The sequence below is a fragment of the Triplophysa dalaica genome, chromosome 23, assembly GCF_015846415.1.
Source record: "Triplophysa dalaica isolate WHDGS20190420 chromosome 23, ASM1584641v1, whole genome shotgun sequence".
In the NCBI taxonomy this organism is placed as follows: Eukaryota; Metazoa; Chordata; class Actinopteri; order Cypriniformes; family Nemacheilidae; genus Triplophysa; species Triplophysa dalaica.
Window position 1 is genome coordinate 12,500,016 of NC_079564.1, and position 288,358 is coordinate 12,788,373.

General features: G+C 38.7%; 12 protein-coding genes and 1 pseudogene across 22 annotated transcripts; 11 read left to right on the plus strand and 2 right to left on the minus strand.

Moving 5' to 3' along the window:
* Positions 1-16,106: 16,106 nt before the first annotated feature.
* On the minus strand, positions 16,107-70,268 carry LOC130413227 (meprin A subunit beta-like). Its single transcript, XM_056738288.1, has 16 exons — positions 70,244-70,268; positions 23,910-23,971; positions 23,772-23,790; positions 23,208-23,249; positions 23,065-23,096; positions 22,910-22,988; positions 22,147-22,264; positions 21,902-22,077; positions 21,570-21,788; positions 19,593-19,748; positions 18,061-18,285; positions 17,390-17,833; positions 17,088-17,264; positions 16,856-16,964; positions 16,442-16,489; positions 16,107-16,235 (listed from the first exon to the last, which is right to left on the minus strand). Exons 2-16 carry the CDS (start codon positions 23,964-23,966, stop codon positions 16,142-16,144), a joined length of 1,995 nt encoding a protein of 664 aa, XP_056594266.1. The 5' UTR covers positions 23,967-23,971; positions 70,244-70,268; the 3' UTR covers positions 16,107-16,141.
* cfap52 (cilia and flagella associated protein 52) lies at positions 37,169-43,691 on the plus strand. Its single transcript, XM_056738289.1, has 14 exons — positions 37,169-37,323; positions 37,897-38,096; positions 38,245-38,381; positions 38,597-38,725; positions 38,905-39,004; positions 39,115-39,231; positions 41,023-41,123; positions 41,229-41,399; positions 41,529-41,677; positions 42,054-42,199; positions 42,501-42,652; positions 42,832-42,934; positions 43,109-43,220; positions 43,482-43,691. Exons 1-14 carry the CDS (start codon positions 37,260-37,262, stop codon positions 43,655-43,657), a joined length of 1,857 nt encoding a protein of 618 aa, XP_056594267.1. The 5' UTR covers positions 37,169-37,259; the 3' UTR covers positions 43,658-43,691.
* LOC130413231 (threonine synthase-like 1) lies at positions 44,069-50,885 on the minus strand. The gene is made up of 3 exons (XM_056738293.1): positions 50,752-50,885; positions 49,426-50,457; positions 44,069-45,557 (listed from the first exon to the last, which is right to left on the minus strand). The coding sequence occupies exons 2-3, from the start codon at positions 50,430-50,432 to the stop codon at positions 44,363-44,365; spliced, it is 2,202 nt and encodes a 733-aa protein (XP_056594271.1). The 5' UTR covers positions 50,433-50,457; positions 50,752-50,885; the 3' UTR covers positions 44,069-44,362.
* Positions 51,148-53,518, plus strand: enkur (enkurin, TRPC channel interacting protein). The gene is made up of 5 exons (XM_056738291.1): positions 51,148-51,342; positions 51,835-51,980; positions 52,157-52,386; positions 52,913-53,059; positions 53,155-53,518. Exons 1-5 carry the CDS (start codon positions 51,263-51,265, stop codon positions 53,332-53,334), a joined length of 783 nt encoding a protein of 260 aa, XP_056594269.1. The 5' UTR covers positions 51,148-51,262; the 3' UTR covers positions 53,335-53,518.
* Positions 54,280-60,858, plus strand: prtfdc1a (phosphoribosyl transferase domain containing 1a). Its single transcript, XM_056738292.1, has 9 exons — positions 54,280-54,341; positions 54,429-54,535; positions 54,989-55,172; positions 56,318-56,383; positions 57,837-57,854; positions 58,631-58,713; positions 58,826-58,872; positions 58,977-59,053; positions 60,344-60,858. Exons 1-9 carry the CDS (start codon positions 54,294-54,296, stop codon positions 60,389-60,391), a joined length of 678 nt encoding a protein of 225 aa, XP_056594270.1. The 5' UTR covers positions 54,280-54,293; the 3' UTR covers positions 60,392-60,858.
* Positions 66,320-143,919, plus strand: LOC130413224 (rho GTPase-activating protein 21). 7 transcript variants are annotated; one of them, XM_056738280.1, is made up of 26 exons: positions 66,320-66,631; positions 67,946-68,151; positions 109,405-109,590; positions 111,836-111,857; positions 119,360-119,452; positions 120,782-120,860; positions 122,573-122,627; positions 124,154-124,177; positions 124,984-126,859; positions 129,357-129,503; positions 129,585-129,687; positions 129,771-129,813; positions 131,392-131,517; positions 132,368-132,658; positions 133,068-133,132; positions 133,226-133,374; positions 134,255-134,397; positions 134,483-134,641; positions 134,728-134,806; positions 134,957-135,030; positions 135,118-135,207; positions 135,831-135,956; positions 136,068-136,109; positions 136,186-136,291; positions 138,453-138,484; positions 141,108-143,919. In XM_056738280.1, exons 2-26 carry the CDS (start codon positions 68,080-68,082, stop codon positions 142,665-142,667), a joined length of 5,742 nt encoding a protein of 1,913 aa, XP_056594258.1. In that variant the 5' UTR covers positions 66,320-66,631; positions 67,946-68,079; the 3' UTR covers positions 142,668-143,919. The 7 variants fall into 7 exon arrangements, with proteins under 7 accessions (XP_056594258.1, XP_056594259.1, XP_056594260.1 ...); XM_056738281.1 differs by having other exon boundaries at positions 141,111-143,919; XM_056738282.1 differs by lacking the exon at positions 124,154-124,177.
* A 4,173-nt stretch (positions 143,920-148,092) lies between these two features.
* Positions 148,093-152,333, plus strand: LOC130412957 (patched domain-containing protein 3-like; annotated as a pseudogene).
* A 2,598-nt stretch (positions 152,334-154,931) lies between these two features.
* gpr158a (G protein-coupled receptor 158a) lies at positions 154,932-226,020 on the plus strand. Of its 2 annotated transcripts, XM_056739040.1 has the most exons (12): positions 154,932-156,173; positions 166,328-166,433; positions 185,024-185,126; positions 187,208-187,437; positions 189,881-189,949; positions 209,788-209,897; positions 212,220-212,458; positions 215,505-215,643; positions 219,149-219,254; positions 219,939-220,085; positions 220,237-220,320; positions 220,727-226,020. In XM_056739040.1, exons 1-12 carry the CDS (start codon positions 155,335-155,337, stop codon positions 222,638-222,640), a joined length of 4,086 nt encoding a protein of 1,361 aa, XP_056595018.1. In that variant the 5' UTR covers positions 154,932-155,334; the 3' UTR covers positions 222,641-226,020. The 2 variants fall into 2 exon arrangements, with proteins under 2 accessions (XP_056595018.1, XP_056595019.1); XM_056739041.1 differs by lacking the exon at positions 220,237-220,320.
* Positions 226,021-240,452: 14,432 nt separating this feature from the next.
* On the plus strand, positions 240,453-246,755 carry anxa13 (annexin A13). Its single transcript, XM_056738971.1, has 11 exons — positions 240,453-240,590; positions 241,698-241,773; positions 241,867-241,961; positions 242,069-242,239; positions 242,329-242,362; positions 242,569-242,648; positions 242,896-242,964; positions 243,647-243,748; positions 243,859-243,934; positions 244,885-244,997; positions 245,417-246,755. The coding sequence occupies exons 1-11, from the start codon at positions 240,576-240,578 to the stop codon at positions 245,534-245,536; spliced, it is 951 nt and encodes a 316-aa protein (XP_056594949.1). The 5' UTR covers positions 240,453-240,575; the 3' UTR covers positions 245,537-246,755.
* Positions 246,756-249,484: 2,729 nt separating this feature from the next.
* On the plus strand, positions 249,485-254,978 carry LOC130412815 (zinc finger MYM-type protein 4-like). Of its 2 annotated transcripts, none has more exons than XM_056737589.1 (5): positions 249,485-250,995; positions 252,107-252,321; positions 252,421-252,615; positions 252,810-252,980; positions 253,158-254,978. In XM_056737589.1, exons 1-5 carry the CDS (start codon positions 249,947-249,949, stop codon positions 253,175-253,177), a joined length of 1,650 nt encoding a protein of 549 aa, XP_056593567.1. In that variant the 5' UTR covers positions 249,485-249,946; the 3' UTR covers positions 253,178-254,978. The 2 variants fall into 2 exon arrangements, with proteins under 2 accessions (XP_056593567.1, XP_056593568.1); XM_056737590.1 differs by having other exon boundaries at positions 249,488-250,995; positions 252,424-252,615.
* Positions 254,979-257,297: 2,319 nt separating this feature from the next.
* Positions 257,298-264,594, plus strand: LOC130413520 (zinc finger MYM-type protein 4-like). Of its 2 annotated transcripts, none has more exons than XM_056738798.1 (5): positions 257,298-258,482; positions 262,172-262,386; positions 262,487-262,681; positions 262,879-263,046; positions 263,204-264,594. In XM_056738798.1, the coding sequence occupies exons 1-5, from the start codon at positions 257,434-257,436 to the stop codon at positions 263,221-263,223; spliced, it is 1,647 nt and encodes a 548-aa protein (XP_056594776.1). In that variant the 5' UTR covers positions 257,298-257,433; the 3' UTR covers positions 263,224-264,594. The 2 variants fall into 2 exon arrangements, with proteins under 2 accessions (XP_056594776.1, XP_056594777.1); XM_056738799.1 differs by having other exon boundaries at positions 262,490-262,681.
* Positions 264,595-268,477: 3,883 nt separating this feature from the next.
* On the plus strand, positions 268,478-273,971 carry LOC130413521 (uncharacterized). Its single transcript, XM_056738800.1, has 5 exons — positions 268,478-268,613; positions 270,734-270,948; positions 271,046-271,240; positions 272,683-272,853; positions 272,995-273,971. The coding sequence occupies exons 1-5, from the start codon at positions 268,492-268,494 to the stop codon at positions 273,012-273,014; spliced, it is 723 nt and encodes a 240-aa protein (XP_056594778.1). The 5' UTR covers positions 268,478-268,491; the 3' UTR covers positions 273,015-273,971.
* Positions 273,972-277,749: 3,778 nt separating this feature from the next.
* LOC130412943 (uncharacterized) lies at positions 277,750-282,348 on the plus strand. 2 transcript variants are annotated; one of them, XM_056737755.1, is made up of 4 exons: positions 277,750-278,200; positions 279,205-279,284; positions 279,464-279,669; positions 281,736-282,348. In XM_056737755.1, the coding sequence occupies exons 1-4, from the start codon at positions 277,979-277,981 to the stop codon at positions 281,954-281,956; spliced, it is 729 nt and encodes a 242-aa protein (XP_056593733.1). In that variant the 5' UTR covers positions 277,750-277,978; the 3' UTR covers positions 281,957-282,348. The 2 variants fall into 2 exon arrangements, with proteins under 2 accessions (XP_056593733.1, XP_056593734.1); XM_056737756.1 differs by having other exon boundaries at positions 279,467-279,669.
* Positions 282,349-288,358: the final 6,010 nt, after the last annotated feature.

A 288,358-nucleotide genomic window follows, 5' to 3' on the forward strand; every position in this document is an offset into this window, starting at 1 on the left:
TGCTGATGCTGGAGATGGAGGTGGTGCTGCTGATGCTGGTGATGGAGGTGGTGCTGCTGGCGCTGCTGGCAATGGAGGCTGTCTGGTTGCAATGTTTTTAGATATTTTAAAATGTTCCCGTCTGATTACTTTTGAAGTGCAATGGCAGCAAAGAAAATTCAATTTGATTTATGCAGATGTAGTCTCCTGGTGGTTTATTTAGCATATTATGCATTAAGTGAATGCTTGGCTGAAAAGATGCGTCTTTAATCCAGATTTAAATTTGGAGAGTGTGTATGACCCTCAAATAGTCTTGGTAAGAGTATTCCAGAGTTACACAGTTAGGGACTACTTATGAGAAAGCTCTGCCCCCTTTGGTGGATTTAGTTATTCTAGGTGTTATCAAAAGTCCAGAGTGTCTTAGAGAGCGTGACGGGTAGAAATGTGATAGAAGCTCTGTTAAGTAGGTAGCGGCTAAAAAAGTCATTAAAAGAACTTTAAAGTCAATACGATAATGGGTAGCCAGTGAATGGATGATAACATTGGGGTTTCGATTCTAGTAATGTTGTCTAGGGGCAGCATGTATATGGAGAATAGCAAGGGTCCTTAAACCGATCCCTGAGGTAGTCCATAAATTACTTGCGTTAAATTTGATGATTCCCCAGTTAAATGGACAAATTGATATCTTTCTGATAAGTAAGATCTGAACCATAGTTGTGCCTGTCCCTTAGTACCGGTATAATTGTGTATGTGACCTGAATTTTATGGTCTACAGTATCGAACGCAGCACTAGTCAAGCAGGACTAGGAGTTAGAGATGTTAACCGGTATCTGATGCTATAAATCTGATGCTGATGTGGTTTTCTCATTTTAATCAGCGCAGTTTCAGTGCTATAATGCGGTCTAAAACCTGACTAAAATTTTTCATGTATATCATTATTTTGTAAGAAAGAGCGCAACTTAGTGGACACTACCTTTTTAGTATTTTAGACAGGTAAGGGAGATTTGATATCGGTCTCTAGTTTTATAGTTCATTGGGGTTTAAGTTTGGTTTCTTGTTTAGAGGCTCAATGAAAGGGTCGTGGACAAGGCCTGGATTATTTGTCGAGTTGATGTTGTAAATGGGCTCAATTGTAACAGGTAGTAACTCTTTTAATAACTCAGTTGGTATGGGATCTAATAAGCATTCTAGGTTTAGATGTTGCAATGAGTTTAATTAAATCTTCCTGTTTTATAGGTGAGAAACACTGTAGCTTTTCATTTGGGGTGATGGTTGGTACTAATTCATAGGACAGACTTGGAGGTTGAGTTTTTACTATTTTGTCTTGTATGTTTTCGATTTTCTCTGTAAAGAATTTCATGAATTCATTGCTTAACAAGGTGTGGCGGAATAACCAGGTTAGGTGATGTCTGTTTATTTGTTGATTTAGGAAGTGTACTAAATAAAAACCTTGGATTGTTTTTGATACTTTCTATGAGGTTTCAGAGGTGCTCAGCCTTTGCTGCTTTAAGTGCCTTTTTATAATAGTTTGCATTCTCTCTCCTCACAATTTCAAAGATCTCTAATTAGGTTTGTTTCTATTTGCGCTACAGTTTATGTTTTTCTCTTTTAAGGGCACGATTGGTGCTATTGGACCATGGTGCTATGTCTTTCTCATTAATCTTTTTTGACTTCATAGGTGCAACAGCTTCTAATGTGTTCTAATGTGTTTAAGGAAATAGTATGAGAACATGTTTTTCATATGTGTTTGCTTGAACATCCAAAAGTATACATGTATGTAGAAGAGTAGACGGGGCAAGACCGTGGTTCGAGTCCGGTGAGTAATTGTGAATGAGTGCCAGCTGTGCGCACACCGGGCTCGAATCACGTAAGAGATTGGGAGCATATAAAAGGAACGAGCGACCGGACCGTCGAAGAGAGAGGACCGGGCCCGAACATATGTTAAGTTTATATTTATATTCTTGTGATTTTTATTTATGTTTTGTTTGCCGGCGGTCGGCCGTGAGGGGCCGCCGGCTTTTATTATTTCTGTTATTAAATGTTTAAATGTTTAAATGTTTGCCGGTTCCCTCGTCCTTCCTTCCATATCTTGAATCTTATTACAATGTGTATTTGAGCAATGTATATGTGTATGCACACTTTTATATATATGTATTCATAAGCGCATTTTGATTTAAACCCTATACGGCTCTTCATAAAATAGTGTCCAAGTTCCTGGTCATGTCATCAAGCGATGTGATGATGGTCTGTAGTTTGGACAATACTTGATGATGGTAAAATCAAACATTTAAAAATAATAAATTAGCACTATTGTGTTGTTTACAATAGCAATGTTTGTAGTGCATTACCTAGGAAGAGGTTTTGTGCTGAAAGGCCTAAGAGTCTATTGTTCCTATAGTTATTATTATAGCTACTACTGTCATGTAATTTACTGTAATTAAATGTCTACAACAACAAGTATTTGAACCCCTGAGGTTCCGACTTCTCGAACGTTTCACAACACAAGGAAATGTTAAATGATTAATATGTTTTTTGTTTTAAATCCCAGGAAGAAATTATAATGAAAGGCAAAAGCATATAAATCATTCACACACCTTCTTGTTGAACTACATTTTTCAAGTGATTGGCAACAAGATTTTCGAGCGTGTGTAAATGATTAAACACCAATTTACAATAGACAGTAGGCACAGTTTTATGTTATGCAGTACACTCCGCTTTTCTCAATAGATAGCAGAGGATCCTGTCCTTGAATAAGTACTGTGTGATGCATCTGTGCAAGTTAAACAAAAATTTCAAAAATAAAACTATGATTCAAAATAGGGCTGGGCCGATAAACAAAATAATTTCAATATCATAGTTATACCGGCCCATCCATCAATTGAACACCACCTTCACATTCAGCTCTGATCCTCAACATATAACACCCACCAAGTCTGCGAGGAACCTGGTGAAATTCATCTCTACCATCACAGCAACCACTCAGACTTGTACCGTAGGTATGTGCTATACTATATCAGTAAAATAAGGCCGTTTCTGTCGGAGCATGCCTCTCAGATGCTAGTCGAAGCTCTGGTCATATCAAGACAGGACTACTGCAATGCTCTACTCGCCTGCCTTCCAACCAATGCAGTAAAGCCCTTGCAAATGATCCAGAATGCAGCTGCACGTCTAGCTTTCGATCCGCCTAAAAGAACCAATAACACCCGTCCTGACTTCACTACACTGGCTGCCAGTTGTCGATATCGGCAAATTCGCCCCTTTACCTTAACTCACTGTTCCAGGTCTCTTCATTGTATGAATTAAAAAATCTCACTGATTTTAAGATAAATACTTATTGCAATTCATAATTTAGTATTTTGTTGTTTTATAAACATTGACGACAAAAACAGCAGCAGCTTTTTATTTTATACGTAAGGGATAATGTAATGTAGCCAGAGAATAAAAGTGTGATGACACGAGGCGATTCTTGTATCACAAGGGAAGGCGTTTGTTCCACAACATCAACAGTCACTTTAATTCATAAATCCGATAAAGTGAAACATATCCAACTTTCACTTAAGACATAACAGACTGTTTTTGACATAGAATTGTAGCCTAACTTATATGAGACGAGCCAAAAGACGCAATAGAGAACTTGCTTGTAGCCTCTGAGTATCTGGCATCTACATGTGCACGCATTCGAGTGAGGAATAGATAGAAAGTTTAAATGGGCAACCGTTTTAAAACACATCAAAATAATAATCTTTCGTGATGAGAAACAACGGCAATGACAGTAAAAGAGATATGCATGGACATGCTGTAGGTTAGGACAGGTGTGCGCAGCCAAGACTCAAGAAGACTGCTGCGTTTATGCTTTTGAAACACTCTTGCAGTAGTTTGATGTTATGATGGAGACACATTTCATTTACATTTAGGCATTTGGCAGACGCTTTTATCCAAAGCGACTTACATTGATATATCCTATACATTTTAAATACGTATTTGCAATCCCCTGGGATTGAACCCACAACCTTGTGTGTGTTAACACAATGCTCTTACCACTGAGCTACAAGGAAAGCTGTATTTATGTATATATGATGTACATTACATTCATGGAGGCCCTTACTCCAAGTCTGAGGCCTGCCCTGCTCTGCCTATAGGTAGTGCCGGCCCTAACCGAGTGTGACATACAAGAGACCTTGTATGAAGACAGTTTTGCTAGAGATGTCTCTTCATCATTTAGATAAAATACACTCATTGTTTCGGTTGTTTGTGTACTCTAGTACTCTGCAGCGGCAGCAAATGCCAGAGGGGCCGGGACCTTTTTTTAATGAAGGGCTATTAAGTCTGATGCTGCCAATTGCGTAAAATTAACCAAACTCTATTCAAAACGTTTAAATTTGGCTGCTACACTGGAGGACAACAGTGCCATAGAGGTAATAAAAAATAAAACACACCAGGTTACACTGGTTAAGCTTGAATTGCATGCCTGAAATTACAGTAGATACGGTGGAATTTAGGGTAAACACTGTTTTCTAAACAGACTGAGACTGCTTGCTACTTGCGATAAAGTAGCTCTGTACACGTCAAAAACCTAGAATAAAAGCCATAGTACTGTGGATATTTGTAATGAACTTTACTTTGAATAAATATGTTATAATATTGAAATAAAAAATTGAACACATGCTTATATAGGACTGTAATTAATCCTAGTGTGGAACATAGGCTTTTTTTACGAGCACTTAACTGCAATAGTTAGATGAGGTATTATAAGCCGTTGGCTAACTTATGTTCTCTCTTATCTGAATTGTGTGTTCATCCATTCAAAACTAGAATGTTGCTGGACCCAGTGCACACAACTCAGCTGTTGTAGCAGAGTCAAGTCTCAAAGAGGTAGAAAGACAGCACAGACACACGCCCTGACACAGTTGCTGCCAGTTTCTAATGTCACACACATACCTTTACACAACACACACAAATGCACATGCAGCAGACAGTAGCAACACTTCAGCATAGTTTAATTCACAAATGTATATAATAAATTACTTTAAAGGTCCGCAAATCCAGGTGTTTTCTTTTTTTCAGTGTTATCCCCAGAATGTCTCTCTAAACTTTCAGCTCAAAATCCACATATGTTTCATTACAATATGTTGAACATGGCCATTCGTGGTTGTAATGGAAAACGCGCCGTTTTTGCGTGTCTCTCTTTAAGTGCGAATGAGTTTCTGATCCTCTCCCCGTATGCAAATATCAGGTACAGCCAGGGGTGTCAAGGAACGAAGTACAAATACTTTGTTACCCTACTTACACAAGTAGAAATTTTGGGTATCTATACTTTACTGGAGTAATTATGTTTCAGCCAATTTTTTTCTAATACTCCATTTTCAATGGGCATATATGCTGCTGAAACAGTGCATTTTTCAACTTAATCATTTTAACATAACATTATAGTTTTATGGCCTTTAGAAAATTGTTTTTTTGAGGACGTGGGGTAGTGCACAATAGGCACCTGTGGCGCGGCCTAAGCTTTTGTCCTTAATGGCATTTTTTTCCTCACATTGCTTTTATTTGTATACTTTAAGTAGTTTTGAAACCTGTTCTTTTACTTGAGTAAAAAGCTTGATTTGATACTTCAACTTCTACGGAGGTCTTTTTAAACACTAGTATCTAAACTTCTACCTGAGTAATGAATGTGAATACTTTTGACACCACTGGCGCTTACACATGTGTTTTGGATGACATCAAGACAAGCAATATGGCGGAAAGTGCAATTACGTCTTTAATGCCCTTTCCAACCAAAACCATACACTAACTGCTATAAAAAAACACCTTAATGCCTTGTTCATAAAGATGAATTAAATGGAAAAGACACAATTCATAGATAGAACAAGATATGCTGACCATTTGCTGTATGCCATAGGCCCTTTATGATTAATCATGAGCATGCATATTACTGCCAGACAATAAAACGGATATAGGCAAAAACATGCATTCAGAGTATTTGTATATCACATAGAGATATGTAAAGATCAGCAACCCGGTGTTATTACATTGTGAGTAGCAATATCTGATTAACCTCGTTGTCTTACAAATGCGTACTCTGTTTCTATCCCTTTCTATCCACTATCTTAGCATTGTCGCACTTAGGACATATGAAAAAACACTGAACTCACTGAGAAAGACACTGCTATAACTTTCTTTCGTTGTAATGAAGAAGCTTTATAGAAATTATGTCGGTCACAAGTCTTCTATCTAAACCAATGGGCCTAATGTGTTTTACCACTAACGTTACGACATAACACCTGTCTTTGGACCAATGTAAAGTCTCAGGTTTAGCCGTGAACATGTAAACAACAGCCACTAAAATGCTTAACACATCATTTAAGAAACAATGTGTAATACTTACTTCTTTCGAAGATGAAGCTTGATCGCAAACAGCTTGTACTGATCCACTCTTGAGATTTTTTGGGAAAAACCCATGCTATATTGACCCGTGTTGATTTGCGCAACCCCGAGAGCTGGAGATACATTCGGCGGAAGGCGACTGGCCAGAGCCTGGTCTTCTGGGCGACGTAGGGGTCACATTCACTCACGGTCAGCGTCGTTTGAATGCCCCGGTGGAGACCTTTCCAATGAGTCCCGGCTCGTTCTTTGTAAGTCTTTCCGGTGATTGTGGGTTTGTCGATCCGGAAAAAGTCCTTCTTCCCCGGACGCAGAGTTCTCGGTGTCCCGCCCAGTCTCGTAGGAAAGGTCTTTTCCAGGCCTTCTTTTATGTTCCATTTGACATCCAACAACAGCACACATTTTTATCACTTGCTAGTGGCTACATCTGCTCTTGTCTGAAAATGGCTGACAGCGTGTCTAGGTAGAGTGTGTGAGTGGTCATGGGCAGGCGTAAACAATGTGACATCAGATTGTTAGAGGATCCTCAACAGCCTGTTTTTTGTCACTGTTGTGGTTTAACGGAGATTACAAAAAGAAGAATAGATGGATTTGAATAATTACAGGGGTTTCTTCACAAACTAAGCATTGTTTGCCAGTCACATATAATACATGTTTAAATATCTGTTAAATGCTAATGCCTACATTATTCCACCATCTGTACATATATGTAAGTAGTAAATATGCTTGTTGGTGGGTTGGGCTGTGTGGGTGTGGTAATGTGGGCTGGTGTGGCTACAGTGCCAGGGCTGAATTTTTGTCCTAGGCCACCCCTGTTCGTGAAGACAGCAGTCAAAAAAGACAAGAGATGGAATGGACACTGTGACCAAATTACAGATATACTCTGGGGCCAACCTATGTACTGCTTTATAAGTAAACATAGGAGTTTTAAAATCAATACGTAATCGAACTGGAAGCCAGTGCAGTTGAGAAAGCACAGGAGTGATATGAAGATGTGTGAGTTAAAACACATGCAGCTTAATTTTGTACATAATGTATTGCAGCCTCTTAATCATACTTCCAGGTAACCGTGCAAAAAGAGAATTAAAATAATCAAGCCTAGATGTTATAGAGGCATGATTAAGCCTTTCAAGAGAAACTGTCTTATACTGTACGTGCAATGTTCTGAAGATGATAAAAAGGTACTTTAGTAACATTCTTAAAATGAGAGTTAAAAATCAGCTGTGCATCCAAAATCAAACCCAAATCCCGCACCTGTACAGAAGGGAGAATCTGGCACTCGTCCTCTGTAAGTTAAATTTTTTACATCTATTTACAACAATTGAGGTGTCAATCAGAAGAACTTCAGTTTTTGAACAGTGAAATACAGGTTCAGAAAAACAGAAAGTTCTGTTTCATCCAAACCTGTATTTCCAGTAAACAAACAGATGAAGTCGAAAGTGCTGATTTAACATCAGGTTGAGTAGGCTACTTTTGAATAATCAATGCCAAAGCACCTTGAAATTTCTATTACAATTCTATAGTAATAATATCTAAATGTGTAGAATGCTTTTTGTCAGTAGCCTACAGTCGATGGTAACTTGACTGTACAGTACTTTGATAGTCTTATAATAAAGAAGGGATTTTGGTGCATGCAATAACAGATTCTTAACACAGCCTTCGTGTAACACAATTGCACGGCAACTTTTAAACTACACTGCCATCTTTTCATCATATGAGTGAATAAATGAAGCGAGTTAAAAACTTGTACAATAGTTAAACCAATTTAAAATAAACTTGACAGCTTGTTATCCATTAAATAAATATATTGAGGTAAAAACTTGCCAATCATCCACTTTCATTACTGAAAACCTAAAAGGGAGCTTCGCCACCCTGATTATATATGCAGTTCACAATCACATACACTAATGTATGAACAATATTCAGATTTGTTTATGGAGGGACATCACTCTAACATCTCAATTGACTGGTATAGGCTAAATCAGGTAAAGACCCTGCAAATGAGCAATTTGATCATTCACAGACTGCAGTACAGGGGCGTTGCTGGGCCCTTTTTTGGTGGGCTGTAGCCACCCCAAAGTCCTAGTTTAGCCCCCCTAGTTATAATGTTATTTGTACAGGAATTCGAGATAGCTCATGTAAACGGCGGCAGGATGCGTTATTTAGCGCATTCTTCAGTTCACAGCGACACAGAGAGGAGTGAACGTCCCAAGCAGAGGATAAAGGTGTTTGCATTATTACCATGACATCTCCATCTTTGCCATTCTTTGATATAAGTGCAGCTGACATAATATGATTGGGGAGCGATACAAGACCCTTTCCCATCCACTGCAAAAAAGTCTGTGTCACCCCTCGTCACAATGTTAGAGATCAGGTATCATGCTATGTCATCCATTCTGACTTATTTAACTGTTTAGCATGCTGGATTCTCATGCTTAATGTGATCTTCTTGTTAAAAAACAAGTTGGATGTATGACGTAGTATTTCTGTCACCCAGTAACTTGTTTCAGAAAGTTTTTTATGAGTCTGGATCTCCCATTCTTTTTATTGGGCAATTCTCCAGAAAAAGCCCGCCCACCCGTCAACCAACGAGCAGGACACGCTTACCATCAAGATTGGCTGCGCTGCTTCAAGATTGGCTGAAACTCGTTACTCTTACGATAGTGAAGTTCAGGTGTGTTTGTTTGTTCATGGCATTTCAGTGATGGATGTTATATAGACGGTGGAGATAATGCAGGATTTGCAGATCGTTTTAAACTATTGCGATGATGTAGGTTGTGTGCCACGGTAGGATAGCGATGCTAAAGAGTTTTAAAAACGATAGTATCGAAAGTACGGTAGTACCGTAACTTATGTTGTAAGTGCGCACGCCAGTTACATAAAAACATCTGCATTTTGTTCATATGTGTCTGGAAAGATGTCTTTTGGAATTGGTCTGTAATCTTTCTGCTGTAAACACAAATCCTGTGAAAATCGCCTTGTATGTTATAAGTCATTTTCCGGTCTGTCTGATTCTACTTTCCTTTTTTTACTTCTTTCCCTAGTATGCCTAAAATGGATTCAAACACGATTTTTGAGCATGAGAGTTTGTTATAAAAAGAGCAATTCAAGCAGTGAAATCTGGAATTACTTTAGGTTTTTGCCTGATCAGGTCGGAAAACCAATCGACAATGGAAAACCAATCTGCCGTCAGTTTGTCCAGAGATTTCAGCCCAATGGTGGAAACACCAGCAACCTCATTAAACAGCCCGGACTCATCCTGCTGCTTTTGCAGAACACACAAAGTTAGTAAAACGTACTCGGTTACTTACGTAACCTCGGTTCCCTGAGATACGGTAACAAGTACTGCGTACCAGGACGCTATGAGGAAAACTCCTTTTTCTCCAATGACTGAAGATTTTCAATAATACAGTGAATACTGCACGGCCATTGGTGCGTGCAAAGTAAAACTTTGTGCCAATGGAAGCGAAGCTGCACGGACCTATGGCGATGAAGCCCGCCAGAAGGGGCGGGGCTTATGGCTATATAAGCAGACACATCGCCGTAGTGTCTTCAGGTTAATTCGAGTGAAGCGACGACCATATGCAGCTTGTAAGCACGGCAAGGAACGCAGTACTCGTTCCCGTATCTCAGGGAACCGAGGTTACGTAAGTAACCGAGTACGTTCCCTTTCGATACTTCACTCGTACTGCATAGCAGGACGCTATTGGGAACCAATACAATCCCGCCGTGCTACAAGTGGAACGAAAAACAATATAAATCCCAGAGCCATGGCTCGAGAATAGGTATGAGGCAGGGAAACCTGCGAAAGAGGGAACAGCCAAGCTAATAGGTGGCCTAATCCGGTTAATCGTCCCAAGGGAATGCTAGGTGCTGGTGTGGTTGAGGGCAACCACGGCCGAGCGTTCTATTCTTAGGCAGAAAGGACCCGGGCGTGTTAAGCTGGAAGGTCCAGACTGTAGAATCTGGTAAATGTGGAAGGCGAAGCCCAGCAGGCCGCAGCACAAATATCCGCTATGGAGACTCCACTAGACCATGCTAAGGAAGAGGCGACACCTCTTGTGGAATGGGCTCTGACTCCCGTAGGGCATTGAAGGCCCAAGGAAGAATATGCTAGCGCGATAGCCTCAACTATCCATTTAGATAGTCTATGCTTCGAGACGGGAGACCCTAAAATGCGGTCACAGAAGCAGACAAAGAGTTGTTCCGATTTCCCAAAGGGGGCGGAACGCTCAATGTATATCTTAAGTGCTCTGACAGGACAGAGCAGATTGAGCTCCGGGTCCTGCTCGGAGGAGGGGAGCGCAGAAAGTGTCACTACCTGTGCTCTAAAGGGAGTAGTGAGCACTTTAGGCATGTAACCATGTCTCGGTTTGAGGACTACTTTAGAGTCATTAGGCCCAAATTCAAGACAGGAGGGGCTCACAGAGAGCGCCTGCAGATCGCCCACACGTTTTACCGATGCTAATGCTAGAAGCAGAGCGGTTTTAAGTGTTAGGGGACGAAGGTCCTGGGACTGCAGAGGCTCGAAGGAAGGACCCTTGAGAGCTCTCAACACCCTGGGTAGATCCCATATGGGAACTGTGAGGGGGCGAGGAGGGCGTGGCCGCCTGGAACCCTTCAAAAACCGAACAACCAAATCGTTCTTCCCAACTCCTCGGCCTTCTATGGGGGCATGAGATGCTGCAATTGCTGCCACATAAACCTAGGCCGTGGAAGGGGAACGGCCCTTATCCATCAGCTCCTGCAGGAAGGACAGAATTAGTGATATGTCACAGTATTCTGGGTTTGCTCCGCGCATGGAGCACCAGCCAGAGAAGACAGACCACTTGAGGTTATAGAGTCGCCTTGTAGACGGAGCTCTAGCCTGTGATATCATATTTATGACGCTCTCGGGGAGGACCGTAGGCTCCTGTCGAGAGGCCAAAGGTGCAGAGCTCACAGTTCTGGCTGGGGGTGCCAAATCGTGTTGCCTGCCTGGAAGAGGAGGTCTCGTCTCAGAGGGATAGGCCACGGGGCTGCTACGAGCAGCTGAGACAGTTCTGCAACCCAAGGCTGGTTCTTCCAGAGTGGGGCTACGAACAGCACCTTGTGCTTCTGTTCTATGATCCTCTTTATCGTCTGTGGTATGAGAGAGATCGGAGGGAAGGCATTAAGAGACAATTGGGCCAGTTGTGGGCCAAGGCGTCCCTGTCCTACAAAAAGTAAGTTGGGCAATGAGTATTGTCTTTCGAGGCAAAGAGGTCGACTTCCGCTTTTCCGAAGACTTCACAGATTTTCTGAACCGACCTGGGGTGGAGCGTCCATTCCTCTGAAGGGACGTTTCTCCGAGATAGCATATCTGCTCCCTGGTCCAGGCCCTCAGTGAGCGCAGATTGAATTGGGCCCATTCCAAGAGGCGAAGTACGAGGGAAAAAAGGCGATTTTGAGGAGGGGCCTCCCTGGTGATTTATGTAGGACACTACTGTCATGCTGTCTGATCGGACTAAGACATGGCAGTCCTGTAAGACCGGTAGAAAGTAGCGAAGGGCTAGCCATACTGCCTGCATTTCCAGGTAGTTGATGTGCAGTCCCTTCTCCTGAATCGACCAGTGGCCGAAGGCCGGTGTGCCATCGCACAGAGCCCCCCAACCCGTGTTGGAGGCGTCCGTCGTGATCACCTTTCGTCTGCATGTGGTGCCCAGGGGCACACCCTGCTCCAGCCAGAGGGGATCCTTCCATGATGCTAGAGCGGATACACAGACTTGATCCGCCCAGATGCGTAGACGTCCGAGACGCCAACCGTGTGGCGGAACTCTTGGTTTTAGCCAGTACTGCAGCGGACGCATCCGAAGAACGCCCAACTGCAGTACTTGAGACGCAGAAGCCATGAGACCCAGCATCTTCTGAAACGCTTTGAGGGGGCGTGACGCTCCAGGTGTAAAGGAGGCCGCGAGCTGCTGAATAGCCAGAGCATGGTCTGGCGCGATTCTGGCCGTCATACGGATCGAAAGCCGCCCCCAGGAACGAAATTCGTTGGGGGACTTGGCATGGTTGATCCTGAGTCCCAGACATTCGACATGGCTGAGGAGGATGGAGCTGTGGGCCCGTAGTTCTTCCTCTGACTGTGCTAGAATCAGCCAGTCGTCGAGGTAGTTCAAAATGCGGATTCCCATCTGCCTGAGAGGGGATAGAGCCGCGTCCATGCACTTCTTGAAGGTGCGAGGAGCTAGAGACAACCCGAACGGAAGGACCATGTATTGATATGCAATCCCTTCGTAGGCGAATCTCAAGAATCGTCTGTGATGGGGGCTATCTGGATGTGAAAGTACGCGTCTTTCAGATCCAGTGAGAAAAACCAGTCCCCTGGCATATTTGCGAGAGGATCTATTTCAGTGTAATCATTCTGAAGCGCCATTTCATAAGAGCGAGGTTCAGATGTCTGAGATCGAGGATGGGGCGGAGACCACCATCCTTTTTGGGTACGAGGAAGTAGCGGCTGTAGAAGCCCGACTCGGTTTGATCTGGAGGAACTGGTTCTATGGCTCCTTTGTCCAGTGAGTTCCGCAACTCCGTGCGCAGAAGGTGTGCATTCGCGCTCTGAACACGGGTGGAGATGACCCCGCTGAACCGTGGGGGCCTGCGAGCGAACTGGAGAGAATATCCCCCAGATATTATGCTCATAACCCAATCCGATACCCCGGGGATGGCCTGCCAGCCCTCGACCCGTAGGGCAAGGGGTTGAATGCATTGGGGAGGTATGCCGCCTATTGGGAGTGGAAGAGGAAGATTGCTCTTTTTCTGACAATGTTTGTGTTTTATTAAAGTATCCGCTAGAACAGCGGTGGGTTGTGCGGGCATGAGAACAGACCCAGCATTTGCAACAACAAAGGTAAACACATTTTTGCCGGCACCCGGGACAGAACGGGGTGCTTGGGCACATACCAGAGCTTTCTTTAGAGGAGGTCCAGCAACAGCGAGACACAGTAACTTGTGCTGAGGGTGGGGGAAGCGTCTTCCCGAGCGAGAGCGTTGACGAGTCTCGCTTCCGGTAGCCTGAGCAGTGGGTGGCACAGCCTTGACAGGCTGCTGAGCCGGCGCTGGTTTGGGCCGAGCCGGAGCAGGTCTGGTTCCAGGTCTCTTTGGCAGGAAATGTTTCATGGCCTGCGAAGACTTCTGCGCTGCCGTGAAACGATCTGCGAAACCCGCCACTGCTGGTCCGAAGAGGCCGGTGGCGGAAATCGGAGCATCGAGGAAGGGGACCAAGCCTCCTTGATCTCAGTGAGTGTCAGCCATAGATGACGCTTGAGTACCACGAGGCTGGCCATGGATCTGCCTATCGCCTGGGCCGTGACCATGGTGGCGCGTAGAGCAAGATCCGTTGCGCTCTTTGAAGGGCGTGATGTCAGAGCCAGACTCGTCCATCCCCTGGAGAAGTTTGGCCTAGTATACCTGGAGCACTGCCATGGAATGCAGTGCTGAAGCCGCTTGGCCTGCAGACGAAATAGCTTGTCCAGCAAGGGCCCATGTGTTTCTGCAGGGAGGGATGAGCTGCTTTCGCCTTCCAACCAGTGGCCGAAGGCGGACACAGATGTGTGGCCACCGACTCATCCAGCCTTTTTCCTCTGCGCCGTCAACCGAGGTGAGAGCGGAGGAGGATGAGGGTCATAGGCGGGCCGAGTAGGGAGTGCGCCATGACCTGGTGAGTTCGTTGTGAACTTCCGGAAAAAACGGTGAAGTCCGCTGACAAGGGGCTGAGCGGCGCCCCGGCAGGAACCATTCGTCCAAGCAGCTGCGAGTGGGCTCCTCCGGAGAGGACAACTCCAAGCCCAGCTCTTCCACAGCCTTAGTGAGGAACCCGAAAAAGCTTGCAGTCCACACCCGGCGCGGGTCGTCTACAGACGGAAGGGGGGCGGGGTCGAAAGCCGAGCCCTACAGCTCCTCCGCGTCTGATGCCGCTAACGACATAGTGTTGTCTTCCTCGAATTCGCATCCGCCAAACGAAACCGTGTCACCGGCAGATGCCGATGGACGCATATCAGGCTGGATGAAGCAAACCGGCCAAATATCTCTCCGTGGAGAGAGCGAGGCATGCCGAACGGACGTGAGCTCGCTCTTTCCAGAGCGCTTAGTTCCTCTACCCCGTTGCTTCGTCTCCACTGTGGATTGAAGCGGGAGAGATCGAGGAGCGTAATCGCTCTCTGAAAAGAAAGCTATCCACGAGCGCAGAGAGGAGAGACTCATGCTCTCACACTGAGGCCATTCCGTCTCTCTGAGTGCGTCTTGAGCGTGGGAAACTCCCAAGCATGAGACGCACTCGCCGTGACCGTCAGCGGCGTGGAGGTGGACCCCACACGAGTGACAGGTACGGCGCGGCATTTGCAACAACACCGCAAGAAATTTGCTCGGAAAATTTGTCTTTTAGAGCTCTTTGCCGGATATCGGCAGGGAAAAGGATACAGCGCTGCTGAAACAAGCGGAATCGCTGAGCAGAGAGGTCCAATCCGCTGCAAGGCTCTTTCGACGGCGAAGCTATCAGTCCAGGTAGCGATGTAGAAGTCGTCGCTGAAGGAGAAGAGATCTGAAGACACTACGGCGATGTGTCTGCATATATAGCGATAAGCCCCGCCCCTTCTGGCGGGCTTCATCGCCATAGGTCCATGCAGCTTCGCTTCCATTGGCGCAAAGTTTTACTTTTAACGCACCAATGGCCGTGCAGTATTCACTGCGTTATTGAAAATCTTCAGTCATCGGAGAAAAAGGAGTTTTCCCCATAGCGTCCTGCTACGCAGTACGAGTGAAGTATCGAAAGGGAACTTATGTTACTTTCAGTTTATTTAGTCTTTAAGAATTTTTTATTTGACTTTTAGTATGTTTGTTAATCAAAAATCAGGCATTGCACATTCTTGCATGATTTTAGGAGCTCAAACTTTCCTCTAAAACTTTCTGTAAAGAAGACTTTTTCTGTCGTCCGTTGTTTTATTTGTTCCATTTCTGGAACAAGTGATAGTTATTAACGTGTTAGCGGTGACCTGCAATTCTCTCTCTAGACATTTCTTTCAGTCAGAGTGTGAAAATTAAATATATCAGTTTAGCAATAGAAAGAATAATAAAGAGTGTCGTTTTCTGTATTGTGAGCACCAAGAAATATGAATCAACATCCAAAGAAGCAACCGTTCTAAATAGAGCAGTGGCCGAGATCATTTGTATGGAACAAAACCCAATATACATTGTGGAAATGTGTGGATTTAAGCAGCTAGTATGAAAACTAGACAGCAAATATGAGTTGCAGCAGAACTTTTTTATGAACAAGGAAATACCAAAACTGTACACAGAAACTAGAGAGAAAGTAAAAGCAAAACTTGAAGGATCTAGATTGTATGTCTGCACAATAGACGTGTGGAGCAGCAGAACAATGCAGTCCTACATTGCATTATCTGCTCAAATTATCTGCTCAACCGCTCGGTAGAGAGTGCAATGCAACGCTTCACCATTTGTGCCCCACCGCTTTTGATGTGGTGGTGCCACCCCTGCAGTGTAGATTAGAGATCATGTTTATTTCCTTTAATGATAAACACAGACATCAGATTTTACAGTATGGCATATGCTTTAATCTGTGTATAATCTGCATCCTTGTACTTTTGGATTAAAATTCAAACACATTTTAATAACTTGTTATTAAAATAAAATTAAGTTAATTTGTATTTAACAATACAAATTGATAATTTACTAGATATAACAGATGGTTTAACATGGATCTAGGTATTAAATTAATATTTTGTTTTATTATTATTTCTCATGATTAATTCAGGAACAACAAAAACAAAACAACTAGCAAGATCATAGAGGAGGGAAGAGTCCTTGAGCTGGAACTACAGAAACTGCCTAGACAGACACTAAAAGAGAAAAGAAAGATACAGATGTGAGGAGGAAAGTTATTGATAAATACAAAATACATTTTAATACTAAACAGTGAACCTTAGAAGAGAATATTGTTCTCATATATTTGAGTGTTTGGGTTGCATGCTTTGTTTATGCAAAAGCCAATCTCAACCTTTTCAAGCCCTATGAAACTAAATAAGTACATGAGAATGTGACCTACGGGTTGGGTCCAAGTACAGTTGTAATGATTGGCTGAGGGGTAAGAGCCCTAAGCAAAAAACAACAACAAATAATTACACAATATCTTATTGGGTTACAATAAACTGGAAATATAACATATTTATCAGATCCTATTTTTGCATATTCAGTGAACCCATTTGAGCTTTACTTTGTGCCACAAGTGTCTAAAATATCAACATCAGTCATATTTACAAAGGTTGATAAAAGGAGTTCCCTTTCTGGCGGTCTCTCGACGTTTTGTAAAACCGACAGATGGGGTTCGCCCTTGAGAACCTATCAACTCTGACTACTTTTGGAAAAGGCCAATAAAATTGGCAAATTAAATTTGAATGCCTCGACACAACGTTTCGTTCCCTCCATCAGGGAATTGAGGTTACAAACCAAGACGATTTACCTGGAAACACATGGACCCTGACTGATATTTTCATTAACCGTAGCGTTGATATGCTTCACTTTCACATTTGGACAGGGTACAGATTCATACTGAAGCAGCCATGAGAGATCTAAGACAAAGTATTCTGGATTAGTAACAACATTTATATTCACAGATAAAAGTGTTATCTCAGGAGCAGCTGTGGACCATGTGAACATCATTAAAATCGGTTCTTTGAAGTCACCAAACCTACCTTTCATGCTGAAGAGAAATATGATGTCACCACCCTTGAGAAAGTCTCTTTTAGTGAGCTCATCTTTGTACATGAAATACTGATAGCCAAATCCACGTGAAACAAATACAGATTCATTGCCAATAATGGTTTGAGTTCCATTGATTCGAGGATTGTTCCAGAAATATGTGCCATCTTCTATAAAAAAATGGGACAAAGAGGTCTTAAGGGATATTAATAACTTCATGTTTAGCTCTGATGTGACAAGATATTTAAATAACAGATGAAGAGTGATGGTGAAAACAGGTGAAATACTGTCTCACCAGTAACCAAAGTTGGGTCTGTGGTGATGCTGCTCTCATAGGACATGCGTCTCTGCATGTGTGGATTCTGGTCAAGCACCTGGAAGGTCACTTGTCTCCATGGACAAGGCCACTGCAGCTTATCATCAAACTCACCAGACACCAGACGGACATACATCGAAAAGTAAGTCACATAATTCCTCAAGAACACCTGATAGCGATAACCGTCACTAGAGTAATACAAGGGACTGTATATGTCAGAACCAGTCGGTATTTCATTCATGAGCTTCTCAAAGTTCCTTATCTGCCATATGTGAGGACATTCGGTCTGTGAAATATTGATATCGTCCAATGAGAAACCACCACTGGAGTTTCCAGCTCCTTTACGGGCTTCAAATACGACCTGGAAGGTTTTATTTGCATTTAGTGGCACGTGGTGCAGCTGCCAGTAGTTATTAGGCCGTCCTGCAAAGAATTATCACAAAGTGTCACTTTGAGAAACCTCTGGACAGTATACTTCGACTTAATTTGCAAAAGGAGATTTAGTGCTTCGTGTTTTTGGTAGTTACAGTATATTCTTTGGTGACTGTTTTACAATAGCACTGATGTTGGAAAGACTAAAGACTGAAATGACGTGCCCTCTTGTAGATTATTGTTTAATTGTGTTTTTATTCTGTAGCAGCGAGTAAGACCTGTGATCTGGTCCATGAGTCTCAAAGCTCCTCTTCTGTCTGCGGCGTCACAATATTCCCTGATCCAGATGTTGAGCTGGTCATTCTCATTGGCACTGTGATAGTAATAGAACTGCAGGCACTGAACTTTGCAATCTCTTGTCGGGGTCATTTCTCTGCTCTCCAGTCGAGCCAAGTCGCCCTCATTTCTCCCCACTGCATTGAAGTGCATGAAGAAAGAGGTGCCTGCAGGTAATAATATCAGTTTCATTGACATATTAGACGTCCGAGATGAAAACAATTTTATTGTAACTTTTTTAAATACAAAACCCTTCCCAACACATCCTTTCAATTTTCCCTTCTCACGGTTTCTCCTCTAGTGGGTTTCAATTTGTTTAGCAGACACTTTTACCTAAGGTGACTTGCGACATTTCATGGGTTCATTTATAACCCAATGTTTGTTTTTGTCCATATTTCACCCAACCATGTCTAGTAATATGACAAGAGTTTCGACTAGAAACCTGTTTTTTCCTGAAGTTGTACAGCAGGTACCGTCATAACCAAGTTGTTGTTGTTATAGGCGTAGTACATCTCAGCTGATCATCTGTCATCAGTGACAAGTGACATAAAAACCTTTAAGCAAACACTTAGTTAAAGGGATAAGGGAAGTCTTAATGAAAATGGATGATCTAAAGGCTGTCAAGAAGTATTTTCTCTTAACTGCTAAGTGTTTACTTAAGTTCTTTAGGTTTCTTTTTGACATTTAAAATTTTTGAGAGATATCATTACTTCCTTGGATACTAAAGATAGGTGATTATAAAAAAATTGTCAGTTATTTGATGGGAAGCAGATTTGGGGGATATTTATGTAATATAATATTGTGACCTTTTTCTACACATTCTCAGTCCCAACTTGTCACCCATTGAAGTTTGGTTAACACCCTTACGCTTCCCTTTTTATTGCGCAGAGTGCCCTTTAGTGTCAGTTTTCAACCTTTCAACCTTTGGCATCAAAACACAGACAAGATGGGCATGCAGTTTTTACCGTTACTACAAAATTATATACTAGTGTTTCAATATACAATGAGGTATAATTAATTTAAACTTACACAGCCAGGATAACTGTATTTGCTTTACACAGTCATTCTGGAATTTGCGTAACGCATTTAGTTAGTATAAATAAATGTATGTTTGCAACGCAAGTTGTAATACTTTAAACAGTTTTTGACCACAGTTGACCATAGTCCATTTTATCTAAACTATGGAAACTCAGTTGTGGCCATTTTTTGTGAGAACCATTAAATGCGCCTTGAACTGATGTGTGAGAGAAAGAACCGAAAAGCAAAGAAGTACCCTGCACAGCCGAAACTGAAGCTTAAGGGTGTCCTATGCTTGGAAAAGTGACGCAGAAGGGCGCTAACCAAGCGTCCAAACTTGACAAGTTGGGAGTGAGAATGTGCAGCACCATCTCTACATACCACGCTAAAAAGGAAAATGCACGACTTGCAGATATTTAAAATGAAACATTCAAACGACATTCACTGAAAATCTCACCATTTGACTCTTTGCTCCAGTAGGTGTGGTCAGTTACATTGACATCGCTCACTGAACTCACCCTCTGCCATCCGTGTTCAGATGAAGAACAAACACTCATCTTACACAGAGACTCGTCATCAAAACTACAGTGGTCAAGGAAAGACGTGGATGAATCTGGAACACAAATGAAACGTTCGTAAACAAATGAGGAAACAAAAAGGATTAAAGCGTTTCCATGTGACATGTTTCAAGTGACATTCTTGTGTCTTTTGTTGTTTGTCCAGTACGGTGTACCACAGTCCAGTACGGTGTACCACAGGGCTCAGTCTTGGGACCCCTGCTCTTCGCATTATACATGCTACCTCTAGGAGATATAATAAAGCGACACGGAATTAGCTTTCACTGTTATGCTGATGATACTCAACTTTATATTTCCTCGATGCCTCATGAAACCCAGCAGTTTCATCGAATAAAGGATTGCATAGTTGACTTAAAAATGTGGATGAGTAACAATTTTTTACTACTAAACTCGGACAAAACAGAAGTGTTACTTACTGGACCGAAAACTGCTATGCGTAACAACCAAGAATACTGCTTAACGATTGACGGATGCTCCATAAAATCCTCGTCATCAGCTAAGAATCTTGGCGTTGTATTCGACAGTACTCTCTCATTTGAAAGCCATGTCGCAAACACCTGTAAAATTGCATTTTTCCATCTTAAGAATATATCTAAATTACGTCATATACTGTCACTTTCAGATGCAGAGAAATTAATTCATGCATTCATGACATCAAGACTAGATTACTGTAATGCACTTCTAGGTGGTTGCCCTGCGGGCCTATTACAAAAACTGCAACTGGTTCAAAACGCGGCAGCTCGAGTTCTTACACGTACAAAAAAGTATGAGCATATAACCCCGGTTCTGTCAACCTTGCACTGTTTACCTATAAAGCATCGCATTAACTTTAAGATCTTGCTTATTACCTATAAAGCCCTACATGGTCTAGCGCCGCAGTATTTGAATGAACTTCTATTGTATTACAGACCTCCACGTACATTACGCTCTAAGGGGTCCTGTCAGTTGGTAATACCTAGAATTTCAAAATCAAGTGCAGGTGGTAGATCGTTTTCTTATCTAGCGCCTAAACTTTGGAATATTCTTCCCTGCACGGTCCGGGAGGCAGACACACTCTGTCAGTTTAAATCCAGACTAAAGACTCATCTTTTTAATCTTGCATACACTACACCTCCATAATATTAATCCTCAGAGGATTTAGGCTGCATTATCTAGATCAACCGGAACCAGGAACACATCCAACAACAAATGATGCACTTGTTGCATCAAAGAGTGCAGAACAGTACTCTACTCTCAGCCAGTCTTGTCTCTTTGTTCCAAGGTTACCGCAGGATGCAGTTCATGCCCAGACCTGATGGCAGAGCTGAGAATGGAAAGCGGTGACCTGACAAGTGCTAAGAGGATAGAGCTGGATAAAGGACGCGACAACTTTGTTTTTCCTACAACATTTCAAATGCTATTAGATTGTTAATGATAATCTTTAATCCTTAATTTTTATATTTTTACTAAGCCTTGTTGTGCAAGCACTGTTGAGCTTGTGCAGAGGCAGCAGCTTTTGCCAGAGGGGAACTGGAATCCCCTGGTTGGGCCTGGGTTCCCCTGAGGTTTTTTTTCTCGATGGGAGTTTTGGGTTCCTCACCACCGTTTGCATATTGTTTTGCACTATCTGCCTGGCCGGGGGGGCTGCTTTAGAATTCATACTTGTATTAAATGTGTCTCATGTACAGCTGCTTTGTAACAATGAAAATTGTAAAAAGCGCTATATAAATAAAGTTGAGTTGAGTTGAGTTGAGTTTGTGGTGTTGTGTAACTCTGACACGTACCAGCAGTATTTATCAGACCTTCAAAAATTCCTTGTGTTACATTAAATAGAATCCACCCTGTAATAAAGGTTATAAAGATGACAAAAAACTTACTGCATTTGTAGAGTAAGTTGAGCTCAACAGCATCATATTCACTCATGCCCAGACGCTGACCAATCACATTCTCAAACTCAGGACGTCTGGTGATGATTGTGGATCCTTTACCATTGCTGAAGGCATTTTTATCATAATGCATCACAGACATGTAGTCATACGGTGTGCCTTGGATGCTTGTTACACTCTCACTGTATTTATCAAAATTGCTCTCTTTGCCTGAAATTAAAAAATACTAAAGTTATCATGCTGGGTTGTTGATAAGGCAAAACTCATGGTGTATTTATATGTATACTTGAATGAACAAAATAGGTGAAACATTATAGGACTACCTGAGAGGATGTTTTCAATTTTTATTGTCACATAATCATCTCTGTCATATCTTGACTGTTCATGGTAAAATCCCAGTGCGTGAAGAAACTCGTGCTCAACAATGCCTATGATTCCACAGCCGTTACCAATGGAAAGACTCTGACCCGGGGAACTCCGCCCGATATATGACCAACACCTGCAAAATCATCATCAATTGATCTATGTGTAGTCTATATATACATTATTTAATGGAACTGTACTGTACCCATCAAAGTACTCCACGGAGATGTAAAATTCTTCTGTCGTCCTGAGCTTAAAGTCAATACATGATTTCAGTCTGAACTGCTCAAAAGCTCTCAGTATAACTCCTTTATAGTCCACACCTATAACCACAATCAAAACCAATCAAGTACACACAAAAACTGAAATCTAAGAAAGTCAAAAGATCTTCATTCTGAAAAAGAAATGTCTTTTTTTTAGTCACACACAAACAGTAAAGAACATGACATGCTAGACTGTACATTTAGCAGGTACATGTTAGCTCATTTTAAGTTAGAAACACACCACAGCTATGCAAGTTGCTGTTCAAGTGCAACCAGATTTATGTTCTAAATTTAAGATAAAGAGCACCCGAATGAAGGACACAGACTTCTTGTCAGATCAATATTTCTGACAGACTCATCTCTATGCAGGTGACAGGTTGTCTTACAGCTGCACTCTCTCGATATGTTGGGCCTTGATTTAAATAAATCTTGTAAATATCATGCAAATTATTATTTCCATAATACATCAAGTTATGTTATGTTATGTACGCAAAATGTTCCGCAAGATATTCTAATAATGGTTTGTTGAAAATATAATTCTAAAGACTGTTACACTGACAGGAATTTTCAGTATTAACTTTGTAATAACATACATTTACTGTTTCAGAGAACACAACGTAACTTTGAAAAAGTTGAAATTTGAAGGATAAAAACACATACAGTATATTTATAAACATACTTGAAAGAAACAACACATTGTCTTACTCAGATCAGCACTCAGCACGTAGGGGACAGGGATTTCCCATCTGGATTGTTTATCCAAAAGTGAACTCTTTTGCCTTGACTTTAAAGCAGATAATATGCAGTGATTATTAGCAGGAAATATGTATGATAATATCTGCCAGGATACTAGAACTCACCACCATGATGTCTCCCTCTTTAAGATGTAAATCTAATGCCATAAAACACATATGCTCACATTTGATGAAAACATTATAGACACTGAAATATTTGTGTTACATTTCTGCTTTACTGAGTTATTTATATAATACAGCAGTTTTACCTTTGTTTATATCAGGAATGTTTTTCCGTTCCTCATCAACATCTTATAGAAAGTAGAAAGAAAGAAAAGAAAGAAAGAAAGAAAAGAAAAACAAGAGGTTTATTTTCGATGTAGAGTTGTGTTCATTGTGTTTAATCACATAAAATGTTATTTTCAAGTAAACTGAGATATTGTCTCTGTGTGATTTCAATACCAAACTTCATTTTGATATGAGAGTAGTAGCTAAAATCTCTTGTTATAGGTTTCAATCAAAATGTTAATAGTATGCATATGGCGTCGCTGTATATCAGGAACATGGTGTTATAAGACATTAATAAACAAAAGTTTATACATGTTGTATAGTCTTTAAGAGACGTACAAACAGAAGTTAAGTATATGAATTGTACAGTGATTTGTAATAAAATTCAAACGTCTTTGATGATGTAAACTTAATTTAATTTACAAAATGCTGGAAAACAACATGATGTAAAGAAACACATAAAGTACTTTATTACATATAAATATACAAAATCACATTACAGTAACTTTAAAATGAAGTTAATATTGACTTTATGTTTTACTCACTAGTTACAGTTGATGAAGGCTGAGGAGGAAATGAGAAAGCAATATTAAAACTACTCAAAAATCAATATTACCATTATATATACACTAACCTAACACATATACACCTTAGAGTCTGTTCTTATTTACTGTTAAACTTACCATTGGTGATACAGGGCAAAAAGCCATGCTCATTAGAAGAAGAGCCCACAAAATCATCTTTCCTGTAAATCATATTTATCAAATGTTAGTGTTGCTCAAAATGTAAAATAATACAATAGATTATATAATCATTTTAACTCAGTGTATTCAAATCCATACCATTTAACTTTAGTTAGAATTTATTAATAATAAGTTTAATTACTATCCCAGGTACATGTAAGATCAAAATCAATGTTAAAAATCTTCTTACCCACTGTCGAGTATGTTAAAAAATAGAAATCGTCTTTCAGTCACTCAGGCTTTTAAATGAAATCCCTTCCTGCACGTCAAGTTAATTTAGTCAGTGACGTTCTTCCTCATTTCTGCAACTATGACCTTTGTAAACACGCCTTCTTCTTGGATTTATCAGAGGGGATAAATAGTTTTTTGGATTTCTTGTTTTTGTGGATTCCTGGGATTTTTCCGTTTAACTGCCTGTTTTGTTCCCCTTTCTTTGGACATTAAAACCTGTTTGAATTGCAATTCTGAGGTGTTCTTCCTGATTTGACACCAAGTTTGACAACCTTTCTCATACACCACACTCTGTGATAAGGCTATTTTTATTTGTATTTTATAATCTAATAATTTAGCACATAATAGTTATTGAAAATTTTTTATATTATGTTACATTTTTAAAACATTTAACACATAATAACCATATTATGGTGTGTAATATGTGTGGCACAGACTTGTACATGTGTGACTTTTTTTACTTTTTGTTAAGAATGTAAGTAAGCTTAATGGATGCTGTGAGGGTATGAATTACTCACCCTCAAGTCGTTTGATAACCCTTGGACTTCATTCTTCTTCAAAACACAGGAAATTGTGGAATAAGGACTTTGTTTTTGTAATACTTGCTTTGTTTGAAAAGTGTTGTTTTACGTTTTAAGGTTACAAGAATTTTCAGTATATTTACTTTTTTTGTTAAGCGGATGCTTTTATTCAATGTATTTTGAGACGAAGGAGCACATAACATTATGTCCAATGAGCTATAAACTACAGTATAAGTGTTTGTTTATTTGAAGGCTAATTCAGACAGTGAATGTGGAATGCATATTATTTTTAGCCTTTTTATAATAATAATGTGACAAGCAGAGGGATAATGAGTGTCAGGTGCGCTTTGCACCGGTCTCGCATCTCTCACAGAGGAGCTTTCTTCCTGACATTGAATATTGTTACACAGGGGAAGAAGGGATATGCTGTCAGAGAGTCCTCGCTGATGTGGGTTATAGCGATGCTGAAGAGGTCGGGCAGTGAGGAAGAGTGATGACCGCGAGTGGCTGGAGATGGTGCTGGAGCAAGTATACATCGGGTGGGACGGAGCGCTCGCTGCCGTGCTCCTGGGTCGAGGTGGCCTGGCTGCCATTCCGGGAGGGAGCGGAGGAATCGTCGCAATGGGCCGGAGACTGCTGCCGTCCGCCGTGACGGAGAGGAGCATAAAACAGGGCAATTGCCGCCAGTGGGAGGATGAAGATCCAGGTGTCCAACCGAGCATCCAGAACCATTGCATGGCACCCTAAGGAATAGTTTCACGGCTGGCTGAGGATTGAGCGGCAGTGTGTCCGGGAATCGGAACAAGATTTTTTTTCCCTCTTTCCCTCGTTTGTCTCTGTCGCTACTGGTGCTGCCATCTCCTTTTCTCTCCCCTCTTCTGTCCTTACTCTAGGTGCTGCGGCCACCAAGACTGGCCTCCGTGGGGGAATTTAGCGCAGTCTCGTGAGTCCCCCCACTCTTTTAGGGGCGATGTGACAAGCAGACTGGAAAGAGGGCTCTGAGGGAACGGCGTGAGGCCGGTGACTATAATGAGCATCAGCTGCCCGTTGCACCAGTCTCGCATCTTTTATAAAGGAGCTCCGGAAGCATAAAAGGAGAAGCAACAACAGTGAAGGACGAGAGAGAACCAGGCAGGGATTTTATGTTTTGCTTTATTGTGGGCCGGCAGCCGACCGTGAGGGAGCTGCCGGCACTTTACATTTACATTTATATTTTGTTATTTGTTTATTTTTAGTTGATTTGACGTTTGCCAATTCCTGCCTCCTTTCTTCTTACTTTGATTGTTTCTCAGAATTATAGTTATGCCCTATTAATCATCTGGATTGTGTAGAAGGGTAATGTTACTGGAGCACATGTTAAAAATAAGCAAAATCGAGAAAAGAGAGATTGGACATAGATTAATGAACTAAAAATAGCTGACTGCTGGAACACTTTTACATGCGGCCTATTTGAGATTTTTTCGTCAATATAGAGCTATGCATTTATTAATACTGAAATAGTGATTTCTTCCCCAAAACAGATTAACCTAACACTTATACGATTTAAACTATGTTAAGACTTTTACAATCATAGCAGAAGTACCAAATCAAGCTGTCACTTACTCTACATTAAGCAAGCCGCAAATAGCGACATACAGGTGTATAGCACGTTGCATCGTATTGTCTTGATTTAAAACCCACTTGATATTATTTGCCAGTAGTTTAAGATCATATTTTTGTTTAATCATGCCCGCATTCTCCACCAATTATTTAGGGGATTTAATGAGGAACAGTATTATTTAAACACTATTCAGCAACAAATTTGAAAGAATTATCATGAGCTTTGTTCAAAATTATAATAAATATATTATCCATCACCGCTTGTAAGGGAAACAAATCTAAACTCAATTTGGGATTACTTATACTTATCTGGGTCAAATTTTATGATTTGGGGAAATCACTTAGCATTACCAGCAGTTAGCAAGAATCTGCATGTTTATGTTTTTTGGATTATGCAAACAATGTCACGTGTGAAATAAAAAAGGACTTTATTACCTAGACAAGATACATACTAATCAAACATACACACACATACAGTAGAGTTTAACATTGGAAGAAGGTTGAAGTTGAAGCAGAGAGAAGAACAGAGCATGAATTTATGGCAGTATTTGATATTCAAAAGTCAATAGCCTGAACAAAACATCAGCTTATTACTTGTAAAGCAAATTTGTTAAAAGGATTAATGATGCTCTATGCATCCACTGATAAGACCAAGTATGATACTTGCGTGTCTTGCCACTCAAAAAAAAGAACGTTTCGTGATGCAGTTTTTTTCTGAGGCTCCAGTTGATCTTGGCTGAAAGTGATCAGAGAGAACCTTTTTGATGCAGAGGATCTGTACATGGAAAGACAAGGCTGCAACCTGGCACAAACTTATGGGTGTAGGTGAAGAGAAAAGAGAGAAAAATACAGCACAAAATGGAAGATACACTGGTCTGTCTAACCCTAACCCTAACACATCCTTAAAACGTGACTGACCCAATCAGGAGATGGCACCTTTGGGGGGAAAGTTAATTGTCTTTGTGTTCCAACATGGTGTTTTGCATGTGAAAGCTGATTGGATGTTCACTAAGAAAACGTCTAAGACTTCAATAAAACTAATATGAAAAGAGTTACCAAAACACAACAAACACTAACACCAAAGCGGCCATTCCCCGCGATCGCATTTTTCAAACTTTAGTTAGTGTGTAATATTATATTATTTATGCTATACATAAATAGTATAGAATCCTGAGATAGGCGCAGGCTCCCCGTGACCCGAGGTAGTTCGGATAAGCGGTAGAAAATGGATGGATGGATGGATAAATAGTATAATATACCAACAGCCACTGACAGCATCATCCCATGCAACACACAGCTGCAGATCTGAGTCCTCACGAAGAGAGCCAGACTTACCTAGGCCTGACTCACAGGAGCTCCTGAAACTAGTAAGAGAGCTTGTCACAAAATTCTCACCCAAGATTTAATGATGTCTTGACAGCTGCTGTCCCACCACTCCAGGAAGCACTGATGGTAAAGGAGTCCACCCGAGCTACCTACATTGCATGCTGGTCAAAAGTCCTAAGTTTTGAGATCTCAGCGAGCGTGATGGGTTGTAACGTGATAAAAGCTCGGTTAAGTAAGTAGGTGCTAAACCGTTCAGGGCTTTGTAAGTAATTAAAATAATTTTAAAATCAATGCGATACTTAATGGGTAGCCAGTGAAGCGATGATAAAACTGGGGTTATGTGATCGTATTTTCTTGACCTAGTAAGAACTGTGGCAGCTGCATTCTGAACTAACTGTAGTTTGTTTATCGATGATACAGGACAACCACTAAGTAGAGCATTACAATAGTCAAGCTGTGAGGTCACAAATGCATGAATAAGCTTTTCTGCGTCTGCAACACATAAACTATTTCGTAATTTGGCAACATTTCTAAGGTGGAAGAAGGCTGTTTTTGTGATATTTGAGATGTGATTTTTAAATGACAGGTTGCCGTCTAATATAACGCCTAGGTCTTTAACTGTATTTGTTGGAGTAACAGTGCAGCTTTCAATTTGCAGGCTGTAATCGGAGATATTCTGTTTACTTGATTTTGGTGCTATAAGTAATATTTCTGTTTTGCTAGAGTTTAAAAGGAGGAAATTTCTAGTCATCCAATGTTTTATGTCCTCGATGCACTCTGCCAGTTTGGATAGCTTAAAGGAATCATCTGGTCTTGATGAGATATATAGCTGAGTATCATCTGCATAACAGTGGAAGCTAATTCCATGTTTTCTAATAATGTTGCCGAGGGGCAGCATGTATATGGAGAAAAGCAAGGGTCCTAAAACCGATCCCTGAGGTAATCCATAATTGACTTGCGTAAGATTTGACGATTTCCCATTTAAATGGACGTATTGATATCGGTCTGTTAAGTAAGATCTGAACCATTGCAGTGCCTGTCCCTGAATACCGATATAATGGTGTAAACGATCTAGTAGTATTTTATGGTCTACAGTATCGAAAGCAGCACTAAGGTCAAGCAGGACTAAGAGTGAGATGTTACCTTTATCTGAAGCAATAAGAAGGTCATTTGTAATTCTAACGAGCGCAGTTTCAGTGCTGTGATGCGGTCTAAAGCCAGACTGAAACTTTTCGTGCATGTCATTATTTTGTAGGAAGGTACACAGTTGAGTTGACACTACTTTTTCTAGTATTTTAGACAAGTACGGGAGATTTGAAATCGGTCTATAGCTTCCATGTTCATTTGGGTCTAAGTTTGGTTTTTTGATAAGAGGCTTAATTACAGCCAGCTTAAAGGGTCCTGGGACATGTCCTAGATTAATAGACGAGTTGATTATGTTACAAATGGGCTCAATTACAGCAGGTAGTAACTCTTTTAATAAAGTAGTCGGAATGGGGTCTAATAAGCATGTCGTCAGTTTGGATGTTGCAATAATTTTAATTAAATCTTCCTGACTTATTGGAGAAAAACACTCTAGCTTTTCTTTTTGGGTGACGGTTGAAACTAATTCTTCCGACAAACTTGGAGGTTTGGTTTTAGCTATGTTGTCTCGTATTATTTCGATTTTCTCGGTAAAAAAATTCATGAATTCATTGCTACCAAGGTGCGGCGGAATACCCAGGTCAGGTGGAGTCTGTTTGTTTGTTAATTTAGCAATTGTACTAAATAAAAACCTTGGATTGTTTTTGTTATTTTCTATGAGGTTACGGAAGTGCTCGGCTTTTGCTGCTTTTAGTGACTTTTTGTAACAGCTTGCACTCTCTTTCCATGCAATTTTAAAGACCTCTAATTGGGTTTGTTTCCATTTTCGCTCCATTTTACGCGTTTCTCTTTTTAGGGCGCGAGTGGTGTTATTATACCATGGTGCTATGTTCTTTTCATTTATCCTTTTTGACTTCACAGGTGCGACCGCTTCTAATGTATTAGAGAAAATAGTGCCCATGTTGCTGGTCATGTCATCGAGCAATTTTATATTCGTTGGAAAGGTTATTGGAGAAGTCAGATCTGGCAAGTTCTTTACGAAACTATCTTTACAGATATACAACTGATTTCTGCAGTGCGCAGTGTACATGTTATAAGATGGTGATCGGAAACATCGTCGCTTTGAGGTATAATATCGATATTGGTTAGATCGGCTCCGTGAGATATAATCAAGTCTAGGGTATGATTAAGACGATGAGTAGGTCTATTGATGTATTGTGTTACACCACAAGAGTCTAGTAGTTCTTTAAACGCCACAGCTAATGGATCGTTAGCACTGTCTACGTGGATATTAAAATCTCCAACAATCAGTACTTTATCGACGTTAACCAATAGATCCGATAAGAAGTCTGCGAACTCTATCAGAAAATTAGTGTAAGGCCCAGGGGGTCTATACACAGTAACCAATGTAAGAGAGACCAATGATTTTTTACTTTTGTTTGGAACTGTTATGTTCAACGCAAGCATTTCAAATGATTTAAATGTATGCATTGTTCTCCGAGTAACGGTAAGAAAGTCTCTAAAGATTGTTGCGACACCACCACCTTGACCAACCGGACGTGGCTCATGAATATAACCGTAGCTTGGAGGAGTAGACTCATTTAGACCAAAATAATCATTTGGCTTAAGCCAGGTTTCAGTGAGGCAAAGTATATCAAAACTGTTGTCTGTGATCATTTCATTTACAATAACTGCTTTTGGATTTAGTGATCTAATATTAAGTAGCCCAAACTTTAGATGTTGGTTTTGCTCATTAAATATATTGTCTTTTGGTTTAATCATGATAAGATTTTTTCTAGGACTTTTAAATAAATTATTATTTGGTTGTATTATTCGGGGGACAGACACAGTCTCTATGCATTTGAAAGCAGTAACATTCTTAACAGTTGGGTGAGAAGAACACAGACTGAAGTTAAAATTTGTACTTACTAGTCACTACATAGAAGGATTAGCAAAAGAAGAGGAAGAACAATAACAAAATTCACTCGTCATGTTTTTTATTGGAAATAGAAATGGTTATGGGGGGGCACGGTGGCTTAGTGGTTAGCACGTTCGCCTCACACCTCCAGGGTTGGGTGTTCGATTCCCGCTTCCGACTTGTGTGTGTGGTGTTTGCATGTTCTCCCCGTGCCTCGGGGGTTTCCTCCCCTGGTCCAAAGACATGCATGGTAGGTTGAATGGGATCTCTGGAAAAAATTGTCCGTGAGTGCGTGAGTGCGTGAATGAGTGAGTGTGTATGCCCTGCGACGGGTTGGCACTCCATCCAGGGTGTATCCTGCCTTGATGCCCGATGACTCCTGAGATAGGCACAGGCTCCCCATGACCCGAGGTAGTTCGGATAAGCGGTAGAAAATGGAATAGAAATGGTTATTTTGTTGGGGTTAGAAGTGAAATTTGCGCTAATGGCGGACCACAAGAGAGAGCGTCAATCTGTTTCGTCAAAAAAGAGAAAATACAATGCAGCAAGGCGAAGTCGAGACAAAAAACGAAATAAAACCTGAATAAAGATCAGTGTGGCTTTTCCCAAATGGAGGTAAGTTTGTCTAATTTCCGCTATATAAGTGAACTGTTTGTTTGATAGATTTAGCTAATAGATGAGCTGATCATCAAGAGAAGTAGCGTTTTTCCTTGTAAATATTTAGCACTTTGTAATTGTACTAGAAGTCCTTGTTGCATGGCCGTGTGCAAGTCAAGTTAGAAATCATGTTAACAATCATAATTTGCACAAATCGGGTTTAAGTTATATTATAAGACTGCTTAGCTTTCACATCCTCTCTTGTGCAGTCCTCCCGGGTAACGTTAGGTCCTCTGCTTCTCCCCGCCCTGCCTGCATCTCCAACACCCCTATCTCTCCAATCTCTTCCTCTCCCTCTTACTACCTGTGATAAGTCCTCTAATTGACTGTGTGATGATAAGAAAAACGTCTGCTAAGACTTTCGCGGTTAGATTACATGCCTTTAGCATTAGCAAGCGGTTTGAATAGGTTGTAAATTACGAACCAAGTTACCGTGACAAAAAATGCTTTGTATAATAAGCGAAAAAATTCACTGACACAATGTTAAACAGTAAATGATGAATTAAGTAACCTTTATTTATTTATTTTTCTTTGAAATAAGCGTCGTCACTTGACTTGCAGAGGTTACTCTCCGCTGTCTCAGACGACGACATCTCTGTCCTGTGTCCGTTACTTCAGTCTGTTGTTCGCCTGTGAGACGTAGATTGCAATTATCAACACCACCGATAATGGCCGCTATCATTTACGGAACCCTTTTGTCCTTTGACGGCAACCGTAGCTTCTCTAATGGGAGGGAGAGGGGGGTAGCTGAGCTGTAGGTTGCAATTTCCTACATCGCCAATAGTGGCCTCTGAAACTTACACACAGAACCTTTAATGTTAATGTTTGTTGTGTTTTGGTTAACTCTTTCATATTGGTTTTATCAAACTCTTAGAAGTTTTCATAGTGAACATCCAATCAGCTTCCACATGCAAAACACCATGTGAAAGACAAAGACAATTAACATTCCCTCCAAAGTTGCCATCTCCTGATTGGCCAGACCTTCTGTCCAGGGTTGTATTGGGGAGTGGGTGAGTGGCGGGTGTTGCCGTCAGTCTTTTGACGGCAGATGGCTTGTTGGATGTGGTGATGGGCTGAGTCCCAAAGCCTCTCGCATTCCCGAAACCATTCGTCCACTGCTAGCACTGTGGAAGGGTCTCCCTACCAGGGAAAAAAGGGGGTTGGTAGCAGAGTTTGCACTGGAAAGGGGTTAATCCGGTGGAAGATTGTGGGAGAAAGTTATGTGCATACTCGGCCCAGGCCAGATAGCGGTGCCAGCTGTATTGTTGGTCGTGGCATTAGGACCTCAGGTATCTCCCAATGTCTTGGATCTTGCGCTCAGCTGGCCGTTGGATTGGGGGTGAAAGCCGGAGGTGAGACTGGCGGTAACTTCTAGATATTTGAAAAAAGCCTTCCAGACCTGGGAGATGAGTTGGGGCCCTCTGTCTGACACGACGTCATCCGGAATCTAAGAATAGAGTATGCTGAGTCCATGAGGGAAACACGAAACTCCGGTGGAACGAAGGTTCTTCCCTCAGTACCTCACGGCGGAGCTTGGGGAATGTTGGTACTGATCTCCTGATCTAGTTTCCATAGAATGGGATTGAGGAAGGCGGTTTGAGGAAGAATGGTCTCTGGGGGAGAAGAGTCTGACTGAGTCGGAAACAGACATGACAAGGCATCGGCTTTAATATTCTTGGTTTCTCTTTGTGAGGTAACCGTGAAATTAAAGTGGGTTGAGAATAACGCCCATCTGGCCTGTCGATGGTTCAATCTTCTTGCCTCTTTCAGGTATTCCAGATTGCGGTGATCCTTAATAACTGTGAAAGTTTTTTGCTCCCTGCAGCCAATGCCACCATTCCTCCAAGGCCAGTTTAATGGCCAGCAGTTCCCAGTTACAAATATCATAATTTTGTTCCGCAGGGGACAGTTTGCGGGAGAAGTAGGCACATGGATGGAGGCGTGGTGGGCTCCCCTCCTGAGAGAGCACTGCACCCACCCCCGAGATAGATTTGTCTACTTTGATTATGAAGGGGAGGTCTGGGTTAGGGAGGCAGAGAGTGGGTGCAGTACTCTAGGCTCCTCTGATGGTTTCCAATGCTCGGAGGGCTTTGGTGCTCTAAGACAGAGATTTGGACCAGGTGCTGGTCATGGAGGTAAGGGTGTACTGCAATGGTGCTGAAGTTTACGAATCCTAGGAGTCGCAGGAGTTCACTCACTGATGCGGGTTGGGGCCAATTCTTGACGGCATCCACATTCCTCTGGTCCATGGTGACTGAGTTGTAACTCGTGAGATAGGTAAGGAAGTGGATTGTGGACTGGTGGAATTCACATTTCTTAAGTTTGAGGAACAGATTGTGGTGACAGAGATGTTGAAGAACCTGGGTGACATGAAGAGAATGTTCAGCAGGGTTGTTGGAATAAATTATTATGTGGTAGATGTATATGATGAGGACGTTATTGAGCTAGTTTATGAAGATCTCATTCATAAAACTTTGGAATATTGCCGGAGCGTTGACAAGTCCGAAGGGCATGACGATGTATTCATAATGCCCTGATGGGGTGATGAAAGCTTCTTTCCACTCATCTCCAGATCTGATTCATATGAGGTTGTAGGCGTTCCGTAAGTCCAGTTTAGTGAAGATGGCGGCGTTGTGAAGGCGTTCCAGAGGAACCAGAGGAAGGGGGTAAGTTAACTTCATGGTATGGGAATTTAGTGTCCAGTAATCAATGCACGGTCGCAAACCTCCTTTCTTCTTGCCCACAAAAAAATCTGGAAGCGGCAGGAGAGGTAGATGGTCGTATGTTATTCTGCGGCAACGCCTGTGAGATGTACTCATCAATGGCCCTCTGTTCTGGGATGGAAAGGGTATAGATGCTTCCTTTGGGCATCGATGGCGCAGTCCCATGGCCGATGAGGAGGAAGTTTGGCTGCCAATTGCCTGGAGTAAATGTACTGGAACGCCCAGTATTCCGGAGATAAAGAAGCTGGAGTCTTCTTACTGATAATCTTGACCAAAGTGGAATTCAGCGAGAGTTCAGACGTCTCCGAAAGGGGCAGAGTATTGGGGTATACCACAGTGGTTCTTCCAGACGTCGCTCCATTTTAACACCTCTCAGCAAAGCTCTGCCTGATCTATGAGGGCCTGTGCTGAGAAAGACAGAAGAGGAGAAATGATATTGTAATGCTTTCTTGACATGTAGTAGGGGAACAGATCGTACTAACCGCATGTCGTGGTGGTCGGATAGCACTGATGAAGAAGTTGCTGTTGAAGAAGTAGAACCAAGTTGGCTAGGGGATCCGGTTGTGGAGGTGGGGTAGACATCATAATACCTTTAGGTCAGATCTTCTATAACGAGACACACGACACAAACACGAAGGACACCAATGTAACTAAATCCACCTTATAAAGCAACAAAGGAAGTTCAACAGCAAACTTGAGACAGGAAACATTCACAGGAATAAGGAACAGGTAAACATACACAGCAACAATAACAGTAAACAAGGAACATCCACGGGTACAAAAAACAAAATACATCCAAGGGAGTTAGAGGTAAGTATCTCGGTAACATTTAAACAACTAGACCTAACCATGATGAATGGGAGAGTGCTGGTCATATGTGGTGTGACTGTAATCAATGATGGTGAGTGAGTGCACAGAGTTCTAGGAAGTGGAGTCCATAACTAAAAGTCCGGTGAGAGAGTGAGGGGAAGTGTTTGAAGAGGTGCTGGTACACGGGCATGGCCGGAGCTGATACTGCGGATGTAACCGATGTTAATAGTGAAGTATTTTAACTCCAGAGCAAATGCAACACAGTCCTTTTTCAGATTGTTGAACGTTACCTGTGTGTAATACCGTGTGTTTGTCACAGTTGTTTCTTGACCAATCCTAGTCTTGTTCCTGTTTATATCCTATGTTTGTACAGTTTTTTGCTTCCCCCTTTCGTTTGGCATTTTTCCTATTTAATAGTGCCATAGTATTTTTTCCCCACTTCGTAGTCTCAAGTGCATTGCTTTTTGCTCTGAAGTTTTGTTTCCCTTTAGTCACCGTTGGCGTCCCAGATATCCCTCCTCTCTTTCATCTATCCATCAACAGCCATCTCTCTCTGCAGGAATCAGCCAGCGGGTCGAGGCTTCGCCCTGTTGTGTGCTCTCCCTTCAAGGGTCAGAATCGCGTGTTTTGGTCGGATTCTCCCAAAGTGGTTTTCTCTCTCCCGTGATTCTAGTTGCTGAGACCGGTGTCCTGTTGTGGATTCTAGTGATGAACTGTCAATAAAGCACTCTATTCCTGCAATTCTCTGCAATCTCTGTACCTTCACAATCATGACATATAGTGTAGTGTACTGCAAAGCATTACACAAATCTTTCCAAAGTCATGACCAATGTAGTTTCTAGAATTAAGAGTCTCAATTAATATGATTACATCAGCAACTGTTGATAATAAAGCTGATACAATGAAAAAGTAATTTTTCTGAAAATCTAATAAAGATTATACAATTGTGCATACATTTAAAGTATTGATATATTTAATAAAATAATTAATAGCAATTATAGTTTTATAAACACATAACTTAAATAATTTAATTTTATGATTTTTATCTCGCACTTTATACACTGATGCAGATTAAAGTCTTCAGTGAAAAAACAATTCAAATTTATAACGTTGTTCTACATTCAAAAATGTTATGCTTCCCAGACCTGCAGGATGGCCATGGCGTAGAGAGAGGAGGCAGCCTGGCCCGCGGCAGCGCAAGCCTTCGACACCAGTGATGCCGAAGTCCTACACACCTTGGACGGTAGGCATGGCCGATTTCCCCAGGTTCCACCCGGGGGATCTCGACGTAGCTTTTGGCAGCCCCACCATCGAGGGAAGTGAGGGAGCTGGTTTGACTGGAGCGGACCGTGAGTGGAGGGCTCCAAGTTTTACACAGCTCCTCATGCACCTCCGGGAAAAAAAATGGCACCCGGGGTGGGCGCAGTTTGCACCGCGCTCCGACCTCAGGAACCACGTATTCCCGGGTTAGCATGGCTGACATCACTTCTGCTTACTCCTGAGCTCGACCCCCCTGGGGGGGAGCTCGTATCCGTCATTAGAAGAAATCTCTAACACCTCCGGAACCGCCGAGACGCTCAGGGGAAGGCTGCTCTACATCGTAGATCCGGCAATGTAGAAGAAGAATTCATGGAATTTGTTCTGTTCGTAGTCATGAGCGAAAGCTCTGAAGAATAAAAGGTAAACGAATGCTGCACGCCCCGGCTTCCTTTTATACCGGACATCCGGGGGCGGAGACCGGCATGCAAATTTAATTCGCCAAATTTCATTGGCCTTTTCTATAGCGGTCGAGTTGATTGGTTCTCAAGGGTCAACCCCATCTGTCGTTCTCGACACAACGTCGAGAGACCGACAGAAATGGAACGAGTGTTCCTCCAGAGCTGAAGCAACTCATATCTGTAAAACTATGTAACAGTTCCCCCTACTGTTTAACATTGAAAACATGGATCATCAGAAAAACTGCAATGGCAAGAAAGAATTACAATATCATCACATATGTAAAAAAAGAAAATGAGAGAACTTATGCTACCTATGCTCTTCCGATGGCCTTCAAATGATCCAAATAATGCAACTTCCTGTTGAAAAACGGATTTATGGAAATTCCCCAGTTTTTCAGAGGGGGGATTTGTAGTGTATTCCCGCCATTAGTAGAGGTAAATGTTGAATAAACTTTATTTCATATAAACAATTAAGCATGGAAAATACAGGAACTTTGTCCCTTTGTAGTCGATACAATGATTTGGATTTATAAAATGAGCCAGTTCTTCATAAGATGAATCAAATGAATCGATTCGCTGATATGAACTCATCACCCCTGCTAAGCAACGAAAGTAAACAAGCAACTGTTGCCTGGATACAAGTGTTTGGGTTTCGATAACCAGCAGCCCGTACGACACATTTGACTCCAAACAGAATTACCACAATGGCCGAAGAAGACACGCAAGAGGTCCCAAAGCTGGAGTTGGAGGCAGTTATTGGTTTCAACGGTAAGTTATGTGAACTTTATCATATTGTATAGCTGTATGCGCGTTCAGTGTATGCACAATGTGAATTCCGAAGGGTCATGCGGTCACTCACACCCCTGTGAATGCATGAACGCTTTAGATATAGGCTTTATAAACGAGAAGATAAAGCGTTTGAATGAGTAAAAGCAGCAAACAACTCTAAATGTCAAGGGTAAAATAAATGTAAAACAAGACCATACTCATATTCTTGTATTTTACCGCGCGCCTATGATCACGCGTGGACGTCACTATAGTCACGCATTTGTCGAGCACATACGTCATCGAGGATTATTATTCAAGGTTTTATTTTTGGAAAGCAACATTTTACCATACATTCCAAGGTAATAAAGAAACTATAATGATTACGCCTTAAGATGAATAGATGTTATTTTTTATAATGTTTGACTGAAATGAGACCACTTCTATGTATGCGGTCCACAAATGCGACCTCTGGAGGACGCACCCCTCGAATTGAGACTAATGTTAGTAACTAAATTGGTTAACGTGATTCTTAAATCTGCACAAATGTAACCAGAGAGTATGTGTTGTTCACAGGACACGTGTTTTCTGGTCTCAAAGTTCACCCTGACAGAGAGCATCTTATTTACCCTCTGGGCTCCACTGTTATTATTAAAAGTCTGAAGAGTGGAAAGCAAGCTTTCTTCCATGGCCACACCAACAATGTCTCTTGCATCGCTGTGTCCAGAAGTGGACGCTATATTGCATCTGGACAGGTCACTTTTATGGGCTTTAAGGTGAGTTGGTGAATGACTGGTCCTATATTTATACTTGAACTAAATAACATTGTAGACATGTTTAATTTTATACTGAAAGTCAGTGGTCTCTTTACTCACACCCTACTTAAAGCATTTGTGAAACGGAAGTGCTTTATTCTGTCCTCAGGCTGATGTTATTATCTGGGACTATGAGAAGCAAGAGATTTATGCCCGTCTGGTGCGTCACAAAGCTAAAGTTGAAGATCTCAGCTTTTCACCAAACGAAAAGTACCTGGTGTCTCTGGGCGGGCAGGATGATGCCAGGTAAAAATGTTTCTCAGATCATTGATCCTGAGGTGATGGACTGGATCATTTCCAAAAATGCACAAAAATGTACGACTTGAATACATGCATGCAATATTAATGTACCATGTCAGTATTCACCCTTGACAATATACCGTTTAATGGATGAAAATGAACTAAAGGGGAATATATATGGTTCTTTCTTGAAATGGAGCATGTTTACTTTATGGTTGTAGTATTGTGGTGTGGAACATCGAGACTAAGGAGGCAATCTGTGGCAGTCCTGCTTCAGCACAAAGTGCTGGTCACTGTCTCACCATAGAGTACACCAACCTGAGTGATGAAGTCTTTATCTCTGCGGGAAAGTAAGTCTCATTATGATCCTCCCTATTTTCAATATAGGAATATCCTTATATTGAATTTAATTGATTCTTTAATATATCTGGCATTGAGAAATCAGTTGTTTATGTGTATAGATAGACAAATGTGTGTTTGCATTTTATTTAATGAAAAACTGAATCGGTGTGCTGTCATTGTGTTAAAGTGGAACTCTGCGTGTATGGGAGCTTGATTTGGCCAACAGAAAGATCAGAGCCAATGAATGTCAAACAGGACAGCTTAAGAGAATTGTGACATGTATTGAGGTGGGAGGCTTTGCTGGTTTTGGTCGTCTCTTTCTTATCTTCTAATACAACATTTTCATTTTTATATGGATGTAGAATGTCACTAAACATATGCTTTTCTTGCTTTGCAGATTGCTAAAGATGATTGTTATTTCTATTGTGGAACAACTAGTGGAGATATTCTGAAAGTAAACCTGAAGACTAGATTGCTGAACAGCTGTGGTCCTGTTAAACAAAAATTCAGCAAGGTGAATATTCAACTATACATTTTAAGATATTGCTATAAATTACCTCACTATAGTGTATTGTTGTTGTCTTCATATCATGAGTCAACATTTTATTTTAGTTATTATTAACATCTTTTTAAATAAAAAAGGAGATCAAACTTTATAGTTTCTCTTGAGCAGGGCCGGCCAGTGCCATAGGCGACAGGCAGTTGCCTATAGGGCAAAGACGAGACGAGAGCACAGAAATGCGACATATGAACAGCTTCTTCCATTATGAAGCGATTATGGTTGTTAATCTAAACGCATTATTTATGCATTTGTAAAGGAGACTAGTGGTCTGTAAAGGTAAACTTTAATTGTAAACCTCAAGAAATGCCCAACAACCTGTTTAAGATTGTGGCCTTGTGGTTAAAGTGCCTGCTTCCTATTCAGAACTCATTGTCTGTTTTAAGTTCGAATCCCACTCAGAGCAGCTTGATTATTTCGAACCATTTTACTGGTAACACTGACACTGTGTGCTGTTTTTGACTGCTTTCTACTAAGTGAACTGCAAAAAGTGTTTACTGGAACAGTGTCTAGGCCATGCCATTTATTTAAGAAACTCGAAAAAAATACAATTATCTTTAATTTGTTTCTCTACAGTATTTGTGCAGAGCTTTACGAATGGTAAAAAAATGTCCTCATTGACCTGTATCTAAATAAAAATAATAACAATAATCAAATATTCGTTTTATGAGCTCTATCTTTCAACTACAGTATTATTGACAAAGTTTTATTTTATTTTCAGTGTTATTTTCAAACAACGAGTACACTCAAAAAACATTGTAGTTGTATTAACTTAATTCTATAATGACACCCATTGTCACACAATTGAATTGATTTATTCGGATTTAAGATTTTCTTGTCCACACAATTCATCCAATCTAAGTTCATCAATTTTATAGTTTAGTTTCAGCTGAATGTACCTAATTTGTGTTGAGCCTATAAAATTGAATACTTCAGTGATGTAAGCAAGATGTAATGTATGATGTTAGCAGGAAGCACCAGATAGTTTACTGTATGCAGATTTAGCATGCACTATAACCCAGTGTTTCTGGGCGATTATTGCAAAAAATTTGCACGTCCATAACCTAAGTAAAACCTTTACCCTTCGTCACTATGGTAACCCCTCTTAATCACAGACAACATAAAATCTTAAGAATTTAAACATAACAGAACTGTAAACACTAACAAGATTCCTTACCTTTCATCCTGCAAAAAATACACATAAAATAACATTTAATTTTGCGGGGCAATTTAAATTTAAAGGGCAATGCATGCTGGGAACTCAATCCACTGTGTAGTTTCAGTTATTGAATGAAAATGATTCGGGTTGTTCCAAAAAATATGTAATACGTTATGTCAAAGAGACGCCTATTTATGTCAATATTACACTTAAGTTGTGTTTTAACAAGAAACACACAGAAATATGTTACAACAAACTATATTGATTAAGAAACACAAACAACCCCCAACAATCTTTTTTTTGGACTATGTAATTAGAAATAATTTTATTACAAATATGTTAAGTTGTTATTTATTTACTTCATATTTATGTTAATCACAATTCATGTAATATTAAAATAAATATGATTCTTTTTTTTAAGTAAATTTTCTGATATTTTTGTTTATTTATTATAATACTATAGTAGTGGCGCATTCTAAAAACTTGTCTAGAGCACCAACAGTGGCTGGCCCGGCCCTGCTCTTGAGCGTTTCAGGGTGACTCTGAGAGGAAGTTTTTTCACAAAGCAGTTTGTCTTGTTATTTCAGGGAGTGAACAATCTTAAAGTCCTGAAGACCGGTGATATTTTAGTTGGATCTGGAGAAGGCATGTTAACTATGTGCTCTGGAGGGAATTTCAAAACTATTAAGTCAGTTAAAAACCCTCTCCTTTCGTATTTTTCCTTTTTTAAATATATTCTGCACTCTTGTCTCATTCCACTAGCACTAACTGAATAACTCTTCATTTATGACAGGAGTGTTCAGTTAGAAGGATCTGTGACATCAGTAGCCCTGCGTGGAGAGGGACAACAGATTTTTATCGCAACAGATATAGCACAGATCTACACTTTGGGCTACACTGATTTTAAACCAGAGCTTATTGCCACAAATCATAACAGTGCTGTGAAGGATGTGGCCTTTCCCTTGTGAGTAATAAATACATGAATTGAAAGTTTTGTGTCGTCCTCTGTTTAGCCACTAGAGGGAGACATGTCCTTTGCATTAGCTAGACTTGGAAAATATATTTATTATCATCTCTATCAAATTCTCAACAGTGGGACTTCCGAGCTTTTTGCCACATGTTCACAGAATGATATCCGTGTCTGGCATACTGAGTCCTCCAAGGAGCTTCTGCGGATTGTGGTGCCCAACGTGACTTGCAATGCTCTTGGCCTCATGAAGGATGGCAGGAGCATCTTCAGCGGTTAGTATCACACAGGTTAACGGGTTTATCAGCTCGTGCCGAAATGTTCGGATAGCAGTGGTTTCCTTTCTGTGTCGATATGTTAAAGCTGCAATCCATCATTTTATTTGAGTTAAAAAAAAATTATTGATCAAATTGAGTATTTAAAACGGACTCCTCACCTTAGCCCAATTCAGAAAAAGTAAGTTCATAATATTTTTTTGCCATTTCAGTGCTTATGTGGAATTTCACATGAAATGTCAGCTTCATTTATTCACAGACGTTTGTTGAAGTTGGTTCACTTTTTGTACATGGTAACCGGTTCACATGTTTTATCGCTTCTGTCTTGCTTCTATTGCAGATGAGAAACTATTCATTATTTCTTTCATTTTTTCAGCTTGGAATGATGGGAAGATCCGAGTCTTCTTTCCAGAGAGTGGGAAGCTGAGGTTGATCATTCATAATGCCCACAGTATGGGCGTGACTGCCATAGCAGCAACCAATGACTGCAGGAGGATTGTCAGTGGAGGAGGAGAAGGACAGGTACAGAGACCATCATTCATATCCCATTAATATTATTGCCTAGAAGTCTTTGCTTTGTTGATTTATTTATTAAACAGGAAGTTTGTTGTGCAGTAAAAATAAGGATTGGCTAGCTCAATGATATTAATATACAAATAGAACCACTGTGAAAGGTCTACTAAAGGTCTAAAGGTATAACTATAGTATATGTGTGGATAAAGCACAGCTTGACCAATAGGCACACAGGACCGTAACCTTCATAAGTTCAGCTGGTATAAATGCAATACTTTCTTTACGGAGCGTTTCCTTTTCTGTACTGAAGGTGAGACTTTGGGAGTTATTCCAGAACTCATACCAACTCATTGAGACCATGAAGGAGCACAAAGCTGCTGTCAACTGCATTAAGATAAAGAGTAATGATAAAGAGTGTGTCACGGCCAGCTCGGATGGAGCCTGCATCATCTGGGACCTGGTGTAAGTTTACTGAGTATCAGATTATAGACTGGTGATATTTCTACAGATAGACACTGCTATTCATCTCAACACAAGCTTGTGTTCAAGTTAAAACCAGCCACGTTTATATAAACTGCTGGTTTGATGTGAAAAACATACTGGGATTGATTTGTGTTGGGTACTTCTCATTGCTCATTCAGGAGGTTTGTAAGGAATCAAATGGTCTTGGCTAACACTATTTTTAGTGTTGTGTGCTACCACCCTGAAGAATACCAGATCATCACCAGTGGCACCGACAGGAAGGTACAGCACTGCTTTTGTGACGATTGGGTGTTTGGGAGAAATAAATCTGGTATATTTGAAGATTGAAGTAACGAATGATAAGAGAGAGATCAGATGCACAAAAATACAATCGTCATGTATTTATACCACCGACTAACATCTAGATCTTATATGCAAACTTTAACTGTTCAACAGATTGGCTACTGGGAGGTGTATGACGGTTCTGCGATCAGAGAACTTGACGCCTCCTTGTCTGGGGCTATAAATGGCATAGACATTTCTGAGGATGGAAAATACTTCGTGACTGGTATATACCTCTTATTTCACATTTTGTTATATGATGGATCGGACAGTACCAATACAATGAAATAGAAAATATCATTTAAACATTTGCATAGTGATCCTTCCTATCATACTTTGAAACAATAAAATGTTTTATAGTTTGAGTTGAAGTGTGAATCTGATGTTTTGTCATTGTTGCTGTTGTTTTGACTATTCATGTTCTTCAGTGCAGATTAATGTGTTTGTGGCTAGAATTAGCTGACAATTAAACATATACGTCTTTTAGGTGGAGATGATAAACTATTGAAGCTCTGGCTCTACACCGATGGTGAAGTGACGCATGTTGGCATCGGACACAGCGGAAGCATCACAAATGTGAGGATCTGTCCCAACAGCAATTATATCGTGAGCACCAGTGCCGATGGCGCTGTCCTGAGGTGGAGATACCCACAAACTCCATAGAACCGTGATAAAGATCATCTGACTCAGTACTTGATGTATCTATCCAGATTATTTTTTAAACAGACACATCTGACAAAGAAGAATGTATTGGTTACGAGTACTGAAGACCTAGATTTGAAAGGAATCCTATTAATAATCCTATTAGATATTTACATTGCTGTTACATCCTATTTCACAAACATTTGCATGTGGAACAAGACAATTTTGATAGTAATTTGGCACTATACTGTAATATTTAGAACAACATTATTGTATAATAAAGTATTTTAATGTCAAAACCGAAAGAAACATGGGGGCTTTGTTATTACGTTTTTAAAAATGTTAGAAGTATTTCGATGTTGTACCAATGAGAATGGGACTTAAAACAAGACGTTACAGTTTGAATCATTTATTTTTCAAAATACTGTGCAAGAACTGCATTCTTTTTTTTTTTTTAAACACTTATACAACAATGCTGTAAATGTTATTTAACCAATATGGACTTTGCATTTCATGACACTTTGCTGTGGGCAAAAGGATATGCAGTATTATAATATCTTTGAGTCTGCATTACAAAAATACATATTGAGAGCGAACAGATTTCGAGCGCAGTTTTAAAATCGCAAATGGGACACTCAACAGTCTTGTTGACTTCACCAAATGCCACCATTTTGGCACAGGTCTTACCAATGTTTGGTGTTACTATCTAATGCATTGTGGGTCTTCTTAATGCACTTTCATAAAGGAGTCTTGTAACATCGTTTCTACTTCTTCTGACAGCACATTAAAGTCAGCTGGACACGTTTTATATGGATCATCTCTGCTGTTTCTCAGACAATTCAACAGACCTTCATGCATGTGTTCTTGGCCTCCAATGGCACAGAGTTTATACTGCTGCTCAGTAGGGTCCTTTGGGATATTTTGACACTGGAGGGCTTTTAACACAACTGGGGCAAATTTCCCAGGGTGTGCTGTTGAGCATATCACAAGCGGACATGTTTTGTCATGTATGCGGCTGGCCACCACTTTGCCAACCGCTGTGTGTGTATCCATTAGGTAACCTGTTTTCGTGTGCACCTCGTGAATGGCTCTCAAACAGTCGTCTTCAGAGCACCAGCCTGCTTGAACGTCCATTTTTATCTCCTGCAGTAAAGCCTCTGACACTTTAAAAAACTGATCTCTCTCCTGCTTGAAGAACAGGTCTCTCACAAGATTGCCATCCCCACCGGATGCGAGATGGATAAATCTCTCAAGGTTGGAGGACTTAAGAATATCAATAGCAGGAGAGCTTGAAACAAACAACTTTCTGTCTCGAAGGTCATACTCCCCGTAATTGATAAAGTCAGATATGACACGGTTACCGTTGGATGCACATATTACCTTCCGTATTGGGATTCCCATCTGTTTTGCGTATAGGGCTGACATGGCATTGCCAAAATTTCCAGTGGGGATGCAAACATCGATAGGTTCACCAAACGTCAGCACTCCGTTTTTAAGCAAGTCCATGTAGGCCGAGCAGTGATACACCACCTGCGGTAGCAATCGTGCCCAGTTGATTGAGTTTGCGGTACTGAGGATCGTAGCATATTCTACAGCTATGTGTCCCGTCAAGCTTGAGTCCCCAAACATACGCTTAATGGTCCTCTGACAGAAGTCAAAGTCAGATAAAACACTGATGGATCTGGCATTGCCCTGTTGAAATCCGGTCATCTGCACTTTTTGGATTTCACTCACACCATTCTCAGGGAAAAAAACAAGGACTCCTATCCTCTCCTGGTCGGTGGCTTTAAGATTACTGAATCCGTTTAGCACAGCGCTCCCGGTATCTCCAGATGTGGCCACCAGAATGAGGTAGTTGCACATTTGCGGAAGGCAGTGAGCAAAGAGTTGTGGCATTAACTGCAGCGCTAAGTCCTTAAAAAATTCATAGACCAAGATGGCGGCGCGTGAACATCGCGAGGCTCAGCGTCTCTCCAGTTTTAGCAATTATATAGTGTTTTTCTTGCTCATCTCGGGCCTGTTCGTTAAGAACAGTTGTGCATTCACAACGTACACCCGGCATGAGCTTTTGGATATCGGTTTGCGCATTCCCGGAAGTTATATCAGTAACATTCAACTCGTCCCTGAGATCGTCAAAACCTCCGATGCTACGCACCCCACACGGCCCGGCGGAAGTGCTCGCCGGCGGCGTCGAGATCGTAAACAGAGGCGGGGAAAACGCGGTGGGCTAAGAGCTAAGCTAACGCTAACACCACACCGGCTCTCTTTACCCAGCATTTTCCTTGCTAATGTACGATCATTAGTGAACAAAATGGATGAGATTCGACTCCGCATCATCAACAACAAAAGACTTTTGAACTGCAATGTCATAATCTTCACGGAAACATGGCTACACAGCGGCATACCGGACAACGCTATTGAGTTAGCGGGCTACAACACACACCGGGCGGATAGAACGGCAGAGGAATCCGGTAAGACAAGAGGAGGTGGACTGTGCATTTATGTCAATAAAGCTTGGTGCACGAACTCTGTTATTGTCGGGAGACACTGCTCGGCTAACCTTGAGTTTCTCATGGTTAAATGTAGACCGTTTTATCTGCCACGGGAATTCACTTCAACCATTATAACGGCAGCTTATATTCCACCGGATGCTGATGCCAAGCTTGCTATGAAAGAACTACATGCAGCCATCAGTAAACAACAGACTGCTCACCCGGAGGCTGCATTTATTGTTGCGGGAGATTTTAATCACTCAAACTTAAAGACAGTGCTCCCTAAATTTCACCAGCATGTTTCCTGCCACACAAGAGGAAACACAACTTTAGATCATGTCTATACAAACATGGCTGAAGCTTACACCGCAACCCCCCTCCCCCACCTAGGTCAATCTGATCACCTTTCTTTGTTGCTCACCCCCAAGTATTCACCTCTCATTAATCGTGTGAAGCCATCAATGAAGACCATCAAGGTGTGGCCTGCGGGGGCAGACTTCACACTCCAGGAAAGGTTTCTACACACAGACTGGAGTATGTTTGCTTCTCAGGCCACCAGTGGCTCTCACACGGACATTGACAGCTACACCTCCTCTGTATTGGACTACATCAATACCACCATTGATAGTGTCACAACTCAAAAGCAGATCACCATATACCCTAATCAGAAGCCATGGATGAACAAGGAAGTGCGCCTCCTGTTGAAAGCACGCAACACCGCCTTCAGATCAGGTGATGCACAGGCCTATAGTACTTCCAGGGCAAATCTGAAGAGGGGCATCAAAAAGGCCAAGCACTGCTACAAGTTGAAGCTAGAGGAGCATTTTACCAATTCTGACCCTCGACGCATGTGGCAGGGCATCCAGGCCATTAGTGACTATAAACCCAACCACTCCATCCCCATAACCACAGATGCTGCCTTTCTGAACGAGCTTAATGACTTTTATGCACGCTTTGAGAGAGACAATAAGGAACCCGCCACCAGGCTCACACCTTCCACCGACCACCCAATCATCACAGTAAATTCCACAGATGTTTTTACTGCACTAAGCCGGATAAATGCGCGCAAGGCTGCTGGCCCTGACGGCATCCCTGGTCGCGTACTCAGGGCATGTGCGGAGCAGCTCGCTGGGGTCTTCACGGACATCTTCAACCTGTCCCTCGCCCAAGCAGTGGTTCCAGCATGTTTCAAATCCACCTCCATTGTGCCCATTCCAAAACATTCCAGCCCGACATGCCTGAACGACTACCGCCCTGTAGCACTCACACCCATTGTTATGAAGTGCTTTGAGCGGCTGGTCCTGTCACACCTAAAAGACTGTTTACCATCCACACTGGATCCATACCAATTTGCCTACCGTAGCAATAGGAGCACAGATGATGCAGTGTCCATGGCGCTGCACTCCGTGCTCACACACCTGGACAATAAGGACACTTATGCACGCATGCTGTTTGTAGACTTCAGCTCTGCATTCAATACCGTCATCCCTTCCAAGCTAATCATCAAACTTGGAAACCTAGGCATTAACAATACAACCTGCAACTGGATTATGGATTTCCTGACGAACAGGCCTCAGCTTGTTAGGTTAGGCAACATCTGCTCCACCACAACCACCCTCAACACTGGTGTACCACAGGGCTGCGTACTGAGCCCCTTTCTCTACTCCCTTTTCACACTCGACTGCAGGCCTGTGAATGGATCTAACTCCCTCATCAAGTTTGCAGACGATACAACAGTGATTGGTCTCATCAGCAACAACGATGAGACTGCTTACAGGGAGGAGGTACGGCACCTGGCCACATGGTGCTCAAACAACAACCTGCTCCTTAACACTTCAAAGACAAAGGAGATCATCGTGGACTTCAGGAAGGCGAAAGGAGGCACACACGACCCCATCCACATTAACGGGACGGCTGTTGAACGTGTTTCCAGTTTTAAGTTCCTGGGGACCCACATTTCGGAGGACCTTTCCTGGACCACCAACACCTCATGCCTGGTCAAGAAGGCTCACCAGCGTCTCTTCTTTCTTAGGACACTGAAGAAGAACCAACTGTCTTCAACTATCCTGGTGAACTTCTATCGCTGCACGATAGAGAGCATCCTGACCAACTGTGTCACAGTCTGGTACGGGAACTGTTCTGTTGCTGAGCGCAAGGCACTGCAGCGGGTGGTGAAAACAGCCCAGCGCATCACAGGAACTACACTCCCTTCCATTGAGGACATCCAGAAGAAACGCTGTCTGCGTCGAGCTCGCAGCATTCTCAAGGACTCCTCTCACCCCGCTCATAGACTGTTTACTCTCCTGCCTTCCGGTAGGCGCTTCAGGTGCCTCCGGGCAAGAACCAGCAGACTAGGAAACAGCTTTTTTCCCAGAGCTGTTTCATTATTGAACTCTGCTCCCCACTGATTTCACTACCTCTCATAACTTTAACTTAATGCTGCTATTACAATGTTTACATTGCACTACAGGGCTGCCATGCATGACGGAACTGTACATACCAGTACTTCATGTATCTGCTCTACCGGACTGTTTACACGCATCATTTGCACTCTATACTGCTCACTTGCACACCAGGAACATTACACTGAATGCTCATTTGCACTAATGGACTACTTTCATAACTGCATTAACTCATCTACTGCACTGTAACTTTAATAACTGCACTAACTCACCTACTGCACTGTAACTCATCTATTGCATCTATCGCATAACTAACTGCATCTACTCATCTATTGCACTATAACTTCAATAACTGCTTTAACTCATCTACTGCACTGTGACTGTATATCTGCATCTACTCATGTATTGCACCGTACCTTTAATAACCACATTAACTCATCTACTGCACTGTAACTTTAATAACTGCATTAACTCATCTACTGCACTGTAACTGTATATCTGCATCTACTCATGTATTGCACCGTACCTTTAATAACCACATTAACTCATCTACTGCACTGTAACTTTAATAGCTAATGTCTGTAACTAATGCACACTCAAGTCACTTGCACTATTGTATAGTCTATATTGTTATCTGTTCATAACCTCCTGTACATTAATGTTCACAGTATATAGCCTTCTGTATATATTGTTCATAGTACATACCGATTGTCATATTTTCATAGTACATGCCCATCGTAAATTATTTTCCTAATATTGTATTCTGTATTTATTCACACTGTATATCTGCACTTGCTAATTGCACTTCTGGTTAGACCTAAACTACATTTCGTTACACTGTACCTGTATATGTGTAATGACAATAAAGTTGAATCTAATCTAATCTAATCTAAAAGAGGCAGTGGGGCCGTGAAAAAGTTCAAGAACATATTGATTCTCTGTGAGGTGTTTCAGAGGTACCACTGATGGACTGGCAAAGTTTTGCCGGTAGGCACGATGCACCATCGTGCTCAGTTCTACCGGGGACAAATCCATAGGATGAATACAGTTTTCCAGTATAGCCACGCCTCTCATAGCATATGACATGTTGGCTATTCTCAACCATTCTGATTTATCTAATTTGGGAAATCCATTCTTCGGCACATAAAGCCCTCCGTCTGGCGCGAGACCTTCTACAACAACATCACTGAAGAATTTAGGATCATTTCTACTTGAAGGCTCACTCCTTGTTGAGATAAACGTCTCCGATTCGGAGTCCTCGTATCTACTCAGAGTCCTGAGCACTTTTCTTGCCACGTCCTCCACGGAGTCTCCTGGTCCACAAAGTACTCGTGAATCAAGCCATTTCTCATAAAACTGTTTCCGGTATTGTAATATCTCTCGCATAGAAATGCCGGCATCCTGTCCCACAATCCTATTCACCTTCATTCTGGAGAGTCTCTGCATGATATCCTCCGTTTCGACATCCAGGTACACAACCAGTCCAGAGCGTTTCAGATACTGCATAGCATCCGGATGCAGTGGATTTGAGCCAGTAAGAGAGATGACACTTCCTGTAGCAGTTAATCCACATACGGCTTTACCTTCTTCTTCAATAAAACGATCTCCACCCACCTCAGAGAGTTTGTCCGCTACACTCATTCCCCATGTCCTTTCCAGGACATCATCATCAATATCAATAACAGGCATTCTTAGACTGCGTCCCACAATCCGGCCCACACTGGTCTTTCCTGCTCCTGGAGGACCCATCAGAAGAATGTTCCTTTTGTGAGGTTTAGAGATTTTATTTGATAGCCACGCTTTACGTATGGTAACGTACAAAGACCCAAGTGGAAGAAGTGACAGGCGAGCCCTCGGATTTCCTACTTTGGCCAACAGCTGAGAGAAATTCGCAGAGTTCATCTTGGACAGTAAAGGATTACAAAATCTGGAAAGTTGAAAAATAATCAAATTAAATGTATGAAATATATTATAATTAAACCATATAATAACACAGTAATATGACTTCGACATGTATTCATTGAATTGTCATATGGTATGCAAATTAAATCTTAAATCAATTTATAGCTGGACATAATGTGGCAGTTTATTTTGATTTAACACACACAAGTTGTTCATTATAATTGTACTGACAATGAACTACAAAACATTAAATGTTTGAAAATAATAAATATAGAAACAGTATTGTATGTAGGATATAGTATACATGCATCGTGAGTACCTTGGATACGGTAATACTTTGTATTCACGTAACAGTTAAAATACAAAATATGTACACAGACGTTTCGCACATAGACCTGTTGCGCAATCTTTTGAGTTTAAAAGACAGACAATAATTAAACCAGAACGTTTTTTATCTACACGCTAAGATCGAGATTCCCAGCATGTACGGTGTAAACAAAGCGCGTCAGTACAGCAACAGCGAAGGGACAATTTCAAATTGCGTTTTTTTTGTTTCCTACACTGCATTAAACCGATCAAATCTTATTAATTTCTTTATTAACTTATGTATTGGAATAGACCGCATGTTATCATCATTTGACGATTTGACGAAAAAGTACATTTAAAGGGAACCTGTTTAATGTTGCTAGACAGCGGTTGCTATAGAGACGGTTGATAAACACCACTGAGTCTATCGGCCATCGCTCAACTCATAAAACACAGTGTAAAAACGACCTGTAGTTTGTATTATCTCGGTTTCTTTTATTGTTTTTTGTTCTATACCAGTCATCATGAGTGACATTATCTGTCCACCAGAGAGCATCTATAATCTCATTCCCAGAGAGGAAGACAAAATCATCAAATCGCCCAGGTAGAGACGCATTTGACTTCTCTTGTCATCCACTATTTTACCTGTTTCAAGATTTAAATGGTAGTTTATGGTTCGTGTGATGTTTTTAAGGGTAGCTGACAGATTCATGGTCTGATTTGGGTAAAAACAACATTACGTGAGATAAATTGTCAGGGAACAAACAAACAGTAGCCTACTGATAGAATAATGCATAGAAAAAAAACATTAAAGTAGGATAATAAAGAATGATGTTTTCACATTTCATAATTTCGTTTATGAAATGTTTCTTACATACATGAAAATATCAAAACAATAACCGATATAAATATCTTATATGACTGTCATTATCTCTTGACTGTTCTCTATAATATCATCCATAACATCTAGCGCCCTTTATAAATGATATTTCTGTATTTTAACTGACTGTCATTGAGCCAAAACTAATTTTCTGACTTTTGAGTGTTTGAAATGTAACCTTTTTCAAAGTCATTTGTCTTTTTCTCTGGTCTTCAGGTACATGTCAAAGTTTAGAGAGCAAGTGAAGCTGGAGAAAGACACGAATAAAGCCTCCAATAAAACAATGGGTCCAGCACAAATGGATATACCATCTCCAGAGAAATATCTACTTAAACGCTCCAAAGAACCTAAACTCCCTGAGAGTATGTACTGTTTTCGTTGTTTATTTATTAATAAATGACTTGTAATTTGAGATACATTTTCATATCATATTCGTACTTGTAGATGTTTTTGTTTTTTTTAATCATTTGTTGTTATTTCAAATGCAGAGATGTAGAGTCCCATGACACTAAATACTTTTTGTTTGTTATTGTTACAGAGAAATCCTTTCAATATGAAGACGTGACATGTAATAAACCAGCAGTCCCTGCACGAACAGACAAGCCACTCATGGGTGTCGAAAGCAACAAGAACTTTATTCAAACCAACGCCATTGAGAACATCATGGCAGTCCCTAGGAAACCACGGCCCACTTATGCTGATACCAAGAAGGGAGACAAACAAATCCTGGAAAATTCAGGTCTTGTCCCCAAATACATAAAGAAGAAGGTGAGAGATGTGTTGTCAGTTATGGGGAACTGTTAATGTACTTTACATTTGTGTAATCCTATAAACAAAATTACTAATTTTACATTTGTTCTCAGAACGTAGATATACAGTATCTATACACACACTCAAAGCCACTTTATTAGGTACACCTTGTACGTTCCCAGTTGAACCTGTTAAAGTACCGCCCCCTTCAAACATCTGACAAAACACAGACGACACAGACAACAAAACACAGACATATGACTCAGTTTCACTTACCGCTTGCGGTTCATGTCCGGCACCTTTAAGGGCTGGAACCGCTCCATTAATCAATATCAAACGATCTGCAAATCCAGTGTTATATCCACCATTTATACAACATCCATCACAAAAATGCCGTGAACGAACACACCTTAACTCCTCTCACTATCGCAAGAGTAACGTTGTAAAGTATTAGTTGTATTGTACTTTTGTGATTTTTTTCCCCATCTGACTGTAACATAAACATACTGTAAATGATAAAGCCGATAAATGTCTTTGTTGTCAGGATTATGGTCAAACTCCGCAGTATCTGCTACAGCGCAGAGACGATGTGAGGAAGGCTCAGAAGGAATTCAACAACTATGTGAAAGATCACATGGGAGATGGAGCTCTGAAACAGCTGTCTGACCCCGAACGCCACAAAATCCTGCAGGTAAACGGAAAAATCAAGTCTTTGCTTGTGAATTATTTTCTGTAAGGAGGCGTAATTGCCAAATGAAAACTTGATATTTAATGACATGTTTACAGGCACTGAAGAAGAACTGGGAAGATCTTCTTCACCAGTATCAAGGCCTCTCTGTTGTCACAGACACAACCCCCAAAAAATACAAAAAAGAGCGCCTGGAGCTGGAAATGAAGCAGCTGGAGAGAGACATTGACCTGATTGAGCGACACAAAACCATCTACATTGCTAACCATGGAGTGTGATGTTGTTTTGGTTGAGAGCTTCTGTATGTCTGACTGAGAGTCAAAATATATGTTAAACTGCCATTGCATTTTTGACGTGTTGTTTCGTCTAAAAAATGGCAATATATCAATCGAAAAGACTCAAGGAAAGCCTTACACAACTTAATGTTTGATTTGAAAAGAATAAAGATCATTGTAGATTAAACCATGAGTGGAAGTCTTTGTTGCAAAAATATATTCATTATATACATTAAATTATATTCAATGTTATTGTGATTGTGCTATTAGCTGTTTTAAAATGATCTGCCCAAACAGTATAAACAGTTTTCTGTTCAATTGAAAAAATATTTTTATGTTGAGTCATTATAATATTGTTTCATTTATGTTTTATCTTTTTGTCAGCGGTTCTTTGTAAAGCAAACATTACTTCACTCTTAAAACTAACGGTTCTTTGTCAGACTTTAGGCTTTGGTTACAAACCCTTTAACATCATTCACAAAACCTTTCTTGTGCACAAAAGATTCTTTGTAGTGGGAAACATTTCTACATTCTAGCATTGGCATAGCAAAGCATTTTCCTGCAGGTCATTTGTTTAGAATATTTGTGTCCAAATTCAGAGGAGCACTAGCGTGTGCTTTATTTAATCTATGTTTTGTGAGAGAATTCTCTTGTGTCTGTTGTATATTAATGACTTCAGTGTGACTTCAATTATCCAATTCAGCATACATTACATAACACTACATGGAATCTATGAGAGAGGTTTTTAAATTGTTTCGTCTTTCCATGCTACATCTAGTTTGCTCATAACTGTACACATTTCATTAACATTGATACTGAGAAATTTGTAAATATGCCAAACCTTCATGAAAATATTACAATATTTCAATAATAAAAGAAGGCTTGGAGACATTGCGTGAGGGCGGAGACACACACAGTTCCTCCTCTTGCTCGGAAATCCCACTTTATTCCCTTTTCACCGTATGAGCACTGATATGGCAGATGAGCAGAGGAATAAACAAGCCGTTGAGGTAAATATATGTCACATTGATTCTATTCATTACAGTTGTAATTGGAATGTTTTGCTCATGTTTATTTGATTTTTGGTAATAATGTAGATTAATGACGACTGGCCAGGTTACAGTGTAGAGTTGTTCAATTATCCTGAGCATTATCAAGGTGACCTGGAGTGTGTGTACATTCCTCATGGAGTCATCATGAACAGGTAACACTCTTTAAATATTGACTTTCGATGAGGAGAAATAAAATAGACATAAATGAAAGAATTGATGTAAAGTTAATATTGAAATATTTTTCTGTCCCCATTTTGCCTTACGATCCAGTAACAAATATAATCTGATATAATTATAATATATTTTCCGCATGTATGTATCTATTTATGTATGTTTTAATGCATATAAATAGTTTCTGATATAAATATATATTTTTTTCTTTTCTTTTATTATTTTTAGATTTTTTTGTGATATTGTTATAAATTGTTTGCAAGCAGCAACTGACACTATTAAGTTATTTGTTTGAAAATGTGTTTAGTTTCATGACTTGTGATCAGGTTCTAGACAAATGCGGGCTGCCACACTGCACATTCAGTTCATGTGACCGTTAAACAACATTCACATGACGTTCACACAGTTCTTGACATTTTAACTTGATTTGTTAGGATTGAGTGTCTGGCCAGAGACATTCTTGAAGACATTGGACATGGTGACATGATGGTCCTGTGCGTTCTGAAGGGAGGATATAAATTCTGTTGTGACCTGGTGGAGTCCATCAAAGCTCAGAGCCACAGCACTAACAGAAGTCTGACCACCAGAGTTGAGTTCATCCGCTTTAAGAGCTATATGGTGAGATGATACCGAAATCTTTCACATTGATCACACACTAAAACAATTCAACCCAGTCATGTTGCTCAGTGCAAACCTTAACACTAATGTGACCCCAGGCCACAAAACCAGTCTTAAGTAGCAAGGGAACATTTTTAGTACAAGACAAAAATACATTGTATGGGTCAAAATGATAGATTTTTCTTTTATGCCCAAAATCATTAGGATATTAAGTAAAGATCATGTTCCAGGAAGATAATTTGTAAATTTCATACCTTAAATATATACAAACTTTATTTTAGTAAGTGGATGGCCTGCCACAGTACCCTTGATTAACAACTTCAAAGGGAATTTTCTCAATATTCATTTTTTTTGCAGCCTCAGATTCGTGAGTTTTAAACTGTTGTATCCCAGCCAGATATTGTCCTATTCTAACAACTCATACATCAATATACATTTTATTTATTCAGCTTTCAGATTGTCAAAATCTCAATTTCGAAAAATTGACCAATAAGACTGGATTTGTCGTCCAGGGTCACAAATAAATTTGATATTTTGAAAGATTGTAAATGTTCAAGTGTAGCTGTAAGCTGCAGGGGGCGCTCTAGTGCTGTAAAATAACAACCACGACACTTGTGTTTAAACTATTAGAGAGTTTTTATTACCTTTTTGTGAACTATTTCGTTAATGCAAAGTAAATGTAAAAAGTATCTTTTAAATCTAGTTAATATAGACATGGCGCCATTGAAGTACTTTCTTAAAACAGGCTCTCTCATTGAACATTAATGTGTCAATGATAAAATTGTATTGCTTTTCACCATACCACGATTTATGAAGTCTCCTCAAACATTTACTGTGGAAGGGTGCAATTAAAAACTGCCAAAACTAGTCATAAAGGTGGGCAAAGTAGATATTGTTAGGTGTCTCTCCTCTGTGCCAGAAATCTATTTTTATTACTAAACCTTCATCTCAAGCATTGAAGAACCACTTCACCCCTTCACAGAGAAATAACTTGACCCCGAGCAGAGGACGTGACCCATTTATCTCAACAGACAAAGAGTAGCTTGTGTCTCACTGGTGTACAGTGCTCGATTGTGTCTTGTAAAATCATACAGTATGTGCTGTCAGACCCATAGCAGAGGACTTTAAACACTGTGTTTTTACAGAATGATCAATCTACTGAAGACCTGCAAATTATTGGACCCGAGGACCTCTCTGTGCTGAAAGGAAAGGTATCAGAATGAACCAGTTTGTTAATTCTGTTCACATGAGCTGGCATTTAAAAACATGTTATTTTAAGATTTTGTTTCACATTGATTCAGTGAAACATGCTTCATATTCCTCTGTCAGTAATGGGTTAGGAAGTAAATGATGCGCTGACTTTCAGTATGACAGTAAAGCTAGTCTTAATCTGTTTCAACGTGTCATTTATAAACTTCCACAGATTCTTAACACACACACAAATTGAAAAAGAAAGTGATGAGAGGCCAAGTATTGTGTTCCATACTCAAAATTTGGGCTCTGCATTTAACCCATCCAGATGCACACACACAGCAGTGAGTAACACACACAACCAAAGCAGTGAGCAGCCATTGGTGCAGCACCCGGGGAGCAGCTGAGGGAACGGTGAGCCTAGAGTCTCATCCGTGGTATTGAAGGTGGAGGTGCGCTGTGATCATTCACCCCCCCCCCCTACAATCCCTACTGGTACATAGGCTCGAATCAGCAACGTTTCAGTTGCAAGTCCGAGACTCTAACCATTAGGCCACTACGGCCCCTTAATACTGTATGTTAGAAGTGCACACTACAGTACACACTACAGAGTCCGATTCATTTATTATGTATCTATAAGACAAGGTTCTTCTAAAATGTTGGGGATATGTCTGCGGTTTTTAACAACAAAACACATCATTGTATTCTGCTCAGAGTCACTTTTTGAGAAGAAGGATGGGGACTTTTCTGATCTACCAGGACTTGTTTGTTGCTTGTTTGTTGCTTGCTTTTCCATTCTTTTCGTGTTATATTACAAATTATTGCAATTTGAGTATTACAGTTTCATGCATTAGATAATATTAAGGATATGACTCTTGCCCTTTTTTATGAGCTAAAGTAAAGATATGAATCAATTTCTATTCTATGTAATTGCTTTATAATTTTTCACTCAACACTTCGCAGAATAGCTGCTACCGTAAATAATTATATATTATATAATTGTAAAGCTCTTGAGAATGCAAATGTTTTCGTTTCAAAGGAATGCAGATGCTTTATTCTAAAAAGAAATGATTTCTCGTACATGTTAAATGGGAAGTCATGTTTTAAAATATTGTCAAGTTTTTCTATAGTCCCTTCTATAGTTACTTCTGTACTGTACATCTACCTCTCTTATAATCTGAGGTGCGTGAAATTCTATGGTGAGACTACTGTGATATACCACGCGAAAGCTTTTCATAAAAGTTTCCTTTACAAAAGAGAACAGTTCAGTCTTTGGCAGATCTTTGGTGACTGTACTTTGCTATGGAAACCTCTACATTACTTACAACAATCACAAAGGGTGTGGTTATCATTTTCTGAGGATAAAATCCCGATTTTCTCTAAACATCTCTGCTGAACTTGGATGATGGTTGAATATCTTTTACAGTTTTTTTTATTCTGACACCTTCTCTCTTTTTTCCACATGAATCGCAGAATGTCTTGGTTGTCGAGGTAAGAAACAAGTGTAATTATTTTGGGTGTGGAACGGAGAGAAATGCAGACTAATTAAATAGTTGTTAAAATTTGTTTATCGGGGAAAGAAAACACGAACATTTGAAAGAATACAAATAACAGTTTTATCTGATTAGGCCTTGCTTAATATTACACTATTATGAAAAATATTTAAGCTAAGAACCGGAAAAAGAGTGATCTCAGTATTTTTGTTTTGTCTTAATGGTTATGTAAAATTCTCATGGCCAATGTTCAGGGGTAGTCTGGGATTTGACTGGAAAACAAAACAGGGGAAAGGTATTTTCCTTTCAGATCACATTTAACATCAGATATTTTCCAGTCTGAAATCACCCATGTTGATCACTCAATAGCATGTGCACATGTGTGTTGTTCTATTGACTGAGAGGGCTGGGAATTTATCATTTCCCCCCATCAACTCTTGCTTAACTCTTAAAGTCTTGCCCAATGTTTTGTGTGTACTTTGCAGTTATTTTGTGCAAAACTTTCACTTTTAGTTCATTTGTTTACATTCTTCTCTGAATCATTAGCTTTGTTTTACCCTAGTGAGCTCCCTATTTAGAAAGCAAAATGATATGCGTGCCTTATAGAAAGTGTAGATTGCAAGTTGAGAGAATTCAAATGAAAACATTCACAAGTACATTTTCAAGTTCTACTCAACTCATTTTTAGTTGCTTTCTTTGTAAAGTGTATACGATCAGTCACATATGTTTCATTGCAGTTTGGATAAAGTTAGTGAAATATTGATCTCCTCGCAGGCAATAGTGGACACAGGGAAGACCATGAGAGCTCTTCTACAGCATGTGAACTCCTTCCAACCCAAGCTGGTCAAAGTTGCAGGGTGAGAGCAGACTGGAGAAAACCCTGACACGCTCATGACCAAACAAACATTTTGTAGATTTGAGTGAGGTTTTAGATTTGAGTTGGTGTGATGGTGTGTTTCTGTGTCTCAGGCTTCTGGTGAAGCGACTTCCTCAAATGGCTGCAACTCTCCCGGACTGTGAGTACTCGAGTTTGCTCAGTGAATGAGAATGTATCATCAGCAGATCATTTCTCACTCAGGGTGGAGTGATTCTGAGTGTTGTCATGTGTTTCTCTTCAAAGATGTTGGATTTATCATTCCCAATCGCTTTGTGGTGGGTTACGCTCTGGACTACAATGAATACTTCAGAGACCTCAACGTAAGAGCTCTAATCACATCAATTCTACTTTCTTCAACTGTTTTTATACTTTCATGACCTTTTAGAGATTGATAGTGTCCAGAGTTCAGATGATAGTAGAATTTTGGACTTTCAAACCACTAACGAAATTTGACCACAGAGTTTGGCATTACTCTTATTGATGTGTTTCTTATATATTATTACATGTATGAGCAAACTGGCTAGATATGCTTTGTGTCCCTGTGATGTGATGAGCGCACCTTCAGCCTTCAGAGAGTAGCATTTGCAGTGACATTTTAAAGGAAAGATGTTTTAAGCCATGAAGTCGTAAAGCAACGGCTGTACTATGGCAAGCAGAATCAAGAAAGAAAACGAAATTCTTGATTCGGCTTGCCATAGTACAGCCGTTGCTTTACGACTTCATTGCTTAAAATGTCTTTCCTTTAAAATGTCACTGCAAATGAAACTCTCTGAAGGGTGAAGGTGCGCTCATCACATCACAGGGACACAAAGCATATCTTTTACATTTTACATTTTTCATAGTGAAAATGTAATTACTGATTTCAAAAATAGCAATTGTTACTAGTAGAAATTCCATTCTTGATATCAAGAATTATAATTTTTACCAGTAAAAATGTAATTGTTGATATCAAAAAATCATATCCTGAGAATGATTAAAGGTAATTCGGCTTGCCATAAATGGCTGATAACTAAAGCTTGTCAGACATAGCAACAGGAACGAAGGGGGCAGACTTTTGCGAAGGAGCAATTTTGGACCAGTAACTTTTCACAAAAAATGACACACTGTAGCTTTAAATGCAAAGACATTCAACAATAATCAAAACTCGTTACTGTATACTGTGTTACATCATAACATAACGGAAGAATCTCGAGTTCATCTGAATCTGCACGATGCATGAACTTCACAGTAATATATTTAGCAAGGCTTGGTGAACATCCAAATTTGGCATTAATCTTTCCCAGAAAACTCTAATCAGTAGTTCATATCATGTGTGCAGCTCCCCCTAAAGCATTAAACATGCTGAAAAACATCGCACTGCAGACAAGCACAAGGAAACATATTTCAATGACACACTCAATTATTTTAACCAAGTGTTCTGTCAAAAAGGGACAAACCCAACTGTTGGTCTATAAATGCTGGGTTGTTTAGCCCATTGCTGGGTCAAATATAAACCATTTTGGTTTGGAACTGGATCGGCCTTTTTTGTCCCAACACTGGTTGATTTTTACAGTCTACTTTTAATGTTTTATTTATCATTTGACTCACAAAGTGACTCTTTCTCTTCACAGCACATCTGCGTCATCAGTGAGATGGGGAAACAGAAATATAAAGTGTGATAAACTCCTCTTTTTGAGAGGAATTGCCGTTATGAATGTATACCTTATTCTAACACAAGAGGATGTGTTTGCATATGTGAGATGGGATTTCTGGAACAGATGCTGAATTATCTCTGATGTATTATATAATGGCTTTTGTAGCAATGGATAGTCATTGCGGTACTGACACGTGACATGATGCAGAAAGTAGAATTACTGTTCAGTTTTACATTCTCTACCACTTTCTGGGACCCAGCAATTCACTTTTGTCATGCCACTGTTATGTCCTTTTAACTCATTAAAATCTAAAGCGAAAGTTCACCTAAAATGAAACATAATAATGATTTCACACACAAACATTGGTAAGTCACCTTTAAATTTAACTGTATGAACTTTCTGACTTTTGTGTTGCTCTAAAGAAAGTCATACAGATTTGGAACAATGCGAGTAAAATAAAAAGGCATCTAAATAAAGAACATCTGAACAGCCATGAATAAAGATGATTTATTGAACATTTCTATTCAAACTTTGGATCATGCTGTTATTCTAGCGTCTGGTCTGGGGTTTGACCTCTTTCTCAGTGTACACCCAGCAGACAAAAGACATGAGGGTTTGATTTACTTTACAACCTGCTGTGGTTATCTCACATCTCTGACAAGCCATGAACATGCTGTAAATTTACTGTGCTAACTGACAACTCAAAGCTGATGTTCTCTGACAAAAAGAAAATATGCTGCTCATCTGCTTCGGATCTGATGTCTCTAACACGACTCAAGGACATTTAAAAAATATTCTTGTTGCTACAATTAAAGCAAACAATAATCAATTAGTCAAACATATTCTCTTTGTGTTCGAGGGAGGTTATGATTCTGCATGGTTCATTTAAACTGTTGAGTGAATGCTGTTTGAGCCGTACACAGCGCTTTCCATGACTGAGTCTGGGCGCCAGGCGGGTACAAATGCCAACGCTCACCATCTGCCATCAGTTACTGCACCTCATGACTGGAGAATGCGGCGCTGCACTGCATACGCAATTACACTTTATTTAATTTAATCAAATAACAATGCATGACGATAAAGTGGATCATTATTTGTCCTGTGAGCGTAGTTTAACCATCACAGACCAAGTTGTACAGTTGTTGAAAGCATTTAATTAAAGGCTATTATTCACTTAATATGAGTTAAAACTCAATGGCCCGGTTTCACAGACAAGGCTTTCAATATCTTAAGCATTACAATGGCTTAGTTAAACTAGCTTATTTTTAAAATACCATTGATAAAAACATTACTTGAGACAAAACAATGGCAATGACATATTTTAAGATATGTCAGAGCAATATAATTTCAGTTCAGACAACTCTGAACTCTTAGTCTGAGACTAGTTTTAAAGAGTAAATACCTCATGATTCTTTTTCCTTCGAATCCCCTCCTATCCTCCAGCCTAGTGCCATGGGATTGGTCCGATGGTGTAGTCTGTTGCGATTGATTGATGTGCCGCAGACGGAACGCCTATCATCATAACGGGTCTGCTATGATTGGTCGAACTGGTTCATCATGTGTCGCATATAAACGCCTGTATCAATACTGGATTACGGTTTTCATGTGGTTGGATATTATAAAGTGTATAGATAGAGGCGGCAGAGATTTTACCTTACCAGTTTTAGCCCGAGTCTGATGTCGGACTTACAGGTTTTGATTCGATGGAGCTAACAGGTCCAAATAAAGTTGGTATTTCCCCTTCTTTCAAAGTTAGTCGTTTAACATATCCTGCAGTAAACACGCCAAGATTATTGAAGCAATCTTCGTTGAAATGACGTTCGCATAGTCAAACTCAGGGGTTATACTCCTTTGGTGTCGTTTGAAAAATGAACTGTAAGCATTGTTTCCTCAGAAGTTCTTCCTTTGGTAGTTTAAATAAGACGGACTTAGTTTCAGAATGTAGAACACAGGTTCTAGACATAAACGAGCGACATTGTTTGGGGGAGGAGAGGGAAGTTTTCGAGGCAGTCCTAGCAAAACATAGGCGGGTACTATTTCTTGTGACGTAGCCTACTGTAGATACGCAGCGGTTAGAGACTCGAACTAGGTCGCGTCTCGTTTGCGTGATTCAGAGTCGACTCCCTTTTTTCTGAGCCAATAACTTTGTTATTCATTCACCTTCGGACTAACAACTTGGTAGACTGCTTAGTTTCAAACACGACAACATAACATAATGCATGAAATTCAATTTTCATGATCTTCTTACTCTTTACGCCTTGTCTGTGAAATTGGGCAAATATATCAACTCCTCACACCGTGTCTAAACCGGACGCAACACAAGGCTTGTTCAAATGGGAATGTCGTGTGAACAAAAAAAATATTATAATGGGTTCTAATGGGGTCTCTTTTGTCGCATCGCGTCGCACCACGTCGCACCACGTCCGCTGTAGACACGGACCACATTTACACGGACAACAATAATCCAATATTAACACGATTAAGACAATAATCTGATTAAGAATGGACCATGTAAACAGATCTTTTTGATTAGCTTAATCCATTTAAACTCATAATCGTAGTTAACACAAATCAAATTAAGATGGGTGGAGTACTCCTAGTTTAGACGCATTATCAAAGTGTGGTTTAGACATGTACACCGCTAAATCGCACTATTACCAGCATGGCTTCAAGCAAGAAAGCAAATTTTTGGTCCGAACGGGAAACAAGAAAGAAGCCAACAATTCTAGAAAATAAATGAAACACCAAAAACTGTTTGTGGTACCATGGTGAAGACACACTGTTTGTTGATACATGAATTCATAGAGGGAACATATTGAAGCACATCCATCATAAAAGAAATCAGTATGACTTCAGTAGGTTAATAAATGTCTTCTGAAGGGAATCGATACATTTGCGATTGTTATGTTGCACCTCTAACTAGACAATAACAGACAGCCCTAAGTTACGTTTAAATATGGCACCATCTTGAATCTCATTGGTTCCCGTGTGTCTAGTATGTAGTTGTCTTGTGTGTTGTGCAAAAATGGTTAAAAATTGAGACATACAAAATGATGGGACATAATTGCCTATGTCTATTATTCCTTTAACTTGGCCACCTTACATGTCTCAAATAAAAGTTTACAAATCCAGTGATTTTACATTTTTCCCTATTAGTTTTCTTCAGTTTCCTGAAAGACTGATAGAAGCGCCCTCTACAGTGTTTGTCTAGATCAGATAATAATTTAGCCTGGGAATGTACTTTCTGAAAACACATTTAAGGGTTGAAAAAGAAAATCCATCATCAATACCATTGTTTGGGCATTGAGTTCAAAATGACATTAAACGGCTAGACATATGGAGTTTTGTGGTTAATATTTGTATTTATTGGTTTTATTTATTTATTGGTTATATTTTTATTAAGCGTTTAGTTATTGGTTTTGCATTCCTGTTGTTCACTAAGGTGTTCTGGGTGGTTATGCGATGTCTAGTGGGTTGTGAATGAATGGTGGTTGCAAATCTGTGTCAGATCCCTCCTTCAATCTACTTTTTTGACAGATAGATTTCAGAGAAATAGTTGTGTTTGATGAGGGATTAAACAGTTCCCGATGACAGCTTAATGCTCGAGTCAGTAGGAGAACATGGAACCAGAGATGACAGGAAACCCCTTCAGGGAATGAACCATGTTAATGCTGTTACTATATGTGATAGCATAGCGGCGAACGTCTATTGTAGCCCTGAAAAGGGTTAAACGTGAAGATTAGCACAACTAATAAAGAAAGGAAAGACAAATCTACAACCTTAAATGTATCAAGTTGCTGTTATATACAATACGTTCATATAGGCATCGATGTTACGTGCTAAAAAAACCTCATGTAAGTAAAGGACTTTGAAACAGAGGGCTCTTTTATTTAGAGTATCCAATGCATAGGTAGGGATTACCCAAAAAACATCTCTTGTCCTCTGGATAAAGAGGCATTTTAGGTCTATGTGACAGTGGTGACAAAGTCACTCTTTGTTGGTTTGGCTGTGACTCGCTCACTCTTATCAAACATCAGCTCTTAGAAACGGTTAACTTCCTTGACAGATAAACTCTGCACACCTCTGTGGGAGTCTGACACTCTCCCATCGGTCCAAATCAAGAGAGCCACAAACAAAGACACAGGTGAGTTTGTCATGCTGACCAGGGCCTCTGAGGTGCAACATCACCAGAGAAGGCTGGTAGAAAAAAGACATACAAAAGACACAATAAACACTGCACCTTTGAGTCTCTTTGTATGAAGACCATTGGAAAAGAGGATACAGTTTCACATCACAATGGATGCCAATGTCCCGATTGGATGCCAATGCCCTTTAATAGCCCTTTAAAATGAATTATAACTTAATGCATATCATAATCACTTCCATTCCATATGAATTAGAAATGTTATGGGTGGATAGTGTTCACCTAATGGAAAATTGTCCCTTTTGTGTTCCCCTTATCTGGTCCTGGGCTAGGGGCTAGTTGCTTGAGACCATCTTAGGAGCAGTTTAAACCAGCTAAGGACCAGCACATGACAATCCAGCTTAAATCAACTCAAACCAGAACTTGCTTCAAAACATACCAAACCACCATTTGGTGTTTGTTAACATAACAAAAACTCAAAGAGAAAAAAAATATACCGTGATCATCATTGGTAAGTCATTAAACTGTCAGTCGGGTCAAGTGTCACAGTGTGGATAAAAAGACTTTATTAATATTCTAGTTTGTGTTATAAGTTGTATTCTGTTGGATATCTTACCAAAGTAGTAGTAAGCCTCACATTGTCTCGGTTAATAGTACACCAGGCCTCCAAACAAAAGAAACAAGCTCTTTGAGATTTAGGAGGCGTCCTTTCAGAAGAGTTGTTCTTTTGTTTCCAATGCATTGTGCTGAAAAGAGGCAAACAAAACACTGCTAGCCGATGTCCTATAAAGCTGCATGCATCCCTTCATGTTCTTTAAACCCACAAAGATGCAGTTTGCAGTGCTGTAGTATCACTGTTAAGAAGTTGTATAATTTACTGCTTTTTGCAATATAAACTGTATCACCTTTAAAAAGGGACATCTTTAATTTCAGAATGAAGAAAATAAATGGCAATATTATCAGGTTAATTCAACCACCAGAGAGCTCAAAAACCTTTGCCTTAACATTCTGACATGCCACAGATTTTAAGAAGTAGACATGTTTAATTGTGATTATATCAATGTTTCTGAGAACTCGTTGTTTGGTAGAAATTCTTGGGAAAGCATCTGACGATTTGTTAAACACAAACACACAGAGAAAAATACTTAGACATTTTAATTTTCTGCAGTTGAAATGTTTACAACAAGATCGGATCTTCTGTTAGATTGTATCTCCAGTTGGTCTCATTATAAAGCTTCTGATGCAGTTGAATTACACAAACCATCACAATCCGCATTAATAAACATTGACTGGGAGTAATAGAGCAGAAAATACATACGCATGTGCCTCTTACATAAGAAGAAATCCGGTTGGTTGAAATCTTAAAGAAAAATTGAATATCGCATGCTATTGGTCAGCAGACCGGCGGGTAGTCCGCAGGGCGGGATTTGAAGGCCAGTCAATGTAGAATTCTGTTAAGATTGGGGTGTTCGATTCATTGTAGGGAATCGATTCAAAGGTTCGCTTCAATGATGTCTTCAAACTAACCGAGTCATTATTTGACCAGGACGTCCCGCATTTTAGATGTTTTTTTCGAAGTAATTTGAGTTAGACAAAAGCTAAAGTTTCGTTTATGTTATTTCAGTTTATTTCGAGTCAAAAAACATGTAATGTAATGTAGATTTATAAAGTGAAACTGTTTACGTTGTATTTCGTAAGGACAACGGTCTTCAACGACAAGTTCCACAGTGGAATGATTCACAAATCAAAGAGAGTCGGTTCGAATAAACGAGTCCGTTCACAAGAACGATTCCTCCGCGAATCGGACCTCACTAGAATCTGTCGCTCCGCCAGCTGGAAGGAACCGAGATCAATCTGCTCGCGTTTAAATCGATGATACAAACGTGCGCTGCATTTTTAACGATCGTCATTCTTCGCGTCCGTATCAGTTTGATGCTGTTACGCCTGTGCTTTTATATTTCAATATGAAGATTCTCCTTACGCTTTGTAATACTGGATACAATCTGGGGTCGATAGATAGAAAATCGATCGCAACGCATCTCGTATGTGGATATTAATCGCGTGTTTGGCACCGAAACGATGCATTTTGATTCATGGTCATCTCACACTAAACGGAACAGGTAGGTGTCTTATTGACCACATCGCTTACACTTTAAAATCTCAGTCAGTCTACTATCGTTAGTACACAGGAATGGGAATGAGAAGGTGTCGTTGCCATGCCATGTCAGAAAGGGAAAACGGTGGATGGTGGTGATGAATATTACGCGAGATGCTGCTGGCAGAGGACATTCGGATTGAACTGACTCGGTCACATTGTTTGTCTGATCAACGATAACAAACAATATGATAATACACAACAACACATTCCTGTCACGATCAGACATCCAGCGCGTATTTAAAGCGTCTGACAGAGCATGTCCATTGTGCTGGACTAACCCTCTCTTCTCGTTTAGACCGAAGTCACTGACAAACAAGCAAAGGAATACCCCACACTTCAGTGTAATACATGGAAATGACCAGAAATGAAATACTTATGATAGACAGACAAGCTTTTCATATTACAGTATATCAGTCACAGATGGGCATACTGCGCTTCATCATACCAATAATACAGCATTCAGTTGACTCTGAATATTAAACATATGTTTACTAACGTAAGTGGGGTGATGTTTATTTTCCCCAAATCTCGAGTACACAAATAAGTTATTTTCTACCATGCTTTGCTCTGTATTAAGCCTGCCCTCCTCTCTACATTATACTGTTATTTGCTGCTTTAATTTGCTCTATTTTGGTCTAAATGTCATCTTTCTACTTTATTCTCTTCTTCTCCTCTTTATTGTTTAGCCTGCTGAACTGAACTCCTCAATAACTGCACTTGACCATCATTTAATGAAATGAACCACGTTTGGTTTTATTTGTTCAAATAGCATTTGCCATGGTCTCACCACAAGGGTCTAACCGTGGTATCTGTTATAAGACTTTTAATACAAACGTCAATCAGTCTGCCACAAAAATATAGTTATTACACTTTTACTATACTGAAACCATGTGTAATTTTCCTAAAGAATGCTTTGTTAGCTACTGTACTGAAAACACATCTCTTCTGTCAGCACCTGACCGATCAGATCTCTTTCTATCAAAAAATATATATATTTTCCTTTGTATTCTGTGCTGGGCTAAATGAGACCAGTTTTGTTGCACTGATGCTTTTTTTGTCCTTATGATGTTCCAACTGCTTCCATTGTTCACCTCATTTGTCGCTTTGGATAAAAGCGTCTGCTAAATGACTAAATGTAATGTAATGTACTGTATCGGTATGCCAGCTCCCCTCTGCTTTTATCTGCTGTACTCTGATGTTATAACCGGTGTATTTAAAAGTGTTTGCTAAATGAATGTCTGTCCTCTACTCTTTAGTAACTTTTCTTTGGTCGCAGGACTGTGTTGTGGACGACGGGCATGAAGAGTTCAGACGGCGTGGATTAGATCGTTTGGAATATAGGACTTTGATTTCTCTTGTCTCCATGTTGGCCTTCAGAGGACCTTTGCATTTGTGCTCTGAAATGAAATAATGGCAACGTGTCGGGCTGCGTCAACGCACCACGATGAGAAGACAAATCCAGCTGTGTCACCAGTTTGCAAGGTAAGTGAAAGTGCAATGAAAGTTAATCAGTTTAAGGGTTTTAATGCATTTCAAGCATTTGTTCTGTGAAACAATTTTATGAAGAAAATCTACTTCCTAAACTTGCATCATTACATGCACAGTATTTGAACTGTGTTAATATTTGTCTCTATCATCAGAATTATAAGAATTCTTGTTTATGTAATCTCAGTAATGTCTGAAGCATCAGTGCCGCCAGTGCTGTAATGTCACTTTCTTGAATACTAGAACAACACCGGCAGTTGTGACTCTACTCTGATGTGCGTCATTACATCATCACTGAGAGCCTGACTGATGAATGCATTTCATAAAACGCAGGGCTTGGATTAACCTATCAATTAGAGTGGATCCAGTCTGTGTTTATATTCTCTTTACAGAATAAAATGAGTGTTATAACTGTACGGGATCAGAGATGTGGGGGGTAGCAGAGTAGACAGTAGTCTGTTAACATGTGGACAGATCACTTAGCATGTGTTGAAAGAGCATCAATCCTTAAAAAGTCAGTGTTCAAACACAGCAGTGAAACTGCTAAAAAAATTAAACAACACTGCGTTATTTTACTGTAGACTTGAATAATGTAAAATCTCTGAATACTCTGTTTGGTTGCACATAGTACACACAGTCAGACGGTTTCAGATCATTAGTTGTTATAATCTGGTTTGGTTTTGGGGTCTTGGTTGTCTTAGTCCAGTGTGCATCCGGTCATCCGCTTGCTGTCCACTAATGAGGTTAAACAATAACTGAAGCTCTCAGCAGGTGTCTGAAAATTCCCCAAGCAGACTCATAAAAAAGCTTTTATCCACACTATTAAATAATACACTCTGTTCTTGTACTCTTTCTTTTGTGGGCTCGAGTAAGCTCCATGACCCTTCCACCAGCATGATTCACATCTTCATTAATATTTCAGTATAATAATAGATTATATTTGAAGTGATATTCAGATTTGAGTTATGTTCCAAAGCTTTTGAGCTGCCTTGCAGACTACTGCCTATATGGACAAACATACCACTGACATCAAGGATTTCACTTAGCTTGTTTTAGGGGATTATGGAATACGAATAGTGCTTAGAATCAATTTAGATGTGACACTGTAAAAAAGACCATAAAATTATGTTTTTTTTATACACCAGTTGCTAAGGCAATACACGTCACTCTACAATTATTAATGGTTGTTTTTTAAATGTTGCATGCGTCTTATGTCGACACTGTGTTAGAATAGCTTAAAAGGTGTTATTATATCACTGCAAATATCTAACCAGATATTGTCTAATTTCTTTGTTTATATGTGTTTGCAGTTCCTCATGGTTATTGTTGGTACCGTTTGTGTTCACGCCTGTTATTGCTTGTTTAATCCATTATCACCCTGGAGTCCTCCACTTCATGTCAAACATGAGTTAACCAGCTTTCAACCTCGATAACCCCCCCCACACACACTCAAACTAAGTGAGATTAGGTTACATATATTATGCAGGAGTGCCTCAATCATAAAGCTTTTTTTGATGTACTTCCTTGTAGGGAACTGGCAGGTGCAGGACTGTACCTGCATCTACAGGATCTCCCCTGACACTTATTAGACATCTCCTAGGGTTTAATGGGCCTGGCGGTCTCAGGTGGACCCAACGTTCTGTTCCATCTAGTCCTCCATGTCTAATGAGGGTGATAGGAGGGCGTCTCTGTCTGTCTGTCTCTCTCTCTTTGTGTCTCCCTCCCTCGGTCGCCCAGCCCCCTGTATGCGCACCAGGGCCATGGAGGGTAATTAAAGCCCAGCTGCTCTTCGCTGTTACACCTCCCCTCACACACACAGTGTGGTGTTCCCCCTGGAGGTCACCTTGTCTGACTTATCTGACTTCCACATTTGTCTCTAGACTTCCAATTGGAAGTGTATTTTCTTTGATTTGTAAATTGTTTCTTTTATTCACCTTAAAAGAGGCAGCTATTAGTTAACCATTCATAGGTATTATTATTGTTTTCCAAAGAAGTGTAAACGCTGTGGGTCTTTGGTGCTTTCAAAGTGTTGCTCGCTTGTCTGAAATAAAATAGTAACATCATCCAATGAGCTTTGGCAATGGCAAACCTGTTTGTGACTCTGTCTTCTGTGGAATTCAAAAGAAGATATCTTGAGAACGTTGTGGTGGTTTTGTGTCCATACAATGGAAGTCAATGGGGTTCGGTGTTGTTTGGTTACCAATGTCTTTTGTGTTCTGAAGAATAAAGAATGCAATACAGGTTTAGAATGGCATGGGGGGAATACATGATTTTTTATTTACCTATGCCTTTAAAATACAACTCACTTTATCTGTGAATGGTTTGCTGAAAAAAGCAAGGGTTTGCAGGGCTTTACAGTGCGCACATTTTACAGAAAAAGTAGTTTTTTGGTATGAATAAATGTACAGTAATAGTGTAGCACACGTGCGATACAGTTTGCCAGGTGCAATAGACAGAGCCGCTTGTTTGTGTGAAGAGTGTTTGTCGCTGGCATTGTTAGTGTGTGAGGTTAACTATTGACGCACCACTATTTATTTTCATTTTTATTTAGTTTTTGCAATTAAAATTTGTCTTCCGACTGCATCAAGTCCACATATCTAGAGCCCTATGATCTACACGGTGTAGGTAAACATGTAAGGAATAACAAAAGCTGAATTCCACATTTTAAATATGACCTCTGCTTGTTCTGCGAGTCTTTGATTGAATCAGTTGCAAACTTTAACATGTTACAAGCGTGACACTTGTGGATTTGTCTGTAGCTTACAATACGAGGACATGAACACATTAGCTTCATCCACAGAGTTGTTCTAAGGTTATTCTACGAACATTTCAATGTGTGAGTGAAGCTACTGTCAAACACGCTGAAACTCAAGCGGCTTTGCGACGACCCACCTAAATATTGAACCATGAATTTGAACCAGATGATACAATAATTAACTATACATTCAAAAACTGTAGTAAACACTATAGTATACTTCACTTTTTACTATAGTAAGGCTCAAATATACTATGGTACACAAGAATTTCACTGCAGTTTACTGTAGAAAATACTATAGTTTATTACAGTATTTTTATGGACAACTGTATTTTCTACTGTATATTAAAGCATTGAAAATACAGAACCTTTTTAGTTAAAAAATGAATTTGGTATAAAGAAAACAATGATATGGCCCTAATTTATCCATTTGTATAACGTTATGTCCTTTATCCATTACCTGTCTATTTATGTGATGACCTGCACTTTTCTTTTTAAAGATGATAACAAACGTATATTTGTGCTACAACTGTTTCGCCTGTGCTACGATACTTTAACCTTCTGTTGCACCGGTGCTATGTGCAAAAAAGTGACGGACAGCCCCAATGCTTTTGTAGATCATGTGGACACGCCCTTTATAAACAGCCCTTTTAAATCTGACCACTGTCCTATTGAATCAAACAGGTTAAACCATAAACCATTGTTGACGTGGGATGTTTGTGTCCAGCCCTCCATCTGCTGATGCTGTTTTCAGTGCATTGATTTCTGTTGTCTGTTCAGATAAACAGAGGGTGATAGTGAGTTAGCTGCTGGATTTCTGTATGTATGTGGAATCACCTCTGCACTGACTGCACTGACCGATATACTGTATACAGTCTTGAAAATTAACTCGAAAGTGAACCAAAATGTGAAATACTCTTCATCACTGAATCCTTAACCTCTTTGATTCAATCAGTGGCGTAACATAGTGATGACGGCCCCAGTTGAGGCTTGTTATTGCGAATTTATCAAGTATCTTAGCACTACTTATATTGTATTATTTATATTAATATAGTCACTTCATCGACAGGGACATGCTTGCGATGTGTGCGCCGTCTGTAATCACGCACTAGATTCAATAGTTGTCAGTAAATAAGCTCAATGTGCCAGGCCCTGACCGGAATCCACTCTGGAGACAGACATTTCTCTCTGTAAGCCTGTCAGAGATTCAGGCTTCCTCTGGGAAACATCAGGAGCGTTTCATTTAAAGACTTCCCCTGTGTAAACAAAACAGCCACTTATCCCATTCTCAATTATTATTCAGCCAAGCCTTTCAGACGCTCATGTGTCTCATCTGGATAGAAAAACTTTCAATCATAAAGCAATTGTTGCCATTAAGATTATAATGTGTATTTAATCATTTGTTTAACATTTATATTTATAATTCATAAATAAATGATGGAAATATGCTTAAAAGTGATTATTGATTGTGTTTTCCACAGTGGCTTTCACTGAAGGATCACATTAAGCATATTTAGTAATTGAGGAATATTACACATCTGTGTCTTATCCTGCCACCTGTACAGCGGATAAAACACGGATGCAGCTCATTACATGATGATGCACGGTTACCATGGGGAATGTTTACAGATCGAGCAGGAATGCCTCTGAAGGATGCAGTATGCTACTTTATTCTCTCTTCTTACTTTTCACTAAGCTGAGACCAAAAGTCCATATGAATGAAGAGATGCTTGTTAGACTTTCATTCACATTTAATCTGACGCTTTAACAATGAGATTTCCTGTGCTTTTTCTACGTTTAACAAATACACACCTCAGTCCTCTGTAAATCCTTCCATTTTTATCCAGCCTGCTGAATCTAGTCCTGATTAAGTGAGTGTTTTGTATAACTTTAGCATAGCATGTGATGCGGACCACAGCCATAAAGCAATATTTGAGTTGTTTGCCTGTCACACATATATTTTTGTTGGGATGAATCAATGTTTTGTGATCGTATCGAGATCTGCATCTTGAAGATCATGGCAGGAAATCTCTTTCTTTTTTGGCACTATTAAGCCTGTTTAATAAATGGATTCTGAATGAAATCCTGTCATCATTTGATCACCTTCTTGTTATTTCAAACCTGTATGACATTCTTCCTTCCACAGGACACAAAAGAAGATATTTTGAAGAAAGTTGGTAACCGAACAGCACTGGCCCCCATTCACTTCTGTTGTATGGACACAAAAGCAATGCAAGTGAAGGGGTGGCAGGAAACATCAATCTTCACAAAAATCTTATTTTTTGGTTTGCAGAAGATTGAAAGTATTTAAATTAATAATTTAATTTTTTTGGTGAACTATCACTGTAAGATTTGGTTTGGGACTGACTATTGGTGCTTGAGTAAATAGTCAGCCTCCATTGGCCCATTATGTACTGCATGGTGACCATTGCTCACGCATGGCAAGAGCTGCTTTTGATATCAGATTATGTTGGCCCATTTTTGCACAACTTATGAGGATCAGGTGCTTATGTGCGCCTGGAAATGAAGTGTTGTTGCAGCACAAAACCTTGTAAAGTCCTTTTTTTCAAGTTTGGTTCATGGTATGTAATAAAAATGGTGTATATAGACCGTTTCATCAGACGCCCTTGCGCCTCACCCCCAGTTCAAATTTAATTTATGTTAATATTAATTTATTTGATTATTTTATTGTATACAATTTTATTGAAGAAACGATTTGTTGAAGTTTGTTGTATGTTCATTACATTAAATAAACTATTTGTTGAATGGGTCCTGTAGTTTTGACGCATTTAAACAAACCGTATGGTACATCTAGCAGCTGAGCTTGGTATCGCAGTCTAAATTCAAAATATTGGAAATACAAATTTAGCCAAGACACAGTTCTTCTGGTTTTCTTTTGCTTGTTATCAGAAATAATCTACAGGCACTTTATTTTTTGTGAATAATTGTGTACCGGAAACTGTGTACCGGAAGTTAAGGTGATGCACAATTGCGCAAAAATGATTTGCATGTGTTTAGCATACGTGCGCAGTAAAGTTTGTTTATGTTGTTAAGATAAAACCGTCTATACTGTAGATTCAAATTTTGCTGCTATATACAAATTTAGCCCCTATAAAAAACACAAAAATACAAGACGGCAGAAACTTGCTTACCTCAAGGGTTTTTGGGCTAAAATAAGATGCTATGTGTTTATGCTAGTTGTTGTTGGACCAACAACAAAATATGAAAAAAACCTTAATTGTGACGTAGTGTTTGTCGACCGAGCTGCTCTCAAACACAGCATTTATATTCTTTCTTGATACATAATAGCCCCATCTTATCGACCGAGTTATTTTCAAGCTCAGACTCATGTGAGTTTGTGTCACATTGAGCACAAAGGAGTCTGAATGGGTAACCCTATGTGTCATGTGTGTGTTTTCAGCTCTCTGTTGATTGTCCTGTTGATGTGAGCAGTGAGAGAGTTGGGATTTCACCACCAGTATTGATTTCATCTGATTGTCCCCTGGGCTGCTAAAAGAGATCATTAATATGAGGTTGTGAATGCCAGATTGATCCATTTTGTGGTCTGTGTTGGGCCGAGATTCACACAATGCTTCATTTCTGTGACAGCAACATGTAATAAACATAAAAACCCACAACAAAACCCACCACTACAGTAAAGGTCTTTGTTAAGTGGTTTGCTGAGGTGTTGTGTGTAGTTAATCCTCTGGTCCATTGCTATGATTTATCTTGCGCTGGTTTGACCTATATCGCAAAGCCTCCATAAAAACCATCTCTACGGTAGTGTGGATCTCTCCAAACAGCTTGAATTCAACCCTCTCCCTGCTTTTCATTTAGCTTCTGATTCTGATGTGGTTCTGGTTGCCAGTTCCCTTTGCCTGACTGACAGTTGGCATTTGGATGTTATTAAAAATGCATGTGTGGAACCAATCCGCTGACAGCTGGATTCTCTTGGTGATTGGCCCTTTTTTTGCGCCAAGTCCTGCCGGATCACCTTGGCACTGTTTTGCTACAGCACTGCTTGAGATATCATGGATCTGATGCTTACAGTATCATAACACGTCTGTCATAACACAGATGGGAAGTTGACCCCTTGTACGTAGCTTTTCACTTTGTGTTAGCTTTTTTAAATTGTCAATTACAATGGCGCTTGAATGATGAGAGATGAATGGAGGTATACATACCATGAGACACAAGGAATAGAATTTCTGGGTCCAAGCCTCCATTTGGTTCATCTAACCATCTAAAGTCTTATGTTCTTTTTCAGCTCTATTCTTATGTTTCCGCGCTGAGTGAGAAGACGATGAGTGTTTTCTTTAAAGCAGTGGGGTGTTTAGTGGTCCCGGGGATGTGATTTGTCTTGTGCAGTCTTCTCTCACTCTTGCAGGGGTTAAGCCTGCTGCGGCACAAATACCTGACTCAGCACTGCGAGAGGAGAAGCAGATGGACCGATCGAGTCGCAGAGCAAACGTTGAAAGCGAGATTACCGAACACTTTTTAACACCATAGGGAATTGAAGCCTCCGTGTTAGTGTCTTCATCTTCCTTTTATTTGGAGATTATCTGGACGCCTCTCTTAGTGATGTAGGAGTAGTATTGGTCCACGAATGCAATATTAATCCAGCTCTAATGAGCTGTGGAAAAGATGCATTTGGCTGAAAGCGTGCCTGCTCGGCACACAAATGGGCTCAGAGACGGCCACCGTCACCACTGTGCCAGACGCAGGATCCGAGGGAGCGACCGGAGAGCCGGGCGATAACAGATCTCACAGGCACAGCTGGATGCAGTGGTGCCGTCTGAGTCATGGCTCACTTAAGAGTCCTGGATTGCATGATCAGCCACAAATGGAGCCGGATATGTGACCTCTACTGTGCTTTTAACACTCAGGTGTGTGCAGCCTTCACTGCATTATGTGACTCTGGGTGCATGAGGCTTGTTTTAGCGTGCATGCATTTGTAAAATGCACAGTATTTCCAGTAAAGTATGATGCACTTTTCTGCAGACATTCAGAATTCCTCGTTCTTATCCTGGCAGCACTTCTTATGGTTTCTCTTTTGGAAATACTCATCTGAAACAACGAGTTATGCTGTGAATATCTGCCGCATGGGAATGCAGCAAAAACAAACAAAAAATAATCACGCAGTGGTGTCTAGTTTTTCAGAGCACGTTGAATGATCTCTGATGTTTCGATTTTTTTGAGCAATATTTGACAATAATGTTGTATTTAGTAAGACTAGTAAAAGCTTCAGCTAACATGAACTAACAATGAGCGATACTTTTATAGCATCTATTCATCGTAGTACATGATCATTCGAGCATTTACTAATTTGCATGTTTAAAGACATATGTTGTATCTGCTAACATTAGTTAATGCACAGTGAACGAACAAACATTTGTATTGGGAGTAAACTATCATTAACAAATCTTAATAAATGCGGAAAAACTCATTGCTCATTGTTTGCTTATTCATTTGCAAAATACAACCTCAATGTAAAGTGTTATATTTATATATATATTACTAAACAATTTAGTTTACAGTTCATCTGAGCGTGCAACACTCAATATCAATATTTTAGATAAGGTATCAAAAATGCTTTATGTAACTTTAACAGCATAAGATAATAAAAGAATTTTAATATCATGACTGACTGATAGGGATAAATCACCCAAAAATGAAAAATCTGTCATCATTTACTCAATCTCAAGTTGTTCCAAACCGATAAACATTTCTTTATTCTGTTGAAGACAAAGAAAGATATTTGGCAGAATGTCAGCAATTTTTAGCAAAACAAAGTTATTTATAAAGATTTTGATGTTTTATCAAACATATATATACATTTCTTTGTTCTGTTAAACACACAGAAAGATACTTGTAAGAATGTCAGCAATCTTCAGTTCTGTGACATCATCCACTATCATAGTAGGAATTTTTTGTAAATATGTTTTTGTTCTATTGAACACAACATGAGATATTTGGAGAATTTAGGAACACAAGCAGTTCCGGGGCACCTTTGACTACCATTACGTTTTTCCTACTATGGCAGTCAATGATGTCACAGAATTGCTTGCATTCTTCCAAACATCTTTCTCTGTGTTCATCAGAGCAAAGAAATTTATACATGTATGAAATGAAATGAGGGTGAGCGATGAAAGAATTTTCAGTTTTGGGTGAACTATCACTTTAATGCAAACCAAAAACAGACGGACAGTTTGTAGAAATTCACTTGTTGGAACAACTTGGCGGCATGCGAAGGGTGCCGTTTTTCTTAAGAGATTATGTTCTGAATCTATTGAAGGTTTATTAAACATTCCTTCTGTTATTATAACTGCTATAACAATGTCTTCCAACATCACAAAATAAATGTATAATTTTGTTTTAGATTTGTTTTAGTGATGTTTCTCTATAGTATACTGTACAACCTCAGCACACAGATAGTTGGTACATGCTTGTCATGTGTTTTGTGTGTGCGTTCATGTGCCTCTGGCTTCTTTTCATAGTTCATTTGGCACGCAGCTCGTAGACAGAATACTGAGAGACTGTAATCATTGTCCAGCTTCTGTCTTTCCGTGTGATCTGAGACGCGGGCCGTGCTGTGTCGGCTCTAGCTCCTCAATGCCCTCCTGCTTTAACCCTTCAACTAATTTAATTTTAGCTCTGCTGAAACAGTTTGCCAGCATGCAGAACTGACGGGCCTCTGTTAAAGACAGTGAAACCAGTCTTTGTGCTCTGTCTGTAGTATGACATCCAGTATTCACACTCCAGCACCTGGTCAGAGTGTTAGAAAACCGACTGCCCCATGCTGGGTATAACCTTAACCCCTCGGAAGGGCCAAATGCGGTTTCTTATTGTGTCCTGTTGTCTTAACTCGTTCCATTTTGGTTAAATGTGCATGTCTGCTAGTCTGATTGTCACGGCACTCTCCGTCCAGTCCTTCAAAAAGTGTGTTAATAATTCATACTGGCCCAGCAGTGAAGATCCCAATTAAATTGGTGTTTGGGAGCATCTGTGGCGGCCCTGGGGACTCTAATTGGCCCACCTGCTCCGCTGAGGGTGAGGGGCAACGGCTCTCGCTCACATCACGCTCTCCAGAACACTGCCCTGACAATACACCGTAGAGAAGTGTATAGAATGTGGAAATGGCTGAATGAGAGAGATCTGGATCTGAAGGAAAGTAAAGAATTAGAGAGACACCAGACTGAGCTGTTTTACTTTTGGGCTGCAGTAATGAGACCGCCTGTGGATTTTACCTTCTGTGCTGCTGTGTGAGCGACTCTGGTTTTGATTCCTTAATGATTTTATTAAGATTTGATTAAGTAATTTAAACCAACTAAGTCCTAAACAAGAATATGAACATTTGGGATAAATGGGAATAGGGTTTACTCATTTGCTATGTTTAATGGATTTTTTGAGTCATCTTAACCAACCCTTTCTACAATAAATCATGAAACCTAACACTCTAGCCAAACACTCTAAAATAGGAAATAAGCCAAATAAATAATAAATGGAACAAATCACGATTTTTCGTTATTAATCATGATGTATCGCTCTTAACATTTACATTATACAATATACTTTTACATTCTAATAATTTCACATTCAAAGCAACTGTTTTAGATTGCTCTTAAAGGGGTCATATGACACGGCTAAGACGAATATTATCGTTTGTTTTTGATGTAAACAAATGTGTAAACATGATTTAAGGTTAAAAAATGCTGTATTTTCCACATGCTGTGCATGTTTGTGTCTCCTCTTTGCTCTGCCTCTCTGAAACGGACAGATTGAGGTGTGCTATGATTGGCCAGTTAACCAGTGCGTAGTGATTGGTTGAATGCTGCAAGAGTTTGACGGAGTAATAACGCCTATTACCAGAAATTGTACTGACAGGTATGCCCACCTTACTCGAGTATACATTTGGGCGGACGAATAATACCACGAACTGAAGTAGATTTGTGGGGGTGTGGTTACATGAGGCATTTCAGGCAGGTCTGAGTGACCATTCGCTTTTAGATAGGATGCATCTTCTGTTCCGACACTTAAATTTTTGCAATTTTACGTGTCTAATAGATGCATGGGCAACTTATAACACACAGAAAAACACGTTATCGCGCCATGTGACCCTTTTAAATGATCTATAGACCTTTACGTGAATGAGATCAGGAATATATAATAAAACGCTACACAAAGGATGACAAAATAAACGAATGCTGCGATAATTGTGTAAAATATTTTTGTGTTAATCTGAAATTGTTTTATCTGATGTGTTATCGCGTTAATGTTGGCAGCCCTATTTAAAATCCATAATTCGAGACTGATTCCCAATATTGTTTTAGGAAACACAGTTGTTTATTCTTATAATTTAGAGTTTGCATATTGCTGCTGTTGTTCTAAAACCTTGTTTCTACATATTTTGTGATTTTCGTCATAATCATTATTAGTCACCCTTTATGTTATTTATAGGGATTTGGAAATATCTAACTTATAAAAAGTATTTAAAAGTGCTTGTCAACTCTGTATTTAAAAGGTTATGTTATTTTTCCATTTCCCGAAAAACAGCACATTTGGACATTTTTTTGAGGTTTTGGATATTCTTGGATCCATGTTTGTTTAATATTTTTGAAATAGAAACATTTTCTGAAATAGAATCCATTGCCGTTTGGCGCGTGTTAACGTCAAGGCTGGTTAGGACACACACTCTGATCAACATTGAAATGATAGCTTTTATTGTTCATGTCTTATAGGACATTGTCAATGTGAATCCGAGCATTCTAGTTGAGTGCATTTAGTAACAAATAAACTTATTATGTACTTGAGCACAACTGCATGTTCCACTTTGATTCAAAACTAATTTCTATTTTAGAGTAACATGACCCTTAATGTCATGGAAAGAACTTCACGTCAGGTTAGTCAGATGGTTTTTTTTTTCTCTGAGTGGACTTTTCTTTCCCAAAATGCTAATGTAAATATGGATGAGAGCAGTTGTATTTGAAACTTTGGCTCTGGGAAGCAAACTCGCACTGGGCGGCTTGACATGATCCGTGACGGCAAATAAGGAAACGCCTTCTAGCAGTGTCCACTCAAAGAGAGCTGATAGGAATCTGAGTGTATGGAGGAAGAGACATGAGAGGGATTACACTATCAAAGACAGATTGAACATTGATAACCACACACTTTGACATCATTTCACTCCACCCGCTCCCGAGAGAACCCGCTGTCTGTTTAATTCATGGGAAGATGCATAGAGACGGCAGCATCTCGGATTTCCTCTGTTCTCACTGTTTTATTAAGAAGAACTTGGGCCACATATGCCTACACCTTCAATGAGGAAATAAACAGGACTAAACAGAAAGAGAGATAGAGATGTCGATCTACCAGATTGTTGCAGTGCAGAGGTGCAGTTTTTGGCTAATGTGTGTTCTGGTTTGCAATGTTTAACCTTGTACACAAGTCACTTCAGATCTGACTGATATGTGAATGGCAAGTGTCCTCACCATTTTCTGTTTCGTTTCCTGTATGATGGCTTGAAAATGTGATCTGTGTACTTGTGAGACTAGTTTTTATACAGAGCAAACTTTAAAAAGTAAATTATCTTTCTAAGTTTTTGTAGTTTTGTAATCCCTTAAAATGGATCGAAAATATATCATGTTGAAAGTTATATAGACCGTTTCATCAGACACACAAGCCTGGCCCCAAGTTTACTTCTGGGCTGTTTTTGGTGAGAGGTAATATAACTAATTATATTTAATTTATATTAATTTAGATCAATATTTGATTGTATAGTAATTGTATTAAATAAGCAGTTTGTTGATTTCGTATATATGTGCTTTATAAGTACTGATTTTTGACTGTATTCTATGTGGGTAAAACAGTAAACTGTTTGTGCAGTTACTTGGCTCCTATATTCACAATGATGCAGCACATCACATTACCATACGCTGTGAAAATCAATCTGGGTTTATGCAGCAGAAATCTTCTGTTTATATTTTCTAAAAATAATGCTTAAATGAAACTGCTGGCCTTCCATAAGCATTTTGGTGGAAATATGGTACAGGGCTAAAAGCAGTAAATGGTGATACTTGGACTAAGATTTTGACATGTATGTAAAGACACACTAAGACACAAATACAGACAAAAATTGCAGCGATGTCTCAAGAGACGCATTATTCTGTGAAATCCAATCTGTATCTTTCTTTTCTGGATAACGTTTAAGTGACATTAACAGAGAAAACTCAGTCATTCTGCGTTGATTCTCTGTTGTGTGCTGTTATAAGGGGTGTAACGTGCTCTGAATGTGAAGCAGAAGAGAGGCAGAGCATGCGAGATGTCTCATGTGAAACGACACAGGTCTTTTGGTGCAATGCAGGCAGGAGGGGGTGTGGCTAGACGAGGAGTGGGGGTGGGAGGAGTTGTGTTTTATGACTATGCTTCTGTCACGCCCACACCCACATATAGATCGCAATTGACACGCACAGCACTTCTCCTCAAAAGGATTCTTTCTTAACATACTGTACATATCACAAACGCAGGTGAAAGAAGAGGCGGTTGCCATGGCAACAGTACATGGTACCATAGTCACACGCAGCATGGAGGGCACAGAAGAAGCGCAGCGGTGATGCAAAGCCATAACTCCACCTGCAGTGAGAGACGGTCCTCATGCATTTACAGAAATGACAGAACTCACACACCGTGTACTGCAGCCATGCGTACACTTTGTGTATAATAACAATTCCAGGACTTTTACAAAAATGTTGCAATACAATTATTTGAAATATGGTTTTGTGTTTATACAATGGAAGTTAATGGAGGTCAGGTCAGTGTTTGGTTATTAGTGCTCTTCAAAATATCTTTTATGTTCTGCAGAAGAAAGAAAGTCATACAAGTTTGAAATGAGAAAGATAAAATAATATATTTTTTTGGCTGAATCGACTGTTTAATTCAGCAGCTGCAGTGACTGATTCAGTGAATGATTCATTCAAATGATTCACCCACACAGTGTGTGGTCCTTTATAACAGATTCTTTAAAAATGACTCCGAGTGATTTATCTCAAATTATTCTATATAACACTTTTTGTTTGTTTTTGCATGCAGCGGGCACACCACAATAGAAGGACATGCTAATTTAATTGAACACTTCACATTTAGTTATGTCATATAGGATTCATGCCATGGCTCTGTAGATGCTGCAGGAAACTTTGTTTTCTTTTCAGTGGTTTCATCATTGCATATTTTGCAAGTGTCTGTTTTGCTCACAGCGAGTTTCTTGGCACTAAAGCAGTTATTAATGAAACATCTGCTCAGTGAAGTTTTTTCAACACATCAAAGACGAGCACCACGCGAGATATGAAGCTGGTTTAAATTCAAGCGTGCACTTTATAGCTCGTTGAAAACATGTCAGTTGCTCTGTGATAAACGAAACGTATCTAAAGTTCATTTGAGACTGGTTGACGGTGTGTTTTTGGTTAGTCTGGGTAGCAGACCGCATTCAAATAAGACTGCGTGATCTGTGCTGCTGTGGTTGAAGAGAGTGCATGCATGCCAGAGATGAGCTCTCAGTGCTGGAGTATTTCCTCTCTGTGAGCCGCTTGACCCCGTCTAACACACAGTGACAATGAACAACACAATGATGGAGGGAATGCAACAGATATGAAAAGTATTATGTGTGAGAGATAACCATATAAAGATTGAATAGAGAAGTATATAATAGGCTCTTTATTGGGTCCAGCTGGCCCGGGGTGTGGTCATTGGACGAGAGACCCGCAGAGAGCTTACAGTCAGAGTTTCTGAGCACGCTGCCAAACGGACCTGTCTCACACGAGTGTGTGGGTGTGTGTGCTGCTGGGTTGGCTGAATATTAGGGCAGAAATTGCAGTGGCATCTAGTCTAAAAGCCAACTGACTGTCCCATCAGGCCCGACTCTGTGATGCCTCCTCGATCATGTCCGAATGAGTTGCTCGCTCATAATCTGGTTGAAGTTTTGCCATTGGGATCGTGACATGCTCTGGGCAGACAGGTCAGCTGTCATGCAGCACGTCTTGTTCTGTTTTTTGCCTGGAATTCGCCAGGGTATTGCTGTAGGGGCTTTCTATGGCATTTCTTTTGGTGATCCCTGGGCCATTGCAGTACATGGTTGCAAGGGTATTTTTGCAAATGGTTGCGAGGTATTGGCGCTACTGTAGGTGGTAATAGTGTTGTTCAAAACCCGGAAGTGAATTAGCATTTCGGTTCAATCGCTCCAAAGTCTATGGGGTTTTGGGAAATCGCCCGAAATAAGGTCTGTGGTAAACAAAACCTCAAAATATTTTCCTGTTTTATTCTATGACATAAAATACACCAATTTAACCCACTTGTGATTTTTTAAAAGCCTTATTGCGTCTTAAATACGGCGGTTGCTAAAAAGTTGTTAAAAGCAACTACTTCCTTTTGCGGGGACGTTAGACGGCAGACTCATTGCACATTTTAGGCTCACAAATAATGCATAAGTGGCACAAATCTCTTAAACAAAGATGTGGATTCATTCAAGAGTAATTACCAGGAACACATTTTGAAAAAAGATTCGCGTGGTGGCGTTGATATCGAATGAACTTTAGTGTAGTCTGTTTATAGCATTGTTGTAGCCTTTTACTTCTGTCAATTGTATTTCGGCTTCAATAGTAACTAATGTGGTGTTGATTTGTAAAGATTTTCTTGACAGACTAAACATGTTAACATTATAAACCTTAGATCCTATTTTTTGTGATCTTCCTAAAGTCTATGGGAATAATGCTCAGGTTTTTGGTCGAGGGAACCAGGACAGCGCTTACTTCCAGGTGAGCCTATAAAAAAAAACATCATCTCCGAGGTACTGGAATTGCAAAGTGATCACTGGTTATCTTTAATCAACAGCATCCAAATTCTCTATGATTCTCTGGTCTTTAGATGTAGCTCCGGCCCTTAAATGTAAATATGATATTTTTTCCCAGGTTATCATTTGGAGTCTTTGTAAAGTAAAACATACATCTCTTAACAAGGTGCATGATTTTATTACTGCTTTTATTAGTGCTGTCTGAGTTAAATTCTAGTTAAATTTCCTACCGTAAATATATAACAACAAAATTTGTGAGAATGGATGGCCTGCAACTCTGATTAACAAAATCAAAGATACTTTTCTGAATATTTTGATTCTTTTGTACCCTAGATTCCAGAGTTTTAAACGCTTTTATCTCCACCAGATATTTTCATATCCTATCAACCCATACATCAATAGAAATCTTAATTATTCAGCAAAAATTGACCCATAAGACTGGTTTTGTTGTCGAGGGTCACATAGTGAATCTAAGTGACTCTTTATAACCCATGGCTTGCTCTCCCACATAGGTAATGACTTACACATTCCTCACTGAATTCCTTCCTGAGTTAGTTGATTTAAAAGCATTTAGTTTAAGCGTATTGGGTCATCAGGGAGTGTGTTAAAGCTGTGTGGGATGATCTTTGTGCGTGGAGTGTTTTCTTTCCCTTCACATTCAATCAGCATTATTGTTCCTCATTTCCTGTTTGTTTGATGTGGTCGGAATTATGTGAAGTGTTTCCTAGAATCAGCCCGGTGGTCTTGTGACTTTAGTACACCCTCGAAATATTTGCTTACATATTGTTCCGGTTATGTTTTTTTTTTCATTGTGACCTGTTTTGCACAGGGAATTACTACAGCGTTTATTCGGGCCCAAAACTTGCGGGCATTAAAACCACACGTGCAGAACAGTTCCATGAGCATAAACAAATCTCGCGAGAGTGCATTTATGCTCCGTGAGCATGCAGAACAGTATCCACGCATGAAAAATAATCCTTGCGAGAGTGCCAAAACACAGTCCGCGATCAGAGGCTTTGACAGGGGTGCGGACAATTCTCTATGCTCTCGCAACTGCTCAATACTCGCATGGTTGTCTTGTTGACTTCTGAGACTTTGGGGGTGGGACAATGGCAGACTTCTCCGATCCTTTGATTGGTCACTTTTAAAATGCACTCCCCTACAGTCTACTACCTGTATCTTACCGTTTTACAGAAATGTCATCATTTGGCATAACACAACACTGTTTTTCAGTTTTTACACTTAGATTACAGTGTTATGTGTGCCCTTGGCTTTGAATCTACATATTTGGCATTTAAAAAGGAAGGTAGGAATTAAAGAGTTTGTTATGTGTATTGCTTTTGTATTGTTAATCGTTTTCATGAAATTGTTATAAAATGAGGATCAGTAAATGGCTACAACAGTATAACTCAAAGCACAAGTTATTTTAAATTACAATATGATATACTCTCTTAAATGTAATTAAATAATGAATTTGTCTTGAAACATATTGAATGGGTAATGACCCGGTAATGTCATGCATCAGGTGTGTCGCAGGTGCGGGAACGCGCATCCTCTCGCGGATCGAAGAGTTTCCTGAAGGATCATTTTAAGCTACACACACATATCCAGTCGCTGCATTCCAGTCGCCATGTCTCACCGAGGGCCCCAACTGCTTTTAATCATGTGGGTCACGAGGCGGCCCAGCTGCTTTAGGTTTGGGTGGGACAGCAGAGGGAGGGGGAGACCCTAAACTCTAATAGCGAACATATTTCTCTAGACCCAGCCCTCTTCTCTGTATGACTTCACCCTCCGCTGAGACCAGGCCTGAGCGCTGTCAAAAAAAGAAGAATTTGGCTCAAACAAGTCTATTTTTCACTTCTTTTTCTGTGAGGACCCTTAAGGTCACTGAAGATTGGTATTCTGTGCTTATGATAATGGTTGTACTGTACGTGCTTGCACTGCTCTTCATTCACATTTTGACTATCTTGGTTCACCCAAATATAAAAGTTCAGTGATTTATTTACCCTCATGTCATTCAAAACCTGTATACGACTCTCTTCTGTGGAGACTCTGGGCCTCGGGTCTTGAGCCAGGAATATGGCGCCGCATTGTTTACTCTTTGTTTTGTGAAGCCTCTGTTTATTTGCTGGCATCACTACTCATTGCAAAACTGCACCTGGGGGACGAATGTAACTAAAATCGCCTCGTTCCCTCCTTTGCTGTGGTATATTGAAGGTCCTTCATGATGTCATTTCCTGATTTGCTCATACAGGGCTCTGGAACGGTTTTGGAGTAAAGGCTCGGGAAGTGTTTGTCAGGTTACCTGGTTACTGTAGAAGAACCCTTCACAGTCATGTTTGGCCTCTTCTGAGGGCTTACGTTACACCCAGAGCGACACGCTCGCAGACTATCAGGACTGCATTATAGATCCGCAGTTTGGCAGATTCCAGTGCCTCTTAAAGGCTTAGAGGATTGTTTCAATTTTTTCAAAGCCTCAAACTTCAGGGCACATGTTCACTGCCAAACTCAGAGGGAGGGATGAGATGAGGTTTTGCGGTGATGTTGAATTTAAGCATGGAAGATTATGGTTTTCACTCTCGTCTTTTTCATCTGCTCTCGGTCATATGTTCAAGTTCAAATCACACATTAAGGAATGACTTGGCTCTCCGTTGGAAGTCATTATTCTGAAGCCTCACACTCACAAATTCATCAGTTCTGTCTCTCTTTGTGCTGTTTGTCCATATTTTTTTACCTTAGATGTTGCAGTTGATGTGGTCTATCAAACATGCTGTGTAGACCTCCCAGTGGACTACTACCTTACAGTCCATGATCGGCAAAATGTGTAAAACAAAATATCTAATACTGGAAATATATCCACTCGTTTTTGCCCACGTTACTAGTCAATTTACTGGTCTTCCAAATCACTGTATACTAGTTTTACTCTTTCACTCACACTTATTGACTAGTCGTTGGGACAAAGGGTATTTTATAGAGAGACATTTGAGTAATACATTGGATATCTTCCATGTTTTACAATGACCTAATCCTTCTGCTTTAAAAACAAGCGTTTGTTCGTCCCCCCATGGACAGTCCCCTTCTGTCCTTTTGCCAGGTTTTTCATCACATGCTCATCCTCAGATCACTGGCCAGCTCCTCTCTATCTCCCCGTCTATAAAGAGTTTCCTAGGAAATGCATCTGAACCAGTGTACCCATACCATTCCAGGTATCTATGGCTTATATGTAGTACTTTATGATCATAATCTTAACTTTTCCAATGTATTTCTACTGACTGTGAGCAAGTCCAGATTTAGCTGTCTCATGTTCCATGATCTCGTTCTGATCGCAATGTTCGTTTATACTGGCGAACTTGCTGTGTACAGTATAGCACTGATTCGAGGAGACAACTGCACAGCTTAAAATGTTCCAATGATATACAGCACATTCATTTAAGGAACCTTTTCAAGAAATTGAAGGTACTTGGATGCAAAAAAAACAATGGCCGACACAAACAGCAGTCTTGTGTCCTCGTGTTCTCTCTCTAAGTCATCAAAAATGGTCACAATACATTCCAATACTCAAGAACAAAGAATGCATGAAAGTACCCGGATGTGTTCTTGATATCAAGGATTTATCGAATGCAGTCTTGTGCTTGTGCGGAACCCACTTGAAGTATCAGAAGTCACAGCTGCGTGTCCATCCAGGTTTGTTCTTCCGAGACTGCCTCGCAAGTCCGGTTTCCACTAGAACACAAGTCCATTCTTTGCGTTCTCGGAATTGAGAAATGGACATTATTCACCTGAACAACCTTGAAACACAGAACCTTAATGCTCTTGTCCTGCCACTCTTCAGCGCCTCAATGGTGCAGATAACGAAACAGCCCCTTCTTTGTGGTGTAATGCTACAACTGCAGTTACAAATGACAGTCTGTTGAATGCACCCGACATAAATCGCAAGAAAATGAGGCGGCATGAAATTTGACGGAGGCAGCCACTTCCAATTTGTCTATGCAAGAAAAACCCTGTAACTGCATTGCCTGTGCTTTGTGGCAGTTTGGCAACATTTCTTAGGGTTGCGACAGATAAATAATACTTTTCTACTAGTGTAACAGAAAACTGGACCAGGTGCACTTTATTTTGCAGGTGCATTGCACCTGTTGTCAGTAAGATTTGATTTCCCTGTTTCTCCAACCCTTCCTCCCTTCTCCCTCAAAGTCCATCAAATTTTTTCTTCTTAATGTTGGCATAAAGACAGACGGAGGCTGTGGCCCACACTGATTCAAGGATTAAAGGCTGATTCTTAATCAGTCACTGTAGCTTAACCAGCCCCCACCCAGCGTGAGTAGCTCATGTTGGTGTTAGCTGGTGGAGCCATCTGCCCATCAATCTGGGACCGCACCAGCACCGTGAGCTTCTCTCACAACAGTTATTCTCACCAGAAATCACAAAACTCCACCCTGAAAAATCCTTTGTCCTACGATCCTTCTCACAGGAATGAACAGTTGTGTACACTAGATGTTCACTGTAGGGTTTTCATTTGGCATTATCTGATGGCAATATCTAAAAGAGTGGCCAGTGTTTGATATATTGTATTGTATGTTTGTGAGCATGAAACCTTTCTATTGTTTGCAAAGGATGTGGGTTTGATTCCCAGGAAACACACAAATATGTACCTTGAATTCACTGTAAGTTGTTTTGAATGAAAGTCTCTGAGAAATACATACCTGTTCAAATAATGTGTAATAACACATGATACAAAATTCATTAAGTTGCAGAGTTTAAACATACACTCAAACATAAAAATCATGTTATACTATTGGTAGATCTAGAGAATCACACTTGTTGGCCAAATAGGGCAGTTTTCAACCAATAATTAAAAAAATGTAAAATATTGTCAATTGCCTACATGCATACTATTGAACTATAGTTAATATACAATACAGTTGAAAAAACTAGCGATGCACCAATATGTCGGCCAATAATCGGTATTAATCGATGAAATACATTTTTCACACCATCTGCAAATAATCAGCTGATAGTTTAACGGTCTATTTATTCTCTTAATCAAAAGATGACAGAGAAATGCAATGAATTTGTTCTATCTATAGAAAATGTTTACAAACATCACCAGTTGATGTTCAATGTTAATAGTCAGTATATGAAGTAATAACATTCAAGTTGAGAAACACTATTACAATCGGTATAACTATCCGCAGATATCACTCTGAATAATCGGCAATTTCATCAGTGGCAATCTCGGTGCATCTCTAAAAACAAAAACAGTATAGACCGTTTCATTGGACACGTGCGTCTGGACTGAAGGTAAATTCAGGCCTGTGTTTGTTTATCGGTCTGGCTTGTGTCTCATAATATAACTGTTTATATATATATTTTTAATAAATGTTATTACTAATTTATATTCTTATTTTATTGAATAAAAATTGTATAAAATAAACAATTTGTTGAATTTTGTTCTGTGTTTATTTTAATAACTCATTCCCCGCCAGCCTTTTTAAAAAAAAAGTTGCCTGCCTACTCCAGTGTTTTTTACATTTTCAAACAACTTTAATGGCTCACAGTAAATTTTCTGTAATGAATATATGGACAAACAATATGTCAAATGAAAGAACAGAGTCTCAGCTTTTAAACAAAAGAAACCATATTCTTCTATCTTCATTTTTATCACTCCGTAGATGTGGGTAGGTTTCTTCAAAAATGCATCACTTTGATTAAACAGCTGAGATAATTAACGTTTTTTGTCAAAGATTCCGGTCAGATTACACCCCGAACAATCATTAAAAACTGCTAAAACATATATACGTTCTAGGTTCTGGGATTAGCACCACCTGCTGCACAACAGTACAAAAACCTTTTGCCGTAATAACTCGTCTTTGGCGGGGAACCGTTTTTTTTTAAATTGTGAGAATTAGTTAAATAAACAATTGAATGCCTTGTGTATCTTGGTCACATTTAATGAAACTGTATGGGACATCTAGCGGTTGAGCTTGGTATCGCAGTCTAAATAAAAAAGATTGGAGGGGCAAGTTTAGCCAAGAAACCGTTCTACGTTGTTTCTTTTGATTGTTATCAGAATTTATCTACCGCCACTCTATTATTTGTGAATGTGTAGCAGAAGTTAAAGCTCCAGTATGTAATAATTTTGTAATAAAATTTCAGAAAATAACTTGCACAGTGTGATATATTTCCTCCAGTTGTGTACTTACAATATTTCAAAAGTCTCTAAAGATTTTTTATTTCAGAGAAATTCCGATTTTAAATAACTGGCCGTCCCGGAAAAGAAATGTCGCCTCTCAGTGACGCAATGTCCGCTCTATACTTTGTTCCGCTGTAGACCAGAATATCACATGGTCAAATGCGGAAGTGGTTGTTATGGATCACGATTACTCTTTGGCGAGTATTGAAGTGCCAGTAAAACGGAAGCGTCCATATTTGGATACACGCAGACTGTGTGACAAACGGAGGAATAAAACCAGGATAAATATCGGCCAGGCGTTTTCGAGATGGAGAGAGCTGCGCGACAATCTTGGATTTGACAGAGACTCTGCTCTCGCGAGTGTATTGATAGACAGGTAAGCAAATCAATTATTTATTTTAGAACGATTGGTTTGAGCACGTTAAACAACACGGCATTAACCATAAACACGTAACACTGCACAACATTAACCCAACAAATAGTTTAACAAATAGCTGTAAGTTGTAACGGGATAATATAGCATAACATTTCACGTTCCTTGCAGTTCATTAATTATGATGACATAAAATAATACGATCAGATATACAGGTAATACAAAAACAAATAAATTACCTCATCCGTGATCATGATTCGTTTATCCAATTTAGATACATCGCTATGGCGAAAACGCATTTAAAACGACATCTCCCATCGTCACCTGCTTCATAGCGTCATCAAGCTTCGCCTTTGTTATTGTTGGAAATGCGCCCTCTTGTGGTCAAATACCAAGGTTACATACTGCAGCTTTAAAGGGCAGCCCGTTCACTTTGTTGCTTTGAAATTGTCGATAGCTTGATGACCATAAGGTGGTTTTCTTTCTCCATCAATACAGTACAGAGATAAAAACCACTTTATATTCCCCTCCTAAAACCCATCCTGATATCACTGTCTGTTATGTCAAACATCACACTAACTGAAGATTGATGGAACCAACCCAACAGAATTAAACAAGATCAGTCCGACAGAGGGTGAGGTTCTAAAGCAAGAGTTAGTTTTGTAGATGCCAGTCACTTCTGGCGTTTGACTGATTGAATCATTCGTTTGACTTGATTAATTCTTCTTGGTAAACCATGGAGAGGCCTCAGAGTAGCAGGCCAGAGGCAGGATTGCCATAGATTATTTATGTCACGGCAGTAGATGAATGAATTATTGAATAAATGTCAAATACTCCTCAGACAATAAAGTCATGAAGAAACATTGCTTTTACAAACTCGCAGCAAACAGAGCTTTTACCGTTGCGTAATTGTACCCAGCTGAGCCAATGAGCGACCCTGTCTTTCAACATCCGTAAGCATGCTCTCATTAAAGACATTCTCTGCATTCTCAATGTCACTGGATTTATTACACTCAAACTGATGCTGTTTTAAAGTAAAAGCAACGGAACATATCAACATAACCATTTCGTTTAATCCAAGACATTTCTGAGTCTTTGCACGAAGATGCGCACAAACAGACGTTGTATGAATGAACCATTTTAATGATGTTTGCTAACTCTTTAGTTAAAAGACTTCCTATGATAAAACCATACTACTGTAATGTTCAGAATTCCAAGAGTTGGTGACGCAGTGTTTTATGGAGGTGTGGAGGGTTTAATGGTCTGTTTCAGGATTCATCTGGCTCTGGTACACCGATTGCATAAGCACGATTTAAGAGCAAATGAGAAACAGCACTGTGGAGAGACCCTGTATTCCAATAAAACAGACATCTGCAAGTTTTGTCAACATTGTGAAACTGCATCGCTCTTATTAAGTGCAAAAAGATGAAACCAAATTTATCCACAGTCATCCTCGGTTTTCTCTTTTGAAGCACATCATCTGACCTTTGTAGTGTTTTGCTTGCTAGATGCTTCTTCTAGACATCCATTCAAAGCATTTGTTGTGAGGTATTGAGAAATTGAGATTTGATTTAATTCAAACTTATGCGATGCTTGTGGTACGGGACGCTAAACAGCATGTTATGCAATAACGTTCCTGAACATCTGCATTATCAACTCTACCAGGTGGTGGATCATTCAAGCATCACTGACTGCATTCTGGTTGGAAGTCGCTATCTAGTGTCACTGCACTTTGTATAAAGTTGAGCGCTAATCACTTTCATAAACTTCAAATCACTGTCCGTGTGAACGCCCTGTTAGAGTTTTATTAAGTAATGCGGTCCAACCTTTTTGTCTGCGTTTCCTGACCTGACCTCAACCTTAGCCTCATGGCGGAGCTTCAGCTCTGTCAGACGTTACGCAAAGCAACTGACTACAGCAGCGTAGAACACAAGAGACAGTAAATCAAAGCAATCCTTTCTTGAGATCTCTTTACTCAGCTGTGGAGGAATGCCTCAGAGGAGACAGTCGGACAGACAGCTTGTTAAGTCAGTGTTAGGTTTACCTCCTCTATGGGTGATAATAAACTTTCATGGTGGCAGAGACTACTGGAAATCAAACCGTAAGAGGTTATATGTAAAAGCGTAAAAGTTGTAACGTGTACTGGAAAATAAAATGCGTTCACATCGTGAATTAAAGCTTGTAGACTGGGAGTTTTCTGAGAGCTACAGCAAGTACCACATGACAACTGAACCTCACTAAGAACAGTTGAAAAATGCCGGCTTTTGTTAATGATGTTATGGAAAAGCTTACACTCTTAAAAATAAAGGTGCTCAAAAGGATCTTCAAAGCGGTGCCATAGAAGAACCATTTTTGGTTCCACAACATGAATCCAGTTAGATACATTAAGATACTTTGTATTAAATATTAAGTTCAGTTTGACCAATTTGTATTTATTTTATTAATCATGAACAACCGCTGGGTTAAATTAACTTAAATGAATTTATAATTAACTTGGTCAAATTTTCCAGACCAGTTTTCTAGGTTTACTTGTCCTCATTTGACCAAACCATGGGTTGAACCAACCCATTTTACAGTGTAGTTTATTTCTGCGGAACACTTTGGAAATTATTTTGAGAAATGTTTGGCACAGTGTGGCATTTCCACTTCTTTAAATAGATTTGCTTTCTTGTGACATCAGATTGTCCATACATAGCATGTTGAATATACACTTAGAATATAACAAAGCAGATTCAAAAGGTTCTTCGATGTCATAGAAGAACCTTTTGGTTCCATTAAGAACCTTTAATGCATCTTTTGACGTCACTAAAGGTTCTTTGTGGAGATAAAAAAGGTTCTTCAGATTATAAAAAATTAGGAAAGAGATGGTTCTTCAAAGAACCTTTGACTGAATGGTTCTTTGTGGAACCAAAAATGGTTCTTCTATGGCATAGCTGTGACAAACCTTTATTTTATATATTACTTCTGGTACTTATCTTTAGCATGTAGTTACATCTACTGTCAGTGTGTGGAAAACATTATTGTGAATATTCTGCAAGCAACTCTTTTTGTGCTCCATCGAATAAAGTCGTACGGGTTTGTAATGATTTGAAAGTTAATAAATGACAGGATTTTTATTCATAGGTTAACTATTCGCTTGAAAGCACAGAATGAATAGGTTTCCAACAGCAGTACACACCCATCCGCCGATAGAGGTGGAAACACAGTGCAAGACTTGGTTACATGGGAATAACACCAGTGCTGTGTCTAAGCAGGCTCATTTTACTTGATTATGGATAGTTCAGATGACTCAATTTATGCAATCATTATTTTTTGCCCCGTTCCTTTATATTTTTTTACTCGCTCTGTAATTTACGACTCGCTGTTTAGTTTTGAAGGGTGTGTGCTGCTCTGTCACATTAATGGCTTTCAGAAGATCTTTTTCCAGCAGTCTGGAGTCTGGACCAGCGTGTTGTAAACTCAAAGCCCACAGAGCAACTCCCCTTTAAAAACAACAGCCAAACTGGCCAAAGTCGTGTTTTCTTCACCTAACGCCATTTAAACAGCCACTCTGCTCTTTTAAGATTACATCATAATGCTGGAAACTTTACACATATTATGTCAACTATATAACTGACCATCGGGAAGAAATACCCTGGTGTGTGCACTTGCTCTGGAGCCTCACATGGTGTCATACCGATTTGAATCTTTCATGTAGACACTATTTTTAGATCAAGGATGCCTTTTAAAGCGCTAATTCATTTTAGATACCGGTTGTAAATGTTTCAACAGACAACAGAAATAGACATGGCAGACGCAGTCAATAACATGCATGGGATTTCTTGCATGTGTGTGTATATCTGAGAACGCTTACATTTACGCATTTGCAGACGCTTTTATCCAAAGGGATTAACATTGCATTGTATTATACATTTTGTTTCTGCTATGTGCAATCCCATGAGATAGAACCAATGGCCTTGGCATTGCAAGTGCCATCATCTAACCACTGAGTCAAAGGAGAGTGTTACGTTATCCTACTAACAAAGTTCAGCAATACAAATAGGAAATCAATTTCTCATAGCAGTTTCAGTGAAGATTATGGAGGACAGTTTAGGAGGGTCTGTGCCATGTTGTTTATATTGTATGTTCAGCCTCTCTCTGTTTTTACCTGATACGTTACATCACACACTTCGAATTCCACACATCACCCTGATCATGGCCATGTTGGTTTAACGCAAAAAAAGGTGCTCTTTTCTGTCAAATAAAATGTAATGAGTACCAGGCTTAACAGTTACAATATGGTTATTCTTGAGATGTTGAGATTCGCAATGTTGACCAATATGTTTTGTCGTTTTTTAGCCTTTTTTGAAAATCAACCAAAGTTTCTCTACAAATAAACCAAAAATGGTTTCTGTAGTTACATCATGGTACTAACCACAAATTTACCCAGGTAACTGTGGCAAAACCGGGTTTTAAGCAGTCTTTGTATTATTTCTAGTCAAACTGTGGTTATAATCAATCTGCCCAAAAAAAAACACAGTACCGTGGTTCATTTTCATAGGGGTGGAGCTTGACAGCCACACTCTCCATCATCTCCAATGCATGTAAATAATTTCCTATCGTGTATCCCTTCCAAAAAAGAGAGACACATAGTTATGGAAGGACACATGATTTTTGTGATCTCGGTGAGAGTTCTTTTTGCTGTATTTCTCTTTATATGTCAGTAGTTTTCCTTTGGTGCATGTTAATGTAGTCCGTCCAAACGTTCACTGAGACCTCTTTCATCCCACTGGAACGCATGAGTCATTTGACACACCACACAGTTAGTCTATACCTTCACATGCTGCTTATATTTCCATTTGTTTGTACTGTATCTTGGGGTGTTTATGTATGAATCAGGTGCTTGTGCGGTGTAGACTTTAACATGTGTGCACGTGTGTTGTTTATAAGGGAGAAATTCAAAGTATTTAAACTATTTCAGATGATTGAATCACTGCACAATTGTTTACAAAATCTAGAAATCTAAAATGTAAAAAAAAAATGCTGTACATAAAGTACACCTGTCATCACACATCAGTCAGATTTAATAATTTGCCCATGAACATGCTTTGGGTGCTACCGCAAACACGGTGCAGTTTTCTTTTTAGTGTTATTTCTTCCAAACGTCCATGCATCTTATTCAATTAAACTGCATTGTATTGTGTGTTTATTTATTTTTGAACACAGCTTGGTAAACAAAACACCCCCATGCTTAGAGCGTGCGTCCCTGAGCACCGTTCGTTGCTGAAATAACTGTAATGAGCGGGCAAGGAAGCCTACACACATTGTGATGTTTGCTTACATTGAATGTCATGCACAGGCTTTACGTTTGTCAGATTTGGTTCAGATTTTGGTTCCCTCGGGCACAATCTGTCTGGATGCAAATATTCAAATTATCATCACTCCCTTCTTTTGTGGCAGAAATATTTTCTCTTCTTTTCTCGACGCGAGCAGCTGCTGTTAAATGAATGAAAGGTTGTGTGATTGACAGGGGCAATTGTCTGTAGGTGTCTGGGGACCCGCTGGGACAATAGCTGAGCCCTCCACCGAGCAATAGCCACCACACCTTTAGACCCAGCAGCCCAATCCCCCCCACCACTCCGTTGGGTTCTTTGTTACTGTTCTCTATAGGAACGAGGGATCTTCTCTGTGCCTGCAGCTCCAGTCATTCTTTAAATATATATTTGGTGTTTAATACTTACAATTTTTGCTTGACAGTTTGTTCAGTTTCTCTAACATGCCAACTAAAAATAGATAAATAAATCAACTTATTCAGTATGTTACAAATGGTGTCAATAAAGCTTTTACTGATTCTCCATTGGAAACCATGGTGTTATCCGTGTAGATCCATGGTTTGTTTATTTTGTCATATGATTTCTATTCTATTGGTAAAATGGTTGGTTGGTGTGTGTGACTCACACTTGCTGTGCAAAAATGAAATAGGCCTACATTTTTTATCATTTGCGTCGGTCTATTTTCGTTGGTACGTTTTAGGCAGAAAATGTGTGTAGGAGTTTGGTTTATTTCACTCTTTTCCTCATGAGGACGGGGAAAACCAGTGTGCGACTAAATGCTCTCAGGTCAGTCATGCCTGACACTAGACTAACAGTACTTACCCAATCTAAGCATGTTTCGCACATCTCAGCCACATAAATTCAGACTTTACTCTCAACCAGCGATGCTGAAATATCCCTCTGACTTTCCCACAACTTCCCCACCTCTAGGACACAAGCAATGTGAAACTCTATTACACATAATGGCCCATCTGTTATTTCGTTGCTTTGCTCTGCACGTAGTGTAGTGGAGTGTGGCAGTATCACCAGTTCAGGAGGCAGAGCTAGTTAGACTGCTATAACACTAAATGTCATATGACTAGGGGGCTGTGTGAGAGGTCTCGGTGTGGTTTTCCGTCCGTTGCCTTCATAAGAGCTGCTTTTGTTACTGTAAGACATACCTCAGTGAGACCAGATGCAGTCCGTCCAGATTTAATTCATTCTGAATGGAGGCTAATCTTTCTTCTGCCTGCCTCTCTATGAATGTTCAGGGATACTTGGACTCCTTTGTGAATGTCTTGTGGATGTAATCTCTTTCCACTTCATCCCTTTTGTCTTTGAGCGTTACCCTGTTCCTTTTGTCACACAAATCCACCTCATCAAATCTGAGCCCACAGCATTTAAGTTAAGTAAACGTATATGTCTTAAAAAGATTCTTTTTGGTATCACTTATGAACTTTGATGATTTGGAGGGACAGAATAATACTTTTTCAGACTTAAATTTTATGATTACACGCTAAAAAATGACGGGTTATTTTCATCCCAGCACTGTGTTAAAAAGGAGTTCACCCCCTGCGTTGGGTTGTAGTCTATTCTATGCTGGGTTCTTTAACCATTTTTGGGGTTAATGTAACCCAGCGGCTGGGATCGTCCCTTTTTGACTAAACCATGGTTTTAAAATAACCTTGCATTTTTTACAGTGTTAATAAATAAATGGATATATTAGTATATTTTTTATTGACTGTTCCTGCGGTTTCCTTTGGTAGCGCAACTGTTGTGGGTTCGATTCCCAGGGAACAAATGAACTGATAAATAGCTTTGTATAAAAGCTATCTGCTAAATGAGAAATGTAAATAATTTGAAATATTTTAAACTTTATTTAAATGGAAATTTCACTTAAAGGGGAGGTCTGATGGAATTTCACTTCTTTAAATTAAGTTAGTTGGTAGTTGTAGCTGTATGAGCATAACAACATCTGCCAAGTCACAGTGGTCAAAGTTCGCAGAAAGGAAGATATTTTCTTTAACATAAAATACTTTTAAAAACTACAATGAAGGACCCGATGGGACTACAGTGACTAACTATACTTCTTGCAGTAGTTACATCATGTCGGCCAAATTTTACATAAACCCTGCCCCCTGGAGCACAGATAAGGTAATGGGCGGGGCATCTCAACACACACTCTAAGCGAAAGACCAATCACAAAAGACTAGCTCTGCTTAACCAATCACAGCAGTTCGGAAGAAGGGACTACCAGAGCCATTGATAGAGAGAGTTCTACCAACGGAAGTCCAAAAGGCTGGAGCGTCACCTGATTCATGGAGCCTTCCGATAGTTCCAGGAAGTTATGTTTTTTCTTTAAATGCTTTATTTCTTTAATTTTTTTATTTATTAAATGTGTTAGAAGTTTACCTCAGTTGGTCCGTTTAGTCGCAGCTCCATGTGTTACTAGCATCTTCTGGGAACTATTGAAAGTGTAAAAAAAATGTAGCACTGGAGTCCATGTAGAAGACGCGACTCTCTATCAATGGCTCTGGGTTCCACATAGAAGCAGGGACTCAACACCCTGTTTTCTGAGAATCGAGATGACAGTGTAAAACACAGGTCAAATATTTCATTATAAATCACTTTTTGAAAATCGAAACATGAAAACTGATTGTGTAGCACATCGGAAACATAATAAAGTCAAAATAGGACCCCCTTAATTGAAACATAATACAACATGTAGCATAAGTTATGATAATATGGGAAGGTTTTCCTTTTTACTCAAAAATGATAAGAAAAACCTGGTAGATCTGATTTAAGGTGTCATAGCAGTAAAATTCTTTGTAGTGATGCTGGAAACGTTGCTGGTCTGGAGCATTTAAATGTGGTGTTTCGCCCTCACTCCTCACAACTGATGTTATGTTAGCTGTGTGTATGTATTTTCCACTCTGCATAATATCTAAATCCACAAGCTGGCTAGCATGTCCCCCTTAGGGCGTACTCTTCACCACTTATTTACTTATAGTTTACCAAGTAATAAAGAACAGAAGACCCAAACAACCTTGGTTACAGTGAGTTTCACTTGGCCTGGAGTCTTCTAATGCAGTTACCCACAATCCACTGGCACAGCCACTCACAGGACTCCTGTGCCATGAGGGATGACTACTGGTTTGAGAAAAGACAACAAATTAGACAAAAACGTAGAAACCAAGGGAAACCTGCTATAGAAAGGTGATGGTTGAGTATTTGATGATAACTCCGATACCATGGTAAATCAGGCTTTAAAGTGCTTTAAACCAATTCTGAATACCATAATATTGTACTGTACACATCTGAAAAAATGATCTTGTCATCATTGTTTTTATTCTTGCTCAGTTCATCAGAAGAGCCTGTGTAACAGTTGTGAAGAGGAGGCTATAATTCAGTTTGTAATGTTATACTGTAGTTTGTCCGTGTGTGTGTCTTAATGTGTTAAAGGTAGCAGGCAGATGATAGCTCAGAGGGATGTTTAAACTGCTGCTAATATTACAGGCATTCATTTTGCGGTTTATAAAAGTCACCTGCTACAGGAAGAGCTTTAATGAAATGCTGCTGTAGATGATTTAACTTGACATTTTTAAAAGTACTCGGGCATGTACGACCTGCCAATTTTGAATTATTTTATGTGGAGAGACGAGTAGATTTTGAGCCCACCATCAATTGTAGTTAAATGTAGTATAACTTATTTTGGCTAGCTTATTACCGTGTACTATTTGTATCATAGTTTTGCTAGAAATGTCATGGTGAAATTTCAGATCATGGTTAATTTGTCTTTGCTGTTGTTTTAATGCAAATACCCAAAAGTTTCCCTAAAACATTATTTATTTAACCTCAGGTCATTGTTTGAGCACAAAACCATTGGGATATTTTTCACAGCAGAGAGAGTATGTAACTTTCTCAAAATGTAAAAAATTCTCTCTTTTATATGACACAAAAGTATATGTAGAATTAATGCAGAGTCATAGGGACTTCGCTTATGAAACTATTATGCTGCTTTTTATTGATCCACCTAAAAGATTGAATAGCCATTCAGGAAGTTTTGTCTATTAACATACGTATTGAAAGGTTAACAGGTGAGTGAAGTGATTCACCTGCGATGGCAAAGGGCTTTTACTAACTGGCTTTGAAAAGACTCTCTGTGGCTTCTTTGAAGTACACGTGAGCCTTTGTAAAAATGTGCAAACATGGCTTTTTATCCTTTTCATTGTTGTAATACGTCTATGCCCAGCTGTGGTTAGTGGCCTTAACTGAACTATGCACATTCCATTAACATGTCTAACATGCTGTTGGTTTAATGAAACGATCAAATGTCTTGTGGTTGTGCATATTATTATTGTGAGTTCAACTTTTATAAAAGTGAAGTAAAGTGTGGGGAAAAGAGACATTACAAGTGGGGCGTGACAAACAGGTGGAAATTTGAGCATTTTTGTGCCCATCGATGTCCCGAGTGGATCGCAAAGATCGGGGGGCGATCAAGGCATTTCTAACTTAAACGGGGTTGCTATTTAATGCCCGATCATTTCTGATCACGTCAGAAAAAAACGGCTTGTGATGTCTGTAGCACGAGAATTCCATAAGGTGTTAGCAACGGAGCTTCGTCCAATAATAACAACTGAATACCATATCCTCAAAAAAGTGGACTGCGAGTTCACTCAGCTCCATAAAGCTGTGATAGAGAACATGGGTTAGCGTTTGATTTCTTCTTTTCATATCACAGCTTTACAACAACAATAATGACACAGATGAGAAACATTAGCGGCTTTCCGCTAACACGACAGAAATGCTTATTTTCCTTCATTTCAATATGAAAGTTCAAAGTTTTATATGTCAATAGCACAGAGGGATTTTGCAGAATTGAGTTAAATGTTTTAGTTTTTGAGTTTTGAATGAAACCTGTTAGTCTGTCTCATGAGGAAAAACTCCTGTCCAGCTCCAATAAAAGCTTTTAACTATTGTTCCTAAGTGCCCTTTTAAAGTTTAATCTAATCCTGCTATTTTAAAAAATTTAAAAACTAATTTTGTCATTCATGTTGCTACAATATGTTAGGCTATTAGTTTTAGTGTAATGCAGGATCAAGCTGAACTGTTTAACAGTATTTTAATAACCTTAATACACCTGGAGTGTGCTAGGCCAGTGGTTTTCAAACTTGTTTTGCTTAAGTACCCCATTTTATGATTTATTTCAAGCCAAGTACCCCTTGACCAGACCGCACACAACATTTTGCATTAATATACAGTGAAAGGAGAGTCAGACAGTTATTATATCTGATGCCCCCAAGTAGGTTTATTGCTTATAAACATTTCTGTATGTAGCTTTATGCAACCATGTAAATCATTTTTTTAACATTTAACCGCAACCTCTCCTAACTTACATTATTTCGGGCCCAGACACTGCTCCTGATTCCGGGTCCGGGCTCAAAACATAATTCTTATAAATTGAAATGCGTTTTAAACTTATAAATACATTTTTATGCATATTTGTTTAGTCCTAATTTCATATAACAATACTAGTATGATAATTTAATGATTTTCAATGTTTATTCCAAAATTTCAGTTTCTCTCATGTACCCCCTGCAGTACCCCTGCATTTGGGAACCACTGTGCTAGGCGCAAAATACAAGTATCGATTAGGTACTCGGATCAGCAGATACTCAAATTGAAATGACTCTGATCAGATAGGGGCACAAAAAATGTGATGGGAACATCCCCACTATTAATTCCTTTTTTTATTGACCATACACTCAAAACAAAACTACGACAAATTTAAAGGATTAAAGAAAGTGCAAAGAAAGGGTCATGTGGAACCATAGTAGTATATCAGAATGATTTCATGTCGGAGGTTTGTGACATGGAATGAAAAGAAAACTGGAGATTCGGCAACAGCAGACAAAACCAGTGGACCTAAAGATAATTACCATTTTGTTTCGGGCAATTGGGGACATGCTGTCCTTTGATCCCTTCCCTACCTCCAAAGTAGGGGTATAATAATTGTATTAAATAAAAGGTTTGTTGAATTTTCTTGTATGTTCATTTTATAAAAAAACAATTTGTTGAATTGGTCCTGTAGTTTGGTCGCATTTAAACAAACCGTATGGTACATCTAGTGGCTAAATTTGGTATCGCAGTCTAAATTCAAAATATTGAAGTGACAAGTCAAGCCAAGTAACGGTTCTTATCAGTTTCTTTTGATTGTACTCAGAAATAAACTAGAGGCACTCTATTGTTTGTGAATGTCTACTGGAAGTTAAGGTGGGGTCACAAAAGTGCAGATGCGCAGCACCGTTTGTTTATATTGTTAAGATAAAACCGTCCATAAAGTGTTATTTTAGGAAATGTCAGATTGAATTCGTTCAGCCCACATAAAGAAAAGTGCATAATTCTTTTTGTTCTTCAAACAGAGATGGTGAAAGCGAGGCACAAAGTTACAGATTGCAGCAATAGACGTGCTCTCTAACATCTGACCACCAGAAACTATTATAAAACTTCTTATATACAGTATCCATACATGCTCATTCTGTGCCAAATATATATGTATGTATGTGTATATATATAAATGTGTGTGTGTGTATATATATTTATATATAAATGTGTGTGTGTGTGTGTGTGTATATATATATATATATATATGAAGAGTTTGGTTCCAAAATGAGAACTCTGTTTTTAAGAAAATAAAAAAATCATGTTTTTTTATATTAACGTGTTTTTATTGTGTAAGCTAGCTGTATTTCTTGAGTTATACGGCTTAAATCAAAACAAACCAACTGCAGTTTGAATGATGATATTTGGAATGCACATTAAAAAAACATGATTTTTGACAAGATTTAAAAACAGAGTTGTCTCATTTTGGAACCAAAGTTTTCATATATAAATCAGAGGCATTTATACATAAAGTGTGATTTAAGTGTTGAAAGACTTTTGGGACCACTGTGTCTATCATTAAATTGTAAGGAAACACCCACGGTCGAGCTCGCTGTGATGTCCTGTGATTCTGTTTGTTTCCATGGCAGCAGGGAGTTCCTGCCCTCTTAATTCTATAAAATAACCTCCATGATTATGACATCAGCCTGCTGGAATAGCTTTTTATATACAGCGTGTGGATTTCTTATGATGTGCCATAAACGCGGACAACTTTCAGCACTCATGCAACGTGTTTAAACTTCATTAACGTGCATTCAAACTATGAGCTGTCTTCTGTAAGTCATTGATGTCAGACGAACTGGAATGTTTTTTTGTCAAGAGTGTAAGCCGTTGGCATGAACACCAAGCCATACCACAGAATGGCTTCTTTTTTTAGGGCTGGTACATGGGCAGGGCTCACACAGTTCCCTCTTTGAGAGCTCTTTCACCCCTAGGCTCACAAACAAGGATGCTTCAGATGTCTGGACGAGTTATTTTGGTGATATATTTTCCATACGCAATAGTGTGTGTGAGCGGTTGCTTATGTCTAAAGGAATGCGTGTGGTAATGAGATGCCATGCTAGTGTAGAGGAATGAAAATGAGTATGCCATCGTCTGTTTCCTGTTTTCACATTTCAGAATATTTTCGGTGTATCTCACAAAAAATAGAGGAGAACAAGCTTGTGGAATAGGGAGTGTGAATTTATGGAGAGAATTATTGCTTTTCTGAGGAAGTGCAGCTTTATATAGATGTTGTTTGTCCACGCCGTGTGGCTCCATGCAGGAATGTTTGGATCCATCAGTGCACTTGTTTGAGATGTATCTCAGCGGGATACTGTGTACTTGGTCAGTGTGGGACGTGGACCTTAAAAATAATGCTGCACTGAGCATCTAAAGTGCATGTGCATGTAACACAACACTACACAAGCAGATGAACTAATGGAGATGCTCCACTGACACTGTTCAGATACGTCAAGACAACTTTTTGATCAAATTAGCATTTTTTATCAGGCTCCTACATTTACTTTCAGCATTACAAGATATTTGAGGCTCGGCAGAGTGGGTTATTTAGTGGGTTTTGTGTGAGTAACGTAAACTATGTGGCATCATAATCTCATTTTTGACTCAGGTAGCTTTTAGAGGGTTTTAGGGCTGTCACATTGCAATTATTTGACATAGCCGCAATTATTGTGAATCCTCAGAAAACAAGGGTGATCTGCTGTATCTGCATCATTTTACATCCGTCCTTGATCTATTTGTTTTGTATTTGTTGTGTTGATTTTTTTTGTTTTTGTGATTCCAAACTTGCTGCATTTAGCCGCCAAGATGACACCATCCTCATATTTTCTCACATTCTCTGTTAAAGGTGCCGTTTGTAGTAATTTTGCAGTAAAATATCCAAAACCATTAAACTAGTGTTATTTATTTTGTTCAGCGGAGTACTTATATTATATCTCAAATGTTTCCAGCTACTTGTAAATCGTGAGAAAATCGGCATTTTAAACCTTGACACAGGGTTGTGCAGTCACCTGTCAATGGCATCATATCTGCGTTTCTCTTTGTTATTGACATAGAAATCGCATGACAACAGTGTCAGAACACTGCGTCTAGCAAGCCACTAACTTGTTTTGAGCAGTCACTTAATTATGGACCACAATTATTCGCAACAATTATCACATTTTACCTCATCTGCTAACATGAATACTCGTTCCCGTCTGGTTGATGGCCACCAGCGGTAGAGTCGAAGACAACACTGCAGTGGTGTAGGCGGGGCGAGAGCGTGGTTTGAGACCGGTGAGTAATTGTAAATGAGCGCCAGCTGTGTGCGCATCACGAATCACGTAGGAGATTGGGAGCATATAAGAGAACGAGCGACCGGACCGCGAAGAGAGAGGACCGGGCCCGAGCATGTTTCTGTTTGTATTTATTGTTTTGTTCGAGGGCGGTCGGCCGTGAGGGGCCGCCGGCTGTTATTACTTTATTAAATGTTTGAATGTCTTCCGGTTCCCGTCTCCTTCCTTCCTTTTAATGAACCTTATTACAAACACATCCCATCATTCCACGGTCCTTCATAGAGTCACCAAGCTGTCGCATTGTTGTTGTTTTGATCGTGCACCCTCTAGCGGCAGTTTTTACAAACTGCCCCTTAAAGGCCACTCGATAGTAAATATTATTAGTTATTTAGAAAATGTTCACATTTTAAAGGATATATTTTATCCTTTGAAAGAATGAATTGTTTTTAATCGTTATACAGTCAAAGCCTTAAAATGTACAATTAATCGCCATACTCGCGATTATTTAATAGACGATTAGTCATCAGCCAAATGTCATAATCGTGACAACTCTATAGGGTATTGCATATGCAACAAAACATTTTCAGATTATTTGTTCATTATTTTAACAGATGTTCATTCACTAGTGCCGTTTTATTTTTTTTCACATTTTAAATAGAATAATTCAGTTAAGCTTTTTAACAACTTGCACTTGTATCCCCATGTTGAACAATGCTAGTCAAAATGATCAAATAATATAAGAGCTACAAAGAAAGTAAGTATGCTCAATACGGTTTTCTACCTGAGGGATGACCACAATCCCTGAACATAAACGCATGCACGCTGACCAGTGAGAGGATTGTTCGCTCACACATGGCTTTCATGAACAAATTTTAGCCCATCTTGAACCAAACCGAGAAGAAAATGCAACTCTGTACCAGTGTAATCCCTGTTTTATTATAAAGCCATCTGTCTACAGGTCTGAAAACGCCCTTGGAGTGTGTACACGGTAGAATAAACTCTTTCAAAAGAGCGTCTTTTTTTCCATGCTATGCCGTTTAATGTAATGCGTGTTGGCGGGTAGTTCTGGCAGTTGCAAACCCTCTGAGCAACGAAGAACAAATCAAAGAACATGGAAAGTAAAAGAAAAAGTGACCGGAGAGAGAAGAGGAAACGCTCTCAGCACCGTCAGATGCGAGTGTGTGCGGTAATTCGGTTTACTCTCTGACGTTTTCTTTCCCAGCCTCACTTTCTCCCTGACAAGTCTCAATGGAAACCTCATGCATGTGTGCTCTCCCGTCCCACTCCGAAAGAGAGAGAGGGAGGGAACGCTGAGGAGAAAGAATCACAACATCAGAAGATCAGCCGAGGACTGCTGGAACAGCAGAGATCAGCAGGCTTTGCCATGCTAACTACGAGGAACGGGGCGTGTGTCAGCTGCGTCCCGCCCGGTAAAGATGGCTCGGATCAGGTGGACGTCACGGACTGTACCTGCGCCATAGGAGACTGTTCCTGGGATTGTTTAGCTGGGGTGAACGGCTGTTTATCGGACACGTCCTGCCTTTGGTTCCAACTCCTGGCCAGGACGTACTGGGGGGACGTGGAACTGGGTCTCCGGGAGGCCCAGAAGGGTGTCTCCTGGCGTAGACCGAGGAAGACATCCCCGAGGAACTGCATGCGGTCTTGGGTAAGGATCTCTGGCATCGGGATGGAGGTTTTTGGCTCCCGGTGGTGTATTGAGTTACGTAGGGCTGTGGGGGGTGAGGAGACGGATCTCAGGAATGCTCCGTGCGTCATTCATGTCCAGGGTGGTTGCTGGAGACTCGTATTGACCCAACATCTAGCATATTTTACACAGCGGGACAGGCATGCGTGTAGGTGCTGGGGTTTTACGTTTCAGCTATTGTTCCTCTATAAGCATCGGTCCTAAAGAGAGACCTCTGGATTCAGCTGTGTGTAATCGCCGGCAAATTATCGTCAAGTGGAATATCTATTTGAAAGTGCATTTTTTGAGTTGCTATGTTTTTATGTTTGGAAAAGCATGCGTGTTTCAGGAAGAGAGAGAGGTACGTGCGCTCACAGAGAGTTCCACTGTGGCTCGGGAATGACTCACAACTGCCATAACTAAACTGCTACAGGAATCACACAGATATTCATGCATTTCATCATAACAACATGAGGGAGGAAAATTGCTGTACGGTGACTCTGTCACATTTTGGAAAATGCGTTCTTTTCATTTAAGGTTACAATGTTTTATGGGTCTCTTCTAAATTCTTTTTAATCAAGACAAATGAAGCAAATTTAAAGAGGGCACAAAATAGAAGATGGGATAGTTCACACGATATAAAAAAGTACACATTTTTTCATCTTCATGTCTCTTTTTTCAGTGTAACACAAAAGAAGATATTTAGAGAAATGTCTCAATGGTTTTATGTCCATACAATGGAAGTCAATGGGGTTCAATGTTGTTCGGTTACAACATTCTTCAAAATAAAGTCAAACGGGTTTAAAATGTCATGAGAGTAAGTCAAAGATAAAATAATTCTCATTTTGGGGTGAACTGTCTCTTGTAGCTTTAGCTTATTTGTTCAGGAGAAACAAATGAAATGCTTTAACTGTATCCCCTAGTTGTTTTCAAAATAGGTTTTAAACAACACCTACATGTGTTGGTGAAATGAGAGCATGTTATTGATTCTTGAATGTGACCGATGGGATTGGGTGTGTTATTCACGCTCTTTGATGGACTGAATGATGGTGTTTCTGAGTCTCGGACAGAGCAGCCATTCTCCTCCGCAGGACCTTGAGCAGTTCAGATGGGTGCTTTTTCCTGCTGTATAATTTAACAGGTTAAATTTAGCATTGGAAACAGAACTACATGCCCCGACACAGACACAAGGACTAGCTATTGGGTGGGAAATAAAAACTGAAAGGAAAATGATGTTAAGACACTTTTGGTAACTGTTTGAAAACCATGTGTGTGAATCAAGGCGGCATTACCAAAAATCACAGAAATCACAGGGCAATGAAGGGCATTGCATTGTGGGGGACACTAGTAAAAAGTTTATATTCTGATTGTTATTTATTTTGTTGTTATAGCCGACAACAATTCTCCTGACTGGGCTCTATTATTGGCTATGATTTTAAAATGATTTATAGCATGCTGGTACTGTACAGCTACTATGGAAAAACTATATGAACATTTTATTTCTAATACGAAGCAGTACTTATGATATAACCAATAGTAACCATTATAAAATAGTAAAGATTATTGTCATGATGTTTTGCACAAATCAATATAAGAGTTTTGCATTTGTAACAAATGTAGGAAAATATACAGGTGTTCTATACGTGCAGAATGCACTTTCAAGTTTAAAGTTAACTTTATATTAAATTGTTTTTGCAATTTTTCATTGTAAATTCGTATCGGTAACCGAGCAGCTCTCACCCACTCTAAACTACCGTCGGGAAAATAAATACTATGGGAGTCATTGGGGAACGATATCTAATAAGCGACTGACATTCTTCCAAATATCCTCCTTTGTGCTCAGTGTGAGTAATTGATGACAGAATTTAAATTTTTGTGTGACCTGTCCCTTTGATGCATGTCTAATGTTGATACTGTATGTAAGGGCTATATTTAGAGCATAAAAAACATAATACAATCAGTTTGATGAATGACAGGTCTCATACATGCCATTCGATAATACATTAAAATGATCTGAAAGAAACAAAATAAAACAAATAAAGAAACAAAATAAAACAAAAACCATTGCAAAATATATAAAGAATATTCAATAATACCGTGAAATGTAGCTTAGCATTAGCATTATTTTTAACTTTGAAAACATGGCATAAATAGTATATGCATAATGCAAAAATAATAAAGTTGCATGCCATTCAAAACAGATGTCTTTGTTTCTCTCTCTCTATCTGTGTGTTCTTTGCTTTGGATCGCGTCCAGCGCTGAAAGTCAGTGATGTCATTCACAGACTTGATTATGTAAAAGCCCAGCCCAGACTCTAGAGGTTTCCACAGCTGTCTGTACCTGATCCCAGCCACTAGCTAAAATACATCCATTCCCTTATAATCCATCTCCACAGTCTGCTCTGTTTGGCAGTCAGAGACTGACCTGAAGTCAGTACGATGTTGTGAGAACAGACCACAGACACACACTCTGCGGTACAGAGGGATTTTACTGACATTATTTGATCATGTAGGCGTTAAGTTAGTTTCCTTTGGAAGATGGGGAATGGGCGGATGTTGCCTGTCCCGGAAGCTTCAAGTGAAATACCTTCTCTGACTACCAGAGGAACTTGATAAGGGTGTCAGGGAGTGCTGACTGTGTTGTGATGCATCGACATGCATGTGTGGGTCATCGGTCATAGGAAAGAAAAACGTCTGGCTTGATTCACCATGTTTTCAGTGTGGATGCGATTGTCACGACAGATATTTGAGATGTCATGTTAGCGATGCTTTATAAACACTCACGGAATATTCGGTTTCATCACCTTTTGCCCTTCAGAGATGTTCATTGTTCTACACAGATACCATGTAGATGACTGACATGACATTTGACATTCAAGCTGAATTCCAAAACCTATTGGCTTACCTTATTGTCTGCTGCTACTTTGTACAGTAGTGCTGGTTTTGTGATCAAAAAAGTCGTGCTTTTCATTAGAAAAATGTCATTGCTAAGCAAATTAAGAAGACTGTGCAGCCGAGAAGACCTGAATGAATTCTAGTTAGCTTCAACGGTAACACCACCATTATTAAAAGCACCAAAAATTAACTTGATCTATAAGACTTGTGATGTATCTTAAGTCATTTTGCTCCGTGTATAAAACACTGAAGACTGAAATCATTCTCTGACATTTCATATGCACACATTTCAAAGCAATTGAAAGCAATTGGCGCATTCTGTCTTGAGGTGTCATGTTTAAATGAGTTAATGTGCCAATGAGATTTGAGAGCTATGCCATGGGGAAGATTTTCAAGCAGTCGAGACACTTAACCTCAGGTTTCTCCAGACGTACTCTCGCTGTAATAGATGTACTTAAAGGCACTTTAGAGAAAAGTAGCAGTTGAATGACTCTGTTCTCTCTCTCAGGCCAAGCAGAAGGATGGGAATGAGCGCAGCGAGACCTCAGCTCTGTCACCGACCGCTGAAGAGGAGCTCTTCTCATGGCCGGGCCCTAAAACACTGCACCTATGCCGCACCTCACACGGGTTTGGTTTTACTCTCCGGCACTTTATCGTGTACCCGCCGGAGTCTGCCGTTCAGTCCTCTTTTAAGGTATGAAAACACACACTTGCACTAAACACTGTGTCTACAACGGATGATATGCCACAATAGAATGCATTAGAACCCATTATAATTAAAAAATTTGTCCTGGCAATCCTATTAGAACAAGCCGTGTGTCGCGTCGCTTCGGATAGTTGGGTTGATTGTTCTTGTCAGTAGGCTCTTCTTCAGCAGAACTTCTTGTGTATTTTCTACATTAGCATCTGAGCCAAAGGAAAACATCAGACAATAGAATATAACAGAGCAGAAAGCTTGTTATAAACACGTGAAGTTGGTAAATGTAGTATAGGCTCAGTCTCAGATGACACGTCCACCATGGTCACAAGCAAGTCTATATGACTATCCCCCCTCCTCCCAGTGACCACCGGTCCGTAACAGGATTAAAGCTCTGTTTTCCCACCATCCCTCAACCGGCATTTCTGAAGCTACTGGAGATAAAGCTTAAAATGGAAACCTGGCAGATCATCCCTGTCGCTTTCAGATAATGTCTCTTTACAGCTTAGTTACTGTTAGCAAACATGTGATTCACGGTAATCCCTGTGATCGCCGCAAATCCGAAAACAAAACACGGTCACAACATGAATATAGATGAGAGTTTTTAAATCAATGAAGAAAAGTCAGTTTAGGGAGAAAATGACATTGGATTTAATTTATTAGGTCACAGTAATTCATATGAATTGCCAAAATAAGATCATCTTAAATCATGAAACAGTGTTAACATCACATTAAATGTATGTGATGTGACATGTTTATTTTTAGTTGATTATTATTTGTTATAAATAATTTGGGGTTTCAAACGATTAATCACATCCAGATTAAAGATAAAAGATTGTTTATGCATTATATACATTATGTCTGTGTACTGCGCATATTTCTTTTGTATTTATAATCACATACACATGCTTGCATATATTTTAGGGCTGTCCTCGACTAAGGATTTACATAGTCGAATCAGAATTGTCACGCCTTGCCTTTAGTCGACTGGTTGTCGAATCACACGCGTGCGTGAGTGTGTGCGCGTCATTGATGCACCAAACAACAATCGAAGATTAATTTACAGAATATGTTTAGAACAAAATATACTTTTATAATAATTAAATAAACGAGTCAAGTCTCAATGTGCAAAATAAATGTGTTTGGGAAAAAAACGTATGGGAAATGCAGGGAACACAAGCCACAAATAGTTAAATTAATGGACATTTTGGGAATATGTTAAATACCATTGAACTACCAATGAAGTTACTTTATTTACCGCATGTAAAGGAGGAATGCAATAAAGCATTTAACCATTTAAACAGACAAGTCCCTTTCACCTTTTTTCCTGCAACTTGCTTTCAGTGCAGAGAATAACTAATTCCCAAAGTCTGTGCCGTGCTTGCTATATACGGTGATTTTGGTTGTATAACTTTATTTGATATTTGTATCATGCAGCGCAAAGTTCAGTCTAAGTAACAAACTTCGTGCATATACAGACAAAGTGTTCATTTATATTTAAATGTCCAAATGTTAAGAAAGTAATTTTTTTTTGGAAAAAGTCAGCTGCGGGTGCATGCGATATGCGCTGCTTCTCATTACCATTCTCACAGCATAGAAGACACAGTGAGACATGATCCTGAGATGGGTCATAGCCAAACCTCGCGCTCATATGCGCAGTGGGTTTCGGTACCCAACCCTAAATATGTCCTTCCGTCATAAATAATATGCTTGGTGGAGCAGTGCATGCCCGTCTAAACGACTATGCACATACTGTATAACCAAAATGACATGATCCCCATTGCATAACACCTCTTGCAAAGATTCGACTGTGAGATTGGTAGTCGAATCAGGCTCCTCCTATCGAATCTTCGACTATTCGGGGTCACCCCTTATATATTAAAGAAAAAAATGTCAACATAAAAATGTACATATAATTTAAAAGATTGGTTAAAGTATAGAAATACATTGTGTTTATAAATACAAAATTAATATGCAAGGCACACAGACATATTTATAAACACAAACTTTTGTTCTAGATTCAATGAATCACGATTAATCGTTTGATAGCCTTAAAAATAATCGAATATATTTTAGATGATGTAGAACTGGACCTGTTTTTACCCATTTGGACTTCATGAATACATATTAATGTTGTGTTTTTGCATGTCGGAACATGAGACATTGAATCACACAACACATGTATGCGATCCCGAAGACGAGTTTAACTCAAGAACTCTTTTCCTTCTGTTCTCTCTTTCAGGATGAAGACAACAGCAGCAGAGGTGAGTTTACCTGTCATCCACATGACCTAGCTTTTTGTTTTTAAGGCTTTTTTGGGCCGAGTTAAATAAATGAGACATCATATGACTAGTGGTGCGGTGATTTTGATCATATGTTTGAATGAGAAATGTTCTCGACAACACCAGCAGCATCTGCGGCTCACTCATGAGCGAGGTGTAGCGTTCAGTGGCCTGTATTTGACCTAGGACCATGTGAGTAATTGGGAATCTTTGATGAAGAAGCCCGGGGCAGGAAAACTCCCAGCTGGCAATGCAGTGTGTTGTCTGGTGGTTGAGCAGCTGTGTTTTGGGGTTTCTTACTGTAGGAGTGCCATGAAATGTGGAGTTTTAGGCATCTGTATTTCACATAGTATTACACTGTGGAAAATTCACAAGATAGAGCTGTGTGATATAGCTGGAATATAGTCAATTTAGTGGCTTTATTTTTTAGAAAAAGACAACCATTATTTAATATATATATTCATTAGGGGTGTGGACGAATATTTGAAAATTTGAATATACTTTCTTTGAAACACACGATTGAAGCAACATTATTACATGCTAAAGATGGCTTAGTAATATAATTACCAATCTTAGTCCTTCACTGACTGAATGAATTACATAAAAATGTCCCGTAACAAATCATTTTGGCTGGAGTGTGTAGGTCAACTGTATGACGACTGTAGCGAATCAGCAGGATATCTGTCAAAAATCACATGACTAAGCTGAAGAAGATGACGCTTGTCATATAAATTTGTGTAAACTAACAGCAATATATAAATATTTGTGGAATTCAGTAAACCTAGCTATTCACTTTCCTTTTGGGTGTTTTTTATATTTTAAATTTGCCGTAGACAGTTTCTGCATATCTTATATCAATCTTGAGTACTTACAGAGTAGTATCGCACCCTTCAAATATCCGTAGAGTATTTAGTTTGATCACATTTTTAAAGACAGAGGCAGCTGTGTGATTATTTTCGAAAACATACGACGCGTGCGATGGGGGGAACTAAAGCACGTGCGCACCCATTGCCAACAAAACACAGACATATGACTTAGTTTCACTTACCAGGTGCGGTTCATGTCCGGCATCTTTTAGCAGTGGGACGGCTCCATCAATCAGTGTCAACAGTCTCCAGATCTAGCACTATATCCACCACTTACATAACATCCATCACTAAAACGCAGTGAACAAACAAACATTTACATTAAGTCATTTAGCAAATGCTTTTATCTAAAGCGACTTACAGAGAGTTCAGGGAACAATAAGCAATATGTCATGCAGGAGTAATAATACAATAGGTGCCAATACAAAGTTACTAGTTTCAAGAAAAGCTAGACCATTACCTGTTGAGAGAAAGTGAAAGGGCTGAACAGCGTGGTGCTTTTCCGGCAGAATTGTCCAATAAGGGACTAAGAAAAGTTGGTATGAAACGGATTTTCTTGTTCGAATAAAACTTTCTGAAACCTGTACAAACGCTGGGGGAGCACGGAAATATTACCTCATAAGTCCAACTTGTTTTTTGACAAGTTGACCATGTCAAGCATGAAAACAACATTTAACATTGTAAAGAAGTCAGAATGCATGAAACACCGTTGCACATTCCCTTTCATATTCAAATGTCATTCAGATGAAGAAAAATAAAGAACCTTTGAAAGCATTTTGAGTAAAACAGCATAAGACCTGAACCTGATGCAATGAGACCAGTTTTCCGCTTTCTGCCTGTGATGTTCGGCTTAAAGCCTGTTGCCCTGATAGATCCGATAAAGAGGCTTTCCTACAGGAAATTGAGCTGCAGAAATTCTCGTAACCATTCCTAAATGGTGCATTCCAGAGAGGGGGGGGGTGTAACCTAAGCCCCTGATACACACACACACGATATTGTAATGTTAAGGAAATGCTGCCCAGTATATGTAACACGGGCCTTCACTTAGCAGCTTGTGTTACTCCACTGAAGGCTAGAAATACTCCTCAAAGCTCAAAGGTAGAGCAGTGCTGTGCCAGCGGATCTGTTGGTCTTCATCTTATATATTTACGTTTTCACTTTATGGTTCAGTCACCCTGAGATTGATTTCTCTGACGAATATTCAGTATCAGAATATTAATGAGGCAGGCGTGTGTGGCTCCAGCAGATGCTGTGTGTAAACCGCTTTGTGAAATCATTGCTCTTCAATGACTTAAAAATGTGTTTGAAAGCAAGACTGAATGCATCTTGTCAAATCCCATCACTTTAAATAAGGGCTCTCAAACGATTTTTTTCGATTATTCGCATCCAGAATAAACGTTTATGTTTACATGATATACAGTATGTCTGTGTAATGTGCATATTCATTTTGTATTATACAAACATACACATGCATATCATTTAGAAAAATAAAAAAATGTATATGCATTTATATATCCTTTCAATTATTGATAAATAAAAATAAATACATGTGAAGATTTCCTAAATATGTATAGATATGTGTTTGATATGTTGATATGCACACTACACGGGCATTATTGTACAAACAATAATTCGTTTGACAGCCCTACTTTAAATAGAATAATATTGGGATGTTTTCTCATATATATGGTGACTATGCAAGACTATACCTTTTGTCATTGTTTTCTGTGTGAACATGTGTCCTTTTGGGAAATTACGCTGTTTTGAATGTTTAGCAGTATTTGTTTTTAACATTGCATAACCTCAAGATCCCAGTTGTAAAACTGGAGTTTTAACATTGCAACAGTTTAATAAAGCCACAGCTAAAGAAAAACTCAACATCTGTTCAAATATTTGTCCTTCTTTTTCTATGAAAATACATGCTGGAGATATTGAATTTCATTTGTATTTTCACGCCAATGTTTTGGGTGGTGTCCATGAACACGGGGATATGTGCAATAGCACAAGCAAACAGAATTCCACACAATTCTTGGAGGAGTTTTACTTTAAAGCTCCACCTTCATTACAGTTTGGATGTTCTCCAGATGTGAACTCCAGTGTATCTGCCGGCACAGGTGCCATCTGACCGCAGTAGATGCGGAGAAGTCTCATTAATGAGAAAGCTCTGGCTTCCCAACAGAGTTGGCTGTTGGCTTGGCTGCTGTCCTGAATTTCTGCACCTGTTTATTGGTTCAGTGTTATGAGGTGAAGTTATGAAGAAGCGGGAAATGATGAATCTCTTTCACAATATGATTTTTAACTGTTTTGGTCAAAGCAAACTGCAGTATCCGGAGCATGACAGTATGTTCGGTCACTGCATTGACCCCTGTGTGGTTTTACTCGGATGCCTTGTGTCTTCAACAACAATGCAACATGTTGCGTATGTGTGGTGATGGCAGGTTTCTAGGCAATTGTCGTTCTTGGTAACCGATAGCTTATTGGTAACTGGAAACTGATCGCTAAAAGTAAAGAGTATTGATCAGGTCACTAATGTTTCTATCCGGTTAGTTCTCTACATGACTAACATACCTAAATGAGATTCCATCTTGTAGAATTAAACAATCCATCCATAATTTTTTCTGGTCCCATAATTTGATATAATAAACTGCATTCCTATATACAGTGGTGTGAAAAACTATTTTCCACTTCCTGATTTTTTTTGTGCATATTTGTCATACTTCAATGATCCAGATCATCAAACAAATTTTAATATCACACAAAGAAAACCAGAGTAAATAGAAAATGCTGTTTTTAAATTATTCTTTAATTTATTATGGGAAAAAGCAATCCAAACATTTCTGACCCTATGGGAAAAAGTAATTGCCCCCTAAACCTAAAAATTTTGTCCCACTCTTCTTTGCAGAATTGTTTTAATTCAGCCACACTGGAGGGTCTTCGAGCATGAACAGCCTTTTTAAGATCATGCCACAGCATTTCAATTTGATTTAAGTCCGTACTTTGACTAGGCCACTCCAAATCCTTTACTTAGATTTTTTGAGCCATCCAGAGATGGACTTCCTGGTGTGTTTTGGATAATTGTCCTGCTGCATATCCCAAGTGCATTTTAGCTTTAGGTCACAAACCGATGGGCATTCTCTTTTAGGGTTTTCTGGTAGAGCGCAGAATTCATGGTTCCATCAATTATGGCCAGTCGTCCAGGTCGTGAAGCTGCAAAGTAGCCCCAGACCATCTCACTACCTCCACCATGTTTGGTATGAAGTTCTTTTTATGAATACTGTGTTAGTTTTACGCCAGATGCAACGAGACACACACCTTCCAAAAGTTCAACCTTTGTCTCATCGGTCCACAGAATATTTTCCTGAACGTTTCGGGGATCATCAAGATTAGCAAGAGTATTTTGGTAGGCCGGCCACTCCTGGGACGGTGTACCACTGTTCCATGCTTTCTCCATTTGTGGATAATGGCTCTCACTGTGGTTGGCTGGAGTCCCAACGCTTTAGAAATGGCTTTGTAACCCTTTCTAGACTGATACATTTCAATTACTTTGTTTCTCATCTGTTCTTGAATGTCTTTAGATCGCGGCATGATGTGTTGCTATTTGAGATCTTTTAGACTACTTCAGTTTGTCAGACAGGTTAAGTGATTTCTTGATTCAACAGGTTTGGCAGTATTTAGGCTTGAGTGTGGCTAGTGAAATTTAACTCAGTTATTCAATTCATCACAGTTAATTCCTGATTTACCAAGGGGGGAATTACTTTTTTTACATAGTGTCAGAAATGTTTGGATCTTTAAAAAAAAACATCATTTAAAAACTGCAATTTGTATTTATTATGAAATATAAAAATAGTTTGATGATCTGAATCATTTAAGCATGACAAATATGCAAAAAAACAAAAAATCTGGGAGGGGAAAATACTTTTTCACACCACTGTATATATACATATATTGTATAAACTTAGTCTCAGTGTTGCTTATCATCATGCAATGTTAATCCTAGATTGGTTAGTTTGGACATGTTTTCATTGGCAGAGCACACAAAGATTCCAAAAGTCTTGAAAAATATACTTGGAAATATAATTTGTTGTAAAGTGCTTTCCTCTGATTTCTGGGAGAGAGAGAGAGAGTCTGTGGCTGTGTTATGCAGGAATTTGGTCCTGCTGTGTAATGTTCAGGGAAATAAAAAGAATGGGCGTCCTCGCAGCCACTGCCAAACAACATTATCCAACACAAAACAACAGGAGGTCCAGCTGTGCACGAGACACTTTAGCCAAAACAATAAAGAAAGAGAAGAAGAAAAAAAAACGGAATGATGTGATAGAGACTCGCAAGGCCCGCACACCAAGAACTATTATTATATCTATATTAGAAAACAATCACGTTGAATACATGCTTATTTTTATGCACATACATGTTTGTTCTAAGCTTGTGTGTTACATGTTTTTATATTTTAAATGCGTGAGCCTTATAAATTCAAATAGGTTTTGATTGGCAGGTCAATGTTGTTGAGTCCGCTATTCTAGACTAGATACAACAGAGGATAAAATGCTATATTTTGGTTCATCAGTTCAGTGCTTGCTGATATTCAACAGCTTTCTTTTACAGTATTGAGTATCAGTGTTGGGAAAATTACTCTGAAAAGGTTATTAATTACTAGTTACTAATTATGAATTAAATCTTATAATTAGATTACTGTACAAGCGACTCTTTCCAAAAAGTGTTTAATTATTCATTACTAAATACTTTTGTTTGAACTAATTTGCCCCTCAAACCCAAGAGCGCTATGTACCTGACAACCACCTGACTCTCACACGTGTTGGCCGGGTGAGTTGTGTATGATGCAGGTGGAGGCGGCCTACAGCAGATCAGGGCTGGATTTCCCACAATAAGTCACACAGGCTCTGTTGACACTGGGATGGTTTGGAGGGTAAATGCGGTTCAAGCTGAAAGCACCAGTCATTTATACACTTCACAGTGAAAGAGAAAAGAACCCTGGAGATAAAAACACAAGGCCGGGACATGATCTTAACTCCAGCATAGAGGTTCTTAGTTTAAATGCGAGCTAGTGAGAAGCACATCACGGCCAGTTAAAACTGTGTGTTTGTTTGTGCGGACATTATGCCTGATTCACAAGCACAAAACACACACAGACTAACAAAGACGAAAGGCTGGGCTGGCGGTTTACAAACCTGTCCCACACAGTCTTTTCAGAATGCCCGCTATTGATGTGTCCAAGCAAACCGGCTTTGAAAGAATCACCCAAGGGACGGCAGAGAATTTGGCAAACGTGGTAATGTGAAACATCCTCGCTTTAGATAACCAATCAGAGCTGTGGACACTTTCAGACCAGATGACGGTTACAGGCGTTACTCTCCTCACTAATGGGATGTGAGTTTGAGAGGTTTCCTGATGGATTGTACATGTAAACTGAGTCGTGACTTCCATTTCACGTTTCTTTTAAACCTCGCCTGTCTGTCAGCTTTTTCCAGATTGTAACTGGTGTGCAGTAACTTTAAGATGACCACGAGACCTTTATTTTGACAGATCTATGTGCATTACACATTAGATGGCTGTTAAGGTGTAACCGTCAGTAGGCCGTCCTCCAGAATATTTCTACTTGGCAATGAAGCATAACCATTATAACCAATAACCTATGATGGCAGTCTGATTCAATAGATGGGGATGAGCCATATTATGTTGGCTAGAGCCTCTCAAAAGATGTCAGTGCTAATCACATTTGCCAACAATTCAAATGTAATGGATTGAAATAACAACCCATACTCTGTCTGAAGCACTGCGTTGATAATAATCTGATGTCATAAACTGCTGCCTTTTACATGACATGGAGTGAGTTCAGCATTGAATTTGATATCAATTGTACAGTAGTGGCACACTTAAATATACAAATATTGACAAATAGTTTTAGAACATGGGAGTACAAACTAATACTTGCACAGTAATTATTCATCAAGTCATATTCGGTATAATACTGCATGTGATATATGGTCAGTTTAGAAGTTTGAGCTATGAAATTCATATAAATCATGACAGAAATCTTCTGTAATGCATCTTTGGCCTATAGAGGGAGTCAGACACCAAATTGTTGTCACTGTTACCCAACAAAGATAGAAGAACAGCACTGTGAATTTGTTATTTTGGAGTATGCATTTATTTTACTTTTCCTTATTTTATATTTGTATTTACTGTTATCTCTGATGCTAAAATGTATGTTCTGAAATGCAAAATTGAGAAAAGCGCTGTAGAAATCTTTTTTTATCATAACTCAGACTTTTTTAAAATGAACTTTTAAAGGAATAGTTCACCCCCTAAAATGCAAATGCTGTCATCATTTACTCACCCTCCCTTCATTTCAAACCTGTACGACTTTGTTTCTTCTGCAGAACACAAAAGAAGATATTTTGAAGAATGTTTTGAACATCCTTGCATTTGTTACAATAGAAGTGAAAGGGGGGTTGGGGCTGGGCTGTGCTGTTATGTTACGTTACCAACATTTAAAAAAATCTTCTTTTGTGTTCTGCTGAAGAGAGGTTTGAAATGACTATAAATGATTCTGTCTATTGCTTCTAATTAACATGATGATATTTTTTGTGTCATCATCAGGGAGACAGCGGAACAGACTGGAGCCAATGGACACCATCTTTGTGAAGCAGGTGAAAGAAGGAGGCCCCGCCCACGGAGCTGGACTCTGCACAGGTACTGTAATGTACTCGCAAGACATGTTCTGTCATTGATAAAACAACATCAAACAACAAAGAGTCTAAAGAGATGTCTAGAATACACATGATAGAAAAATAATTGAATAGCATGTGGAATTCTGTGATTCTTATTGCGCAGGGGTTCCCAAAGTAGGAGTCGCAAGGCCGCGGGGGTGGGGTCTCAAGATGATTTCCAGAAATCTCTTTCTTTTTGTATTAGAAATAGCGTATATAATCAATAAGTGTAACAAAATATAAAAATATTAGTTACGTTAAAAAAACATGAATAGAAAAATCGTGACCCCTGAGGTTACAATAACAACATAAGTAACCGCATTTGGTTAGGTGCAGCAAGTCAATTTACAGCACAACATTAAACATTCCCATATAGGCACGCAGATTATTTTCAGGCTTTAAGTTTTGGATATTCTTTTTTGTCAAAATGAAACATATCAACCAAAGACAATGCAGGGACGCCAGCAGAGGAGGGCAGAGAAGCGCCACAGTCAGAAAGGCCATCGTCCTCAGGCATGAAAAGAGGCCTACGTTTATAAAGAAAACATCCATCAGCACTCGAATCTGTTTGATGAAATTTGACCATCATGTAATAGTTGATGTAACAACAAGTCGAGTAATGAGTAAATAACTATAAAATAATATTATATTAGACTGTGTTCTTTTTTGTTTGGAAAGACCTAATAAGTGCATATGCGCAGTTATGGTGCATGTCTGTTTACTTTAACCACCTCCCGACTCCCGAGGATAGTGGGGTCTCGAGTCACTGCTGGCAATGTTATTTTGTGGGTCACGGGCTGAAAAGTTTGGGAACCCCTGTTATTGAGGAAAGCTTCAATAATATACAGTTGGAGCTGAACTAAGCAAGAGCTGGTACATCCAGCCAATATCCAAAACTTATCGGCAAGACTCATAAGCAGCTAAAGTGTTAAGTAAATCTGATCCGTCTGTACTGAAACACAAGATTGAGAAGTTATGACAAGTGCCTTCGTCTCTGTGGACGGACATTTGGGAGGGTCTGGAACGCACGTTCCCACAATTACCCACAATCACCCACTGCTGTCCCTCTTTGACTGTCTTCCTGTTAATCTTCTCTGCAGCACAAATCGCCCAGCGTATTTGAACAAACATAATTACTTGTGAGTTTATTCTCAGCACAGATTTTATCTGGTTTTACAAGAGCATCATGCGGATGAGCAGTCTAAGAGATGTTACACAGCGTTAAAAATCTGGGTATAGATTTCAAAATGTAAAGTATTTTCATGAAACTTAATAACAGCACCTGGTTGTCTTTCTGTTTGTCTTTCCTCAGGGGACCGTATTGTAAAAGTCAACGGAGAGAGCATCATCGGAAAGACATATTCCCAAGTAATCGCCTTGATCCAAAACAGGTAGCGCAGAAGTTTCATTGCTCATTTATGTCTCTGAGGGGCGGTGTAGACTCATGGATAAAGATTAGGGCTGCTAACCGGTAATACTGTAGTTTCTGAGATGAGACTTGGATTACATTTAATGTCACAAGATATTTAAAGGAATAGTTCACAGAACAATGACACATTTCTCATAATTTTTATGCCATCGCAGAAATATATAGGCTAACTTGATATGGTTCTCCAAAAATTCCATCCATCATTTAAGGAAACAAAATGGCTTCACTGGTGTAATAAATGTATTTTGAAGCAAAAAGGTGTGTTTCTGAGAGAAAACAAGTAATCTGTAAATAACTTATTTAGTTTAGCATCGGCCCTGGGGAATTCCACAGGGGTCAATTTTGGCGCCTTTGTTGTTTTCGCTCTATATGCTACCTTTAGGGGCTATTTTTGAAAACACAAAGTATCATTCCATTGCTATGCTGATGATATTCAGATGTATCTACCCATGAAAGAGTCAAGAACAGATTGTATAAAGTAATAGTAGATTGTTTACAGGAGGTTAAGGCATGGATGGCTGCAAATTTTTTGATGCTCAATGAAAATAAAACTGAGGTTATTGTCTTTGGCCCTAAGAATCAAGAGGTTTTTCAATGTTTAAGATCAACGCACCGGGGAGGTTTTATGAAACCCCATGTGAAATATCTGGGCTTCGTCTTAGATAGTGAACTAAAGATGTCCAAGCAAATAAACGCAGTAGTGAGATCTTGTTTTTTTCATTTATGTTTATTAGCGAAGACTAAATCGTTTTTATCCACAAGTGATTTGGAGAAAGCTATTACGGCTATCGTCTTCACTCGAATGGATTACTGTTACTCCCTTTATTTTGGAGTTGACTGTGGTGCATTGGGAACGCTTACAAAGAATGCAGAACGGCGCAGCGAGTTTGATTAAGTCTGCAAAACAACATGACTCAGTTACCTCACTGCTTGCGTCATACCGCTTGCTTGCCGGTACGACTTAAAATTATTTATAGGATTCTCACTTTCATTTTTATGGCTCTTAATAATTTAACCCCTGGGAATTTGTCAAATTTTGTATCAGTTTATACTCCCACGAGGTCTCTGAGGTCTGAAAATCAACACCTGCTGTGTTTCCTGGCAGATAGAGCCTTTTTACAAGCAGGTCCAAATCTGTGGAATGACCTCCCTCTCATTATTAGATCCGTCAACTCATTGCCAGTCTTCATAGCTATGTAAAAGCACATCTTGTTAACATCTCGAGCTGTTGTGATGCAAGTTTAGCTCATTTAAATTGCGCTCATGCTGTTATGTGTTTTATTGGTGTCTATTTGTGAAACATTCTGTCTGTGAATGTAATTTTTATTGGGATGTTGTGAAGCACTATGGGCAACCTGGTGTTGCATTAAACTGTGCTACTGTATATAAATAAATAAACAATACAACAATAATACTATAGTGAAACTGGAATATGAACAAACCAATTCTGCATATTTTATATTTTCCTTATTTCCTGAGAAGTGTTCCAAAAAAATGTCTGTCCTTTAGGCCGTTTATCAGATTGCAAACTTTTCCTAGGTATTGCCTTTGGTAAAACAGTTCTTACTTGTTCTTACTTTTCAAGAACTGGATACACAAATTTTTAAAGATGACTGTTGTGTCAGGACTTGACACGTTGTATTGACATGACCTTTTTAAAACTTTTCTTCACAGTGATACATCTCTGGAGCTCTGTGTGATGGCAAAAGATGAAGACATTTTACAGCTGGTAGGTTGGATTTCTCATTCTATTTTACTTAAAAATCATTCACGCAAGTCTAATTCTACAAACAAAATGAAAATGAGGAGGAAATTGATGAACGATTTTTCTTTAAATGCCAATTAGTATAATATATTGAAGTGTTCTCAGTGAAAATCCTTCGCTGTAGCTCTCAGATCAGATACACTCGAATATGTATTGTGATGTTGGTCTAGTCTTGACGACAATAACAAAAAATATTCAAATGTTGACTTACACAGCAGAAGGAAAATCATATTGGAACATGAACCTGTTACATTTCATAGTTTTTCATCATTTTACAAAAGTGTCATTAGAATTATTAACCTCAAAGGGATAATTCACCCAAAAATATTTATTCTGTCATCATTTAAACAACTTTTCATGTTGTTACAAATCTGTATAAATGTCTTTGTTCTGGTGAACACAGAAAAAGATATTCAGAGTAATGCTTGTAGACAAACAGTTCTTTGACCCCACTGACTACCATAGTAGGAAAAAATATGTTTTTGGTCACACAAAAGAAGATATTTTTGAAGAATGTAGTTCTGGGGCACTTTTGACTATGATTCTTATTTTTCCTATTGTATTCAATTGGGTCCAAAAGCTGTTTGGTTACAAGCATTCCTCCAAATATCTTTCTATTTGTTCAACTCAACAAAGAAATGAGCACCGAATTGGAACAACTAGAGAGTGAGTAATGCAGTACAGAATTTTCGTTTTTGGGTTAACTATCCCTTTAAGCGGTACAGTTTACATCTTATTCACAATGTTTATATCTAAGCTCTTATCTTAGGTATCTGCCTTAAGGTGCGAAATTGTGTTTTGTCTTTTCGGTGAATATTTTTAAACATCTTAAAGATCATCTGAATAGATAAACTGCAGTGCACCATGAAATGACTCAAGTCAAAGGAAATGTGGGAAAGAGCAGAGTTTTTATTTCCTGTATGATCTTGATGCTCTTTTTGCCAGAGTTCAGTCATCCAGAAGAACAGAGGAGCATGATGGCGCCTGCCCTGTATGAGCACTTTATATTCACTCATAGTGATTTTCCTTAGAAACGGGTGCCGTTATATCATCCTCATACCTGAACACAAAAATCTGAATCGCAGGCTGTTACATGCCAACCCCGCAAGCTCTTATTTCCCAAGCATTAGCCCTCAAGCACTTTCTGACATGACATTGATAAACCCGTCCTTTAAGTCATATGAATGACAGTATTAAATGACAGTATTAAATGAGACTTGTAGATGTCATATAATATATATATAATGTACACAATACAAGCATAGAAGATACAGCGGTTGAGAGTCTCAAGCATGTCCTCTTCCACCTAATTCATCTCTGGTGTTGAACTGGCAGTTCTCCAGCAGCCTGGCTCTCTCAGTGTGCTGTATATTTATAGCACACTTTATCCTGCACTGGAAAAGTGGCTGAAATCTCCCGGTATACCTGTAAAGCTCCCTTCATCTTTTTCTTATTTCTCTCCTTTTATCAATCAAACTTTCCGGCTGCAGTTCTCCCGGGACATCACAGCTCTGGTAAGAAGGAGCTAAACCTGTCACATGCTCTGTCTCGCTCTGTGTTGTCTGTGTGTTTTTGCTTGTGAATGGAAGTGCCTGTCTATCTCTCGTTTTGCCTTTTTTTGGTGCTAAACTACAAAAGTAGCCTCAACCCTTCTTTAAAAAAGTGCATATGTATTGAACACATCAACCACAATACACAGTATTTTGACCTCGTGTTGGGTTGCACCTTTAACTCTGTAGCCCTGTGAGTCATATTTATTTCTGGAGGAGGCGCGGGGCTGATAAAGAGAGAGAGAGAGGGAGGGAGGGAGGAACAGACAGGTCTGTTGGGTAGTGAAATGTAACTTGACTCTTCAGGTGTAGAGTCAAAAGTCCAGCTATCACTTCAACGCTCTGGTTTTTGCTTCGGGTCCGTCCTTTACACAGTTGGGATGTAAATAATTGAATCTACTGTATGTACCAGTGTCAGGAGTGAGCGGACTTTAGTATAAAGGGTTCTAGTCAGTTGTTGACTTTGTGAGATGATAACAGAGCTGCCACTAGCATCTGTTGGATGCGCCGTAAAAGGCTGCCGTCCTCTTGTTCTGTCTTCTTGTCTTAACACTGCTGTTTGTCCTCAGCTGAAGGTAGGTAAGCCATCTGATCCCTTCTTGAGGTTAAAGGTGTTTGAGTCTCACTACTTGACCTTACCCTCTCTCCTACTGTTCTTGTGATTTTTCACAAATTGAAAAGGAGTAAACTTGACCTAGTGGTTAACTTATTCTCAGCTTATTAATTTGTTGCTTATTTATCACTACTAATAAAACGACTCTTTCTTGCAGGCCTATTCTAATGATGCGTACCTCAAAGGAAACGAAGCATTTAGTGGAAATGCTCAGAACATTCCTGAGCCTCCCTTGATATGTTACCCACGGATAGAGCCCAACACCTCAACGCAGGTGTCAGATCCTTTGCGCAATGCAGAGGTTTCATGTGGAACAGAACACAGAGCGATTCATTGCTCCAAGGCCGACTTAGGATACCGTGTGGATATGTCCACCCCACCCCCGACCTCTCAGGACCAGAAGAACCAATCTGTTGTGCGTGTATTTAATGAGAGTATGATGACAACGATGGTGTCCGCCGAATCCCCAGATCGGACTTCACACGTGACCTGGGCTTCTCCCAGCCACAGGACAGAAGAGAACCGGTACGTTGCTTCAAAAGACACAAAAGTGACCATATCTCAAACTGGAGCAGCACAATCTCAACATGAACTTAAGACAACTGCAGATCCCAGTGGGTTGTCCAGCACTCCACACACGCACGTGGATAATACCCCTGCAACCTGCCACAGACAGACTACAACAGCAGATGCCGTCCCGTCAGCCACTTCTCCCACCCCATACACACCATCCCCTCCGCCAGCCACCCCCTCGCCCTGTTCCCCCCACCAAAATATTGACTGGAGGAACTACACGACTTACAAGGAGTACATTGACAACAAGCGGCTCTACATGTACGGTTGCCGAACCATTCAGGAGCGGCTAGACAGTCTGCGAGCCACGTCTCCGGACTACAACAGGCAGAAAAGTGCATCTACAACAACCACCCCCTCACGAGGCTTCTCTGGAGCACAGCTGAGACGAAGGAGCGCCTCGCATGATCGTTGTTATCAGGGATCCAGCTTGCGGCCTTTGCGCAGCGCCTCTCAAGAGAGGATTGGGGGTGCAGAGCGGAACTGGCCTCGCAGTGCTTCCCAGGATTCCCTGCCTTCCGCACCCACAGGAGTGCCTAAACCAAGGGCGTATTCTTGTGACTATTTGGGCAAACATAATGACAGTGTGTTGTCCGTTTTGGACAGGCAGATGGGCTGCAGAACAGAGACAGAGGAACGGTTACTCATGAGTACAGGGGATGATGCAAGAGCCAGCCGACAGTCTTCATCTTTACGCATGGTTCCTCAACACCATAGAGGGGTGTTCGGTCCGGATAGGCGAGGGGGGAGCTACCCAGGGTTGCCAGTCACCTCTCTTTCCAACAGAGGTACAAATTCATTCCTCAACTCCAGAGCTGAAAGCCTGGGTAACACTGCTTTTGTCAACAAACCGTCACTGCAACCGGCCAAAAATTACGCTTCGGACCCTTCCACTGCTGCCGCTTCATACATAGCCTCTGCCCTGGCCTCAATACAAGGACATATCCGTGACAGCTCCAACTCCGTCACAGACCAAAGAACACCTCCCACTTCCAACCACCTGCCACACAATGCAAAGCAGTCAGTGCCCAGAGTTCGGGCCGACAGCCTTCGGGAGCCGTTCAGAGAGGAAGCCCGTGGAGGACGCTCTTCCTCCTGCTCGGCCGTCTCCAAACCACACAGAACAAATCAGGGTGGAGTCAAGCCCAGTAATTGTACAGGTCCTCAGCACCCCAAGCCCAAAGTTACACAACCCCATGAGAAGGAGGGTGTCGAGGGTCCAGACGCAACCGTAGTAGTGGTTCGTAGGGAGAAGTCTGGATCTCAACCCATCCGCCCCTATTCTTACATTCTGGCCGTTAATGAAACTGATGGAGGGGCGAAAACGACTGCCGACTCCAACGCATGCCGTTTGCAAAATGATGCCCGGCGTGAAATGCACATGAGGAAACTAAGTGACCAGTGCAAAGCCTCCTTTTGCAGCAACATCGACAACTCATTGGACTCCATCCCCTTTATAGGTAAGCGCCCTTTTTAACTTTATAAAATGACTGTGGATGCTGTTGCTATAGCAACTGCTCTGTATAGGTTGTAGGCTAGGTGGTGCAAAGATGTTTTCAGTGTAGTTTTTTGTTATCCTGGTTTAAAACCAGCTCAGACGTTCTTGTAGCTAAATTGGCAATGCAAGGATAGACCGCACAAAACGTCGCTTTGGATAAAAGTGTCTGTCAGATTCATAAATGTAAATGTATATGATTTGTCCAATGGGTTTGATGCCATACCTTAGAAGTTGATATTTGCAAAGGGCATTTGTGAATGTTTTAGTGATCATGTGCTGTTATGTTTTTGCCGGTTTGATTGCCCCATTGTTTTCTCGGTCAAATACATCCTATACAGCTTTTGATTCTCAGATCAGTTTCTACTGGAGTCTACTGTATATTTTGTCAGTAGCTGATAGAAACGAAATACACTATGTTTTGATATTAACTTTTCTGCATTGCTAAAAGTGAGCCATATGTGAACTTTAACCTTAACTGTTCTACTTTTAATACAAGGTAGGCATTGTCGACTTCATTGGGCTGTTATAGAAGGGCAGGACATGGTGAATTCCTTTTCATTAATCAGATAAATCATAAAAGCCACACTGTTTCTCCGTCCATAACAGCCCTAGCTTTGCATATAGTTTTAGATACAGTGTTTTACAACAGTGGTGTTTACGTGTGATAAGGATGACCGCTTCAGCCCAATGCTAATGCAAATATCTTTTACCTTTGAGATGTTTCATGTTCCTGTAGCTCAAGGGTTATGCTTTAGATTTCCAGGGAACACATATATGATTATATGCATGTATTTAAGTAACTTTGTATAAGATCATGTGCTAAATGTATGAAAAGATGAATGAGTCATCAGTTCCGTAGAATACTGTGTAGTGTCTAGCATAACATACTTCTCATAACAACCACCTTAAAGTTTTTTAAATTCCATATTTCCATAAATTCTATATATCCTAAATTGAGTACCTCAGAGGTGACATATATTTGTCTGCGAAACCAGTAGCGGGTTAGCATTTTTTTAATGGGTTTTTGGTAAATTGGCGGAAATAAGGTCTGTGGTAAACAAAACCTCGAAATATTTTTACGTTTTAATCTATGACATAAAACACACCAGTTATTAACCCGCTTGTTATTTTTTAAACCTTTATTTTGTCTTAAAAACGTAGGTTGCTAACAAGTTGCTAAAAGTGACTACTTCCTTTGGCGGGGATGTTAGACGTTATTGCGCATTATTGCGCAAATGTCTAAAATCATTTTGGGGATTCATTCACGGAGTAATTCTTTACCAAGGAACACGATTTTAATAGAGTTTGAAAGTTGTCTGAGGGTTGGTGGTGGAGATGTTGATATCGAGCAACCATATTGTGTTTTTAGCTTCTTGTTTGTAGCAGGTTTTCACTTCTGCCGATTGTATTTCTGCTTCAAACGAAGTGTTTTGTAAATTTGGAAAGTTTATCTTGCGTTAGTGTGTAAACATCATGAAAATTTGTTGATCAAAGATCTAACTTTATTCAAAGTCTATGTTAAAAAAAATGCATCAGCTTTTGGTCGAGGGAACTAACGCGGTGCTAACTTCCTTGTTGGCCTACAAAAATACATTCTATTTTAGGCACTCTATAGTGATGCTTCTCAACATACTCTACAAGCATGCACATGTATTTATAGAACATGTCATGAACGCTGCGATTAACACCAGCAGACAGCATCCCTGAGAGCATCTCCAAATTGTAATGTACACCAGTACAGTGATAGGACATGACATCATAGTCCACAGGGGCACAGATTATGTGACATACTGATACTTTCTACCCGAAGCAGAAGGACGGAGGAAAACCCTTCCCTGACATATCCACACTCTTTAAAGTTCATCCACAGCTCCAAAACAAGCAAGATATGTCATAATAAAGCAATTGGACATATCAGTGGAAACTGATGATTTTGACAAATCCTAAAATGCAAACATTTTGTGGTTTGTGTAGTAAACTGGGTTTGATTTGTTAGATTGTTTTAGGTTCGATTCGATATGACATCATGACTTTGTTTAGAGAAAAATATTATTTATAAGAAGTTGTAATGTCTTAGCGGTTTACAAACACAATCACTAGAAGCCATGTTACCATTGACTGCAATACAACAAACCCAAAGTTGTGGAAAAATTAACCATTATTTTAAAGTGTCTTGATGCTAGTACTTAAAGCTACTTACATTCAAGCCTTATGTTTTATCAGTATAATCTATCAGCTGAACCACATATCATCACGTCTGGTCCAGTGATGCAATGTTGACACTTTGTTCAGGTCTCTCTGTGTGTGTGAAGGTGTGTAAGGCTTATCAGTGTCACGACTGCTCACTCCTGTATGAGTCATATTGTTTCCCTCAGACAGTCTGATTCTGTGCTTTCATGACCCGTTGGACTTCAATGCTTCCTGCTCAAAATTAAACAAGTTTAATCTGTTGTTATTAGATGAGCCATCGAGTTCCAGTCATGACCACGACAACGCACACGTTATTGCATCCGCCGTGATTTCCAGCACGCCTGTCATCACCACTATCCCACCCAGTCCGACCTCCCCGTGTCCCATAATACGCCGCCAGCTTTCCCACGACCAGGGTGAGAAACCGCTTTATCCATACAGTTACATCAAAACCGGGTTTGGCTTTGTGTTTTTATTTCTGAATTGATCCTACGTAGATTCTTTACGACTCACGTTTCTGGAATCAGACTCGGGGGCTAAAACCGAGCGCTCCAGATCCTTTGATGAGGGCCTGGATAACTATAGAGAAGAGGAGAGAGGGTGAGTTACTGCACCGGTCCTGTTTTAAGAACCCTCATTGCGTCTGTCACTTAATGACCTCTTTGTTTATTATGTCTGTACAGGAGGTCCGGTAAACACACCCATGGATTCAAAGGCCTTAGAAAGGTGAGACTGCTGTAGAGATAGTAATGAGTAGCTGTAACACTTTCATTAAGTGCATAATGATAAGCTTATACCTTACAGGTACAGTACAAGTCTGACCAGTCGCTCCATCTGCTCCTGTTAAAACTAGGACTGTCTAACAATTTTGACCTAGTGTGTGAAAACCTAATTTATCAAGATTTCATTTAATTTTAATTAAATTTAATTAAAATGAATGTAATTTTTGGTGATTTATTGATTTTTACATTCTGTAAAATCATCCCACATTCTGTGAAAATATAACCGTGATATCTTTAATACACACTGAGTAAGGCCCTGTCAAAACTTTTTATTTTTGACTTTAATAAATTTTTGCACTCATTGTCTACTAGATTATACGACTTTAGGCTGGTTTTCACAGAAACCTAAATAAATAGGGTGACCAGATTAAATTTTGATTTGTATTTTATCGGTTTATTTCTATCTAAGAAAATATGAAGAGTTTGGTTCCAAAACGTTGTTTCATGTTATTGTTTTTTCATGTTTTTTATTGTGTATTTCAATTAATATCAATCAAACTGCAGTTGCTTTGTTTTGATTTAACCCATAATAACTAAAAACATACAGCTAACTAACACAATAACAAACAATAAAACGGAGTCATCTCATTTTAGAACCAAACTCTTCATATATTGTTGTATAAAAGCATCTCCTTCATGCTGTTACACTTGAATAAATCTCATCATTTATTTACTCTCATGTGGTTGAAAACCTGGATGCAGGTTTTTCTTCTGTGGAACACAAAAGAAAGGTATTTTGAGATATGTCTGGTTTGTGTTTGGGATGAAACCGATATGTAAATTTTGATAACATTTTCTGATCATTCTTAAACATTGGAAGGCGATAACCGATATATTGGTTGATTTACAGTATCTAAATATTAATCAAAAATTCTATAAAACTGAAACAAAAGGAAAAAAGTGCTTTTATTTGAAAACACTCACTTTAGAAAACAAGGTAACCATTTAGTTCTCCTTTTCCCCCTGAAAATCATGTACCGGGCCTACTTTACACTAGTTAAAGATTGTTTAACCTTCAAACTTTTCAAAGACAGTGCGGTACTGTATTTTAACTGTGACCAGCGTGCAGCTGAAGAAGTCTTACCAGAGGAAATGATTTATTATTTATCGCCTATAATATATCGGCTGATAATTTATCGTGCATCCCTAGTTTGTGATCATACAATGAAGGTCAATGGGGTTCAATGTTGTTTGGTTATCAATTTCTTCTTTTGTGTTCTGTTGACGAATGAAAGTCATACAGGTTCAAAATGACATGAGGGTGAATCAATGATAACAGAATTTTTCTTTTTGGGTGAACTATCACTTAAAGATTGTTTCACGACTGAATGAGTTAATGGCTTAGTGAACTGCTTCCAGATAAACTTTCAGCTGACTTATGATTTCAAAAAAAATCTTTCTGACTCAACAACTCTTCAGTCTGATAATAGACTGATAACATATCTATTATAGTTTTCTTCAGCAGTTGTAGGATGAATGGTTCAGGAGACTGATTGATGAATTAAATGTGATTCATGTTCAGGTTGTTGATAAGTCATCTGAGGACTCGAGCTCTAGCTCCAGAAGAGACTCCACCTCAGATGTTTTCAGTGATGCCACAAAAGAAGGTCTGCTTCATTTCCGCCAGCTCAACTCAGATAAGAGCAAGGTACAACTACAATCTACAGCTTCAAGTCTGTGGTGCTTTAATATCCAACAACATCATTTTCACTTGTGAAACACAATTTATTGCAAACATGTTGCTGCAGAATCTTTAGACTGAGAAATAGTTGGATGAGTTATTTCATGTTTCACAAACTATTAACTATGTGGTGAAGAACTAAAACTACATAGAACTAAAACACTATAATGTAACATTGGATATGTTGATGCAATAAACTACAATAAATAACTATTTATAATAATAAACGTGTTTATTATTGTTATTATTCATTATTTATAAATAACAACAATATTTTTTAAATTCTGCATGTATAAAAAATAAGAACAGTAATAATTATTATTACTAATTATAATCCTATGTATCATTATTATTAACAGTTATTACTAATAACTGTTATAATATTATATTATTACAATATATAATATTAATACTTATTATTGTTATTATTGATTATAAAACTAGTTATTAATATAATTATTATTACTAATATTATTGATATTTGAGATACCTGCAGTTTAAAATATGTATTATCGTTATTTAAAAAAACTATTTACAAATAATGACTAATAATAACAATATACAAGTTTACACGTGCAACCTATCTTGCATTACTGTACAATTCAATAACACAGCATATCATTATTATCAGTCACCCTTTATTTTTGTCACTGGGCTTCGCATATATCGAATTAATCAAAAGTATTGAAAATTGCTTGTCAACTTTGACAACGCATAATTTTATCATTAAAAATGCAAATTTTTATATAGATTTAATAGCTAAAACTTTAGTTTTAGTTTTTTATGCTTCTAAATAACTTCATCCGTTCTTCTGCAGCGTGTTGCCAGTGGCATGCGACCATGGAAGCATATCTACGCTGTGCTGCGTGGTCACTGTCTCTATCTGTATAAAGACAAGAAGGACGGCCAAAACTCTCTGACAGAAGACGAGCCTCTTGCGATCAGCATCAAAGCCTGTCTGATTGACATCTCGTACAGCGATACAAAGCGCAAGAACGTCCTGCGGCTGACCACGTCGGACTTTGAATACCTGTTTCAGGCAGAGGACCGTGAGGAGATGCTGTCCTGGATACGAGTCATTCAGGAAAACAGCAACTTGGATGATGAGGTGCTCCTTCATCAATCACATTCTTGTACAATACAAACGTGATGCAACTCTGCAAACAGATTCATTTACAGAATCTAAAATTGAACTTTAAAAAAGCATTTTAGACTCCTAATAAATGACATATATGGAGTAAGTTTATCCTGATCTAGGACATGACATTGATATAGAGGATGTTTTGAACTTCTCTATGACATATGGTGTAATGAGCCTATTTTAAGGCCATTTTCACAATAGGTGAGCAAATCCTTAGTGTCTTATGTTCAGGAAAAGGACATATCACATGTATCCAGTTTTCAGATAGCATTGGGATATCCTTAAGCCCTCTGGTGTGTTTGGGGATTCCACTCTTACGTCTGCTCATCTGACACCAGCTTTTCTCTCCCGTCTGTTTCCTTCTTTCCTTTCACAGAATGCAACGGTTACCAGCACAGACCTGATCAACCGGAAAATAAAAGAGTACAACACTCTAATGAGGTGAGCAGGAAACTCCAGGCTTCCCATCGATGGGAGTTCACTGACAGTCTTCTGTCTTCGGTACAAAGATCTGAAAGCTTTGTTTTCTTGCAGCCCAACCAGCAGTAAGGCAGAAGCGTCTCCAAAGGCCTCCAGGCAGTCTCTGAGCTTCAGACAGACGCTGTTGGGTGGTAAGGGGGAGAGTAAAGCCACCAGCCCTCACTCACCAAACAAAGACTATGACAGAAAAGCAGTGCATAAAGGTAACACAAATGTGATTTGTCCTTTACAAAAGGTTTACAAAAATCTATTTATTCATCATTGTCATCATTTATTTACCCTCATGATTTAAAATGCTCTATATGACTCTTTCTTCTGTGAAACACAAATGAAGATATTTCGAGAAATGTCATGGGTTTTGTGTTCATACAATGGAAGTCAATGGGGGCCAATTCTTCCGCATTCTTCAAAATATCTTCTTTTGTGTTCTACAGAAGAAAGAAAGCCATACAGGTTTGAAATGACATGCAAGGGAGAAAATTATGAAATAGTTAAAATATTTTGGTGAACTATCCCTTAAGGCCTATTCTGGTCCCCCATAGCGTTATAACAGAGTCACTTATGCAGTTTAATTTTGAAATACGGTAAAAATCATTGAGTTACAGAAGATACAGCAAATTTATAAGAAAACAGGAAAAACTTGTATTTTGCAGGAAAAAGCTATTATTTTACGGCATATTTCTGGTGTCCCAGCTGCCAGAAGATTTCTTTCTTTCTTTTTTTTCGAAAGGTACAGTTCGAAATTCTGCAATTTATAAATCGCCCTCAGATTGTTCCAAACCTGAATAATACTTTGTTCTGCTGAACACAAAGGAAGATATTTGGAAAAATGTCAGTAACCGAGCAGATCTCATCTCCAATTTACTGCCATGAAAATAAAATACCAAGGGAGTCAACCGGTTTGGTTACTGACATTCTTCCAAATATCTTCTTTTGTGTTTAGCAGAACAAAGAAATTCATACAGGTTTGAAAGGGTGAGTTATGGATGACTGAGTTTTCATTTTTGGGTGAACTGTCCCCTTAAAAGCTCCATTGGTTTTGAAACAGTCTCTATGACACATCTTTGTGCACGCTGTGAACAGATGAAACAAGTCCACCCAAGGATAAGGTCACGTGGAGGAAGGGCATCCCTGGACTGATGAGGAAGCCCTTTGAAAAGAAAGCGTCTCCTGGAGTCACGTTTGGAGTGAGACTAGATGACTGTCCTCCAGCTCACACTAACAGAGTAAACACGCGCTTCTTGATTCGCAGAATTCGCACAGGTTTCGTTTCGCATGTATACGACTGAAATTTGTGTTTGTGTGTTTCAGTTTGTTCCTCTGATAGTGGAAGTGTGCTGTAAGCTGGTAGAGGAACGCGGACTGGAATACACGGGCATTTACAGAGTACCAGGCAATAACGCCGCCATCTCCATCATGCAGGAGGAGCTGAATAACAAGGGCATGGGAGACATTGATGTTCAGGATGATGTGAGTGAACTTTTCTGCTTCTGTTGTTCATAACATCTGGCACGGCACCTATGTTAAATGTTTTTTGGGTGTGTGTTTTTGGACAGAAATGGAGGGACTTAAATGTGATCAGCAGTTTACTCAAATCCTTCTTCAGGAAGCTTCCTGAACCTCTCTTCACCAACGGTAAAAGTCCTTTTGGAAATCCCGCGCCCCAGGCTCTCCATGACTCATTTCATTTCTGCATCTTGCACTCAAAGTTTGCCATCTAGTGGATGTGAGTGGAACAAACGCTTTATTTCATAAGCTGACCGGTCATTTTCTGGCTCTCTTTAGAGAAGTATGCAGACTTTATTGATGGCAACAGAATAGAGGATCCTGTAGAGAGACTGAAAGTGCTGAAGAGACTGGTAAGAATCACGTGAAACATTTGTTTGTAGAGTTTATAGCTTTACTTGATGTTTTGGAAATACTGGATAATCCTCCTCATTTTTCAGCTTCACGAGCTGCCTGATCATCATTATGAAACACTGAAGTTTCTCTCTGCACATCTTAAAACCATAGCTGAAAATTCAGAAAAGAACAGGGTAAGATATTCGGAGATGGTGTTATGGGAGGGACAAACAAAATGTGTTCTTGCATTCAAAAACAAGCTTGCGAAGCACAGAGATGTCAAAGATTTTGGGGAAACATTTTGTATGATTCAATGTAATGTAGTTGAAACGAGACAAATACTCTGCATATGATACAAATTCTCTTATTTAGATGTTTGTCTTGTTTTCCTGTTCAAATATCTAAACATGTCTATATTAATATACATACAGTAAGCAAAATTACATAAGATATTTGTGACCCTGGACCACAAAACCAGTCATAAGTCGCACAGGTATTTTGTAGCGATAGCCAAAAATACATTGTATGGGTCAAAATGATCGATTTTTCTTTTATGCCAAAAATCCATGAAGATATTTAGTAAATTTCCTACCATAAATATATCAACGCTTTAATTTTGTGAGCAAAATCGTGATCAATAATGGTCAAGATTGCCCCTTTTGACTTGTTTTGTGGACCAGGGTTACATTAATAAATAACCATAGAACGTTTGTCAACCAATCAGATTGAAGCATTCAACAGCCCCTTGGTATAAGTGTTTGGAATGTATATAAAGAGAAAATCTCTGCTCATACTGACTGCTCATGTCATTCTTCAGATGGAGCCACGGAATCTGGCCATTGTGTTCGGCCCAACACTGGTGAGGACATCAGAGGATAACATGACTCACATGGTAACACACATGCCTGACCAATACAAGATTGTCGAGACCCTCATTCAGCATGTGAGTCTTCATTTTCATCATTTCAAAAAATATATAATCTCCACAAAGCATCTCTCCTAAATGAATCTTGAGCCTTGATAAAATGAATTGAAGTGTGGTCTTCTCTCGCAGTATGACTGGTTCTTCACTGAGGAGGGCGACATGGAGCCAACGGTGTGTAGAAACACACAACAACTTTCTTTCCTTCTTTCTTTCTTAAATTAAAATTGTGAATTTTTGCACTGTTCAGACGACGGTTCAGGAGGAGAGTGCTGTGGAGTCTCAACCCGTCCCAAACATCGACCACCTGCTGACTAACATTGGCCGGACTGGAACCACTACAGGGGAAGTGTCAGGTAATGTATGCCCTGGGTCGGACCCTCTCTGAGATGGGTTCCACATCTGTAATGATAAAAATGTGTTGGTTTTCTGGAAACAGAAGCATTTTCTTTCTACACTTGTATAAAAGCTGTGCTATGACAATTACAATGGCTGTGAAACAGAGGTTTGTAACGAAACTTTTCTATATTTCTGTGTGACCTTCGATTGTGTTTTTTATTCTTGGCCCTTTTGTAAATTTCAGACGGTTTGTCGCATTTCTATTTTGATCATTTTTCTGTTTAAGTGAATCTCACAAAACCTGTCAAGCAGAGTTACTGTAGTTTTATAAATATTATAAATTATTTTTTATTTTTAGATTTTGTTAAATGCTTTTGTCCTTTTATTATTTGTTAGTTTATTATTTATGTTACTATATTTCATTAGTTTATTTTTCTTTATGTTTGTTTGTGTTTTGGTGCTTTAATTTGATTTTAATCAAATTGTTTAGTTTATGTTTTGCAATTATTCTCAGGCCAATATTTAGTTTGATTCCAATAAATAGAAGTGATTTAATTTAGTAAACTAAAATAACCTTGCTGTCAAGCACACGCTTGGGTCATATTTCACGCCAATATTAAAATAAATAAATACATTTTATTTTCATGACACTTATTAACTTTACTGAAATGTAGATAACAATTTTTGAGTTTATAAAAAGTAAAATAATAGAATAAATAATAATAGAAATAGTAATTTTGTTTTAGCAAAATCTGCTCTTACATTTCTTAATTCTTGGGTGAAATATGTCCTGGACATATTTGTTGAGATTCATGTTTGCTTTTCTTTCTCTATTATGTTCTCTGTCGCTGTTTGCACTAACACGGCATGTGTTCTTTCTCAAAGAGGAATTGGCGACAACAGCTAAAGCCAAACCTCAGAACTCGCTTGCCAATCTCTGATCCCTCTGTTCCTAGTGCCCTTCTGTCGCGTGTCCTAAAGGCTTTCCCAGCATTCACACATACTGATCTTGACACAGGCCAAGTGGGCGGAGTCTATCACACCCTGATGTCCCTGATGGACTCAATAGTGTCCGTGATGGGCAGCTGGGACTGTAGGAAGAGGGAGGACTGTTGCCCGCAGTGTAGCTGCCTAGTCTGCAGACACCCTGGCATTTTATGATGATGATGTGGGCCACTGAGAAACAGTGTAAAGGGATTCGTGGGGGGCGTGTGTGGAGTTTGTCAGTGTACATGGCGTAGACCAGTGCTGCTGTCTCAAAGGCTCTCTGCCATCTCTCGCCCCTCTCTATTTCTCTCTCTCTCTCTGAACGCTGGACAAACGGAGAGACAGCATGGTAATGCGCCTCGGCTCTGAATATCACTCGGTCATACCATTCGTCACCACTAAGGGGTGTGCAGGGGGGCTCGGCTCGACTCTCAAGACACAACCCTCCCAAATTCATAGCGGTCAATGAAATGGAAGCTGTGAATCAGTTGTGTAGCTTTTCCCCGCTGACATTCTGTCTTCCCATAGAGCATATGTTAGTAGCTAGCCCCTCTCTGACCCCCTGTCACTTCTTACTCTGGTTCATTCCTTGAGTGTCTCGTCTTTACTGTTGTCATGACAACACACACCATATTAGCTTCAGCACAGTCATCACGCGTTGAAATCCATCATTTCCATTGAAGCAGATTCTTGACTTTTGTGTTTTTCTCATGTCTGTAAGTAAACAGGTTTAATTTAACTTGATGTTGACTTTAAAGTCGGTCATACTGTAGCACACAATGGAAAGTCAGTCAGTGATATTTGACTGCATGACACTCATCATCTCATGTCTACTGGACTTGTGTCATCTCATTGCATCCATCAGATTATCCTCAATATTTCACCAACTGCTAAACATTGACTGAGTACATTTTAATAATGATGTCAGTGGCACTCTTTTGCAACCAAGATAAAGTTTTTTTTGTGCCAGACAAATATAGTCTGTGTTTGCTGGGCGGTCCAAAGCATGAATGATCGCTCCTCACTGAAATTCATCTGCATGCATGCCTGCTGTTGTTTTATCTTTTGCTATCCCTCTTGTTTGCCACTCTCTCGTCGTCATGCACAACATGTTTTTTATGATATACAGTAGTATTGGGTTTTAGACACGATCGAGCTGCTAACTGTGTATTACTTGTGTTTACTCCACAGATTCACCAACCAGTGACTCTGCCAGATCTAAGGTGAGTTTGACTGTTGGACTGTGGCCGCTTCTTTGATAGGTCAGATATAGTGGGTGAGTGTAGTCTTTGCATCGGTCTGACACGCTCCACCCCTCCCAATGCAGCACATGAGAGCAATGCTATCACGAAAAAAAATACAATAGACAGTTGGATCAGAGACCATCATGCCATGCTTACTGCATTCACTGCCATAAAATGAGTCGGTGCTAAAATGTGCAGTATGTGTTTCAGTCTAGGGTTGGGAATCGATAGACGGCTCTTTTTATTATAATTATTATTTAGAAAATACTGGAACAATAAGACTTTCATGACATGGTTCAGTCAGTGGGTCTTTAAACCTGTAGACAGTTACGAGTCAGTTTTTTTGTAAGAATTAGCTTCAAATCTTGATAACCTCAAATCTCATTACTCATTTTGATTACTTTGATGTGCTTTTTAATGCATTGTGGGACCCGTATAGTTTATTCACAGTATATATTGCAAATATGTTTATCAAAAGATCATACTGTTCAACAAAAGGAAAATATGAACTATTCCTTTAATGCCGGGGGCTCACCACAAGGTAATCGGTCTAATTTCTAACCTTCCGATAATCTTAGGTAAAGTCCAGATGATTTTAAATGGCTCCACAGATTATTTAAACAGATTTTCCTGTGGTGTAATGTGTATTAAGGGTGAATGAACCTGACCAGAGGAACATCAGAGCCACCCCGATCGCGAATCATGTTGAATATTTACGATCAGAAATCCTGATGTGTGTAGGAAACCCAGAGGAACAACACACAAGATCTCTGTTGATTGTCACATGGAACAAAACGATACCCAATCAGAAAGCCAGCTGACAGAAGCACATCAACCGTAGTCATGACTTCAACCAAACCCTTTTCTTAATTCTCTCAATTTCAGTCAAAAGCATTACAAACACTATCATCATTAGGAATAATTTCAATAATAAAAATCAGGCTGTGTGCAAATGATGGTAGTGGTAGGAGTCCGAGTGTGCTGATGCTTTATGGGTAGAACAGAAAAATAGGTCCAGTGGAACTAGTGAAGCCAGTGGACTCTTTCAGGTGATAATGTCAGCAAAAATTGTATTACAAAATATTTATTTTTAATTACTGTGAAGACATAAATACAACAATATTTGAGATGCAATAAAATATTATCTAGCGCTTTGCCTACTTACATGCTTTAGGGGACGCTGCTTGAGCAATTTGTCAACGATAAATAATATTTGTCAAAATCAAATAAAAGGTTACATGTACACATTTAATAAACAGCCCACAGCAAAATAATAAAAAAACATAATATTGAAGTCTCGAGAGACTTTGCAAGATTTCCTGTGCTCACAGTCAGGACATTGTTTGAAAATCTGTTGTGTGTGAAGTGCTTTCTTCATCAAATCACGGCGCACAACACATTATAGAAGCAAAACGATTAAATCTAGTATTTTTTGGCCTTATGTTTGCTGTTTCTCACAGTTTGTAACTCTTATAAGATTTTAAAAATCTTTTGGCGAGGCCCCGGCATAACGCATTCCCCAGCAGTTCCCCTGTGGTCAATAATTTAATCCCTTAAAACTAATCTTTGACCATCAAAATTACATATGTAAACATTTTTTCATGTGAAAATAATTTGCCTTAGAATACCTTGAATGTAACTCACGGTTTCATTAAGTATAAACTGATATATGAATATGCAAATTAGCTCTGCCTCCACTCAATCCCACTGGTCAGACGCTGCTAAAACTGAAAGTGAAACTGAGACCTGACACAGCAGTGCAGCGATCAATTCAGCCCGAACATTTGCGCCTTGCATATTAATGTCTCAAACTGCTGATCCACAAGCTTTAAATGAGTTGATGTGATTGGTTACAGGTTTATGACATCATTAACCGGGGCAGTTTCAAACCACATTTTAAAAACCATCTTTGGTAAACTGCAGTTCAGTGGAGAAAATACTCAGCAATTATTTAAAATGATAAATTTGCATATGGTTCGTCTTAAAGCACATTAAAACACCACATAAACATAAAAACAACATTAAAACCTTGGTTTTCACCACAGGGGGTCTTTAAGAATACAACAATACACCGAATATTTACTGCTTTTGATTGGTATATGCTTTACTGTTTAAGAGGTGGAAAACAGTCACACCCACTGCATAATAGCAAAAAATAAGGATCGTCGAGATAACTCGCCATTGGCGTGTATAGAGTAAAGTTAAATCATAACCAGAATGGTTAAAGTGGTTAAGATTCCCATCCCTATTCGTGTCATTTGGCTCCAGCTTTGTTTTGCAACCTATGCAGCTTCATTCTTCATGCTGTTGGTGTTGCAAGTGCTGCTTGTGCCATGTGACTGTTGAGTATGAGGGGCTTTCTATGGACCTCTGTAACTGTTTCTAATGTTTCTCTCTATGTTCAAGTCCTTCAACCTCTGATTTGTGCTGCTTTCAGAGAAGCAGGTGGAGTATCTGGTTTAGCAACCCACAAGGGCAGCGGTCATGCGTTTTTCTTTCTGCTAGGTTTCAGTTCTGTGTAGCCTGAGTGTTCGGTGCTTTCATCAGTTTCTCAATCTCTCACTTTCTCTGTCTCCTCTTCTCTCTCGCTCTGTCTTCTCAGCAGGGTTCCTGGGGCTCAGGGAAGTATCATTGCAGCCGCGAGTTCCTTCAGCCGCAAGTATCCTCCATCTTTGCTGCAGCCAACCACAAACGAAAAAAGCACAAGGCCAAGCTGCAGGCCAGCAGCTCTGAGGACGACCTCGATACCATCTTCACAATGAAAGAAAGCTCGAGTGAAAAGCAGAAACACCAAAACCTTGAGAAAGTTACAGGAGGGTCCGGCATCAGCCTGGACCGAAAATCACCTGGACAAAAGAAGAACGGCATCGGTGCTGCATCCACCACAAAGAACAAAGACCACAGGAACTCTTTCTTCATGAAGACCTCGCCCAGGCTCTCATGTTCACCCGGATTCATCCGCCAGAGCTCTTGCCCTCCCAAATCGGCTTTCACGGATCAGTTCGATGAGACCACCTCAGACTTGGGCACCATGAGTTCTGGAGCTTCGGTTTCCAGAACCAGACCTCGGAAATGGGGCACAGCGACGTCAGTGGCTTCCGAGCTGTTACAGGTTCCTGGTGGGGCATCCCTGACTGCAGAGGTGAGCTCTATTACCTCAGACTACTCTACCACTTCATCCAACACATTTCTGACGGGGATGGAGTCCAGCACGTTTAGCCCGGAGATTCAGTCTGTGACAGAGAGCCGGGGAGGGGATGAAGCAGATGATGAGCGCAGTGAGCTTGTTAGCGAAGGACGGCCGATGGAGACGGACAGCGAGAGTGATTTCCCCTTGTTCTGTCATGGCACCTCTACTCTTGGCAAACCAACCACGGTGGACGATGTCAACGCCACAGTCAGGCTGGACGGGCACGGGTTATCCTGCCAAAAGCTGCTAGAAAGTGACAGGTCGTTGAGGAGGCGGTCTCTCCGACAGAAGACGGACAGCGATTCGTCAGTTGAAACAGGGAATCAAGGGGTCAAAAATGAATCAAACCGATTCTCTCGAGTTCTGAGAGTCATGAAGAGAGGCCGGTCAACTGGTAGCCTCAGTGCGTCAGGCCGCAGCGAATCTGACCGCGTTGAGCCAGCTTGGCATCTTAAAATCACAGAGAGACTCTTGCTGCGTCTTCGCGGCTCTGCTGATGACATGTTCGGCGTGAAGTCCCGCTCAACAGACACACGCAACAAGAAAAAGAGCATCAGACGGCGGCATACTTTGGGCGGTCAGCGGGATTTTGCGGAACTTGATGTCATTCATGACTGGAGGGAACAGGGCGGGGTGGATCAAGGTGCCGAACTGTCTGCTGTGGAGCGCCTAAATCCCGATTGCAACTCTCAGGACTTCTCTATCCGGAACTGGATTGCGCGCGAGCAGTGCCGAGTGGAATCAGAGGGTCAGTTTGCGTCGGACAAGGTGGAAATGGTAGAGAATCAAGAAGGAAGTACGCAATCGCTGACTACTTCTGCCTCTTCATGTGTCCACTCCAGCTCAGAGCGAGTGAACGGAGGTGCATCAAAAGGCAAATCCAAAAACAACCTGAGTCTAGGAGCTGATGCTCATCCACAGAAACTTTCAGGAGCCCAGGTGGTGCGCTCACGGTTTTACCAATATCTTTGAAAGTGAAGGATCATCTGAATGTGCATGTGTCATAATGTATGTGTATGATATGAAAGGTTACTTCACCTTTATTTACCCCATCCCCCTTTTTTACAAAGCATCTATAAATATGAATATTATTATAAATATAAATTGTATATATCTATATGTATAGGCTTATAAGAAAAGTTACTGGAGTAATTTTAACAATTGTTTGTTTTTGGAGTACTAGAACTGTTTTCTTATTAATGCGGTGTACAGATGAAGTGGTTCGGTGTTATGAAGTACCGCCCGGCCCTGCTGCTGCGACAGCACAAATTTTCTGACTCCGACAGAAATGCATTTGTAAAACATTTACTAATATCAAAAGAAAAGGCGTCTCCTCCAAGGTTACGACTGTCAAAAACTCGTCCAATTTTACTCGTTTGAAGAATGTAATATGCTTGCTGTTATATTGACTAACACAATAATTGCTTCTTGCGGTGAAAAAGTGTAAATAACTTGTGTACTTGAATGAATATTTTTTTTATCTGAGGGTGAGCCCTGATGGGGGCTGTTTTCTGAGCTGTGCACTGCGGAAATCTCTTTTACGGTGCATCATAACAGCCAGACGTATACCTGGATGTTTTTATATTTCTACAGGATTGTGAAAGTAAGTGCTAAACTGAAAGCACCAGAGCCAGAGTTTCTGTAGCGGTACCAGACTTACTAGTACTGTCACGTTAAATCCTTTTGAATTTAAACTAACAGCAAATAAGCCGTCAAATTACAGTTCCTCACAAAAAAAGTGCCTCCCATATGGTTCTGGTGACAGGAAAGGTGCCATTTGTTTAACGTGTCGTTTGTTTGTTTGGAATATGTCCGATTTTTTTTAAAGATGGAAAAAGAAACACAAAAAAAAAATTTTTAATACAAAATGTCGCAAAACAGACCCAGATCTTCCCCTGCTTCCTAAGTCTAGTCTTAAGTCATTTTATGCTCTTTACCCTGGTTTTTTATTTGAGGTCATAACTTAAATGTGTGTTATGTTTTTACCTTTGTCAAAAATCACGAACTTTGTCAGAGCCGACCAGTGAAGTAGCCAGCATGAAAGCAGTTCCTCAGGAGAGTGTGCATGACAGATTTCATCAGCCGCTGTATGCTCATATGTGTGACTCTCAACTGAAAGAGAAAAAAACACTGGAATTAAATGATCCTCTTTGTCTTTTGTCATTATTTGGTCATTGTCATTGACTCTGTTGAATAAGTAAAGTGGTTCAACTTTGTTGCCTGATCTATTGCCTAATATCTATGTCCTTTTTTGAGTGAAAATAGCTATTTGTATTTACATGGTTATGTGATATTAACAAATCGGCTCCCGTGAGGTGAGCAGTTCTGTGTAGAATAAAACATCTCGAGCGAGTGTGCTTTATTTTAGACTAACTTTTTGGCCTAATCGGTTAAAAAAACTCATACAGAATATGTCAATTACTGATTAAACCTTAAATTTAAGTTTTAGAAATGAAGTGCTTGTGTTGTTCTTGCTCTAAACAGAAAAGGGCACTGCACAACCACAAGTCAAAACAGCGGGGTGAAGCATTTACATTGCCAGACCAAATCAAGAGTCATGTTCATTCTATTGCATTTGTCATGTGACATTGTATAAGGTTGTAGAAACAATGCCAATTAGATCTGTTCAAATTGCGTTCATTGTGGTCAAAATCTTGAAGTGAATATGGAAAAGTGGTGGCCTGTCTATGACTGCTTATGCTCTCTTAACAATGTGTTCACAATCTGGATCAGGCCACTTTACATTTTTCAATGATCTCAGACCAGACTTTATTGTCCAGATTAGTGAAGTGGCCAAGCAGTTTAGTCCCATCTTGATGCATTTTGATCCCATAGACTCCAAAGTATTTGCTTATACCGATATGAGAATCCAATAAACTGTTTATCTTTATTTAAAGTTTATTTAAATAAATGGTCAATTGTAGCCTAATGGTGGTTACAGAGTCAGACTTGTAAGCCAACAGTTGGGTTCAAGTCTTAATGCCGGCAGGAAATCAGTGAGGGGCCTTAACTACTATTTAGGATGATTTCATGATTTTCTTTTCACCGTACTGTTAAAATTTCATCAATTCTGACATCTGTAGATTTTAACAAACCCTTCCCGACTGTTCCCAGAATCTGATGGAATAAATCGGAAGATTGGCACCGTATAACCAAACGTGAATGATTAGCTTGCTTCTCTTTGTAAATAAACGGTTCAATTACATTTAAGTTTTGCATTCGGCAGATGCTTTTATCCAAAGGAACTTACATTGCATTATCCTATACATTTCGTTTTAAAGTATGTGCAATCCCCTGGGATCGAAGCCACGACCTTGGCATTATCAGCGCCATGATCTCACCACAGAGCTACAGGAAAGTTTAATGTGTTTGGTTTTTAACAGCTTCAATGCCAGCAGAAGAAACATTTCTGGACTGTACATTCATTTATAGAATCCCAACTTCCTGGATCCAGTATTGCCGGTAAAGGGAAGTACAGCCAAAATGAAGCTCAAGCTTTTGAGTAAACCTTTAACTGAATTTGATGATATTTATTTTGTTCCTGTCATTCAGTCACGCCTTCTAACTGAGGACATTCTGAGGTTTTTATGCATGCCGCCATACAGCATATCATTGAATAGAGGTCAACAGTGACAAGCCGCTTTTCAATGGGATTTTCCCCTTTTTCACATGCTCCATCAGCTGTGACGACCTTTTTACTAATTCCCAAAATGAAAAACGCTCAGCTAAAATCATAGTTGTTACATGAAAAACCGAAATACAATAACTTTACACACAAAAAAAAAATGCTGGGTTAGTTCAACACAACGTTGGGTCACAAAGGGAAAAGCCCAGCAGTTGGGTTAAAAATGAACTATGCTGGGTTGTTTCAACCCAAAATTCTTGGTTCTTTTAACCCACCATTGAGGTTTGTCTGTTTGACCCAACAATGGGTTGAAATAATCCAACATTTTTGTTTGACTTTTTTGAGTGCAGGGGGAATTATTAAGTATTCACTGTCCAGAATGGTGGGATCTTTGTTTTCTCTGCCCACAGGTGGATTAACAGCCCCCATTGCATTGTCAATTGTCACAATTAAAAAAAATCTGGATTTTCCAAAACCTCACCACATAGGTTGAAGGTCCAGTCAGTGAAATCTCGCCGCAACCAACCACTCACTCCACCCCTCCCGTCCTAAACACTAGGACGGCTGACAGAACATGGCGAATTATATGCAAGGGGACCCGCGGTGTATGTAGATAGAAATAGCTCAATCTAAGGTAATTAAAACGTATCGCTTCATTGTGTAAGCACTTTATACACATCTGAAGACATAGAAATGCTTAAAAATATACACATAACTGTCACTAGATCCTCCAAAAAAGTACACACCAGACCTTTAAGGAGTGGTGGAAGCACATATGTCCTTTAAAGGAAATTTTAACATTTTATGACTTTAAATCAAGTGCAGAGGCATAACAATGAGCATTTACTGGCAGGTGTTTATGTGTATGTGTGTGTGAGAGAAGGGAATGAAAATCGGCCCATGGCTGGATGAACAGGGATAATTGCAGGTGCCAGCCTGTCTTCTGGTCTTTAATGTGGACTTGTGGGAATAATGGAACAGATGCAGATAATGCAGACGAGAAATCGGAACCGAACAGGGCTGTCAATAATGGGATAAAATCTTTACAACAAAACCTTGTAATGTAACACTTCATTCTAAATGAACACTTAAAAATATGGATTGTCATCAGTTACTGGCATCTATTGTTTTTAACCTGTCTAATATAATAAAAAATGACCAGAGAAAATATAAATTGAAAATTTAGAAAAGTTTGCTTTCCCATGTTGCTATGCCAGTATATTCATTATGAGGTCATTAAGGTTTTTTTAACTAAGCGCCTGCACTTTGAAAGCCTCAAATATAAAATGTCCTTGCAGATGAATCTTTTCTATTCCTGGTTTGATGGGTAAATGTGAAATCGAGTCTATTTTCCTCTTTGCTTTTGGGAAATCAGTGACCCTGAGAGGGCTGTGTGTGAAATGTACTGTGAGGGTCCACACGGGCCAGTCTGACAGTTGAGTGACAGCGCTGTTGAGCTCAGAACTATGGCCTGGTGAAATGCACAGCAACCATCACATCTGTACTCATCCATGAACATGAATAAAATACTTACTGAATGTGCAACAGAAGTGTGTGCTGCTGTGTTAAACAATAACAATGACAGACACTTCAGGGTTTATTTTCTTTCATTTGAAATGTTGCAAATCGTTGATCACCTGCTTGCTTTATGAATATTTAAATATTGTCTTTGTTTTCATTCCCAGTAAAGTACTACACTCGCCGCAATCCTAAAGAGAGATCCACTAATAAGAGAAGTTGCTGTTACCATGGCAACAAAAGGTAATGCAGCAATGTTTAGCAGCCACCATCCACTCACTTGATACGCTTCACTCTCAAACCCTAACTTATATGCAATAACAAGAATACAATATTACATTATATATTTGGCAGACATTTTCATTCAAAGTGAAATAATTCTGCATTATTCATATTTAAATTGTGTCTGTGTTTTCTCTGGATAGTAAAGCCACCATTTACAGAAACTACAGAAACCATGAAATGTTCTATATCTTGAATAGGTTGCAGTTGGGTTTGAAGTATTTTACTTCTATTTATTGATTTTTAATACCATTAATACAATTAAAAGCAGGTATGAATCACTAAAATATTTTAGAACCTGTGTAGAAATGAAATAAGAAATATTAACAGTTTGACTCTGACACTTACATTTACTGTATACAAGTTACTAGTAACTATTTTTATATTTAAACTGTATTCCTCGAATCATCCAATAAAACTACCGCTAAAATGCAATAAAAGATTTATTGAAGAATTTGTAACCTTTTTTTGTGTTTTTTATGTTAGCCCTAATAAAATTCACTGGCTGAATGTATTTAAGCAGCACTACACACACAAATTGCACACTGAACAACTGATGACTGTAAACAATAACATTCACATTAAAAGAACACACCTAATGGAGTGTAATGTGGAAAATTTGATCAAAGTACTACCTTTGTGAAATGGGATCTTTGTTTATTTCACAGCTCATGTGGATTTAAGTATTATAAGTAATATAATACAGTCAAGTGCATGTGACAAAACATCAAAACAGAAACAAACTATACAAAACAACATAATTTAATTTCCATCGAGGCCTTGGATTGTAATAAGCCTACAAACAGTTCACATAAGCTAACAAACGTGGACTAAAAGGTGCACAAATACAATTGCAATACTTATTTTGGGTATTAAAAAAACGAGTGTTATTACATTTCCTTTTTATAGTTCAACCATTTTTGTAGTTAATGTATAACTGAACTAGACCATAAGTTAAAACTAGCGCTTCCAGTCATATCCATAATTGAGGAAATGTCTCGCCGAACTTGACCTAAGTCATTACGTTTCTTACGGTTACTGTAATACAAGTTAACAAGTATCTTATTTCCCCATATTTATTCTTCCTTAAAGATTCTGGGCGTGGTTAAAAGTGAGCTGTCCAACGGCTTGAAGAGGGGGATAAATTCATGAGACATCATCCCAGATATCAGTGGAGTCTGACAGTTTTCTTTTCTCTTTCTTTTGAAGACCATGGCATGCTACCGCACAGACTGTGTTGAAAAACCTCTCTCAAAGCTTTTTGAGAAACTGGGGCATCTGGTGGGCTCTCACCCCGTTTGGTTCTTCATCATTCCTATGATGTTGTCTGCTGTTTTAGGAGGAGGACTATATTTTCTCAAAGACTGTGAAGACAACGATGTCGAAAATCAATTCACACCGATCAACGGACCTTCTAAGAAAGCAAGACTTTTGGTGATGGAAAGGTTTCCAAAAAACGACTCCATGTTTTCGAGTCAAAGACTCTATGATGAGGGAAACTATGGAGTGATGATACTGTCCTCAGTGGAAGGAAATATTCTAACAAAAGCAGTTTTTGAAGAAATCATTAGACTCGACAAGAAAGTCAATTCATTCTCTGTCAAACACCTTAATATGCAATTAAGTTTCAAAGATGTTTGTGCCAAAGTGAATGAAAACTGTGTGCCGAATTCCATTCTGGACATCATTGAAAATAATGCAGAGAAAATAGAGAAGCTTGTCTTATCCTTCCCGATGTTTCTTTGGAAAGGTGAACCAGTCTTTCTGGGCTCTGCAGTAGGAGGTGTGGAGGAGAAGGGAGGAATCGTCCAGCGAGCAGATGCCATCAGACTTTTCTACTTTTTGCAGGATGAACATAGTTCCGAATGGCTTAAACACTTCCAAAAGATTCTGTCCAATGAAACACTTAGCAGTGGAGTCAAGGTATGAAGACAAATTTATTGATGATGCCATAGGATGGTCTTATATGAACAGTCTAAAGACTAAACATTTATGAATGTCTTGGTATAAGTCAACATAATGTAAAAAACTTTTTTTTACTTTTTTTTAAATACAAAAACACCAACTTTCCAATGAAAACAGTAAATGTGCATCTTAAAGAAGTCTTGAGGATAACTGGCTTTATACATCCAGTAAAATCATATTGACACCAGTTGAAAGTTAAAAAACACAGTTAAAGTGTTTCTGGGAAAATGTATTGCATCTGTGCTTTAATGTTTCTAATTGTTTATTGTTTCGTATGTTTTGTAGCAATGTTTTCAAGTGGATGTTTTTGAAGCAGTTACATTTATTTCAGTGTAAATGAACTTTGCAGGTGTCCTATTTTACTTCACTGTCCAGACAAGAGGAGATTGAGAAACACACGACAGATGGCATTCCTCTCTTTTCCATAACTTACTCACTTGCGATATCTTTCTCTGTGTTATCTTGCATACGGTAAGGATTTAAATAGCACATGTCACAATGAGAAACTCTTCATTTCTTAAACAAATATTTGCTTCTCTCAGACTTTGTTAATATTAAAAAGCCTATAAAGCCAATAAATTTACTTTGCCATAATGAACCATTAATCCAGAATGATTTTAATTGTCTTTTATTTGATTTCAGACTTGATAATGTGAGGAACAAGATTTGGTTGTCTATAATGGGGGTGTTGTCAGTGGGCCTGGCTGTCCTCTCCAGCTTTGGCTTGCTGCTTTATCTTGACGTGCCATTTGTGATTACTGTGGCTAATTCACCGTTCCTGATTCTGGGTCAAAATAAGAGCATTTATTTGGTTAAAAAATAGTGCGGGAGGGCTGTGAACTGTTGGATTGATATACACCCTTAAAAAAGTTGTTTAAAAGCTTCTTCACAGCGATGCCATTGACTGATTGGTTCTTTGTGAGCAAAAAACGGTTCTTCTAAGTTCAGTTAAAACCATCTCTGTCTCACTTTTTTCAGAATCTGAAGAACCTTTTTTTTCCAAAAAGATGTTCAGATGTCAAAAGTTCTTCATGGAACCAAAGGGTTCTATGGCATTGAAGAACTATTTAAAGCACCTTTTTTAAGAGTGTATCTAAAGAATGTTCATACCTTCTAAGAGAAGATTTCATTTGGAATCAGTCCTATAAAGGAATGGTTATTCATTCCAATAACCATTGCAATTGGCATCAAATGTCATCTAAATGAATAGGTGAAATGAATAGTCAATGTTGGAGTTTAATCCATGGCTATTGCAACTAACAACTAAAAATTCATCCCTGCCTTTAGGATTTTTACATCATGGAAGTCAATAACATTTTAGACTTTTAAAAATGTTGGTACTTAATTGTGAATTCGTTCAGATTTGAGTTCATGATATTTGTTAACATTTTTCAGGCATTGGTGTTGATGATATGTTCATCATGATCTCCAAATGGCAACAAACCAAAGTGAAGGATCCGGTGGAGAAACGAATGGCCGAAACCTTTAAAGAGGCCGCCATGTCTATAACCATCACCACACTTACAGATGTGCTCGGCTTCTACATTGGGCTCATGAGTGAATTTCGATCGGTTCAGGCACTCTGCGTGTACACCAGCACGTCCATTCTTTTCTGCTACATCTATAACATACTCTTCTTCGGCAGCGTGCTCGCTCTAAATGGAAGGAGAGAGCAGGAGAACAGACACTGGCTAACCTGTTTTAAACTCCAGACCTATGAAGAAAAGTCTCTGTACCGTCTGTGCTGTGTAGGGGGGGACTATGATAAAGAGACTGGCACTGAGAAGCAACAGCCCATCATGTACTTCTTCAAGTCCTAGTATGGGCCATTTCTAACAAAGCCCTGGAGCAAAGCATGCGTTATACTGCTGTATGTTGCTTATCTGGGCGGAGGTATTTATGGATGTCTTTGTTTGAAACAGGGCATTGATATGAGGGACCTTGCAGCAGATGACTCGTACGTTATCAACTATTATGACGATGAGAAGAAATTCTTCTCAAGTTATGGTCCAAATGTTATGGTGGTGGTGACTGAGGAATTTCCGTACTGGCACGAAAGCCAACGGTCTGAGCTGAACCGTTGTGTGGAAAACATCCACAACTTGAGTTTTGTCAAGAAAGAATTGACCACCTCGTGGCTAGACCGTTACTTAAAACTAGGTCAAAAGAGAAACTACAGTATTGACAATGAGTTTGATTTTATGGAGAATCTTTCTTCTTTTTTCAAGATCTCTCCAGAATTTAAACTTGATGTTCATGTCGCCAATGAAACAATTACAGCCTCCCGTTTTTTTGTCCAGACTTTGGATATAGCCAATGCCAGTCGGGAAATACAAATGTTCGATGAACTTCGTAACACAGCTGAAAGCTGCAAAGCTGTTAAACTTCTGGTGTTTCATCCCATGTTTATCTACTTGGATCAATATTCAGTGATAGTGACTGGCACCATTCAGAACGTGGGATTCACCGCAGCTGTCATGTTTGTCATTTCATTGATATTAATCCCAAACCCGCTCTGTTCCCTTTGGGTCACCTTCTCCATCGGTTCTGTCATCACCGGCGTCACTGGTTTCATGGCTTTATGGGGCGTCAACCTCGATTCCATTTCCATGATCATCTTAGTGGTGTGCATTGGCTTCACAGTCGACTTCTCCGCTCATATTTCATACGCGTTTGTTTCGAGCACAAAATCCACGGCCGATGAACGTGTGGTCGATGCTTTGTTTTCTCTGGGCTACCCAGTGCTACAAGGTGCTGCTTCGACAATTATAGGTGTGCTTGTTTTAGCTGCCTCCAAGAACCACATCTTCAGGACTTTCTTTAAGATCATGTTTCTTGTCATGGTTTTTGGTTTAGCTCATAGTATCATCTTCATCCCGGTGTTCCTCACCCTGGTGTCATTCTGTTCAGATAACGCTGAGAAGAAAACGGATAAACAGTCAAATCACCACAGTCATCACACTGTGCCTGATGTTATATCAAAGGCCATTTTGTTTGAAACTAAAGGCATGGCATATGATAACTATGGGTTTAGTAAGGACAGTCAGACATGTGTAGACAAACTGTTAAAACACAAAGTACTCAATTATATTTTATTTCAAATAATAAAATGCTTTCAAGTTGCTGCCATGACCCTGATTGCCCATAGAAACATTGTGTTTATCCACATCAAATAGTTCTTATTTATAAGTTTGGTGTAAATATTTATAATAATGTTCAAATAATTATGTATGTTATGCAGAGAAACCGACACATCCATGTATGATTTTGTGTATTATATGTTTTGCTTGTATAAATGTTTTTAATTTTTAAATAAAAACAAGAGATGTTGAAATCAGTGTTGTTAAAAAAACATGTTATGATTTTTTGTAAATACTTTTCTACATCACATTTAAAATTTATTTTTAGAATAAATTGGTAAGACTCTTTACAAAAATATTTTTCTTCACTACATTAAAAAGCGTAATAAAAACAAATGCATGTATTTCCACCTTACTTAAGTACATTAAAAATACACAAACAACTCTACATAAATATATACTTGAATAAAGTAGAAAGTACTAGATTTCTATCTGAAGTAAAAACGCTGCTATCCTCTGACTTTCACCACAACACCAGTTCGATTAGGATATATTGCGTATTCCAGAACATTGGTATTAATTTGAGGTGAATAAATAAACCTCAACAGCAAAAGAACATGATCTCATATCACCATATTAAAAAGAAGAAAATCTTAAAAAGCAATGGGATGGGTGATGACCTTTTAAGGTTTTCTTTTCTAACGTATCAACAAATGTTTGCTCTGATCTTCAAATATGACCACAAGACACTATTTGAGAGCTTTCACACACAAACCCAATATTTGCTTTGCAGAACTCTTTGTGATCAGAAAGTCACAATATGAGTTAATTTTTTGTAGGGGATACAACCAAAGGCCTTTTAAACACTTCACTTAGTTCTCTTCACTTGGTTCACTTGATGACCATCTTGGTTACATTCTCAGAACAGCGATTCTTCAAGCACACAACTACACCTCTTATGATAAGGATAATCCCAGATAAGGTTATCTGGAGCCAGATATGGAGTGGTCTCAATGTCTGTACCCTGTCTTGGTTGACTGCATTATTCTTCTTAATACACGACTTCTTTAATAAACCAATACAACCTATGAAATATTGATTTCAACAGTCAACCTTGCAACAAAACAAATACTGCAACAACATCATTCAATTTGATTTTTTTAAAGGATTAATAATATTATTTCAGTTCTACAGCGAACTCATAATTATAATAAAGTCCTTTAAGTCCAGTTGCATTTCTGTTCCGTATCCAATTTAATGTCTATGATGCGAAATGATACGTTTATGGATTACTTTGTTTTAAAACCTCAAAACCATCCTCCCTTTTAAGACCTTTTAAAACATGATAGCTGAAATAATTGCTTCCTACCTAACCCTTCAAAGTTTGAACATACGGTCAATATAATTACAGATTTATTACAAAATGACTTATTCTGACGTGTAGACTTTACGTTGTCAAACTGATTAAAATAAATGTATGTAACCGATCATAACATTGCTCATCTGTGATGGCATCATTGATTGTTTGTTCCGTGCCATTCTCGTCATTTGCGCCGCTGACGCACGCTTTCAGAGTCCGTTCAGAACATGTCATTGTTTACAGGTCTGGATTAAGCGCTCGCGCGGCGATGATGACTCATATTGCAGCATGATTCACAAGCTCGTGCAGTTGCATGCATCCATCCTGTGCTGCTCGCATCACTGCAGTATTTTCTCCAGTGAGAGACAAGCGTGCATAGTCCTCTTTCAAGCAAACAGCTCTGCCCAGGTTTTATGTTTCATTGCAAATCAATGCTCGACGCCTGCCATAACATTGGCGTTTGAGGCCGTTTATACCGAGCGCGTTTTATGCACACATCTTTGTCGAAGTTTCAACTTATTTTCAACTTGACGAGGCAGGTTGTCAACGCTAATATCACGGCGTCTTGTAAATGTTGTAATAAGAGTGAGACGCAATTGACATCTATTGTCTGTAAACCAACATCCAAAAAACTCCGCAGGTGGAACACAAAAACGGGTTCTGTGTGAACAGCCCGGTATGTTTCTACATAGGTTCTCGCATTCAAAAACAACTGAACATGGAGAAACATATATGTTTTTAACTTTACGCGACGCAATGGTTACACATTAAAATATAACTGATTGTTATAATGAATATTTTGTTTGTTTTTCACTCTAAACATGTATTAATGCTTAAAAGCTACATTCGTGCATGCGTTTTTCCTCCGTTTTCCGTGCGCAATTTGTCTCGTAAGCAGGCTAGCCGTATTGGCCCGAATGTACATTTAAATAAGAGCTTAATAAAAGTGTGGCTGTCCATCGAGCATCTATTTTTACCGGAACCCGAAATCACAGCGCGATCTTCGGGGTTTTTAGTGTATATTTTGCCTTCAGCACTGGACAGCTCCATCGGTTTCTCTACCAAACGCCCCCTCCGTCGAATGATTGACAGCTCAAAGGACCATACACCGATCAAGAACACTTTCCCCAAACCTATGGGGTGTCGAGGAGGACGGGATTAGAGAGTCCGAATCCGAATTTCCACGAATCGGTTCTTTCGAACAGTTCATTTGAATTAGCCCGTTCATAAAGCGGATTCGAGATCCTCTCTAACAGGATCGGTCGCGAACGAACCGATTCAATCGGTTGTTGAAAAGAACGTGTTTTACAAACGAGTCCTTGTAGAAGCGGACACCAATAGATGTTAGAGCGAATGGTCTCTGCCGTACTCATGCTTTAAGACTGGAGTGGACGAAAGAGGGCGGAGTGTGTTTGTCATCCTAGTGTGAAGTACTGACTCCCTGCCTCCGAAAAAGGGATTTTTCTCTCTCGTTCGATCACGTCTGTTGTGGTCCAGCATCATACTGAGAGGAGAGCGTCGGGGATCCTTAACATCTGCTGCGCTCCTGCTTGGATCTGTGTGGATACGAGACTAAACTGGCTTCACCGACGAGTGGATACTTACAAACAAAACTAATGTACCATCTCTCCGACATGAGAAATGGAATACTGATATACTAAATGTTTCCTGTTTGGGGATCCCGTGGCAGAAATGCGTGCAAATCCACAGGTGAAAAAACCGATGCGCTAATTTGATTCGTTCCAGCTGTGATTTCTCGCATCAGATTTGAGGAACTAAACTGGCAAGGTAAAAGAGGGATTGAAGGATATGGCCATAATCTGGATATCGTTACTCTTGCAAGTAGGATTTGTTATAGGATCAAATTATAGACATGTGGAACAAGATCGGGACGTAATTGCAAAGCTGCCCATTTATAACGCGCACAACAACCAGCACGCGCATCTCCGGAAGCCTCACTCGGGTTTAGCGCAGAAGATTGAGGACCAGGTACCGAAAGTGGTGACTGCGTTTCTACACAGTGGGGATTCCTCCACCTTAAAACACGCCAACTGCTCCAGGAGATATGAGCTGGGGGTACTGCGGGGAAGGACGCACGGAGACGCGCATCACTCGATGCGCGGCGTGCTGGACACTGTTGTGCACGCTACAAACTTCCTAAACATGATTTTGCAAGCCAGCCGAGATCTGAGCCCCAGACGTGACATTGAGTGGTATCACGCTCTGGTGAGGAGTATCCTGGAGGGAGACCCAAAGATTCACAGAGCTGTGGTCTCCTTGAGCGCAGGGACTACACATGAAGAGCCACCTGTTTACCTTCAGGCCACTCGGGCAGGTGGAGAGATCATTCTCCAGGATTTATCCAGCAGCGCCCAGCATATTTTGAAAAACAGAACGGCAGATACCGAATGGTACCACGAGCATAAGAATAAAAAGAAGACCAATCTTCAAAGACGTGTGCTAAGTCAAGATTTTGTCTCGTTTGACGCCTCCGTGCGCAATGGAGAAAGTTATATCACCGACAAAACTCAGATTCATTGGTCTGCCCCTTATTTAGAGTGCGAGAATGGAAATTTCAATCCCAGGTGGCTCTTGACACTGTCTTCTGGCTTCTATGGACTTAAGCCCAACCGAAGTCCTGACTTCAGGTAACTTTGGCATTCATATGTCAATTACAGATGCGCATTAGCGCGGCATGATTAAGAATACGATCAATACTAAATCTGCGATTATAATGATGATTTGTTAGGAATTCATCTATTTGTAAAGCAGTGGTTTTCTATAGTCACATAATCTAATTACATTTCAATGTGTCTTATTGTGTTATTCTTGTTATTTGTCTATGCTGTTGGTTAGTATGGCACACCATCGCTGCACTTGTATCGACTGCTTCTAAAAATAGCCGAAGCTGGTGGTTACATAGAAGCCCCTCAGCCCCCTAACAATCAGTTTGCTACTCAATATACGACCACAGCCATCAGAGATGTTTGGATCGAGCTAACCTGGTGGAGACGTTGTGTACAAGGATCCTTGACCCTGTTGTAAGATGTGTTAAGGGACGCTGGAGCTCTGAGATGAGGATAGGGCTGTTTCCTGTTCGTAATTAATCCCACAGGTACAAGCAGCACAGACTCAGATTTGCGATCTGAAATTGTCCTTTGCAAGCTGACCCTTGTATGACAAACTCGCCACTAATAATGTGATTGATGTCAGTGTGTTTAATTAGACTCGGTTGAGAGACACGGCATTACAGCGGCCGTGCCGTTGAGCTCAATTTGTAGTATATGTCCAAATAGTGTGCTCAGTTATATCTTTACACTGTCATTTCAAAGTCTCCAGTCGATTGTTTAAACGAGGAAAGCCAGAGGAAGCCGACGTCTCTCCGGGTTTGTTCAGTAGTTATGCTGTAATTTGTAACCTCTCCGTGCTGGTCGATATTTGGCCAGTGCTCTTCTTATGATTGCTCGTTTCCCCAGAGTAATGAATACCGAAACACTTGCTGGCTATGACATTAAGGTAGATCCATCCTGTAGTCTTTAGGCCCACCGTCTGCCACCCACATGTATTTATGGAGGGCTGATGACGGGGGGGAAGGGGTGTTCTCTAATGCTCTGCCTGCAGCCTTCACTTCCAGGATCCCTTTCAATCAATACAATAATACTGAATAAATAATGAAAGATGTACAACAGCCACTAGAAGCACCTCTCATGCATCTGGAGACAATTTTAGATGAATGTTGCATGTCGGAATTTTCCATGTAGGTTAGATGTTTGTATCGGCGCAGACAGCCTGCTCTTCATGAACTGTAGCGTCTAGACGTTGGTCGTCAGGTGAAATGTCAATTACATCCGATGGAGTCTTTCTTTACTTGACTGGGTCAATCATGAACCTTGAGCTAATAGAGCATTCATCATGCACCCAATTTTTTCATTTTTGGGTGAAGTGCTTGCCCGTGCAGAACCTGTCATTGCAGATGCCTGGACGTTGCTATGTGGTTTCTATGTCGTCCTGGGTATTTTTTACGATGTTTCTGCGTAATTTCTGGTATGTTCTGGATGGTTGCTAGGGTGCCAAATCCTGTCATTGTAAACACCACAAAGTAAACCCTTAACCTCAATAATGGTTTACATGACACCTTCTGTTGGCAGCATGTTCATATTCGCTTTTAAGCAACACAACAGTGATATTTGTACAAAAAGGTCTATATTTATTAGTGATAACGTCATGTGCTGTCAATCTTTCACATCGCTGTTGGATGACTGTCACTCCTGTGGTTTGATTTTGTTGAAACTCAACAGACACTGGACTGGAATGAATACATTTAAAGAAGCTGATAACATTTAAATGTGGAATGTTTTTATGTTCCGCGGCTGTATGCCATGTTTGTTTCTTAGGTTACTATGTGCGTACATTGTTTACAACCCTGGTCAGATGTGAGGCGAGAGCAATTTGAAGTCTATCTAAAGCTGTGCTGTCAGCCATGAGTCCTCTAGGGATACACACATCCACAGTGTCTTGTCATCAACTGTAGGTCTTCTGCCCTACAAGACTCCTCAAGAGCCCATGGGAGGCTGAGCTGGGAATAGGCCAATTAGATCTGACCTGGTGTTCTTAAAGGGCCAGTGGCAATCCATAGGAATATCATGCTGGCCTCACAGAGCTAGTGCTTCGACTAATGAAAGACATTCTGGTAAATATAACAATTCTGAGCAAAATCCACTATGGTTTAGTCACAGTAAGAACAATTACTTCTTAAGAAACCAGGCACCAAATGGAGTTCAGAGATGATCAAACGATGGAGATTCGTTCCTGCTCCACAGCTCTCTAGCTTTCCTGTGGCTCAGTGGTTAGAGCGTGGCGTTAGTAACGGCAATGTCATGAGTTCGATCCCAGGGGATTGCACATAATCAGAAACAAGTATATAGAACAAGTGTATGTAAGTGGCTTTGGATAAATGCGTAAATGCAAATGTTGCGTATCCAACTACTTTGTGACAACACAAATGCCTGTGTACCCCAAAATTCAGAAGGCTCTGGTCATTTTTGTGTGAAATACAGTATACATGAAACAAGCATGCTAGTCAATTTGATAGCTGAACACATTTTTAAAAAATCATGAGGGTTTAATGTAGCTGTTGTTTCTTAATGAAGTCATTCCCTTGATGACAATTTGAATCCCCTACTAAGCAACACTGTCCTCAGCATCGTACAGTCGATGGACGTTAAGCTTCCCTGAGAGAATAACATGGTGAATATGAATGAATTGGAAATGTTTGTCTTCTATCATTGCTCATGTCCTTTCTGACCTCCTGTCTTGAGAAATCTAGCCGTCTCCAGTGTTAGCCGGAATTAGCGTGAACATGGTCGCTACGCTCTTGTGCACGCTTTGAATCGCATTTCAGTTTATTATGAAAAAGGGGAGCTCATTAAAAAGAATGCGCATGGAGACGAATGTCACCTCTTTTCCTCCAGAGCAAAGCTGGATCTCGCTACCCGCGCTATTATGCTAATGCTATCCAAAAGGAGGAAGACAGTTAGATCAAATTCAATTAGCCAACAAACGCACACAATGGAAAACGCACTGCCGTACATGCAGTAAACTGTCATTCTGCCACAGAGTCTGTACAATATGGGTTTACAAACGACAGAGGCATTTTCAAGTATATTGGTTCAGTCAGCGAGAGGGCCGTAGGCCACATGGAGGCACTTTGAATGGCAGATGCCCTTAAAAGCTCTTTTAATAAATCAGGTGCGCTGATGCATTATGTTTTCGTATTATCTCAATGCCATGTTTCGCTTCTATTTTAAGGAAGCATAATGCGGGAAATGTGACGGAAATGCATTCGGTTGACAGGAGGAGTTTTGGCTAATGTGACTCAAGGCCCCGGCCGGACAATGTTTTCTCTGCTGTGACACCGAGGTCATTTGGTGGAGTACAGTTAACAGTTATCAAAGCAGACAGCCCGGTGATCTTTAATGTCACTGAGCCCTGTGAGGCGTTCTCTTTGTGCCCTCACATTTCACTCTGTGCCACCCCCCACCCCATCAACAGCTGACTTCTGTCCCATCAGCCAGTGTTTCTACATAAGAAACACTAAACACTTATCATTGTAGCCTATGTTTTAGTCGGTCTCATGTTGTCATGAGTCTTACATTTTGTTCCTCTGACTAAACCGTTGTAAGGATTCAGAAGAATGGGAATGTTGTGCATGTGTTATGGACGTTGTATTATGTTGTGTATTATTATTTAAGCTATGATCGATGTGCACTGTCACTGAAAAGCACAAGTAACAATTGTTGAAAAATGGAATGGGAGGAAGGAGTGTTTATTTGAAACGAGGCGGAATCAGACACACATAGATCCTGCGTTGGTGGATCTATATTGGGGAGTGCAGGACTGCCCTATAAACACATACAAGTAAACAGAGGATGTTTCTTTTTTTTCTGGATATAAAATCAATTGTTTATTATCTACTCATACTACAGAGATGTCCTGTCACTCTTTGCGTATTTATTGTCAGGTTTTTTATAAGGGTTCGTGCTTGTCAAGCATTGAAATTGGTTGAGAAATGTAAACATTGCTGTGGTTTTTGCTGCCATTACCCACAACCCACAGCTAGAAGGAGGAGTTTACTGACGCTACACTAACTTAATAAGAAAAGCGATGCTTGACCCAATTAATAAATAAAGAAAAAATTGAGTTAACATTAAATAAGAAATGTTGAATGAAGCAAAGCTGAAAAGTTCTGATGAGTTGTTTTTTGATGTCATTTAGGCAACATTGGTCGCTTTGTTACATTGCCCAGTGTGTGCATACTGTTTTGCAGCTTATATACTTTATATACTATCACAAAAAAGATCATACTTTAGGGCATAGTATAAGTAGACAAACTGAGATGTAGTATTCGTCGATGTGAATCATTTCGCTGAGGTATGGGGTAAGGTGTCACGAGAACATGGTGGTTTCAAGAGAGATTTACAACATTTCCAAATTTAAGGAGGGAAAACACAATCTCGCGAGATTTTGTAACTATTGTTTTACTATTTATTATTATCCAACTATTGTATAAGTACGTTGTAGTATGATTTTCTTTCTCTCCAGTGACGGTTAGGCTTCACTATGGCTTTTTCTAAGATAAATTCACTTTGTACGAATTCATACGAATCTGCCACCTCGTAAAAATAGAAATTACTGTGAAACAGATATCAAACCAAAGCAGCATTATAGCATTGTTGATCCTCTGCAATTCCGTTGCTGTAGTCCTTGTGAAGTGAATGAATTTGTCTCTTTATATTATCGTCAGAGCGGCAGTGGAAAGTCTGTTTTGGTTTGGAGTTGGACATATTAGGGAATATGCTGATATAAGCAGGTAAACCCATGAGTACTTATCCAGGGTTTATTTGGCATTTTTCCTACAAACTGGATCAAACAAAACAACATGTAAGGACATTTAGGGATTAAATTTAGAATGTGAGAAGGAGTGAGAAGGAGTTTAATCCTGTGATCACCACTGATATGACATGATATTACTGTTATCACTGTCATCACAGGTGCAAGGTTATTTTAGAAATCAAATAAAATATTGATCTAAAAATGATCCAAAAACTAATGGAAAATTTGAAATGTTGCCTCAAAAATGAACTGAAAGAATTTAAATAAACGAAAAACAAAAATAGAAATAATGATGTATAATATTGTATAACAACATAATAAACAAATAAAATACAAAATTTCAAAAGCATATTCTAAAACTTGAACTTTTATTAACATAAAAACTACAGATCTAATAAAACTCTGCACCTGTATAATCACCATCATGATATAACCTCTCAACACCCTTAAACACGTTATAGACATTACAGCATCCCTCTGACAGCCACCTGTAACACCACAGCACAATAGTGGAATGTTTCCCACTTTGAAAAATAAAAACCTTGTTGTAACAGTCGCATCGAATCAGTCAAGATGCATGAAATTGTTCTTCTCAGGTCCCAAAAGCTTCTCCAGATCTCAATTCAATCTCACGGAAGTCTGAAACACAATCCAATGTCACATAGTCTGCCATGGTAATTACAGTGGATTTATACTAATCACAATAATCAGCAGGCTTTCCATCATCAAGAGAAAATGATGGCACTGTTAACCAATCAGCTTTCAGTCTTCAGGGTTAATAATGGAAAACAGATCCACAGGTCCTGTTTGACCTTGGAGGAGGGATGTGCAGACGCTTGATGAACACAGGAACTAAAATTAGCCCACGTGTGTGGCCAAGGCTTCAAATTAAGGAGGCTTTTCCGTGACTGCAGACTGGCTTAGAAGGAGAGTCAGAAAGAATGATAAAAATAGAATGGAAATGATGGGGAAATGTTTTTTTTTCAGAATAATGCTATAGTTTAATTTAAATGTCATTCCTGGCTGCTTTTTGTGATTTAATTAACAAAGTCATAATTTATTTACCCTGCGATGGGTTGGCACTCCATCCAGGGTGTATCCTGCCTTGATGCCCAAAGACTCCTGAGATAGGCGCAGGCTCCCCGTGACCCGAGGTAGTTCGGATAAGCGGTAGAAAATGGATGGATGGATGGATATTTTATTTAGAAATCAAGATTAAGATCATTAAAACATTTGCATTGGCTCATTATTTTGTTTCCATAGTTCAATTTTAGTTCAAACACAGATGTCATGGTTTCGATCGGATTGGATAAATAAGCATTTGTGAAAAGTGTAAATTTTAAACCAATTCAGACCCCCGCATTTGTTTTATTCTAATGTGAAATGTGATATTTAAATGAATTATTTATAATATAATTTATATTATCTTAAGTCAAGATGGCTGCGTTTTCCAAAGCAATAAAAAGTGGATGGAGGGTGTGCTGAGCTCATAATATGGTTTATTTTATGTTGAATGATGTCTTTAAGATGCTTCTCGTCTACTTCAGCTATCCAAACCAAAACACAAGCTTTTACTGCAGCGGCTTTATCTCTTTCTTTATTCTGAGGAAAATTGACTTGAAAAGTATAAAAATCTCTTAAGAAAACACCACTAATGTGTGTTGATCAGCTCATACAGTATTTACCCATAACTTTATTTGTGTAAAGCCACAAGCTGACCCAACCGGAAATAATTGTTCCTGAATGTGTCAGTAAATAAGTTTTTGTCTCACTAATCTGCGTAAATTGAATTCGCTGTTATTATTGTGTTATCTATATAATGACATTATATTGGCCATTAGCTGCCAAGTTCTGTAGCTAGATCAACAGAAGCCATTTTATAAACCTTTATCAGTCAATCACAATTAGGAACAATTGCCACTTGTTATCTTGACAGTTATTCTGGTCTATATATTGATATATTACCCTTCCTCCATGCAAGCATGTAATGACTTCAAGGCATTTCAAGATAATAATTTCACTTGAAAATGTATTTGTGTGCTCAGTAAGTTATAATTGTGTTTACTAGCTGTGTGTACTTTACTAAAGAAAAGTATTAATAGCACTCATCTCCTCAACTACTGAAGTGGTTTGTTTAAAGTCACACTCAAAAGTATGAACAATAGTGCCTTTAATAAGAGTAAATCATTGAGGTAAAAAATGTTTTTGTCTGTGTATCTTTTAATGTTGATTTGGAGGTATCCATTTAAAATGACATTGCACAGGTCCCTTCACTTTGTGAGCGTTTCTCTTTGCGGATCATCTGAGATGTTCACTAACACATTGACAGGAGATGTGAGAGTGCAGGTGCAAACAGTTATGAGAAATATAAATAAACACATAAAAACAGATGCCATTATAAATCCCTTCAACGTCGCTCAGCATCATCTTTTGAGCTGTAACTCATAGTCATAGATCAAAGCTTCTTTTATCAGCCTAAAATGAATATGTGCACTATTAGTGATATGAAGCATTTATGGGCCTTACAGCTCACTGCATTACCCACAAGGAACCACCATTCATTTAGATTCTTTATTGTTTTAGTTGCTTCTCGTTTCAGCATCAGAACACCAGGCTATATCTTCTCTACTGCTTCTCAGCGAAGAAGGCTTTTTATACATTTTGTGTCTGTGAGATGCTGGAGGTTTCACACTCTTTTCTTCATTCATGAGCGCAGATGAGAGAATCAAATGTGCTCTTCTTTTCTGATGCTATGGGCTGTGAGGAAGACCTTATTGATGAGTGTATTGCCGACCCAGTTGATGATTTGCTATTCATTGGGTAAACATTAAAACACAAAAAGCTGAAACTGGCTTGTAAATGGATAAGGTGACCCCAAGATATATTTGGACAACTATTGGATAGTTGACACTAAAATAAAACATATTTGATCTTTTTCTCACTCTCATGTGATGTTTGACTTTCTTTTGTCTGCAGAACACAAAAGAAGATATTTTGAAGAATGTTGAAAACCAACGACACTGGCTTCTATTGACTTCCATTGAATAGATACAAAACCACATTTTGTCTTATACAGAAAAAAGTCACATAATGGTTTTAATTGACATGAGGGTGGGTGAATGATGACAGATTTTTTGGGGTCTTTTTTAAGTCACACTTAATAAATCTATCAAAAAATATATTATTGCCTTGCCTTGGATAACAAAATATCAAAACAAGTCAACAAAATTGCCGGAGCTTTGTATTTGCCAGGACTTTATATAAACTGTGTCAAAGTGATTTTTTTCTGGTTGGATGATGTCGACTTCACTCAAGTTCTCACAGTAGTGTAACCACGGGTGTGCTTCATCACATTAACTATTGACATATTCCTCTAATGCTTGACAACCACAAGAGATCTAAATACTTTTGCCTTCATATTTTCAGTTTGTTCCAGTGAAATAAAAAATAACAATCCCTATTGTTTTCATGAAGTATTGCAGCGTTTATTTTAAATATTTTATCAATGTGGGTCATTCTCTTTTTAAAATGTGTGTGCCCTCACAAATGTCTGGCGGTTTTGACTAGAAGAGATGCAGATACCTCCACTGGGATGTTAGGTTTCAAAATGCAACTTCAGTTTTATACATCCAATCAAAGGAGTTATCACTTATTAATGATAAAACAGTACCTTACCATTCCCTGTTTTATATCTAAAGTCTCACAGTACATTCTTACCATGCAAATGTCTTAAGCATGTAAATGGTTCATTTTTTAAGTCAGGAATTTTCCAGTCTTATTAGACATAGAGTGAGTCACAATCATTTTCATTTCAGTAAGTAAGTGTGCATATCAGATCAGCAGACTGACGAGACACCTCGACATATGACAAATATGCTTATTCTGAAATCTAAATACAGATAAAAACAGACTAGTTATGTTCTTTAAAGTGGGTGTAACACACAGGGTTTCAGGCAATCTCATATTCATTTTAGTACCTATAGAGTAGTATTGCATACTTCGTATCTTCGAAGAGTATTTAGTTTGATAACATTTAAAAGATTAATACAGCTTTACGATTGTTTCCAAACATACGGCGACATCAGTTTCACTCACTGCATGCGGTTCATGTCTGGCATCTTTAAGCGCTGGCACGGCTCCGTACCAGTTTATTCATATCCACCATTTACATAACATTCGTCACCCAAATGCAGTGAACAAACAAACACCTGAACTTCGCAAGCATATGCTCTCTCTCTCTCTCTCTCTCTCTCTCTCCTGCACACAAGATAAAGTGACGTCTGCTCATGCTCCTTCTCCTGCTCTGGGTGTGCCGCATGCTTTTTCCGGCGAATTGTCAATAAGAGACTAAGAAAATTGTTACGAAACAGTTTTATATGTTGGAAAAAAAAATCAGAAACCAGTACGATCGCTGGGGTAGTGTATTGAGCACAAAAATACTACGTAATACGCCCAACTCAAGTTGACCATGTTAAGCATGAGAAGACATCACGTTTAACATTGTAAAGAAGTCAGAATGCATGAAACACTGTCGCAGGGCCGCTTTAAGTCATGTAGCTTTACTTCTAAACATTTACACATGTCCTTTACAACAGTGTGCAATACTGTGTGCTTCTATGCATTGATTTCTATAAATCGCTAATCTACCCAAACTAACATAAATATTGGAAAAACATCAGAACTAACTATTAATTTAAACACACATGTGGTTAAGCGATCTAGGCACAATCCAGTTATTAATATTGATCCGTGGTCTGGAATTATAACCCGGTCACATTTAAGTTTAGCCAAGTAACGGTTCTTCTACCGGTTACCTAAAATAATATTTGCTACACATAGTCTTAACTTCCCAGCAAATGTAATTCGCTTGTTTTCTGTTTGTTTGTTTTTTATCAGAAATAATCTACTCTACAGGGACTATGTTGTTATTGATTCTTTGCTTAAGTCTACTGAAAGTTAAGTTGGGCCAGAAAAGCGTTTGGCTTGTTCTTGGCGTTGAAACCGCCTTTATTAGTCCCCCCCCAAAAAATCGCACAATGACAAGCCTTACAAATCTGTTAAAAGCTTGGCAAGTGTTTAGAAAGACAACCAGTTTTAATTTGTACCGTCGTTGTTGTGTAATGACTCTAGTAATAAAGACATCACACACATCAACTTTACAAGACACAACTCAATTCAATCAATGACTTTGTCACTGAGTAATGTTCTGTTTGCTTAAAGCCGCTGTTCAGTTTGTTAAGTTGTGTGTTACCAAAAGACTTTGTAAACTTTCCTCTCTTCGACCATCTGTACATCTTTGTAGTGTTTACATGTACTTAAGCACTAACATTTTTACTGTACTAGCTTTCTAGTATTTTAGTATTTATCTTGTTTTCTTGCTGAATGATGTCTCTCTGTGTTCATCATATAGGGGTGTTGTTCGTGCGGATGTCAGTCTGCAGGATGTGGACATTGATCAGTGCTCTTCAGACGGCTGGTTTGCAGGAACACACAGGTGTAACGTCACAACTATGGAGGTGAGTCCATGTCGTTTCCATCAATCTAATTCTTCACCAAACACAAGTCTTTGATCGCTTGCTCCATCCAGGGGGCAGTTCAAGTATGAGTGACATGTTAATTAATATCTGACATTGACAAAGACATTCTTTGACCTTTAGTCGTTGCCATGTACTGACCCTCATTTCATTTATCTATATAAGTACATGAATACTAGAGGTCTTTTTAGGGAACACACGTATACTGTTCAAAAAGTATAATAAAGCTTGAATGCAATATAGATATCATTTCTCATTTCTATATCTTTTCTACAATATATAAAAAAGCATGCTTGTTTAAACTTCGATAAACTCAACTTAGCTCTGTACACTGTAGTAGGCTTTGCAAGACATGTTTTTATTGCACTAATGCTTTTTGTTGTCCTAATGTTGACCCAATTGCTTCCATTGTTTACCCAACATTGTTTCGCTTCATCTGCTAAATGACTAAATGTAAATGTAAATAAATGCTCTGGATAAGTGTTTATGCCATAAAAGTATCTGCCATATGCATAATGTCAACGTGAATGGTGGTATAAAAGTCAGAATTTTCAGATTCCTCCCTTATTTTATTCACACATTAATTTTGTATGTAATTGTACTGCACACTATGAGAAGAGTGTGTTCATAGCATATCACTACGCGGTAAATCATAATGTGTATAATGACGTCAGTGATCACCAAACTTTAAACTTGAAAATTGCCATAAAAGTCTTCATGACTACAGTATTAGCTATACTGTACCCTAACTTTGTTCCAAGTTCATGTTACATATGGTGGCATTGTGTGAGGAAGTGCTGCAGCTGTAGTTATGAGACATGGCAGAAATCAATGACATCACTAACATCAAACCTGCTGCATCATGCAAATTAGTAATAATTTACATTAAGTCATTTATTTTATACACTTTTATTCAAAGCGACTTACAGATGATGAAATAAACAGAAGCAACCAATGGCAGAAAATGACAATTTTGGGGTGAACCGTTCCTTATCTCTGGTTTGCTACAGAGCATAAATAATCCAGTCTCTGGAGAACACAAGGGTCCAGAGATCACATAATCACTGCAGTGTGCCAGCTCATATTTACATTTCCTCTCTTGATTTGTGACTTTCTCCCTGCAGATGTTTTGAATAAGAAGAAAGCAGAAATTGTTTCATAGGTTTGACCTTCTGGCACACTGAATGATTTCGCTCAGTGTCTTTAATGCTGTTAACCCGATGCACGGAGGATTGCCATTATTAAGAGAATAGATTTTTTTAAGGCCTGGCTCCTCCATAATGAATGTGATGTAATAGATTGCACTGAATAATTGAGAACGCTCTGTGTGCTCAGCAGCCTCCTGATGGTCACTACTGCATCTTTATTCGATCACGCGACTGAATTGTGACCCTCTGTCATAGTAGCTTGAATCCAGCCGGCACAGCACAGGTTTAACGATGGCGTTCCCTCACAGCGATGCCGGATATAAATAGAGCTCGAAAATGCAGTGCAATCAGGTTTTTGCGATGTGATACAGCTGCTTTGAACCGGAGGGGCCAGGTGTATGCAAAAATGCGGTTATCCGCTCTTATGATCTCAGCTGTCTGATGGCGAATTTGCATCCCACATGTTACTGATCCGGTTTACTTCAAATGCAGCTACATTTGCAGAATACAAGCCGAGATTTCCGAATGCAAAAATATCATAAGCAAAGAACGCTTAGTCTTGTATACAGTATGCATTTACAGTAGGCTTTGTGGCTGAGTGTTAGATTGTGGATGCTATTATTTTATTATAGGTGGTATTTAATAATGCACTCCTCAATATTTGCACTGCTTATATTTTTCGAAGTATAGGTTTCGAATAGAGCTGTCACATTATCAGATTTTCACTCGGCGGTTATCGTGGCAAAATATCCATGATGGCAATATGATCGCGATAATGGCAGAATTTGGTCAAAATTATAGATGAATTTGATGATGGTATTGTTTATTTATGTTTTCTCCTTTTTTGGGCCAATGAAGGGGTAAGAGAGATAGTTTGTAACCAAGCTCTTAAAGCGTTATGATTGTTTATGATATCATCATACGTGTTAAATTAACACTGTATCAATAATGCAAAAATAATTGTTTTTAATAACACAGTTGTTTTCAATACCAGTATATTGTAACACCCAGAGTTTAAAGGTTTTTTCAGGCCTTCAGGTCTTGCTGACTCGGGACAGTAAGCAACCATCTCTAGAGATATCCAGAACACCCTAGCAACCACATAGCAACAGAAACAGTACCAGCCACCTATTGATGCCTGGTATCCTCTTATCAACACTCTAACAATCGACCATAACACCAGTTCAGTACAAAGATGATATGGATACAATTTTAAAGATTGCCTTAAATTAAGGAGTTGTGTAGCCAACACTTCAATTATGACACCAACAATATTTCTAGTCGATGAATGATAAAACATTAGTCAAACAAAATGAATTAAATTTTAAACAGCTTGTGCATGTTTACTATTTTTGTCATTATAAGACAACCTCCCTCCATTGTTTGAAATTTCTGTCAATCTGTGTTTTCAGTGTTATACAGTCGGGGCACTGTTACCCATCTTCTAAAAGAGTACAGCATGTACAGATCCAGAAACATGCAGATACTTTTGATCATCATTCTGAAATTAAATCCAATTTGTATGACGCCTAAGGTTCCAAAGGTTTTCGTTCGAAAAGTGCTTTTTTATCTTACCCATATTTAAGTATTTTTTCAAGGTCAAGGGTATGAAATTGAGTGGCATCTAGTGGTCAGGTTTGCGAATTGCAACCAACGGTTCAATTCAGCCCTCCCTTTTGAAGCACTATGGTGGCTGACACAGGACTAAGATGTCGTCATGTTTTCGCTTTTTTTGCCGACGGAGATCACATATTCACAAAAGGCACTCTGGAGAGTAGTTTGTTTCTTTAAGGGCTACTGTAGAACGGCCTTTATACACCTTTGAAGACATAGTTATGTATATTATATTGCATTTCTGTACATAGATCCTCCAACAAACTACACACATTACCCTTTAACGCAAAACAAAATATTAGAAGGGCCATAATTTGGTGAATATGAACATAAAAGCAATGTACAAACTTCAAATTGACAATGTTATCATCCAACGGTGTGGACGCGTGATAATTATCGTAAATTCATTTTATAGTTAACGGGCCTTAATGCAGGTGCGATACGTTTTTTTCATGACAACCGCAACTATCTTTTCCTTCAGAAAATATCCAATTGTATTTCTAGTTTGTCTTTCGTGTACACACAGCTAGAAAAGAGCACACCTCCTTTCTAGTATGTGTAATGTTAGTCATACAATCAGGCCAAATTTACACTAGACAAACAAATGTGCTGCTGTATAAATAGGATGTAGTAGGAATAAAAGGCACAATAGGCAAAAGCGTTCATGACTGAGAGACATGACTTTCTGTTTGTGCGTGTATTTGGGTGCAGTAGGCTGCTATTTTCGGAGGCACTTCGAATTTATCTTTCCTGGTGAGTCACACCTGCTGGTTTGGCATTGATCATACGCAGCTGTTATTGCTACTTTAAGCCACTGAACTTAACAGATGAGCCCGTGTGTTTGAACCCCCACTGAAGTTTGATATTTAGAAATACATCCACGGATGGAGTAATTACTCACCCTCCATTTATGTCTCTCTGTTGGTTGTATGAAAGAATAAAAAAAACATTAAGCGTGAGCTGAAATAGATTTACAGCGTCTTCTTTTCTGTGCCAGCTGTATGACAGCGATGAATGGTTTCTATAGTTTGCAGCGCTAATGAGGAATGAAGCAGAGAGAAGAGAATTATTAAAGAGAGCCATATTCACACGCTCATGTTTCTCCAGGCCTGATATTCTTCTTGCGGAATGGGTGTTTAGGAGGAACATATGCTTGCTTATGCAATTCTTCTCTAAAAGTAGAGGCACAGATTAAATTTGCTTATTTATAGAGGATGCGCGTGGGGAGATCATTTCGGTTTTCATAAAGGCAGGAAGATAAGTGGTCCTAAATCTATAGAAAACTAGATTTTAACTTTTTTAATGAAGAAAATGTTAACTGTGCTTGCAACTCTCACAGCCATGATGCTATAGTGTTGGGTTGGGTTGCTGTGTGTTTTAGAATGTGTTCTCAGTTATTTTCGCACATTGCCATGTGGTATCCAGGGTCCTCTGAGAGATGTTTTGCTAGGTGGTTCCTAGTGTGTTCTGGCTGTTTGCTGAGGTGTTGTAAATGTGTTCTAGGGTCTTTTGGTCAGTTGGTATAAGGGTGGGTGCTGTTTGAATTTTGTCAATTCTGTAAAAATGGTCATTTACGTTATGCTATTTATTGACTGTTTTCCAAAATAATATAACTACAAGCAGCGCTTTAATGAGGAAAACATTCACATTTTATATCGTTGTTTTATTCTTGTAACATGAAGCTTTACCATGTTTTTTGAACATTTTCTTGATTCCGTCTATAAAAAAATTCATTATTTCCGTCATTTAATATGAAGTTTTTTTGTGCATTATTATTTTTTTAAATGTAAAAAATAATTTAGATAATTAACTTATAATTTTCTATAGATGATAAATAAAAACTTGCTTAGGTATCAAAGGGTTTCTTGTTTTGAAGAAATATTTTTTAAATGATGTTTGTTGTCTTGGAATCCAAGATTTCGAAAGAATCGCCCACTTATCATTTTCTTTTATCATCTTTACAAAGATACCCAAATCATGTAAAGAAAAGTGTGCATTAATCAGACACAATACACAATATTGTGTCAGCTTGTGTTATAACAAACACAGTGCGCTCTTTTATATCTTTACGGTGAATCCACAGGTGCTCTGTCGTATTGGTACAGTAACCATATAGTATAACTGGGGTATATGTGGTAAAACCTTAGTATTCTGACTGCAAAATGTAATTCTGTAAACTGCTCTTTCAGTGGCCAGATGGGACTGACGTTTACATGACATGAGCTCATGTCAGATTGCAGGTTACTGTAGGTTTTCAATGACGACAAGAATAAAAGGCTGTCTGGAAATGCACAAATAAGAATCAATAAGAACTGAAATGCATGTGTCTTATTGAATTCATGATTCTTAGAAATATGGAATCAGTTTTCAATACCCAACTCTATTGGTTTACTTTAGTCAGCTTTTTTCCCAGTGTCCAGAAAGTACCAAGTCAACTTCCTGCTCTTTCATGATACATTGATTTTCTCTTTCATCTCTCTGCTGTCATAGTGTCTCTATATATAGACTGTAAATGAATAAGATGCTGATATGAAAGAATTATAGACGAAAGCAGATCAAGTACTGCTCCATTTGAAAAGCATATGTGAGGGAATGTAAGCCGTAGAGCAATAACCGGAAAGGTTCATGAATTACATTGATTTGGTCATGACAAAACTACTGCCCAGGTCTTAAAGGGAAAGGTCACTTAAAAATAAAAACATTTCAGCATTTACATAAAATACAAAATATTCACAATTTGTTTGGGTTATTTTTTTGTGGTGGAATGCCTGAAACATGAACGTCAGCATGACAGTCTGGCACACACTGACAGAAGCAGTATGAGCAGTTTTTAGTGAGACCGATCACTCAAACTCACTCTCACTTTCACCCACCCATGGGAAAGACACACACTGCCAGCCTCATGTGCTATAGCAGATATCTTTCACACGGCAAATTCTGACTTTCTTCAGCATTCTGGCACTCTAAAGCATAATGCTCTGCAGAGGTGCAAAAAGTGAATCTATTTCCATTTTGCCAGCGGATTTTTTGTAGATCTGTTGTAAAGGGAAGTGTGCACACTGTATAACTCTGCTGTAGTGTTGCAGCAGGTTTGCCAGTAATTTACTGTAGATTTATTTACGTTCCTATTAGTAGTTTTCAATTTGAGTTAAACTTTACCTTAACTTTTACTTTACTTGAAATTCAAAATGTGCAGGAAGAGACCGGCAATAGCACAACAACGCTGCAAAAAATGACATTCTTCCTTAGCATTTTCGTCTTGTTTTTTAGTAAAATAATTTAAACTTCTTAAATTACAAAAAAAGAACATAACAAGAAAAGTGACCTTAGATATTTAATCTCCTTCCATGAAAGAAAACGTAAGAAATAGGTTTATGTTTAAAACAACATTGTAAATTAAATCTACGGTAAGTTACTTGCAAACTTGCAAAAAAAAAAGTTTTTCATAATAAAGACACATTTTTACTATGTTGCATCGTATGAAAACAGGTTTACAGCTTCAACCAGATATGCCTTTTCAGCTTACATGGAAATTGCCTTTAAAATAAGAGAAAAATTATATAAGAACCGACGTGACGTAACAAACAAAGAGAATTTAAGATTTGTACTGTAAGATTGTAGTTTGATCATTATAATAAATCCTGAAAGTTATATCAACAGAATTTACAAACCCTACAAGCTAAGCCAGAAATACTGTAGCTGGAAGGTCCAGTTCTCCTCTTACATGTTACAGCTGCAATCCTTAACTTTGGGGCTTAAATGAAAGCATATAGCAACAAGGTTTAATTTAATATTGACTTAAAATTGTCGGGTCTGTTTTTGTGGCAAATCCTAATTAACTGAAGTATGTGTTGAATAATGTGGGAAAAAGTTGACCCAAAAAACATGTGCATGACTCAATACACCAGAAAATATTTTATATTTGTTCATTGTGTTCATACAATCGTATACAATGTGGTTTGGTTACCAACAATTTTTGAATATCTTTTTTTGTGTTCTGCTGAAGAAAGAAAGTCATACACATACTGTAAGGGTGAGTAAATATCCAAAGAAAATTTAGTTTTGGGTGAACTTTCCAGTAATTTGCCAATGAGGAAGAAAACATTGCAGGTTGTGATGCTTTGGCCTGTTTATCTGAGCTGTCAACCAGTCATATAAGTGATCATGCTGAGAATTTTCTGCTTACAGACATTGAAATGGGAGAAAACAATATAGTATATATATATATCTACAGTAGTAGACATTTGGGATGGGCTCTTTTGGTTCATATTATAACATCACGCTGTGATGTTCCTGTCCTCTCCGACACTGATTTAATGAGCCGCTCGAAAATGGCTGGGGATAAACATATTTGTTTGCTCTGGGCTTCAGTTCATTTGACTGAGCTCCATTTAGCCAGCTTCATTTCCTTCACTCTCACTCGTTTCACTGGTTGCACGGCTGTCTGGCTGTAATGGTGAACAATGGTGTCATGCACTGACTGGGCGAGCGATCAAGCCATTTGTCTTCATAGAGGAGAGAGAAATTGCATGTGTTTGACAGTGGCTGCAGCTGCCCCGGCTGTATTAAAATAGGTGTCAACAGAACGGCTGTAATTGACTAATGCGCTTTCAAACTGATCCCTGTTATCTGAACAACCACCCAAAACATTGATGTGTTTTCCTGCCTTTAGAAGACCGTTTTTTATGTCCCCACAAAAAGAAATAGAATAGAATAGCAGCATGCAACTGTGAATGACATACCTAGAAACGCTTACAGTCATCTCAAAGTATATCAGAAAATCTTGGTATTTTATTCATTTATTTGTAATACCAGTTTTGCACTATATTTGGCGTCCGTTGGACTATACAGCTGAATAGAGTGGATCAAGGGGATGAGGTCATGAGAGGAGAGATGGAGGAAGAATTCTCTAGATACATGAGGATGGGAATAATCTCAGCTCACAGCCTGAGGTCATATCATACGTGGTGGAGAAGAGCTCTCCTTGCAGATAAATAAAAACATGACTTCTAAGTAGGACAATACACCTCACAACACTGTGTGCTGCGGGAAGTGATTTAATCTTATAAATCCAGATTTTTAACCTGCAAGTATGAGTCTGATAAAACAGAAATATTTTAATATGGCCTGTTTTATTCTCAAAGCTCCAATGTGTAATTTTCTGGAGGGTCTAATGACAGAAATGCAATATAATATACAGAAATATGTCTTCTACTCATAATGCTTCGTACCTGGCAGCTTAGTTACCTGGCAAATAATATTTATCCAAGTTTTTATGACGATTTCTGACGCAGGGTCATGGGTTCAATACATACACATAAATATATATTTTTTTTTTGCCATTTGAACAGTTTTCAAAGAAACTATATAAATATCAAGAGACTTATTGTCCAAGTCTTGCAATATGATAAATATCAGGTTTGTTTAGATACCTGTTTATCTAAGTAAATACTTTTTTGTGGGGAGAAATGTAATTGAGTAAACAGGTGGCGTAAATAAGTAAAGTATTTTTTCACCCTCCTCAAGTACATTTTAAGGTATCTTAACTTTATAAGACTGGAAAATGTTTACTTCTCTTGATTATAAAGCTTATATCATACTTTTTACGCCGCTACATTTCATAGATACATGTTTATGTTTTTTTTACCTTAAAAATGTATTATTGACATTAAAAATCGAATACTTTCAAGTATGCATGGTAAAAAAGAAGTATTTATGAGTAAAAAGTATGATATTTGCTTCATAATATAGTGCAGTAATTCACTACAGTAAAAACAAACAGAAATCTGTTTAAGATTAAAAATGATTCACAACTATCCACCTGTAAATTGAAGTATAGTGACAAAAAAACTATAGTGAAATACAGCTATTGAAGTATTTTGCAGCCCTCTTATGTCAGTAATTGTCAATTTGTTAACCAACATGCTCAATACATTGTATCATTTGGTAGGTATCTATGAAATCTCTCTACACTGTGACATTTACGCTATGAGCCACAATAATTCCTAACCATATCAATTGTCAGTGAGATACTCTTCAAAGTCCACATACAGGGTCATCACAGCAGCGGCAATTAAAGAAGACAAGATATTCCTGTCTAATGATGTTTGTCAGAATGAGAGAGCACGTGTCTGTGTTACAGTGTAGCCTCCAGCCATGTCCGCGCGCCCTTTATTGTAGCGTTTCTTCTCTTAATTGGGTATATGGATGAATCTGGCTGTAGTTTTACTAAGGGATGATACGGCTTGTATACGCACAATCCAAAACACACTTTCTATTCTGTGGGTGGAGATTGAAGAACCGCACTGTAGAACCGAGTGGTCTAAATTACACAATGAGAGTCACGTCAGCTTCACTGCCATTGGTTCTCCCGTCTCCAGTGAATGATCGCTTCATAATGTTGAAAGTGAAACCGTATTGGCTCCCGCGATCGGACGCATGTAGCTAATGTTCCGGTTTATCTTTCGAATGAGAGCCGACTGCGTGCACTCTCAAACACGGCATCTACGTTTAATCGTTATTGTACGGCTTCGGTGCAAAAAAGTCTGCTATAGAAGTTTTTTGTAATACTTTTACACTGCTTTTGGTCGGTTTGTGCAATAAATACCCGTGACTACTTTTATTCCCGTGTTGTGTTTTATAAGCGAAGAAGTGGTTAGGTTTAGGGTGGGGTAGTTGCTCCAAAATATTAAAACCACAAATAATTATGAAATGCTAAGAATTGCACGCGTCTGGAGCTAACCTTCGGAACACAACCTCGAAAAGCATCCGTGGACCGACACGACATGGACTGGATTGCATTTGCGAATGGAATTCTGCTTTCACCTCTTTGCTGATTTGATGTTTTGAGTCGTGGCAATTTTTAATATGGTTTTATTTTTGTTCGTCCTTTGCAAGTGCCACTTACAAACTTGCACAAATTTAACAAAGGGAAAGTTAGGTTCCAGTTGTTTACCTGCCATTCTCCCGCTGTGTCTGCTCAACGTGTGTGTGACCGCGCTGATGACGTATGGGTTCTGCGAAAACAGGGTGCGCAGTGGGATGCAAAATACGTTGACTGAAAACGTACACATGATCAATCATTGATTTCAGACCGAATGCTACGATTGGTCGAACGTTTTGTTGGCCCCACTCCGTTCACAGACGATATATAATTATAAAAAATCATTGGACCACTTTACTTATTCAATGCTATCAGGATGTAAAGAGATTTCCAACCAACATTATTAAACATGTTTCTGAACAGAATCATCTATTCTGCCCACATCACCTTTATGAAACCTAATCAGGCTTATTTCATGTTGCATATCGACTCACCTTTTGTTTATAAATCATCCTGTAAACTGTTAGACATGAGCATATGGAGCAGATTGAATCAGTTTATGTTTGTTTTCACCCTCAGAGCCCAATCTTGACTGCGAGGCTGTTTAATAGCCGATCTGCGGTCAGATCTCATACACGTCTTCTCTCAGTATGGCCAGTGTTTGACCCCGCAGGCTGGCCTGCCCCCCGGTCCCCGCGCGTTACTCTGCTTTATACTATTCCCTGAACCGCGGCCACACAGATGCAGAAATGATGGGCTGCGCAACGGTGTTCTATGTTTAGCAGCACTTTCAAAGTCCCTCCTGCTGTTTCAGAGCGTTGCAAAAATAGATCCACCGCACAGCGTTATTGTTTTCTTCTCCCATGCCAATTTGAGGTATAAAGCGGTCTACTAATACTGGCATATCCTCCAAATTTTGCACGTGAGAGCTGAAAATTGTCAACAATAGACGGCTGATTAAAGCTATTTGTTGTGATCTCACAGTAATGCATAAAAAGAGATGATGATGAAACGTGAGGTTGCTCTCAAACTACAACTTTTGTTGTGGACAGAGTTTGATTTAGTTGGTCTTTTGCAAACAAAGACCTGTGAAAAGGAGGTTTAGAGTACAGTTCATGTGGTACAATTCAATATTAGTCTGAAAACAATCTGCTTGCAGAAGCAAAGCGCTGTTAATGATGCAACATTTGCTTGGCTCAGGTGAGCAGAGTTCTTGCAATGCATCTGAGACAGACGTCCACAAATTCTGTGCATGTAGGTTTTGCTGGTACATTTGCACCCTATTATATAGAAAAATGTTGAACACAGTGAAACTCCCATTGTTCAGGGTTAGTTCACATTATGACAATGACGATTACTATCAAAAAAAACATTTAAAAAATCTTTCTTAATTCAAGAGAATGTTGAGGTTCGCACCATAACTATAATGTTTAAGATACAGGGAATGATATCGTTGGGATCACTTTCAGAACTTCTTTTTTCCAGCTGATCATATTGCACAGACTGTTTCTGGCAGACAGCGTTTGACTGTTGGTGATCGCAATGCGTTTTTTATGTCTTTTTACGGCAGGATATTTAACGCTTATGAGTCTAAACAAGATATGCTTTACATCCCGGACACGAGCGCACCTTCAGCTTTCAGAGAGAGCATCTTTGCTATCATATTTTGGGGAAAAGGAATAAAAATGAAAGCATCAGCAGCAGCTCATCTACATTCACTTTTATGACTGGTAACACTGCAGCGCGCAGGCTTAAAATAAACATAACCTCACTCCAGAAAGTTGCAGTTATAATGTGAATGGACATTACTTCAGATTTGTTGCAGAAGTTACAATGGTAAACATGCTGGTGTTCACAATGCCACAAACGTTAATGACAGAAAAGTACAATTTGTAAATAAACTTGTGGGGCAGGAACACCTGCACATTGTGAACTATTTCCCCTTATTTTGTCAATATATTACAGGGAACAATTACTGTATTTCAATTCGCTGTACATGTACTGTATTTTACAGTCCACAAAACAATACTGTATAGCTACACATGAACTATGTTCTACTGTATTTTACTCTTTTTTGTTATTTGGTCTATTTCTACTTAATTTTTTATTTTGCTGTAATTTACTGCAATACATATATATTGACATATTACTTCTAATTCTACACTGTTTTATCGGATGCATGTGCGCATGACCCCCAGTTAACTTTCAGTTTGTGTTTGGCTAGTGTCTAATATTATGACTATTTATATTTAATTTGATTTATGTTAATTATTTTTTACTGTATAATAATAGTATTAAATAAATGATTTGTTGTATTTTGTTGTGTATTTATTTTATTCAACTAAAAATTTGTTGAATGGGTCCTTTAATTTGGTCGCATTTAAACAAACTCTATGGTACATTGTTATCTAGCGTTTCAGCTTGGTCTAAATTCAAAATATTGGAGAGACAAGTGTAGCCAAGTAACGGTTCTTCTCAGTCTCTTTTGATTGTTATCAGAAATAATCTACAGGCCCTCTTTTCTTTGTGAATTTGCACCGGAAGTAAAGTTGGTCTCACAAAGGGGTCTAGTGGCAGTAATGTTTGTTTATGTTGTTAAGATGAAACCGCCTATAGGATAACCTATTTATTTTGTAAGGCAGCATGTATATCACTATAACTAATGTTGCCGCTACATGTCAACTACCAGACACTGTAGTACTAGTAGACAGTTTGCTTAATATTCTGTTTTATTCAATATTGAATAATTAGAATTTAGATTGATGATCCTCTTAAACAAATTGAGAAGAATGAAAATTCTGTTATGAAACCCCAGAGTCATCCCAGAACCGTAAGAATTTTTATTCATCCTTGTTACACAAATTAAGTCCTGATGAAGTCCTAGAGCTTTGTGACCCCCCCCCCAAAGACAGCAACACAACATACAGTTAGTAAACACATCGCTAAAATAGTCCATGTGACTACAAACGTGATTTTATGAAATAACCTCAGATAACTTTGAAACGCACACTGTGTTATAACCAGATGTGAGCCACTAAAGGTGAGATTTATGAGAGGGAGAGAAAATATTTCATGAGTTTTGCGTTCCCTGAGAAACATCGTGTTCTTTTGAGTTCCCCTGAGAATATTTTGCTTTCCCTCTAAAAACTTCATCAGTTGATATGTAATTTCAAAGGTATTTATAGTAAGTTAAACATATCTCTCTCTAACTATACATAAATTCTGTAAAGCACTAGAGTCACAGGACACATACAAACTCATGAGAGGTGGAGTCAGGCGATGAGTCTCCTGGCATGACAGTGTGACACTCATCACTAAAAAAACATCTCATTGGGCCAATTAGCCTCTCTCTTTCTCTAACACACATACACATAAACACACATTGACTGACAGCTGCCACAGCTGTGCCTTTTTTGTTCTCAGTTATTTACATGAATGTCAAAGGCTGCGTCCAAATGACTGCCTATACAGAGGAAAGAAAGTGTCATGGCACGTGTGTCACATCCGGTGTGCTGGGATGACTACATCTGGACAGTTTTTGAAAGCACATAGATGGATCTCTCGCTGAGTCTAGTATCCCACAAGCCCAGTCTAGATTTGTCAGTGGTCTCTATACATTACATACACACATTGCTGTCTGCCGTTGGTTTTAGATGCTGCCAGGGAGAAGATGTGAGAGAACAGGTGGATGCCTGGGTGATGGTGATTTATGGCGGGACAAATGTAATCGATTTCACCTCTCTAAGCTGGGAATCACTGTTTTCAAGATACTTTATCTACTCCATTAGCATTGGGAGTGCACATCTCGCAGCAACATCTCATGAACCCATGGATTTATATTAAAAATCTGACACTGCCAGATCTTCGCCTGGGGATATAGTTGATCACACAGGCAGTTCATTGGCAGGTGGTGGACATGTCACAGTAAGAATACAATAAGTGCAGATTTTGCTTTACCACAAGAGAGATTCTTTAGGTTTGCCAAAATTTACCTCATAATCGTTAAAGAGTACATATCATGAAATCATGAAAGTGACATTTAATGCAGTGTGTAATGTTGCCATGTTTGAGAGTAAGAAGTCTGCCAAGTTGTAAATCTGAAGGTGAATGAATAACAAAGTTATTGGCTTGGAAAAAAAGGGAGTCGACTCTGAATCACGTAAACGAGTCGTCCCTAGTCTGATTCGCGAATCACCACTGATTTACATCACTACATATAGTCCCCGCCTACGTTTTGCTAGGACTTCCCGTAAAAACTTCACTCTTCTCCCCCAAACACTGTAGCTCGTGAGCCTCATTCGCGGTAGACCAATCACAGCAGACTAGACCATCTGACCAATCACATCAGACTAGACTAGCGGATAGGAGGGGATTAGACAGATGAATCACGGATATATTACGAAATAACAGTGTTTTTACACCGTCTATGTACATAAACTTGTTGTTGGACACTCCATAAACCAAAATAGGACCTTAAAAATCCCTATTATATACTCTTTAAGAAAATCATACAGTGTGCACTTGGCTTAATGCCAACCAGTTCACAACATTACTAGATTTGAGTCAAGGCGAACCATGTGACAATAAAGGCAATATATTGTACTTAATATGTTCAGGAGAATTAACAACTATAGCTACACATCTTATTACGTATAAAACACAATATGTATAGAATATATATAGAATCAGTTTGCATTTTGTATTGTTTGAATTCACACATGGTTCTTGGTATGTCAGTTTTAAAACATTTATTAAGTGATGCTTTAAACATTTTGACCTTTAATATTTTGTGAATGCAACAGGGAATGCTATTTGCCATCTTTTATTCTTAATCAATCAAACCCGCTGTCTTGTCTTCCCTCAGTCTCTATTTCTCTCTCTGTGACTCTCTGATTAAAAGTGAAACGTCTGACAGTGTGTTGAGCCCCTAAAATCATTGTGTATCTTCCCAGCGGCTGAGATCTGGCGCTGCATCTGGGTCTGTCTGGCTTTAATTAGGATAGAGTGTTCCTGGCTGAAGATCTCACCTGCTCAATACCTGCTGTCAGCTTGTGCTATATCAGAAGACACTGTCCCTTCTTCACAGCATGAGCAGAAAGAACTCCATAGCCTGTTACCCTCATTTCAGCCAGAAGATGTTATCAGTTCTGCGATTTCTGTAGCTTTCCCTGCAGGAATTGAAGTTTAGCGGCTGGTGCTCAGAAAACATATGGTGTTTGGATACAGATGAATATTTGGAGTGTAGCTGTAAGGCGGAGAATGAAAATGTGTTGGGATACATGCTCTTTAAAAATGTAAACAAACGCTTGCTGAACAATATATTATTTAAATTATGCATATATGTGGATAAAAAATGTATGTATACACTCTAACAACTAAAGTGTTGGGACAAAACCAGATCTAGAACATGTCCATATTTAATCCATGGATTAAAAGAACCAAACATTTTGGACTGAATCAACCCAGCAAAGATTAATTTGTATCCTTCAGGTTGGACTGGTCAATATTTCACCCAATAACGGGTTTAAAACAACCCAAAATTTGTGTTTATTCCTAATTCCACTATTTGTTCGAGACATATTTTATATTCACATTTTGTAGTGCTTTTTTACTTTATTTACTTGTTTAGGACTATACTTTACTTAGTGGTTTTTAGTATTTGCTCTGATATTTTCTATTTTGATTACTAATTGACTTATATTTTCTGTTTAATACCTTTAGATAATCGCTATCCTTCTGAAACTTTATATAACCAAATTTGCTGTTTTTCAGGAATTGAAAATAAACTGTAATTAAATTATAAAAATTATTACATTCTGTGTTGTCAAAGTTTACAAGCACTTTTAAATACTTTTTATTGGTTAGATATTTGCAAAACCAAGTGACAAACATAAGGTCGCCTGATAATGATCATTAACAAAAAATTCAAATCACAAAATATGAAAATGAAGTTTCAGAAAACCAACAACAATATATAAATTCCATTTAACCACAACTTGTTGTAACTCACAGAAATTGTAACAGTTAAGTTGTTTGTTGGCTTTAGTTTTATGTTTTTTGTGTGTGTTTGTGGGGTGACTTTTATTTTAAAATCTAGTTTTGCTTTAATTTTGTTGTTCTGTTTCTGTGTTCTTATTATGTTAATTTGGATAATGTTGGATAATTCTCATTATGCGTTCTTCAGCGGTGTTGTGTCCTCATGTTCTCTCTCCACGTCCTCAATATCCGTCAAAGTCTGGTTCCCTATCGATATCTCACTCGTACTGCGTAGCAGGATGCTATGGGTAAAACTCCTTTACTCCGATGACTGAAGCTTTTTCCAATAACGCAGTGAAACTGCACGAGTCTCTCCTCTCTGCGCTCATGGATTGCTTTATTTTCAGAGAGCAAATCAGCTCCTCATGCCCTCCCGCCTTCTTACTCGAAACAAGTTTTGAGACGAAAGCTCCGGGGTAGAGGATCTAAACGCTTGGATAAGTGCATGCAGAGATGACCTGCCGGTTCAGCCTTACCAGCCTCCCTTGGCCTCAGCCAGTGATATGATCTAGTATGGCGGAAGCGAATTTGAGCAAAAGCATCCCTCGATGAGTCTGCAGCCGCACACTTATGTCCGCCCACTTCTATTGGATGGACGGCAAAAGTAGGCCACCCGTCTTTGCAGTGAAAGATGACTTCGGCCCTCGCTGGACGCTCTTCCTCGGCCGCCGGCTAAGCGGATTCAGCGCTTCACTCCATGGCGGTGCTCCAGGTCTACCAGGCTAAAGTCCTCCAGTGAACGGATGAGTCTGGGGGCGACCTGGCATCCTACAAAGAGATGCGGAGTGTGACGGATCTCGCTCTATGTGCCACCAAGGCCACAGCCCAGTCAATAGGCAGGTCTATGGCCAGTCTCGTGCTCAAGCACCACTTATGGCTGACGCTCACGGAGATGAAGGAGGCTGACAAGGTTGGGCTTTGTGGCGGCCTTGTTGGGCTTAGCAGTCCACATTTATCAGATTCTATAGTATGGATGTCCCGGCCTTACAGGCTCGGGCCCTCTCTGCTTAAGGAATTAAACTAGGTTGCCAGCCTGCGGTTGCTCCAACCATGCCAGCACTAGGCACACTGTCATTTTGATGATTACCGGACTGGGCCACCACTTAGCCTGGTGTCTTAGCTCTTTAGCTTCCCATAGTGTCCTGCTATGCCGTACGAGTGAAGTATCGATAGGGAACGTACTTGGTTACTTATGTAACCTCGTACTGCGTTCCTGGCCGTGCTTACAAGCTGCATGGTTGTTGCTTCATTCGAAATAACCTGAGGACACTGCGGTGATGTGTCTGCTTATATAGCTATAAGCCCAGACTCCTTTGGCGGGCTCCATCGGCATAGGTCCGTGCTACTACGCTGCTTTATTGGAAAAAGCTTCAGTCATCAGAGAAAAGGAGTTTTCCCCATAGCGTCCTGCTACTCAGTACACGTTCCTGTATCTCAGGGAACTGTGGTTACGCAAGTAACCGAGTTTACACAATAACACAACATTACACAAGAATACAACAAAGAACGCATGAAAGTACCCGGATGTGTTCTCGATATCAAGGTTGAATGAAGCCCTGTGCGTGTACGGAATCCGCTTTAAGTCCCAGAAGTCACTGTGGCGCGTCCATCCAAGTTCGTTCTTCGAGGGTGCCTCGCAAGACCGGTCTCCATGAGAACACAAGTTCGTTCTTTGCGTTCTTGGAATTGAAAAATGACCATTGATTCACTTTTTTAAGCATTGTCTTGTGATTGGTTCATTAGTTTAACTAACAAGTCTTACAGAAATAATGCAGTGAAATATTTTAATAGTGTGTAAAACCATTGAATTATCATATGAAACATTGAGTTGAATCTTGATATAGTTGTTTCGTTATGGTTTGAGTTGTTGAAATAGTAATTTAGTTTTACTTCTCTGTCTTGAGCTCTAAACCCGTAACGCTTTCTGGCTGTTCTCCTGAGGATTTAGACCTGTATCCCACAGAAGCATAAGAGACAGAAATAGAGGCTTTTTTCTTTAAAGATGGATTTGTGTAAGTGTCCTACAGTTCAGTGCTTCATTAAAGACAATGCTGTTCTGCTCAAAAATGAAGGCTTTGGCCCTCTATAGCTTGTTAAGAGCGTGCTGAAGTGGATCAGTCACCATCTCTCCTTTCAGACCTGGACTGCAGTAATAAAAAAAACTCTCAGTCCTGAAATACTGAGGATTATAATAATACACCAGTGTATTTGACCTATTGTTTTGTGGAGAATAACCTCTAGATACTGCATACATGTTCCTCTTTGAAATCAGCAAATGAGTCTGAGTTTAATTCTGATATTAATTACGTCTTGGCACATGTAAGGAAATCTGTGCCAAAACTGTCCCTCGATGCCTTGTTTGAATATGAGATATAAGGGAACTGTTTCTGTCAGCTGCTTGTATTTTGAATCTAATGAAAGTTGCTGAAAAGCTGGCAGGTGTTAGCAAAATCTTCCCTGAACTTTGTATTATGATGATACACCATGTTGTTGTGGGTTTCCAGTTTTTTACCTTCACATGTTCTTGCATGACCCGGTCGGGTGTAGCCCAAAAATAAAATAAAATGTTTGTGTAGACAGTTGAAGGGATAGTTCACACCAACAAAAAAAACTTCTGCCATCATTTACCCTCTTGTGACTTTAAATCTGTATGACTTTCTAGCTTCTGCATAACACAAAAGAATATACTTTGAAGAATGTTGGTAACCAAACGATGTCGGATTCACTTCCATTGTATGGAGACAAAAGCAATGCAAGTTAATGGGTGCCGCCATGAACTTCAAGCAGATATCTTCAAAATTGCCTCTAGCAATGTGAAAAATATCTTTTTGCTGTACCAATAAAAGGAAGAACATACAGCCTGTCAATGTTTGATTTTCTTGTTTCATATGGTTATTTTATCAGTCCCAGTTCCAGTTTTATCATTTCCATCTTTTCTCTGTTTTCCATAGTGTCTGCCCATCCCAGGTCATGGATTTGTGCTGGACAAATATAAATGTCATTGCAAAAGCGGGTTTTACCATCCAAACAGAGTTGCAGTCAATAGCTTCAAAAGTAAGTAATCCTGTTGAAATTTTATAAATGCGAGTATGTGTTTATGTGTTGATAAAGAAAATGAGGGATCATACTTATCTACAGCAATCATGAAGCGGCATGCTGCAGAAATCTGATTTATTATAGCATGTTTTGAGGGGTTAGATGTGTATTCAGAAGAAGTACTATAACACACATATGATGTGTCCCAAATCGCGCACTTATGCACTATTCTACGTCATTTTGTAGTATAAATAGTGTGAGTAGTGTGTTCAAATTGATAATCCTCAAAAAAGAAGTGCACTGTAAAGGGTTTGGCATAGTACAGGCGAATCGCGCTTTCATTCTGCGTCTTGGGGTAAAACCAAGCTGGAAAACCCGGAGAGACAGTTTAGTGTTAGGCTATAGTCTGCATCCAAATACTCAAACTTGTGGTCTTTGCACTTGACCGCTTGACTACTTTCATGACGTATCAAGTGGGTGTGAAGATCCCAAGTGAGCATATAGTATTTCTAACCCGATCCTTAGCAAGTACACACATACAACGTTAATTAATGTGGTGTTTTTTAATTATGTGTTAGAAAGCAGTTTTACAAAATACATAACTATGGAGTTTTCACCAATTAAATGTGCATAACTACTTTTTACAATGAAATTATATGTAATATCTAATTATATAGTGAAGTCGAGTCAGATTTATTTTTTATTATTATTTGTAATGTATCAAAGCAGCTGAACCCAAAAAAGCAAAAACAAAAGAAAAACATGCGTTAGCCAAGCTTTCCGCAACATCTCACGAGATCTGAGCAAAAAGTCTCATGATATTTCCAGATCGTAGTGCATGATACACTTAGAAAGTGTGGGTTTAGTGTGTGTTAATGGCACTGCACTTTGGCATTTTTAAGACATTGGCATACTTACAGTCTTACTTCCTGTCAAGCGAACGCGCTCTTGTGCACTCAAGTGGCCAAGACCACAAGTGGGGGTATTTGGATGTAACCGTATGCTAGGTCCCAAACTGCCTACGACAATGTGATTGTTAACTGTCATCAACAGTCACATAACTGTTTTGAAAAGTGGTGGGGACAGAGATGATAAAAACAATACTTTTATGAATGATAACTCGTAATATTTATCAAATATAGTGGTTTGTCTCTCCGTTTTCTACTCTGTTTTTCAACTCCAGCTCTCACAGTATGTGGTTCCCAAATAGGGTGACCACCACCCAACGAACCAAATATAGGACAGGTAATCTGTATGTGTTGGGCAATGACGGACATCATTGAAAATTAATGGAATGAAAACATTTTTAGCCTATATAATTTTTATCTTAAAAAAAATATTTGTTATTTAGTCCATTCCAACTACAACTGAATTGAGGCATAGATAAATCTTATAAAACTATGTTAATGGCTGTTTCAATTTAAGGGTCACTGACGTGGAGTTGAACACTTTGAAGATCTTCTCAAAAAGAGAAAACTAAAGGAATAAAGAACAAACAAATAAAAACGAGTTCCTTTTAAAAATGTATTACTGTTAAACAATGCATTTCATGATTTGCAAATCCTTTTTATTTAAGTTAACATGCTAACCACACCCTATAGAGGTAAACACAGGGGAAAAAATTAAAAAGCTTCAAAGCAACACAGTTCACAATGTTTTAGTGACTTTTTATTCGGTAAAATTGACACGGGAGGATAACCACCCCATCAATGAAAGACGTTGCAGCCTCTTGATGACTTAAATCACAGCCTTCTCATACATTGGAGGCTTTGTATGAGTCAAAAGCAGTATACTTTGCAAGGCTGTATGTTCGTAGGCTTGTGCACATGTAAAATAAAAGAAGTATGCCACAGGCTTAAAGAAGAGAGGAAGTCTGAACTAAAGGAAATAGCGTTGGATTGTATGCGTAATGTATGCTAGAAAATAATAAACAAGAATGTTAAACATGTCAGATTGTCACCATAGAAGTCAGGGACAGCAAAACCAAAAGCTCAAACCCAAAGTTGTTCAATTATTTAAAATCATTTTTTAATTAATTATTTACAAATGATTAATAAATGTGTTTATTAAAAAAAGAATTCAAATATTTTTTATCATAGGAAAATCAAGTGGGAAGGGTATGGCGGGGTTGCCACATCACAGGGATCTTCCAGAAGGTTCCAGTCTGTGTCTGCCCTGCCAAGAGGGCTGTGCTTTCTGTAAGGACGACACGCCTTGCGTGGCACAGGGAGACGGCGTCCTGCGAATGGCGATTCTCTCCTTCCAGGGACTTTGCATGCTGGTGGACTTCATCAGTATGGTGCTCCTTTACCATTTCCGCAGGAGCAAGGTGAGCATGCTCTGCCGGAAGGAAAACTCATTAAGACGGCAAATGTTTCCATACCGCACATCCTGTTCACATTGAGACTGGGGCATTCCATGCCGAGTTACATTATCATTTGTACTTTGTGTCTACCTTTGACCTTCTTTGTGTGACAATATATCTCCAGATAAATTAGAATGAGGGGTGTTGTAGTGATTTTTTGGTTGTTTTTAATAGCAAGTCATGATATAATAAAGCTGATTCAACCTGTAGCACTTTGCACACCTGAACTGAACATTGAATTGTGTCTCTGTTAATTGGATTCATTAAAGGGGCTTTTCTCAATCTGAAGTGGAATAGAGAACGGATTATAAGAACAGCTACATTTCAGCCACACACATACACACAGCGCTGATGTGAGCATTTCAGAAATGCCTGCACATGCCACGGTCTGGACGTGAAGACACCCGCGCCTGTAGCGTGAGTTATAGCAGACCGGATTTGCAGGGAGCGAGAGGAAGGTTCATTAATCCCCGCAGCGAGGCTCAGTTTAGGTTGTCGATATGTAGGGCACTCAGTTTTGATAGCGCCAGCATTTTAATTTACTCTGGATGCACGCTTGGTCTGGCCACTGTCTGAAAGTGATCCATACATTCTGGAGAAGTCTAAATGAAAGCGACAGAGTTAAGATTAGAAATGTTCTTGTTTCAGCTCGCGCTGTCAAGCACTTTCTATAGCCCGTTTGATTCCACAAAGCAGTTGACAGCTCACCTGTTGCGTTTTTATGGGATTCTCGTTTTCTCTATTTTGAACGAGACTTGTTCGAAGAGGCCAGCTGAAAAACTTGCGCCGCAGTAGTGAGAGAGAAAGATAGAGGGAAATGCAATGATAGTTCACCCGAAAATTTTAATTCGGTCACCATTGACCCTCAAGTTGTTCCAAACCTGTATAAATGTCTTTTCAGAACAACGGAAGATATTTGGAAGAATGTTAGTCAGTTTCAGTTCTGGGGCAAAATTGACTACCAACATAGAGAAAAAATCTATGCCAAAGATATTTTGAAAAATATAGGAAACCGTTCTGGAGGAGTTTTGACTACCGTGATTTGTTTTTGTCAAGCGATGTCCCAGAATTGAAAAGAACTAACATTCTTCCAAATATCTTCCTTTGTGTTCAGCAGAACAAAGTAATTCATACAGATTCAAAACAACTTGAGGGTGAGTAGATGGTGACAGAATTATTATTTTTGGGTCAACTATGCCTTTAAGGATGCTGGCCGGAGCAAACACAACTTTTACTCTCTCTATACAGTTGAAAGAAAAAGTATGTGAACCCTTTGGGCTTACTTGGATTTCTTCATAAATGGGTCATAAAATGTGTTCTGATCTTCATCTAAGTCACAACAATAGAGAAACACAGTCTGCTTAAACTAATACCGCACAAACATTATACGTTTTCATGTTTTTATTGAACACAACATGTAAACATTCATAGTGCAGGGTGGAAAAAGTATGTGAAACCCTAGGCTAATGACTTCTCCAAGAGCTAATTGGAGCCAGGAGTCAGCCAACCTGGGGTCCAATCAATGTGATGAGATTGTATGTGTTGATTAAAGCTGGCCTGTCCAATAAAAAACACACACCAGTTTTGAGTTTGCTGTTCTGAAGAAGCATTGTCTGATGTGAACCATGCCTCGCACAAAAGAGCTCTCAGAAGACCTACGATCAAGAATTGTTGACTTACATAAAGCTGGAAAGGGCTACAAAAGTATATCTAAAAGCCTTGATGTCCATGTGTCCACGGTAAGACAGATTGTCTACAAATGGAGAAAGTTCAGCACTGTTGCAACAGGACAACGACCCAAAGCATAGAAGTAAATCAACAACAGAATGGCTTCAACAGAAGAAAATACGCCTTCTGGAGTGGCCCAGTCAGAGTCCTGACCTCAACCCGATTGAGATGCTGTGGCATGACCTCAAGAGAGCGATTCACACCAGACATCCCAAGAATATTGCTGAACTGAAACACTTTTGTAAAGAGGAATGGTCCAAAATATCTCCTGACCGTTGTGCAGGTCTGATCTGCAACTATAGGAAACGTTTGGTTGAGGTTATTGCTGCCAAAGGACGGTCAACCAGTTATTAAACCCAAAGGTTCACATACTTTTTCCACCCTGCACTATGAATGTTTACATGTTGTGTTCAATAAAAACATGAAAACATATAATGTTTGTGCGGTATTAGTTTAAGCAGACTGTGTTTCTCTATTGTTGTGACTTAGATGAAGATCAGAACACATTTTATGACCAATTTATGAAGAAATCCAAGTAAGCCCAAAGGGTTCACATACTTTTTCTTTCAACTGTATATTCATCCAACCAAAAAGCTATGTCATGAAGTTTTCTTAATTGGATCGTTTAACAGTAAATAAAGTGGATTTTCTGATGCGATGTTGTTTTGGTGTGTTTAAGAGTATCAGAGCGTCAGGACTCATCCTGCTGGAGGCCATCTTGTTCGGAGCCCTGCTTCTGTACTTCCCGGTAAGTTTTCATTGACTGCAGTTTTAATGCACTTTTTTACTGTAGGGGTGTAAAATCAATGGTGATTAATGTTCTTGGGCTTGAACTGCAATGTAATGTAGCCATTAAAGGAAGATGTCTTTGTAATAGCCCCATTTAAAGCATTAACGGAATGTCGCAGGTTAAATTTAAGTTATGCTTTCAGTTACCACACAACATCATTTTGATTTGTCCCTCGGTTTGTAAAAAGCCACAGACTTCCATTGAATTGTTCCATTATTGTTTTGTTTTGTTTAACAACTGATTTCAGTGTTGAAATAACTGTATAGAAATCGCTATTTCTTTAAACACATCAAAAAAGTAATAACAAAAGCCGCATTGACAGAGCTGATTTGGCATTAACAAAATACCGTTTTTATATGTTGCATGATATGGATTAAATCAATGTAGAATGATATAAAATACCATTACAAGGTTGATGTGCATCTTACAGTGTGGATACAGTATATATGAAGATGAATTTGTGTGCCTTATTCAGAAGAAAGGCTTGACTCACAATAGTTTTGCAGTTTAGTGTTATTCACATGAAGGAGGTTAGAGGACCATTTTGGCCAGTAGTTCTCTCAGTGTGTGACAAAAATAAGATCTTTTCCTGTTGGCTTTTTTTATTTTGCACGTATCAAATATATTGAAACTTGGATGATATCAGTTTCTTCCAATACTTATCTGGTATCTGGTGATTTGACATCTCATATTTGTGTCCGCATTCCTCATCTTAAAGGTCCAGTGTGTCATTTTTTGGAGCGTCTATTGACAGAAATACAATTGCTTGTGTTTATCAGTATATCTTTTGTCAGTAGTGCGAAAGGGAGGGGGAGGTGTGGAGTGAGCCGTTGGTTGCAATTCGCAACCTCTCCACTAGACGCTGCTAAAATCTCCACGTTGCTCCTTTAATTTGTAAATGTAGTTTTTTATCTATTAGTTGTGTAAGGCCCGATTCACATTTCGCATCTATTGCGGCGCGGAAAACGCGAGCTGCACTGCTTTCTCCTTTTTTCAAAGCGCCTGGACATGCCGTTTGTCGTCGCTAAGCAACCATGGTCCACGACAGCCGTTGAGATGATAAGGTATATACAATGGTATATGCATTTTATGCACTTAAAATACCTTGCAATAATTCGCTACTAGATTTAGTTATGCTGTGATCATCTGTGTCTCCATTTTCATTGAGCTTGTCTATATTGGCTGGTTGGTTCTTGTCACATGACATGCGGTCATGCTTGCGCCTTTCTGAAAAGTTGAGATGTTTTCATCTCGATGCGGCGCTGACACTCCTGAAAAAAAGAGCACGTCAGGACCTCGTCACCTCCTATTTCTGCGCGGCTGCCGCGCGTCTACATTTAAAATAACGAATATGTACGCGGAAAAGACGCAATGTGAAGTGGGCCTAACAGTGCACGATAATTTCTACAGTACATGTCAATCAAGTTATCACTAAGGAAGACACAACAATTCACATTCAGACAATTTGTTGTTTAGTTTATAAATGTGTCTTGCAGCTGTGTGTCAAATGACCCATTTTAAAAAATCTAAGTCGTGTTTCACTTAGTTATGAGCTTTATGGGAACTCAAACGCTGCAAGTGACAAACAAACGTATTTAACTCAACGCACATCAGTTTAAACCCACAAGACAACAGTAAACAAATTCATTCTTTGTTTGATCCAAAGATTTCACAGCTCAGATCGATTTGCAGAGCGCACAGCACTGTGAGGTGAGATGTTACAGTATTGTAAACACAGTCGATCAATGTAAACATCCAGTACATGATGTCAGTAAAGGAGATCTGTGCATTAGGCATTGCAGGTGTAAATAAGTCGGTTGTATAGAACCCGTCTTATTTAGCGTGTTGGTTTAATGTGAAACACTACACGCTAACAGCCCACCCTACAGCTCATCTCAGACAGACAGAAGCTCCGCCCGTCTGCTCGACTGCCAGTGCTGCCGATCTAAATATAGACCGGAAAATATTCTCCACTCATTCTACCTCTTCTTCTGCTTTAAATAATTCCAGTGTTTTCAAGAAGCAGAGATACATCTCGTCGTGTTCCCTTGGCATTCCGCTTTGTGGAGTAATGCAATTTTTTCAGCTCGCACCCCACTACTGCTGCTCAGCGTGTCACATGCAATAACTTCACTCCACACTGTCTGGAAGAAGACAGGGGATGTGGAGCGAGAGAGGAGAAACTAAATTACATGAGCGCACACACCACACACATTCAGCAGTCGCTGTACAACAATAGGAGAAAGAGATAGCACCTTCATCTTTGAATTTTACAATGGTCCTTCGGTCAACCCCATATTATGACGCCTGCCTCTTATGAGAATATAAAATATGATATATCATGTACTGATTCCTTGTACCTAGTGTAAATCTGTCCTTCAAACAACCCCCCATGCTTAGCATTATTTTTTGCCATCTCAGTCCATCTATGTCTACAGCCTAAATCCTTTTTGTCTCTTTAGCTCTGCTTTTTTGCCAACAATCTCCACCCATTTCTCCTTTTCCCAATCTCGAATTTATGCTCCAATGGCCTGCTGCCACCCTGACCCTGGAGCCCAGCCCATCAGGAGGTTAATGACTAACGGCACTCCAACATTTCGACCGGCCCAGGGTGAGGTGTGGCCTTACAGTTTTGGTCGGTCCAAGTCACTGCTGTTTTGCAGATTAAGTGGTTTAGAAAACGCCTACGGTTCTCCTGTTTCTGCACCTGTCGGCACAATCTCTAAGCACCCACCCAAATATGGACACACAAAGGCCTAACATTGCTCTTATAAGTGTCTGATCATTTTCTCTCTCTAAATTGTGCAAGATGTAAACTACACTTCCTGTTTCAGTTATTTTTAACAACATGTTAGAAAGTACAACCAACAGAACTCTTAAAAATAAACTGAGATGTTTTCAAGGCATAATTGTATATTTAAAAAAAAACGAACTGCGAATACAAAGTGCTTCTGGAAAGGTGTTGTTTGCATCTTGTTCCCATCTCATTGCTTCATATTGATTTCACTGTACACAATTTCTGGATATCAGGGTACGCAGGTTTATGCTTTTATCTGATTTAAACATGTTCTCACTTTCGACTCTTTGTTGACGTTCGGGCGGTGCCTTTCGATGTCGCTTTTGAATGTGTGGAAAACCCCCTCAGGAGTGAGATTCTTGGATTTAACAAGCAAAGAATAAAATTTGATTATTCGTTTCTCAATTATGAGTTTTGCTGAGACACATCATCCTGTGAAAAATGGCATATTTTTGATATTTATAGCACACATATTATTGTGTAGCAGCTTTACAATAAATATATACAGTGCATTTATCATTTTATAATAACCTTATTTAGCTACTTTCCAGCCGGCAAAAGATTTTTGCTTGCTTCTTTATTACAAGAATTGAGTTTTTAGTTTCGTTTTTTGCCCCCTCGTGGGAAGTCTGATTTATTATTTCATCGTACCCTGTTTTCGCCCCCATTGTGGGTTTTCGTTTGCATTCCGTTGTAATAAAGTCTCTTTGTTAAAACCCCTTCACCGCTGCTGCCTGCATCTGGGTTCTTCCGCCCCGCAAACCGTGACAGTGACATTACACATTCTGCATGTAGCCACAATCTCAAATAATGAAATACTTACTCTTACTGCTGGCCTGCATGCAAAATTCCGAAAGTGGCATTTCTTTTCTGGGTTGACCCTGATGAAGTCCTGCATTAGGAGATCAATTTTCAATAAAAAAAATGTCTGATATTCGCTTTTGCTCCATTTGGACAAGTCTGCTCTTGACACTTTTCACTTACACCGTGACGTCATGCTACACTTATGTTGCTATGGTAACAGTAACGTTATTAAATCAAAAACAGTAATGTTTTTAATGCTTTCAATGTATATTAGTGTATAGACACGTTCATAAAAATGATTTGCTTTATTTTTGATAAAACATTGGAGTCGTTGTTTGAAATGCCGTTGTTGTAACACTTTTTAATCCAATCTTATATTGGTGACAAATAGTCTCTGCCTTTATTTATTCATTTTTGACAGTGTCTCAGTTTTTCTTTCGCTCAACGCCATAGCACCCGCAGTACACCCACTTCCCGCAGCTATGGATGTATGCATATGTGGATCGCTCGTTCCTCATACTTATCAATCGTTTGTCTTTTGTACACTTGGAATATTTGTACTTTGTGAATGACATTGTGACTGCTTGTATCTCGTGTTTTATAACACAATAAAAAAACTGTTTCGTTACTTGCTCAAACTGCCTGAAAAACGTCACATGAATAAACACAATGATCCTGGCTGTTAATCTGAAAATACAACCCCAACACACGTCGTCATGTTTTCATCAAATAGTACACCTATATAATTTCATTATAACTGTAAAATTGACATGCCCATCACGTCTTCAAGTTGATGCCGATAGTTTCTCATGGAAAGCAACGAATTACCACACACGTGGAAAAACAATGCCCGAGGGATAACCCGCGACACTGAGGGACGCTGCCCGAACGTCAATATTTGACCTGCTGGAAGTGAGAATGTGTTGAGAAAACATACAACAAAATGCAATTAGGAATCTTGCTTAACAAACTGTCAATACTGACCATGAGAGAGAGATAAAAAAGTGACACATTCAAGCTATTCGAAGAATAGACAAGGTTTTCTGGTTATGCTATTGCAAAAATTGCAAAACATTCCAACCGTTGCTAAGTGTTTGGTTCTTGGCCAGAATGAGCTGCAAAATGGAGCAGAATGAATGGTGTTATTCTAAACCCCGGTTTCTTATGCACTTAAAACAAAAACTAGCATTTAAACACTGACGCTTGCTCTATTTCTCATCTCGGTGTGCTGTCTCTCTTTCTGCCTCACACAAAAAGCACGGGTCACATCCCTATTAACCTAATGTTATAAGAAATATCTCAGTGGATTTGGTGATGACGGGGAAGGGGACATTGCAGGGCTCTGATGGAAAGAGAGAGAGAGACTCTGACTCTACAGAGGCCAAGCTAGATGTAATTCATACAGCGAAAGGCTCAGGGGACACAACACTAACCATTAACTCCCAATCCTGCCCAGGCATGTGGGAAGTGGTGCCAACAACACCCCCTTCCCAAGACTTGTCGACACAGACATAGATTAAAAAAAACAAATGGGATGAAAGGGAAAAAAGAAGAGGACAAAGGAGATTGTGAAGGAATGGGAAGAGATGACACGTTCATGACAGTTTTCCTCAAAAAAGCTGCCTTTTTACATTATCACCAATCAAACGAATGTTAGCTCTCACTTCTCAGATAAACTGTTATGTCATGCTGAACACTTGCTTTCTACATGTCCCACAGTGATCTTTTTCTATCTTGCTGAAGTAGTTTGCCTGAAACTTTTCCTTAAAGTGAAATCATTTAACTTTGACCACTTTTGCAGCATTCCTCTCACATTAATAATACTTCAGGGTGCCTGATGTGGAATTCAAAACTCACAGCTGAGAGTTAATACATGTTTCTGGTCTTATTGCGCATAATTTATCATGCTTTTAAGGAAAAACAGGTTTTGTCTTGGTAATCTTTCATCAAAATGTAATAACTTGCGTCACCTCTTAAATCACAATGCTTCAACTTACATTTTTGTTACTTGGTGGATGTTCTGTTTTCTTGGTCTCTGATTAGACGTTAGGACTTTGCAATATATCGAAATATCGCAAATGTGCATATTGCAATGATTTGCAATAAATGAGCTATTTAATTCTTTGGGAAAGTTATGTATGGACAAAGTTTTAGGTCAATGGGGATAGTAGTATCTATCTGGCAAGCGGATGTTAGTTGGGATATACGTGCGTGCGAATGCTAGCGTGCATGTACTCTGACGCAAATCAATCAACAATCTGCGTCGCAAAGCTTTTTATAGCAATGGCAGTATTTTTCAGTAATCTTTAAGAAGTTGTAGTGATGCTTTATTTTTCCTAAAATACAAACATATGTTGGTTATATCATTTTTAAAATATATTTTAATACAATTTAAATTGATTTTAGAAAAATAAATATTGTATCGCATATCGCATTATTTAGCATGCTATCGCATATCGCATTTTTCCTCAATATCGCATAGTCCTAATAGAAATGCAATGATAAGCCTATCGTCACTGTCATCCCGAAACCTTGAATGTCCAAGGTGTCACTCGCTGTTTTTAAGGAAAGGGAAAAAACACTGTACTTTTTAAACATCACATACTGTGTTTTCAAAGTTGACAAGCACTTTTAATACTTTTTATGGGTTATATATTTGACAAACATAAATGATGACTAATGAGTTATGGCAAAAAAAAGTAATTACAAAATATGGAGATATGAGGTTTCAGATTTAGGACAGCGTCTGCTGGTATTAATAATTTTTAGCTGGTTAAGCAAATTGTAAAACTGGTCTCTCGGCTTGACCAGAAAACACGCATCCATTGAAAAAAAAAACTTTTAGACTTCCAACAAATTTATCAAATATATATAATAAAATTCAATGTTTTTTCTTATTCAAAATTAAAACCAAATTATGTGTGAAATATGGCTATAGAGACCCTATGTGTACTGAAAACCACTGGTCCCAAAATCAAACATTTTCCACTGTGGATTTGCGGTCACGGCATCCCATTGCTCTGACGTGGCTCATCCTGGTCATGTAAACTCTTCCTGTCCTTGTCTTCATGGACCAGAAACCCATCAGACTCCACACTCCACCTCCATCTTTAATAAGACTTGCTTCAGGAATGACCTGCTCGCGCTCAATTATTTATGGTGTTTGGGGGAAAAAGGTACATGCTCGCTCTAATCTTCCCTGTGAAAGCTCAAAAGCCCAAGCCGGCCCTGGATTTGTCTTGTTATATGAGAACGTATAAGACCCCCAAGGGTCAAAGATGGACTTAAGGGTCACTGCAAGGAAATGGGCATTAGATAACTCGATATGAGATGACTCCGTTTAAACGCATCTACTAAAGAATCTCCCCAATGATTGAGTAAATGGATTGGCTAGCATTACGATACGTACATAAAAAGCAAAGTTTACGATGGACAGGAACCTCTTGCATTATTAATTGTGCTATAATATGCACATGTTCACATATACTCTGTATTTCCCACCACCATGCGCCAGTTTCTTAGAATGTAAAGTGGTTTCTATGAGAACTAATCCCGGATCAATAATCTAAGGATCTACATTGTGACCTTGAGCTATCTGTCTCATCTTCCTCAACGTTAGTTTTCTTTTTTTACATCATCAAGCAAAAAATACGTCTTTACTCATTAATAAGAAAACTCAGTTGTGAGGTGTAACTTTCATTCATGCATTTGGCTGATGCTTTTATTCAAAGCCAATTATTGTACTCTTCAAGCTATACATTTTTGTTCGTTTGTTCAATATGTGTGTTTACTCCGAGGACCTAGCCGCTAACGCTGTGTGCTTTCAACTCAGAAATGTAATGCATTATGCGCACATTTTACTGTATAGATGCTCATCAATTCATCAAGTAAAGATGTGAGACCTCCAAATCATGCGTCAACATTTGCACAGATGCGTTTAACGTCAGTCTTAGCATTCCAGCGACGTGATCCGTGGCCTTTGTTACCAAGTGCCTGGAGAATGGTGCGGGGGAAGCGACGGCAGCTAATGATCATGCATGACTGTAATAAATAACAGCATTCAGTCTCATACACGTCATCTCATCTGCCCGAGCTTTCACAGCCCAGCTGTTGGAGTCACACCGCTCCACGGAAGCGGAAGGTTTTTGTTAAAGCACATTGTGCGAGTGGTGCTTTTGTGAGACGAGCTGTGAAAAGATTGAGTCATGCTAACTCAGGTTGTACTCGGTTTGCTTTATGACCCTGTTGAATATGTCATCAGTAAGGAGCCTTCACGGGGTCATGAACACGTGTTTGGAAAGATAGAAAGGGAAAGTTTAGATACCATCACCTCTAGAAACGGCCATGGCATTATTAATATGGAATACATGTTTCTTGAAATAATATCATTGAAGTATGACCATGGGTGCGAGGACTTTTATAACAGTAATATCATGGTGTTTTAATAAATTAATTAATTTAATTAAAAAATTTAATGAATGTAAGATATACCAAATACATAAATACATTCTTGTCCTGTATATACCATATCCTGCACATGAAATGCACGTTTACTAACTTGATTCCTCGTTTTAAGTAAATCATGCTTTTAATGATTCATTGCCTTATTTTACATAAATCTTTTTGTTTTTATTTATCTTCCTCTTCGTGAATATTATTAAAGAGTAAGAGTTTTGTTAAATTGCGGGCAGGAATTCAAATGTGAGCATGCTTTATGGAACAATTAACAAATTAGTTGTAACATGTGGGAAGCGCACAACAGTATTTCCAAGTTGTTTTTAATTAATCCACAAACGTAAAACCACACAGGAGCAAAACAGGAACAAGACCAACACGTAACCACAACAATACCAAAACACAGATCTTAAATTCAGGGGAGATGGTTATCAGGGAGAACAGAAACTGGTTTGGGGCAACGAAACTAATACATGAACACGGGCAAACTAGAACACAGAACAAAACCTTAACACAACCGTGACATTAGTACCTAAAACAAGAAGACAAAATAATAAACAAAAGCAATAATTCATTAATCACAATATACAGTACTGTAAAAATACAGTACTTTTTATCCTTTGTTTGAGTTAATTTAAGCAATTTTGCTATGTACTTATCATTTTATTTTTCATTTTTTCATTTTTTCATTTTTTTTTTTCAAGTTTCAGTGCCTCTTACACTTATTTCACTTTATTGAAAGGCAATGTGCCGTTTTCGGTTTGTTAAAAAGAAATCCTAATCATATTTGGGCCTATATATTTTTTATTTCAATTGACAGAAATCTTGAAATAAGTTAATTTTAATTTTAGTTAAAAATAATAAATCTGTCCCGTTTCCGACTTGTGTGTGTGGAGTTTGCATGTTCTCCCCGTGCCTCGGGGGTTTCCTCCGGGTACTCCGGTTTCCTCCCCTGGTCCAAAGACATGCATGGAAGGTTGATTGGCATCTCTGGAAAAATTGTCCGTAGGGTGTGAGTGCGTGAGTGAATGAGTGAGTGTGTGTGCCCTGCGATGGGTTGGCACTCCATCCAGGGTGTATCCTGCCTTGTTGCCCGATGACTCCTGAGATAGGCACAGGCTCCCCGTGACCCGAGGTAGTTCGGATAAGCGGTAGAAAATGGAATGGAATGGAATAATAAATCTGCTGCAGATATGGTTAAAGTAATATTTTACTGGTATTTCAGATTATGGAATACCAATTGACAGCTATTCTGTATTCTATATTTTTTGATTTACAGGTTTTCATTAAATGGCACTTTAACACGCGAAATCCAATTAAAACATTTACAATACCTTTGGATTAAAGGTGTTGTGTGTCATTTTTTAGTGGCATCTAATGTAGTGTTGAGGTTGCAAATTGCAATCCTTTCGCTCACTGCACCGTTCCCTTTGGAAGCTCTACGGAGACTGAAAGAGGATTAAGATGTCGTCACATTTTTGCTTCTTTGCCGAAGGAGATGATGTATTGTATTTACGAAACACGTTCTGTAGAGCAGTTCATCTGTTTGTGGCTAATGTAGAGACAACATGGTGAATTCCATGTAAGGGGACCCACGGCGCATGTAGATGGAAATAACCCATTCCAAGGTAATAAAAACATAATGCTTCATTATGTAAGGTTTTTATACACCTCTGATGATATAGTTATGTTATGCTATGTTGCATTTCTGTCAATAGATCCTCAAAAAAACTACACACTGGACCTTTAAATATAACAGCTCGGAATAGTTTCTGATAAAGTGTTTGGTATTGTGTGCAGTCTTGTGGTACCACTAACCAGTTCACATTGGCATGATTTCATTTTCAAACATGGCAACACACTCTTGTTATTGGTGCTGTGTGTGTCAGACATGACAACCAAGCTATTAACATGACATTCTAAGCACATACTCTCATCAGCATAGATAGGAAGAGCAATATGGTATCACGTTCAAAATATCTACAGACTGATCACTCTCTCTTTTCTGCTGTCTGCGTCTTGCACGCTTCCCGCTTGCATTACTCTGTGTGTTCTGTGCACCTTCGACAATCACGTCTGTTTGTTTGAGATTTGACTGACACCACTAATAGGCCGTCTAAGAAATCCACCACATGAGTTTAATGGTGTCGGCTGTGTGAAATTCAGATCTCTGTGATTGACTGCAGCGTTATCAATCTCTACCTCAGCGCAAGTGTGCGAGTCTGTGTGTGTTCAAAGACTCTTTGACAGTGGCTCAGTCCCACTCTGCCTCTTTCTGTTCATCTTACACAAAAACGCAGAGAGACGCGTTACGTAATGGGTAGACTTCTTTGAAAACACAGAATAAAAGGGGGCCGCAGGGGGAGCTGAAAGTTGTGTATAAAAAAAGAGAAAAAATGCAAGCGGGAAACATTAAGATAAATCTTCCTGGACTATTATATAAAGGTAAATAATAAATGCTTTCTTTTTGGCTCAGCCTTTGAGTGAATGTGAGCCCCTGAAGGGGTGGAATAAAGTGTGTTGAGTGTATACCCATGTGATGTCTAAACAGGAGTGTGTGTGTGTCCGTGTCTGTTGGGAGAGAGGGTACACGCTGTTCTCGGGTTTACACTCCAGAGGGTATAGTCACAGACGCAGATGAGCCAGACAGCACGACACGACCTCCCACACTATTTCGCTGGGAAAAGGTGTCTTATTTTTCTGGGTTTAACGGAGCAGTTTACTAAAAATAAAACAGAAAGAAAGAAAGAAAAAATAGGGCATTAATTCCACGTATGGCATTCCAAAACCTTTATGATTTTTATCCTGTATTCTTAAACAGGATGCTTCACAATATCGTAGAAGTGACAAACGTCCTATATGGTCATATGGGTTAAATAATACGTTGATGATTTTGCTGGTTTTTACAAAATTTTAACAAAATGCAATAAATTAAAGTCTGAAGTTATATGGACTACTTAATTTATGGAATACCGTATGGACTAATATTAATATAGAATATAGGGTGGTGGTAGGGGATTTTTTATCCTAAATGTAGTTTCATACTTCGGAATTGACTTCGTTTGGTAATTTTTTGGTGACATGTTTGTGCAGCGTGTGATCCTTCCTTTCATTGTGTGATAAAGATCATTGCATACTTTGTTTAATATTACTGTAGCTCATTGGTGGGAGCCTTGTGAAGACTTGTATGCGTAGATACATTTTCTTTGTGTTCATTAACAATGAAAATCTTGTGATTTTGTAATGTTTTTAAGGGTCGATACAGGGACAGTTTGTTTTCAACATTTGTGATGTAAAATACCAATATGAAAACCTCTATAGTTGCAAAGCAATTTTGTGCTATCCATTGGCCGCGTTAGCAAGCAGGAATATTAGTGTGATTCCCATCACATAGCATTGATTATTAATGGAGAAGTTGAAAACAAGAGAAAGGGAAATATCAATTTTATATGTATGGCATTTGCTTTGGCATGTCTAATGTGTAATCTTCAGTTTTCCAGTAATGGTGCTGAGGAGTCTAATGGCTTTCACCAGAACTGCTGACAGCCTTTAGTGCTCTTTAGGAATGTGTATGCTATTCTGTGTATGAATGTATTTAGGCTATGATAGTGCTGCAGTACAAAATACTACAATTGTATAAAATGATTTATTATTTGTAACAGCATACGATTTTGGTAATACTGCTAAGCCTTTTACTTGTGTTGTTTGCTTGTTATAGGTAGGAGTCTTACCAAAACTAGCTGGGCCCGTATTCTTAAAGCTTCTAAGATTATCTAAGCTCTTAATTTAGCTTAAAAACTTCTACGTAGGAGTCTTGGTTGAAAATGATTCAGGACCAATCTGAGAGAAAGTCGGAAAAAGGAAAAGACAAAAACTTTTATCTAGTGTGGAGGGGGGGCTGACCCAGTTGCTATGTATGACACAGTCTTTTAAAGACTGTGATTGGTTGGTTGACCAAGAGGGAAAAAAAGAGCGCTTTAAGGTATAGGGTCATTAGTTATGTATTATAATGACATTAGTTATGTCATTATATTATGTATTTTTTTTCCTGTTATACCGCACACAAACACACACACACACACACACACACACACTATATATATATGTTCATTTAATATTCTTTCTTTATTTTTATTTACCATGCTGCCAATGTCAATATATTTGATAGAAAATGAACAGTAACACAATTAGCTGTTTGTGTGATCAATATAGAAAGTGGTGAAAGAACCAAATCATCTCCGCTGCATAGCTGCATTTCTCCAGTTGCTAAATATGTTAAACTAGTGATTTCTTCTATTTCTGGCGCTAAGGCATTTCTGTGCTGTTTTGGAGATGTTACCGTGTCACTAATAGGAATGTGTTGTGTCTTATTAAATCACTTTCATTCAATTTCATTTCATTTTATTTTATGGCGCTTTTACAATTTGCATTGCATCAAAGCAACTATACAAAAAAGATAATCAAATGTTGAACACACACATACAAAAAAAAATCTGATGAACCTGTCAAAAATTGTCAAGCATTGCAACACATTCTTCTCAATTTTCGTGTTTCACCCATTTTCTCTCATACTAAAGAACAGTCATCCTCACTAGTCCTAAAATGTTAGACCTTAAAAGCTCATTTAAGGGTTAAGATGCTTTATTCAATTCAATTTCAATTCAAGTTTATTTATATAGCACTTTTCACAATGTGTATTGTTTCAAAGCAGCTTTACAGGGGCAAACAGGAAAAACAGATAAGTTAGAACACAGCACAGTGCATGGTGTTTATACAACGAGTAAGTTCATTCTAATAAATAACATCTAATTTCTAAATAAATAAATAAAATGAATGAATGCAGTCTCCCGGTGAGCAGGCCAACAATGCCCTGCTGTGGCGAGGAACCCAAACTCCAATGATTGATTAATGGAGAAAAAAACCTCGGGAGAAACCAGGCTCAACCGGGAGGGCCAGATCCCCTCTGACGTGTCATAGCTGCACTCAAACTGCTGATGACTGCCAGGCGGCTCAAGTCTCGTACATATAGGCCTATTTATAGCTCAAATTGAGTAAAGAGCGTTTTCTACAATTTACCAGATTGTCCGACCTCCTCACTCACTTTCTTCCAAGCAAGATCCGTTTTATTCCTGTTTTGATAAAAGTAAGATGTATCGTACAGCTCCGGGTACACACATACAGCAACGATGATTTTGACCTCAATTGTTGTTTTGGATTTCTGCCTCCGCTCGCTATCACGACACTACTAGAACGAGCTCCTGATTGGTTAACGAGGCGTGAATTTTTTCCAATAATTTTTCAACTTGCGCATTTCACGCGAACCACTTGTGCGTCAAACGCCCGAAACGCTCAATTTGCGACACAGGATTTCCTATCACGTCTTTGCATTGACTTAACATGTAAATCACTCGCGCTTAACGCTTCATTCGCGTTCGGTGGGAACACAACATAAGGGGAAACGTCCACATTTATACGAATTTTCTTAAAATTTTGTCACTAGGAGGATCTCTTTGCGCTAAGATTTTTCATGAATACGGCCCAGGTCTTCGAGGTTGCAAATGACAAACTCATAACCAAATACATTTCACTTTAATTGTTTGTAAATAAAACGCTACGAAACTGAAGAAATTCCCCCACTGACATTCACACCATTGAGCATTTTTCCACCATCACGCCGAATCATTCTCGTTGCTTAATCGTTCCATTCTGTGCCGATCCATGCCAGCCGGTACGTAAATGGTCTCAATTTCCACCCCAAGGCTGATAACGATTTTTTTTTTTATGTAAACACAAACGCGTCATGCGCTGTGAATTTCCAGTAATATGAAGTGCTGACAGTGCATGCGTGTGACTCAACATCATGTTTCTCTCATGGATATAGTTCTCTTCTCTCCCTGTCCCTCTTCTGCATCTTTATCTCTACCATTATAGCTAGAGTTTTTGTGGGAAGAGTGAATCTCTCATCATTCAGGTCCTCTCATCACTAATATTTGGAGTGGATGTTAGTGCTCCAGGCAAACATGGGAAATTTCCGGCCCGTCTCTCTGCTGGAGTTTATTTCATTTGGACCATCCTGACATCCAGCGAAACACTGCCATGTCAAGAGTGAGGTCTTTTTAGGGTATTTTTGTAAAATGGCATTTTGTAAAGTGTTATCTTTTATTCTAGATGGCGAGTGCTCTTGTGGGCTGAGCGAATACTGAATATAAATGTTGTGCACAAATTTAATTTCTTAGTGGTTGTTTAAATTAAACAAACAACATTATTCTTGCAGTGATTTTTAATGCATGTTTGTGTGGCCATTAAGTTTTAATCTCAGTTTGAGACTGCATAGCATGTTCTGCATTTAGGACAAATTTGTAAGCTTAAAGACATACTTTGAAGTAGCATTTTGGGGGGGTGTTTTTATAGGTAAACAGAAGTTCGATTTTCTTCCCCAAAAATATAAGTCTAGTATACGTGCTGAGATATAAATGCTGTTAAATGACTACAAATATTTGAAATATGTTTAGCTGTATCTCTCAGCCCTGATGTGAAGTGTTTTTTCTCATCTTGGTTGCCGCCCGGCTTCCCACCCGTCTCTCGCCACGGCAACTGCGTTTTGTTTGTGTTCTTGAGTCCCTCCGAGGAATCATCCACTTGAACCGCAGTGTGTTTTTTAACGCTCCGGTGCGATGAGACTTCCCTGCTCCAGCATGCGAAATATGGTCTCGCCTCACCAATCCTGGCAACGCTGACTTCCGCCATCTCCTCTTCGCTTTCCTCTAAGGGCTGCACCACGTCCCTCCTCTGACTCAGAACTAGTGAGCCAAAAAAAGCACGTGCCTGCATTTTTTTGTCTGCTATGGGATGGCGGTTAATCCTTCTGCTAATCGGATTAACAAGAACGGCCCCGTAGGGGGGGGTCATGGCACATCTGCAACACGCTGATAATTACGCAGCCTCAGATGTTTGTTCTTTGTCGTTGATGTTTTGGATGGGGCCTCAATGCCGACACACACACGTAAAGTCAAGGTCCATCATTGTTGATTGATTTTTGGGATGTTGTCGTGAAGATCAGCTTTCAAGCAGTCATCAATGTGAATCCATTATGCAGAAGACTCATTATAGCTGGGAGTTGCAGTTATGATGTTTAAAAGAGAATTCAGAATTACTATACCACTATTTCTGTTGTGTACTATTAAAAATCAAGGTGCTTGAAAGGTTCTTCACAGTGATGCCATAGAATAACCATTTTTGGTTCCACAGAGAACCATTCAGTCAAAGGTTCTTTAAAAGTTTCTTTCTTATTTTTTACAACCTGAAGAACATTTTTTCGCCACAAAAACCTTTTGTGAAACAGAAAGGTTCTACAGATATTAAAGGCTCTTCTGCGGCATCGAAGAACCTTTGGAAGCACCTTTGTTTTTTAAGAGCGAATGTAAAATGTACAACCTATTTTCAGTTTTCTTCGTTCAAGCAATACCTGAATGACCAACTAGATTTGCCAAAATGTCGATGTACATTTTACAAACACACCTTTCTCTTTCTTTACTCTTCCACTCCTAAAAAAATGGCATTTAAAAGGTTCTTCGATGACATAGTACCAGATGTATACGCAAGTAAGGTGGGCGTACCTATCAGTAAGAATGCTTTAGAGCCTGATATGGTAAGAGGCGTTGTATTTCCGTCACACGCTTGCAGTATTCGACCAATCACTACGCACTGGTTAAGTGGCCAATCATAGCACGCCTTGCTTTTCAGAGCTATGAGCTTTGTAAAAAATCTGCGTGTTTCAGAGAGGCGGGGCAAAGAGGAGATACAAACATGCACAGTATGTGGAAAATACAGTGTTTTTGAACCTTCAATCGTGTGAACACATTGGATTACATCTAAAACAAACGATCATATTCGTTTTTGCCGCATCATATGAACCCTTTAAGTAATAATTGTCTTTGTGCCCCAAGTCGTGTGCATGTGGTTTAATGCTTTTATCAGCTCTGCAGTCGCACATCAAGGCACGTAACCAGCAAAGCTGGCACCGCCTTCACCCAATGACGCCTTCACCCACTCAATGATCCTTCTGCAACAGATTTGCTTGACTATCTTATACAAAGTATAATCCGGGGAATAAATTTTCATTCAAATTTAGCAACGTTCAAAATATCGATTTAAATAACATATCAAAACAAGTGTAGGAACCGACCAATGTAATTGATATTATTAATTTTTTATTTTCATTTTGCACCTAATGTTGCACATATGTTATTTAAAATGTATATTTTAATCAATTGCAATGTCATTTTATATACTGCATTACCATTTTGGGTATTGCATTTTAAATTGAAAATTGAAACCAATATGCTTCCATACTGTGGTAGGCTCTATAAAACTAGTTGTCTTGTCTTGCTGTGCTTATGCTTTTTGTTGTCCTTATGTTGTTCCAATTTCTTCCATTGTTTACCTCATGTGTAAGATGGATAAAAGCGTCTCCTAAATGACTAAATGTAAATGTAATGAAATGTAGTATACACAACAAATCAGTATGTGGCGCTGTAATTTTGCCATACAGATACATTAAAAACGGAGAAGAAGATTTGGAGCATGCGCATAAAATCTGCACGCTTTGGGTGATGACATTATCGTTTTAGGAAATATACAGATCGGCTGTACACACGAAAACAGGCGACTTTTTCAGACTCTGGGACCTGGTTTAAAAAAATAGCGGTTTCAAGCTCCCAAAACGCTGTATCTTTGAGGATGAAACCCAAATACGATACAAAATCTTTAGGAGTACAGCTAAATGCGTCCCCGTGTGGATGGTCTCTTAAGCTACTATCATAGAATATATCAATAATATGTCAAATTTTGTTTTTTTAGGTTACCGAAAGTAAAAGAAAGAAGAGAACTTGCTCAGCGAGAAAATGTGGTGGTAACAAACCTTAGCAATATAGTTACAATAAAATATATATATTATTTTCAATTATTTTCAACGAGAGGTGTCACAATATAGACCAGTATTGACAATACCCATGATATTAAAATCCATTATAATCGATTCTGTGTTAATACTGCACATTATATTGGAAATAATTCAGCTTAAAAAATTCTCTCTCTCTGCTTAAACATTATTTTAATAGATTCCAATATAATGCCATTTTATGATGTCAGCATGATTTTTTATGTAAATCATTTAGATTTATAGTATGGACCTAATCATGAAAAAGCCCTGAATAAATCTGTGGAGTTTTTTCATGGTGCAAAAGTGCTTTCGAGTACAACCCTGTTTATTTATTTACATTTAAGTCATTTTATCTTGCTCAGCATAATTCTCTTCAATTGTTTTTCTGCTGCAGAAACTGTAGAAGCCCTTTTACCCCAATGCAAGTCTTTGAGCTCCCTGCAGCAATGTTGAGAATGCATCGTGTCATTTTGTCCGTTCTGACACCTTTCAGACTTCAAATGCATTCCTATATCTAAAATCACATTAGAGTTACTCCGGCGGGTGCAGCTTTCAGATCTTTCAATAGTAACGTAAGTTACTTGAATTGAAGGAATCATCAAAAGTCATTCTGTTTACTCTGCATCTTATATTTATGAGGAGATGTGAGGAGTGTGAGTCTTGCGTGGTTTGTCAGTGACTGGTTAAAACTGTTGAGAGTTGTGCTGGAGGCGTACGCTACTCCCAGTTCTAATTAAGAGCTGGCCGACTGCATGATCCCTTGACAAATGCACCACACACACGCACACACAACCAGTTTGTTTTTATACATTGTGGGGACTTTCTATAGACATGATGTTTTTTATACTCTACTATCCCTTCACCCTCATACAAACCTTTCTACAGTTTTACATTTGTCTCATAAATATAATTTAGTATTTTTATTAGCTGTTCTCTTCATGGGGACCAAAAAATTCGAGGACCACACACACACAAGTCTTGATCTTAAAGGTGCACCCGGAATTAGTTTTACACGTAAAGAAATATAACTTTTGACAAATGTCTAGAGACTCCAGCAATATCAATGGTCTGGCAAAAGAGTTTTATGCTACATGAAGATACTCCTGCCTCATGGTGTTAGTCATGTTGACATCATATGACTAGATATTACTCTGTTTATCTCATCGGTTCATTCACAGTTCCGGGATAAAGATTTTCTATTTCAAACGGAAAATGCACAAAGGCTATTTTGTCAGCTAATATTGATCACCATAAGAGATTTGCGAATCTTTAAGTAGAGATTTACCCGTCTTCAATCTCTTTAAAGAAGCATTTCATTGTCTCTGTTTCTGTGGTTTATGGCAGTTGGCTGTTTAGCTCCATTGAGCTGGAATAGATGTATGTACAGTACATCTACATATACACAAACGCAGAGATTTAATTTAAACAACATTCTTTAAAACATTAAAGATGGAAGAGCTTTTGCCGAAATAGTGCAAAGACGAACAATGTGTTTCAAATACTTTCTTCTTTCCCTTTTTAATTAATACATTGATTTACGTATAAGAGTGCTCGTGAAGACATTTCGTTTTTTTTTTTCCGGAGTTGCTGTTGCCTCACAATTGACAGATTCACCTTAAAATAGAATATAGATACTTGATGATTCACAGTTGTGTCGTAATGCCTGCCGCTATTTTCACTGTACTTTGTTATGACAGAAAAGTCAGTGCTGAAGCAATTCATCTCAAAATCAATTTGTCCATAATCAATCTAATAATAGAGCTTCCTGAAAAATGAACAGACTGTTGTTATGAGATTACACACATGGTGTAGCGCCACATTTCTGTTTGCATGTGGAGGAGGAGGAGCAGCACAGCTGTGGGATTCTGCTTCAATTACAGTTCAGGTCTGCTGCCTCTCTCTCTCTCTCTCTCTCAGGGAATGTGGGATGTAAGATGTAAAATTTCTTGGCATCTGATGGGTTTGTTTGGAGCTCTGTACTAAATCCTCTGTGACAGATATAGACGGATAGACGTCATAAAGACCACATCCAGTTTATTTGTATTATGTTGACAGAGTCGTCTGTGGAGAATTATAGAGAATGTTGAGTGTTGTCTTTTTGTCGATGGTAAAACGTTTTCTTAAAGTTGATTTATTTTACACAAAATGAGCAAAAAGAAAAATAATTTGGGCAATATATATTTCAAAACTAGGCAGTTGTTATCCTTTAAAATAGAAATTCTTTCTTCATTTTCTCACCTTCATGTTGTTCCTAATCTGTATACAGTTATTTCTTCTGATGATCACAAAGAAAGATATTTGGACGAATGCTTGTAACCAAACAGTTCTTGGACCTGCTAGCATTTATTATAATTTAGAAATTAAGTTTTACGTGGTCGTTGTTTCAGTATGTTAAGCAATTTCCATATAATGGATTTCTATGGGGAAGAATGATTCAAGTTTACAAGGCACTTTTATCTCAGTTTCTCAGTCAAAACTTGCATGTTCCCCCTTCATGAACAACAACTTTTGCTGCACAATAAAAACACCTTGTGGTTTCATGGTTTGATTGATTTGAACATAAACGCAAAACGTAAGCATTTTGAGTTTGGAATAGTGAATTCCTATTGAGAAAATCACTTGCTCCCATCCATCTGCACTTCGCACAGTGCCGTGACATCATGTGCAAACAACCTATAGTGTTTTTTTTTACAGATAAACAAATACATTTACTAAGGTGGTATCAGAATGATGCTTTATTAATTAAGATATTCAGATATTATATGATCTATTTCATTTGTAGGCCTTTCTCTTTTCCAGGTAGTGATTTTATACTTCCAGCCGAGTGTTTTCCGCTGTATACTGCTGAGATGGGTTCGTCTTCTCGGATTCGCCACGGTGTATGGAACGGTCACCCTCAAACTCTACAGGTACCGTGAATGACATTACTAAAGATGATTCACTCTGGAAGCCAATGTCATTATTTTGGTCACAGTGTTAGCAGTTATAGATGATTTGCATTCATAATCTTAATCCTACAAATGGCTAGGATGAGATATTGAGTTGAGTGACTCATATGACACATGCCACCAGAGAATGACAGACTCTGATAATTTCGAGATTGTCGCCTCTGAGAAATAGATATGTACCCCCGCCCACGCATGCTGCATGACTCACGGTCAACATTATTAAATGTCAAAACTTGCACTTTCCTAATATGGCGATGAGGTGGTACCCACTGAGATCTTTGCCATTTTCAGAATCAACCCAGATAAACAAAATGACTGCAGGGGGGGCAGGTAACAGATTGGTTTGTGAGCAAGAGGGGCAAGCTGCGTAGACACAACAGTCTGCTGGATTTCAAATGTGGTTAAAGTGCTTTATCGGTGATGCACTGAAACTAGAAAATAAAAATGTTGGTCAAACTGGGCTGTCATCTTTAAGAATAGAGTCTGAATGAACATATATGCACACAGTATATGCATTCATATATACAAATTAATAAGAAGTTTATATTCTCATTATTTTAATATCTTTACATTTCTATGATATCGCAGTTTGTTCATACTTTTCACACATCTATGCAGAGAGTCACTGCTCTGATTTTTTTTCTTGGAAAAATATTATCATCAGCCGACCTTCACATGAAATCCAATAAAGCATGTCAGCTCTGTTTATGTTTATTCATCACCTCTATGGTTTATTTTGACATTTTTATAAGAGAGATTTTCCTCTTATTTATCTTTAAAGTCTACATCAAATCCAAAGTTTCCTTTTTGACTGATGCCATGAATCACTTATTATAGCCCCTCCCCTCTCCAGCAGTATCTCATATAGAGACAGTTATCAGCCACCGTAAGATCAAGTCCAGTACTGCATTTATTTGTTAAAGGTCATGTATAACTATATTAAGCATTATGAAAACAAATTGGGTTTGCAGTCATTGTTTCGTATACTGACTTATTGACCAGGGTCGGGTGACTCTCTTGGATCTTTTTAGATGATAAACTTGATGGCAACTAGAAGAGCGTATTGATTTCAAGTAGACAGTTATACTATATCTTACTTATTTCTGTTATATCTGATAAAGAATTCAATCATAATCGATACTGATTGTAATTGTATAGCCTTAAAGTGATAGATACTGCAGGTCATAGGTCACCCAAAAATGAAATTCCTGACATACTCTTGTCATTTCAAACCTGTAAGACTTTCTTTCTTCCGCACAGCACAAAATAAGATATTTTGCAGAATGATGTTAACTGTCTCCTTCACATTCATTGGCATTGGTTTAGTCTCCATACAATATACGTGTTGTCCGGTTACCAACTTTCTTCAAAATATATTTCGTGTTCTGCGGATGAAAGTCATAAAGGTTTGAAATGACAAGAGGGTGAATTCTTGGGTGAACTATGGTCGTCCTACTAAGTGTAAGGTCTCCATGGTTACTTTATCTGGGTTGAAGTGCGCTTTAAGATTCACTGCATCATTAAACTATACAGAGAAATGCATGCTTTAAATCGTTGTGGGAAAACAAATAACAGAATGCACTTAGGCCAAAATGGCCACAATTTATTACGTTTTATTGAACGGATTAGATGACAGAAACAACGACCCGTGAGGCTGCTGGGATGGCTATGGGGGTCTCGCCTCCAGAAAAGAGATGGAAATGATGTGTATAGAAAAAACATATGGTCTTTAGATGTGTGTTTAATAGTTTGGAATAGTGGAAAACTAATAGTGGAATAGTTGAAGTATCTACAATTCTTATTGTTTTAAACTGATTCTCATGTCCTTCATAAGCCATATTAAAACATAGGCAGAGATAAAAAAAACACTCAAATTTTATGTGACCCAAACCCAGAAGATTTAAAAAAATCCTAGTTTAAAGTGGTACATTTTGAAACCTGACAAGCTTGATTTTGACTATTTATTTATGCTTAAATATTTTATCGATATGTTTATTACGAATAAGAACATCCAGGATTCTCTCATAAAAAAGGCTGAAAATGAGGAAGTCTCTTTTTTTTGTTTATTTGATACAACAAACAATTTGGAAAACTCAAACAATTAAGTCACATCCAAAAAGAACATACTGAACTGATTTATTATGTCAAAATCAAGTCAACATGAAATCGAGACATCTGCTGTAAATTATTTATCAGTACATGTCATCATGTTTCATGAGGTGCCCACATCAGTTCCAGTATCGAGGAGATAATGATCAAACAATTGTTGTCACTGTTTTTCAGGGTCCTGAAGGTCTTTCTGTCGCGAACAGCCCAGCGGATCCCCTACATGACCAGCTGGAGGGTGATGCGTCTTCTGTGCATCATCCTTCTCATTGTTATATGGTTCGCAATTGCTTGGACCTCGGCTGTTTGTCAAAATCCAAACAGACATCTCGCTCTCATCACTGTGGGCTTCACCACTGATGATCTACAGTTCAGCATGTGTCTACTGGACCGCTGGGACTACATGATAGCTGTGGGTGAGTTCACTCCTGTCACATAATCATCATCAGCTGAGATACATTACAGGAGATGTATTCAAATTTTATTTCAAATGACAACATTTCTCTCAGCAAGTCAGCTAGAAACTTTAGTTTGTGTGTTGGTATTCTACACAGTTTTTGGTTCTAAAAATATTGAAGAGTGGTGAAAGTTGAAATCCTTCATCTGTGAGTTAATGCTTTTTTGAGCTTAGATAAGATCTTTTGGCTTTATGGGAATTTTCGTGCCAGTCAGAAAATAAGAGAGAATTTAGTCAGATCAGTCAGAGTTACTTAAACTTCAGAAAGTGTTGAGGACTTTGTTCGTATCTAGAATGTGAATAATAATGAGGTTAGGTTATTTGAGAATTGCGTTTTAACCTGATCGCATGTAAACACAATATTTCAATCAAAATAATATGATTAAGCTCATAATCGTAGCAAGCACGTTTGGGCAATATCTATTTAAATATTTGTTGATACACTGATATTCACCATTACATAATATATAGTTCATTGTCACATGTTACAATTCTACATGATACAAATTGGTTAAAGGATTGAGATGTTATTGTAACACTAAATGGAGTCAACATAAGACAATGCAGCTATAGAGATATAAAGATAATGTACTTCACTGTTTTCCTGGCATGCTGCAGAAAGTGTCCAAATGATGTACAATGTTGGACCATTACAGGTCATTACACTACTAATTCCAGGCAAGGAGGTGATAGATCAAGGCTAGCTTGGCACTAACAGCAGAGTTCATAGAATTTCTCTGCAGGGTTGTGGCAAATATGATTCAGCACAAAGGATTAGTCCGGTGTCTTATCTTCAAGAATGGCACATTTTCAATGTGTCCACTCTAATGCTGGGCTCACACCAAACGCGAACAATCGCGTTCCACGCTCTTTATAACTTGCGTGAAAAGTTCGTTATTTTCACGTAAGTGATGAGAAATGACAAATATTTTCAATCTATGCGGAAGACAATATTGACAAGCGTTCACCTGGTTCACACCATTTAGCGTTTTGCGCTAGTTAATTACATGCAAAGTCAATGCAAAGATGCGTACAGACAAAAACTCGCGGAAGGCGGTGCTAATGACGCGAATCGGGCGCGAACGCGTGTCAATCTCTTATTCCGCAAAGGTTGAAAAAGAATTCAGATTGCGTCACTCACAGGAAAATAACGAACTATTCCCGCGAGTAATAAAGAGCGTGGATCGCGATTGTTCGCGTTTGGGGTGAACCCAGCCATTATACTGTGTTCACATCAAATATGGGCAATCGTGTTCCACGCTCTTTATTACTTGCGTGAAAAGTTCGTTATTTTCACGTAAGTGATGAGAAATGACAAATATTTTCAATCTTTGCGGAAGACAATATTGACAAGCGTTCACCTGGTTCACACCATTTAGCGTTTTGCGCTAGTTAATTACATGCAAAGTCAATGCAAAGATGGGTACAGACGAAAACTTGTGGAAGGCGGTGCCAATGACGTGAATCGGGCGCGAACGCGTGTCAATCTCTTCTTCCACAAAGGTTGAAAAAGAATTCAGATTGCGTCACTCACAGGAAAATAAAGAACTTTCCTCGCAAGTAATAAAGGGCGTGGAGCGCGATTGTTCGCGTTTGGGGTGAACCCAGCCATAATACTGTGTTCACATCAAATATGGGCAATCGTGTTCCACGCTCTTTATGACTTGCGTGAAAAGTTCGTTATTTTCACGTAAGTGATGAGAAATGACAAATATTTTCAATCTTTGCGGAAGACAATATTGACAAGCGTTCACCTGGTTCACACCATTTAGCGTTTTGCGCTAGTTAATTACATGCAAAGTCAATGCAAAGATGGGTACAGACGAAAACTTGTGGAAGGCGGTGCCAATGACGTGAATCGGGCGCGAACGCGTGTCAATCTCTTCTTCCACAAAGGTTGAAAAAGAATTCAGATTGCGTCACTCACAGGAAAATAAAGAACTTTCCTCGCAAGTAATAAAGGGCGTGGAGCGCGATTGTTCGCGTTTGGGGTGAACCCAGCCATAATACTGTGTTCACATCAAATATGGGCAATCGTGTTCCACGCTCTTTATTACTTGCGTGAAAAGTTCGTTATTTTCACGTAAGTGATGAGAAATGACAAATATTTTCAATCTTTGCGGAAGACAATATTGACAAGTGTTCACCTGGTTCACACCATTTAGCGTTTTGCGCTAGTTAATTACATGCAAAGTCAATGCAAAGATGGGTACAGACGAAAACTCGCGGAAGGCGGTGCTAATGACGCGAATCGGGCGCGAACGCGTGTCAATCTCTTCTTCCACAAAGGTTGAAAAAGAATTCAGATTGCGTCACTCACAGGAAAATAACGAACTTTTCTCGCAAGTAATAAAGAACGTGGAACGCGATTGTTCGCGTTTGGGGTGAACCCAGCCATTATACTGTGTTCACATCATATATGGGCAATCGTGTTCCACCCTCTTTATTACTTTCAGGAAAAGTTCGTTATTTTCGTGTGCATGACGCAAAAATCTTCGGCGAATTCATAGCTCGAGTTAAAAAAATTCTACCTGCGCGGAAGAACGCCCCAAACGCGCTGCCTGATTTGTGTCATTCGCACCGCCTGCCGCGAGTGTAATTTACTCGCGACAAACGCTTTATTCACATTTGGTGTGAACACAGCATAACACTTGCACCGAAACAGGTCACGCTCACAATGACAGATGTTCACTGACGTGAAACAGATGTTTATTGCTGTCTGTCTGGCTGATATTGTATAGGAAGTGTCAATAGGGAATGGGGATCTATAACATTTTGGACTGGCTTTCAACACCTTCATTTCCAGTTGTCTGTCAAGCAGAGTCCAGGGAATACAGGCAATCTAGATGGCGTTTATAGCTTTATTGAATGACGTTTTATTCTTTATCATGCTGATGTTTTTAATCTAGTGTTACATTGGTTTGTAAAAGGAAGATTTTTACAGCCCTTGGCCTGGAGATGCATGGTCAGTTGGGTATTAACACTTGGCTCTCTCTGTCAAACAGCTGAGTTCCTCTTTCTGCTGTGGGGTGTGTATCTGTGTTACGCGGTGAGGACCGTCCCCTCGGCATTTCATGAGCCGCGCTACATGGGCATCGCACTGCACAATGAACTCATCCTTTCTGGAATATTTCATGTTATAAGGTGAGCAAGAGCACAACAGTTGTAGGGCAAACAACAAGTTTCTTCTCAGAGAGAAATAATGGTAGCACTTTATAATATCTTTCATTAAAAAATCATTGACAAAAATGTATTGCGTTACAAGATTTTAGTTAATTATGTTCACATAGCTAGAAATAGGATATTATCTGCTTGTTAATGTTTTCTAATGTAATTTTACCATAAGCATTATCTTATGACAAACAGATCGTAATTTCTTTTAAATTTAAATGCTTACAAATGTCATAAACTTTCCATAAATATGACCACGCGCTTTTTAAAACTCATTAAATGATTTTGACATGGTTTACAATGATTAAAAGTTCATTTATAAATGATAAAGGAAACCGTTTATAAGGCTTAACAGATTATTAGCTTATATGTACATATGTCATTAAACTTTCAATTCATCTGATTGTGCATTTTTTTAAATCTACAAAAGATTTAACAGAATTTATACAATAATTACAAGTTTATTTATATACTTAATATATTGAAAAAACATTTACGTTTACAAACTGTCAGGGATGTGTGCAGGAAGAGAACGCAGATGCAGGGAGCGGTGAAGGGGTTAACAAAGATTTATTAACATGAAACAAAGACCCACGATGGGGTAACAAGAACAGGACTAAATAATAAAATTGAACAAAACACTACCCACGTGGGAGACCGCGAAAGACTAAACAAACTTAACACGACTAGGACTTGTCTCGTCCTTGGAGGAGAACGCATGGAACGTGTGGACTGGGTAGTTAACCGCGAGGTGGAGGCCCACCTGGGGAAGCTCATTGGTTACCATGTGTGGGAACCGTTGCCATGAGGCTAAATCAGACGGAACAGCCCACGGGGGGGGGGTGTTACTGCGTCCGATAGCACTAGGTCCGGTTAGAGCTATCTGTGATAGATCACATGGTGTCCCGGCCTAAGGGGGGAGGCTGCTCTACCCAGCCAACCCCCAGGGGGTGCTTGCTTAGTGATGGATGGAATGCCTGTTCTTAACCAGTGTCTTGGTAAGAAGGAAGGTTGGTGAGGTACCAGTTTCATAACCATGTGTTTGGGTAAGAAGAAATGTAGATAGCACACTGACCCAACCTACTGGAGGGTGGGAAGGTGGTTTCGCAGGCATACGTCCCCCCGGATGCCAGTCCTACATGTCGCCACACAGGACGTGGGTTGACACCGGGTTTACGCGAAGGTTGTTATACCTTGCGAAGGTGTTTGGGCGTAGCCCAACCCGCAGCTCTACAGATGTCTGATAGAGAGGCGCTTCTGGCCAGTGCCCAGGAGGCTATACCCCGTGTGGAGTAAGCCCTCAGTTGGCAAGGGAGATTCTGAGGTCAGAATGCTGTCGTAATGGCATCCACAACCCAGTGCGCCAGCCTCTGCTTGGAGACAGCCTTCCCCTTCTGCAAGGAGCTGGTCAGAGCTACTGAAGCTCTGCGTGCGGTCCAGGACACAACACGGATGGGGTTGGGTCTTCCTCCCTGATGGGGAGCGCCTGCAAGTTCACCACTTGGTCCCGGAAGGGAGTAGTGGGAACTTTGGGTACGTACCCGGGCCTGGGTCTCAGGATAACGTGAGAGTTACCAGGGCCAAATTTAAGGCAATCCGGGGACATAGAGAATGCTTGGAGGTCCCCTACCATCTTGAAGGAAGCGCGCGCCAACAGCGGGGCGGTCTTACTCAGGTGAGGAAGATCGGAATTCCGCCCTCTCAAGCCCCTTAGGAACCTGGTGACCAGGTCGTGTTGCCTTAGAAACTTTCCATCAACTGAGTCGTGATGAGTGGCGATAGCGACTACATACACTTTCAGTGTGGAGGGGAGATGTTAGTCTCCAGTCTCGTAAGAAGAACAACACAATCCTGATCGAGCACCTCAGTGGGTCTTTCTCGTTGAAAGAGACACCAGGACGAGAAGAGGCGCTGTCTAGAGGCGTGCAACCGCCTAGTAGATGGGGCCCTTGCTTTGGTGATGGTCTCTGCCGTAGAGGGGGAGTAGCCATCTCAGGATCTTCTCGTCCCGTCTAGGGACCAGACATGGGTGTTCCAGAGGTCTGATCAGGGATGCCAGAACGTGCCCTTCCCCTGAGAGAGCAGGTCCTCTCTCAGGGGAATGGTTCAGGGGGAGTCGCTGTCCAGAGTATCAACTCTGAAGCCAAGTGTGGTTAGACGAGTGCGGTGTAACCAATTACACTTGGTGTTATTGTGTCTGTGCAATGAGGCTCCTGGGGGGGGGAAGGTGTGCTTCCGCTGTGCGCAAGGGCATCTGTGGCGAGGGGGTACCAAAGCGGACAATGGGTTGTGTCGCGGGAGGCAAAGAGATCTATCTGTGCCTGTCCGAACAGCACCCAAATGAGCTGGACCGGGGGTGGAGTCTTTAAGATTATTAGCATTTAAGGTAAAGATTATGTTCCATGAAGATATTTTGTAAATTTCCTACCTTAAATATTTTAAACTTTATCTTTGTGAGTGGATGGCCTGCCACAGTGCTTCTGGTTAACAACTTAAAAGGCAATTTTCTAAACATTTTGATTTTTAAGTTTTAATGTATATTGTCTTATTCTAACAACTCATACATCAATAGAAATCGTATTAATTCTGCTTTCAGTTTATGTAAAAATCTAAAATTTCGAAAAATTGACCTAAAAGACTGGTTTTGTTGTCCAGGGTCACATATACTGTGTATTTGTTATGTGTTTCCTTAATTTGGTGACCTGGAAGAGTATTAGTATACTTATACTAAAAATAAAAATGTTTGAAAATTGGTAAACCATGATATGTTTTATTTTACCCTATGACGACACTTCTGGTGTTTTTTCATTGGTAATATTGCAAATATGCATACTGGAGTTTTTAACATTTTTGTGTCTTGTAGGTAGGAATGAAGACTGAAGTTGTCAGAATGATTGTTATGATTATTGATCCTGCATAGCATTATTTAAATCAAACTGAGCGTGTAGTCTGAAGTCAGATAAATACATTGCTATAAACACCATGCGGTCTCTAGTAATGAGATAACAGTGAGTTAAATGCGAGGTGCTGATTCAAAGCTGGGTTATATTTTCCCATAAAGCATTCTAAATGGTCTAATTAAATCATCAGAAACAATAGCTACTGTTTAAAATTGGTGACAAATGTATTGTGCATTATGATGTATTATAGTTGCATTTATTATTTTATTGTAAGGTTCAATTATGTCATTTGCCAGACTGTAACAATACACACTTTCCTGGATGAATTTTGCTTTAGATCTATGGGTAAAGAAGTATTACACACTAGAAAGTCAGCTGCTTAACTTCTCTGACGTTCAGCATGATAGTTCTGTATTTTCATTGTTTTTAATTAATTTTAATTAATTTATTTTATATTTTCAAAGAATTTCCAAAATTTCTAAATAAGTATTAAAACTCACTCCTATATTACACAGAGTTACGAAGGGTTGTATAAAATGTAGTTTAATTGTTGTATATTTTTGTAATTCCATCCACAGATTTACTCTTGCTTCTGAACTGCACCCAGACTGGATGCTGATGCTATTCTTTGCTCACACACACTTGACAGTGACCGTCACTTTGGGATTACTGCTTGTGCCAAAGGTAAACCCACTTCTGTAAAATGTAGTCTTTTTTTTAAACTCCCTTTGAAAAGTTATATTTTGTGTAATCATGTGACCCTGTATCACAAAACCAGTCTACCTTTTTAATAAAAGACAAAAATACATTGTATGGGTCAAATTATAGATTTTTCTTTTATGCCAAAAATTATTAGGATATTAAATAAATATCATGTTCCATGAAGATATTTTGTAAATGTCCTTCCTTAAATATATAAAAACTTTATCTTTGTGAGTGGATGGCCTGCCACAGTGCCTCTGATTGATCAATTCAAAGGCAATTTTCTCAATATTTAGATTTTTTTGCACTCTCAGATTCCTGAGTTTTAAACAGTTGTATTTTAGATATTGTCATATTCTAACAACTCATACATCAATAGAAAGCTTATTTATTTAGCTTTCAGATTAAGTAAAAATCTCAATTTCGAAAAATTGACCCATAAGACTGTTTTGGTTCTTCAGGGTCACATATGTTATCCTTTAGAACACAAAAGAAGAATCTGGGTTATTTTCCACTACAACGGTTTATAGTGACCACAATTGTCAAGATTCATGAAGAAAAACATTTCCCTTTGCAGATGTAAAAGCAGATAAAAACAAAATAACAAAATATTGGTTTGAAATAATGGGGAAACTGTTTCCTTAAACGCTGATTTCTTTGGCACAGTTCTTGTTTGCGGGCACACATATAAGGGATGACATTGCTACAGAGGCCTATGAAGATGAACTGGACATGGGACGGTCGGGGTCATACCTGAATAGCAGCATTACGTCTGCCTGGAGTGAGCACAGTTTGGACCCAGAGGACATTCGGGTAGGTGCCCTGCATTTCTTTCCTACCTTCCTGTTCCCCTTGATTCTCTCCTGTCTTGGTAATTACCTGAGATTTCATTATCTGCAAATATGTGTTGACCCCTGTCCTGTAGCTGACAACCATACTGAGCCATGGCAGTTTTTTATTGCAGACACCTGAGGAAATGGGCCAGCTAAGTTCTATTAATGGCTGTGGCATAAGGTCTTGCGAAAGTCTTTGGGAAAAACGTACCAACGTGAGCAGAGGTTTTTGTTTGTTTGTTAGAGCTGAAGAAGTCTCTCACCACAGACCAAAATTTTGTTTACAGGAAGGGCATTTTGTAAAGGGCTCTTGGGATAATAGCTGCTGATGACTTCAATACCGCAGTAAATGAGCCAATGTTCTTCAGAGGCTGTTTCAGACCTAACAATAGAATTTTCGTATTTGCACCGTCCCAGACTGTCCTGTCTTTAATGAGTGTGAAACAGCATGTTGGTTTGGTCTAACGTCTTTACAGCACTGTCTGTTGTTGCATATGATGACTAGTTCTGCATGTTTTCTGTGCAATAGAACGTCTGCTTCATGTAACTACATTTTAAAACTACTACGTTCTAGATGTCTGTTTTCAACAGACTCACATGCCTTTTACTTCAATTTCACAGGAAGAACTGAAGAAACTCTATTCTCAGTTGGAAATTTATAAGAGGAAGAAGATGCTGGCCAACAATCCTCACCTGCAGAAGAAGCGCAGCTCCAAGAAGGGCCTAGGACGTTCCCTCATGAGACGCATCACGGAGATCCCAGAGACGATGGGCCGCCAGTGCAGCCGTGACGACAAGGACCTGGGTGAACATGGAAGTAACCGCAACAGCATCTGTGTGCTGAGGAAGAACCCTTTTGAACCATCGCATTCTGTAAAGCCCGCTAAAGAAGAGTCCTTGAAGAGCAAGGTTTTCTCCCTCAAAAAATCCCACAGCAGTTATGACCACGTTCTCGACCACAGCGAAGATTCTACTAGCTCTGTAATGGACAAGATGGAAGTGGCAACCACAGAGGGCACTCTGCTCGAGACCCTAATGGGTAAGAAGTTGGTCAAGAAGTCTTCTGAGAAGATCGATGCAGCCAGTGAGTCAACAGAATCAGTTCCCTTGGTGTGCAAGTCAGCCAGTGCCCACAACCTGACAGCTGATAAGAAACCAATTCATCCGAGAACATCCATGCTGCAGAAGTCTCTAAGCGTTATTGCCAGTGCCAAAGAGATGACACTTGGTTTAACTGGAAAGGCCCAAGCAGTAGAGGATCCAACTAAGAAAACGAATCAAAAGAATAAGGATGCCAAGTCCCCTGCTGAAACTGAAGAACAGGAAGGTTATCCAAAGATGATTGCCAGTCAGTCAGTGGAGTACAAGCAAACACCTGCCAAAACAGGTATAATGAAGCAACAGATGAGCGGCAGTCAACCATCCATCTGCTCAGAACCAACTAAGGGGAAAGACTTGTATGACCTATCAGAGGTCTGCCCTTGGGAGGTGGAGGACCTGCCCACCCCCTCAGAAAACAAGGTCCAGAAACATGTGTCCATTGCACCAGTGCAGAAAACTACAGTACATGGAAGCAGCAACAAGGTGACAAAGCACCAACAGCAGAAACAGAAAGGTAGCGAGCAATCGGCCACTTTCACCAGGCATCCAAACCAGAAGGTCATTGATCTTACTGACATATGTCCTTGGAATGAAGGAAACGATGTCCATGGTCAGGCAAGGGGGTCGAAACCCTCATCCAACAGTAAGCCTGCCATATCCCAACCTCAAACATCCGGAGGGGTCCCCAAGGCTCCAAGAGCCGATGCCTGTCCATGGGACACTGAGGAGGCTTCGAGCAAGCCAAAGGACTCTGCTTTCCCCTCTGATCACAGCAGACCTAAAAAGGGCACCACACCAACTGAGATCAAGGGCCAATTAAGTTCCTCACCTGCTGCAGTCAAGGGCAGAAGCACAACACCTACAGAGGGCAAACCAAAGACTCTGTTTGAGCCCACTAAATCCACAGGCAGCTCGCTGCACCCACCGACAAAGGCAGATGTGTGTCCATGGGACTTTGAAACTGTCACTGAAAAGACCCCTTGTTCTTCTCAGGTTCATAAAGTGAAGGAGACCCACGCTATAAAGAAGGGAATATTAGATAAAGGAAACGAGAAGGCACAGGGTGCAGTCGATGAAACAGGAAAATCACAAGCAAAAGAAAATCTCACCTCTGGCAAGACTAAAGAAAGACCCACCAGTCAGATTAAACTGGCAGAGGTTTGCCCATGGGATGCTGATAGTAGTCAGGAAACTGTCTCGGAGGATAAACAAAAAAAAAGTCCAAATGTTGCTATAGCAAAAGGTAAGCAAGCAGATGTATGCCCTTGGGATTTTGATGATGCAGCAACTAGTAAAGAAGCTAAGATAAGCACTGCATCATCTGCTGGGAAACAGAAAAGTCCAAATTCCAAAGGCAGAGTTACAAGTGGTGTCAAAATGTCCGACGTCTGCCCTTGGGACTTTGATGACCAAACATCAACAAAAAAGGTGTGACACTTTACCTGAGTGAACCATTAGTTAGTCCTCAATATATGTGATCTTTTGTTCATAAACACACAGTGAAATATATCAACTTTAATAGAAGTTGAAATAGAAATGGTGTCTCGGAGAAGGAAATCAACAAGTTGCCCAAGCTGCCTTTCTCTTCAACATTTTGTTTTCCTTTGTGTTTTTTGGAATAAAAGCGAAAACAAAACAAACATGCAACAACTCACCAGGCATTCCAGATTCTAAAGTATTTGTTGAACCTTTAAATAGAAATTGTAGTTTACAATTATGCAACTCTTTATGTGCAATGTAAAAAATAACGATGCCTATACTCATCACATATATCCTCATTAACTCTCTTAATAGCTGCATCTGTAGCCTCTCCTTGACTCTGGATTCCATAAAAGATTGTACCTGTTACATAGGAAGGTCTTTATCTGGGCCATGCATGAAGTGTCATGGAGTTAGCATGGTCCATGTACTTTACCTTTTGTTTTTCTTTCACATTTTATGGTTTGGTTTGCTCAAAAATGAATACTTGCCAAAGATAGAGGTAACATCCAATAAATCCAAGAACTTAAACCTCAACCGCGTAATAGAGAGAATACATCAGAAAAGTTCATTTGCAAAAACAACTATTAGTTTCTCATAAATCATACTAATTCAAAATATTTGATTATGTTTTCTCTCTGTTTTATTTATGTGTTTATTATTTATTAATTGAGGTATTATTACTTTATCAAAACAACCCTACTGCCATTTGATTGATATTAATTGGAATGCTCAATAAAAACAGTTTTTGCAATGGAACTCTTCATATGTACAGTGAGCCGAACTCATGAAGCTGCTGGGAGAACTAGCCTGTAGCACTTTAGTACAGAACATACATGGAAAGACAGATAAATGGACATAACAGCATTCATATTTTCCCTAGTTTGTCTTTTTGACATTGCTGTTTTTTGTGCACATCTGCCACACTTTAATTTTAGTTTTCCTAACTAAAAAAAGACATTTCTAATGCTTCCAAATTTGCTGGTATATTATCCTGAATGTGCCTACTTAAATAGTCCTGTACCAGTCATACTTTGTAAAAGGAGATGGAAAAAACTTTCTCATATCTCATGTTACACATACCGAATAAAACACTTGATGGGAATCAGCATCTTATTTTTGAAAAAAAAGAGAGATTTAATTTGTATATTAGCAATGGTGCAATATTGAAAATGCGTTTTGAATGGGGAACAATAAAGAAAAAATGTCCAATACTCAGTTTACGGGACCATAGAATATTTTTTCTTTCCGCGTAGGGCACAATCATGAAGGTTTCACTCGTCTTTGCCTCTAATATTTTTCTTGTTTACAATTAGGCCACTCAGACCTATAAAACATATCAAATTCCATTCTGTCACAAACCTCAAGCACACATCTGGTACCTTTCATTTTAATGGTGATTACATCAGATAAGTTACAGGTATAAGCTTTATTTATTTGTATAATTATGAATTATGGTTTCAACATTGCATCTTAATTACTGTTGGAATGTGAACGTAGTGTCTTGTATGCCTTCCTAGCACACGGTCATTTGTAATGATGTCAAAGTAACAATTGTGTCAACACATGAGTGGGACCACACAGAATCTGCAGATTTTTAGCCTTTTGTGGCCAAAATTTTGGAAAAGTGGACTGTTTGTGGATTTACATTGAATGGATTTAAATTATAAATATCTAATGGAGCTTATTGATGGCATCAGTCATAATAAAAATTATCTAAAATATATGTTTGTATAAATATACCATTTTATATGCAAGATATATGTATGTAAACATGAGTACAACTTTAAAGGATAATGGAGTTCTGTGGGAATCTGTGGAGATTCCATGTGGACCTGCACATGAGGCTTGTACAACATGACGCCTAGTTCTGCTTACATGTGAAATGTCCATATAAATGTTGCTTTCACATATTGCGATTATGAACCTGATCCTGAAGACCCAGTCCTGCAGTAACTAAATGTCATGAGAGATATTCTTGTTCTGTAACACAATGAATAAGCAAGAATACAGAGGAAGCATTCAACCATGTGTATGTGTTATTTGTACCAAAGAGGTTAAAAATGTACCTATAAAGTATCATTCTTGACATTCTGTGAAAGAATCCGATGATGTCAAATTTCTGTCTCTCCACAGTGGGGTAAATCTACCAATAAGTCACGATTTAAAAGAAATGTTTTAAAACTCTTCTGCCCATCCTAGTACTTATGTTGGAGGGGTAAAAGGTGTTGAAAATTTTTAATTTATACCATATTTATCCCACCATACCCTTTCAGAAATGAGGATCAAATAAGTAATTTTCTTCTTTTGTTAATATTTCTAATTGATTTAGTTCGGGTGAAATGTTTTAGAGTGAGACCAACTCGCTTGTGCTACAAAATGTTACAGAATATATCAAATCTCACTCAAATCACAGTAGAAATATTATTTACAATTCTTCATTTACTAATAATAACTTCAAAAACTGTAAAAGTAACATTTTATCAGATCTACATGATTGAAAGATGCAAATGTGCTGTAGGAACGACCAATGTAGTCCCTACAAAAGAGAGAACCAGATTTATTATTTATTTATATATTAAGTATGCATTCCTTTTTTTAGAATGGAGAATTTCTGTTACTCTCATCAGGATTTTTTTTCAAGGATACACAAATCTGTTTAAGGGCCGCTCACCAACCTTGTTCTGCTGCCCCTTAACCGTGTATTCATCCGATACTCTAATGAGAACAAAACCTTTTCCAGAGTCTGTTATTAATGTATGCTTATATGGATGTAAAATTGACCAACTTTGTTATTTAGAGAATGTTTCTGGGAATGGTTGTTGTATCATAGTGCATCCCACTAGTTTACAAGTTTTATCCATCTGCAACTGCTCAGTTGATCTCTATTAGTATGATATACACCTAACCCATGACTTGTTAATGGTAATCTTTCATTGTCTTAGTGCAATATTTAGTTCAGTTTTACTGAAGTGTTTTTTTTACGAATTAATTTTAGTTTAGCTTGTTTATACTTGGGCGTGTCCCATCACCGTTACGTGTCAGGGGCATTCCTACTACTTAAAGCGGTATTGTCTTAGCTCTTACTCTCGTTGCTTCTGCATGAAAATGAGAAATTAGTAAGACTGATGTATCACTGCCCTTGATAAAACTTAATCTTTGATCTTTATTGGACTGTTACGAGTTGTATAGTGAGTGAAGCTGTACCCTACCCACTGTATTATGTGCTTGTTATATTAAATGCTCTATGACAAGCTTATAGCATAACACATATGGAGATATTTGGTAGATTTATATTGTGTAACATTGTGATAGCATGTACAGAAAAAATACCTCCTCTGCAATAAATATTTCTACAAAAAGCAGTTTTGTGTCGACTGAATACATTTTGAATCCCATGGAAAGCGTGTTAAAAGGTCTGATAACAAACCATCTCAGTGCAGTAATGAAACTCTGTATTTATATCTGGAAAAACAGCCAATTACATTCAAATAAAAATATAGCTCCAAGCAATATTTAAAGAGTTTATTTGCACAAACAGAAAACTCAAAAAACATGTTTTATAGTGCAGTTGGGTTGTTTTTATAAAGTTATCATACCTGAACTTGAATAGCTGTCAGCTGTTAAATTCAATTACACTATAATAGTAATACCAATAATAATTGTAATAATAATAATAATACCAATTTGGGGCTAACAATTAATTAGCAATTATTAATTTTGATTTACAAGCTAACATGGTCAGCTGAATGTGTTTGTCCCAAAAATTGTGTCCCAAATGTTTAACTGGAAGTCAGTTTTAGTGATAGTCCAATGTATGACAAATATTTTGGGTATGATATGTCATAGTTTACTTTATTTTGCTATCCTCACATACCCACATGAACTACAGCGTAAGAAAATATACAAAAAAATACAGTATCTGGTGTCCGAATCATTTTAGTTTGAATGAATTTATAGTCAAGAGCAGAAGACAATAGAGATTACAAATTGGGTTGATGCTCCTTTTAATTCTTCACGCCTAATCTTCAATGCCTTTTGCTTGAGACCTCAGTGACCTAACATAAGATAAATGACATGAAAATGGATGGATGAATTCTCCCAATTCTTATCGTCGTGTAAAATACACAACAGACATTCTGTGGATATGCCATAGTATGGCTAGGACGCAACACAGTTATGTTTTTCACTCTTTTAAAGAAAGGATTTTTGTTGCTAAACTGATCCAACCTTTAAAACCCTTCTGTAGAGAAAACTTTTCCCTTAATGATTACATTTGCAAAACTCTATTGGTTAGTGTTACAGTATCAGCAGTTTTGCTTTCATTAATAATGACTGTTCCCTCCACAAAGGCTCCAGTCTAAGTGGTCATGGCCTATTCTCAAAGCAAATTTGTATTCTGGCAGTCTTAGTTCTCTCCGAGGTTTATTTACTTTAAACTTGAAGGAAGCCTTTAAAAGCCCTCTACATTGTAACCACTTCAGGATATTCATATGCATGTTTTTGGCTAAGCTCCTGAAAAGCTTTTATAGAGATGCTGTAGTCTTTCTGACAGAGATCAATTGGAGCCCTGTGTGGGGAAGACACCAAGATATCAGTTTAAGTTGTCACTGAGCAATCGTACCTTAGAAACTTATTGTCCACAATATGATCCGCTTTTAAAGGTTTGTCCACTACTGTTATCAGTCAATATAAGAATAAACTTTTCTGTTTACAATTTGCTGTAATAAGCGATAACCTTTATTATAAGTCCTTTTATATGTTATGCAAATCAGAATCAAGTATTGTGCTGTTTTACATTTCAGAAAAACTTTTTATAAATATATACATTTTTTATATATGAGCTTAATGAAGCATCAGTTATATATCATTAAGTTGGGAGGCACATAGATCTCTTTTTCATTATTATTGTACTTTTCCATGTCTTTAAAAAGGTTGAGTCCAAGCTCAATCTGTCCTTCTGTTACAAATATTTAATGATCTGCACACTGTAAAGTCTACGGATTGTCGAGTTGAGATGAGCTGTAATGTAAGGTAAAAGCATACCAAAAGAGTATGAACAAATTACTTTAGTATTGATTTGTCTTTTCAGAAGGCCTTTGTCAGTGCAACGAACAGCCAATCAATACTGTGAGACTAGCTTCTTTCTACACGGACACAAATGAAAACGAATGTTATTCCAGAATAGCACATATCAAATCCCTATGTTATTAGCAGGGCTGGGGGTAACAAAATACATGTAATACGTAAATAAAATACAAAATTTGAGTATCTAAATTCCATTACAATTACTTTTAAATGGGTGGTTATCAAATTAGAGTTGCATCCAAAAATATTATAGATTACCAAAGTGATAACTTGGAATTGAAATGACATTTATCTCATTTAAACATTAATATAACAGGTAATTAATGTAAACAGTTGTGGTGAGGAGGGCGGGACAGGAGCCGGGAGGCGGGGCCGGTGGCTTGAGTGATAGATGGAATCAGGTTTGCGCAGAGCTGGTCCCGCAAATCTCACGGAGTTGATCGGGAGGACGAGCGACGGGACTGCTAATGAGAGAGGACCAGGCCCGGACATATGTTTTACGTTTGTATTTATATTCTTGTGGCATTTTACTTCTGTGTTATTGTTTGTTTATTTTGATTAAACTTTATTTAAATGTTCGCCGGTTCCCGCCTCCTTCCTTCCATTTTTTTAACCTTGTTACAACAGCAATTAGTGATTCTCTGAGTATCACAATCTGCAAAGCATCCTTAACTACAGTTATGCTCATACATTTCATACCCCTTGAAGAAAATGCACAATTTGAATCATTTTAACAAAATAAGAGGGATCCGGGTTCATAGAAATCGCATGCAGTAATTTCACATAATAGACTGAATTTACATACATTTCCACATAAAAAATATATACAGTATACCCTTGAATCTTTATTGTCTGTCGCTACCTGAAGGATCAACAACTGTTTTCATTTTTTGAGATGTTTGTGAGTTTCAGTTACAGTTACTTTTAAAAGCATGTATTTTGTAATCTGCATTGAAATACATTTTAAAAGTAACCTACCTAGCCTAACCTTCCGAATTGTTTTACATTTCTGTATATTAAATGTGAACCGCGTGATTTGAGATGATGAATATATTGTATGAAATAATGGATTTAATTGTAACCGTTGACCCCCAAGATGTCCTCTCTCCACTGTCTACCGCCTCTATTGAAGGGAGTACAGTATAAGTCATTAAAGCATTTGGCAAGTAAATAAATTAAAGTAAAAACGAGTAAAAAAGTAAAAAGACCAAAAATAAAGAAGACATACACTTAACAAGGGAAACGTGAGTGGCTGCAGTTGCCTAGAAGACACTGTGATTGTTACCAGTCACGACCATCAAAATACAGTCCTTCTTTACATTAAAGTATTTATTTATTCATCATTTCTTATGTAATGTTTACTGTATACTTATGTGTTTTAATTCTGTGAAGCATCACTTATTTAATTGCAATAATGCAGTGTAGCGTCACCTAACTCCACCTGCTTGTGGTGAGTTGTGGGTGATATCAGCCGTTAAAGGGGTGGTTCAACACTGTTTCATGCACTTTGACTTCTTTAAAGTGATAAATGTGCTGGCTTCTCATGCTTAACATGGTCAATGTTTCAAAAAACGAGTTGGCAGGGGCGGCGCCAGGACTTTTTCTTGTGAGTGCTGGGGGGTGGCTTAACAGTTTGGGTGGGCTAGTAAAATTATAAAATTAATAAATGCCTTAGGTAGACACATGCAATGTTGCCTTTTAAATAAAAAACAGCTTCTTACGACTGCAGGTACAGTCAACGTATGGTTTTATTATATCTGCGTTAAGAATAAAAAAGCATATCCACAACCACAAGGTCCAGTCCTATCACTTAGGATTCTTCACTAGCCTAAGTATTCCTTCCATTACCAAAAGCACTGTAATCAATTGGCAATACTCTGTTTTATGTATTGAAATACAATTTGGAGTGAACGTGCTTATTTCAACAAAGACCTAAAAAGTGCAGATTAAGGGTTAATCAAGGGTTAAGACAAAGGGTTGACTATGTTCACAATTCGGCCGAACTCCATTTTGGCAATCAGCGTGTACATGCATGTCACACAACTCGAGCGGCTTATTGATGAGAGGTGTGCTATGACATTTAAAAGTAATTGGGCGGAAGGTCTTTGATAGAGGGGCGAAAAATCACCCCAAAAATCCCATTGATTTAACATTGCGCCGAACCTTTGATGGTGTGTATAGCTCAAAACGAGGATTTCGTAGAAATACGGGTCACCACATTTGAAAAGGGTGGAAGGCTTTGCAACATAGCAACAAAACATTAACTTAGCAACCATTTAACAATACCAATATCTCTGCATCAGAACATCGTAGTGAGACGAGGTCTGGAGTGTCATCATTTGGCAGATATCAGGCCTCGCCCATAGCAACCAAACAGATAAACTCAGCAACCGTTTAGCAGAGACCCATATGTCTATATCAGAACATCTTAGAGACAAAGGGGTTGGTCAGATTTATTCATGTCTTTAAGTGTAATCACCCTATTGACTGCCCAGTGCTGAGTTTTGCCACGGCAAGCACCCCTCACATTTTCTTCAGAAAATGTACCCTTCTAGTTTCGAATACTATTTAGGATGGAAAGTATGCAGATTGGGACTCGGGGGATGGAGTGTTAATATTCAGGGGAGTGAGACCTCTGATGGTCAAGGACGGGTACTGCACCATTGGTGCTTGTAACAACCCTTTGAAATATCTCATTGTTGCAACAGATAAAGCAGTTTCACAGAGCTTAAAAACATCCAGCTAGACAATAAATACTGGATAACATCAGTGAATGACATCCTCATACAAATTGGTCACCTCGAAAAATAGTTACCAATGTCATGAGATTGGCAATAAACTCGAAAGAAAAAGCTAATTTTCAGTGTAACATTTTGAAGTGTTCGCTTGTTTTAATTTTGAACCCATATGACTTATTTTTATATTATTTTATTATGCAGTTTAATTGTTTTGTTGTTTAGTATGCTGTATGCCATGTGGTGCACTTTTATTAATAAAAATGCAGAAGAGTATACATAAATAATTCACAGTTATGCAACTAAAAGCTTAGTTCTGTGAAGCATGTTGGACTGAAATGTGAAAGATATTTTAAAATCTTCAGGCTTTCTCAAATCCTATTGCTAATGAATGGTTTTATCTGTTTTTCTATTTCAGCTGTCTTCAATAGCTTTTACACAGAGATTTATTTTGACTGCTTTTCCTTTCAGTTAGTCACACTATTGTCATGTAAAATAAAAGCATTAACACTTTTCAAATGTTGTGATGTTTTATCTGCTTAAATTATCAAGACGTTTTTCTGAATTTCTTTCTGGGTTGTGCTGATGCTCACAGAGCTCAGGGGTAAGGGAGTGAAATCCCCCACAGCTCTGGCTGTGATGAGACCATAAATCCAGCACAAGACACCCACACATGTTTTTCATTTCCATAAGCACACAGTGGGCCACGCGTTTGTATTGAGACAATTCATGACTCAACAATGTGTTGTGGAGGCGATATTATCAATCCTACATGGCTCAGGTCATACATATAAATTAGGTCACAATGACGTTCCAGGAGCATTCATGTTCATGTATCAAACTTTCATTATTGCATGATCTATTAAATGGACAGCTACAACTTTTCCAATTACTTACATTTGATGTTAACAATAAATGCCTTACTGAATGAAACCGAGTGAGGGTTTGACATTTATTCCCTTTGGGTAAATGCAATAACAATGAAGTGTTTTACCAATGATGTCTGTGTCAGATTATGTGACTATTATTGTTGACTAAAAGTGACTAAAACATTATTGTTATAAGCATATAAATAAAAAACACCAGTTCTACATCTTTAAAGTACTCATAAAAAGTATCAAATAAACCTCCTTTGTGCTGCAAATAGTAACAACACTTATTGCTTGAGTGAAAATAAAGATAATGTTGAAACTGTGTGCCAATGAAGCAAAGATCCACATTCGGGCAATTCCATGCAGATGTCAACCATTCCATGAAAAAACAACGCTTTACCAAAGGCTTTTACTATACTGATAGCACAGACGTCAACATTTGGTGCTTCAAATACCCATATGAGGTCTGAAACTATTTAAATCTTTTTTTTATTTTAAGTTTTTTATAGTCAGGTAAGTGACATTTTAAGGATCATCACGTCCATAACGATACATATTCCTCATGAATGGGCAAATCAAAATTATAATAAAGAAACAATTTTTTGGTCAACAAAGACCTATCCATTCTTCATTATTGTATCCTCTGGTTCGTGCATTTTAATTCACAGAAATCCTTAAAAGTCTCAAAAGAAACTGTAACATTAAACTTTTCATAATAGAAGACTTGTCCATGGACCATTTTTCTGAGGTTTGGATTCTATCATCAGAGGTATAGTAAAATGTTATGGTTCAGCTTTGTAAAAAATTAAACTTCTTGCAAAATGTTCTCCCTAAAAAGATAAAAAAGTAAGGAGTTAAATTATTGTTTTGTATATACTAAACTAAATTAGTCTAAAGATGTTTCTTAGAAAGCTTATTTTGTTTATTACACGTAGATTCTCCAGTTTTGGGCCAAAATTTGTCAAAACGTTTGCCCAACTTGTAAAATAGTGTAATCTGAACAAACAATAGTGCATATATTGAGTTTGAAAATTCCCAAGATGACGAGAGAGGACCGGGCCTGGATTCTAGTTGTGTTTTGTGTTGTTTGTCTATTTACTTTGTGTTATTCGCCGGCAGTCGTCCGTGAGGGGCTGCCGGCTGTATATTTACTGTGTTATTATTTGATTAAATGTTTAAATGTTTGCCGGTTCCCGCGTCCTTCCTTCCGTTTATTGAACCGTGTTACAATGCTCTATTGCTGTTGACACTGTTAGTTATCTGTTGTGTTTAGAGATTGTTTAATAAATGATGGTTTTTGATTGTTACCATGGTTGAGGTTTGTGTGTTAAATGTTGAGCTGTAAGTGCACGACACAATGGAACAAGCGATATAAATGCACTCAACGCAAACTGCTTAAGCAGTTATTTGATCAAAATTCTGGTCTGAGGCAGACAACATGTACAACTGTAGTAAAATACAAATACATTTGTTTACTTTTAAACAATCAATCTTTATTTGCTATTTATGTTCAGCCAACAAAACATATTTTGTACTTTGGGTAAACATGACTACGTTTTGACAACTGATGACTTAAACATATTTTTTTAAGTTGAGTGGACTTTAGTCTCTGGTTGTTGAGTTAACTCAAATGTGCTTGTGATCAGTTGACTCAGCTTTTTTTACAGTGAAACAAATACATTCCCTGAGCATTGATATGTCATTTCCATAACGCAAAATGTCCCATCCATAACGCTGGAACTGCCCATTCAGAATTCACTTCCATGGGTGCATGTACTGTACCAAACCAAAAACCGAATGGGGTAAAAATGCAAATAGATAACTCCTCCAGGTTTGATAAAACTCCTTGAGCTTTTTAGGTGCATCTGTACGATTTTAGGTTATTAATATTCATGAGCTAAAGCTTCCCCAAAGCAGCATTCAATATATTCATTAGCTTCCATTAAATCATGACTTGCTCGAAGGCATTTCAATGCAAATGGTATGAATGGAAATCTACACATTTAGTTATTTAGCAGACGCTTTTATCCAAATAGAGTGATAACGTGTCATTAAGGTTTTTGGTTTGTCTTAGTCCATTTAACTGAGGCACTTGAAGGCTATTTCAAAATCCCCTACTTTGCACATTTATTTTTGGCAGAAATGTTATAGTAAAGGGCTTTATTTTTCAGATGAATTCAGAGGTAAATTGTTGTGGAATGCAAGCACATATTGTGCATAATTCGTGCCTTTATAGTTTTCTTTACATGTCTTTATTATTATTTTAAGTAAAATGCCATCTAAGTGAGTCACTATTTACAAGCTTAGAGAGTTGTGAACACTGTGCTTCTGTATATAAACCAGCTGCCTTTATCATCTAAGAGGCATTGTAGAATAATGCTTTCAAAAAAAGTTGTTACTTCAGTCGCACGAAGGAGGAAGATCCAGTTATCTGCAAAATTCAGACACCAATTATGTTTGGCACACATTTCTAAAACTCACAGCTACAACAGCCCACATTCTTTAGAATTTCCCAAACGACCCAAACTTCCTCTGCTTCTCTATTTGCTATGATTAACTCTGAGCCCTTATGACATATTCACCCAATTAAAGGCCCTCTCCATACTGAACATCATTTCAATGAGAAATTCCACTGCGCCAGGCTGTCAGCACCAATGCTACAGCAACACTATTCCATCCACCCACGCCACACACACACATATATATAAACATGAAAAACCTCCTCAATACTGGACATTATAAACTATATCTTCAGCAAACCAAAAGGATTTATTACAAATCAAACTTTTTAAGTTCTGATTAGGAGATTTATATTCATCCGAAGTTTCAAACGCAGCAGCTGTACATTACTGCTTATATTAATTGGGTGCTGCAATAATAACAATAAATGACAACAAGGACAATGAACGAGCACAGGACAATGAACACGAGGATGTTTTAAAGGGAGACAGACAGAGGATAATTAACAAGGACCAGGTGATAGGGATGAACACTCAAGGAAAGTTAACGAGGAAACGAGATGGCGGGAATAAAGACGCAGACCAGAGAGAGAGTATAGCAAGCCGATATGTTCACTATCTCTCCCTCCACGCACAACCTAAGGCTATGCCATGACTCCGCCCCAAGACCAAGACTAGACATGATAGCGGAATCATGACAGTTGACATTGTGCTTTAGTTCAGCCTACCCCTCTCCCACGCATGCGGCGTATGATTTTGTAGTAGTCGTACAGCTGTATCTACGAATGATTGTGATGACCATGGTTAACTAACGTATTAACATAATTGTTGTTTGCTAGATATGTAATATTAGTAAATCTTATTTTCCTAAGTTGTATTTAAAAGTCTGAAATATCAATTGTTATTGGGTTTTTATATCTGCGTATGAGCTTCACTTTGATCATAAAAGTGCATAAATTGAATGTAAAAATAACAAAAATTGTCCTATGGGGGAGGATGCCCCCTACACCTCCCAAAAGGGATTTTAATTGTATATGTGTCACCTTTTTTGCCTCTTCTGAGTTTGCAGGTCTGTAGTAGGCGTAGATCATCTCCCTTGGGCTTCATTAAAAGGCGGAGTGCCTTGTCAGAGCAGCTTCACCACCTAAGTGAGTTGAAAAAAACTGTCTCAGTTTATCAATGTTTGAATATTTGCTGAAACGGTACTTAATATACATTTCTTTGTATTTTCAGGCGTAGATCTTCTCCTTCAGGCTTCTTTAAAGGATGTTTTCTTCATCCCAGCTAGGCAATTCCCTCCCCAACCAAGAGCAAAGAGTACCTACTTGACACATTAATGCTACATTTACAATACTAAACTTACATCACATGACAGTTTAAATTTATAGCTGCACTTGGTTACATTATGCCATTACTATTTTCCCTGCTTATAACATTCCTCTGTTGTCTGACATCAATCACAAAATAAGACCTAATGAGACCTAAACTGTTTTAACAAATGAAATGTCCTAAATCACAATTGATAAGCTTTCCCTATTTTAAATAAACATTTACCCAGTAACTTATGATCAAAGTCTCTGAATGCAGCTGTGAGACGTCAGAGGAGACCTCCCAGTTCCCGTCTCCTTCCTTCCTTTTAATTGAACCTTAATACAGTGGTGCCGAAACCCGGGAGGAAAGACAGACATGCTGGCTGAGTTACCTGCACTGCGGAGGGGCCTCGTGGTGCTGAGGAGTTTAAGGGGAGGAGCAGGAAATGGGACACTCCTGCCGGCTACCCTCAGGAAGAAACCCATCGCCAACCGCCAGGAGGCGGAGGAGGATCGGCCCGTCCACCAAAGGTTTTAGCTTTAAACATTTTGATATTAATAGTGGAGTGGGTGACGAAAGACGCGTAAGTTTGTAATGAAACACGATTCGGCTTGTAATGAGGCATGTGTAACAATCACTTTACAATCACTATATGTTACCAATGAGCTATTGTTTGGTTTGGTATAAAAGGCTGTCGGTTATGCCTCTTGGCGAATGTCATTGTCCGGGACCCGGTCCTTCTTCTTTGTGGATCACAGAGGTATGTGTTTGGAGCTGTATCTGTTAGCGTGGCCGTTTTATTATATCTAAAAGTAATTCTTGTTTGTTCAGTAATTCTTTGGGCCACTACGTGTGGAGCACGTGATGTGACAACACCCTTTCCAACGGTGTGCTTATTTAGGGGTGTATTATGCGGCATTACGGTTCGTTAAGAGAGATAGTGGGGATGCACTGGGCGTAGTATGCTGCTCATTCCCAGGTAAGGCTTTAAGTGCATCAGGGATTGTGAGGTGAATGTAATTTATTATGTATACGCTTGGTTAAGTGTGGTTTGCCTTTAGGCCTTCCATTTTTGTGCTTTGGTTAAACGGATATTGGAGTATCAGATGTGGTTGCATTATCAGCTTAACAGTTCACTTCTCATCTATGAGTGTGGTATGTCATTGTGCTGCTTTACGGGCAGAACTCCGTTATGACACTTCCCTGTTTCTTAGCTGTTTAGTGGGGAGAACTGTTGCCGTAACACTTTCCTGTCTATAAGCTGTTCCTGGACTATGCTGCATTGTGGAAAGCCAAGTTATTTTTGTGTTTTTTGGGTTTCTTTGTATTTATTTATTTTTTATTTAGGGTCATCGCCGTCACCCCAGGTTTGGTTATTCTTCCCTTAACTGCTGTGCTTTGGTCATTAGCTAAAGAGCGGAATTGGTCATTTAGTAATATCGTGACGTTTAATTTAGACAAGTGATGACTGTATGATTGGTTTGTTTCTTTTGGTTTCTTTTGTTCACCTCTTCTGATTGATTCTTTTGGAAGTGGTTTTGTTATGTTTCATTATTTGTTTATTTTGGTTTCACGTTGTTCTTTGTGTTGTGAGGGGGGTTGACTCCTTTCTGCATCAAGGGCTGCTATCATATTGAAGGTTGCTGTGTCACTATTGCTGTGTTACTTTATTTTATCTTGAGTGGTGCAATTATTCTTTGCAAAACTAGTGTTGTGTGTTAGCCTGCTCTCTTTAAAGGATGCCTCAGCACCTGGTTGATTTATTTTGATTCTGATTTTTGTTCTTTAGTATTTTGATTCTCTTGACTCATGTTTATTTATTGTGATCTTAATTAATATATGTCTAAATTCTTTCTTTATTGTAATAAAACGAACACTGATTTTGTATTTAGAACTCGCGCCTCTTGCATAGTCTCTCGAGTGGATGTGTGTTTCCTTAAGTTAATTCCCTATTCATTTGGGGTGGCGTAGTCACTACGACTACTATTTCAGTATAACTCTGTAGCCGCAGCTCCATGCATTACTAGTTACTTCTGGCAACTATTGAAATGCTCCATGAACTGCCATTGCTGTGAAAAAATACTTTCAATCTTTCCAGTGTATGTTATACTACTACTTTTTACGATTATATCTTTGTTTATTCTATGTTTGGCTAACATTTTCTTTTTTTCTTTGATACAATACAAATAAAGTTCTATAAAAATAAGTTTGACTTGACTATATAATTACACATTACATATAATTTTGTAGTAAAACGTATTGTTACATATTTTATTGGTGAAAACTCCGAGTTATGTATTTTGTAAAAGCTTTTTATGTCATAATAAGAAACCCGACATTAATTCATGTTATATGTTTGCACTTGCAAGTGTCCCATCGGGTAAGAAATACTACATGCTCACTTGGGATCTTACAGTCTGAGTACTTGCAATATCTCAAATGTTTCCAACTGCTTTTAAATCCTTAAACGACCAGGGCCGTTTAAGTCGCCCGTTCAATGGCATCATATCCGCGTTACCCTTTGTTACCACCTTTACTGACATAGCAACCGCAGGAAGCTGTCATAGTAGTGCGGAAGTAGTTTGTACCGTCGATCCGTCTAGCTTTATGGAAAATTATTTGGGTACGTTCAAAATAACTTTTACTATAAAACTAGAACTGCGTAGTGTTATCACACCATCGAATTGGATAATTACTGTAACATCTATGACAGTGGATCTCAACTCAACAGGTTGAGAACCACTGATCTGATGACTAACAATTTAGTTTTAACCCTTACAGTACTCAGGTCTAATTCATTATAATGAAATAAAATGATTTCTGATTGATGTGTCAGCGGTGGAGTTGAAGACAACATATCCCATCATTCCACGCTTCTACACAGCGTCATCAAGCAACGTGATTGTTGTTGTTTTGATTGTGCGCCCTCTAGCCGCGATTTCTACAAACTGTACCTTTAAGTCAGAGATTTAATTTAAATTGAAGTTAAATTTTAAATTATTCTAGAATAAACATGTTACTTAATGTGCCTTTTAAATAGGTGAAAAGTGCTCTGCATTTTTAGCTTTGTATTCTCTTATCTTTCTGTCTTGATTTTCGTCTTATTCTTTAAGTGATAAATCTAGCCAAGTAATCATTCTGGATCTGCTCTTTACCATGTTCATATAGTGTTTAGTCAATATTCATTGAATAAAAATGATGCCTACACTATAGACAAGATCACTGTATCTTTGGCATTGTTAGTATATTTCGTCATTGTCAGTATTGCAAGTATATTTTTCGATTGTCAGGCACCTTCTCTGTTTTTGTATAAATGTTACAATAAGGTTGCAAATGCCTTAGCCAACATAAACTAACAATGAGCAATATAGTTTTTTAAGTATTTATTATGTTAAACTAAGTATAATACTAATATAAGTGCTAGTTTACTAAGTAATAGGTCGAGTTTTCATTTTAAATATGTATTAATAAATGCAGAAATTAACAAGAATCAAGATTAAAGTCATAGAAGTATAATTCAATAACTAATGTAAACAAATCCAACCCTTTGGTACAATGTCACTGAAATGTCTTAATCAAAGAGCTTTTTATGCATGTCTGATGTGTCATGATGTGATAATAACTTATAAGACAATGATCCTTGATGGAAAATAAGACAAATCACACTAATATTAAGTCATGCATTTATTTTTTCTTCCAATTGCTTGTTTGTCACCAGCAGATATAAAACCAACTGCATCTTGGGATTAGAAGTATGTAAAGTTTTTTTAATAATCAGTTAGGGCGGTGATGTTACTTCATGTGATGTTACTTCATACAGTTTGTACAGTATACAACTCATTACGCCTATGGACTGTCCCCACAGAGACAATTAAACATATATGTGTGCGTGTGTGTGTGTGTGTGTGTGTGTGTGTGTGTGTGTGTGTGTGTGTGTGAGAGAGTTTGTGTGTGCGTGCGTGGCTGTGTGTCCTTTAATGTATTTCTTATAGTTAACATGTATTCATGTACAGCTGCTTTGTAAAAATGAAAATTGTAAAAAGCCATATATAAATAAAAGTTGAGTTGAGTTGATAATATCAAATATATTGAAAAAGCTTGTTGTTTTTATTAAAGTATGTAAAAAACTCATAACGTGTCATACATCATTTATTTAGTAGAATATTGTTCTTTAAATTGAATTTAAAATGTATTAATTAAATTTGTTATTGTTGTTGCTCCCAGTGAACAGAGAGTGTGTAAGCCACACAAAACGTCTCTCCAAATGAGGAGAAAATTACTTTGTTTTGATTGCTCCCATTGCCAAGTGAATTTTAAACAATTTTAAGTTTTAAACAAACGTTCTTCCCATCTAGAGTTTTCCCATCAACACACATTTACATCAGCGATAGAAAAAGCTGCTTCTTAAAAAGAAAAATGTAAAGCACTGGCAATGTAAATGAGCTGGGTCGAAATATGCAGATTGAAATAGAACAATAGATACACTGGTGTATTTGATCAAATTCTCTGTACACATGCCCAACTGAAATTTCCATAAATGTCATATTATTATAAAACAATTCCCAAAAATATATCAATAAGAGTAACAACTTTACACTCACTTACACGGTATCTTGCGTCAAGTTTTTTACTTGCCACTAGGGAGCAGTATATCATTGACAAAGACATATCAAGCAAAGTTAGTTCTTGTATTTATTGTATTTGTTACAAATGCCAGGTTATTATTCCTAGTGTTACAAATAGAGTAAGGAAAATGTGCAGCCTTCGGCCGAACAACTAGGAAGGGACTGTGTTGATAATGGTGGTTAAACAAGGGGTGTACTTTGTGCTTTTATTGTTAAAATTTAAACCCAGAAATAAATTTAAAACTTTGCGTGCGTGTGTGTTACCCTGTCTGTGGAATCCAGGCTAAAGTCTAATCTAATTATGAGATAACGAGCATCAAAGTTTGAATATCAATGTGTTTGTTTCATTAGATAAGCTGTTCAAAAGTTTGGTGACTTTAAAATCAAAACCTAGGTCTGACCTGTCATGCAATATAAGAAAAAAATTCTGTAAACTATTGCAACGATATTACAAAACATGAAAAAAGTATTTGAAAACAAAATCCTTTATTCATTTTGTGTGGTGTGGCAATATGATAATATCACATAACAAATGTTTAATGATACAAAATGACAAATGTTAAATGTATTTTTTTGAATTACTTATTGTGAAGTCAAATGAAGTCAAATGAAAGATGAAAACGTCAGAGTGTTTCAGCAGGACATGGGCAAATCCCGTTATATCCCTGCGTGATGACGTCACTTACAGAAAGTGCAGAGCGTCTCTGGCCTTTAGATCGTGATCGGAAAGCCGTCTGCTGCTCCCCGAGAACATCATCTCGTCTTCAATCCTTTTTATCAAACACACGGAAACTTTCAACATGGGAAACTGTCAGGTACGTCATTCTGCTATTAAAGACATCTGCGTAAGCTTCAAAGAGACTTTAACATCTTCCGCAGAGTTACGGGCTGTCGCTTTCATCTAACGTTACAAATGTAAAGCTCCTTGAAGTCAGAAAGGAAATTATGAAAGAAGAATTTCACAATACAAAAAATAAAGAAAGCGATGTGTTTAATATCTGTTAGGTTAAGATCTTCTGAATGATGACGTGTACAGTGTCGTCACATTCCGTGTTTGACGCGGTTTAATGCGGACAGTGAGCGCACGAGTTATTCAATGCTAACGTTTATTTATGTCGCCATTCACCAAATAAGGATTATAAAGTATGTTGGTGAGATAGGCAAAAGGAGTGTGAGAGATTCCCGTTATGTGAGTTGTGGGAGGAGACTCATGGGACACACAGTATAATTTACACCAGTCCATGGGCCTGTGTTTGGATTAGAGAGAGTTTAGACAGGGCGGATCCAGTCAACATTCCTCAGCCGAGCTTTTGTTCATAAAGAGAAAGACTCGGGTCATATATGTGTGAAACACTTTCAGTTGACAGCTCAGTAACATTTTCATTTAGAAAATGTGAAAACAAAATTCAACAATTTGCAAGATTTATTTCCAATGCCAAACATAAACAAACTGTAATATTTTAATAGCAGAACGATCGTGAATGACAGGCATTACCAGCTTTAACAATAATAAAATAAAAGCACTTTTTTAATATTCTTCATCTTAGACTTGATTTCCCTTCAGAAAATGAACCATGCTTTTACTGCAGTTAAAACCAAAAAAACATGGTTACTGTAGTATATATATGGTTTTGCCTGTAAAATCAAAACACCATGAATCAATACACCATAAACACATGGTTACTACAATCGTACCACAAAAAATAACTTTCGAAAGGGTTTAAAATGAAGTCCCACTTTGACGTTAACACATGTTGTTAAACACATTTAGACATAAACACATAACTATTCAGACATCCATAGATGGTATTCAGATTTGTGGTTTTAAACATCAACTCTATTCACCGTATCTGTGTTATTTGCCGTGTACAGTGTCAAGTAAATGTTTACTCATTTTTTTGTTTGTTCGTTTTATTTGACAGCCAACTGTTTTCCCTCATAATGACTTTGACGTTGTTGCAGACATAAAGGCTATTCGTAAAGCCTGCAAAGGTTTCGGTGAGTCGTCCATGTCCGTCTTATGTTTTAAATAATCAGTCCTGGTTTCTGTTATCTTTTAAAAACATCAATTTGATTCATCTTTTTTTAAAGGAACTGATGAGCAAGCCATCATAGACATCCTGGCCAATCGATGCGCATCACAGAGAATGCTTATCAAAGAGGCATACTTCGACAAATATGATGATGTGAGCAGTCTGACAAAATTACCCTTCATTTGAACAAAATATGTTCACGAGTGAAATGCAGACATTTGGACAGAAATGTACATGAAGATGGATGTGTTGTTCTGCAGGAGCTGGTGGAGGTTTTGAAGAGTGAGCTGTCAGGAAACTTTGAGAACGCAATCGTTGCCATGTTAGATCCTCCCCACGTGTTTGCTGTTAAAGAGCTCAGGAAGGCCATGAAGGGTGCGGGCACGGATGAGGATGTCCTGGTGGAGATTTTGTGTACCGCTACGAATGCTGTGTGTACTTGTGTTTTAAATAAAAACAATTCCTGTGTTTGTCACAAAAGCAAACATGCATTTAAAATGAGTCATTTGTTTTCCAACAGGATATCGCCACTTACCGCGAGACCTACACCCAAGGTACAAAAAATCTGAAGTTTCATGGCATCTGTAGATAGTAGTGTCACTGCCTCTTTAAAACTTGACTTTGAACGCAACTGTATTGTTTTTAACAGGTTTGATAATGGACTGTGTACTCTTTATTTCATATCTAAAGACCCTGTATATAATAGGGTGGGCTCTAAAGAAACCACATAGCAAAAAACCCTGTATGTTCTTGTCTGCAGTGCATGATAGAGATTTGGAGACAGACATTGAAGGAGACACCAGTGGGGATGTTAGGAGGCTGCTAACCTTTCTTCTTCAGGTAAAGGCCTCTTTAGTCCTTCTAAAATGGCCGCTGACATCTTACAAAATGACTACAGTGAATTCCCAAGTGAAATAAAGCTCTCATGTGGGTCTGTGTTTATTGCTCCTCCCTCTTCCTCTCGCTCTGGGAGCTCTGGTGTTTGGCAGCGGTTCAGATTTGCTTTCATTAGATAAGTAGAGGCTGGCTTCTGTTACATTGGCCGATTGAATTTCACTTTCCTCTCTCAATACTTTCTCTGTTGTAGGGTAACAGGGACGAGAGCTATGTAGTGGACGAAATGCTGGCTGAGGAAGATGCTGTCTCTCTGTATGCGGTTAGTACATAGCTATACATGCATATACTGTAACTCTGGTAAGTTTAATGTAGCTAAAACATGACATATAGAGAATAGACAAAACTGTTGTGACAGTACATGCACAAACTCGTACAATTTGGCCACATCAATCTCTGTTCATATCATTGAACCTGCTTCACTTCATACTTGAGCTTTGATGATATTTTGATGATACAAATGACTTTCTCATCATTACTGCTAACTGAGAATGCATGTCTGAGGACTTGTATTTGAAAATCAAGCGTATGACGTTGCTGGCGCATCAGCTGATCCTCATCATCCTATAGAAATATGAAGCAATCAAAGCTTCCGTTTAAAATTCTTTCAGCAGTTTTTTGCGTTGTTCAGGAGAAAATTACCCTCCTCCATCCCCAGTTCCACTTCACATTGTCAATTGGCACTCGACTGTTATTCCTTTTCACAGTCTCAATTATTTTACATTATGTGTTACTCTTTAATGTCATTAAGAACTAATGACACGTGCTTGTTCTGTTCTGTTTACCCTAAGGGGGGTTATCGCCGCACAACCTGCTCTTATTCATGCTGGCAGCATAGATGGGCAGAGAGTTTTTTAGAGAACAAAACCATACCGCCTATCTAAAATGTATTGTCAATCATTTTTGACGTTGTTGAGCCAGACATTAATGTTTTCTTCTTAAAGGCTGGAGAGGTTGGCCTTGGCACAGATGAGTCCACTTTCAGCCACATTCTAGCCACCAGGAACTATTTGCAGCTGCAGGTCACATTCAAAGCCTATGAAGCCGTGAGTTTCTACTTTTCCATTGAGCTCAATGTAGCAGCTTTAGTACTATAAGTGTTCTCTCAGTATACGTCTGACAAAGAATCACAGAATTGTACCTTATTCTCCCACAGTTTTCTGGAACAGAGATTTTGGATGCAATCGATAAAGAAACGTCTGGAACTCTAAAGGATTGCTACACCACACTAGGTTTGTTTTAAAACTTACCTAGACCAACCCATGCTCATGGATATTCGTGACATAGAAATTCCCTACATCTTCATGTCACTCAGCACGTTTGTCTATATACATTTATGTATTTGAAGAGTTTGGATTCAAAATGAGATAACTAAACACAATAAAATAAAATGATAACATAATAATATCATGAATTTTTGTTTATTTTTAAAACGGGTGATCTCATTTTGGAACCAAACTCTTCCTTTATGACGTGATATATGGGTAAGTCATGCATATTTTATGAGGTGCTATAAGTCTTAAACATATGCATTGCTAAAACATATGCATTTTTTCGAGGTGGCAAAGTAATAACAATGAGGCCCCACCCTAACCATAGTCAAATCATATTAAAACGTTCAAATGAGATCGTAGGAATTCACACGAATGAGCTTGAACTTCTTGCTCTACCAATTGTACAAATGGTAGACCATACTGTATGTTTGCTGCACATATTAAAGGAGTAGTCCACCTTCAAAATGAAACTTCCGTCATCAGCAACATTCTTCAAAATATCTTCTTTCTTGCTCTGCGGAAGAAAGAAAGTCATACAGGTTTGAAATGACAAGAGGGTGTTAAAGATGACAGGATTTTAGTTTTATGGTGAGCTACTCCTTGCTGATGAGCAGAGTGAATGGGAAAACAGTTTGAAAAGTATATTATACTATTCCTCATATTTACGGTTAAAGAAACCCCGAGGAATTATTTCCAAATAAATAATCAAATTTATGGTATTGTCTTGGAAAATGATAAAATCCCATAGATTTACAAACATTGTGCTCCAGTTATAATTGCTATTATGTTCAGCTGGAGTGTTCAGTTTTCTGTTGTTTATACTGTTCGGTAACATAGCATTACAGTCTGAATGAAAATCTTCTTGCTTTAAAGACTTAAATGTCTGATAAATTCCGTCTCACACACAGTGAGGTGTGCAAAGAACCCCCAGCTGTTTTTTGCTCGGAGACTGAACGCTGCGATAAAAGGAGCCGGCACTGATGAAGACACTCTCACCCGCATCATTGTGTGCCGCTCAGAGGTATGATTACATAAATCATTCTGTATGCTTTGAATAATGTTGGCCTTAACTGCAAAGGTATCAATATTACTGGTGATTGTGGCTCTGTTATATGGAATGAAAAACTAATGTATTGCTTACTGTAAAAAATATTTTTTAGTGTTTTTTATATAGTTTTGTGTACAAATAGGTTTACTTCTGGGACAAAAATAAAACGTTTAAAAAGTTAGGTAGGAGATATTAATAATAATAGCTAATGTTTCTCACTTATCACACTTAAAATGAAAGCTTAATCACATTGCATTGCAAGACACAGTACTTAATGCATAGTTTGGCAGTTTGGTAGATATTCAGAATCGAATTTTAGTTGAGTCTGCTGTATAAATGGATGCGATCAGACCATCATCAGTCATGTAATGGACACTGTTCTGTTTGCCTAGATTGATCTGGAAACCATTAAAGACATGTACCTGGAAAAATATGATGTGACCCTGAAGGAAGCCATCTCCTCGGAATGCAGCGGAGATTTCAAGCGCCTCCTGCTGGCCGTCCTGCACTAACACTTGGATTTGATGTTGTGTGGGCCGGGTTGGATGTCCACCACACTCTGCAGTGAGATTTTCACAGTTCCATTTTCTAAAGCACATCTTTACACAAAAGGTAATTCTCACAGGCATCTCTTATTTCGGATTTAATGTCAGATTTAAGTGCTAGAAGATGATGAAAATATCATTTTTTACCCATATGATCAAAAATTGCCCCTCAAACATCAGCTTGTTTCTAACTTGACCATGGCTATGGTATAAGTGGGATAATCCACATCTGTGCATTAAAGGATTTAAAAGCACTCCACTTCACAATGGGTGGTATTTCACCTCCTTGTCGTGCATTAAAATCCTTTAATCCACAGCTAGCCGTGGATTATACCTCGATCCTCTCAAATCCAATGTTGAGTCTACTTATGTCTAATCTTAATGTTTTTATTACACTGTGCAAATATGTTTCTCGTGAGCAGCTGTTTTTATAAACAGGAACGTCTGTCCACACTAAATAATTTCTTTGACTTGTTATATAGAGGCAGACTTGGCCATGTGAATTTAGTTAAGTGGAGCCAAACCGGCTTTATGTTATGAATGGGATAAGAATGATACAAGACCAGCATTTTGTTCGTTTCCAAAGGAAGGTTGTGAGATGTTTCCTGCCAGTATTTTTCCAAGTTACGCTCAGTTTAATGTGAACTCTGAATTCTGTGGATGACTTTAAGTAAGTGAAGAAACACTGAAGTCACAGTGTATTATGTTACAATCATGCAAACAATTGCCTATTTATAAAAAATCTGTATGCTAATATTTCCACATGTGTAGTTTTGAAGTGAATGTTCATTCACATGGTCAGTAATATTTTAACTAGCACGCCATATTAATTCTAATATAGTTTATAACTTACTGTATTATATCTTTAACAAGGCAAACTAATTGAGTTGCTATTGCTCTCTTAACAAATGTACTTTATTACCAAGTGTTTATTCATTGAAATAATTTGAAGTTATGAATCACAATTAATTGATTAAAGATGTGTTATTACACTATTAGAATATGAAATCAAATATCCCAGAAGCCTTGGAAATGGAAAATAATGGAAATAATGAAGACTTTGTAACTTGAGATACTGACTGAATGAATATCACATAAAGTGTGGACCAGTTATTTCTGATGTATTAACAGACAACCCTGTATTCTGGAAAATATTTAACTAAATAAAATGAAGTGTTAAAATGCCTATAGAGAATAATTTTGCAAGTTGCAACATTGACCTCATTACAATTGCTCTAGTAAACCACTGCCACAGAATAGGCTACTCTGTGTCAAGTTTTCTCTCCTTACGATTTTCTGTATTTTCTTTCTCCTGTTGAATATGATGAAAATAAATAACAGTTAGAGATTGGCTTTCCTGACTCAATGAAGCAAACGAGTGTGTATGCGCAGGCTCTCTTTCTTTCTTTTTGATAACTGCCAAGCAGGCTCCAGTAACGGCTGGGGTGAGATGAAACTCCTACCAACAAGTGCATTCTCGGACAAATTACCTAATGTCTTAATGTAAAGCATCTGAACAACGTCTTGATATGTGCATTCAAATACTTGTTGTCCATTATTACTTACGTAAAAAGTAATAACTTTTTAACCCGCACATAATGTTCTTGATGTGACCTGGACCTTGACCCAGGGTGAAAGGCGGTGAGAATTCTAGGGGCCTCAGAAAATCCAACAGTTATTATATAAATTCACCTGTCTTGAAAATTGTTTTTGAAATTCACCTGTTTTGTAAAATTGTTTTTAAAATCACCTGTTTTGAAAATTGTAATTCTTGACATCAAGAATATAATTTCTACAATTAACAATTGCTATTTTGATATCAGTAATTACATTTTCACTAGTAAAAATGTGAATTCTTGATATCAACAATCAAGCAATCACTCGCAGAAATGTGTATTCTTGATGTCAAAAATGTATTTTCAACTAGTAAAAAATGTAATTCTTTATATCTGTAATTGCATTTTTACTAGTTAAATATCACAATAGACTGACATTCAAATTCTATTTCAGATATAAATAATGAATTTCTTACATGTCAAAAAACTAATTTCTGATATCAGAAATGACGCTCCTACTAGAAAAAAAAACATGTGGTCACTATTGATAATGTCTATTCTTGATATCAAGAATTGAATTACTACATGTAAAAATGATAATTTCTGATATCAATAATACATTTTCACTGGTGACAATGTTAATTTCTGATATCAATAATGTGATTGTTACTAATAAGAAAGCCATTTAATTTATCGACAATTACACTCAGATTTATTGATATCTGTAATCTATTTCCTGATATCAGAAATACCAAATGCAACATATTAAAATTAATTTACAGATATCAAGAATAAGCATTTCAACTAGTGAAAATTGCATTCTTGATATCAGGAATTTACATTTTTACTAGTAACAAGTTAAACTTTTATATTAAAAAGTATGTATTTTACTAGTTAGAATTACATTTCTGATATTTGAAATAAGATTTTTAACATGTAAGAAATAAATAATTGATATGTGAAATTGAATTTGATTGGCAGACTATAGTGATATTTAACTGATAAAAATGCAATTTCAAGAATTGCGTTTTTTACTAGTTGAAAATATTTTTTTATATCAAGAATAAACATTTCTGCAAGTGATGACGTCATTGTTGATATCAAGAATTCACATTTTTACTAGTGAAAATACAATTACTGATATCAAAAATATTAATTGTTACTAGTAGAAATTATATTCTTGATATCAAAATTGATCATTTTTACTAGTAAAAATATAATTGTTGATATCAAAAATTCATATCCTGAGAATGATTAAAAGCTAATTCGGCTTGCCATACAGCTCAGATGAAGAATGCTTTGAATCTTAAAAGGTACCTCTCTATAATTCCCGCGAGGAGACGGGTTCGAATTGTCCAGGAGTAAACATGACCCGGAATCGCGGATGTGTAACTACGTGCGTGATGCTCATGGGGTTGTCAGTGTCTGAATAAAGACGTAAAAAGGGGAACAATTCCGAGATGTTCTGAGTGTTTACTTCAATTTCACTGTTCCCTTTTAGTGGAGCAACTCGCACTGAAACTCTAAGGTCTGTGCAGCGCCCCGCCCTAATAAAAGTCAGGTTAATATGAACAAATTATGACCCAAACATTAAAAAACACAGTAGTTCACTTGTAGCGTAATCTAGTTATGATTAGTCTACTGTAGAATAGCTATAAGCACAACATTAAACTATATACAATAGTATTCTAGAAAACATCAAATCAAAATAGAATTTTTTCACTTTTAAAGAAAAATGGAATTTAAACAGGTCTCTGCACGATTTATTTTGTGTGGCTCTTGTATAGATACATTTACTGGCTTTATTTGATTCTAAATTATGCAATACCATATTTTTTCCGTCAAACATTACAGTGGTCTATTCATTTATATGACTGCATTCTTTTACATCTTTTATGTTAACTTCAGTTATTTGATTACAGACTGATTGAAAAGACTATTATAGAGTTAAATTGGCACATCAATAATGTATTTTTACACATCATACGAAAGCAGCACGCTCGCTCACCATGCAGAAAGAGCGTCTACAGCATCATGCCAAAGTCCGTTCAATGAAGGTCATGCCACTCGACGGTCTTTCGGACAGCTATTTGCGTCACAGCAAGGGTTCCTCCGGGCAGCTATTTAGTATTGCATTTCTTCCTGTTTGTTGAAATCGCAGTGGCGCAACTTGTTGATATATAATCTTTGGCCTCTCCCATTGAGCGCTAGTGTTTGAAGCGCACCGCACGTTTACTTCCATTACAGCAATCGCAAGTTTTGCATTACGTTATTTTAAATACTCTGATGTGCAAAACCTCTTCAATAAGCTTATTTTACTGGCATGTTGATGAAAAGTAAACCAAAAACTGCTGTGAGCCAGGAATTTGTATAAGTTGTTTTTTGCTTAAAGATAATAAAATAAGTAAAGTTAAATAAATAGAATTTCAGTCAAATTGTATTTTTTCTTAACGTTTTACTGTTCCTGTAAGCATATAACAATGAAACCAGAGTTTAATGTGCCAAGTCATCCGAACCAGAAACCGTGGGCGAAACCGAGGTTCGCGTTGATCCCTAATTTGGACTATTTGGAAGATATACTATCAATATTATTAACGGTATTTTTGTGAATACACCATGGACACCAGTAGGGGGCGCTGTGTGTCTATAGTGCTCCATTCTCCAGTATCTCCCAAAGAAGAACAAAGAAACAAAATAAACACTCGCGGTTGTGTGTACGGGATATTAAGTCTTCTAAAGACAGTAGGAAACGTTGATTTTTTTGAAGACGTTGACCTCGGAAAACTGCTTTAAACGGAGAAAAATAATCTCAGATATTTTCATGAATATGTTTGACCTGAAGTGTGACAGCTCGTCAGATGAGGAAGAAGAAATGGATGGAGGAGATCCTACTTTAGCAGCGCAAATATCCAGGTGTGCAAACATCTCGTCGGCAGATTTAGACGAGCTGGAGAACAGCCGAAACGAGTCGAGTACTGTCAAACAAACCGTGTGGGCGGTGAAGTGTCTTAAAACGTGGATGCGCGAGAAACAGATCAACAGCATCGACTTAACAACCGTCGAAAAATCTGAACTGACCCCAGTGCTGCGGGAATTTTACGGATCCATTCGGACAAGTAAAGGAGAACTGTACGGCATCAGCAGCTATGTCGGGCTCCGGGCTGGATTAAATCGTTTTTTCAATGACCCTCCTCTGTCTCGTGGCTGGAATTTGATGCAGGACCCTGAATTCAGACCCGCCAACAATGTTTTCAAAGGCATCGTTAAACAGACCCGACGATCGGGTCGGGATGTTACAACACACTACCCTCCGATCTCACCCGAAGACCTTGACATATTAAAACACTCTTCTGCACTAGACCCTGGTAACCCCAGAGGTTTATTAAATAAGGTCTGGTTTGACATCCAGTTACATTTTGGACTCAGGGGAAAAGAGGGCAATCGACACCTGCGGCCAGACTGGTTAACACTTAAAAATGACCAAAACGGTTTAAAATATTTCACTATGGTATTACAGGAGGTCTTTCGTGAATCAAATAACCCAATTAAACGGGACAAGGACAAGAAGGGGGTCGCTATGTATGAAGAGCCTGGCAACCCACTCTGTCCCGTCGCCTCTTTGGAGAAATATTTGAGCAAAATCCCACAGGATGCAAAAGCGCTCTACCTGCAGCCCAAAAGAACGCATGTGTTCAACGATGAGTTCTGGTATACAGCTCTTCCTTTGGGAATCAATAATCTGTCTCAAATGCTGCCCAAAATATGCAAAGAGGCCGGGACGCTGACCACATACACTAACCACAGTCTGAGACTCACTGCGCTTCAAAAACTCACTGAATCCAGACAGATCATGACTGTGTGTGTGCACAGGTACGTTTGGCCAAAGTAAAAATATAATATTGCAAAACCTTCAGATTGCAAACGAAGTCGATACTTTTGGTCAAAGAGCTGGAGACCATAACGAAAGAGCAGATGAGGAGCAAAACACAATACGAGCAGCTATTTACACAATACCAGTTGTTATTTACACTGAAGGCAATATTGTAGTATGGTTATAGATGGGGACCAGTGTATGGCATGCATCTTTGTTTAAATAATCAAATGACAAACATGCAAACTCATTTACTGTTTAATTATCAAAAGTTTCTGATAAAAGGATGACATTTTCTTTTCCACAGACAATGCATCCTATCTGGTAATAAAAATACTTATAATGGGTTGCTGTATTCTTGTCTTCTACAGTATCTAGATGCAAGACTGCCAACATGAAAGCCAAATTAAATAAAAAAACATTTAATTGATTTGAATTCATTCAATAAAATATATATATATTTTTTTTAATGTTGCTTTTTGTCAGTTTCCATAATCAAAATCAACCTATTATAATGTAGTAGGTTAATCATTTAACAGTAAGTTGCCTGAATCCACACATTGTTACTGTGATGCTTTTTATCAATTCATTTAATTGAAATATAGGCAGAAAATGCATGTCATACTCTTGGGAATATAATTAAATAAATCTATACTTAATAAATAGAATACTAGTCGAGTCAATAGCTAGATGCCAGAAGGCGTCAATTAATTGTGCTGATTTGAAAATAGTCGGAAGGGCCAGACAGGGGAAGTGATAGCAAATAGAAGCATGACATGTTTTACAAATTCACTGGTCGTTGTTTAATTATAATTTTTTACAAAGGTTTCAAGAAGATGCTCTTGTCTGTATAATGCTAAAGAATACCTTAAAGCTTTAAACAAAGAATGCAAGAGTAATATAAAATCATTCCATGTGCCTGTGTCATGTTCGGATACAATGTGATGTATTTTAGAAAAATAATCTTGTAATATACATAGTCCAAATCCAATATTCATTCTCTCCTTTGCTCTTGTTTAGTCACTAAACATCACTAAGCAAATTCCAACATGTAATGTACAAATTCAAGATCAATTTTAACGTGTGTTGTTTGATATTGTTCACCTGCAGTGGCCATATTGAGACGAACCCTCAGTTGCAGCAGGAATCTGCTCCATATTCACCCAGCAGTGAGATTGACTCCAGCTCTGTGACACAAGAGAGTCCTGTGAGCAGCCATGGCTGGTTAAAACAAGAACCAGAAAATGAAATAATCGAGTGGGAAAATATGAACTCGGAGGCTCCTGTTGATGCTGAGCAGGACAACACAAGCAATGCCATCTCCAGTACGTCATTATTCATTCACTGAGCATCAATAGCATCTCCAAACTGAGTTGTTCTTTTACGTATATAGTCAAGACATGACCACCAACTCTCTTTCTCAGCAGCAACGACCCCGATGGAGGGTTTACCCCCCAGTGTGATTCTGAGCATCACCAAACTTCAGTGTCTTGTGGAGAGCAAACAGCAGAAGATTGAAGCACTGGAGAAACAAGTGCAGGACCTACAGGAGGATCGCAAGTTCCTCCGCACACAGATCGAGAACCTCACCAGCGCTCGTGTGGTTCAAGTACCAGAAGGTGCGGTGAAAAGCTAAATGATTCAAATAAACACCTTTCTCATGAGTGATAACTGAATCAGAACAGATGTGGGTGGCTTAACGTGCCATACACTTTAGTTGTTTTTCTACCTAGTTAATATGCTTTTGTACTATTTCTTCCTGCATTGATAGTTCCTCATAGATCTTATTTACGTTTATTTTAATTTCTTACAGCGAGCACTTCGGTGTTTTTACGGCCCAGGTCACATAAGAAACGTCAGAAAATCATGTCTAAGCCATGTGACAGTGATGAGAGCTTTACCGATGGGTCTGAGACCATTGATTCATCTGAGGAGTTGAGCAACATCAAGAAAAAAAGACACAACAAGAAGAAACGGAAGAGAGGTAAACAACATACAGCACTTTTACAGTTATGGAACTTACTAGTGTGATTAAATCTGTATAAATAAACATTAGATTTGGTTGAAATGTTGAGATTAGATGAGTGTTAGCACATTGTAATAGCAAATGTATCTAACACCAAACATGAATTTTAAGCCATTTTCATTGTTTTGTGAGCAGGTTATGTGCAGTGTGAGTAAGTTCTTTCCGCCTCAAACAAGAAGAACCTGAGAGGAGTTTCTGCCCAATTCCAGGCCACAATTGTGCCCAGGACTAAAGTAGTAGGCTACGAAGAATCTTAGTTGGGACAACGTTCCTCGTTGTTCCTCGTTGATGGCTGAATTGTATGCACCACGAACAGCATTATGCAGAACACCATCTTCAACTGCCCTCATCACCGAATTGCATCTAACAGCCGAGAGAGAGAGAGTGTTCCTCTGGTGAATCTGTGAGGAAGTGTTGGTCAGCTGTATGTCTAGCTGTATGCCCTCACAAATGACACAGGTGATGGCTTCTGCCTTTAACTGTGGGGAAAGTAAGGACATTGTCCATGTGTGGACATGAGAATGGACAGTGCTGTTGTGTGCATGTCGGACCATGGAAGTATAGCAAGAAATCAAGAGATGTGAAACATGTTTGTTGTTATACTGTACTTATTTGACCCTGGACCACAAAACCAATCATAAGGGTCATTTTTTGTGATAAATAAGGTTTCTGTTGGTGTATAGTTTGGGTATGGTGTTTGGATAGGGCAGTTTGGATAGGGCAGTGTTTTACCGAGATACAACTATCTGAAAATCTGGAATCGGAGGGTGCAAAAAATATTGAGAAAATTGCCTTTGACGTTGTCCTGCAGAGGCACTGTAGCAGACCTTGGCTAAGGTTTGCTGAACAGTTTTGTTTAACGGTTCTTCTCCATTTCTTTTTTTTTCTTTTGCCACAAAAGCATACATGCTCAGTTATGTTTGTTGTCACAAAAATATATATTTTAATATTTGTGGTAGGAAATTTACAGAATATCTTCATGGAACATGATGCTTATTTAATATCATAATAGATTTTGGTATAAAAGAAGAATAGATCATTTTGACCAATAAAATGTAGCTTTGGCCATTGTTACAAATATCCCCGAGCTACCTGTGACTGGTTTTGTGGTCCAGGGTCACATATGATCATGTTTTTTGTTATACTTTACTGACATACACTGTAAAACTTTGCTTTAGTTTTGCAGCAGGTTTGCCAGTAACTTACTGTAGATCTAATTAGTACTTAATACTACTTTCCTTTAAGTACTGTTTTCAATTTGAGTCATGCTTTACTTTAATCTAAATTAAAACACTTTGACTTTTGAGATTCAAAATGAGCAATAAGAGACTGGTCTCATTATAAGCACAGCAACACTGCAAAAAATGGCATTCTTCCAAAGCATTTGTGTCTAGTTTTATATACATTTACATAATATCTCAGGTCACTTTTCTTGTTAAGGCTTTCGTTTCAGTTCAGTTTATTCAGTTTTATGAAAGAAAGTATATGAACTAGGTAAGTTTATGTTTAATACAAAATTGTAAATTAAAACTACAGTAAGTTACTGGCAAACCTGCTGCAGAATGACAGCAACATTTTACTGTAGACTCCGCATTGACTGATGAATCATATGTCAAAGATGCCTTCATAATGTACAGGGCAAAACTGACCTATAAACACAAACAAGTGAAGAGGTGGCTGTAGTTTTTCGGATAGAAAGAACAACGTTTGTATTTCTCAACCAATTTTAAAGGTTTATGTGTCAGAAAACATATTCAGAAATTTTAAATTTCACTTGTGTTTAGAGTGGTGTTGCCCTGTCAAATATGGTGGTGCTCTCAGCATCTGCAATGAAAAAGCCCTCAATGTCGTTTCTATGTATGTCCATGCTTACTCCGACATGTTTTAGCAAATGTTCAGTTATCAGTTTCAGTTCAATTTAAATGCACAAATAAACAATTATGTTTGTGAAATTAATCAATTGTCCTCCAATTAATGTAACTGAATATACATGTTGTTTTAGTATGTATGGTGTTTTTTATTTTCACATGTACTGTTAGTGTGTGTTGTTCTTTCCTTATGTTTTTATATTATTTGTCCTGGAGATTTTGTATCTCAGTGGGTTTTGGTGTGATGTTTCTTTCTGTCGGGCCCTTACATCTTTTAATATCCAATAAACTACAGTATCGTGATGTATTTCCCAACAGAAGTACAGAGTAAATTGGAAGAGTTGCTTGTGTGTTTCACTGCACTATCACCAAAGATTGATTGATTGATTAAATCTACTGTATACATTTTATGTTTAACACCTATCTGTTTGTACAACTGTTCTTAATCAGGGAGTGTCTTTTAAATGTATGAAGTAAATCTTTGACATCTTTGAACAGTTGGTTTTTAAACCAATATATGTTCGGCAGTTTTATATAGACTAGTCAATGGAGCACACAACATCTATCCCCTCCCATCCACAGAAATAATAATAAAACCAATGTGCTGAACAAATACGGCAGAAATGAGCTATAGTCAGGGGGGTAAGTGTGGGGAGTCCTTTTGATTATTCTGGATATTAGGAATTAAGGAGACGAATAACCCTGAATGAGGGTGTAGTAATGGAAGGACTGATGATGAATGTAATTCTTTATTATAACTAATTTACCATGATATCCACCCAGAATCCATGAAATAAGAGAATTTGACTTAAGATATTAAGAAATGAAGAAGGTGAGATCAATTAGCCTATTGCATGCAAAAATGAAGAACAAAAGTGCACTTACATGTAAAGGAGAAGCAGGTGTGATAGATTTGGAGAGAATCACTATTATTTATGAGCAATGAAGGAAAGACAAAACTAAAATGTTAATCATAGTGTGGCATGTGGAGGTTGTGAAGTAATGAAAAGACAAGTAGAAATTCAACATATCAGAGTACAAACTAGGATCCCATATGCAAATGCTTTGAAGATAGTGAGCAACAGAGAAGAGAGGTATACAGAAATTGAATGAAGGGAAACAACAGGAACAAGTAAAGGATGATAAAGTATTGAATGATTTAAAGAGATTAATAGTCAGAGCCCATGGCCGTGTGGACAGTGTTATATTCAGATAGCTGATTCGTTGCAATCTATGTCATTAAAAACTGATCCGATATTATTTATGAATATATGAAACTCTGTTCGGGCCACATCATACAGAAGTCAAGTCCGGATGAGATATACCATAATACTAAATAAAATAAAACAATGCATATATTGAAGAAGCATCCATCAGAAATGTGAGATTGTGAAATGGAAGAAGAAACAATAGAACATGTAATCTGTAATTGTTCCATGAATCACAAAGAAAAATATTACAAGAGTTCAAGAAATATGGTGTGAATGCCTTAAATGTGGTGTTTCATGCTTTCCGACAATGGGATCAATTCAACTAAATCCAAGGTATAGCAGACTCGCTACATTAATCTGATGTCATACAATCTTACTGTACCTCGACATGAAGGTCTCACATATTTTTATTCATTCCTGACCCTTATGCCCTCAAATATCATAAAACACAATACACTTTAAATATAGTTTAAACACAAATGGATGCAATTTGACGAATTGATATTTAACATTCCTGAAAACACCAGAGAGATCAGCATATGTCGTTAACTTTTCACAGCGTTGTCAAGTCAAATCCATTCCACTTGAGGAACGCCTAACAAATAAAAACTCCATTCCTCGTTTTAGCTTCAGCTTTCACTTCCACAAATCCATTCCACCTCATTCAGAATCCATATAAATTAAACTCCATTCCGTTTCTGCACAGCAAGGTAAACGTATTGCTTTCCATTATGCAATAATAATAGAGTGTAAATAATTATATTTCATAAAATAAATACATGGATGCCAACTAATTGGGACAATAGAGACTTCCCTATCCCCAAACCTTACCATATAGGCTGCACTCTTTGCACTCTCTTATTATTAAATTTTCTTTTGTTGAAAATAAATGACTGTTTTGTCTAAAATGTGATGTGAACATTTAGAAGAGCAAGTTTGGCAAAAGGAGGATACAAAGTTGCATCGTGACAAAGTAAAAAAATGCTCCATGCAGAGGGACTTTGAATTTGGGTTTTGAATTTAAAGATATACAATAATATGTACTTTATTTCGTTTTTAAAAGAGACTATTTGGATTAATTAAAACAAAAACAAAATATTAGGGAGAGTTAATCTCTTGCTAACACTCCGGTACACTAGGTGGCGGATATGCGCCTCAAACGTGAATTGCCACCAGCCATAAAAAACCAAGAAGAAGTCCATTCCCGTTGTAAATACTCCAGATTGTCATACGGGGGATTATCTCTCTGAAAACATAACAAAGCCTTGACTTTTTGAGGACATAGACCTCGGGAAAACTCCGTGATACGGAAGAAAAATCTCAGATATCCTCATGAATATGTTTGACCTGAAGTGTGATAGCTCGTCGGATGAGGAGGGAGAAGAAATGGATGGAGGAGATCCTACTATAGCAGCGCAAATATCCAGGTGTGCAAACATCTCATCGGCAGATTTAGACGAGCTGGAGAACAGCCGAAACGAGTCGAGTACTGTCAAACAAACCGTGTGGGCGGTGAACTGTTTTAAAGCGTGGATACGTGAGAAACAGATCAACATCGACTTTAAAACCATCGAAAAACCAGACCTGGCTCAAGTGCTGCGGGAATTTTACGGATCCATTCGGACAAGTAAAGGAGAACTGTACGGCATCAGCAGCTATGTCGTGCTCCGGGCTGCATTGAATCGTTTTTTCAATGACCCTCCTCTTCACCGTGGCTGGAATTTGATGCAGGACCCTGAATTCAGACCCGCCAACAATGTTTTCAAAGGCATCGTTAAACACATCCGACGATCGGGTCAAGATGTAAAAATACACTACCCCACGATCTCACCCGAAGACCTTGACATATTAAAACACTCTTCTGCACTAGACCCTGGTAACCCCAGAGCTTTATTAAATAAGGTCTGGTTTGACATCCAGTTACATTTTGGACTCAGGGGAAAAGAGGGCAATCGACACCTGCGGCCAGACTCGTTAAAACTTAAACGTGACCAAAATGGTTTAAAATATTTCACTATGGTATTACAGGAGGTCTTTCGTGAATCAAAGAACCCAATAAAACGGGACAAGGACAAGAAGGGGGTCGCTATGTATGAAGAGCCAGGCAACCCACTCTGTCCCGTCGCCTCTTTGGAGAAATATTTGAGCAAAATCCCACAGGATGCAAAAGCGCTCTACCTGCAGCCCAAAAGAACGCATGTGTTCAACGATGAGTTCTGGTATACAGCTCTTCCTTTAGGAGTCAATAATCTGTCTCAAATGCTGCCCAGAATATGCAAAGAGGCCGGGACGCTGACCACATACACTAACCACAGTCTGAGACTCACTGCGCTTCAAAAACTCACTGAATCCAGACAGATCATGACTGTGTGTGTGCACAGGTACGTTTGCCTAAACTAACAGAAAAGAATGCATCGTTGCTCGTTGTACTAAATACGGCGTTGTTGTATTCTTGCTTTAAATGGGGACCCCGGGCAGGGGGTGGTGGGACAAATTTTGATTCTTTAAAATATAACCGAATTTGAGCTATCAATAATAAGTTAACTAAATAACACATTGCACAACAAATGCAAGCAGGAGGCAAGTCAAATACATTTTACTTCTTCTGTACCCGTATTTTGAGTTTCTGGCTTTTAGATGTAGCGCTATTGAGAAACGGAGCATAGAATTGCACAATCTATCGTCCCAGCCCTATTTCGAAGAATGCAGAACAGCAAACAGTTCTGGGGCACTTTTGACAACCATTGTCATTTTTCATACCAAGTCAATGACCAAGAACTGTTTACAAGCGTTCGTCCAAATATCTCTTTGTTCACGCAAACAAAGACATTTATACAGGTTTGGAACAACTAAAGAGTGAGTATTTTGGGGTGAACTATCCCTTTAAGTATATCAAATACATTTAAAGCAAGGAGCAATATAAATAAATTCAAGGAATAATAAATGCAGTATGATGGTCAGCAAAAGCATGTGCAATAGCATCCAAAAATGTTATGAAGCAAAATAGTGTTGGCTTATATTCTCTATAGCCGGTTTGTTGTGGATTGCCAATACAGCTTTCCTGCAGCTCAGTTGTAAGAGCATTACGTTGTAAACGCCAGGTCGTGGGTTGGAATCCCCCAGGGGATTGCACATACTTAGAAAAAAAAATGTATAGGGTAATGCAATGTAAGTCCCTTTGGATAAAAGCGTCTGCCAATTGCATAAATGTGGATTGTTTGATAGGATCGAGGGGCGGGGCAATTTACGCATTTATCTATGAAAACCTGGATTTGTGGACAAAAACAGAACTGCAGTAACTTCATTTCTATCAGAGTGCAGTTGGCAACATTGTTACATCCCACCACAACCTTTTAAACGAGAGAAAGTAAGCTATTGCTGTAAGTCAATATCATTTATATAAATGTGTCATTGATGCCCGTGTGCGCTGTTACTACTTGATTTCCAAACGGGAACAACTTTAGTCACACGAAATTCAATCTCGTGTGTGGAAAACAGAAGGCCCACGTGTTATAAACCTTCTCTGGCATGAGGAAGAGCTTAAGCTGCGTGCATTCCAAGCTCTCTTGTTCAAATAAATGCACAACGTGCGTTTGTAATATTAATTTGCAAACATATTTTGGCAAAGAGCCATCTATCGTCTAAGGAATCAGCTATCGCCTATATGTTAGGGCTGTGAAGTTAATATCAAGTGATTTATGCATGGCGTTTGAGTGAAGTACCGAAAAAGCTGCTGCATCCGAAAGCCAGAGGGGCGCTCTTGACCGGAAACTCCGAATACGCACAACAGAAGAAGACCATAACACGTTCTAGAATCTCAATGCCTAACGACATCTTTTTATTACTTTTACTCAAGCCTCCTCAAGTATTTTTATGATAACAAAGTATATTTATAATGATCATTTTTGACGGGTGTTGCTTTTTCAAATGCACATTATAAGTGACTCAAACTCGCACTGCTTTTAGCTTGAGCATCATTTACTACTGATCCCAGAGCCGAGCACGGACAAGCTACACATTAAAAAAAAATGGACACATTGCATATTGTTGCCAGCTCAATTTCAATAGGATTTAGTGGTATCTCGATTAATTTCCGTGCAGCCCTGGTCTGAGTATCGCTGATACATGATAGTGTCGCTAAATAACCCTAAAGCAATTATACAAATGAAAGCTTTCATATGTTGAGGTTGGTCAGTAGTTATCAGGTACAGAAATGTAATAATCAAATGTAAAATAACACTTCATAGTCATCACTGTATAAATTAAATATATATTAAATCTTACTTCAGTTAAAATGTAATCAGAGATGCTCGGATCTAATAACTGTTATACTGTTACACGAAAGACATAGTGGATTATCTTTACAATCTTTACACTTGTGGGAATTTTATGTGCATATTTTTAAAGGAGAAAGAGGACATGACTTAATTCAGTTTTTTTTGCATTGTCTGAGATGCAGCATATCTCAATTACAGTTCGTGAGAACCGAATCAAGTTCTATTTTGCGTCCTCTCCAAAATATTATAAAAAGCAAGGCTTGAAAACATGCAAATTAGAAACATTCGTGACGATACATCACTTGCCCGATCCTCTCTGTTTACTGACTCTGGGCCATCAGCCAGTCCTTGTTGTCGAGCCCTGCTTTATTTTGCATTTTTCACAGACGCAGCTAATAGCAGCAATGTATAATTCACAATATCAGATAGCAGTTATTGTAAGATGTTTCAAAAATCACATGCTGAAATTTATATCACTTCAAACTTAAAAGTCCCAGTGAAAGAAAAAATTACAATGCCCTTATTTGTGGAATATTCCAGCATTTATTGTAAATAGTTAATCAACGTGGGTCATTCTCTTTAAAAAAATTGTGTGCCCTCAAAATCTTTAGTTAAAATCTGAATATTGACTTCCGTCTTGTATTGATTATCCATTTTAGATGACATATGTTAGACGGCTTGGGCGGAGCATCCATTAACTCCTCCCCTTCAACTATCAGTCTGCTGCACTGCTTATCAGTCCCTGATTTTATATCTGATGTGTCACAGTACATTCTTACAATGTAACTGTCTTAAGTGTGTAAATGGTAAAAAAGTGTGTATTTTCCAGTCTTATTAGATTTAGGGTGAGTTACGTTCATTTTCATTACAGTAGCGTACATATCAGATCAACGACTGACGACTCGAGACACCTCAACATATGAGAAATGTGCTTATTCTGAAATCTAAATACGAATCAATACAGGCTGTGTATGTTCTTAAAGTCATGAAGCTTTATTTCTAAACATTTACACATGTCCTTTACAACAGTGTGCAATATACACTCACCTTCTATACATTGATTTCTGTACATCGCTATTCTGCGCAAAATAAAAATAAACATTGGAAAAAACATCAAAAGTAACAACTTAAACACACATGTGAACTAAAAACGTATCACGCACCTAATAAGATAAAAACTGGTTATTTTAAATCGTGATTTTGATTTTAAGTCTAAGGCACGCTCTTGTCAGTTGGGCATACCAAGATGGCGGTGAACTCACTTACGGTGGCTTCACCTCCTGCCGTTGATTTAGCGTTCTATGCGAAATCCAGTCATTTATATAGATCAGTTGTATACTGCCAGTTGCATTTTAAAATTTCTTTATAGATCCAATCAAATTGCAGAGAAAGACTTAAGCCCCGCCCACTATTTTTCTCTTTCAAAATTCCATTTCAATGCGTCAAAATAGGGAAGTAAAAACGATCACAACTTCCGGTTCACGAGGGATTCAATAAAAATGATGCAAGAGTAATATAAACAATTCCACGTGACTTTGTCATGTTCAGATAATAGACGTATTATTTAGTAAAAATAATGACCTTGGTTAAAATCAAATGAAGAGTTTCTAAAAAAACTAAAAACATAATTTTTGAACATTTTGGAACCAAACTCTTCAAATATTCCTAACATTCTATCATCTCTTTCGCTCTTCCTTGTTTAGTCACTAAACATCACTAAGCAAATGCAACATGTAATGTACACATTCAAGAGCGATTTTTAACGTGTGTTGTTTGATATTGTTCACCTCCAGTGGCCATATTGAGACGAACCCTCAGTTGCAGCAGGAATCTGCTCCATTTTCAGCCAGCAGTGAGATTGACTCCAGCTCTGTGACACAAGAGAGTCTCGTGAGCAGCCATGGCTGGTTAAAACAAGAACCAGAAAATGAAATAATCGAGTGGGAAAATATGAACTCAGAGGCTCCTGTTGATGCTGAGCAGGACAACACAAGCAATGCCATCTCCAGTACGTCATTAATTCACAGAGCATCAATAACATTTCCAAATTGAGAAATATTTTTTTTTAAGTATATAGTCAAGACATGACCACCAGCTCTCTTTCTCAGCAGCAACGACCCCGATGGAGGGTTTACCCCCCAGTGTGATTCTGAGCATCACCAAACTTCAGTGTCTTGTGGAGAGCAAACAGCAGAAGATTGAAGCACTGGAGAAACAAGTGCAGGACCTACAGGAGGATCGCAAGTTCCTCCGCACACAGATCGAGAACCTCACCAGCGCTCGTGTGGTTCAAGTACCAGAAGGTGCGGTGAAAAGCTAAATGATTCAAATAAACACCTTTCTCATGAGTGATAACTGAATCAGAACATATGTGGGTGTTTTAACGTGCCATACGCTTTAGTTGTTGTTTTGCAACCTAGTTTATATGCTTTTGTACTATTTCTTCCTGCATTTATAGTTTCTCATAGATCTTGTTTACGTTTATGTTAATTTCCTACAGCAAGCACTTCAGTGTTTTCGCGGCCCAGGTCACATAAGAGACGGCAGAAAATCTCGTCTAACCCATGTGACAGTGATGAGAGCTTTACCGATGGGTCTGATACAAGTGATTCTGAGGAGTTGAGCAACATTAAGAAAAAAAGACACAACAAGAAGAAACTGAAGAGAGGTAAACAACATACAGCACTTTTACAATTATGGAACTTACTAGTGTGATTTTTATCTCTTTAAATAAACATTAGATTTGGTTGAAATGTTGAGTTTTTTGTAGCACATTGTAATAGCAAATGTATCTAACAGCAACATTTCCAATGTTTTCTGAGCAGGTTATGTGCAGTATGAGTAAGTACTTTCAGCCTCCAACAGTTTCCAGGCCAAACTTTTAACGAGTGAACACCCTTGTGCCCAGTGCTCAGGAGTAGGCAATACCACAAAGAATCTTAGTTGGGACAACATTGCACCACAAACAGCATTATGCAGAACACCATCTTCAACTGCCCTCATCACAGAATTTGCATCTAACCGCCGAATAGAGAGAGTGTTCCTCTGGTGAGTCTGTGAGGAAATGTTGGTCTGCTGTATGTCTAGCTGTATGCCATCACAAATGACACAGATGATTGATATTTGCCTTCAACTGCTGAAAAAGAAAGAACATGTCCATGTGTGGACATTAGTGGGTGCTCAGATACCATTTCTGACTGAAAATGATGGTGGGCAGGGCTGTTCTGCGGATGTTAGGCCATGAAGTATAGCAAGAAATATGTGTTATGAAACATGCTTGTTGTTATAGATATGATAATGTTTTTAGTTACACTTTACTTCTATAGACATATGTAGAGAGCATTGACTGATTAATCATTTGTCAAATGTGCCGTCATTTTGGACAGAGCAAAACTGACCTATAAACACAAACAAGTGAAGAGGTGGCTGTAGTTTTTTGGATAGAAAGAACAATGTTTGTATTTCTCAACCAATTTTAATGGTTTATGGGTACATATGATATCCATATTTTTTTTATCAGAAACTGTATCTTTTTAAAAGGCATTCTGGTCAAACATCAGTTAAGAAATGTTAACTTTCACTTGTTTTCTGAGTGGTTTTGGCTTGTCCATTATGGTGGTGGTCTTAACATAAAAAAGCTCTTAATGGCATTTATATGGATGTCCATGTTTACTCCCCTGTGTGTTAGAAAATAATCTACTGTACATAGTTTTTATCAAAAAAAGTAAAAAGTATACAGATTGGTCTTTATACTAGCTGTGTAACAAAATACTGATAAAGCAAATCTTGGGTATATGCTGAGATTGCTTGGACATCATTTTTATTATCATTTTTAATCACTACCAAGGATGCATTGAATGATATTACATGTTTTGTTAGATACAGATATTTTTGTGATATGTCTTAGAGTTCATGTTCAGTTCAACTTAACTGCAAAATTAACAGTTTTATTGGTGAAATAATCAATAGTCTTTCCAGAAATGTAACTGAATATACGTATTGTTTTGGTATGTATAGGTGTTTTTTATTTTCACATTTACTGTTAGTGTGTGCTGTTCTTTCCTTATGATTTTGTATTGTCCTGGACATTTTTTAGCTCAGTGGCTATTTGTCTGATGTTACTCTCTGTTAGGATCATACACCTTTTAATGTCCAATAAACTACAGTATTGTAATGTATTTCCCAACTGAAGTACAGAATAAATGAAAAAATAGGAGTTGCTTGTGTTTTTCACTGCACTTTTACCAAAGTTTTACCAAGTTTACCAAAAGTCAACTGCATACAGTTTTTGTTAAACACCCAAACATCTGTTTGTCTATACAACTGTTCTTAATCAGGGAATGCCACTCATGAATACCTTTCAAATATCTAAGTAAATTTATGGAATCTTTGAACTAGTAAAAATTTTGAGATCAAATACAGGGGATAAACTTGTTAAATATTGAAAAAGAGCAGAGCAAATGGGTATAGTTTATTATTCGTTTGTCGTTGTTGTTTTTAAACCCATATGTGTTGCATCAGTTTTATGACTAGTCACTGGAGCACTAAACAACCTTAGCCTCGCACCAACGTTTTATTCACGTGACAATACATGTACTGGAAATTGATGTTTAATGAACATTCAGGAACCTCTCTGGATGAAATGGGGATATGTGGAAAATCAATGATAACAACCGCGAGTAGGCATAACTGTGCTTACAGAGGGTCAGAGTGGACAGAATCTGAAGGAAATTAAAGTATCAGGGTTGGAAATCCCTATTTTAGGAGTGAAGGGTAAATACTTATTGACAGCCTTAAGGTTGCTTTAAGTGAACCCTCTCATAAAAGGTTTACTTAACCCTATATCTAAGGGTTTTTCTTACTTAAAGAGGTTTAGTGCAACCTGGGCACACTAATGGCGGTATTCCTGTATGTAGAAAAGGCTTATGAAATGGTATGGAAAGAGGGGTTTCTCAAGACACAAAAGGTCATTGCAAAAGAGGCTGGCTGTTCACAGAGCTCTGTGTCCAAGCACATTAATAGAGAGGCGAAGGGAGGAAAAGATCTGGTAGAAAAAAGTGTACAGGCGATAGGGATAACTGGGGGGATAATCCTCCCTGGGGAGGATTTTGAAACAAAACCCATTAAAAAATCTGGGGAAGATTCACCAAGAGTGGACTGCAGCTGGAGTCAGTGTTTCAAGAACCACTACTCACAGAGGTGTGCAAGACAAGGGTTTCAGCTGTCGCATTTCTTGTGTCAAGCCACTATTGAACAACAAACAGCCTCAGAAGTGTCTCGCCTGGGCTAAAGACAAAAAGGACTGGACTTTTGCTGAGTGGTCCAAAGTTATGTTATCTGATGAAAGTAAATTTTGCATTTCCTTTGGAAATCAGGATCCCAGAGTCCGGCGGAAGAGAGGAGAGGCACAGAATCCACGTTGCTTGAGGTCCAGTGTAAAGTTTCCACAGTCAGTGATGGTTTGGGGTGCCATGTCATCTGCTGGTGTTGGTCCACTGTGTTTTCTGAGGTCCAAGGTCAACCCAGCCGTATACCAGGAAGTTTTAGAGCACTTCATGCTTCCTGCTGCTAACCAACTTTATGGAGATGCAAATTTTACTTTCCAACAGGACTTGGCACCTGTACACAATGCCAAAGCTACCAGTACCTGGTTTAAGGACCATGGTATCCCTGTTCTTAATTGGCCAGCATACTCGCCTGACCTTAACCCTATAGAAAATCTATGAGGTATTGTGAAGAGGAAGATGTGATATGCCAGAACCAACAATGCAGAAGAGCTGAAGGCCACTATCAGAGCAATCTGGGCCCTCATAACACCTGAGCAGTTACACAGACTGATCGACTCCATGCCACGCCGCATTGCTGCAGTAATTCAGGCAAAAGGAGCCCCAACTAAGTATTGAGTGCTGTACATGCTCATACTTTTCATGTTCATACTTTTCAGTTGGGCAAGATTTCTAAAAATCCTTTCTTTGTATTGGTTTTAAGTAATATTTAAAATTTCTGAGATACTGAATTTGGGGTTTTCATTAGTTGTCAGTTATATTCATCAAACTTAAAAGAAATAAACACTTGAAATATATCAGTCTGTGTGGAATGAATGTATACATTATACAAGTTTCACTATTTGAATGGAATTAGTAAAATAAATCAACTTTTTGATGATGTTCTAATTATATGACCAGCACCTGTATACAGCTTATGATAAATTATTGGATCACCTAAAAGGTCATTAAAAAGAAAATCACCCCACTCCAAGACTGCTTTGTTTGGCCAATAAATAAAACAGCAAAGGAAATGAGATTACAGAGAAAAAGTACTCTATAGCCATACAGTTCCTTAGTTTTTACACCAGCTAACATCACTGGCCCCCATTCACTTCAACTGTATGGACACAAAACCAATGCTTGTGAATGGGGGCAAGTTAAAGGGATACTTCACCCAAAAATGAAAATTATATTATCATTTACTCACCTTACAGTTGTTCCAAATCTGTTTAAATGTCTTTGTTCTGATGAACACAGAGAAATATATATGAAAGAATGCTTATAACCAGACAGATTTTGCCTCCTATTGACTCATATAGTAGGAAAAATCAGTCTCATTTTTTTTCTGTTGAACACAAAATAAGACATTTTGAAGAATGTAGGACAGCAAACAGTTCTGGGTCAGTTTTGACTAACATTGGATTCTGGTTGTACGCATTCTTCCAAATATTTGTCTCTGTGTTAATCGAAACGAAGTAATTTAATCAGATTTGAAACAACTCGAAGCTGAATAAATAATGTCAGAATTTTCATTTTTGGGTGAAGTATCCCTTTAACAACATTTCTCAAAATATTTTCTATTGTGTTCTGCGGAAGAAAGAATGTCATACAGGTTCGAAATGAGTAAATGATGACATAATTTTTCTTTTGGGTGAACTATCAAAATATATATATATATATTGTGGAACGTTAATAGCTTTCCCACACTCCAGTACAGTAGGTGGCGCATATGCACCTCCAATTTATGTTGCCGCCAGCCATTAAAAAAGAAAAAGAACACCAGTCGGCGGCGGCGTTGTAAACACACTTGGTTGTTATGAGGGAGATTATCTCTCTTAAAACATAAGAAAGCGCTGGTTTTTTGAGGATATAGACCTCGGGAAAACGCCTGATATGTAAGAAAATAAACTTGGATATTTTCATGAATATGTTTGACCTGAAGTGTGACAGCTCGTCGGATGAGGAGGGAGAAGAAATGGATGGAGGAGATCCTACTATAGCAGCGCAAATATCCAGGTGTGCAAACATCTCGTCGGCAGATTTAGACGAGCTGGAGAACAGCCGAAACGAATCAAATACTGCCAGACAAACCGTGTGGGCGGTGAACTGTTTTAAAGCGTGGATACTGGAGAAACAGATCAACATCGACTTTAAAACCGTCGAAAAACCAGACCTGGCTCAAGTGCTGCGGGAATTTTACGGATCCATTCGGACAAGTAAAGGAGAACTGTACGGTATAAACAGCTATCTCGGGCTCCGCGCTGCATTGAATCGTTTTTTCAATGACCCTCCTCTGTCTCGTGGCTGGAATTTGATGCAGGACCCTGAATTCAGACCCGCCAACAATGTTTTCAAAGGCATCGTTAAACAGACCCGACGATCGGGTCGAGATGTGACTACACACCCCCCGATCTCACCCGAAGACCTTGACATATTAAAACACTCTTCTGCACTAGACCCTGGTAACCCCAGAGGTTTATTAAATAAGGTCTGGTTTGACATCCAGTTACATTTTGGATTCAGGGGAAAAGAGGGCAATCGACACCTGCGGCCAGACTGGATAACACTTAATCGCGATCAAAATGGTTTAAAATATTTCACTATGGTATTACAGGAGGTCTTTCGTGAATCAAGGAACCCAATTAAACGGGACAAGGACAAGAAGGGGGTCGCTATGTATGAAGAGCCTGGCAACCCACTCTGTCCCGTCGCCTCTTTGGAGAAATATTTGAGGCAAAATCCCACAGGATGCAAAAGCGCTCTACCTGCAGCCCAAAAGAACGCATGTGTTCAACGATGAGTTCTGGTATACAGCTCTTCCTTTGGGAATCAATAATCTGTCTCAAATGCTGCCCAGAATATGCAAAGAGGCCGGGACGCTGACCACATACACTAACCACAGTCTGAGACTCACTGCGCTTCAAAAACTCACTGAATCCAGACAGATCGTGACTGTGTGTGTGCACAGGTACGTTTGCCTAAACTAACAGAAAATAATGCAAAACGTTCAGATTGCAAAGATAAATCGAAAATGTGGTCACATAGTGTTAAACAATTGTGGTAAATAAACGTTTTTGTTAGCAGTGTTGGGTAAGTTACTTAAAAAAGTAATTAATTACTAATTACATCATCAATGTTGTATTTAAAATACTTTTCTAATTACTCCGTCTGAAAAGTAGTTTAATTACTCGATAAGTAATTTAAATAATTACTTTTTAATAGTTCAACATGGAATAATTATAAGCTTGTTTGGAGCCTGATTCTGATTGGCCAGTCACGACATTACAAGGATTGTTCTTTTAAGATCGCACGCAAAATCGCAATTTGGCGTCCGTATTATACGGTAATGCAACAGCGTGTTATATATACGCAATTGGGTGCGATCGGGTTGTTAAGATACAGCTTTTCCTGTCGGAAGGACAGCATATGATAAAAATTAGCTAATAAAATATTTCAAATTCACATTTTATTATTTTATCATGTGGCAAGTAGACGTGTACTAAGCGGGATAATGTACAAGCAGCTGTTATCGCGAAATAAGTGCCTTCAGTGTGATACAAGACCCTCCGCTTCACGTCCTGATCACACTGTCAGGGCTTATTTCTGCCATAACCAGTTTATCTCTTACTCAAACATGGAATAGTTTAGCCTTTAAGCTTTTTAAAACATTTTATCTTTATTAAAACATACTTTAATACTTAAATGTAAACTTCTTTAGTTAACAGTTATAATATCTCTACAAAATTTCTGACACAAAATAGGGAGATTCTACAGTACGCAGCGGTAGCATCTCTTCTACTGTGTAACCTGCGATCATTTTTTTTAAGCTCACCTTCAGACACTTTCTACGCTGCCGATGTAAAAATCAAGTTTTGCCTGCTTAGCAGGGGTGGGCGCACTGCTGTATGATGATGAACATGGTGGATCACTTAAAAGTGTTTGTCTATGCAGCCTAGTCAGGTGCTTCAGTAAATTACTCGTGATATTGACCGCGGCCGATAGTTTTTTCTCCTCGGGTTATAGCTAACATTTTACCGCAATGTTCATGTCTGTCTGTGTCAAAAAAGTGAAGTAAATGGAATATTTCCTTTTGTTAAAACAGCCAATCGCTTCTGCCGAGTCCGACATCTTCCACTTCAAACAACGACACCGTTGCGGAGCAAACTTGCGCGAAATCACATGCAACTCCACTACCGCTAACGACTTTAGAGGGGCAGCGTAAACCTTTACCTTTAGATGATAGATTTAGATTTAAGATTAAAAGATGATTTATTTAAAAACAGTTCAATTAATTTTATGTAACGCAAGTACATTATAAGTAACTGTAATAAAGTAACATAAAAACGAACAGTAATGCATTACTCTACTTTTTCAGTGGATAAGTAATTTAATTACAGTAACGCGTTGCACCCAACACTGTTGTAAGTCGTAATTTGTTGAATGGGTCCTGTTGTTTGGTCGGTTTTATGCACCGGTCTAGCTATGTATCGCAATTTCAATTCAAAATAATGGAGAGAAAAGTTAAGCCAAGTAAGGGTTCTTCTCGGTTTCTTTTGATTGTTATCAGAAATAATCTACAAGCTCTCTATTGTTTGTGAAACTTTACTGGAAGTTCAGTTGGATCCACAAAAATGGTCTACACTTAAATAGAACAAGAAGTCAATTCCTAGTCTTTTTTAAGATGACAGAAGGTGCCAGTGCAAGTTCAATAGTGTTGATAAGAAAAGAGCCAGACTGCAAGCAAAGTGATATGCGACAAATGGAAAGATTTATAACAGAAGCATAGAAATTTACATTTTCCTAATTTTAAATATTAACATAAAAGGGAAAGATCACCCAAATATAAAATTCAGTAGTCAAAGTAAACTCAAATCAAAGAAGGATATTTTGAAATCATGAAATGAATTGCACACGTCACTTCAAGCTTTAAAAAAAAGGATGCAAATATCTTAACATTCTAACATCTAACTTTTACTTGTCTATTGACTAAATATCCCTTAGCAAATGTCAACATGAAATGTACACATTCAAATAAATTCTGTAATATGAAGAGAAATTTTAACATGTGTTGATATTGTTCACCTGCAGTGTCCATATTGAGACGAAACCTCAGTTGCAGCAGGAATCTGCTCCATATTTTGCCAGATGTGAGATTGACTCCAGCTGTGTGACACAGGAGAATCTAGTGAGCAGCCATGGCTGGTTAAAACAAGAACCAGAAAATGAAATAATCGAGTGGAAAAATATGAACTTGAAGGCCGCCGTTGATGCTGAGCAGGACAACACAAGCAATGCCATCTCCAGTACGTCTTTGTTCATTCACAGAGCATCAATAACATTTCCAAACTGAGGTTTTTTTTCGTATATAGTCAAGACATGACCACCAGCTCTCTTTCTCAGCAGCAACGACCCCGATGGAGGGTTTACCCCCCAGTGTGATGCTGACCATCTCCAAACTTAAGTGTCTTGTGGAGAGCAAACAGCAGAAGATTGAAGCACTGGAGAAACAAGTGCAGGACCTACAGGAGGATCGCAAGTTCCTCCGCACACAGATCGAGAACCTCACCAGTGCTCGTGTGGTTCAAGTACCAGAAGGTGCGGTGAAAAGCTAAATGATTCAAATAAACACCTTTCTCATGAGTGATAACTGAATCAGAACATATGTGGGTGGCTTAACGTGCCATACACTTTAGTTGTTTTTCTACCTAGTTAATATGCTTTTGTACTATTTCTTCCTGCATTGATAGTTCCTTAATATGTGAACATAGGCAACCATAAATCTGACTGGACACCCATGACTTGTGGTGTTCCACAGGGCTCAATTCTTGCTCCGCTCCTCTTCAATTTGTATATGCTCCCACTTGGCCAAATAATCAAAAAGTACCAAATTGCCTTTCACAGCTATGCAGATGACACTCAGATCTACTTGGCCCTCTCACCCAATGAATACAGGTCTATTGACTCTCTTTGCCAGTGCATTGATGAAATTAACAGCTGGATGTGTCAAAACTTCCTTCAGTTAAATGAAAACAAAACTGAAGTCATTGTTTTTGGTAACAAGGATGAAACTAACAAAGTAAACACATACCTTGACTTAAGAGGTCTAAAGACACGAAGTAAGGTAAAAAATCTGGGGTCATTTTGGAGTCTGACCTTAGTTTCAGCAGTCATGTCAAAGCAATAAGCAAATCAGCGTACTTCCATCTCAGAAACATAGCCAGAATCAGATGTTTTGTCTCAAGCCAAGATTAAGAGAAACTAGTTCATGCATTCATCACCAGCAGGGTGGATTACTGTTATGATGGTCTGATGGTCTTCTCAAAAAGACCATCATACAGCTGCAGCTCATACAGAACACTGCTGCCAGGATTCTGACCAGAACCAAAAAATCTGAGCAAATCACTCCAATCCTCAGGTCCTTACACTGGTTAACAGTTACGTTTAGAATCAACTTCAAAGTATTATTAATTGTCTATAAATCACTTAATGGTCTAGGACCTAAATACATCTCAGATATGCTCATTGAATATAAACCAAACAGACTTCTCAGATCATCAGGATCAAGTCAGTTAGAGATAACAAGGGTTCACTCAAAACAGGGCGAGTCAGCGTTTAGTCATTACGCCACCCGTAGGTGGAATCTGCTTCCGGTAGACATCAGATGTTCATCAACATTAGCTACTTTTAAATCCAGATTAAAAACACACTTGTTTAGCTGTGCATTCACAACCTGAGCACTGTGCTGGCTTACATCAAGTGCACTTTTATTTCTAATTTATTTTATTTTGCTCTTATTCTTTTCATATATACACTAACATTTTTTTAATCAGTTTTATTGCTGTTTTATTGTTTCTTAAAAATCGAAAGTTTTTGTGATCTTAAATCGTTTGCATTTTAAAGATAAATTGTATTTCTTTCTGTCAATCATTTTATGTAAAGCACTTTGAATTGCACTTGTGTATGAAATGTGCTATATAAATAAACTTGCCTTGCCTTGCCTCATAGATCTTGATTACATTTATGTTAATTTCCTACAGCAAGCACTTCAGTGTTTTTACGGCCCAGGTCACATAAGAGACGGCAGAAAATCACATCTAAGCCATGTGACAGTGATGAGAGCTTTACCGATGGGTCTGAGACCATTGATTCATCTGAGGAGTTGAGCAACATCAAGAAAAACAGACACAACAAGAAGAAATGGAAGAGAGGTAAACAACATACATAATCTGTATAAATAAACATTAGGTTTGGTTGAAATGTTGATATTAGGTGAGTTTTTGTTGCACATTGTAATAGCAAATGTATCTAACGCCAATGATTTTAAACTTTTTTCAATGTTTTCTGAGCAGGTTATGTGCAGTGTGAGTAAGTACTTTCAGCCTCCAACAAGAAGAACCTGAGTGGAGTTCTGCCCAATTCCAGGCCAAACGTTTATGAGTGAACTGCCTTTGCCCAGTACTCAAGAGTAGGCAATACCTTAAGGTACCTTACTGTAGGTGGGACAACGTTCCTGGTTGTTTCTTCATTGATGGCTGAACTGTTTGCACCACAAACAGCATTATGCAGCACACCATCTTCAACTGCCCTCATCACAGAATTGCATCTAACAGCCGAATAGAGAGAGTGTTCCTCTGGTGAGTCTGTGAGGAAATGTTGGTCTGCTGTATGTCTAGCTGTATGCCCTCACAAATGACACAGATGATGGTTTCTGCCTTTGACTGCTGAAAAAGAAAGAACATGTCCATGTGTGGACATTAGTGGGCGCTGTGATACCATTGCTGACTGATAATGATGGTGGTCAGGGCTGTTGTGTGCATGTCAGGCCATGGAAGTATAGCAAGAAATGAGTGATATGAAACATGCTTGTTGTTAATCAAATTAGAATGTATTTAGTTATACTTTACATGTACAGATCTGTTTGAATTTTATATTAAGTTGCACAGATAATAACAGGACTGAAGATGGAAAGTTAAGGCATATATGATGAGATGGATTGGACCAGATTTCTGACTTTAAATTTTCTTTTTTTGAATCACTACAAATGATGTCTGGAATCACATATGACATCACATGTTTTGTTAAGTCTTATATTACATTTATTTTAGTGATATAGTTCATGTTATTTTATCAGTTTTCGTTTGTTTAAATGCACAAATAAACCATGTCCTCCAAGACTGTATTTACAGTCTAAGTGCTTGTATTTTCACATTTGCTGTTTGTGTTTGCTTCTTTCCTTATGCTCTCATTATTTGTCCCGGTATTGTACAGTATTATGATGTATTTTCGAATAATACAAAAGTATGGAATAAATGAAAAAAGGAGTTTGATTAAATCTTCAGTCTACAGTTTTTGTTAAACCCGTCTACATATTACAGTTTTTGTTGATCGCTTTGGTACTAATTTCACAAGTAAGGTGTACTTTTTCAAAACTCGTAGTACACAAATCCAAACTGATAACACTTGTTACACAGCTTTTCATTCTTTCAAAACCTGATGTAATGCTTTATTCAGTTGCACATATTTTAAGTCCACATAATCACTGTTTCAAACACAAGATTATTGAAATATGTAATAACAACATTTGGTTTAATCACCAAAACACAACAGTATGATCTTCTTTCAGTTTAGCACTTTTATCAAGCAGTTAATTGAATAGCAAACAATCCAAGATACGTGTTTCAAATTGGCCTTAGTTCTTAAATTTGTATGCTACAGTACTGTAAAAGACAGATAAATACACTTACATTACCCAACTTTTACAGAATCTATCATTTCCAGAATATCTATCTTATGTGTAATCAAGTAAAGGATCAATGAAGACATCCTCTCCAATCATTTGGGCAAATTAGATTTTTTTTTAGATATAATTGTAACATAGGTTTACTTTCAATAATGAAATGTTTAAATAAAACAAAAACCCATAACATTAAGTGCACACACATTACATTAATTTGGATCTAGCCTGTCTTGATCATTTGGACATAGATTCTCGTCCACATCACAGTGAATATCATCATTGTTCATGCACCTTGGAAAAAGCCTTTTTGCATGGCGAATCCATGCTTGACATTGGTCTACACTGATGTCATCACATGCCTCATCCATGGCCTGAAGGAGGGTGGCACGCTCAAGGGGTTGGCGATCATAGACCTTCCACCTCCATGCTGAGAAAAATTCCTCAATAGGGTTGAGGAAAGGAGAATATGGAGGCAGGTAGAGGGTCATGAATCCGGGATGGGTCTGAAACCATGCTTGAACAACTGCTGCATGGTGGAATCTGACATTGTCCCACACAATTACATAGGTAACCCCTTCACCTTGACAGGTCGGCTCAATTTCATTGAGAAACTCAATGAGATGTACAGCGTTATGGGAGCCAAGTAATGGCCTACGTCCTATGACACCATCTTCAGAGATAGCTGCGCACATGGAGATGTTTCATCCACGTTGTCCATGCACTTGGACAGTGGCCCTATTGCCAATGATGTTCCGTCCACGCCGACGAGTTTTGGCCAGGTTAAAGCCTGCTTCATCAACAAATATGTACTTGTGATGGTTCACATCAGCATAAAGCGCCATCACCTGCTAAAAAATATATTTCTTTTTACAGTGCTGTTCCAATATACATATGAAGTGGGCAATGCATAAAATAGAATAAGTATTACAATATATAGTTCTGTACCTGGACATACTCAGCCCTCAGTTGTTTTACCCGGTCATTATTTCTCTCAAAAGGCACCAGGTAAGGGTGCTTCATCGATATTTGGTGCCTCTTCAAAATGCAACCTATTGTAGGCTGATGGATGCCACATTGGCAAAGGTGTCATTATCCTCCTCAATTGCCTGCTTTATTTCTGACAGCCGTATATCATTCCTGGCTTTCACCATTTTCACCAATGCTCACTCCTGCTGGGCGGTCAGCACACGGCCAGCACTATGGGGTTTTCTTACAATTCTAAGCATAGAACAGAGTATACTGTATTGAAGAAGTAAAGTAAAGAATCATACTATAAGAATATTGTAACATGTTTGATGAATTTACATGCATTACAATTGACTGTAAATGTAATGGTAAAGCATAGCAAATATCGTCCACACTTACTGGTTTTCTTCGGATGATAGAATTTACAGTTGCTCTTTTTAGATTTGGATTAACTAATCTGGCAGCCTCTGCCATACAAAGGCCTCGGTTCACCACATGATCAACGATGATGGCCCGGACTTCATTAGAGACAACAGTTCTGCCTACTCTCTGATGACCAACTTACCAAATACTTGAGATAATAGTACCAAAGCGATCATCAAAAACTGTACTATGGCATGTCACTTACGAATAAATGTCAGAAGTAAATTAATCTTATTAAATAAATCTTATTAAATGATGAAAAAGAGCAGAGCAGGTGGGTATATTTGATTATTATTTGATTATTGTCTTTAAACCAATATGTGTAGCAGCTGTTTTATGTAGACTAGTCACTGAAGTATGGAAGCATATGTGGTGCAATATTCAAAATGGCAATGCAATATTCAAAATGGCAATGCAGTATTCAAAATGGCAATGCAATATATGTTGTGCAATATTCAAAATGGCAATGCAATATTCAAAATGGCAATGCAATATTCAAAATGGCAATGCAGTATTCAAAATGGCAATGCAATATTCAAAATGGCAATGCAATATTCAAAATGGCAATGCAGTATTCAAAATGGCAATGCAATATTCAAAATGGCAATGCAATATTCAAAATGGCAATGCAATATTCAAAATGGCAATGCAATATTCAAAATGGCAATGCAATATTCAAAATGGCAATGCAGTATTCAAAATGGCAATGGAATATTCAAAATGGCAATGCAATATTCAAAATGGCAATGCAATATTCAAAATGGCAATGCAATATTCAAAATGGCAATGTATTTCTGGTCCGTGTACTTTTGCGTCCATTCGTTTTTCTTTTTTTAACAACTATATAAAAAACAAAAAATGTGCTTTTCTTTAGATTTGTTTTCAAGTTAATGGAGAGATTAACCACAAACAAAGTACATTTTCTTATTTAAAATTATTTTATAAATGAAAATCAAATTATTGGTATACAACTATTTTTTCAGTTTTACAAAAATGCAATTTTTTAAATAATTATTGTCTAACTTCTGGATATTTAATGTAATGTATATGCAATTTGTGTTAGTTGCACTACGGATAGCTCGGGATCATGGCTTCAAAAATCTAAATCTTCTAACAGTCCTCGCCGAACAACCTCGTCCAACACCAATTTGAGACAGATGCTCAGCAACGTCCTTGTGTGTGTGATGTTTTAAAATCATGTCTGTACGGTTCCAGAGACATGGTGCTTCGCATTCAATGGTGCGGGAAAAATGATTTCCGGGTCACTAATTTGGCCTCAGAAAACTAGTACAATTCGCTTTTATTCGATATTAATTTGTGTATTTTATAAATGTAAAGTAAGGTGCAAAAAGTCATAAACAAAAATCTGAAAATAAGTCAATATACATTTTTTTCGTAGAATGTTCTGAATACAGTTCTAATTCAAAATTTTGAATGTAACTTTTTTTGCTTAAAATACAACAACCGTTTATATTTTATTTTTATCGTCATGGTTAAAAAAAGAAAAACGAATGGACGCAAAAGTACACGGACCCATTTTGAATATTGCATTGCCATTTTGAATATTGCATTGCCATTTTGAATACTGCATTGCCATTTTGAATATTGCATTGCCATTTTGAATATTGCATTGCCATTTTGAATATTGCATTGCCATTTTGAATATTGCATTGCCATTTTGAATATTGCATTGCCATTTTGAATACTGCATTGCCATTTTGAATATTGCATTGCCATTTTGAATATTGCATTGCCATTTTGAATATTGCATTGCCATTTTGAATATTGCATTGCCATTTTGAATATTGCATTGCCATTTTGAATACTGCATTGCCATTTTGAATATTGCATTGCCATTTTGAATATTGCATTGCCATTTTGAATATTGCACCACATATGCTTCCATACTGAAGCACCCAACAACCCTCCCTCCACCGTTTTATTCACGTGACAATACGTGTACTGGAAATGACGTCACATGGGAAGCTTGAAACACTGGTTGCAGTTTATGTGGGTTCGTTCATCCTAAAATATCAGATAAATTGTCATTTATGTGATATGACGAGACAGTTATAGTTACTCCGAAAACGCGGTTTACACCACCCGAGTAGTCCCACGATGATATACCTGCTTGGACGGATTAAATGACACGTGCGCACACTGTGTTTAGCGCGAAAACGTAAATACGACCAACGTGCAGGAGAAACATGGCTGAAAATGATACAAGTCTTTATCCCCCTTCTCTAAGGGTAAAATCCGAGGTTTGGAAATATTTTGGATATCGTAAAAATGCAGATGGATCTATATGCGACAACGGTTTCCCTGTCTGTAAAAAATGTGGCAGACAAGTAGCCGCACAAGGGCGGAACACGTCCAACATGTTTTCCCATCTGCGCAGTAATCATCCGATTCAATTCAGAGAAATAAGGGTAAGCTTTTTAAACTTCATTTTAAGTTCATTTACATTGAGGAAATATGTTCCCTTAAAAAGAATGTACTTGTTTCCATTATTGTGCTTTTTTTAAACAGTTTTTTTGGATCAGCCACAGCACCACTGATCAATGCCATTGTAACAGTATAATCAATGAGTTTATTGGCATCGAATAAGCAGTCCGTTCTTGAATTTAATATGTTGAAAGCTGGATAAAATATCTGAGTGACTTAAACAAGAACCAAATAGTGATGACTGCATACATCCACAGTGGAAATATGAGCAGTAGAACTGAACCATGGACCGATGCAAGAAGGATGACCGGTCCGATGAGCCACTTGACATTGTCTTGATTCAGTAATGTGGGCATTGTATAAGTCTCCCATATTAAATTGCTCACTTTAGAATAAATAATAGTTACAGTCTTAAATAAAGCATGAACGATATGGATAATATGGGCTCATCATGCCTCGACGACGTAACAGAGTTGTTTTGGCGGCACGAGCGACAGTGACCGTGGTTGACAAAAAGTAGGCGTGTCCAGCGATGGGAGTGAAGCAACGAAAGTTGAGAAAATTTAAACTTTAGGCAAATGGTGAGCAACTTTCACAAGCGACTACCAAAAGTGGTAAAGCAGTGGAGCTCACTTCATCAGTCATTAATCTAATCATTCCACGAACTGACGTAGATTTGTGGGGGTGTGGTTACATGAGGCATTTCAGGCAGCTCTGGGTGAGCATTTGATTTTAGATAGAATGCATCTTTTGTTTACGACACTCAAACTTTTGCAATATAACGTGTCTAATACATGCATGTGCAACTTGGTTCACAGCAAAGACACACAAAAACACGTATTTGCGCCATATGACCCATTTCATGTTGTGGTTGTGACTGGTTACCTTAGTCTAGTCTGCAAGTTTCACTTTTGTGCTATGTTCCTGATTTCAATGTTTATAAATGTGTTATTTAACATGGATATTACGGTTGTGCTTCTCCCTCTAGAAAATTTCAAATAAGTTCAGATCAGCTCTGTACAGGGCAAGAGTCACAAAAGCCAGGTATCTTGCCGAAAGAAAAGACAGGTAATACCTTAAGTTCTCCACTATGTACTTTGCTAAAATGTTTTATCGTAATTTATTTATTGTGTTTACAAATGTTCCAATAATAACTGATCATTTAAAAGCAAGTTCATAAAAAAGCTGACAAGATTGTTGAAATGTTGTTAAAATAATACAAGATCATATGTGCTGTTGTCCTCCAGCAGTGATGATGTTGAGATGAAGCAGGAATCTGCTCCAGTGTACTTCAGCAGTGAAAATGAATTCAGCTCTGTGACGCACAACAGCCCTGAGAGAAACCACAGCTGGGTGAAGCAAGAGCCAAAGAATGAAATAATCGAGTGGAATAATATCAAATCTGAGGTCCCCGCTGCTGCTGAACGGGACGTGTTGAGCAGTGCCATCTCCAGTTAGTCACTTTTATTCACCTGAGCAACAAATTAGCTTATCTGCAGACCATACTTAAATTAACATACGGGGCTCCAAATACTAGCTTTGTGATTAGGGATGCACCGAAAGGAAAGTTCTTGGCCAAAACCGAAAAAGAGGAAACCAAGGCCGAAAACCGAAACACCGAAATAAATTATGCAAATTATTAGTGCCCTTGCATTTATGGCTATGACTGTGTACTAACTTTACTAAAATCAAGCCATTGCAATTGCATAAATATTAAAGTTTCAAAGAATAAATCAATTACAAATTATGCAAATATTTATTTAGCACATTGCAACAATGCACAGTATAAAATAAAATTCAACTAAGATGTTTAACTTGACCCCACTAATGTGTATATTAAATAATAATGTACAGGTCTACTGGCCTGCTGAAAAGTTGTACAATTAAATGTTCTCTCATGAAAACAAAGTGCATTTAGGTCAAGTGCATTTAAAAAAAAAAAATTATCTGTAGGACTACTACAAGAAAGTCTATTCAGAACAAGTGCAACTGCTTAAAGATACAACAATATTTTCTCTGTAGGCCTTCAACATAATAGTGTATCCAAACAAAGACTCCCATAGCCCATATGTTAACTGTAGAACTTTAACAACAACAAATGCACCAAGAATTGCAGATGTCTAAAGTTGATAATAAGTAGCGTAAGAATAGAATAACCAACTTATTCTGTCGTCTGAAGCGCTATGATGTTCAGGAAGGGAATTTGGAGAAAAAAGTGTTTAAAGTTAAGTTATGAAAATAAAAGCCCAACAGTCCAGTAACACAAGTAAAAAACACTTTTCAGTGGTAAGAGACTTATTCTAATAACAATTTAGTAAAAAAAAAACATTTCCTAGTGTTGAAGTCTATAAAATTAATGTATAAAACGAAAGTAAGGAAAATGATGCAGCGCACATTTAAAGAACGAGAGCTCTGCCATTATCACTACACGAGGAAACATTACGGACAACAACTAATAATCAGTGAAGCAAGTTTTACGCTGTTTATCATGTGCATAGTGTCTGGACTTTTGATCATCTCTTGTAAGTTTTGCAATCGCGGTCCGGCTCTCGTGAGCAGTGGAGGGGGCATAACTCCTGGTGCTGTATATGGGGGCTCTGTCACCTCGCGAAAACATTGTATAAAACAACTTTGCATGCCATAGTTTACACAGGAATGGCGGGAAATTTGCATTAATACTTCTTCATTCTTCATGTTATGTGGTTTACTTTGATAGGTGAACTGTCTTTCCCGTGTCCCAGCCCGACACCAAACGGGTTTTCCCAAATCAATCCATGACACAACGACACGTAGGTCGCTTCACGAGCATATCCCGCTGAAGGGAAACGGGTGTTTAAAAATTGCCCTCATTGTAATCTGCCAGAATGATGGGCGGCCATCAGATTTTTCCGTCACTGATAAAAAAATCTGTCAATGACAAAGAATCTTTTGGATTACGCGACCTCTGGTTCACACACGTAAAGGAATATTGGTCGCACTCTAGAGCCCTGAGGGTGCATGCAATTTAGGAGACGCTTAAGTGCTGCGATTAAAGGAATATTGTCCGCTACAGATGCATCAAAGGAGCGGTATCTGTTTGTGTCATCACAACATTTCGGCCGTATTGTTTCGGTGATAGAAGTCTTTCGGCCGAAAACCGAAAATGCACTTTTGGGCCATTTTCGGCCGGAAATCTTTGGTGGCCGAATATTTGGTGCATCCCTATTTGTGATTATTTGTTGATCGCATCCAGACATTTGAGTTGTAAATCATGAAATCATTTTTACAACCAACTGATTCTGTTCTGTACAGTACTGTAATGCTTATACTTTACCCATAGATCAAAGTAAGAATAAGGTACTACAACAGGAGTGTGAGCAGATTTTTATGTTGACTTCTTTATTGAAAAGCTGGTTGTGCTGATGGCCTGGTGTGGTGCCTATTTGTAAAATCGTGGAACTGAACTTACAGAAAACTTAAAACTTCTCTCTGTGGCAGAAACAAATATGTAGAAAGATGACTCTTTCTCTTACTCAACAGCGACGACTCCAGCGGAGGCTTTACCCACATGTGATATGTTGGCCTTTACAAAAATGAAGTGTCTGCTAGAGAATAAACAAGAGAAGATTGACACACTGGAGAAACAGGTGCAGGACCTACAGGAGGATCGCAAGTTCCTGCGCACACAGATCGAGAACCTCACCAGCACTCTCTCTGGTTTTGTACGTGAGGGTGTGACAAGAAGATTTCAAGAAACTTGAACTTACAAGAAAAAACGAATGGATTGGTTTCTGTCTATTTTTTTTATTTGTACACGGCATACACAAATAGTATACCTAAATCTGAAAAAGGACTGACTGAAAGCTGTGATCATGTGCATTTTCACTTTATTCATCTACGTCTAGCTGTATGCCCTCACAAATGAGACATGATGCTTGAATAATAAAGTGTACTCTGATACAGTTGCAGACTGAACACACCAGGGGACTGTTGTGCACATGTAGGGACCTATAGAAGACATATACTGTAGAAGGTAATAATATATATAAAATATGCTTGTTATAACACTGGTTTCTACTAATACTTATATAATATTGTTTTGTGCATACTTTTTTATCCAAATTTTGTGTATTAAATGGGACACACAAATCTCTTTGAATTGCATTGCTTGTTGTGTAATAGTAGTTGTTGGAAACATTCAGGTGACTGATACATAAACTGTGTATGCTCAAAATGTAGTCATTATATGTCTAGTCTTACATATTGGAAAGGAACTAGAACTAAACGAATAGGGAACCGGAACCTCAAAGGAGACGGAAATATAATTAAACTCCACATTTATTTAAACATTAATATTACCATAAACTAATACAATGTTTTGAAGAAAAATATTACAGTAAACAAACATATGCATGTTCACAATTCACTATTAAGTTATACTTTAAGCACACTCTCTTTAAAAAAGAATCACACCAAACCGCCTGCAGATCCCTCATGAACACACGGAACACACTGAATATTTCTATTACTGTTAATATTTGTATTAAAAAGAAATGTGCACAAAAGTATTACTAGAAATCAAATAATGTTTTAAAACTCTTAATTTTCTTTAATTCGGTTTTTGTTCAGAAACTATAATATTAAATAGCTTTTGGGGTAAAATGTCAACACTACATCCAGTGTGGACGAAATTTGTAATTATAATAACTACTTTGAGATTCACTTCACGTGTATTTGCGATGGTTAAAGTCATCTTGGCAGATCTCTTTGGACTTAAATGGAATGACTGAATGAAAGTATCTTCATGTGTTCTTATCTCTTTTAGAAGAATTTCAGACTGACACCAGAAAGCTTTTAAAATACAGACTGTTTAAAAGCTGGATCATTTATTTACATTTTGGTGCAGCTATCTTCTACTTCATTTCAACACATCTTAACAATGTGTTTGATGGTCAGATGGTGTTAACACAGACAAAATGACTTACAGATAGCAAAGGCATTTCTTCATGTTTGGCACGTATACTATGCTGGTTTGAGTTGGTTTCATGTATACGCAGATATTTCTTGAGAAGACGCTGTGTTTTCGGAATTAGAAAGATCAGATACGGAAAGCTCTGGCTTTGTGTGGATTTGGACTTAAGCCTCAGTTACACCAACACATTCCCAATACCAACTCCATCGGGAAGTCTCCCTCGGCATTGCTTTTCAAGGCGCAGGGTACCCTTTCGGGGTGGTTTTTCAACCTTTTGTAGAGTTTTTTTATAATATAAAATCGAAGATACAAGCAGTGTTGTTCGAAAAATACAAATACAAATTAAAGCTGCAAGCAGCCTTTAAGCGGGTTTCGAGTATTTGCGCCATTCAATGGAGCAGTACATCCACGAACAGGCTAAGGGGTCAAACCCCAACAAACCCACGACGGATCAAAGTCCCACACACACAGAAAAGTGATAGAAATGATCAGTATTAGCTCACAGAAGCGTTGCATGCTTACACACTCATGACTAGCTGTTTTCTCTCGATAAAACAACAAAATAATCTAATTCAAAGTTGGTTGGTGTCAGGTAATGGTGTCATAAAATACTGCCTGCAGGCATAGCCTTTGTCCCCTAGCAGGATTCCATCATAGTCACCTGTATAATAGAAACATGCAGTTCTGTTAGGCCCAAGATTAGTAATCTATTTAGTTTGTAAAGTCTATTTGACTTGCCACGTTTAAATAATGTGCATAACTCTCTAGGATACTTGGGTCGTGCACAGAGCCTGGCCATTTCGCTACCACATTGATACTATGATATATAGTCACACACCATCTAAGAGATTTGTTTTGTAATTGAATACATTCCCTTGAATAATTATCAAACTAAATGTTATGAATCTCACCTTCACGTTTATACTGTGAACCCCATTTTGGGCCACAAAATCCCCTTCATTGTGGCCTGGGGGTGCCTTGATGGCAATGTGTGTGCAGTCTATGGCACCAATCACATTAGGGAAGCCGGGAGACAATCGCGTCATATTAACTGGCATGGTCATTTTTTAATCTCTATTGATAAATTATAATGTGCCTGCAATAGAGAATTTTTAAATTGCTTGAAAATCATAGAACTAGTTAGCAAAAGTCAGTTTTAAACCCCATCACCGATAACTCGTGAACCTTTTGTTTGACATCAATGCATCAAGAGGCAAAGTTGTTCAGAATGAAGAGGAGGACTATCGAATGATATCATTAGTTGCACTAACTCACCTACTGCACTGTAACTCATCTATTGCATTATTGCATCTATCGCATAACTAACTGCATCTACTCATCTATTGCACTATAACTTCAATAACTGCATTAACTCATCTACTGCACTGTAACTTTAATAACTGCATTAACTCATCTACTGCACTGTAACTTTAATAACTGCATTAACTCATCTACTGCACTGTAACTTTAATAACTGCATTAACTCATCTACTGCACTGTAACTGTATATCTGCATCTACTCATGTATTGCACCGTACCTTTAATAACCACATTAACTCATCTACTGCACTGTAACTTTAATTGCTAATGTCTGTAACTAATGCACACTCAAGTCACTTGCACTATTGTATAGTCTATATTGTTATCTGTTCATAACCTCCTGTACATTAATGTTCACAGTATATAGCCTTCTGTATATATTGTTCATAGTACATACCGATTGTCATATTTTCATAGTACATGCCCAACGTAAATTATTTTCCTAATATTGTATTCTGTATTTATTCACACTGTATATCTGCACTTGCTAATTGCACTTCTGGTTAGACCTAAACTACATTTCGTTACACTGTACCTGTATATGTGTAATGACAATAAAGTTGAATCTAATCTAATCTAATCTAATCTTAGTTTGTGTAAATGTCAAATGTCATATGATACACAATTGTTTAAAAGTGAGATGCATGTCAACATACTGTTTTAGCGCCACCTAGTGTCCAAACGCCACCTTCTTTTGTAGATGACCTTGGAGTGATGGTCTACACATATCATCTCAGCCCCATGATGATATGTTAAGCCGTTCTGGATTTATGGCCATTTTAATGTGATAGGCTCAGCCCATTTTAAGTTTTGGCGTCCTTAAGCAACGGTGAAAGAAAATTTCAACTTTTTTTCAATGATTATTTACATTCACACTCCACAGAAGTCATCTGCATTGTTTTGGTTCCGATCGGTTGAAAAACCAGGAACTAGTTCGCGAAAGTAGGTTTTTGACATCATCAGCGATAACTCACGAACCGTTTGATCGACAGAAGCGTGTCAAGAGGCAAAGTTGTTCAGAATGAGAAGAGCAATCTTATGATACCAATAGTTTGTGTATATGTCAAATGTCACGTGATACAGAATTGTTTATGCACTCCAAAAGCGCTATTTCGCCCCCCGGTGGCCAAATGAGTTCACATTTCTTACAGACCTTATAGACCGTGAGACGAATAAGCCCAGCGAGTGTCGTTTTGATCGGCTTCCGTTTACCCGGTCTAATGAGTGCTCAAACTTCATTGGCCGATGGCAGACATGTTTTTTGAGAAACGCCAAAGTCCTTTTATATAGTCAAGCTTCATGACACAAAGACACACCATACCAAATAATATGTCGATCGGGCAAACGGTTGCGTAGTTATAGCCCTTTTCGAGTTCTTTGCTATTATAGCGCCACCTAGTGGCCAAACGCCGCAATTTTTTTATTGTGACCCCGGACTGAGGGTCTACACATATGGTCTAAGCCCCGTGAAGATATCTCAAACCGTTCTCTAGGTATAGCCATTTTAATGAAATAGGCTACTTCCGGGTTTGACGTTTTGATGCCCCCTAGCGACCCTGAATCGAAATTTCAACATTTTTTCAATGAATATTTACATTCACACTCTACAGAATTCATCAGCGTTGGTTTGGTTCCGATCGGGCAAAAATCCAGGGACTAGTTCATTTTTTATTTTTTTCATAAAATGCAAATTAGCGGAAAAATTTGCATACCGGAAATGAAATCGGAGATATACGTTTTTTAAGTTTTGAGCCAATGATTACACTGATATAAGACACTTGGGTGTGCGACAAACGGTTTAGGAGTAACGAGCCCAAACGCGTTCAGCATCGCTGTAGCGCCACCTATGGGCCGATATGGCTGGGTCACTGTATCTGAGTAGCCTGCACAGATACAACCAACTGACCAAGCCTCAAGTTTCTACGACTTACGGTTTGGGCTGGGCGACCGGTTTTAAGGCGGAAAAATAATAATAATAAAAATCCTTACAAAAACAATAGGTTTTCAGCACTTCGTGCTCGAAACCCTAATAAGTTTACCAAAGCCAAATGATAAGTATGTGGAACAGATGTGAAAGTGATCACCTTCCACCGTACATCTCAGGTCCAGTGAACAGAGACGTTCAAAATCAGGCACCAAGAAGAAAGCTTTGTCTCTCGTGTGTCTCATGACCGATTGTGACACTATGTATGCTTTAACATGAAAGGCTATTGGTTCTCGTGACCAACTGAGATCATGCTTATGTTTGAACGAGAGCTGACTGCGTACATTCATGCATACGGAATTCTCCATATGAAGTTATGGTACGGCTTAGGTTCAAAACAGTTTTTTGTCTGTTTGTACAATAAATACCTCTTACTGTACTTTTTTTCAAGTTTTGTGTTTAATATGCCTGAAAAGTGGTTAGGTTTAGGGCGGGGATGGGGTTAGGTGCTCCAAATATCTTTGAAACTATAAATATGTATAAAACCAATTATACCTTTAATGGAATGAAGAGACTGGGAATATATAGTGAACAACCTAAAGCAACAGAATACCCAGCTTGTCGAAAAGCTAAAGCCAAAGGGTGTGCTAACCAAACGTCAACATGTGACGAGTCGGGAGTGAGAACAAATTGTTTACACTATCAGCAACAGAGCGACGTGATCTCATTCATTTCAATGTTAGCTTATCAACATTCTGCGACACTAGTGACAGTGACCATTGGCATCAGGAAGTGAGTTTGTCTAATGACTCAACAGATTTTGGAATGGCTCAACTTTAGGCAAATGATGAGTGACTTTTGGGAGAACCACGAATAGGAGTAAGCAGCGGTGCTCTGTCTCTCGTTTGTTATTGCATTGTTTCTAGAGCAACCAAAGTTAGGAACAACCTTCTAGGAATGACCTCATAACACCTCACTGGCACGCAGCGAAAGAGTCGCTGGGGATGTGAATGAACCTATATAGTGGAAGAAACTGTGAGAGCTGAGTGTTCGTATACCACACACATATAAGCTGTGACATTACTTTTTGATAAACCTACTGAATGCTGCATGAAATCTAAATTATTTTCTTATTATTGCTTACTGTAGGGTCTTCAGTTTAAAGCGGCCGTGCAACGGTGTTTCATGCATTCTGACTTATTTACAATGTTAAACGTGCTGTCTTCTCATGCTTAACATGGTCAACTTGTGAAAAAACGAGTTTAGTGTATTACGTAGTGTTTCTGTGCTCGATACACTCCCCCAGCGATCGTACAGGTTTCGGAAAGTTTTTTTGGAAATATAAAGCTGTTTCGTGACAACTTTTCTTAGTCCCTTATTAGTCAATTCTCCCAGAAAAGCACGCGGCAGGGCCACATGCGAGCAGGAGAAGGAGCATGCGCAGACGTCACTTTCACTTGTAAGCAGGAGAGAGAGAGAGCATTCGTTCGCGAAGTTCAGTTGTTTGTTTGTTCACTGCATTTGGGTGATGAATGTTATATAAACTGTGGATATAACGCTGGATTTTGGGATCGTTTGAAACTGATATATGGAGCCGTCCCAGCGCTAAAAGATGCCGGATATGCGGTGAGTGAAACTGATGTCTGTGTTTTGTTGACAATGGGTGCGCACCTGCTTTGGTTCAGCCCACCCCTCCCCCCGCACGAGGAGAAGGGGGAGTCTGCAGACCTGGAGCATGCAGTTTTACGCCCTGTGCAGTTTTGGGACCCTGTTGTTCCTTATTTCTCCAGTAGGGGTTCGCTGTTCATTATGAACCACCAGAACAGACCTAACAGATAACTTCATCGTCTATCGGGAGTTAGAGGTATGGTTAATAATCGTTTTTGTTACTAAGAAATGGTCCAACAATGCATCGTTTTTTGACGATTAATTGATATTTTTATGAAT

Excerpts from the sequence above, each read along its gene's own strand:
- LOC130413227 (XM_056738288.1), bottom strand. The coding sequence starts at position 23,966 with ATGATTTTGTGGGCTCTTCTTCTAATGAGCATGGCTTTTTGCCCTGTA. Across the intron at positions 18,286-19,592 it reads CTGGAGCAAAGAGTCAAATG|GCACCTCTTTCTTCATGCAC; the intron begins GTGAGATTTTCA and ends TATTACCTGCAG. Across the intron at positions 16,965-17,087 it reads ATTTCTCTTCAGCATGAAAG|ATCTCTCATGGCTGCTTCAG; the intron begins GTAGGTTTGGTG and ends ACTTTGTCTTAG.
- cfap52 (XM_056738289.1), top strand. The coding sequence starts at position 37,260 with ATGGCCGAAGAAGACACGCAAGAGGTCCCAAAGCTGGAGTTGGAGGCA. Across the intron at positions 38,382-38,596 it reads GGCGGGCAGGATGATGCCAG|TATTGTGGTGTGGAACATCG; the intron begins GTAAAAATGTTT and ends TTATGGTTGTAG. Across the intron at positions 39,232-41,022 it reads TTAAACAAAAATTCAGCAAG|GGAGTGAACAATCTTAAAGT; the intron begins GTGAATATTCAA and ends TTGTTATTTCAG.
- LOC130413231 (XM_056738293.1), bottom strand. The coding sequence starts at position 50,432 with ATGAACTCTGCGAATTTCTCTCAGCTGTTGGCCAAAGTAGGAAATCCG. Across the intron at positions 45,558-49,425 it reads TTTCACGGCCCCACTGCCTC|TTTTAAGGACTTAGCGCTGC; the intron begins TTTTAGATTAGA and ends GGTCTATGAATT.
- enkur (XM_056738291.1), top strand. The coding sequence starts at position 51,263 with ATGAGTGACATTATCTGTCCACCAGAGAGCATCTATAATCTCATTCCC. Across the intron at positions 51,343-51,834 it reads AAAATCATCAAATCGCCCAG|GTACATGTCAAAGTTTAGAG; the intron begins GTAGAGACGCAT and ends TCTGGTCTTCAG. Across the intron at positions 52,387-52,912 it reads CCAAATACATAAAGAAGAAG|GATTATGGTCAAACTCCGCA; the intron begins GTGAGAGATGTG and ends CTTTGTTGTCAG.
- prtfdc1a (XM_056738292.1), top strand. The coding sequence starts at position 54,294 with ATGAGCACTGATATGGCAGATGAGCAGAGGAATAAACAAGCCGTTGAG. Across the intron at positions 54,536-54,988 it reads CATGGAGTCATCATGAACAG|GATTGAGTGTCTGGCCAGAG; the intron begins GTAACACTCTTT and ends TTGATTTGTTAG. Across the intron at positions 58,714-58,825 it reads AAGCTGGTCAAAGTTGCAGG|GCTTCTGGTGAAGCGACTTC; the intron begins GTGAGAGCAGAC and ends TCTGTGTCTCAG.
- LOC130413224 (XM_056738280.1), top strand. The coding sequence starts at position 68,080 with ATGGCAACGTGTCGGGCTGCGTCAACGCACCACGATGAGAAGACAAAT. Across the intron at positions 126,860-129,356 it reads GGACTCCATCCCCTTTATAG|ATGAGCCATCGAGTTCCAGT; the intron begins GTAAGCGCCCTT and ends TGTTGTTATTAG. Across the intron at positions 134,642-134,727 it reads ACATTGATGTTCAGGATGAT|AAATGGAGGGACTTAAATGT; the intron begins GTGAGTGAACTT and ends GTTTTTGGACAG.
- gpr158a (XM_056739040.1), top strand. The coding sequence starts at position 155,335 with ATGGCCATAATCTGGATATCGTTACTCTTGCAAGTAGGATTTGTTATA. Across the intron at positions 187,438-189,880 it reads ACCATTTCCGCAGGAGCAAG|AGTATCAGAGCGTCAGGACT; the intron begins GTGAGCATGCTC and ends GGTGTGTTTAAG. Across the intron at positions 220,086-220,236 it reads TGGACCCAGAGGACATTCGG|ACACCTGAGGAAATGGGCCA; the intron begins GTAGGTGCCCTG and ends TTTTTATTGCAG.
- anxa13 (XM_056738971.1), top strand. Across the intron at positions 242,363-242,568 it reads CCGCGAGACCTACACCCAAG|TGCATGATAGAGATTTGGAG; the intron begins GTACAAAAAATC and ends TCTTGTCTGCAG. Across the intron at positions 244,998-245,416 it reads TCATTGTGTGCCGCTCAGAG|ATTGATCTGGAAACCATTAA; the intron begins GTATGATTACAT and ends CTGTTTGCCTAG.
- LOC130412815 (XM_056737589.1), top strand. The coding sequence starts at position 249,947 with ATGAATATGTTTGACCTGAAGTGTGACAGCTCGTCAGATGAGGAAGAA. Across the intron at positions 250,996-252,106 it reads ATGACTGTGTGTGTGCACAG|TGGCCATATTGAGACGAACC; the intron begins GTACGTTTGGCC and ends GTTCACCTGCAG. Across the intron at positions 252,616-252,809 it reads TGTGGTTCAAGTACCAGAAG|CGAGCACTTCGGTGTTTTTA; the intron begins GTGCGGTGAAAA and ends AATTTCTTACAG.
- LOC130413520 (XM_056738798.1), top strand. The coding sequence starts at position 257,434 with ATGAATATGTTTGACCTGAAGTGTGATAGCTCGTCGGATGAGGAGGGA. Across the intron at positions 262,682-262,878 it reads TGTGGTTCAAGTACCAGAAG|CAAGCACTTCAGTGTTTTCG; the intron begins GTGCGGTGAAAA and ends AATTTCCTACAG. Across the intron at positions 263,047-263,203 it reads CAAGAAGAAACTGAAGAGAG|GTTATGTGCAGTATGAGTAA; the intron begins GTAAACAACATA and ends TTTTCTGAGCAG.
- LOC130413521 (XM_056738800.1), top strand. The coding sequence starts at position 268,492 with ATGCTGCCCAGAATATGCAAAGAGGCCGGGACGCTGACCACATACACT. Across the intron at positions 271,241-272,682 it reads TGTGGTTCAAGTACCAGAAG|CAAGCACTTCAGTGTTTTTA; the intron begins GTGCGGTGAAAA and ends AATTTCCTACAG. Across the intron at positions 272,854-272,994 it reads CAAGAAGAAATGGAAGAGAG|GTTATGTGCAGTGTGAGTAA; the intron begins GTAAACAACATA and ends TTTTCTGAGCAG.
- LOC130412943 (XM_056737755.1), top strand. The coding sequence starts at position 277,979 with ATGGCTGAAAATGATACAAGTCTTTATCCCCCTTCTCTAAGGGTAAAA. Across the intron at positions 279,285-279,463 it reads CTTGCCGAAAGAAAAGACAG|CAGTGATGATGTTGAGATGA; the intron begins GTAATACCTTAA and ends GTTGTCCTCCAG. Across the intron at positions 279,670-281,735 it reads GTTGAGCAGTGCCATCTCCA|CGACGACTCCAGCGGAGGCT; the intron begins GTTAGTCACTTT and ends CTTACTCAACAG.